Source organism: Oryx dammah, unplaced genomic scaffold, assembly GCF_014754425.2.
Source record: "Oryx dammah isolate SB20612 unplaced genomic scaffold, SCBI_Odam_1.1 HiC_scaffold_4, whole genome shotgun sequence".
Lineage (NCBI taxonomy): Eukaryota > Metazoa > Chordata > Mammalia > Artiodactyla > Bovidae > Oryx > Oryx dammah.
Window position 1 is genome coordinate 17,352,399 of NW_024070188.1, and position 288,358 is coordinate 17,640,756.

The 288,358-nt window shown below is 36.9% G+C and overlaps 1 protein-coding gene across 2 annotated transcripts; it reads left to right on the forward strand.

Moving 5' to 3' along the window:
* Positions 1-19,106: 19,106 nt before the first annotated feature.
* Positions 19,107-217,090, forward strand: TBC1D32 (TBC1 domain family member 32). 2 transcript variants are annotated; one of them, XM_040239024.1, is made up of 34 exons: positions 19,107-19,277; positions 19,450-19,607; positions 28,414-28,575; positions 32,664-32,841; positions 41,349-41,417; positions 43,961-44,086; positions 47,299-47,377; positions 47,506-47,609; positions 47,704-47,765; positions 48,536-48,680; positions 54,755-54,814; positions 63,491-63,581; positions 71,214-71,354; positions 71,863-71,955; positions 72,880-73,022; positions 78,127-78,254; positions 82,184-82,385; positions 85,298-85,380; positions 93,906-94,044; positions 96,672-96,759; positions 98,645-98,763; positions 103,832-103,948; positions 112,041-112,129; positions 140,760-140,882; positions 142,767-142,875; positions 143,739-143,835; positions 158,463-158,588; positions 169,436-169,519; positions 180,085-180,154; positions 181,870-181,985; positions 183,658-183,812; positions 192,142-192,282; positions 205,257-205,445; positions 215,127-217,090. In XM_040239024.1, the coding sequence occupies exons 2-34, from the start codon at positions 19,453-19,455 to the stop codon at positions 215,244-215,246; spliced, it is 3,903 nt and encodes a 1,300-aa protein (XP_040094958.1). In that variant the 5' UTR covers positions 19,107-19,277; positions 19,450-19,452; the 3' UTR covers positions 215,247-217,090. The 2 variants fall into 2 exon arrangements, with proteins under 2 accessions (XP_040094958.1, XP_040094959.1); XM_040239025.1 differs by lacking the exon at positions 19,107-19,277 and having other exon boundaries at positions 19,367-19,607.
* The last annotated feature ends 71,268 nt before the right edge of the window (positions 217,091-288,358 follow it).

Sequence of the window (288,358 nt, forward strand, 5' to 3'; positions counted from 1 at the left end):
CAGGAAAATTATCTATTGAGATGGTGAAGGAAATGTTTCTCCATAGCTACCCCGTCATGATTGTTACCATATATCATTAGATATATCTGTTCAAAGATTGACCGTTTTAGTGCCTTTCTCTGACTATTTCCACATTTCTGTTATATACATTACTTTTTAAGGTGACCCTGAATTTTAACTGATATGTCTGTGTCCTCTATTATGCCCCTAGAACAATAGATTCAACAATAGGATTTTTATCTATTAATTTTGCCAGTTACCTATTGTATACATGAAAGTTACAGCATATAACATAATTATCAATCTGATTCAACAATATGATTTATCTCTATTAGTGTTGCCAAATATATATGCTGCTGTTGCTACTGCTGCAGCTGTTCAGTCGCCAAGTTGAGTCTGACTCTTTTATGACCCACCCTGTAACCCACCAGGCTCCACTGTCCATGGCGTTTTCCAGGCAAGAACACTGGAGTGGGTTGCCGTTTTGTTCTCTAGGAGATCTTCCTGTCCCAGGATCGAACGCCTATCTCCTACATTGCAGGTGGATTCTCTACTGCTGAGCCACTGGGGAAGCCCAAGGTATATATATGATATATATTAAATAATTTATAATATTTATCTATTTATCAGCACTCTCTGCAGACAGCCTCCATTCTTTTGTAATATACATGAGTAGAAATTATGTGTGCTTAGATGCCCTGAGTCAAATTTTCCCTTTATAAAAGTCTGAGACGATCTGACACAGGTATTTTTCCTCACTTAAAAGAAAATATGGAAAAAAGTGACTTTGCTACTTTTTTCTCAAATAAATTGCACAAAGATTGATGTGTGCATTACTCTGTAGTTATAACAATGACAGGTCTAGCCAGAAAGCAAGGTGAATAGATGGATTAGGTAGAACATAAACAGAATACAGTACAAAGATACTATTTGTATTATTGAGAATAAGATTGTTTTGAAATCCATACTGTGAAAATAGATTTCCCTATATATATGCTTTGTTATTAATTATGAAATGTTATTATATGTTTTTCTATTCGGGTAAGTAGCAGTAATATAATGTTTTATACTTTAGAGATTAAATATAAGCCTTGATTAAAGAGATGGTATAATCTAGAAGACAGGCTCTGCCACCTGACAGTATTGCTGCTCAGTTTCCTCTTTGGAAACAGGGAAAAGCCCAGTTCTACCTCATGGAGTTATGGTGAGCATATCAAATTAATTAGTGCATAGAATAAAACAGGCAAAAAATAAGTATTCAATAAATGTTAATTATGCAATATTTTGGTCTTATAATGCCACAACCTTTTTTAAAAAAAAAATATTTTAGCACTTCCCTGGTGGTCCAGTGATTAAGACTCTGAGCTTCCAATGCAATGTGTGGGTTCGATCCCTGGTTAGGGAATTAAGGTCCCACATGTTGAGGGAGGCCAAATGAATAAACCTCTTGCTTCACTGAACCTTTAAAAAAAGATAATCCAGAAAAATTTTATTATATTGGAATATAGATGATTTGCGATGTTGCGTTAGTTTCAGGTATACAGCAAAGTGATTCAGTTATGCATATACATGTATTTATTCTTTTTAAGATTCATTTCTCATACAAGTCATCACAGAATATTGGGTAGAGTTCCCTGTGCTCTACAGTGGGTCCCCATCTGTCATCTACCTTATATATTTTACTCTGTGTGTGTTCCTAATTTATTCCTTCTGCCATGTTTCCCTGTTGGTAACCATAAGTTTGTTTTTAATATCTATAATTCTACTTCTGTTTTGCAAATAAGTTCTTTTGTATCTTTTAAAAAATAGATTTCACATATGAGTTATATCATATATTTGTTTTTCTCTGTCTGACTTATTTCACTTAGTATAATAATCTCCAGGTCCATCCATGTTGCTACAAATGGAATTATTTTGTTCTTATTTATGGCTGAGTGATATTGCATTGTATATATATACACAGTGATTTCTTTATCCATTCTTCTTTTGATGGGCATGTCTTGGCTATTGTAAATAGTATTACAATGAACCTTGGGGGTACATATATCCTTTTGAATTACAGTTTTCTCAAGAGTAGGATTGATGGATCATATGATAGTTCTATTTTAAGTGTTTTAGGGAACCTCCTTACTGTTCTCCATAAGTGATTGTATCAATTTACATTCCAACCAACAGTGTAGGAGGGTTCCCGTTTTTCCACATCTTCTCCAGCATTTATTGTCTGTAGACTTTTTCGGTGATGGCCATTCTGACCATTGTGAGGTAATACCTCACTGTAGTTTTGATTTGAATTTCTCTGATAATTAGTGATGTTGAGCATCTTTTCATGTGCTTTTTTCCCCATCTGAATGTCTTCTTTGGAGAACTGTCTATTTACATTTTATGCTCATTTTTGATTGGATTGCTCGAGTTTTTTTTTTTTTTTTAATATAGAACTGCATGAGCTCTTTGTATATTTTGGAGATTAATTCTTTGTCAGTTACATCATTTACAAATATTTTCTCTCATTCTGTGGGTTTCCAAACTGTGCAGATGCTTTTAACTTTAATTAGGTCCCATTTGTTTATTTTTGCTTTTGTTTCCTTTACTCTAGGAGGTGCATCGAAAAAGATATCGCTGCATTTTATGTCAAAGAGTGTTCTGCCTTTGTTTTCCATCTGATAAGAATTTTATAGTGTCTGGAACAATCCATTTTAATTTATGTGAATCATTAAATACTTATAAACAAATAGATGCTACTAAATTTACCAGTTTCTCAATCATCTGGATTGTTATGTTATAGCTTACAACAAAACTTGAAAGAAATTGAAAAATAAGATAATTTTCTTAGAAGTTATAGATCAAATATCTATCACTTCATGGAACAATAATCCTTAATCTATATTACCATCTGGATAAAACTGGACCTCATTCTCACTGTGAAATCAACCTGAATATGGTGTGTAATTGGAAAACAAATATACAAATGAAAAACATAATACAACTTTCCTAAAAATTTAGAAAGCAATTTACCAATATATTCCCCCAAAAGCCACCAAAGAGAAGTTTCAGTCATAATATACAACAAAATTATTTGAGTCCTCTTTTCCACCTCTCTGGTTAGAGTCCTGCCCCACATAGTAGAGCAAATCACCCTAAACTCTCATCCCCAGTGCTTCAAACATCCCCTAAAGTCATCCTGGATTGATCTTTATCTTGCTTGCCCTCCTTTTCTTTTCTTTTTTTTCCGTAATTTTCTTTGGCAACTCTTTGTCATCTCCAATTTAAAGCAATCCAACTAGCTCAAAGGGCTTGAACTCTGTTCAGTTTTTTTCTGGTACTCTGACTGCGTAAGTCCCAGGAAATTAAGAGGCAAAAGAGACATCTTTTTAGTGCGCAGGGAAAGAAAGAGGATATGAAAATATCTTACTATTTTTTCTGAAGCAAATTGAGTTGTAATACAGGAGGAAAATCAGAATATATGATAATTGATATAGACGTGTGTGTGTGTCTGTGCGCTCAGTCGCTTTAGTCATGTCCGACTCCTTGTGACCCTATGAATTGTACTCTGCCAGGCTCCCCTGTCCATGGGATTCTCCAGGCAAGAATACTGGAGTGGTTTGCCATGCCTTCCTCCAAGGAATCTTTCTGACCCAGGGATTGAACCCACATCTCCTCTGTCTTCTGCATTGTAGATGGGTTCTTTATCCACTGAGCCACCTGAGAAGCCCAATATAAACATATACTTATATAAATATGTATTATTTATCATTTAGTTATTATTCAATTATGTTTACTATTATCTGGTAAAATAAATATAAAAAATAACTAATTACAAAATCATGACTTCTTTAGACATATGGCAGGCTTACTAACACTTAGGCCTATTTTAACAAATAAAATGAAGAGCAATTGATCTTAGTAAAAAAATAATGCTATTTTATATCTTAAAGTAGTTCCATAAGTATAAGCATGTGTTTTGGCTAGTGTCCTTTATTTCCAAAATTTAACAAAAATAATACTAATATTCTGCTTTATCAGAATATTTAGTTGAGCTACGCTTTTGAATTGTTAAGCCATTTTTTGAACCTCTGATCATTTTTTCCCTTATTTTGTTTAAACAAAAAACTTAATGCCTTATCAGTCAGATGATCTTTTAAATTCAATAAGAAAGAATTTCTGCTAATCTGAAACATTCTATTGGAACATGAATGTACTGACTAGTACCCAGTTCAGTAAATCTTACTTACTTTTCAGTTTCTCTGACTCAGCTTATTGCTGATATGTCATTTCATCATGAGAAAGTAGAATCAGGAGTGGATAATTTGATATAATGTTATTACCAAGTGATAAAACATTTGATTGCTTTATACTACTGCCTAAACACACCCCAAAATAAGTTTTGAGATTAGTAATAGGTTTTGGGGCTTCCCAGGTGGCACAGTGGCAAAGAATCTGCCTGCCAGTGCGGGAGATGCAAGAGACTTCAGTTCTATCCCTGGGGTGGGAAGATCCCCTGGAGGAGGAAATGGCAACCTATTCCAGTATTCTTGTCTGGGAAATCCCATGGACAGAGGATCCTGGCAGGCTACAGTCCATGGGGCCACAAAGAGTCGGGTATGACTGATGAGTAAGTGACTGAGAATGCAGGAATAAGTTTTGAGGTATTATATTGTGTTACAGACTGTGTGATCATTTGAAAAATGTTTGAGATTTAAATGAAGATGAATCAATAGTGGAAAATATTCTTCATGTAAAAAAGCTAGGAATTTTATTCTAGGGATGAGAATGACACTTCTTTGGTTCATATTTACAAGCAACTTATTGAGTAAAATATAGGTTTCTCTGAGCATTCCTTTGAATATTTACAAGAAAGTTACGAGCTATGTTGTTACTCTCTACCAAAAGGAAGCATTTTTCTGAAATACACTTAACTTCTAAAATAAAAATGATTACAACCAACAGCAAGTTTCTGAGCCTCAGTCTAGTGTCTGACTCTTTGCTATAAAATCACACTTTTATATAAAGGCTTACGAGCTAAACAAATTATTTGTCTTGACTTCTTGCCTTAGACAACAGTTTAAGGTATATCTAAGGTGTAGACCTTTGGGAAAGAAAAATAAATCATTCAGTTCTTCCATGTATAATTTTTTGTCTCCATCACAACTGCATATTAACAGTTTTTCACAGTGAGTATAAGTAGTGTTTTATGCTTGTGAGAAAATTAGCCCAGAAGACAAAACAAAACTATTGCTATATGAGAGGATGAGTTTTCATTTAAGTACTATTGTAAAATCTGAGCTATTTAGAGAAAATTCTGTCACTGTTAGCCAAGCTGTCAGGTAATGCTTGAAGACTTATTCCACAGGGCTATTCTTTATTTCTGATAGTCATGTTTAGTAACGTTGAAGACATGTGCTGATTATAAAGTTGTGTCATAAACTAGTCATTACCACAGGAATGACAGTACACAGTATACAAATCAATAGTGATTTTTTATGCCTTTCTTTTATTGGCTGCTTTTTACACCCATCTGAAATTATTTTTCTGTAATATTTAAAGCAAAGGGAAGCAAAGAGTTCAACATAATAAGGTGGAGAGAGGTAATTGCAGGTCCTCAACTGCCTAGCCTAATTATGAGTTTTGTTTCTGCAGAAAACCAAACAACAAACAGTAAGATACTGAATTAATGGGCAGAATTGTGGTTGTCATTTGTTGTTTACCCACAGTTCCCCTGAGTTGTCTGCTGTGTTCTGAAATGTGAAGAAGCTAATGGCAGGGTATTTTCTTCACTGGTATTCTAACCCTTCAAGTCCAGTATTACTGAAAAAGAAATCTCAAGCCCTAACAAATTTTCCTTGAGACAGCTCTGTCTTGATATCAGAAAGTAAGGCCAGAGTTTTGGTAGGCATGGGTTAACTACCAAGCAAAAGAAAAAACATATAAAATCTGCTTTTTTTTTTTTTTCCCATTGGTTCCAGATCACTAACTATTGGACAAGGTAGGGGCATTAGCAAAGATTTTATGAACTATTGTAACATATTTTCCCAACCTGTCAGGCTAAGAAAAATAATGAAACATTGATAGAATAAATTAGTTATGTGACATTGGGTAGAACACTGTTCATTTGCATTTACTGATTAAACTTGAGGGAATACATTTTCTGTTACTTTATGCTTTTTTCTTTATTTTTCTTCTTTTATTCTAATACTTAAACCCATTGAGTTCATTTTTTTTTAAACTGCCCCTCAGTTAGTAATTGTTCAGTTAGTAATTATATAATACTGTACCCTATGTGTCTTAAAAGCACTTTTTTCTACCCACATGCCATGGCTTGTAGCTAGTACTTGAATGCAAGTCCTTACAGTACTGTGTTATTCTTTTCCTTCTACTGCAATCAATTGAGGTGGTGATGAGTATTGATAATCATTGTTTTATTCTATGTCTTGACAGTTGAAGTTAGGACTAAACATGTTTCAGACAAAACTACACAGGAAGCCAATGTGAAACCTATTACATATATTAAAGATACTGAGATTTTAGATTCTATCACTGTCTTTATTATCTGTAAAATGCAAAAATGCTATGTTTATAATTTTATTCATACCACTCCCATACCCTTCTTGCTATCATTTCTTGGATTAAAAAAAATTGATTGAGGAAGCAAAACTCAGTGACAACATTTCATAGTTTACTGTTAATGAAAATCTTCAGGACACATGATTTTCTTTTTACAAGTAAATATTTTACCATAGATGTCTTCTTGGAGATTATTTGTTTGAATAAGCAAATCTATGAATAGTATTGAGTTAAAGAAGTTTAGCTAAAGTTGGCTGACAGGCAAGAAACCTCACAGGACTGCACTACCTTGGATAATTTATTATGGTGTGACACCAGGTCTGACACGGTTTCAGGCTTTTAAAATTAAAAAAAAATTTTTTTTTTCAATGTGCCACAGTTGAAAAACCGAAAACTTATTCAAAGTAGATCAAGCGAAAATGTGGTATTCTGCAGGCTACAGTGGAATTTCAAGGAAAGAAGTTCAGAATGAAAAGCCAAAGCTCAAGGACAAAAAGTCAAGTAATTTTCTAGTTCCCCCTCTTCCTTACTTCCTCTTATGTACTTTTTCTACTTTCCTTTTATAGATTGATCCTCTATGTTTATCTTCTTTACTTTTGCTTATATTATCGAAGTCAATATATTAATTTACAAAGAAAAATATGACACCCAAATGGCAGTGCATACTTCCTCAATAGGCAAACGTCAAGGTAACCTAATAAACGATTTGTTGAGCATGGAATCAGATAAGGTGAACTAGGCGTGTCTATGTAACTTTCTAACAGCAGCCACTTCGAATCTGTGCCCTGTCTCAGAGCCCTTGTTGGAGTGGTGGACTTGGGTGGTGACGTTTGTACTGTGCGATTCCATGATGACTAGACCATCTATACGTAAACCTAATCATCGAGTCTCAGTGTTTAGAATTTGAACCAAGGGACACAGACATGAAATAGTTTGAAATTTGTGTATATTGTTCATTGAAGAAGCCATGACCAGGGACGAAATCAGTGGGAAAAAATGGGAGTCCTATACAGAGTGTTCCTTCTGTTTTAAAAATAATCTTTTGCCATTTGGCCAGAAACTAGACAAGGCTTACATGTACTGTAAGAGAAGGGCTATTATAAAGAAGCAGCACCATGATGGACATCAGATACAGGCAACATATTCAATACCAAAAGGTAAAAAAAGATAATTTTTAAATAGTGTTTGAAAAGGTGGGTGATGAGTAGGAAAATAGCTTGCTGAAAGACAACTTTGTGCCAGGAAGTAAGCTAGTTGTTTCTGTGCCTCCTCACTTGTTCCCCACAACAGCCCTGTAAATTAGGCATTATACCCTTCCTTGGAGATTAGGAAACTCATGTTCACTTGTTAGTGCCACAAAGTTCATGAACAACATTTTGCTGAAATATAAACCCAGATCTATCAAACCCCAGAGACTATCTTCTTTCTCTGTCACTTTGTTCCTGATGCAAAGGGGAATTCTATTTAAAATCCTCTCAGTGGAGATTAGGTTTATATACAGATTATCTACTCATCATGGAATCATGAAACTGCACAGTACAAGCATGACCACCTAAACACATCACTTCAGCAAGGGCTCTGAGAGAGGTATACATTCTAACTGGCTGCTGTTGGAAAGTTACACAGACATAAAGTCATAAAGATTTAGCTTCTCCCACATGCCAGGGGTAGTGACATTATAGATACAAAAGTGGAATTCTTGGTTCCTTATTTTAGTGACTGTTTTCCTTTTCTGAATATGTGAGTCAACATTGGTAACTTGAGTTATGCTGGAGGCAGTAAAGTGGGACTCAAAATCCCTGTCATTTTGTTTGGCAAACATTGAATTAAATAGCAAAACAAACAATTAAGGGTCACACCCATAGAATAAATAAAATGAGTTAGGCATAAAATTTTATGAATGCCCTTTTGTCATTCTAAGAAAATAGTAAATGTCTTTAAGATTAACACTACTTTATCTGAGTAATCTCAACTATGTGTACTTGGCACGAATTCTGAAGGCATTATGAGTTTCTGTCTGGCATTTTGGAACCATACATCAAATGGACTATAAAAGAATACTATGATCTCTCATGAATCCTGGAACATTACTATTTTATTCCTGAGAAGTGAGAGTCAATCATGAAGAACTTTGTGTGGGTGTTTAGAGTTCAAAAGTTGGTGTGTAACTGACTGGCATAATACGTGTTGGCATGGAGATAGTTTTTCTGAATAAAAATGTTTTCACTGAGAGAAATGACTTCAGGGTGAAATGAATACATTTCTCCTGATATTTTTACCTACTGTCAGATATATAGTATAGAGCTTTTACTGGAAAAGCAAAAAAAAAATTGGCATTGTTATTACTTCTTGAGAAAGGATTTCAAACTTGTTTAGAAAACTGGCCTTACTTTAAAGGGTATGCTCAAACTGGTTCTTGCATCTTGTCTGAAGAATCAGCAACCTAGTTTGTTTTCATAGCTCTTCCACTCACCTGATTTTTTTCTGGAAATATGGCTGGGTGCCTGGACTGACTTGCCAATAAAAAGAACTAAATATTTCTCATAAAATATATTTAATAAAACTTTCTTAAATGTATCAGTGAACTGGTAATAATGTAAGAAAATTTCAGGTCAATTATCTAAGTTAAGTCAAGAGCTCAGAAAGGTAAATTGAGAAATAGAACTGGCTTATGTTTCTAACCATGTTTCTCCATGGCCCCACAGGATATTACAACAGGAACCACAGCCCAAGACTTGTTCAAGATAAGGAGTCTAATAGAAAAACATGCCTCCCCCATAAAACTAGGATGTCAAATGGATGGTGAGCCAGGATTAAACCTTCCCTCTCTACTTGACACTCCAGAATGTAACAAGGAAAATCAACTTTCTTGAACAGAAATGCTGTGCTGAGAAGAATAAAAAGCTGTAACTGAGAATTTGAACCACAGTCTGATCGGTAGACTCAATATGTACACAGGTCCAGTATCAGTTCAGTTCAGTTCAGTCGCTCGACTCTTTGCGACCCCATGAATCGCAGCACGCCAGGCCTCCCTGTCCATCACCAACTCCTGGAGTTCACTCAGAGTTGCGTCCATCGAGTCAGTGATGCCATCCAGCCATCTCATCTTCGGTCGTCCCCTTTTCCTCCTGCCCTCAATCCCTCCCAGCATTTATAGTAAGAAAGAAAAATAAAGGATATGTGGATTGGAAAAAAGAAGCAAAGATCTCATTATTTGTGGTTTTTATAAATAGACATAGAATAGTAAAAAATTTAAAGACAAACTAACAGAAGAAGACATTTTAATAAGGTTGGTGGCTACAATATTAATATGCAAATACGATTCTATATGACTTGTTTTATTTGTAATGGCAAAAATAATGGAAATAACTCACACACTGAGAATAGTTTGAACAAAATAATGTGGCACAGAGGAAAAAACAAACTGTATACAGTGACACGGAGAAGGCCATGGTACCCCACTCCAGTGCTCTTGCCTGGAAAATCCCATGGATGGAGGAGCCTGGTGGGCTGCAGTCCATGGGGTTGCTAAGAGTCAGATACAACTGAGTGACTTCACTTTCACTTTTCACTTTCACGCATTGGAGAAGGAAATGGCGACCCACTCTAGGGTTCTTGCCTGGAGAATCCCAGGGACGGGGGAGCCTGGTGGGCTGCCATCTATGGGGTCGCACAGAGTTGGACACGACTGACGTGACTTAGCAACAGCAGCAGCATACAGTAACAAAAAATTATTGGCAACATACTTTCTTGGGTTGATCTTGGTTGATTTGTATGTTACACATACACAAATATGTGTATGAGAAAATTGGAGCAATTTTTGATTTTTTAAATAACTGTGTTACATTGTTTAAGAGACTTTATTTTTAACATGTGGTGACTGGGTTAGGTTGATGTTTTATAATGGTGATTCTTTTTTAATTTGTTTTTGACTATGCTGGGTCTTCATTGCTTTGCTCAGGCCTCCAGCTTTCTCTAGTTGTGGCGAGTGGGGGGCTACTCTTCATTGTGGTGTGTGAGCTTCTCATTGAGGTGGCTTCTCTTGTGAAACGCAGGCTCTAGGCAGGGTAGTTGTGGCATGCAGGCTCAGTAGTTGAGGCTCCGGTTCAGTTCAGTTCAGTTCTAGAATGCAAGTTCAGCAGTTGTGACACATGGGCTCAGTTGCTCTTTCGTACATGGAATCTTCCTGGACCAGGGATTGAATCCATGTATCCTGCATTGGCAGATGGATTCTCATCCACTGCACTACCAAGGAAGTCCAATTTTTGATTTTTTGAGGAACTTCCATACTGCTTTCTATAGTGGATGAACCAGTTTATACATTGCCATCAAGAGTGCACAAAGGGTCCCTTTTCTCCACATATTTACCAGTACTTTTTATCTCTTGTCATTTTGATGACTGCCATTTTAAGAGGTGTGAGATAATATCTCACTGTGGTTCTGACTTGTATTTACATAGTGACTAGTGATGTTGATCAACGTTTCATATATCTATTGGCCATTTGTATGTCTTCTTTGGAAAAATATCTAATTAGTTCCTCTGCTCAGTTTTTAACTGGATGGTTTGCTATTGAGTTGTATGAATTTTTAAAATGTATTTTGGATATTAGCCTCTTATCAGATATAATTTGTAAATGTTTTCTCCCATTTTGTAGGCCAACTTTTCACTTTCTTGTTTCTTTTGCTGTGCTTTTTAGTTTTATTTGCTCCCACTTATTTATTTTTGCTTTTGGTGTCATACACAAAAAGACAATTTGCCACAGTTTTGTCAAGAAGCTTTTCATCTACATATTTTATAAGAGTTTTATGGTTTCAGTTTTTATGTTTAAGTCCTGGACTTTTCATCTTTTGTGAGTGGTGTAAGATAGACATTCGTGTTATTCTTTTGCATGTATTTATACATTTCCCAACACTATTTATTGAAGAGCTTTCTTGCTAAATATTAGTTGACTGTATTGTGAGGACTTATTTCTGGGCTCTAGATTCTCTTCCATTGGTCTATACTGTTTATTTTTATGCCAGTCCCATATTGTTTTGATTTCTATAGTTTTATAGTGTGATTTTGAAATCAGGAGTCTGAAACCTCCAGCTTTGTTCCTCTTTCTCAGGACTGCTTTGGCTATTTGGGGTCTTTTATGGTTCCATACAATTTTTAGAACTGCTTTTTCTATTTCTGTGAAAATGTATTAGAATTTTGATAGATACTGTATTGAATCTATAGATGATTTTGGAGAGTATAAACATTTTAACAATATTAATTCTTGACCCATAAACATGGGGCATCTTTCCATTTGGTTGTGTGTTTTTCAGTTTCTTTCATTGAAGTCTTATTGTTTTAGCATATAGATCTTTCACTTCCTTGGTTAAATTTATTAAGTATTTTATTATTTTTTGATGCTATTGTGAATAAGACTTTTAAAAAAATTTATTTTTGGATATATTGCAGTTAGAGTATAAAAAAACAACTATTATAATTTCTGTATGTTGATTTTGTATCCTACAACTTCACAATATTTGTTTATTAGTTCCAACAGTCTTTTGGTGGAGGCTTCAGGATTTTCTGTATTTAAGATTATATTACCTGCAAACAAAGACAATTTTACTTTGTTCATTTCCAAATAAGAGACCTTTTATTTCTTTTTCTTGCCCAATTTCTCTGGTTAGGATTTCCAGTACTTTGTTGAATGGTAGTGGTGAGAGTAGGCCCTGGAGCACAATTTTGCAGACCAGTGACGGAGAGAAAGCCTGAGCCAGGTCCCAAAGCAGCTGTGGGGCCCTGGCTATTGGCATGCTCTCCCATGTCTGCAAATATGTGCACTGCAGTGGATGTTAATTGATAAATATCAGGTTGGCAGTGTGCAAGTGCACAGCTGGAGGAGGTAACCCCAGGTGTGCATATAGTGGTAGGAGTCAGCTGCAGGGATCCAGTCTGTCATCCTGAGTAGAGCATCACTGCTGGGAGGTTTGCCACAGCTGTGCTGTCTGGTTTTTTTGGTTGTTGTTTTTTGATTTTTTCAGTAGTAAAATCTTCATTTGTCTGCAACATGGGTCACTATACACCACAGTCTCTCTCACTGCATGACTGCAATTGGTAACCTGTGGTTTTCTTCCATGTCCCTAGCCATCTCTGTAGTCTCTATATACGTCTCAGCTTTGCTGAATCTAGGTGGGGTAAAATCAAAAAGGGAATTTCATGTGGTGCCCTAAAGGCCGGGGAAGCTTACTTTTCCTTTCCTGGTGAGAGGAACTCTTCTTATCTGGGAAGTTCCCTCTTGGTGCTGAGTAATGGATGATGCAGACAAAATGAAGCTGTCTTCCTTCTCTTGATGTGCAGTGATTCTCAGGTTTTTTTCTTTGTTTGTTGCACTGTGTTGCTAAAGTTGGACTCCAGAGCTCTTTTTGTGTGTGGCTAGCTGGAGTCTCACTCCACTTTATCAGGTCTGCCATTCTGACATTTGTCTTTGCCATCATCCAGATAATTTCCTCACTTCTATGTTCATTTATTCATCTATCCATTCAACAAATATCCTAAAAAGTAATATACTAGGCAGAATTATGGATACTAGAGTTGTTCAGATGCTGTCATGTCTGACTCTTGTGACCTCAAAGACTGCAGCATGACCAATTTCCTTGTCCTTCACTGTCTCCCAGAGTTTGCTCAAACTCATGTCCATTGAGTTGGTGATGCCATCCAACCATCTCATCCTCTGTTGTCCCCTTCTTCTCCTGCACTCAGTTTTTTCCAGCATCAGGGTCTTTTCGAATGAGTCGGTTCTTCACATCAAGCAGCCAAAATATTGGAGCTTCAGCTTTAGCATAAGTCCTTCCAAATTTGGAAGGGTTGATTTCCTTTTGGGTTGACTGGTTTGATCTCCTTGCTGTCCAAGGGATTCTCAAAAGTCTTCTCCAGCACCACAGTTTGAAAGCATAAATTCTTCAGTGCTCAGCCTTCTTTACGGTCCAACTCTCACATTTTTACATGACTACTGAAAAAACCTTAGCTTTGACTAGATGGATCTTTGTCAGCAAAGTGATGTCTCTGTTTTTTTAATATGCTGTCCAGGTTTGTCATAGTTTTTCTTCCAAAGATCAAGCGTCTTTTAATTTTGTGTCTGCAGTCACCATCCACAATGATTTTTGAGCCCAAGAAAATAAAATTTGCCACTGTTTCCACTTTTTCCCCTTCTATTTGCCATGAAGTGATGGAACCAGATGCCATGATCTTAGTTTTATGAATACTGAGTTTTAGGCCAGCTTTTTCACTCTCCTCTTTCATCCTCATCAAGAGGCTCTTTGGTTTCTCTTTGCTTTCTGCCATTAGAGTAGTATCATCTGCATATCTGAAGTTGTTGATATTTCTCCTGGCAATCTTGATTTCAGCTTGTGCTTCATCCAGCCTTGCATTTCGCATGGTGTACTTTGCATAGAAGTTAAAAAAGCAGGATGACAACATAGAGCTATGTTGTACTCCTTTGCCAATTTTGAATCAGTCCACTGTTTCATATCCAGTTCTAACTATTGTTTCTTGACCTGCATACAGGTTTCTCAGGAAGCAGGTAAGAATTCTGGTATTCCCATGTCTTGAAGAATTTTCCACAGTTTGTTGTGATCCACACAGTCAAAGGCTTTGGCATAGACAATGAAGCAGATGTTTTTCTGGAATTCCCTTGCTTTCTCTATGATCTAACAGATGTTGGCAATTTGATCTCTGGTTCCTGTGCCTTTTCTAAATCTAGCTTGTACATCTGGAGATTCATGGAATGCTGAAGCCTAGCTTGAATGATTCGGAGCAATTACTTTTGCACCAACCTAATAGAAAAATGATAACTCAGATTTTATGGAAAACCTCAAGTTAGCAAATTCTATTAAATTGATTACTTACTGCAATTCAATATTATTTTAGTTCCTTTCTATCTTTAAAATGTATTATCCTAATGAAAGGATATGCAACTACAAATATTAACTACTATAGAACACAAAGGCTATTTTAAACCTCTATATGAAAGAAAACTGGCCTAGAAAATAATTTCAAAAATAATAAAGGGAAATAAACACAGGCAACTGAAGATTTTCAATTAAACCATTACAGCTTCACTTCGATAATGCAAGTATTGCAAACCAAGGTTAAGGAAAATCAATAAAATTACTGTGGACAACTAATTAATGAACTGAACAGACTCTCCAAACACAGATGCTTAGAACTGGAGGGAATCATTCAAGATGATACACAGCGTCTTGTCTAATTATTTGTAAATATGCCTCCCTTACGTGTAACATGTCTATCAGACTGTGAGCTATTGAGGACAGTAGACTTGTCTTACATATCTTATTGTTCACTGATGCAAGCATAGCAGATAGCAAAGTGCCTAGCACATGGAAGTTAATGTGTTTGAGTAAGATATAGGCTGTAAGTAATTTTATAGAGATAATCAGTGACTCTGGGAAAAGAAACAGAGTATGTCTGCTGAATTCTTTCTTTCTTTTTTAGTTTTAGCCTCAGCCTATGTGCAGAGATCAAATTGCCAACATCTGCTGGATCATGGAAAAAGCAAGAGAGTTCCAGAAAAACATCTATTTCTGCTTTATTGACTATGCCAAAGCCTTTGACTGTAATAAACTGTGGAAAATTCTGAAAGAGATGGGAATACCACCTGACCTGCCTCTTGAGAAACCTATATGCAGGTCAGGAAGCAACAGTTAGAATTGGACATGGAACAACAGAATGGTTCCAAATAGGAAAAGAGTACATCAAGGCTGTATATTGTCACCCTGCTTATTTAACTTCTATGCAGAGTACATCATGAGAAAGGCTGGACTGGAAGAAACATGAGCTGGAATCAAGATTGCCGGAAGAAATATCAATCACCTCAGATATGCAGATGACACCATCTTTATGGCAGAAAGTGAAGAGGAACTAAAAAGCCTCTTGATGAAAGTGAAAGAGGAGAGTGAAAAAGTTGGCTTAAAGCTCAACATTCAGAAAACGAAGATCATGGCATCTGGTCCCATCACTTCATGGGAAATAGATGGGTAAACAGTGAAAACAGTGTCAGACTTTATTTTGGGGGGCTCCAAAATCACTGCAGATGGTGACTGCAGCCATGAAATTAAAAGATGCTTACTCCTTGGAAGGAAAGTTATGATCAACCTAGATAGCATATTGAAAAGCAGAGACATTACTTTGCCAACAAAGGTCCATCTAGTCAAGGCTATGGTTTTTCCAGTGGTCATGTATGGATGTGAGAGTTGGGCTGTGAAGAAAGCTGAGCACCGAAGAATTGATGCTTTTGAACTGTGGTGTTGGAGAAGACTCTTGAGAGTCCCTTGGACTGCAAGGAGATCCAACCAGTCCATTCTGAAGGAGATCAATCCTGGATGTTCTTTGGAAGGAATGATGCTAAAGCTGAAACTCCAGTACTTTGGCCACCTCATGTGAAGAGCTGACTCATTGGAAAAGACTCTGATGCTGGGAGGGATTGGGGGCAGGAGGAAAAGGGGACGACAGAGGATGAGATGGCTGGATGGCATCACTGACTTGATGGACGTGAGTTTGAGTGAACTCCGGGAGTTGGTGATGGACAGGGAGGCCTGGTGTGCTGCGATTCATGGTGTTGCAAAGAGTCAGACACGACTATGCGACTGAACTGAACTGATGTGCAGGTTACATGCACTATTTCCTGCTTTCCATCTGCCTCAGTAGGGGTGGCCTATTATTTCATAATTACACATGTGGCTGGGTGGGTAAATGCTAATTTAGTGGTGAAACATCAGCAAGCCTGTTGTGCCACATACATCAGTCACATTTTTGAATTAAACTTGTAATGAATTTGTTATTTTATCTCCAGCTGTTGGAGTCCTATGTTTGCCTCTCAGTTCTAACCTTCGTTGGGAAAGAATAGTGCCATTTACTGTATCTCCATGTACTATCAACTCTAAAAGGGCATTCTGTTTTTAAAATGAAAGTAAAAATATGCATTAATAAAAGTCAGTGTAGCAGGACTTATAACAAAAAGCAAGTACCTCTGCCTCATTGCTGCCCCAACTCCATTGCTGTTCCAACCTCTCAGAGGCAACCATACTCAAATGTTTGTTTTTATTAATACTTGTCTTGATAGTTTTCTCATTAATTCAATACAATTCAATCATGCCTTTATTTAGCAACTAACTAACTTTAGACTTAATCTATAAAGAAAGCTGAGCACCAAAGAATTGATGCTTTTGAACTGTGGTGTTGGAGAAGATTCTTGAGAGTCCCTTGGAAAGCAAGGAGATGAAATCAATCCATCCTAAAGGAGATCAATCCTGCGTGTTCATTGGAAGGACTGATGCTGAAACTGAAACTCCAGTACTTTGGCCACCTGATGCAAAGAGCTGACTCATTTTAAAAGACCCTGATGCTGGGAGGGATTAGGGGCAGGAGGAGAAGGGGATGACAGAGGATGAGATGGTTGGATGGCATCACTGACTCAATGGACATGAGTTGGAGTAAACTCTGGGAGTTGATGATGGACAGGGAGGTCTGGCATGCTGCACTCCATGGGGTCACAGAGTCAGACAGGACTGAATGACTGAACTGAACTGAACTGAATTCACTTTCTTCTATATTGCAGGAGAATTTAGTGTGTTTATTCTATCCTTGGACTAAGAATTTGTTAGGGATAGCATTATATATACTAATATCACAATTATGGCAAAGACATTTTCATCTGAGATTGTAAGACGTGTGTGTGTGTGTTCGAGTCTGACTCTTTGCGACCCTTTGGACTATAGCCTGCCAGTCTCTTCTATCCACGGAATTTTCCAGGCCAGAATACTGGAGTGGTTGCCATTTCCTCCTCCAGGGGATATTCCTGAACCAGGGGTTGAATTGCAACTCTGTTTCTTGGGTCTCTTGCAATGGCAGGAGGATTCTTTACCACTGAGCCATCAGGAAGCCCAAGATATGTGTATTGCCTAGTATATAATCATGCATTGCACATTACAGAAACTTAGTAAATAGAGTGAATGTATACAATTTTAGGTTCAAAATGTGAATAATTCGTTCTTCTTAAACATTCATAGGAAACATTTTTTTTTCCAGAATGACTGATACTAACAGCATATGCCTTTGCAATAATTTATTTAACCTTCAACGTATTCTGAAATACTTAGGAGGTTTTCCAGTTTTTTTAAAGTTACAAATAACCTATCAGTAAACATTCTCATAATAAACTACATCTCTGATCCTTGGAGTAGATTATTAGAAATAAAATTACTGAGTCAAAAGTTCTTAATATATATTGCCAGTTTCATTTCCAAGATTTTGCCTATGTGTACTCGTAATAACACAATAAAGGAGTAATTATTTCACTGCATATTGTTCAACCCTAAATGTATATATGCTCTAAAACTCTGCTGATTTTGTAAATTTAAAATGGCTACCTTGCTTTAGCTTGCTTTAAAATTTGTTTTGCAAACTTTTTATTTTGTATTGAGATATAGCCAATTAACAATATTGTGGTAGTTTCAGGTGAACAGCATAGGGCTCAGCCATACATATACATGTATCCATTTCCCCCAGCACAATCCCCTCTCCCATCCAGGCCGGCACAACATTGAGCAGAGTGCCATATGCTATACAATAGGTCATGTCCGACTCTTAGAAGAAAGTCAGTTCAGTTCAGTTCAGTCACTCAGTCGAGTCTGACTCTTTGCGATCACATGGACTGCAGTATGCCAGACCTCCCTGTCCATCACCAACTCCCGGAGCCTACTCAAACTCATGTCCATCCAGTCGGTGATGCCACCCAACCATCTTATCCTCTGTCGTCCCCTTCCCCTCCCGCCTTCAATCTTTTCCCGGATCACGCTCGTTCCCAATGAGTCAGTTCTTCGCATCAGGTGGCCTAACTATTGGAGCTTCAGCGTCAGCATCAGCTCTTCCATTGTCTATTCAGAACTGATTTTCTTTAGGATGGACTGGTTGGATCTCTAATCCCTTGAAAGTGCCAAATATGACCCTTTGTTATGTGTCCCTTTTACTTCTACAGACTTCTCACCTCCTCTTTCTAATTCTACAAATTCAAGTACTGGAATATGCTACACTTTCTCAGGCCCCTACCCTCTGCACGTCCAGTTTATATTCTCTTTAGTTCTTTCCTTGACTCCTCCTTAGGGTTAATAGGTGATTTGGGTTTTTTTTCCAGCACCTACGTGGTGCATTTCTCTAGCATAACACTAAATTACACTGTTTTGCAATCGCTGACTCCTTATCTGTTAGACTGTGAAGTGTCCTCTTCTCCATAGTTCCTAGCAAGATGATTGGTAAGGAGTCAACGGATGTTAGCTGTTTGAAGGAGAAAGCATTGCAACACTTTAATACCATTCACTCGATTAAAACTTTTCAAGATGCTTTCAGTTTCACTTCAATTACTTTCTTTTATTGACCCCTTTCTCTTCGCACTCTCTTTTCCCTGCCACCTACAACCTTTTCAAGTAGCGCACCTAAAACTTCTGTTGGTGCCCAGGCAGGTTGTCAAGCCTCACTCACTCTCACGTAGGGATTCGTCACGTCAACGCGCTGACGTCACGCGTAGCGCTGACGTCCCGCCGTCAGGCCCACCCGCAGAGACTTTGGAATCTCTTTTTTGCCGTTAATCGGGGCAGCTTGAATTCTGTTGGTAAAAAAGCGACGAGTGCCAAAGGTGGGAAGTCAAGGATTCTTGCTTCCCCAACGCAAGGTAAGTTGCTTTCCTGAACGACGCGCCGGCAGCCGAGGGCCCGCCCCTGAGCGCCAGCCGCGGTCTCCCGGGGAACGGCGCTGTACGTCGGCTGCTGAGTGGGAACGCGCGTGCGCGGGGCGCGGCGTTCGCTGGGACCCTCGGTAACGGGCGTGGACGTTGATTTTGACAGAGAATGGCTCACTTCTCCGGTGAGGACGAAGCGATGCTGCAGGCGATGTTGCGGCAGTTGTTCCAGAGCGTGAAGGAGAAAATCACGGGTGCTCCCTCCCTGGAGTGCGCCGAGGAGATCCTCTTACATCTGGAGGAAACTGATGAAAATTTTCACAAGTAAAATTCCTTCTGATGTTTTAAGCAAACAAATCAGCTGATCCAGAAAAGGTCTAAATGCAGTTGGATAAAGAATGTTATATGATTGTTGTCAAAACAGCGTCCAAGTTGGAGGTTTACGTTTTCGTTTATTTACTCAGATACCGAATTTATTTTTTATTCTTATTTTCCAAACTTTCTGCTTCCCCTGTGTTTTTAATGACGTGACCGACATATCCTAATTATATATATTTTTTCTCCTGGGCAACATAGTAAATTATTGTAAATTATTCTTGTTGTAAATTATTCTTGTTCGCTTAAGAATAGTTCGGTTACAAGTGGTTTCTGTCACTGTACCTCTAAAGCTTTGAGTTCACAAGATCCTTGTTTCATTGCTGATCTGATATTTCAGTGGCTGCACCAATTTTGGCTTCTGAGCACTGCAGGAATACGCGAGAGATTAATTTCTTGTGGAAAAGCTTTGTTGTTGTTTGTTTACTCTTTGCGAGCCCATACAGTGTAGCCCACAAGGCTCTCCTGTCCATGGTTTCCCAGGCAAGACTACTGGAGTTGGTTGCTATTTCCTTCTCCATGGGATCTTCCCAACCCAAGGATTGAACCTGTGTCTCCTGCTTGACAGGCGGATTATTTGCCACTGAGCCACCAGGGAAGCTCACGGTATATCGAAAGTGCCTACGAAGGGAGAAGGCGCATACTCAGAAGTCTGTGATACATGTCAGGGATATGAGGGATTTCGATAAGGTACAGCGTGTTCTAGGTTGGAAGCAGTAGGTAGGAAGTTTAATGAGAGATATATCATTTGCGATAAATCTTGACAAGTGTGTTTCTTTAGAGATGTGTATTTTTTCTTTTGATTCATATGTATAATTTAAGCCTCTCCAGTGAAAATTTACTCCAGGTGCCTCAATTTATTATTAGTAGTAATATTTTTGATTCAGTTTGCTCTCAAGAGGATGGCATTTAACATTTTTTCTTGTTTTGTTAGCTTTACTGACTTTTGGGTGCTCTGAAATTCTTATCTAGAATTCCTACCTGCTTTTATGTGGGCATCAGGAGATCCTTGAGCCCTTTTAATATTCTGTGCAAAAATTTGTGTTTATTTGCAGTTTTTTGGAGAACATTACAGTTTTCTCCCGATTCTCAAGAAAGTTTTAAGAAGTGTGGGAGGAGTTTTTTGTTAGTATTTCTCGTTATACATATGGTTTCTTTTGTATTTCATGATTTTTTATTTCTTCATTAAGTCTACTACTGATAGTTGATATTGCATGATAATATTCTTTATTTTGGATATACCAGCTGCTGCTGCTGCTAAGTCGCTTCAGTCGTGTCCAACTGTGTGCGACCCCATAGACGGCAGCCCACTAGGCTCCCCCTTCCCTGGGATTTTCCAGGCAAGAGTACTGGAGTGGGTTGCCATTGCCCTCTCCAGGAGATACCAGAGACCAGCTTTTATTGGTTAGCTATTGATTCATTACTTAAACAGAATATAAGAAAATTGCAACTTTCTCAAATTCAGATTTGGTCGTTAATGTCTTTTATAATCATGTAATACTGATTTGCCTCAAACAGAGCCACATCAAGCATTAAATTTGGGGTTTAATTTCTGTTTTTTAGTTCACACACAAATACTTCTTTAAAATATTTTTAAATTATTGAGTTTTTGTTAGGATCATATTCTGGGAATTTATCTATTTAATCTAGATTTTCAAACTTATCTGTATAAAAGTTTTTGTTAATATTCTAATGTTGTTTAGTTACTAGGCCATGTCTGACTCTTCTGCAACCCCATGTACTATAGCCCACCAGGCTCCTGTGTCTGTGGGATTTCCTAGGCAAGAATATTGGAGTGGATTGCCATTTCCTTTTCCAAGGGATCTTCCCAACCAGGGTTGGAAGCCATGTCTCCTGCATTGCAGGTGAATTCTTTACCATTGAGCCACCAGGGAAGCCCTTAACTTAACATCCTATTACTTTTTTTTTTTCCTATTACTTTTTTGAAACATAATATTTTTTATTCTTTTTTAAAAATTTGTGTCTTTCCTCCTTTGTTCTTCATCTATTCTGCTAGAGGTTTATCAACTTTATTAGTCTTTTCAAAGAACTAGCTGTTAGCTTTGATTTTCCTTTCTATTATGTATTTATTTGATAGTTTGTAAAATTTCTGCTGTTTTTTCCCTTCCTGGGAAACTTTAAAATTTGTGATGAATGTTTATTTAGCTCCTTTATTTACAGCACCTTTTCTTCTTCTTCTTTTTTTTAAATGTAAGTATTTAAGGCTACACATTTGCCTATAAGTATTGCTTTAGCTGTATCAGTTTTTAAATGCTTTTCAAGTTAAAATGGAATCATTATGGTTCTTCTCAGCAGTGCAATTACTATTGTAATAATGTCAACTCGTCTTCAGCAGTTTGTTAGATAGATTAAATGCCTGCTGATTAACTTGCATCATTAAGGTTTGCTATTTGATTTACTTGTGGCCGACCTGGAAAAACCCAGACACAATCAAATTATAGCAAGTTTGTAGTCTTAAAAGTACAATTTAGAATTCTAAAAATAGTTTGAGTCACTTGTAGTCTTACAAGTACAGATAGCAAAATGCATGTGTTAGCTGCACTAGCCTAGGATCTTTGTCTTAGGAGGAAGAAAGTCCTTATGAAGAAGCAGAGAGGAGGAGATGCTTGTGTTTGGTGTTTTCATACCATTTTACAATCTTAGAGTTTGATGAGATCCTGTCAGTCCAGGTACTCATCTTGATTTATCTTTCTACTCACTGACAAACTCTCCTTGAACTTTAAATGTCCTCAAGTCACTTAGGTATATATTGCCATCCAAAGTGTTTCATATTATATATCAGAATTATGTCATCCCATCTCCACTATCAGAACATTAGTTCCTTAAATCTGCCTGATGTCTTGATGTATTAGCAAGAAAAATAATCTTGATAAATAGATGAACAGGGGAAACCAGTATCTCTAGGCTATTGGCATTTTTGTAAGATGATGACCGTTAAGAGAATTGAGTCCATGAATGATAGAATATCAGGTAATATAATAAAGTGACAAGGGGAAAATGCAGTCATTTGAGAAGTCATTGTATAGGCAGAACAGCCTTACTGAAGATTTGCTCCACATGCAGCTGCCCTAATCTATGCTTTCCATAGCCTTTAAAAAACTTTTTTTACTCAAAACTGTACATGTTCTCTAAAAGATCCAGGCTTCCTTTCTTTTCTTTGAAACTAGCAGCTAGGAATTGAGCCCTGAAGAGAAGAGAGCTGTAGGGGAGAAGACATTGCTTTGATTATACATGTACGTATTTATAAATTTTTACACTCAGATTGACTTCCTATTAAAAAAGAAAAAATCCTTGGTTTTCAATCTTGACTAGAGTAGGATTGATTGGAGTTCATTTAAAAAAATACTGATGATGAACCTTAACCATAAATATATCATGATTTCTGGGGAGTTTGGTAGAGGGGGAGTGGTGGAGGCCTGGCCTAGGTATTTTTCATAAAAGCTGTCTCAGTTCAGTTCAGTCGCTCAGTCGTGTCTGACTCTTTGTGACCCCATGAACTGCAGCACACCAGGCCTCCCTGTCCATCACCAACTCCCAGAGTTTACTAAAACTCATGTCCATTGAGTCAGTGATGTCATCCAACCATCTTATCCTCTGTCATCCCCTTCCCCCCGCTTCATTCTTTCCCAGCATCAGGGTCTTTTCGAATGAGTCAGTTCTTCGAATCAGGTGGTCAAAGTATTGGAGTTTCGCTTCAGCATCAGTCCTTCCAATGAATATTCAGGACTGATTTCCTTTAGGATGGACTGGTTGGATCTCCTTGCAGTCCAAGGGACTCTCAAGAGTCTTCTCCAACACCACGGTTCAAAAGCATCAATTCTTCAGTGCTCAGCTTTCTTTATAGTCCAAATCTCACATCCATACATGACTACTGGAAAAACCATATCTTTGACTAGATGGACCTTTGTTGGCAAAGTAATGTCTCTGCTTTTTAATATGCTGTCTAGGTTGGTCATAACTTTCCTTCCAAGGAGCAAGCGTCTTTTAATTTCCTGGCTGCAGTCACCATCTGCAGTGATTTTGGAGCCCCCCAAAATAAAGTCAATCACTATTTCCATTGCTTCCTCATCTATTTGTTGTGAAGTGATGGGACCAGATGCCACGATCTTCGTTTTCTGAATGTTGAGCTTTAAGCCCACTGTTTCACTCTCCTCTTTCACTTTCATTAAGAGGCTCTTTAGTTCTTCCTCACTTTCTGCCATAAGGGTGGTGTCATCTGCATATCTGAGGTTATTGATATTTCTCCCGGCAGTCTTGATTCCAGCTTGTGCTTCATCTAGCCCAGCGTTTCTCATGATGTACTCTGCATAGAAGTTAAATAAGCAGGGTGATAATATACAGCCTTGACGTACTCCTTTCCTGATTTGGAACCAGTCTGTTGTTCCATGTTGAGTTCTAACTGTTGCTTTCTGACCTGCGTACAGATTTCTCAGGGAGCAGGTCAGGTGGTCTGGTATTCCCATCTCTTTAAAAGCTCTCTAGGTGATTCTAATATACAGCAGCATTGAGAACCTCAGAGTAGAGCATGCATGCATGCTAAGTTGCTTTAGCTATGTCCAACTCTTTGCGACCCTCTGGGCTATAGCACACCAGGCTCCAATGTCCATGGGATTCTCTATGCAAGAATACTTGAGCCGGTTTCCATGCCCTCCTACAGGGGATCTTTCCAACCCAGGGATCAAACCCACATCTCTTATGTCTCCTGCATTGGCAAGTGGATTCTTCACCCTTAGTGCCACCCGGGAAGCCTGAGTTGGAGCTTACTTACTTGCCTTTCAGTGAGAATTGCTCACTAGTTAGCTCTCTATAAAATACTTGGCAACCCTCATGATTGTAGCAGTCTTTAATATAGGTGTTCATCTTTGTGGCCCTCTAATCTGGCATATTTTTAGTGTGATAGAGAAGGAACACAATATTTATTGAATTGGCTTTATTTTTGGTTTTACAGAAGAATCTACCAGTGATTTTCTAAATTAGTGAACTCTAGTGTGTTTAAGTGGTTACTTCAGGAAAACATCCATTATGTAGAGTGTTACCCCTGCATAGAGAAATAGCTAAGAATTATATGTGTGCTTCAATAATTAATTATGCATTTAATAACTATTCATCATGATTCAGGCCAAGCCCAGGTAGCCCAGTGTTAAAGAATCAGCTGGCTAATGAAGGAGATGGAGGAGTTTGATCCCTGGGTTCGGAAGATCTCCTGGAGGAGAAAATGGCAGCCCACTCCAGCATTCTTGCCTGAAAAATCCCACTGACAGAGGAGACTGGTGGGCTACAGTTTAAGGTGTTGCAGAGTTGGACAAGACTGAGTGACTGAGCACTCACATCATGATTCAGAGGCTTATTCTTTGACCTAAAAGGTTGTAGGTAGTGTCAAATATTCATTCTTTTTTTCAGTATATAATCTTTTATATACTAATATATCAAGTTGTTTATCATATAATAAATCCTATAATCCTATAAATCCTGGAACATTATCTGTTTTAAGACTTCCACATATCAGTATTATAATTCATAAGTTAATAAGTTATGTTTTTAAGATAAATCATTACTGATACTTTTTCTAATCTGATCAAAAAAATTCTGTTTATAGTAGCTAAGAGGATGATTTCCTGGAACAAACTTGTACTGGATGTTTTATATATTTTTTTCCTTATAATAATACAATTGTGTATATTCTGAAATAAAAATTTAAAATGTCAGAAATTCACTTCATTGTACTAAAGGGGTGAGTTGCCAGGTGGCACTAGTGGTAAAGAACCTGCCTACCGTTGCAGGAGATGTAAGAGACATGGGTTTGATCCCTGGGTTGGGAAGATCCCCTGGAGAAGGGCATGGCAACCCACTCCAGTATTCTTGCCTGGAGAATCCCATAAACAGAGGAACCTGGCAGGCTACAGTCCATGGGGTCACAAAGAGTCAGACACAATTTAAGTGACTGAGCGTGCAGCAGGTACACCAGAAACAACACAACATTGTAGGAATTTGCTGATCAAAGCTCCAAGAAATTTAGGCTAGTTTAAAAGTCACCTGAGTACAGAATCTGTCTAGGTCAGTGATTCTCAAGTATCAGTCGTAGGACCAGCGGCTTCGGCATCTGCCTCAGAATCGCCTGGGAACTCTTGAGCAATGTGAAGACCTGGGCCCACAGTGTGCCTGAATTGAGGCTCTGAGAGTGGGGCCCGACAATTTGTGTTTTAATACGCCCTTCTGGTGATTCTTATTCATGTTATACTTCAAGAACCACTGATAGGATGACTTATGAGGGCCATTGTATTTGTTTAGCTACAGTTACAAAAATATGCGCATTAATCTGGTGGCAGTGGGAAAGGAAAGTTATAGAAGAAGAATTTGCGTAATTATAGCATTTGCTAACTAGTTAGATCTGAGATGTAATGGAGAAGATTGTTTGAGGCTATACACAGATACCCGATTGAAGGATGGTACCATTAACAAAGATATGTCAGAGGAGAACATGGCTTGCAGCCAGTAGATAGGATGAAAGATTTGGTAGAGGTTGTGCTGATTGATATGGGGATAAAACAAAGTAGCCTTGTCCAATAGGTAGTTAATATACTGGTGTACCTCAGAGATATTGTATGTTTGGTTCCAGACCACTGAAATGAAGCAAGTATTATAGTAAAGCAAGTCATTGATTTTTTGGGGGGTGTTTCCTTTTTTTATATAAAGGTTATGTTTACACTACACTGTAGCCTATTAACTGTGCAGTAGAGTTGTGTTAAAAAAAGCACATACATTAATTTAAAAATATGTTATTGCTAGAAGTACCGTATCTGAGCCTTTAGCAAGTTGTAGCTGGAGAAGGCAATGGCACCCCACTCCAGTACTCTTGCCTGGAAGATCCCATGGACAGGGGAGCCTGGTGGGCAACTTCACTGAGCAACTTCACTTTCACTTTTCACTTTCGTACATTGGAGAAGGAAATGGCAACCCACTTCAGTGTTCTTGCCTGGAGAATCCCAGGGACGGGGGAGCCTGCTGGGCTGCCATCTATGGGGTCGCACAGAGTCGGACATGACTGAAGCGACTTAGCAGCAGCAGCAGCAGTAGTAAAATCAAAGGTTACTGTTGACAGATTGCCATAACAAATATAATAATAATGAAAAAGTTTGAAATACTGTGAGAATTACCAAAATGTGACAGAGACACAAAGTGAGTAAATGTTCTTGCTGCTGATAGACTTGCTCTGACACAGGGTTGCCACAGATCTTGTCTGTTAAAAACTCAAATATCTGTGAAGTCCAGTAAGGTGCAATAAAATGGGGTGTGCCTGTATAGTAACAGGTGTGCCTTTGTTCTGGGGAGACATTTTGGCTGAAGGAAGAGCTGAAGAAATTACTTGTTTGTGTTGAATCTGAAATTGAAGCTATGAGAGTGAAGAATCTTTTTAAATTTGGTTTCTTGTCTAGGAATGAAGTAGACATTGTTTCCAAATTTCAAAAGAGAAAACAGATTTGTTCCAGGCCACTCCAGCTAGAGTTTACCAGCTGGAGCTGGCATTCAGGCTGTTTTGACTCTGAGCTTGTACTTTTTCTGTAATATTACATGTTTCATAATAAATATCTCTACTTGTCTTTTGGGGCCTGAACTGTCTATGGCAGGGCTGCCACTTACATTTCTGAAGCAGACATAGAGATTCCAGGGAAGCAGCAGTTTGTTCAGAGCTCAGGGGAAATGGGCAGGGCAGGAAATCTCAGTCAAAAGCAGTGAAAATTGAAAATGAGATCCCTTGGCTACCTGGGTAAGATGGCTGTTTCTTAGCGGACATACAATCTCTTCATAAATATTAAACTGAAGACTGTATGCTGGATACTATGATGGGCTTAAGTTGAAGAAAATTATTCAGGTTCTCCTTGAGCTTCTGTGCAAGGCTCATTGTACAGGTATATATACAAACTACAAGTCTTGAACATAGTGGCATTTACAAAAATGACCTGTTCTAAATTATCTTTGTCATTTAAGAGACCAAAAAAACTTTTTAAACCATTTAAAATCATGATATTAATTACAACCATTGCTCTTTACTTTTACTAAATGTGTTTCATAAAATAATTACCCACTTTTGGAACTCTTGCCCTCTGATGTTTGCTATATTGTTGTGAGTTAGCAAATGGATTTTCATGTTGGCATCACCCTAAAAGTATGAAGGAAAATGTCCAATGTGTTGGATTTTCTGAGATGCTTCTTTTTTGTGAACATAGGCAAAAGCTGATTATGGGAAATTTTGGGCAGTTCAAAATGTACACAGTTTCCAAATATGGAAAAAACTTCTGATGATTGGAGCTTAACCTTTTCCTATTAATTCTTTTATAATTACTGCTATTCTAATGTGGTTTTCTTCATCAACTTGAACAATTATAAAAGTCTAACAACTGCTTTCCCTATGCTTAAACATCACATGCAAACTATAACAAAGCATGGAAAGGTCCTAACCCATTAAAGTTTGTGTTGGTCCCTAAGTTTGCTATCCACCATTGTCATTTTTAAATGTGAATTTTGCCAGTTTTCTCAGAAAAAAAAAAAAAACAACCAAACAACAAAATTTTAGATTAGCTGAATGATTTGGGATGAATAACTAATTTAATCCTAGAGTAAGGTAAGAAATCTCATTATGTTACAGATCTTTTCTGTGCTAACATTTTTTTCTGGGTATGGTTGATAGATGAATTCATGATATTTGCTGCATTTATTTTTCAAATATTTGTTTCAGCTATGAATTTGTAAAGTACCTTAGACAGTATATATGCAACACTTTGGGGTCTATGATTGAAGAAGAAATGGAAAAATGGACATCTGATCAGAATCAGGGTGAGGAATTTGGCTATGACACAGTTGTACAGCATGTTACTAAAAGAACTCAGGAATCTAAAGAGTGAGTATGCCCACAATAATATTTTAAAGTAGATTTCTCTCAACAGGGCTCCTTGGAAGCACCCTTAACCCATGTCTTCTGCAGTCTCTTTTTCTCTCAGCAGCCAGAATGATTCTTTAAACCAATGAGTCAGATCATGCCACTCTTCCACTCAGCTTTAAGTAAAATAAGGATGACTTGACCAGTCGATCTGATAGGCTAAATGGGTACTAAGGGACTACCAGGCAGGGCTGGATAAAGGGATGGTTCACATGCTGGGCAGGACTGAGAGATTTCATCACCTATTCAGAACTGCACACAATTTAAAACTTAGTGTTCATTTCTGGCATTTTCCATTTAATAACTGAAACTGTGGAAAGTGAAACCACAGGTAAGGGAAACCCTCTTTATTATAATTCTTAATAGTCTATTTATGGCAATACCATTAAATATTCTAAAAGGAGGACTAAAACTCTTAGTCAGAAAATGGAAATTTTTAATGCTAAAAGCAGAGTTTTACATGGGATATTTAGGCTATCTAAGTATTACTAAAAATGTATTTAGTAATTACTTTTTATCTCTGGTTAAGGCATTTAATTTTCTTGCATTTTAGTTCACTCATGTGTAAAATTAATGTAATAATAATTACCTCACAAAGATTTTAAATGTCTTAATGGATGTGCTCTTTGTGAACCACAGATGAAAGATTTTAAGTTGTACAGAGTATTATTTTCTTTTTTTGTGTGTGTGCGTGTGTTTCTTCAGAAACTACTTAGGGATAATGTAATAGTACAGTTATTAAAAAAAATTTTACTGTAATAATTCAAATTGCTTTCTTAAACATTTTAATATCTGTTTTTTAGATAGAGGTGGTATTTGCACATGAAACAATTCATTTGTAAGCTCTATCATGTTAATATAATCTCATATATATAAGTGGAAGTACTCACAGTGTTTATTTGCATTGTTAATTGATTTGGTTTTTTCACTGCCTCTTAGAGCATTTTCTTTTTTAACTTCTTGGACTATGAAGAAATCTTCTCAGTGGTGTCCATATTCTGTCCTAGGCTTTTTCCAAACCTACAGTTGCTACTGAGTTCCAGTTTGTTTAGCTGTTGATAATGAGGGCCTTACTCTCTAGTGGTTTTTTTTTGTTGTTTATTCTGTCTTCCTTTAGCTAGTTTGCTGATATGTCTTGCAGAATAATTCATGTTTGTGTGTTTTCAAAAAATTTATATTTTTTGGAGAAAATATGTCTGAAATGAAACTTTATGGATTTTAATTACCCTTACCCTGTAAGTTATTGAGATTTACTTTTATTTTCCTTTAAATCAATATGTTGTAGGCTTTTTAAAAAAACAGTTTCATTTATTTTTGACTACATTGGATCTTTGCTGCACTCAAGCTTTCTCTAGTTGCAGGAAGCCAGGGCTGCTCTTTGTTGTGGTGCATGGGCTTCTCCTTGCAGTGCCTTCTCTGGTTGCAAATAGACTTCAGTAGTTGCTGCTCGTGGACTCTACAGCACAGGCTGAGTAGTTGTGGCACACAGGCTTAGTTGCTCTGTGGCATCTTACTGACCCAGGGATCGAACCCATGTTCCCTGCATTAGCAAGCAGACCTTTTCTACTGTGCCACCTGGGAAGTCCCACTCTATCGTAAGATTTAAGGGGATAGGAGTTTATATGTTCACATGGCTATACCTAACTGGAATGGAGTCTGGGGAGTGTAGTTCACTTCTGTGCCCAGCTATACAGTCCAGTTACTGTGGAAAGGGAGTGCAGCTGTGGTGGATAGCTATTGATTGCTACCAGGACATTGTTATACTTCCCTGTTTCTTGGTGCTTGGAATGTGTTAAGGAGGAAGCTGGGGCCTCCTAACTCAGTTCCTATATGTACTTCACCAGTTAGTCTAAAGAGTGTCTTAGAATTCAATTTCTTCTTGCCTTTTTAAAAAAGATTATTTTATATTGGATTATAGTTGATTAACGGTGTTGTGTTATCCTTCTTGCTCTTTATAAACTTTTAAACTTGAATTTTCCCTGGGCTGCTTCTCACTTCTATTGTAGTTCTTTTCTGTAGTGTTTTCCCTCTGTATTGTTCCTAATCTATTCTTATTTTTGTACAGTATTTTTGTATTTTCTCATAATTTCTGAGACTTTAAAAATATATACATGTATAGCTATATGTATATTCTATTTATAGTTATATAATATGTAATTATACATTATTAAATAACATTATTAAACATATAATGTATAAGTTGCATATAGAAATCATGTATTTGATGCTGTATAATATATATAATATATAATTTAAAATATATTTTAAAATTTCTTTAAACTTTAAAATCTCAGCCTACTATTTTTATCCAAATCCCCCAGAATGATTTTATTACTTCTATGGGAGAGTACCTTACCTATCCTTTCTTAGATTTATGTAGTTAAAATGACCTACTAACCAGGATATAAAGAAATGGAAGTTTCTGTGCTTATTTTCTGATTTATTTGCATTATTATAATGATAGCAATGGACATATGTTTTATCATGCTTTATATTTTCAAAGAACTTTCAGATATATACTCTTATTTATTTCTTGCTATGACCATGTGAACTAGATCAGCTTGATTGTGTGTGTGTGTGTGTTTAATTTAAAGCTCTAAGTGCCTTTATTCAGTGATTCATGAGTTGGCAGCATCCCATCTAGTAAATAGAAGAGTGCTCCTAGATTGTATTTTTTATTTTTATTTTTTGGTTGCACTGAGTCTTTGTTGCGCCTGGGCTTTCTTTAGTTGCGGTGAGTAGGGGCTGCTCTTTGTTGCAGTGTGCAGGCTTCCCGTTGAGGTTGCTTCTGTTGTTGTGGAGTACAGGCTCTAGGCTCATGGGCTTCCGTAGTTGGTGGCTCGTGGCCTTAGAACGTGCAGCCTTCAGTAGTACATGGGTTTAGTAGTTGCAGCTAGCAGGCTCGAAGTTGTGGTGCATGGTCTTAGTCTCTCCGCAGCATATGGAATCCTCTGGGACCAGTGATTGAACCCCCGTCTCCTGCATTGGGAAGAGGATTCCTATCCACTGTGCCACTAGGAAAGTCCTAGATTGTTTTCTTTTTCTCATGTATAGTTAAGAAAAAAGAGACTTATTTATAATGATAGAGCTTGCAGGTAAAGTAGTAAGGACTCCAATCCAAGTTTTCTGATTTCAAATTTAGTGTTTTATTTACTTTAATGTCTGAGCCACCAGGGAAGCCCATTTTATTCACTGTCTTTATTTAAATCTTCATGCCTTGTTGCTTTTAATTTTTGCCTTTTTAAGTATAGAAATTTCAGTAGTACGCATATCATATTCCTCATTTATAAAATAAAGGGTAGACTAGATTATATTTATATTTCCATCTAGCTCTAAAATTCTATCTGTAGGGTTTTGGAGCATCTTAGTTTAATGTTAGTATGGGTGTTTGAGAGTTTGCACTTAATAAATGGAGAAATTTATTACAAGTTTTTTTAAAAAATAGATAGATAGACCCAGAGAGCTAAAATGGATCTTAGAAATTATCCATTTCAAAATTTTACTAAAGTTTAGGAATCCTTTTCTTAACATCTCTGATAGTGGTTTCTCTATTTGAAAGGATCCACTGATACTTTAATTCCTATTTGGTTCTCATTGTGGTGATGGATGCCTATAGATACAAATTATAGGCAGGTGAAAAGGGAAGGTAAAAATAGAGGAAGGGAGAATAGAGAAAGAGAAATTTTAAAAAGAAGTGTCATGTAATATAGGCTGGGTTTTGGTAGTTTGATATTAGCAGTTGACTTTGTTGCTAATTACTGGAGTCTGCCTTTGGAACTTCGTGCCTTGGGTTCTGTTAATTTTACTGCCTTGGTTCATGTAACCAGATGGAAAAACTTGGGAAATAACATATTTTAGATTTCCTATTAATTATTTTCCTATTGTGTGAATTCTGTTGTGTCATTTGGTCTTTCAGAAAAACTGACTTTTGTTTTTAGGATTGTATTCTTAGAGGGACTTTATGGAAGAAAATAATAAGTTTAATTTAGTTGAATGTTTTAATTTGTGCTAATAGTCTTTCTCTTACAAAGATTGCTTTGAATTTAAAGATACAAAGAGATGATTCATTCTCTGAAGAACATCATGATGATAGTGGTGGAATCTATGATTAACAAGTTTGAAGAAGATGAAATACGAAGTCAAGAGAGGCAGAAAAAAATCCAAAAGGAGAAAAGCAGTAGTTATTGCACAGACAATTGCTCTGATAGTGATTCGTCCTTCAATCAGGTGTGTTGTTTAATTCTGCCTTTATGTCTTGAAATGGTGTTTAATAATCATTAGCTTCAATACATTCTTTATTAGCCAGATTTTGTTTTTTTACTTTCTAGTTTTAAGATTCAGAAGAATAAGCAATAACATAATCTGATATAAAACATTTAGTTCATGAAATAATATCTTCTAGAATTATATGTACAGCAAATGATATCTGAATAATTGTTAATGAGATGAAATAAACTGGTAGATTTTGGATAAAAAAATAATGAAACAATCTGCTTAATCTTTAGTTAAACAAAAGATCTTATTCCCAGTTAATCCTTATTAATCAAATATTAACTACACTATAGATGAGATATGGAGATAAAATATTTCCTTTATTTTCTGGAGATGAAAGTTGCTATGAATTGTTATTTTTAAAGCATAAGCTTATTTTTATGTTCAAAGATTTGAAGCTTTATATTTTATCCTTCCTATTTATTGGAATCCTTGTCATTTGGCTACAACAGAGTGAAGAGTCCAGTGTCTAGATTAGTCCTAATAGAAAACAAAGGAAACTAGTTGGAGTAGAGCCCATGAATGCACCATAGATTTCCATACAGAAAGTTTCAGGCCACGTGGAGTCTGTTTGACCTTCATATGAATCCCACCTGATATTTTTAGCAAAACATTTTCACCTAGTTAGTTCTAACATAGGGACATAACTGTAACATAGATCCTAAATGCATACCAAAAAGGGATATGGAAAGTTTGGGTGAGACATGAAATATATATGTATATTAATCGCAGTTAAGACTACACTTTTGAAGGAAATGGCAACCCACTCCAGTACTCTTGCCTTGAAAATCCCGTGGACGGAGGAGCTTGGTGCAGGCTACTATCCATGGAGTCGCAAAGAGTCGGGCACGACTGAGCGACTTCACTTTGACTTTCTTTCTTTTGAAGGAAAAATGGCTTTGGAATTAGTCAAGGCAGAATGTAAAAGTTATCACTGCATTATTTACCAGGAGCTTTAAATTTTTATGAGTCCAGTTAATTATCTGATGTGATAGAGAAAGTGACAGAGGTTGTGAATTTTCTTCATGTTGTGGCTACAAATCATCCCTTGTTGATGTACTCTTTGAAAGAGGAGTGGGCTATAGAGATTTTAGTTCACTTTAATGCAGTCAGATGGCTTATTCAATAGGTTTACTGAACTGCTACTTTTCAAGGACATTCTGGAAAGGAAAGGCACAGAAACACCTAACTTTAGAACTCTGAGGACTCATAAAGTTATACTTTCTTAGTTATTCAGTTCAGTTCAGTTGCTCAGTCCTGTCCGACTCTGCGACCCCATGAACAACAGCACTTCCAGGCCTCCCTGTCCATCACCAAACCCAGAGTTCACCCAAACTCATGTCTATTGAGTCAGTGATGCCATCCAACCATCTCATCCTCTGTCAGCCCCTTCTCCTCCTGTCCTCAATCTTTGCCAGCATCAGGGTCTTTTCTAATGAGTCAGTTCTTTGCATCAGGTGGCAAAAGTATTGGAGTTTCAGCTTCAACATCAGTCCTTCCAATGAACACCCAGGACTGACCTCCTTCAGGATGGACTGGTTGGATCTCCTTGCACTCCAAGGGACTCTCAAGAGTTTTCTCCAACACCACAGTTCAAAAGCATCAATTCTTTGGGCGCTCAGCTTTCTTTATAGTCCAACTCTCACATCCATACATGACCACTGGAAAAACCATAGCCTTGGCTAGACGGACCTTTGTTGACAAAGTAATGTCTCTGCTTTTGAATATGCTATCTAGGTTGGTCATAACTTTGCTTCCAAGGAGTAAGCATCTTTTAATATCATGGCTGCAACGACCATCTGCAGTGATTTTGGACCCCCCCAAAATAGTCAGCCTCTGTTTCCACTGTTTCCCCATCTATTTCTCATGAAGTGATGGGACCAGATGCCATGATCTTCGTTTTCTGAATGTTGAGCTTTAAGCCAACTTTTTCACTCTCCTCTTTCACTTTCATCAAGAGGCTTTTTAGTTCCTCTTCACTTTCTGCCATAAGGGTGGTGTCATCTGCATAGCTGAGGTTACTGATATTTCTCCTGGCAATCTTGATTCTAGCTTGTGCTTCTTCCAGCCCAGCGTTTCTCATGATGTACTCTGCATATAAGTTAAATAAGCAGGGTGACAATATACAGCCTTGACGTACCCCTTTTCCTATTTGAAACCAGTCTGTTCTGTGTCTAGTTCTAACTGTTGCTTCCTGACCTGCATATAGGTTTCTCAAGAGGCAGGTCAGGTGGTCTGGTATGCCCATCTCTTTCAGAATTGTCCACAGTTTATTGTGATCCACACAGTCAAAGGCTTTGGCATAGTCAATAAAAAGCAGAAATAGATGTTTTTTCTGGAACTCTCTTGCTTTTTCCATGGTGCAGCGGATGTTGACAATTTGATCTCTGGTTCCTCTGCCTTTTGTAAAACCAGCTTGAATATCTGGAAGTTCACGGTTCACATATTGCTGAAGCTTGGAGAATTTTGAGCATTACTTTACTAGCATGTGAGATGAATGCAGTTGTGCAGTAGTTTGAGCATTCTTTGGCATTGCCTTTCTTTGGGATTGGAATGAAAATTGGCGTTTTCCAGTCCTGTGGCCACTGCTGAGTTTTCCAGATTTGCTGGCATATTGAGTGCAGCACTTTCACAGCATCATCTTTTAGGATTTGAAATAGCTCAATTTTGTTGTAAGAAGTACAAATATTTAGATCTAAATAGGATTGATTAACTGGCAGTTAAGCGTGTTAATCTCAAATGCCAAGTTATTTCCCATCATAGAATGATAGATTTTTGAAGAAATTCAAAGCTTTGGTAGAAATGGAATCGTATTTTCAGAAGATATTTTGGTTTTTTGTTTTTATTCTTGAGAAGGATGTTGCTTTAAGTTTATATGGCTTCCTTTGGAATGTCCACAGAGTATATCTGCATGTTAAAGTGCCTGCCTTATGAATATGACTTTGTTTCAGAAGGGACTAATTGAATTGAATTTGAACTAGGCTCACCAGCAACAAGACATGAGATCCCTGGAACTTTGGGAAAGAATCACATAAATGCCAGAACTGTCCTGAAAGATCTGTTAGTGTTGCTGAGATGTTTGGGTATGCTTTTGTTTAGTGAAAAAAGATTCTTTTGCTTTAACTGACCAAAGAGAGGCTGAATTAATATGCTCAGAATTGGAAGAGTCTCTGAAGATATATCAATCATTCATTCCATTAAATATTGATGTTATTATTGATGCCTTCAAAATTGATGTTACTTGCACTGGGCTTTAAAAAAACTGAATTGTTCTGTGAATAATATTTAGTCAACAATTTTAATGCTGCTGTTTTGATATTAGTAGAATACTTGTATTTTATGAATAGAGTAGGCTTTATTTCCTTGTTATTTTAAATATTGAGTCCTGATTGTATATTGATCCTTTATTAAAAAACTTTGGATATGGCTTCCTTGGAGACTATTTGTGTACATTTGAGCATATTAAAGAATAAAGTTGGCTGATTTTTACTATGGTTGTGAGCAGAGAATTCTCAACGGATTTGATACTGTGATTAAACATGGAAAAGTCTGAAAAATAATGCTGAAAAGATAGATGTACACTTTGTATGGAGAAGGTGAGTTTAGTATAACAGTCCACTGCTGTTCTTTTGTAACATGAACCTATCTATGTAAGGCATTTCTTTGCTTTCATGGCTACCTCTCCTTGAAGCCCATCCTTTGGTCCCTATGGCAGGCAGAATAACAGCCCTTTCAAAAACATCCATGTCTTAATCCCCAGAATTTGTAACATGTTACCTTACATAGCCCAAGGGACTTGTAAATATGATTAAATTAAGATGGGAGATTATTCTGGATTATTCAGGTGAGCCAAATGTAATCACAGGCGTCCATATGAGAGAGACTCAGGAGGGTCAGAGGCAGAGAAAGTGCTGGGCAGGCTGAAGTAGATATCAGAGTGGTTGTTGGCTTTGAAGAGGGAAGGTAGCTCATGATCCCAGAATGCAGGCAGTCCCTAGAAGCTAGAAAAGGCAAGGAAATAGATTCTCCCCAGAAGGTAAAGGAACACAGCTCTGTGGATGTATTCTGAACTCTAGAACTGTAAATTGGTGTTGAGAACTTCCCTGGTGGTCCAGTAGTTAAGAATCGCCTGCCAATGCAGGGGACACAGGTTCACTCACTGGTCCAGGAAGATTCTACATGCCGTAGGGCAGCTAAACTCTTGTGCTGTGGCGCTGAAGCTCACTCATTCTAGGGTCCATGCTCTGCAGCAAGAGAAGCCACTGCACCCCACTGAAACTAGGGTAAGCCCACGTGTAGGAGTGAAGACCCAGCACAGTCAAAATATAAATCAAAATATGTGGCTATAGAAGGGAAAAAAATGGGTCATTGGGAACAACTAACAGTTAAAAAAAATAAATAAATTGGTGTTTTTTAAAGTCATGAAGTTTATGGTAACTTGTTACAGTAGCAGTGCCGAAACTAATATCTTCCCATTGTTACTTGTTCACCTGAAGGCCAGGTTTGTCGTTTCTGTTTTTTACTTTCTGGAAAAGAAGCTATTACTTGGACTTTGTGTTTGAACTGCTTCCTGGAAACAATTTGAACTCCATCTTGTTACTAGGTTTTGAATCTTTCAGTAAGACTTTTCTTAAGTCGCTCTTTTTTTAATTGGCTGTGAGGGCTTTGCCCTGAGTATGTGCTATGCTTTGCAACCCTGTGGACTGTAGCCTGCCAGGCTCCTTTGTCCATGGGATTCTCCAGGCAGAAACACTGGAGTGGGTTGCCATTCCCAGGATCTTGCAGGGAATCTTCCTGACCTAAGGACTGAACCCGCATCTCTTATGTCTCCTGCATTGGCAGGCAGGCTCTTTACAGCTGAGCTACTGGGGAAGCCCTTGTGCTGTACACCAGATCACTGTAATTTGTGTTTTGCCCTAACTTCTCAAATCTTAGAGTATCTTGAGTTCAACCCCATTTTTGGCCTCACTTAAAATCTTTAGAGTTTTACAGTGCTCTTTTTGGTGAGGAATTCTGCTTTTTAGGTTGTCATAGTACCGCTGAAGAATCACAGGATTCTCTTGTTCAGTAGCATTGGCTAGAGCAACAGGATAACCGCAGCCCAAACTGTTGTTCAGAAGTTCCTCCTTCTCTAGCTATCCTCAGTTGATCAGACTTTTATTATTACTATTTGCCTTATAAACAGAAAAAGATAAAAACCTAAAATCCTAAAAATGTAGAGAAGGAAAGGCATTTGAGACTAGAAAAAAAGAACACAGAAGTATCAATAGTGCATCTGCCTAGAGTTAAGCTCGAGACAGGTGGATTGGGAGGAGAACTGGTTAGGTGCAGGTGTGAGCTTGCTTGCTTGCTTGTATAATAGTAATGTCTTGAGACAATTTGATACCAGAAAAGCTAATTTCTTTAATTAACAGTGCTAATACCTTCATGAATATGTGTTCCTTTATACTGTTAAATATTAATAGGTTTTTGTTTTTATTTCTCAATGGTAGCACTTTTCACATAACTTAAGTATCTAGGAAATTAAGAACTTTATCATTTGAAAATATTTAAAAAACTTGTTTTTGTTTTGAATTAATAGCTTTGTTCTATATTTAAGACTTAATGAAGAGTGGGTGCATAGTTTGAAGAAGTTTTAGATGCACTACAATTTTGAAAAGCTCTTTTACATGAAGCTAATTCCTTCTGAATCTTGAAAACAAGTCAGACTCTGGCTCTGCCGTTTATGAACTGTGGGCTTTGGCTTCTTACTCTCTGCATCTCAATTTTCTTAACTGTTATAGAAGAGACAGTAATAACATTTACCTTATAAGGTTGCTTTGCAGGTTTAATGTACATAAAGCATTCTGCACACATTAAACTTGCCTCGTATTAAGCTCTTACGTAAGTGTTTGCTGTTATTGTCCTCATCCCTGGTTGTTGTTTTTTTTTTTTCCCTTTTCCTTTTGTGAGAATAGGAAAGAACTCATTTTGCAGTTAGACATATTAAAGCCTGAGGAATAACTAGGTTTCAGTTCAGTTCAGTTCAGTTGCTCGGTCCTGTCCGACTCTTTGTGACCCCATGAACTGCAGCACGCCAGGCCTCCTGTCCATCACCAACTCCTGGAGTTCACCCAAACTCATGTCCGTCGAGTCCATGATGCCATCCAGCCATCTCATCCTCTGTTGTCCCCTTCTCCTGCACCCAATCCCTCCCAGCATCGGGGTCTTTTCCAGTGAGTCAACTCTTCGCATGAGGTGGCCAAAGTATTGGAGTTTCAGCTTCAGCATCAGTCCTTCCAATGAACTAGGTTTAATATTTATATATTTTATTTCCTATAGCCGTTTGTTTCAACAGAACAGTGTCTTTCTTTCACTAGTTGTATTTCAATGGTTTATACAGTTTACAAACCAAAGATTTAAAAAGAGGTTTCTAAAGTAATTAATTTAGAGGGTGGTGTGAATTTTGAACTTAGTACAGTTATTGACTAATGTGAGTAATCTTCAGTTTGTGTTGAATAAAGTGAGTACATCTCTGTAAAACAACAAATGTTACAGAATGCATCTTGTGTTCACTATCTTTAGGTATACCTTGTTTGACAGAAATGTATACAAATCTTACTTTGGCATTTAAAGACCTTTAATTAGTATCTGTATGATCATGCAGTAGGACCAAATTCATCTTAGATTATCAGCCTGTTCTACTTCTTGCCCTTTTCTCTGTAGAGTTTGCTCAGAAATTGTTTGCTTGGATTACAATTTCATACATGTGAATATGTTTTAAAAATATTTTTCCTTTTGGAGTTATCTACCTATATTGATAGCACCAACAGATCTATTTTGTGTTGCTTTAGCAATGAAGTTTGGAGAAGGCAATGGCACCCCACTCCAGTACTCTTGCCTGGAAAATCCCATGGACGGAAGAGCCTGGTAGGCTTCAGACCACGGGGTCGCTAAGAGTTAGAAACGACCAAGCGACTTCACTTTCACTTTTCACTTTCATGCATTGGAGAAGGAAATGGCAACCCACTCCAGTGTTCTTGCCTGGAGAATCCCAGGGACGGAGGAGCCTGGTGGGCTGCTGTCTCTGGGGTCCCACAGAGTCAGACATGACTGAAGTGACTTAGCAGCAGCAGTAGCAGCAGCAATGAAGTTAGCAGATCCTGCTCCCTCAGGAACTTATCTATTTATTTATTTTTTGACTGTGCTGTATGGCATGTGGGATCTTAGTTTTTGGACCAGGGATCAAACCCATGGTCCCTGCATTGCAAGCATGGCGTCTTAACCACCGGACTGCCCTTTTTTGGTGGGGGAGAGGGGCAGGCATTTTTAATATAACTCTTTCAGCTGTTCTAAATACTTCTAACAAATCTGTATTCAATGGAACACATTACCTGCATGCTATAGTTAAGTCAATTATTGCAGTTAGTTGCAATGGAAATTTGCCCATCCACTGATACACAACAACACTAGAGGAAATGTTAAATACAGAAAACTAAGGTAGGTATTCCCACTTTCCACACTTTTAGACTTATTCTGATTTCTAGTGTAATAAGTTATTTCATTGCTTATGTAATATTTTAGGAATAATTTATACTGTGTTTAAGATGACAAAGGAATCTTGTATAGTGATGCATGCATGCTCAATTTTGTCCGACTTGTTGCCACCCCATGGACTGTAGCCCATCGGGCCCCTCTGTCTTTGGGATTTCCCCAGTGGATTGCCATTTCCTACTTCAGGGACTCTTCCTGACCCAGGGATCGAACCTGAGTCTCTTGCATCTCCTGCATTGGCAGGTGGATTCTTTACCACTGTACTACCTGGGAACCCAATATCTTATATAGGTTAGCAAGCATATTAATGAGGCTACTCCATAATGATGGCAGCTTTTATTTTTAAGTGGTTATTTTAGGTGTTATTTAAATTGCTTTGAAAAGAAAAAAGAGTCTTTCCTTTTCCAAAACAGCTTATGGTCTACTATAAGCTTTTTTCTAGATGAAAGTTTTTACTTCAGGAATTCTTCACTTAAGAGGAGGCATGAAGAAAGGTTACAGAAAAGTACAGAAAAGAAAAGGAACAAAAAAGTTCAGTCCGCATTATAGTTATGGTTTGGGTACCTTTAGTACCTTATTTGTTTATGTTGTTTTATCTTTGTTTCATAGATCTCAGAATCCTGGGTGTAAAATACTTTTTACTTTTTCATGTCTTTTGAGTCTTACAATGTTCTGCATGTTGCAATTGCTCAGCAAATGATAACCTTCATATATAGGAAGGTACACTGTCCTAGTAGAACATTAACTTCTCAGTTAAATGCCTTGGGATACAAAAAATCTAAGTTTGCTGCCAAACCAAACTAGTTCATTCCCTTCTCTTGTTCAGAATGCATTTTGTGCTTGGAATTATATTAAAATCATTTATAATAATACCTCTAAAAGTCTACTAAATGAGTGAAGGAATGAATGTCCTGTTAATTGTGTTACAGAGTTACAAATTTTGTCAAGGAAAACTACAATTGATTTTAGACCAGCTGGATCCTGGGCAACCTAAAGAGGTAAGTTTAAAGGACAAGTGTCAAGTTCACTCAGATATACTTATTATATATTATATGTATTATGTATATGCATTATAATAAATAGCAGCTGGATTATTTCTCTTCAAGATAATCCTTTAATATCATGACAATTCTAGGCTTACTTCCCTGCTAGGCCTTCTAGTCTTGAAATGAAGAGTCACAGAATAAGAGATGTTCTCTTTAGAGAATTGTCACAGTTTATAAGAGGAAATTTTTATTTCTAGTTTCAGTTTTCAAGGAGATGAAGTTATGAGCAGTTTCCCCCCAAACTGTTCCTTCACTATTGCTTTGTATGTGATAATTTAGTAATTTCTTTGAAGGAAAAAAACTTCATTTAATGCTCTTTCTACTTTGGAAAGTATGAGCAACTTTGACACATATATTCATTTATTTGAAAAGATTTTTTAAAAGCAGCTTTACTTAATATATTTCTTTATATTGTAATAACTATATAAATTAATTTTTATGAACTTTTCTTTCATTTGACAGTGTCTGTTTCTCTTGACATAGAAAATTATAGGGTTTCTGAAGTACCTGACATCTCGTACATCTTACCATTTGGTCTCAATTTTGAAATATGTTGTTTTTCTTCAACTTTTTATTTTAAACCAAGTGAATAGCTATGATTTACTCTCACTGATTTTTTTTTTCCTCTCAGCATTTCACATTCCGATTGATTTTCAGATTTTTAGTAAATGTTTCAACAGATCAGCAATAGGACCTGACTTTATATAATAAACAGTATTATTGTTTTTAATTGGATTGTTTGGAAATCTGTACATGATCAGAAACTTTTGTTCTGAACAAGTAGTAAATTGTTAATGGAGTTTTGTCCTAAAAATTAACTGAAAAGGAGAAATTTACTTATGTTTTAAAATTTTCTTTCTAGTCCTGCTTATCCTTATCCCAAATAAAATTGTATTTAGAAGTCTTTCATATGAATATATAGACATTTTAAAACATATGTGTATTGTATCTTTCACCTAAAACTTGACATCCTGATTTGGAGTGCCTGGTGTCCTAAGGTGTTAGCTTTTTGACTCATTTTTTTTTTTCCCTCTCACTAGGCTTCAGTCAGCCAAGAAACAACCAAATTTTGAGGAACTCACTAGTTGGAGAGTGAGAGGCAGAGAAGTTTTATTCCACTTCTGATTGGAATAGAGCTTTTTGCCACTGCTGTCTCTTGGGTCATACTGTCCTAAGTGAATTCTGATTGGATTTTGAGAATTCTGATTGGATTTCTTCTCAAAAAGATTTATATGAAAATTCAGAAATTCAATTTTGCATCACACTGCTGAATGACGTCCCCCCTCCTGCAGTGGTTATTAGGTCAGAAAATATGATGTAGAAGCAAAAGCAAGTTAAAATCAATTGTTTTCTGAGAATTGTTCGTATGTCTTGGAGTGGGAATGCCTTACCAGGAATATCTAGGGAGTGTTTTAGAATTCGAGTCCTCAAACTGTAGGACTGAAATTGGGTGGCTTTGGCCTACAATGGCTTAGAGCAGGGCTTGTTTCCCAACCAGAGATTGGGCTGGGTCGTGGTGGTGAGAGCACCAGATCCTAGCCACTAGACCAGTGGTCAGTGACAGGGGCCCTGGCCCTTGCACTTTGCAGAAAAGAATTTCCACAAAGACAGAAAGTAGTGAAGCAAGTGAAGTATTTATTAGGAAAAAGAGTACAGTACATATGGATAGACATTTTGGCAGACTCAGAGGGAGAGTCCCTGAGCTGTGCCCACATGGCAGTTTGAATCACTTATATGGAGCATTTCTTTCAGGTTTCCTTTGACCAATCATTATGATTTGCCTGGATTCCAGTCCATATTTGGTATATCTCAGGATTCTTGTGTACGCGTGCATCTCTTAGCCAAGATGGATCCTACTGAAAAGGCTTCTGGGTAGAACATCCCTTGACTTGGCTCCAGTTTGGTTTCCAAGGGGCCTTTTCTGCACACGTGTGGTCTGGCAGGTCTCCTGACTGCAGGAATGAGAAATATGTGTTCTCTGCAGGGTCCAGCCTCCTGCCTTAATTGCTGTCTATTCTTGTCTTGGAGTTTCCATCAATAGAGAATGAGTCTCCAGTTGCTTTACCCTGGGGGGACCCATCTGCCTCCTGCCTCGGGACCACATGTGGGGGATGGTTCTAGTGAGGAAAGTCTATGGGAGGAGACACTGGGACACTTTATTCTGGCTTTTCAGATTTGACTACCATTCCTTGTGACCCAGAATCTCCCAGTATATTGGATGGCGAAAAAATTTGTTTTTCTGCAACATCTTGTGGAAAAACCCTAATGAACTTTTAATGTTTTTTAGTTTTTGCATTACATAAAATAACCTATTTTGTTTCTCTGCTAAGCAGTCTAAAAAGATCAGTTATCAAGAATTGTTTCATGAAGGGGCATCTGATTCTCAATTGGCTCTTTAAAGCAATTATCCACCTTTCAATGTTTGTTAAATATTTTGAGAATTGCTGTTATTTTGGTGGCTGATTATTAATAAAAATTCTTTTAAAAAATTATAGGTGAGATATGAAGCCTTGCAAACATTGTGTTCAGCTCCTCCATCTGATGTCTTGAACTGTGAAAATTGGACCACTCTCTGTGAGAAGCTGACAGTGTATCTTTCAGATCCTGATCCTGTATTTAGTGTAAGGAAATGCTTACAGAAGTATAAACATTTTCTGGTTTTTTTCCCTACCATTCTAGAAGCAAATGGAATATAATTTTCTTTAATAGTAGCTCAAATATTTATGGAAATTCACCTCCAGCTTTTGAATTGTCAGCTTTTTTTTTTTTTTTTTTTAAGGGAATTAGCTTACTACATCATGATTAGATTCAGGGTCTGGTTAGTATAACACTTCATTGCCAAGACAGACTTTATTAGTGTATACGTTTTGTTTTTATCTTCTAAAGGGACATCCAAGTATCTATGTCATTGTTTCTCAATTAAGAAAAATATTTTAAAAGAAAGAGTGTGTTTTTGAAAGAATTCATATGTGAAAACTTGAACTTGGAATGATTAAAATTTACTCTGAAAGATTTAAATAAGCATTTTCCTTATGTATTTAAGTGTTAGAGATTGCTTAAGTGCTTAGCATGGCTTCCCTCCTAACTCAGTTGGTAAAGAATCTGCCTGCAATGCAAGTGACTCAGGTTCAATTCCTAGGTCTCAAAGATCCCCTGGAAATGGAAATGACAGCCCACTCTAGTATTCTTGGCTGGAGAATCCCATGGACAGAGGACGCTGGCAGGCTACAGTTCATGATCGCGAGAGTCGGACATGACTTAGCAACTAAACCACTACTACCAGCTGCCTAGAAAGAGAAGTTAGAAAACTGTAAAGATAAGACATTAGAAGATAATAGAGATGAATTATACAGAAAATATAGATAATTTCAAAAATTAAGGTTGCAAAGTAGTAGAGGTAGTTATGTAAAAAATGATTCATGTATGACTTCTCAGAAACACTATGTGATGAAAAGCAAGGTTACGTTAAAAAGTGCAGTAATTACATGGGATTAAAAAAAAATCCTGACTGTATTCCAGCATCACATTTAACTACAAACTTAAGTTTTTTAAGTCCCTTTTTCTTCATAAATGATATATCAGTGAAGGAAAAAATTGTCCTTAAAAATATATAAAGTTTTTTTATATAGAATTTTTTAAGGTATTAGTAAAAGATAAATTTACCTACAGTACACATCATTCTAGATCAGATGCTGGGAACACACTGAGCAAGACAGAAGCCTTTGCCTGCATAGAACATACATTCTAGAAGATGAGACAGTAAACAGTTCATAAAAATAAATCTCAATACCTTTTTACCACTTAAAAATACTCTTTCATCAGTGAAATTATAATTGTACTGGTAAACAGAAGGGATTTGGAAACAAGTGATTTGTTCGTATTTTTGTAAGAGGGAAAATGGTGTTTACTCAATCCTGGATGCAGTTCAACCATATTAACACCAGAGGGTGATGCAGACTTCTCAAAAATTCTGAAGGATTCAAGGGGGAAGATATTTCACAGCTACCTTTTCACTTCAACGCATTCTAACTGGAAATACAATTAAGTTTCCCTTCTAAAGATAGAACAATGCTCTAATAGGTTTTCTTTATTCTTTTTATAAACATTGTAAAGATCATGCTGGGTCAATTTAAGTGGTTTGGTTTGGCCATTATATGCAGCAAGAGTTTGTGTTAGTACTTAAGGCAATAAAATTGGAAGAAGCAGTCACCTGAGGAGAGATGACAAACAGAACCAATCATTTGAATAGGAAACAAGGCATGATGTTCTTTTTGTCTAGAACGTATGCTTTATCCAAATTCTTGAGTTCAATTCTGTTTCTTCATTTTCTACTCTGAAGGATGCTTACATGTAACTGAGTGAAGTATATAGTGTTTGAAAGTGTGACAAATATTAATGCTTACCAATTGCTGCAACTATGAAAACATGCTTCCCAAATTAATTAATACCCTATGTTCAGTAATAATCTCTTGGGTTATTGCAATATGTTTTTAGTCCTTTGTATGTGCGTGTGTTAGTCATTCAACTGTATGTGATTCTTTGCGACCCCATGGACTATATACCACCAGGCTCCTCTGCCCATGGAATTCTCCAGGCAAGAATATTGGAGTGAGTTGCCATTTCTTTCTCCAGGGTGTCTTCCCAACCCAGGGACTGAACCCAGGTCTCCCGCATTGTGGGCAGATTCTTTACCATCTGAGCCATGTATATCTTCTTGGGTAACCATTTTCTTAAATGTATTAATCTAATATTTGATACTGTGGTGTTGGAGAAGACTCTTGAGAGTCCCTTGGACTGCAAGGAAATCCAACCAGTCCATTCTATAGTAGATCAGCCCTGGATGTTCTTTGGAAGGAATGATGCTGAAGCTGAAACTCCAGTACTTTGGCCACCTCATGCGAAGAGTTGACTCATTGGAAAAGACTCTGATGCTGGGAGGGATTGGGGGCAGGAGGAGAAGGGGATGACAGAGGATGAGATGGCTGGATGGCTTCACTGACTCAATGGACGTGAGTTTGGGTGAATTCTGGGAGATGGTGATGGACAGGGAGGCCTGGCGTGCTGCGATTCATGGGGTCGCAAAGAGTCGGACACAACTGAGTGACTGAACTGAACTGAACTGAATATTTGATATAGGCAAGGTTATTAGTTTTTCCCTCAAAGTAGAATATTTGAGGGAATTTTATTTTTTTAATGAGAAATTGAATTTCACTATTAAGATTAATTCCATCAAAGTTGGTATAATTAAAATGATAAGCTGTCATTTCTAAGTACCTGTTAGTGTCACGTACTGACTACTTCTGTTATCTCATTTATTTTTTTTTACATTGTGATAGTTCCTACTTTATGTTTTAATAATGTAAAATTTTACAATATAGTATTTTTCTTGGGAGTAGGTAAAATTATTGAAGTCTTAAAAGTCTAAACTTTCCATGTAAGCAGTTAAAACAGAAGCAGATAATGGATTTGGAAAGGAGTGGGTGTTGTTTCTTACATTTACTGCTGCTGCTGTTTCCTTGTCTGACACCTTTTCATTGTGTCAGATTATAACAAATTATATTGTTTCCTTCCTTAAGGGAACCTCACTCTGCCTCCTCATGTCTGTATCCCCACTATTACCGAATTGTACAATGTTCTGCTACATTAGATTGACTCTTAGTTTTGGTTGACTTTACTTTTTGCCAACCAACACAAGAATGTGCCATTTTAGTTACATTTCTATTGAAGTTTTTGAATGGTCACGTATTTAAGGTTTTCACTATGTGAAAAAATGATTCTTACAAAAATAGATGATGAAATAATCTTGTATACAAATTTTGTTTCATTTCCATAGGACCGGATTTTAAAATTCTATGCACAGACGTTTACACTTTCACCATTACATATGACCAAGGAAATTTATACAAGCTTAGGTATGTTGATTATATCATTTTCAAAACTTTTGAAAATTTGTGCTTAAGAAAAATGGATAGGAAATAACTTTTTAGAAAGCACTATAACTGAATGGCATAATAACCTTATTTTTGCTTTTCCTTTTTAGCTAAATATTTGGAGTTATACTTTCTTTCTAGAGAAAATAATATTCCTACTCTTTCAACTGGCATAGACATAAGTAATCCTAATGTGACCCATTTACTTAAAAAGGTATTACTTTCTGTAATATGCTTTTCTTTCTCTTGATGTAATTCTGTATTTAAGAATTCTAACCTTTTGAGAATGGTTATATACTGTTTTATAGATACGTCTTCTAAATGAATATCAGAAAGAGGCTCCATCTTTTTGGATTCGACACCCAGAAAAGTAAGCCCTGTAATTTATACCAGTAATAAGATTAGGAATCTTACTGGCCACATACATTTCAAAAAGTAGATAGTCAACTGATTTTATGTGGTTTGTTTTTAGCTTTTCATGTTTTGTACTTGGCTATGTGAATGGCTCTATATCAGTATATATAATACAGTTTAATTATCACAATGTGTTTCCTAAGTGGCTCAGCTGTAAAAAATCCACCTGCCAATGCAGGAGATTGTGGGTTTGATCCATGGGTCCGAAAGATCCCCTGGAGAAGTAAATGTAACCCCCTTTGGTATTCTTGCCTGGTTAATCCCATGAAGAGAGGAACGTGATAGGCTACAGTTCATGGGGTTGCAAAAAGAGTCAGGCACAACTTATTGACTAAACAGCAACAAAATTATCACAACAAGGTAAAAAGAGGGTGCTGCAGCCTCAGGTTCTTTCATTACTGGTCTTTGAGTCTTTGATACTTTGGTGAAGTTCCTTCAGTGTTCTTTAAACTTTTCCCTTTTTAATGCTAAGATTTTTAATGAGGTTGTAAGGGTAACTATGGTCTAAAAAGGAAAGTTATATTTGAACAGCCAGTGCTGAAGTGGAACATAAGTTTTCAGAGCAGAGGAAATTGGGGGTGAATCTCACCTCTGCCATTTACTGAAATATTAAAAAATGATGTTTCTGAATATTACCCATTACTTTATCATTCCATAAATAAAAAATAAATAAAGTCACTATTACATTTTTTTTTTCTAAAAATCACTTCTTTCCCAAACTATTAGGTATATGGAAGAAATTGTGGAGAGTACTTTGTCTTTGTTATCAGTTAAACATGATCAAAGCCATCTTGTCTCACAAAAAATTTTGGATCCGATATATTTTCTTGCATTGGTGGATACCAAAGCTGTGTGGTTCAAAAAGTGGATGGTAAGGAAATACGGAATGTTTTTCTACCTTTCTTTGCATTGCTGTATTGTTTTAAAGAATAGCTGCTGTTTGTTTACAGTATCAAGAATTCTAATCACGTTTACATGTGTTAACTCATTTAATTCTTATAACAGTTTATGACATAGACAGTATTATTAACCTATTTTACAGATGCAGCACCTGAGGCATAGAGAAGTAACTTGCTCTGTATTCTTTACCTAGTAGGTGACAGATTCAGAATAGGATTTTAATGGTAATTCATTTGAATCTACTAAACTGAATGACCTATTCCAAATCATGTCTTATTTTATTTTTTAATTTTTAAAATCTTTTGGCCTTGCCACTCCACGTATGAGATCTTAGTTCCCCGACCAGGAATGAAACCTGTGCCCCCTGCACTGGAAGAGCAGAGTTAACCATTGGACTGCCAGAGAAGTCTTATATCTTAGTTCTACAGCTATGAATTTTTAAAGAAGATCTGGTAAACCAGAAGGGTTCAGTTTCACTTTTCTCCGGCTTATAGATGTCTGGAAACATCTCTTCATTTGCCACTTCCTGAATCTGCAGTTTAGAAAATGTGTTTAATGCCTAAATGCTGGTGACTTCCTGTGGAACTGACCACTGCCTCAGAACTGTTAAAAGATTGTTAAACACTGTTACTGCCCTCTTCTGCTGTTGAGTAAGAGTAGTCTGTGTCTGACAGTAGTCATAGTTATATTGGATTGTGTTCTTATGTCTTTGTCCCTCTCAACATGTCTTTGTTGCAGTGGGAAGGATGGGAATGGGGCCATATCTTGCCATGCAAACCATGCAAAGCAGCAACATACTTCATTACTACTTAGCATGATTTAGATGTTATGTAGCTGATGCTTTCCTTTTTTAAAAAATTTATTTTTATCTCAAATGTATCAGTTCAGTTCAGTCGCTCAGTCGTGTCTGACTCTGCAACCCCATGGACTGCAGCACACCAGGCTTCCCTGTCCATCACCAACTCCCGGAGTTTACTCAAACTCATGTCCATTGAGTCGGTGGTGACATCCAACCATCTCATCCTCTGTCAGCCCCTTCTCCTCCCACCTTCAATGATTTCCAGAATCAGGGTCTTTTCAAATGCGTCGTCAGTGCTTGGCATCAGGTGGCCAAAGAATTGGAATTTCAGCTTCAGCATCAGTCCTTCCAGTGAATATTCAGGACTGATTTCCTTTAGGATTGACTGGTTGGATTTCCTTCCAGTCTAGGTGACTCTCAAGTGTCTTCTCTAACACCATGGTTCAAAAGCATCAATTCTTCAGCACTCAGCTTTCTTTATAGTCCAACTCAAACCATACATGACTACTAGAAAAACCATAGCTTTGACTAGACAGATTTTTGTCAGCAAAGTAGTGTCTCTGCTTTTTAATATGCTGTCTAGATTGGTCATAGCTTTTCTTCCAAGGAGTACACGTCTTTTGATTTCATGGCTGCAATCACCATCTGCAGTGATTTTGGAGCCCCCCAAAATAAAGTCTGACACTGTTTCCACTGTTTCCCCATTTATTTGCCATGAAGTGATAGGACCAGATGCCATGATCTTAGTTTTCTGAATGTTGAGTTTTAAGCTAACTTTTTCACTCTCCTCTTTCACTTTCATCAAGAGGCTCTTTAATTCTTCTTCACTTTCTGCCATAAGGGTGGTGTCATCTGCATATCTGAGGTTACTGATATTTCTCCTGGCAATCTTGATTCTAGCTTGTGCTTCTTCCAGCCCAGGGTTTCTTATGATGTACTCTGCATAGAAATTAAATAAGCAGGGTGACAATACACAGCCTTGATGTACTCCTTTCCGGATTTGGAACCAGTCTGTTGTTCCATGTACAGTTCTAACTGTTACTTCTTGACCTGCCTACAGATTTCTCAGGAGGCAGGTCAGGTGGTCTGGTATCCACATCTCTTTAAGAATTTTTCACAATTTGTGGTGATCTACACAGTCAAAGGCTTTGGCATAAACAATAAAGCAGAAGTAGATGTTTTTCTAGAACTCTCTTGCCTTTTTTGTTGATCCAACGGATTTTGGCAGTTTGATCTCTGCATCCTCTGCCTTTTCTAAATCCAACTTGAACATCTGAAGTTCATGGTTCACGTACTGTTGAAGCCTGGCTTGGAGAATTTTGAGCATTACTTCACTAGCGTGTAAGATGAGTGCAATTGTGTGGTAGTTTGAAAATTCTTTGGCATTACCTTTCCTTGGAATTGGAATGAAAACTGACCTTTTCCAGTCCTGTGGCCACTGTTGAGTTTTCCAAATTTGCTGGCCTACTGAGTGTAGCACTTTAATAGCACCATCTTTTAGGATTTGAAAGAGCTCAACTGGAATTCCATAACTTCCACTAGCTTTGTAGTGATACTTCCTAAGGCCTACTTGACTTCACATTCCAGGATGTCTGGCTCTAGGTGAGTGATCACACCATCATGATTACCTGAGTCATGAAGATCTTTTTTGTATAGTTCTTCTGTGTATTGTTGCCACTTCCTCTTAGTATCTTTTGCTTCTGTTAGGTCCATACCATTTCTGTCCTTAATTGTGTCCATCTTAGCATGAAATGTTCCCTTGGTATCTCTGATTTTCTTGAAGAGTTCTCTAGTCTTTCCCATTCTGTTGTTTTCCTCTATTTCTTTTCATTGATCACTGAGGAAGGCTTTCTTATCTCTCCTTGCTATCCTTTGGAACTCGGCATTCAAATGGACCTATGTTTCCTTTTCTCCTTTCCCTTTCGCCTCTTTTCTCTTCTCAGTTACTTGGTCTTGATCATTGCCTCCTGTACAGTGTCACGAACCTCCGTCCATAGTTCTTCAGCTACTCTATCATATCTAATTCCTTGAATGTCCTTGTCACTTCCATTATATTATCTTAAGGGATTTGATTTAGGTCATACCTGAATGGTCTAGTGGTTTTCCCTACTTTCTTCAGTTTAAGTCTGAGTTTGGCAATAAGGCATTCATTATCTGAGCCACAGTCAGCTCCCGGTCTTATTTTTGCTGACTGTATAGAGCTTCTCCATCTTTGGCTGCAAAGAGTATAATTAATCTGACATCATTGTTGGCCATCTGATGCTGTCCATGTGTAGAGTCTTCTCCTGTGTTGTTGGAAGAGGGCGTTTGCTGTGACCAGTGTGTTCTCTTGGGAAAACTCTATTAGCCTTTGTCCTGCTTCATTCTGTACTCCAAGGCCAAATTTGCCTGTTACTCCAGGTATCTCTTAGCTTACCACTTTTGCATTCTAGTTCCCTATAATGAAAAGGACCTCATTTTTGGGTGTTAGTTCTAGAAGGTTTTGTAGGTCTTCATAGACCCCTTCAATTTAAGCTTCTTCAGCATTACTCTTCGGGGCATAGACTTGGATTACTGTGACATTGAATGGTTTGCATTATCATATCAACTGTGTGATAATGCCCAGTTAACCAAAGCATTTGTTTGGTGCTTAACATTTACCTGAGCTCTATATAGTATATGTTTGGTAAATGCTTACTCAACTTAATTTAGCTTGAACTCTTTGTTCCTCATGGCAAATAGATGGGGAAACAGTGAAAACAGTGATAGAGTATTTTTTTAGCCTCCAGAATCACTGCAGATTGTGACTGCAGCCATGAAATTAAAAGATGCTTGCTCCTTGGAAGAAAAGTTATGACCAAACTAGATAACATATTAAAAAGCAGAGATATTACTTTGCCAACAAAGGTGCATCTAGTGAAAGCTGTGGTTTTTCCAGTAGTCATGTATGGATGTAAGAGTTGGAATTAAAGAAAGATGAGCACTGAAGAATTGATGCTTTTGAACTGTGGTGTTGGAGAAGACTCTTGAGAGTCCCTTGAACTGCAAGCAGATCCAAGAAGTCCATCCTAAAGGAAATCAGTCCTGAATATTCATTGGAAGGACTGATGCTGAAGCTGAAACTTTAATACTTTGGCCACCTGATGTGAAGAACTGACTCATTAGAAAAGACCCTGATGCTGGGAGGGATTGGAGGCAGGAGGAGAAGGGAATGGCAAAGGATGAGATTGTTGGATGGCATCACTGACTCAATGGACAGGAGTTTGAGTAAACTCCAGGAGTTGGTGATGGGCAGGGAAGCCTGGCATGCTGTAGTACATGGGGTCGCAAAGAGTTGGACATTACTGAGCCACTGAACTGAAACTGAAACTTTGTTCCTCAATCTGATATTTGACCTTTTTCTTTTTTTGATTATCAAATTATACCGCTATTATAGAACATATGTAAAACATGTAAAAGCAGAAATAAAATTAAGTATCTGTAATTCTATACAGGGGCATAACAACTATTGAGATTTTATTTTATGTAGTTGTATGCTTTAAAAAAGACCTAAACAGATTAATTTTAACACATCATATTCTGCTTCTGCTGCTGCCAAGTCGCTTCAGTCGTGTCTGACTCTGTGCAACCCCATGGACCACAGCCTACCAGGCTCCCCCGTCCCTGGGATTCTCCAGGCAAGAACACTGGAGTGGGTTGCCATTTCCTTCTCCAATGCATGACGGTAAAAAGTGAAAGTGAAGTCGCTCAGTCGTGTCTGAACGACTCCATGGACTGCAGCCTACCAGGCTCCTCCATCCATGGGATTTTCAGGACAAGAGTACCAGAGTGGGTTGCCATTAAGTGCTTATAATTAACTTTTTTCACTTAACATTTTTAATGTCAGCACTTAATTCTAAGGAGAATGAGACATCATAGGAAATCCAACGAACAGAAAATTATTAAATAGCTCCCATTGTGTTCTAGTATTACTAAAATTTATCACATTCTTCATTCCTCTAAGGCAGAAGTTGTCATACTTTAAGAGCCAGGCAGTAAATATTTCTGACTTTGTAGACTGTCCTGTCTCTGATGCAACTAATCTGTTATCTGCCATAGCCCAGAAGCACCTACAGATAAAACATTGTTCACCAGATATCAGGAGGCAGCTAACTTTGACCTGAGGTTGTGGTATGTGAACTGTGGTCTGAGGGATGTACTATGAGGCTTTCTTTTCAGAACATGGTCAATAGTTTAATTGTAAGGCAGCATATTTCTCCTACTAAACCTGAAAAATGGATTAATGATTTTTAAAAAATATTTTAAGCTACAAGGGTTAAAACACAGAAAGTGAGAGTGAAAGTCACTCAGTCGCGTACAACTCTTTGCGACCCCATGGACTATACAGTCCATGGAATTCTCCAGGCAGGAATACTGGAGTGGGTAGCCTTTCCCTTCTCCAGAGGATCTTCCCAACCCAGGGGCTGAACCCAGGTCTTCTTCATTGCAGGTGGATTCTTTACCAACTGAGCCACAAGGGAAGCCCCCCCAAAACAAAGGGTTTTGATTATCTCTCAATTAATGCAAAACTTATTTGATTAAATTCTATTCCCCAGAAGTTCTGATAGCTTTTACAGAATATTATTTTTTAAAGTAAAATGAAAAACTACATTAAAGGCTAATGATATTGAACCTAAGTAATATTTATGTAAAATTTCCCTTTTGTACATGCATAAAAACATATTTTAATCTCATTTTTGTTTAGTTCTAAGGAGAGTTTTTTTGGCACTTTGAATTGGTTTTAAAATATGGTTGGCAGGGAATGATTAAGATACTGTCCCTTGAGAGCATCTCAACCTTGGCATACTTATGTGTATGTAGACATTACAGTTCCCTCCTTGTTGTGAGAGTTGCGAGTTCTCCCCTCACGCCTCCTTGCCCTCATTTCTTAATGTTCCCTTTAGGCTCTGTCATAAACTGGTAGTCAGGCATAGGTTTTGGTTTTAAAATAACTTAGTATGGTAACTGGACACAACTAAAGGATAGAATCTATCCCTGGATAGATCAGGGATACTGGTCTATTAGTAAATGCTCCTGGTTTTAATATGATTTGCATTCTTGTGATTGCTATGCTTATAAATCATTGGACTTAGAAAACCCTGTTTTGCTTTGATTACAATAATTTAAGTTATTCTGTAAGTTATGTTATTAGAAAGAAATGATGTAGGAAAAATAGATTTTGAATGGTATAGCCTGAATATTAAATGTCATTTTCCTCCTAATTTTAGCATGCATATTATAGCAGAACTGCAGTACTAAGACTTCTCGAAAAGAAATATAAATCTCTGGTAAGTCTATGTTTTTGTTCTTATCTTGAGAAATAAAATTGCAAGAAGATATATGATATAATAACTTGAATGTGCAAAGTTGAGTGATAATTAATGTTGGATAATGAAGTAATCCCCCTTTTATGTGACTTTTAAACTACTATTCTGTGAAACATAAAAGGATAAAAGTAGCGACTTAAAATGCAGTCAAGATAACAGTTAGGAAGTCTGTAACTTCATAGTATTAATAAATTGAGCTGCAACAAGATACTTTGGGATAAGCCATTAAGTATTATCATATAGTTTAATTCAGATCAGGTGTTTGTAGCGTTCCCCCCCACTTCCACTCAGTTTCATTCTACAAAATTTACCCATGCTTTTGACTGAAAGTTGCATTAAAAAACTCAGAATGGTAAGTGCTTTTGTATTCACACATTGATTCAAGTTATACTAAATACAAACTAATACTGTAAAATATATTAGTAAAATTTTCAGCTTTTAATCCTATTGGTAGAACAATGTGTTAGAGCACTGAAAGGAATGAATTCAGCAAATCTAGTGAATAATTAACAAATAGGAAAATTGTGAAATTACAGTTATATTGATATGACTTTCAGATAATAACTACGGTTTATGTACTTAAGTAAAATCTTGAGAAGTGAAGAGAAAGATTCCTAGAATTGTGAATTTTAAGAATACTGTACTAGGACATAAATTGAAGAAAGGAGAACAATAATTGTTTTCTGTTTGAGAATTAAAAGAATTGGGATTCAGAAAGGAGAAGATAGATATATTGACTATTAGAATCGGAAATTATTTGTCGAGGTAATAGGTATTTAAACATCCTTAGAGAAACTGAAAGTCTTTCTATATTTCTCTCTCATTCCCATTTTTAATGGAAATTTGTTGCTGCCATGTGAGCATAAAGTGATCTTGCTAGAACAGAGAAAGAAGAAAAAACAGGAATGATTTTTTCCTTGCATGATTTGACATACAGATATCTCACTCTTGCTGTCAGAAAGGCCCTGGTGGAAGTATTTCAAATGTTTCTTTTAGGTTAACTCTTAAAATATGTTCCTTATTTGAAAACTGAATTACTATAGTCAGTTCTTAGTCCACAAATATTATCAGCTTCAATATTCTACCAACTTGTTCAGATATTTTACCTCATATACATAATGAACCAAACTTGCATCTTGCATGAGGTTTCACCCTAAATCTTATTTTCTCTTAAAGTTTTCCTAAATTTACCAAAATACTGAAAGATATTTTTTTAATGGTTGTACTTATGGGTGTACGTACATTTGCATACATACACACACACACACACACACACACAGAGGTTTCCCAGGTGTCTCAGTGGTAAAGAATCCACCTGCCAATGCAGGAGACACAGGTTAGATCCCTGGGTTGGGAAGATCCCCTGGAGAAGGAAATGGCAACTCGCCCCAGTATTCTTGTTTGGGAAATACCATGGACAGAGGATCCTGGTGGACTACAGTCCATGGGGTTGCAAAGAGTTGGACACAGCTTAAGAGACTAAGCAGCAGTAGTAGTGGGAACTCTGAATCACTTGTGGATTTGTCTTTTGTTTTATAAGAGATCCTTGTGAAAGGACTTCAGTCACAGCAGCGTGATATGAGTATCTGCTAAAGCATGTCCTCTAGCTTCTTATAGGTGCTATCTGATAATATTTTGTACAACAATGAAAGAGTGGCATTGTCCAGTGGGGCAACTATTAGCTATATATATCCACTGAAAACTTAATGTGAGAGACTAAATTTTTGATATCTTAATTACATTTAAAAATAATATGTGTTAGTAGCTACTCTGTGCAGTTTGTTCTGTGAAAAGTGTGACATTTCCAATAGGTAATGTGCCTGCATGCTCAGTCACTTCAGCAGTTTCTGACTCTTTGCGTCACTATGGACTGTAGCCCGCCAGGCCCCTCTGTCCATGGGCTTCTCCTGGCAAGAATACTGGAGTGGGTTGCTATACCCTCCTGCAGGGGATCTTCCCCACCAGGGATTGAACGTGCGTCTCCTGTGTCTCCTGCATTGCAGGTGGATTCTCTATGGCTGAGCCATAGGGGAAGATTCAATAGGTCGCACTGGGCAACAGATCATTCAAGTATGTGTTGCCAGTTTTTTTAAAGCCATATCTGAGAAAGTTAAGAACTTTGTTTTATGAACTAGTTGAAAAGCATTTTGGCTATCAGCACAGATATTTAATCTTTTAACAATTGGAATCTTTTGTTCAGTTTACCCTTAAGAGAATGGCTTCTGAGATGGCCTTATGTAGTACATTTCCCATTTTCCTTGGCCTCTTCAGGTTGCTAAAAAAAATGTTGACAGGTAGGTTATTCAAATTTTTCCTTGGTTTTTCCTACCTTACTGTTTTCATACCACCACCACTCCACTCCTCCTCTCCACCCGCCCCCTGCACCCCGCTGCCCCAGTCTTAGAGATTAATAGTTAAGTGAACTGGTTGGTACATATTTCCTACAAGAAATATTCTGCTGCAGGAGAATAAGTATGAAATAAAATCCTGAATTTTACAGCAAATATATCTTTCATAAGGTTTAGAATTTCTGCTTTATCGACTATGCCAAAGCCTATGACTGTGTGGATTACAATAAACTCTGGAAAATTCTGAAAGAGAAGGGAATACCAGACCACCTGACCTGCCTCCTCAGAAACCTGTATGCACGTCAGGAAGCAACAGTTAGAACTGGACCTGGAACAACAGACTGGTTCCAAATCAGAAAAGGAGTACGTCAAGGCTGTATATTGTCACCCTGCTTATTTAACTTAGGCAGAATACATCATGAGACATGCTGAGCTGGAAGAAGTATAAGCTGGAATAAAGATTGCTGGGAGAAATATCAATCACCTGAGATATGCAGATGACACCACCCTTATGGCAGAAAGTGAAGAAGAACTAAAGAGCCTCTTGATGAAAGTGAAAGAGGAGAGTGAAAAAGTTGGCTTATAGCTCAACATTCAGAAAACGAAGATCATGGCATCTGGTCCCATCACTTCATGGCAAATAGATGGGGAAACAGTGGCAACAGTGGCAGATTTTATTTTGGGGGTCTCCAAGATCACTGCAGATGGTGACTACAGCCATGAAATTAAAAGACAGTCGCTCCTTGGAAGAAAAATTATGACCAACCTAGATAGCATATTGAAAAGCAGAGACATTACTTTGCCAACAAAGGTCCGTCTAGTCAAGGCTATGGTTTTTCCAGTGGTCATGTATGGATGTGAGAGTTGGACTATAAAGAAAGCTGAGCACCGAAGAATTGATGCTTTTGAACTGTGGTGTTGGAGAAGACTCTTGAGAGTCCCTTCTGCAAGGAAATCCAAACAGTCCATCCTAAAGGAAATCAGTTCTGAATGTTCATTGGAAGAACTGATGCTGAAGCTGAAACTTCAGTATTTTGGCCACTTGATGTGAAGAACTGACTCATTAGAGAAGACACTGATGCAGGAGGAGAAGGGGACGACAGAGGATGAGATGGTTTGATGGCATCACTGACTTGATGGACATGAGTTTGAGTGAACTCCGGGAGTTGGTGATGGACAGGGAGGCCTGGTGTGCTGCAGTCCATGGGATCACAAAGAGTCAGGCACTACTGAGCGACTGAAATGAACTGAACTGAAGGTTTAGAATACTCCTTTTTTATATCCTCAACTTGAATCTTTAGTATTTAATAAATTTACTTGCTATAGATTTGGTTTCTGCTCCTACAATTTAAAGGGGATATTATGTCTTGAAATTGTTCCTCTTCTGAGATGTGCCTTTTTCAGTGATTGTTACCCTTCTCAAACCAAAGATAACACATGTAAGAAGTGAGGGAAAGAGGTAGAAGGAACAGAAGTAAGTTTAAGTGCTTAATGAAAATAAAGATGAGTAGAAATGAGTGCAAGGAAGAATGAGTTTTTGAAGATTTGAGTGGAAGTAAGCTAAAGAATGTCTGAGTTAGATTATCTTGGAGATAGTGCTTTGAGTTCACAGAGAAGCTGTTTGTTCATTTGTCTTCTAATTCTTTAGAGCCTGTTGTAACTATGTTTGTCATATCAAAATTTTCCCATAATGGCAGTTTTTTGAAGAATTAGGATTTTAATATAATTTCATCTCAGAAGTATTTCTATCAAGCGGAGGCTGCATCCTAGACAAACTCCTGATAAACACGAAACAAATCACTATACTTTTGGGTAAAAGTGTGTGCTTATGAATGGTGTTTCAGGTTCTGACTAAGCTGAAGTGAGGGAGGGGCTGTGTGATTGGTGACAGAATAATCATTGATTCCCTTTTTTTCAAGAACTGACAAGTCAGGGAGTGTAATCATGAAATTTTTGTGGAAGTCCCAAGACAATATGGCCAGTTTCCTTTAAATGAGTTTATTGCTGGTAGCCACTCATCTCACGACTGGACTGGATCGAATTGACTAGATTAGAGACTTCTTGGACTATGCCTTCTTCTGAGCATTCTTTTATGTATTCATTCAGTAGATGCAAGCTAACCCCCCCAAAATAGGAGTCAGAATCTGTACAAATAACAAAAGCAAAATGAGCACAAAAGAATAGGCATGTTAATAATAGAACAATAATAGAACTAATGACCCAGTGGTGCTCCTCCAAAACAAAAAGGCTTCTTTGTACAAAGACTTATTTCATAATAAATCCAAGGATAATAAAATGTAGCAATGAGAGCTCAGTAAAGCAAGATGAATCTAAGATCATCATTGACACAGACTCGAGTGGTGGCAAATCTGAAGGATTATCAAAGCTTGGGACTTGTGGCCCCAGTAGACACTTTTCTTTGAGGACCCCATGGAAATGATGCCAATTGAGAGTCCTCAAGGTAATCTCCATGGAAGCTCCAGAAATGTTGAAGTTTAAGAGCACTGTTCAGTATCTGAAACAATGCATCAAACTGTATTTGTTGCTTACTTAATTAGGCAAAGCAGATGTTAATACAGGATTTTGGGGACAATTTGGAACTGGTCTGATGGGCTTTTAGAGGTGATGAGTGAGTTCAAGCCAACTGTAAATTTCCCAGAGCATGTCTGTTGTTGGCTGACTTTTAGAAGGAAGGGGCTACTGATTGGTTGGTTCTCAGAAGTAGAGTTCATTGAGATCTGTTGACATACAGTGATTTACAAGATTTTAAATTTGTTCTAGATACCTGTTAACCATGGTTATATAAAAGGTTGTTCTGAATTTTATTCATAGAACAACCACTCATTTCCAAGGATTGTGGGGAAATTTTTAAATTAATGAATAGGTGTTATTCTGGAAAGGAGGGAAAGTGGTTAGTGTAGTGGTGGGAAAATATTTCAGGGCCATGGAATAGCATGTTTTAAAGGCTTTAGGGATTGGAAAATACATAGTACACTTAGAAACTGCACGTACTTAATAGGGCTGTACATAGATTGCTAAGAGAAATGTGAGTTAGTATCAGAGAAATTTCATGAAAACCAGTTCCCTTAAAACTAGTATTAAGTGGATGCTGTTTTTTGAAAAATTCTTAGATACTTTAAATTGGGTCTGTGTCAGCTGACCTTAGCTTGTTTCATCATGTATGAGGCAGGATAAGGTCTCATAATTTCATGAAGAATAAATAAGACCTACTTGAAGGGAATCTTCACCCTTTTCCCTTTTGCACATAAAAATGAGTTTGTTTTACATTTCAGCTTTGAATGTGTTTCAGGAATTAATTGATGTGTACTGATTGGTGAGATTTTTGGTGGATTTGCTTTTAATGAACTGGTTATTTGACTAGTCAAATAACTGTTTAATTGGCTTTTGGTGACTGACTTTTTACACAGGTAGATGTATTTCTCTGTGCATGTGTGTGTATCTTGGGAGAGGGGCATCTGGAGGGTAATAGGAATAAAAGTAATGTTAGGTAGTTAGAAAGTTCTTATTGTCAAATTTAGGTAATTGACCTTTATTCTGGAGATTTAGTAATCCACTGATAGATTTTCATGTACTGAAGTAACATTATATTAGAGCTTTGGAATATTTGGAAAATGGGCTGAAGGTATAGAAGGAGATAGTTTTTACTTCAATACATCTCTTCTAAGAAGCAAAAGATGGTGGAAACATGAATTAAGGTTATGACAGTGAATTGGGATAAATGGATGGAGTTAGAAGTACTATATTTGAATATAAGTTTTAGAGGACTTGACTTTTTGAATGGGGGTTGGGTAAGGACTTGAGTTTCCCTGGTGCCTCAGTGGTAAAGAATCCACCTGCAATGCAGGAGACCCAGGTTCAATCTGTGGGTCAAGAAGTTCCCCTGGAGAAGGAAATGGCTACTCACTCCAGTATTCTTGCCTGGAGAATTCCATGGACAGAAGAGCGTGGTGAGCTACATTCCATGGGGTCACAAAGAGTCAGACACGACCTAGTGACTCATACTTTGGGTCAGGACTTACTCATTTGAATATTTGTCATTCATTGGTATAAGTAACACAGTAGGAAGAAAACAGGATTTTGGAAAAGGTTATGACTTTAGATTTGGTAGATTTGGTTGTATCAAGTTTGAGATCCAGATTTCCTGGTGGGGAGATTTCATTTTATTGATCTGGATCCTAAAGGTTGATTTAGACATAGACATGGAAGGAGGTTCCCAAAGCCCATCCCTAGATTTGATGATTTGCTGGGAGAATTTTTAGCACTCAGCATGTAGTTGTACTCCCAGCTATGGTTTCTTACCAAAAGATGCAAAACAGAACTGGTGTAAGGATAAGGCACACTGGAGAAGATACCAAGCATGAACTTATTTTATTTTTTACTTTACAATGTTGTATTGGTTCTGCCACACATCAACATGAATCTGCCACGGGCGTACACGTGTTCCCCATCCTGAACCCCCCTTCCCACCTCCCTACCCGTACCATCCCTCCGGGTCATCCCAGTGCACCAGCCCCAAGGATCCTGTATCGAACCTGGACTGGTGATTCGTTTCTTATATGATATTATACATGTTTCCACAAGAATGAACTTCTAAGAGTCTTTTTTCCCAGCAGAGTCACACAGGACTCATCTTAATTTCTCCAGTGTCAAATTATGACAGCTCATGTGAAATGTTGTCTACCAGAGAAATTTATTAGAGATTTAGTGCCCATTTTCTTTTTAAATCAGGGATTAATCATGTTCGCATCTTCTACCTACTATATACCAGGAATTCCATACACCCAGAAGGAAAACAGATGTTTGTTATAAAAACCACATTGTTTGTTGAGGTACAGTTTTTAGAATGGTAGGAAAAATCCTGAAATCCAAGTTTCTAGATGATGGTCAAGGTCCAGTCTTATAGGCGGGGCATTCTAATGATGGTAATCCTGCCGTGCTAATTCTTCTACATGAAATAAGACCGTAAGAATGAAAGAGACTAGGAAATCTGTCAGTTCCTTGATTCCATCATTATGAACTCATCTCTGTCCACATAGCCTCCTTCGTTTTCCCATCTAAAGCTTAACCTTTCCTTTCCTTTAGGTCCTAGCTGCTCCTGCTCTTAGACGCTATTCTATCAATTATCCTTTCTCTTCTATATACTGTTAACTTCCTTTCTACTTAAGCAAGCCCATATCCTTTCAACCTGAAGAATTCATTCTTGACCTAAGACCTCACCCCTTTGTTTTACCCTTTTTTTCTTTCATGGCCAACATTCTTGAAAATGAAAATTATACTATCTGCCCTTAATTTTTCAGTTCCTATTCCCTTTCCTTTTTTAAAAAAATTTATTTATTTATTTTTACTTTATTTTACTTTACAATACTGTATTGGTTTTGCCATACATTGACATGAATCCGCCACAGGTGTACATGAGTTCCCAATCCTGAACCCCCCTCCCACCTCCCACCCCATATCATCTCTCTGGATCATCCCCGTGCACCAGCCCCAAGCATCCCTTTCCTTATAGTTAGTTCTGTTCCCCAAGCTCCCTTGAAATTGAGCTTTTGAAGATCAACAAAACCCTTTTATTACTACATCTAGCAATTATTACTCCTTAACTCACTGGTTACCTCTATTTTATTTGAGAGCAGAATGAGCTGGTTTCTACAGGAAGTATGTAGGTGCAGAGGAAAGGAAATCTTTGCTTGAGGAGAGTGGGAAAAGGAGGTAGAATGAAGACTATCAGAGAATCACTGGGTACAGAAGTTGGAGATCTTTTTTTATGACTGTTCTTTGTATTGAGAATGTTCTTTATCAGCTTTTAGCAATTCTGGTATCTAAGATGGAAATGAAAGCTAGATACAGGTCACGTTTTATGGGCTAAGTAGGAAGAAAAGACTCTTAAGGCAAGGAAATTGGGGATATTGAGAAGAGAAAAATATTATCTCAGAAATATAATTAATGAATAAGTACAAAAAAAATAATAAAGTCATGACCAGAATTTTTTCATCTTTCACTATAAAATGTAAGATTCATTTGTATTTTTGTCTTAATACTAATGTTATAACAATAGTATATTTATTGGTCTACAAATATTTTCCATGTTTCCTGGAATGAAGCCATAGTTAAAATGTAACTGCAGAGACTGAGCTTCAGTGGAAAGGTGCTATTCTAAATTTTCTGAATATTTTTCTTAGATATTTTCTCAACATATTTTATAGCCTTGACTAACTTCTTTGACTAACTGCCTTAAAATTTTAGGATTAATAAGCTGTTATTTTATTAGATAACTACAGCAGTTCAGCAGTGTGTTCAGTACTTTGAGTTGTGTGAAACCATGAAAGGTGATGAAGTTTTGGAACATTCAAAGTCTTGTGGTAAGTATTATATTTTGTTACATTTTAGAAAATGGTAAATTTTATTAATAAATAGATTTGTAATTTATTTTTTAATATCATAATAAATTAGATTGCTTTGGCTAATATAAGATACTTTCCACAGATTTAAGATACAGCATAATGTGACCTTTTGTAGCAGATCTACATTTGAAGTTATCACAATGAATCATACAATCTGCAGTTTTTCAGTTCATAACACACTGTATGTCCTTGTGAGTTACACTGCAGTAATACACTAGAAGAAGAAGGAATGAAAGTATATCAGGTGCATTTTAGTGGGAGGAAAATTTCTACAGAATACTGTTTTATTATTGAACACTTTGACCCATTTTATGATTCTTCTCTGCTTATCCTCAGTCTGAGCTAAAATATTCTAGATATTTCATAGTCTGGCCCTTATATATATATCTAATCTCATATCTAGTTATTGATAGAAGTGAAACTTCTCTTAGAAGGCACACCAGTGCCTACACTTTGGTTATTCCTGTTTCTGCTGCCACTATCCATAATCCCTACACTGGTAAAAATCTTATTGTGAAAGAGTAAACTTTGAGTTTTTCAAGAAGGCTTCTTTGCCTTGGGTGAATTTTTATTGTTCTTGCTGACTTCATACAGCTTTGTATGTGAATTTGATATCTTTTATCATTCTACCTCACTTCTTTAGGGAAATATTAAATTCTTTGAGAATATGAAGGTATCTTATAATTTTTTTATCCCTGAATAAATTCTTTACTCCAGAAAAATGGCCAAAGACCAGTTATTAACAGGCTTCAAAATATAAGTGTTTTGTAGTAAAGGAGAAAGTACAGAAAGAAGCCAGAACTTTGAGAGAAGACAAAGATATATAAGTTTATATGATCTCTCCATTTTCATTTCTAATTTTATTGATTTTTCTCTCTTTGTTTCTTGATGAGTCTGGCTAATGGTTTGTCAATTTTACTTATCCTTTCAAAGAACCAGCTTTTGGCTTTGTTGATTTTTGCTATGGTCTCTTTTGTTTCTTTTGCGTTTATTTCTGCCCTAATTTTTAAGATTTCTTTCCTTCTATTAACTCTGGGATTCTCCATTTTTTCCTTTTCTAGTTGCTTTAGGTGTAGAGTTAGGTTATTTATTTGACTTTTTTCTTATTTCTTGAGGTATGCTTGTATTGCTCTGAACTTTCCTCTTGGCACTGCTTTTATAGTGTCCCACAGGTTTTGGGTTGTTGTGTTTTCATTTTCATTTATTTCTATGCATATTTTGATTTCTTTTTTGATTTCTTCTATGATTTGTTGGTTATTCAGAAGCGTGTTGTTCAGCCTTCATATGCTGGAACTTTTAATAGTTTTCCTCCTGTAATTGAGATCTAATCTTAATGCATTATGGTCAGAAAAGATGTTTGGAATGATTTTGATTTTTTGAATTTATCAAGGTTAGATTTATGGCCCAGGATGTGATCGCAGAAGGCAGTGGCACCCCTCTCCAGTACTCTTGCCTGGAAAATCCCGTGGACGGAGGAGCCTGGTAGGCTGTAGTCCATGGGGTCGCTAAGAGTTGGGCACGACTGAGTGACTTCACTTTGACTTTTCACTTTCAGGCATTGGAGAAGGAAATGGCAACCCACTCCAGTATTCTTGCCTGGAGAATCCCAGGGACAGAGGAGCCTAGTGGGCTGCTGTCTATGGGGTCGCACAGAGTCGGACACGACTGAAGCGACTTAGCAGTAGCAGCAGCAGCATGTGATCTGATCTATCCTGGAGAAGGTTCCGTGTGCACTTGAGAAAAAGGTGAAATTCATTGTTTTGGGGTGAAATGTCCTATAGATATCAATTAGGTCTAACTGGTCTATTGTATCATTTAAAGTTTGCGTTTCTTTGTTAATTTTCTGTTTAGTTGATCTGTCCATAGGTGTGAGTTGGGTATTAAAGTCTCCCACTATTATTGTGTTATTGTTAATTTCCCCTTTCATACTTGTTAGCATTTGTCTTACATATTGAGGTGCTCCTATGTTAGGAATGGAGAGATCACAACAGACAACACAGAAATAGAAAGGATCATAAGAGACTACTATCAGCAATTATATGCCAATAAAATGGACAATGTGGAAGAAATGGACAAATTCTTAGAAAAATACAACTTTCCAAAACTGAACCAGGAAGAAATAGAAAATCTTAACAGACTCATCACAAGCACGGAAATTGAAACTGTAATCAGAAATCTTCCAGCAAACAAAAGCCCTGGTGCAGACGGCTTCACAGCTGAATTCTACCAAAAATTTAGAGAAGAGCTAACACCTATCCTACTCAAACTCTTCCAGGAAGGTAAACTTCCAAACTCATTCTATGAGGCCACCATCACCCTAATACCAAAACCTGACAAAGATGCCACAAGAAAACTACAGGCCAATATCACTGATGAACATAGATGCAAAAATCCTCAACAAAATTCTAGCAATCAGAATCCAACAACACATTAAAAAGATCATACATCATGACCAAGTGGGCTTTATCCCAGGGATGCAAGGATTCTTCAGTATCCGCAAATCAATCAATGTAATTCACCACATTAACAAATTGAAAAATAAAAGCCATATGATTATCTCAATAGATGCAGAGAAGGCCTTTGACAAAATTCAACATCTATTTATGATTAAAACTCTCCAGAAAGCAGGAATCGAAGGAACATACCTCAACATAATAAAAGCTATATATGACAAACCCACAGCAAACATTATCCTCAATGGTGAAAAATTGAAAGCATTTCCCCTAACAAGACAAGGGTGCCCACTTTCACTGCTACTATTCAACATAGTTCTGGAAGTTTTGGCCACAGCAATCAGAGCAGGAAAAAAAAAAAAAAAAAACAACATCCAAATTGGAAACGAAGAAGTAAAACTCTCACTGTTTGCAGATGATATGATCCTCTACATAGAAAACCCTAAAGATTCCATCAGAAAATTACTAGAGCTAATCAATGAATATAGTAAAGTTGCAGGATATAAAATCAACACACAGAAATCCCTTGCATTCCTATACACTAATAATGAGAAAGTAGAAAAATTAAGGAAACAATTGCATTCCCCATTGCAACAAAAAGAATAAAATACTTAGGAATATATCTACCTAAAGAAACTAAAGACCTATATATAGAAAACTATAAAACACTGATGAAAGAAATCAAAGAGGACACTCACTAATAGATGGAGAAATATACCATGTTCATGAATTGGAAGAATCAATATAGTGAAAATGAGTATACTACCCAAAGCAATCTACAGATTCAATGCTATCCCTATCAAGCTACCAGCGGTATTTTTCACAGAACTAGAACAAATAATTTCAAGATTTGTATGGAAATACAAAAAACCTCGAATAGCCAAAGCAATCTTGAGAAAGAAGAATGGAACTGGAGGAATCAACTTGCCTGACTTCAGGCTCTACTACAAAGCCACAGTCATCAAGACAGTATGGTACTGGCACAAAGACAGAAATATAGATCAATGGAACAAAATAGAAAGCCCAGAGATAAATCCACACACCTATGGACACCTTATCTTTGACAAAGGAGGCAAGAATATACAATGGAGAAAAGACAATCTCTTTAACAAGTGGTGCTGGGAAAACTGGTCAACCACTTGTAAAAGAATGAAACTAGATCACTTTCTAACACCACAGACAAAAATAAGCTCAAAATGGATTAAAGATCTAAACGTAAGACCAGAAACTATAAAACTCCTAGAGGAGAACATAGGCAAAACACTCTCCGACATAAATCACAGCAGGATCCTCTATGATCCACTTCCCAGAATACTGGAAATAAAAGCAAAAGTAAACAAATGGGATCTAATTAAAATTAAAAGCTTCTGCACAACAAAGGAAACTATAAACAAGGTGAAAAGACAGCCTTCTGAATGGGAGAAAATAATAGCAAATGAAGCAACTGACAAACAGCTAATCTCAAAAATATACAAGCAACTTATGCAGCTCAATTCCAGAAAAATAAATGACCCAATCAAAAAATGGGCCAAAGAACTAAATAGATATTTCTCCAAAGAAGACATACAGATGGCTAACAAACACATGAAAAGATGCTCAACATCACTCATTATCAGAGAAATGCAAATCAAAACCACAATGAGGTACCGTTTCACACCAGTCAGAATGGCTGTGATCTGAAAGTCTGCAAGCAATAAATGCTGGAGAGGGTGTGGAGAAAAGGGAACCCTCTTACACTGTTGGTGGGAATGCAAACTAGTACAGCCACTATGGAGAACAGTGTGGAGATTCCTTAAAAAATTGCAAATAGAACTGCCATATGACCCAGCAATCCCACTGCTGGACATACACACCGAGGAAACCAGAATTGAAAGAGACACATGTACCCCAATGTTCATCGCAGCACTGTTTATAATAGCCAGGACATGGAAGCAACCTAGATGTCCATCAGCAGATGAATGGATAAGAAAGCAGTGGTACATATACACAATGGAGTATTACTCAGCCATTAAAAAGAATACATGTGAATCAGTTCTAATGAAATGGATGAAACTGGAGCCAATTATACAGAGTGAAGTAAGCCAGAAAGAAAAACACCAATACAGTATACTAACACATATATATGGAATTTAGAAAGATGGTAATGATAACCCTGTATATGAGACAGCAGAAGAGACACAGATGTGTAGAATGGACTTTTGGACCCTTAGGGAGAGGGAGAGGGTGGGATGATTTGGGAGAAGGGCACTGAAACATGTATACTATCGTGTAAGAAACAAATCACCAGTCTATGTTGGATACAGGATGCTTGGGGCTGGTGCACGGGGATGATCCAGAGAGCTGATATGGGGTGGGAAGTGGGAGGGGGGTTCAGGATTGGGAACTCATGTACACCCGTGGTGGATTCATGTCAATGTATGGCAAAACCAATACAGTATTGTAAAGTAAAAACAAAAATTAAATAAAAAATAAATAAATCCAGCTTGAAAAAAAAATAAGTTTATATGCATATGACAGTAAAAGTGTTAGTCACTCAGTCATGTCTTACTCTCTGCGACCGCATGGACTATAGCCCACCAGGCTCCTCTGTCCATGGAATTCTCCAGGCAAGAATACTGGAGTGGGTAGCCATTCCCTTCTCCAGGAGATATTACCAACCCAGGGATTGAACCTGGGTCTGCTACATTTCAGGCATATTCTTTAATGTCTCAGCTGCCAGCCAAAGCCTGTGTGTGTGTGTGTGTGTGTGTGTGTATGTGTAATCTGTAAATTCATAAATTTTTCTAATTAATACTAAAATGTTGTATCTAGCTTTTTTTCCCTACCACTCTCCCAGCATTGCCTTGGTTTTTTCCCTGTCTAGTGAAGACTTCAGGGTGCTTCACTGCAGTCTTTCAACATTTCTTTAGAAATTTTTGCTTTCTTCTCTTTCAGAGTTTCCTGCCTACAGTTCCTCTACTCTAGGTCACCTCTGGTCTTCAGAAAATTAAGCAGAGGCTCTAGGTCACCTGTGGTCCTCAGGAAATTGACCGGAGACTCTAGGTCACCTCTGGTCCTCAGGATATTGAGCAGAGACGCTAGATCACCTCTGGTCCTCTTGAAATTGAGCAGAGACTCTAGGTCATTTCCGATCCTCAGAAAAATTGAGCAGAGTGTTGTAACATTAAATTGATAGTGCACTGATGTATTTCTCTAGCTTCAGCAGCTCTTTGTGTTGCTTTGGAATCATTTTAGATATTCTTTCTTCAGTGTTCAATAAATTTCATCAAACTCACTGTCTTGCCCCAGCCCACATTTTTCTAAGAGGAAATCTGCATCCTATTTCACTGGGAAAAATGGAAGTTTTTAGATATGAAATTCCTAGATGTCCTGCATGTATGCATACAGATGCATATTTATGTGCCCTATCAATGTTCCCTTTCTCCCAGTTAGAATGAAGAGGTAATCCTTCTGTTCCAGATTGAACTACTTGTCTGCTCTTGATTCTGTTCCTGTCTGGTGTTTTGTTTTGTTTTCTTTAAGAACCATTGTTTCATTTGATGTTGTCTTCCTTTCTGTTGGTACCTTTCCTTGCATTCTCTAAACCTGCTCATATTTTTCATATAAAAAACTGAGCAATTTCATATGTACCTTACTTCTCTTTGCTTTCCTTAAGAGAAAAGGCCTTCTAAGTATTGAATATATACCCAGGCCCCATTTCTTTATCTCCCATTCACTTCTCAGTCATGGCAATGAGACTTACTTCTGCTGCTCCATGGTCTTCCCATTAACTTTCTCTTCTTTCTTGCCCTCATTTTACAGCATTTGCCTCTCTTGACTCTTTCCCTCATCTTCCTGGTACCATTCTTTCTTAGATTTCTTCATTCTCATCTAATACGTTTTTCTTAGTCATTTGAAAGGCTCTTTTTATGTCTGTACTTAAAAAAGTTTTGCTCTTTGCTTTTTTTTTCCAGCTTAGTCTACCTGTTGTCTCTTGAGGGAGCCTGTTCACTCTCATGGTTTCAAGTGTTACATATTTTTATATATAAATGATCACCCTGAAATGTTTAAGTCTGTATTCCTTTCCTGAGTCCCAGACCAATGTACTCATACTTAGTATTCTATTTGGAAGATCCTTGGGAACGTCAATATTAAAATATCAAGGACTGAAATCATTATTATCTTTCTAAACATTTTTTCTTCAGAAATAAATAGAAGAATTTACTATGTACTCAGAAACTTGAGAATTTTTGAAAATCTTTTCATGGTCTGCATGTAATTCTAGCTAAGTCACATTAATTTTATTTCCTTGAACATTTATTTTTTGTCTCATTTTCTCCATTTTTTTCTAATGGATGCTTTTGTTCATGATTTTCCTAATGAATGTTAGTTTAAGCCTTGACCTTCTTCCATTCACCTTTCCATGTTGCTATCAGTCAGTTTTCCACAAGCGTATTTGATTACTTTTCTGCTTGAAACCCTTTAGCATCATCCCAGTTGCCTCCGTAATAAAGCCCATACTCTGTCTGAAGCTAAGTCCTGACACATTGTTGCTACCCTCTAGCCATTTGTTTCTCCTGCTTATCCTCCCTGTCCTCTGTTCATATCAGACTGTTTGCCATTGGAAGCCTGGTTTCACCCTTCATTTTTGATACCAGCAAATAGTTCAAGGTCTTATATAAACAGGTACTCAGTAGATCTCGAATGTATGGATGAATGAGTGAATAAATAATATATGTTAGAAGGTGCCTTTATTTTAGCAATTCTAATTTCATCTACTAACATGGTTATAAATATGATTGTGCTACTGGCCTTTAACTGGTGGAATTATGCAGTAATAATGTTTTATATTGAGTTCCTTCCTTAATTCAGAGTTTCTTTATAATGACAGATAACTAACAATCTTATGGTATTTGTTTTAGAATGATCACTGTATGCCTGTTATACTTTTCTGAGATTTGATAAATTTTATAATGAATGCTTTTCTTTAGATTTAAGTGTATTAAAGTATCTTGGGAGACAGTAAAGGATTTTTAAAGAAATTTATACCAAGTGTCTCCATTATAGACTGCAACCTTGTTTAATGTTCAGGGAGAAATAAAAACAGGTACAATGAAATATAATAGCATTAAAACAAATGTATTGTTTTTCTTTTAAGGGCTTAAGCACAAAACTTTCTACTACTCAGGACAGGAATTACAATACATTTATTTCATTCACTCACTGAGTCTTTTGGGAAGATTGCTGATCTATACACAAGGCCGAAAGCTATTTCCTATAAAATTAAAGACTAGAAAAGGTAAGTGCAATTAGGAGATATGAATATGTTCAGGTATGATAAAATTTGTGCTATGATTTTTTAGTTTAGAGATTTGGCTTAGTCTCTCCTGGGATACTGAACAAGATACCTTTCAGTTTGCTGACAGGCTTATGTAAAGTGTTGTTATTTTTTTTTTTTTTTCCTCCCAGTATGTACTTCTTCCTTTGTATAATTCTGTTTCCCCTGTCTTTAATGTTTTCCTTATTTTTTTTCTCTGCCTTTTAAAATCCTAGATATATTGGATGATTCAAGTCTGGATTCAGAACTAGAAGTCCTTGTTCTGATTCTGCTAAAAACTAGCTGTGATCTTTAGGCAACTATGTCTAATTTATTCTTCTGGATATAATCTTGTATTATAGACCCTTTTTTCCTAATTGTCCCATAGTCTCTATGAAAACTCAGATTAGGAGGATAGATGATTAGTTTAAAATTTTCTAACTTGTAAACATATGCTAGAAAATGACTTTCTTTTTCTTCCTTTTTGAAGATTCAGTATCCCTTACAGATCTTCTGGTTCTGTTTACCCAACTTATCTATCATTCACCAACTTGTCCAAAGATGACATCACCTGGTCATTTAGGTAATCTGCTTCTATTATAAATAGAGAAATAGAAACCATGGAAAAATATTCTATTTTCTGGATGTTTCGACAGACCTCATTTGGTAAAGAGATTTCATTAAGATAGCATTATTCATAATAAATTACATTGGTCCTGTCAAGTATTTGCTTAGTGAATTTATGGAGTATGGAATATTAGAGTATAAATTAAGAACTTTTCTTCATGTAAAACACTATTTTGTTTAGTATATTAGGAGGCAAATATCTGTAAATGTTAATTTATGAAACTAAAAATACCACATTAATTTTGGGACTGTTCTCTATGAAACAAAATATCACATTAATTTTGGGACTGTTCTCTATATTATATTTATTTATGTCTGTGTCTTCCTGAATATATATATTTTTAAAAGTCTTAAAAAATGTTCATTTATTTCATTGGTTTTATACTAATAAAAGAAATATGCTAGTTTCCATTACAGTTTCTCCTCTGCTTTCTTTTTGGCTGTGTTTTATATTTTTTAATAATTCTAGTTTTCTCCCAGGCTTGCCACCTGAAGATACTTTCTTCTTTTTTTTAAGAAAAAGAAGAAAAGTGAATGCAATAAGAAAGATGTTTGCCAGGAGGGGAATAGTTGTGAATTTGCTTCAAACCACATCCTCACTATCAAGCAGAGCTTTAATGTCAAACAGCAAATGATCTAATGATGTCTTTTGGTGTTTATAATGTCATTTACTTTCATTAACTTGAAGATACATTAAGCAAATATTCTCAAGTTTCAGGTCATAATTTGGTAATAAATCATCCTCCGAGCATTGAATTGTATGATTTTTAAACTCTTTAATTAACCTTGATGAGCTTTTTGAAACAGCAATAGCTAACACAGAACAAAAGATGTAAGTAATGTCTTATTAAATTTTCAAAAAATACTTCTTCTTTATCAGAGGATTATTCTCCTGCAAGTATGGCAACTGAAGTTCTTTGTATACTCTGTGATCAAAAAGAATGTGCAATTGAATGCTTATATAACAACACTGTGATTGAGGCTCTTCTTCAGCCTATTCATAACTTAATGAAAGGAACTAAGGTTGGTAATAATTGGGTATTAGTGAATATTCAATGGGACTTTTAAATTTGATCATTTGAAGTATTATACCATTTTCCATATAAATGTATTTTAAATCTTACTTCATACAGTTAGTTGATTTTAGTTATGACTGTGTTAGGGAAAAGTTCATATAACATCTTAATCTTTTTTTCCGGTCAGGCAAGGACTGAAGTTTTCTACTAAGATATTTGTTTTATAAATCTTTTAAGTCTTATGAGTACTTTGTTGTTTGTTTTAATGACAACTGTATAGCCTTTGGAAATATTTTCCTGGAGTCAGCTTTTTTTAAATATGAAGAACAAGTATTATTTTAGATAAACTTATAAGCATCCCAGTTCTGAACATATGTATGTCTCTGCAGTTTGTGCAGTATATTATCTTACATTATATACTGTATCCATCACACCCGAGGCTGCAAGAAACTGCTTAATGTCAGACATTTAATAAGTGGAAGAGTTGATCCCATTACCACTAGTGCAGTCTGTGTAATATATCTTTCCACTCCTATGACTACATTTCTGGGAAATTACTAAAAGCCTTAGCAATAGACTAAATGTTTTTGATTTTCTGTGTCTGTGTTTTGTAGTGTTTTTATTGATTTCTTCTCCCTTTGCCCACCTCTCAGTGGGATAGGCAACTGTTCACCCACTCACATATTCATCATTTATTGCTCATTCAGAAAGCATTAAACATTTGTGTGACTGTGGTACAAAGTGTGGAATTCTGGGAAAGTAAGTGGTTACAATGAAAACATTTTTATCTTTGCCTCAGGAAAACAGGATGACCAGAGAAGAAATAAATAGATCATAATATAAAACTTAATATTATAGAATGCCATAACATAAACTTCGAAATGTAAACCATATACCAGAGCTAAGAAACGTACTCCTGGATCTTGAACCATAGCTATTGCTTCTTCAGTTCAGTTCAGTTCAGTTGCTCAGTCATGTCCGACTTTTTGTAACCCCATAAATCGCAGCACGCCAGGCCTCCCTGTCACCGTCACCAACTCATGGAGTTCACTCAAACTCACGTCCGTCGAGTCAGTGATGCCATCCAGCCATCTCATCCTCTGTTGTCCCCTTCTCCTCCTGCCCCCAGTCTCTCCCAGCATCAGGGTCTTTTCCAGTGAGTCAAATCTTCCCACGAGGTGGCCAAAGTATTGGAGTTTCAGCTTTAGCATCAGTCCTTCCAATGAACACCCAGGACTGATCTCCTTTAGGATGGACCTCCTTGCAGTCCAAGGGCCTCTCAGGAGTCTTCTCCAACACCACAGTTCAAAAGCATCAATTCTTTGGCCCTCAGCTTTCTTCACAGTCCAACTTTCACATCCATACATGACCACTGGAAAAACCATAGCCTTGACTAAATGGACCTTTGTTGGCAAAGTAATGTCTCTGCTTTTGAATATGCTGTCTAGGTTGGTTATAACTTTCCTTCCAAGGAGTAAGCGTCTTTTAATTTCATGGCTGCAGTCACCATCTGCGGTGATTTTGGAGCCCCCCAAAATAAAGTCTGCCACTGTTTCCATTGTTTCCCCATCTATTTCCCATATTGCTTCTTAGCTTTCACCTATCTATCTTTAACTTTCTGTTTTATTGGCATCTTTCTTTTACCTGTAAATGTGTTGGGATGAGGGAAACTCTTGATTGCCCAGTGCACAATTTTGACTACCACCTTATACCTGATCTTTCAACAGTAAGCTTTTAATTATGGCAGGTTGCCATTCTTGTCTTGGCTCCTCTTCCCATTGTTTCTCACCTCATTGTATTATAATCTTGCCTTCATCATATCGCTGATGGAGCTTTGATTGCAGTTGCCTGTACAAGTTTAAAACATGTAACTTTTCAGATTTGATCATTAACACAGTAGATCACTTCTGAAATTATGTTCCCTTAGCTTTCCTACAATCTTTCTGTTTTTTCTGTCCCTTTCTAAATATTCTTTGTTACCTCCGTGGTTTCCCTTCCAAGTCCCTGCTGTCTCAGTGATTCAGGACCTAGTTCACTTTTCTTTCTCTTAGTATACTTTCCCTGGATGATTAGATCTCTTCAGCTCCAGATTTCTTTAGCTGCCTACTAACTTCAGATACCTACTGAACATCTTTTTTTGTTATTTATTCCATGAGCCAAACAGCATTTTAAAAACAGTATTTTTTTTTCCTGCCCTTGCTCTGTTCTGTAAATGGGAACTCCTTCATTCTCTACATTCAATTTGTATTTAAGACCTATAGATTTTTCCCCCCTGCATATGTCTAAAATCCAGGTATTTCTCTTAATCCCCACTGTTTTTGCTTTTGTTTGTGTGTGTGTATGCATGCTCAGTCAATTCCAACTCTTTTGTGACCCCGGGGACTGTTGTGCACTGGCCAGACTCCTCTGTCCATAGGATTTTCCCAGCGAGATTACGGGAATGGGTTGCCATTTCCTCCTCCGTGGGATTTTCCCAACCCAGAGATCAAACATGCATCTCCAGAATCTCCTGTATTGCAGGCGGATTCTTTACTGCTGAGCCACGAGTGTAGGTATTACTTTTGTTTAAGCCCTGATAATTTCTTGCTTGGAATATACACATTTTTTCTTGTTCAGTTTTTCCACTTTCCAGCCTATTCCTATTTTGCCACTAAGGCTACTTGTTGCTTGCTGGATAAACTTCAGACTTTTCAACTAGATATTTATATCGAGTTTTCCGTTTTCTTATATTGTACCTGTTTCTTTCCTGTATATTCCAGTTATAAGAGATTATTTGCAATTTCTAAGTCAGGTTATAGTATTTCCCTATGTTCAAACACTTTTTCCTTGTCCTGGAAAGTCTCTAACTTGGTCTGTTTGTTCTTCAGACCATAGTTTATTGTATCTTGAAATTTTCTCTCAATTCTCCCTGACAGATTTAGGTGTTTGTCTATATTCTCACATTATGTACTTCTGTAATTGTACCTAAGTTGCAATGATTCTTGAGAGTACAAAACAACTGTCTGGCACATAATAGACATTCATTATCTCACGTAAGACATTGAACACTACCCACGGAGCCCCTGCTGCATCACTGGCTCTGTGCTGGGTAGTTGAAATATAGAAGTGACTAAGACATGGTCATTGCTTTTTAAGGAACCTGCTCTAATAGGAAAGACAGAATATTAAACAAATAAAATATTGAAAATGAGGAAAAAGAAAGTTTAAAAATGTGTGTATGAATGAAGGAAAGTAGAGAAGTTCTTTTAAGAAAGATATTTAGTGTGAAAGTAACAAATTAAACATTAGATCATCTAGTTAAGAATTCTTCAGGTGAATATACCTGACCCCTCATTAGTTAAACTAACCCACTGAATTTATTAGAATGTATTGGTTGCAATGTGTTTTTCGTTCACTCACTAAGTCATGTCTGAGTCTTTGCAACTCCATGGCTACAACATGCCAGGCTCCTCTGTCCTCCACTCTGTCCCAGAGTTTACTCAAATTCACGTCCACTGAGTCAGTGATGCCATCCAACCATCTGATTCTCTGTCACCCCTTTCTTCTTTTGCCTTCAGTTTTTTTCCCAGCATCAGTGTCTTTTCCAGTGAGTAGGCTCTTCACAATCAGGTGGCCAAAGTGTTGGAGCTTCAGCTTCAGATCAGTCCTTCAAATGAATATTCAGGGTTGATTTCCTTTAGGATTAACTGGTTGGATCTCCTTTACTGTCCAAGGGACTCTTAAGAGTCTTCTCTAGAACTATAGTTCAAATGCATCAATTCTGTGGAACTCAGCCTGTGATCCAACTCTTTCATCTGTACATGACTACTGGAAAATCATAGCTTTGACTATATGGGCCTTTTTTGGCAAAGTGATGTCTCTGCTTATTAATACACTGTCTAGGTTTGTCATAGCTTTCCTTTGAAGAAGCAAGCGCCTTTTAATTTCATAGCTGCAGTCACTGTATAGATATATTCAAAATTATCGCAGAGAATAGGTGCATTGCATCCATGTAGGTACAGGTCATAAGTAGGTCCCAGAAAGAACAGAAACTTTAGTAGACTTAGACTTCTAGATAGTCTCTAGCATTGACACCACTCTCTAGTTTGTAGTATTTCCTGTGTACTAATTTGCTATATACTGGTAAAACTAGTTTTACTACTTTTAACAATAAAGAATGGGGAAATATGATCAGTTCCACTTTTGTTTTCTCATTAGTTGACATCATTAGCTATTGGCCAATTCATAAACTGATAGTCCTTAGTCACACCTATGGAGAAGGCAATGGCAACCCACTCCAGCAACTCTTGCCTGGAGAATCCCATGGACAGAGGAGCCTGGTAGGCTGCAGTCCATGGGGTCGCTAAGAGTCAGGCACAACTGAGCGACTTCCCTTTCACTTTTCACTTTCATGCATTGGAGAAGGAAATGGCAACCCATTCCAGTATTCTTGCCTGGAAAATCCCAGGGACAGAGGAACTGTTGGGCTGCCGTCTGTGGGGTCGCACAGAGTCGGACATGACTGAAGCGACTTAGTAGCAGTAGCAGCAGCAGTCACACCTATAACTCATGACCCAGTCAGTTATAGGAAAAGATGGTGTCCCTTAGAAAAGATAGTAATATGTTAAATAGCATGTACAATGAATTATATCCAGTATAGCCCAGTGACTGAGAAGTAAAGGGCAAAGAAGAAGAGCTACTGCATTTATCATCTAGAATTATATGCATATAAAATTATAATAGCAGCAGTTGTTTCAGCTGTCTTAATAAACAGTAATAGCTTTGGGTAAAAAGTATGTATGTTTTTGCCTTATCAACTGTGCTGCTGCTAAGTCATTTCAGTTGTATCTGACTCTGTGTGACCCCATAGATGGCAGCCCACCAGGCTCCCCCATCCCTGGGATTCTCCAGGCAAAAACACTGGAGTGGGTTGCCATTTCCTTCTCCATCAACTGTGCTAGTACAAGAATATAATCTAATGACGCATTTAGTTCAGACATATTTCACAGCCTAACAATCATTACTTTCTTTTTTGTTGTGATATAACTTTATTAGATTACAGTACCATCCTTGAATGTTAGTCTGTGATATGTTAGCATGTCATAAAATTATATGATATCTTTAACATACAGGCTGCTCCAAATTGCTCTGAAACAGCTTTAATTCATATAGCTCATATTTTGGCAAGAATTGCATCTGTGGAAGAAGGACTTACCCTACTACTTTATGGAGACAATATGAACTCTTCTGAAGAAAAAAGGTATGTTTCTGTTTTGAATACTTTGCAGACTTTTTTAGTGTGTTTTCTCAAATATGATTTAAACTTTCCAAAAATCTTGTCATATATTAATGAAAATTGGGATAGCTATTCTAGATAGTTATCTAGTTAGGTTTCTTGGTCAACTACTAACATATTAGATCATCAGAAATTTGAAGGAATAACCAGGATTATGAATTCTACAGGCAGAGTAGGTCTTGATGTCTGTAACTTCAAAAGAAAACTAGAATGGTTCACTCTACATAGGATCTTTTTTGCTCCCTTGGACTATACTCTTGGAACTTCTAAAGCCGCAAATGACTGACTTTAAGTTAAACCATACAAAGGAAAGCTAACTACTTCTCCATCTTCCTTCTCTAACCCTTATTCAGTTCTATCACCTGGGTCAGCCAGTGATAACATTATGTTTATGCTTCTAGACTTTCTCCGTACCTGTAATGATGCATCAAATATATATGTTCATAGTCATAGAATTCTTTTTTTTTCAAAAATGGTATATACATTACTTGTGGGTTTTTTGTGTGTAACCATAACCTCTTCCTACCTATGTGAATATAGAATGAAACATTTTTAACAGCTCTACAATACATTTTTGTATGATTTTACTATAATCTATTCAAATTTCTCTACATTATTGGATATTATGTAGTGTCTATGAATTTGCCTCCACAGATAACACCACAATGAGTGTCCTTTTACTCTATTGATGTGGTAGATTACATTAATTGATTTTTTAAAATATTGAACCACCTTGCATATCTAGAATATTTCTTTTTATACATTGTTAGATTTGATTTACTAATATTTAAGGATTTTTGTCTGCGTTTATGAGAGAGACCAGTCTTTTGGTTTCATGATTCTTGTCTGCCCTTACTGTAACACTAGTCTCATAATTTAGGAAATGTTCTACTTCTAGCTTTTGAAAGAGATTTGGCATAATTTCTTGAATGTCTGATAGAGTTCACCAGTGTACCTATTTGGGCAAAGTGTTTTCTATTTAGGAAGTTTATTATTTATTCTATTTCGTTGATAGGTAGGTTTATTCAGATCGTTTGTATTTTGGCAGGTTGTGTCTTTCAAGGAACCAGTCCACTTATCTAAGTTTTCTAATGTGTGGGCATAGACTTTTTATTGATATATTTGTTTTTTTACAGTATTCCTTTATTACCTGTTTAAAATCAATGGAATTAGTAGAGATAGCCTCTCATATTATTAATTTGTGTCTTTTTTCCTCTCTAACCTCATTAGAGTCTTTTCACTTTTACTGATCTTTCAAAGGACTAGCTTTCCACTCCCCACTCATTTCCTGGTTTTAATTTCATTGATTTCTGTTCTAATTTTTATTTTCTGCTTTGTTTTAGATTTAATTTCACTTTCTGTGATGAAAGTTTATAGATTATTGAATTTTAGATCATCTTTCTATTATATGCATTCAGTGCTGTAAACTTCCCCCTCTAAACACTGCTTTTGTTGCATCCAACAAATGAGTTGTGTTTTCATTTTCATTAGTTCAGTACTCTTGCCTGGAAAATCCCATGGACGGGGAAGCCTGGTAGGCTGCAGTCCATGGGGTCGCTAGGAGTCGGACACGACTGAGCGACTTCACTTTCACTTTTCACTTTCATGCACTGGAGAAGGAAATGGCAGTGTTCTTGCCTGGAGAATCCCCGGGACAGGGGGGCCTGGTGGGCTGCCTTCTGTGGGGTCACACAGAGTCGGACACGACTGAAGTGACTTAGCAGCAGCAGCAGCAGTTCAGGATAGTTTTAGACTTCTCTGGATACTTATTTGACCTATGAGTTATTTATGGTTCTGAGAGCGTATTTTGTATGATTGATATTTTTAATTTGTTAAAATGTGTTTTATGGCCCAGAATGTGATCTCTCAGTGAATGTTCTGTGTGAGCTTGAGCAAAATGTATATTCTGCTGCTGGAAGTATTCTGTAGGTACCAATTATATGCTGTTGGTAGTTTGTGATGTTCAGTTCAGCTACGTCCTCGTGCTGGATCTGTCAACTACTGACAGAAAAGTGCTGAAATTCCCGACTGCATCAGTGAACTCATCTTTTTCTCCTTGCAATTCTGTCAGTTTTTCCTTCATGCATTTTGACACTGTCAGGTACACATTAAGGATTGTTACATCTTTTTGCAAAATTGACCCCCTTTATTACATAATATGCCTTTTGGGTAATTTTCCTTGCTGTGATGTCTGAAATTAATATAGCTAGTATAGCTGTCTCTTGATCATCAGCATGATGTCTTTATCTATTTACTTTTAATCTGTCTTTATCATTATATTTAATAGGCTTCTATAGATACCACATAACTGGATCTTGTTTTTTTATCTACTCTGATAGTCTTTCTTTTAATTGATCCTTGTCATTTAGAGTATGATATGATTGGATTAATGTTTACCGTATTTGTTACTGTTTTCTCTTTTGCCTCTGTTCTTCCTTTTTTTGTGTGTTCCAAACTTCCTGCCATCTGTTGTTATTTTTTTCCATCATGTGTTTTAATATGTTTACGTCTGGGAACATATTGTTTTGCTTGCTGACAGTAGTCACATAGGATCAAAGTCTTTGGGTGAGGTTGGTGGGGCGGTGGTAACCATTTAATCCTCACAGTGACTAAGGAAGAGGCCTCCATGGTTATCTCTGTTATATAGATGGAAACACTGAGGCTTGGATTTCTATAACTTTGATTCAGTATTAATAGAAGTGTAATTCTTGTTTCTGATTGTTTTATTTTTGATTATTCAATTTTTCTGGATCCTAAATTACTCATTTTTTCCTACATTCCTAAACTTTGTTACTTATCGTACCCCTTTTTTTTCTCCTTGTCCTTGATGGCTACAAGAGCCTTCTGAAAATTTTGTTTACTGTTGTATTTTAATATTTCAGAAGGGAGTAGATATGAATGTAATGTGTTCAATCTGACATATTTAATCTGGAAGACTTTTTCCAGCCATATATCTGGAAAGCCTTTTTCTTATCCATATATCCATATATAATAAGCCTTTTTCTTATCCGTATATCCATATATAATATGGAAATATTCTTATCCATTATCCATATATAATAATTCTTTTAAAATTAGGAAGACTAACTCTTTGCCATGAGTTCTAAGGTTCTTTTTATTGTTCATCACTTCCCTATTTTTTTCTTTTATATAGACATCATTTAATTGTATGTAGTTAATTTTTTCCCATTATTATCATTATGATTTCCAGGTTTCTTTTTTTTTAGGTGTCTCCCTCCCATTGAAGTTAAACAGAAAAGACATAAAATGTTAGAATTTCTTCTGAATCCTCATTCTGCAGTGGTTTAGAGTTTCTAATTTTATTAGGGAAAGATTAGAAACATCCCAGATATTCAATCACAAGAGACTAATAGATTGAGTTATATTTATACAAAGGAGTGCTTAGCAGTAGTGAAAAGGGGATGAGAAATTTTTTTAATGTATGGCTGTAGAGTTGTCATCAGGATATGTAAAGTGAAAAAACAAAACAAAAGTTTATAGAATGTTACCCTTTGTATAGTAGAAGGGAATATGAATAAATAAAATTATATATGTCTTATTTTCAAAAGGAAATGATAAAAGATTAGTAATAGCTTTAAAGGAAAGAAAAGCAATAGTTTAGAGGAAAGGAAAAAAATATTTGGGTTAAGAGGCATAGATAAAAGATATCTGGGATTATTCCTTGATTGTATCTAGATTTGACTTTAGAATCATGAGTATGTTTTATATACTAAATGTTAAAGTTAAAAAGTAGAATTTAAAAAAAAAGTAAAACAAATGGAAATAAGTGAGCTTTATTACCAAACAGACAAGTTAGTGACATACCTGTGCAGGGAAAGCAATTCAATCAAATTAGGTCACTTGAGGTACATTGTTTTGGTATCATCTTTTAGTCCTACAGGTGCTCATCTGATTGCCCAGTTTTCAAAAAAACTTCTTGATGAAGATATTTCTAATTTTTCTGGATCAGAAATGTTTCCTGTGGTTAAAGGAGCTTTTACTTCTGTGTGTCGTCAAATATACGGTACCTGTGAAGGCTTACAGGTGTTAATTCCTTATAGTTTGCATGAATCTATAGCAAAGGCTTGGAAGAAGGTAAGTATTTTCAATCTTTTTTCTTCCCTGAAAATCTTTATTTCAGATATGTTCAGTGTTATAATATAATACTACAGTTAAAATATTTTACTGGACTTCTTTAGCATCACAGTATTCCAAAGGACATAATGATTTCTAACTTGTCGAAAGATGACTTCAGTACATCCTGTCCCTGTAGGATAGAGCTCTACAACTTAACTGGGTGCTGCAGTCTTTTCTTCTGGTTATTGTTGTTGTTGTTCAGTTGCTCAGTTGTGTCTGACTCTTTGAGGCCCCATAGACTGTAGCATGCCAGGCTTCCCTGTCCTTCACCATCTCCTGGAGTTTGTTCAAGTCATGTCCATTGAGTCGGTGATATCATCCAGCCATCTCATCCTCTGTCATTGCCTTCTCTTCCTGCCTTCAGTATTTCCCAGCATCAGTGTCTTTTCTAATGATTCATCTCTTCTCATTAGAAGTATCAAGTGGCCAAAGTATTGGAGCTTCAGCTTCAGCATCTGTCCTTCCAATGAATATTCAGGATTGATTTCCTTTCAGGTTGGCTGGTTTGATCTCCTTGCTGTCCAAAGGACTTTCAAGAGTTTTCTCCAACACCATAGCTCAACAGCATCAATTCTTTGGCACTCAACTTTCTTTATGGTCCAGTCTCACATCCGTTCTTGCCTACTGGAAAAACCATAACTTTGACTAGATGGACCTTTGTTGGTAAGGTAATGTCTCTGCTTTTTAATATGCTGTCTAGGTTTATCATAGCTTTTCTTCTAAGGAATAAGCGTCTTTTACTTCATAGCTGCAGTCACCATCTACATCTGATTTTGGAGCCCCCCAAAATAAAAGTCTGTCACTGTTTCCATTGTTTCCCATCTGTTTGTTATGAAGTGATGGGATTGGATGCCATGATCTTCTTTTTTTGAATGTTGAGTTTTAAGCCAGCTGTTTTCACTCTCCTCTTTCACTTTCATCAAGAGGCTTTTTAGTTCCTCTTCACTTTGTTCCATAAGAGTGGTGTCATCTGCATATTTGACGTTATTGATATTTCTCCCAGCAGTCTTCATTCCAGCTTGTGCTTCATCCAGCCGGGCATTTCTCATGATGTATTTTGCTTAGAAGTTAAATAAGCAGGGTGACAGGATACAGCCTTAACCTTTCCAAATTTGGAAACAGTCCATTGTTCCATATCCAGTTCTAACTGTTGCTTCTTGACCTGTATACAGGTTTCGGAGGAGGCAGATAAGGTGGTCGGGTATTCCCATCTCTCGAAGAATTTTCCACAGTTTGCCGTGATCCACACAGTCAAAGGCTTTAGTGTAGTCAGTGAAGCAGAAGTAGATGTTATTCTGGAACTCTCATGCTTTTTCTTTGATCCAACAGACATTGGCAATTTGATCTCTGGTTCCTCTGCCTTTTCTAAATCCAGCTTGAACATCTGGAAGTTCATGGTTGACATATTGTTGAAACCTCACTTGGAGAATTTTGAGCATTACTTGCTAGAGTATGAGACGAGTGCACTGTGCAGTAGTTTGAGCATTCTTTGGCATTGCCCTTCTTTGGGATTGAAATGAAAACGGACCTTTTCCAGTCCTGTGACCACTGATGAATTTTCAAAATTTGCTGGCATATTGAGTGCAGCACTTCACAGCATCATCTTTTAAGATATGAAATAGCTCAGCTGAAATTCCATTACCCCAGTAGCTTTGTTCTTAGTGATGCTTCCTAAGGCCCACTTGACTTTGGACACCAGGATGTCTGGCTCTAGATGAGTCCTCACATCACTGTGGTTATGTGGGTCATGAAGATCTTTTTTATATAGTTCTTCTGTGTATTCTTGCCACCTCTTAATATCTTCTGCTTCTGTCATGTCCATACCATTTCTGTCCTTTATCGAGCCCATCTTTGCATGAAATGTTCCCTTGGTATCTCTAATTTTCTTGAAGAGATCTCTGGTCTTTCCCATTCTATTTTTCCCTCTATTTCTTTGAGTTGATCACTTGGGAAGGCTTTCTTATTTCTCCTTGCTCTTCTTTGTAACTCTGCATTCAGATGGATAAATCTTTCCTTTTCTCCTTTGCCTTTCACTCCTCTTCTTTTCTCAGCTGTTGGTAAGGCCTCTTCAGACAACCATTTGCCTTTTTTTTTTTTTGCACTTCTTTTTCTTGGATATGTTTTGATCACTGCCTCCTGTACAGTGTTAACAAACCTTATTCCATAGTTCTTCGGGCACTCTGTCAGATCTCCCTTAAGTTTGTTTGTCAATTCTACTGTATAATCATAAGGGATTTAATTTAGGTCATACCTGAATGGTCTAGTGGTTTTCCCTACTTTCTTCAATTTAAGTCTGGGTTTGGCAATAAGGAGTTCATGATCTAAGCCACAGTCAGCTCCTGGTCTTGTTTTTGCTGACTGTATAGAGCTTTTCCATCTTCAGCTGCAAAGAATATAATCAATCAGTCTAATTTCGGGATTGACTCTGGTAACGTTCATGTGTAGAGTCCTCTCTTGTGTGGTTGGAAGCATTGTTTGCTATGACTAGTGCATTATCTTGGTAAAACTCTGTTAACCTTTGCTTTGCTTTCATTTCTTCAGGTAAAAGAGACTTAAAATAGTCTGTCTCTATATAGAGTTACTCTTTGGAAGTTATTTCTGAGCAATTTTTATGGAGAGCTGGTTTTTATATGGACACTGGAGATCATAATGGAGCAATATTCAAATATAGTATATATCAGTATCTTCCCCCTATATTATCTGTGTGCCTTATTTATGAATTAACTTTGCATGATATTTAAGAATCAAATAATTTAAATTTTGCAAGTAATTTAATCTTTAATTACAGTAAGAGTCAAATATAAAGATGTAGCATGACAGCTTATGAGTAATGCTATAAGTAAGAAAAATGTATATTTCTTATATTTCAGACAAGTCTGCTATCAGAAAGAATTCCTACTCCAGTAGAGGGTTCTGATTCTATTTCTTTGGTTAGCCAAGAATCCCAGAACATGTAAGTATGATTGACTTAAGCACATCTGTTTTTTCACATTTGCTAAAATAGTTTTAAAATGAGAAATGTATAGATACTGTGGCAAAAAAAAAAAACAAAGAAAAGTTCATCTAGGGGAAACTTTAGAGATCATATATACTTGTATTTTTTATAAGAAAAAAATAGCAGTATTTATTATATTTCAACCAGTATTTACATTTGGAGTTAGGAAATGTGACATATTATAGTGCTTTCAGAAAACTTGGAAAATTACCAAATACTAAAATTGGAAATTCAGTAGAACTTTTCAAATGGCCAATGAAATCTGTTTACATTTAAAATATAACTTCAAAATGTGTGGGAGTACTGTTTAATTAGATTTTGGCATTGGAGAATTCTTTAAATCATTATTTATACTAATTTGTAAAAATTTTTATTTGTTTATTTTTGGCTGTGCTGGATCTTTGTTGTTCTGCACAAAGACTAGTTGCCGTGACCAGGAGCTACTCTCTAGTTGCAGTGCATAGGCTTCCCTTTCTGGTGACTTTTCTTGTTGTGGAGCACTGGCTCTAGGGAACAGGGGCTCAGTAATTGTGGCCCACGTCGTTAGTTGCCCCGCTGCATGTGGCATCTTGCCAGAGCAAGGATAGAACCCTTGCATTGGCAGGTGGATTCTCAACCACTGGACCACCAGGGAAATCTCTATACTAATTTTTTAATTTAGATGCTTTCATATTTTTTCCCACAGTTATCAATAGGATATGGAGTCAGATTAATGGGAACTATATAAACATATATTTTTAAAAATTAAGGTCATATATTCATGGAGTCTCTTTTTAATAGAGTATTGGCATAATCTGAAAAGATAATTAGAGTTTTAAGTGGTAGTCTAGAGAAATTGAAAAAAAAAAATGTGTCTTTAGATAGGCATTGTTTAACTAAAAAAAAGCCAGTCAAACAAAATCTTTTTCGTTTCCTTAATGGTGTAATGCTTAACAAATAGTTAATTTTCTAAATGTCAGCTATAATTTTTTTTTGATATAGTTGTGAAACTTAAATCAACTACAACTTTTTCCTTACATGAAGGGGTGAGTAAAAATGTTGCTGCAATTAATTTTTCAGGTAATTTTTATGTCTGTTTTCTTTGATTTATGATTTATTGTCTTCATTCATTCATTCATTTTCTACTCATGTATTTAGGTATTTATTGGACTGAGTGCTTTGCTGAGTTCTGTGGATGCCTACATACCTTAGAGAACTTATTATATAGTATAAAATACAAATAAGTAAATACAATATGGCAATATAGTATGCTAAATTTATGATGCAAATCATAGAGGGTTCATACAGGCTAACTTGGGGAAATCTTTCCAGAAGAAGTTATAATTAAAGTAAGTTTAAGTTAATACATGGATATTAATTGTCTAGAAAGGGTAGAACATTATTTCCGGTGGAAGACATAGTATGGTCAGTGGGCTGTAAGTGAGAGGCAGCATGAAAGTGTTGTGAGTCACTCAGTCACGTCTGACTGTTTGTGGTCCATAGACTGTAGCCCACCATGCTTCTCTGTGCATGGAATTTTCCAGGCAAGGATACTGGAGTGGGTAGCTATTCCTTACTCCAGGGGATTTTCCTGACCCTAGGAACAAACCAGGTCTCTTGCATGGCAGACAGATTCTTTACAGTCTGAGCCACCATAATATATGCATTTAGCAGAAGATATTAAGAAAAAGTGGCAAAAATACACAGAAGAACTATACAAAAAAGATCTTCCTGACCCAGATAACCACAGTAGTGTGATCACTCGACTAGAGCCAGACATTCTGGAATGTGAAATCAAGTGGGTCTTAGGAAGCATCACTCCAAACAAAGCTAGTGGAGGTAACAGAATTCCAGATGAGATATTTCAAATCCTAAAAGATGATGCTGTGAAAGTGCAGCACTCAATATGCCCACAAATTTGGAAAACTCAGCAGTGGCCAAAGGACTGGAAAGGGTCAGTTTTCATTCCAATCCCAAAGACGGGCAATGCCAAAGAATGTTCAGAATACCGCACAACTGCACTCATCTCACACAACAGCGAAGTAATGCTCAAAATTCTACAAGCCTGGAGAATGTACATGAATAGTACATGAACCGAGAACTTCCATGTGTTCAAGCTGGATTTAGAAAAGGCAGAGGAAGCAGAGATCAAATTGCCAACATCCGTTTGGAACATTGGAAAGCAAAGAGAGTTCCAGAAAAAACATCTACTTCTGCTTTATTGACTACTCCAAAGACTTTGACTGTGTGGATCACAGCAAACTGAAAACTTCTTCAAGAGGTAGGAATACTAGACTACCTTACGTGCCTCCTAAGAAACCTGTATGCAGGTCAAGAAGCAACAGTTAGAACTGGACACGGAACAACAAATTTTTCCAAATTGGGAAAGGAATACATCAAGGCTGTATATTGTCACTCTGCCTTATTTACTTTATATGCAGACTACATCATGCGAACTTCCAAGCTGGATGAATCACAAGCTGGAATGAAGATTGCCGGGAGAAATATCAATAACCTCAGATATGCAGATGACACCACCATTTTGGCAGAAAGTGAAGAGGAACTAAAAAGCCTCTTGATGAAAGTGAAAGAGGAGAGTGAAAAAGCTGAGTTAAAACTCAGCATTCAAAAAACGAAGATCATGGCATCCAGTCCCATCACTTCATGGCAAATAGATGGAGAAACAATGGAAACAGTGACAGACTTTATTTTCTTGGGCTCCAAAATCAGTGCAGATGGTGACTGCAACCATGAAATTAAAAGATGCTTGCTCCATGGGAGAAGAGCCATGACTAACCTAGTCAGCATCTTAAAAAGCAGAGACATTACTTTGCCAACAAGGGTCTGACTAGTGAAAGCTATGGTTTTTCCAGTAGTCATGTATGGATGTAAGAGTTTGACTATAAAGGAAGCTGAGCTCCAGAGAATCGATGCTTTTTAACTGTGGTGTTGGAGAAGACTGAAAGTCCCTTGGACTGCAAGGAGATCTAACCAGCCAATCTTGAAGGAAATCAATCCTGAATACTCATCAGAAGGACTGATGCTGAAGCTGAAACTCTTAAACTTTTGCCACCTGATCTGGAGAATGGACTCACTGGAAAAGACCCTGATGCTGAGAAAGATTGAAGGTGGGAGGAGAAGGTGATGACGGAGGATGAGATGGTTGGATGGAATCACCGACTCAATGGACATGAGTTTGAGTAAACTCCAGGAGTTAGTGATGGACAGGGAGGCCTGGAGTGCTGCAGACCATGGGGTTGCAAAGAGCTGGACACGACTAAGCGACTGAATTGAACTGAACATTTCTGTCCCGATCAACTGTCAGACTTCCCTCACCCTTAGAAGCAGAGCTTACAAAGATCAACCATAACTGCATAGTAGAACAGAGCTTCCTACAAGTACCTGGGTTGCAAAGAAGTGCTGGATTTGGGGAGAGGCATCACCTAGCCTAGCATTCTTAATCCTCCTACAAGTCTCCTGAGTCCCTTCAAGGGGGAAAGTGAGTGATTAGGTGAAGAGCGGCAAGCAGTATTAAACTGGGGAATGTGCTCCATGTGTAAAATTTGATGCTGGAGGAAAAGGAGTTTCCTTCAACATCTGATATTACTCTTGGAAACAAAGGTTTAATGGTTTTTGATATAATAGAACTGTTTTCATTTTTGTCATCAAAATACCTCATGGAGTTGAGTATCTTTTGTATTTTTGAACCATTGGTATGTGTGGGCATTATTTTTCCTTTGTAGGTAACACTTGAGTGTAGAACCATTTTGGTCAGTTAACTAGACTAGCCTTTCTCTGGCATGTAGCAGGTGCTTGATAGCTTGGTTGAATGGGTAAAAGAATGAATAACACCTCTCCTGCCACCAGGCACTAGTTTCTAAATAATGACATGGACCATAACATTTACTCAGTCTTACTGAAGAAGGTAAAATGAAGAGTTGCTAAAATCTATAGTTTTGAGCCTGTGACAGACTAATGTGAGGTAGTTTGATCTTATTTCCTCAGAGCTTATGTTGGAGATTTCCTCTCCATCCTTTCATATATTGGTGCTTACAGTACTATAGGGAAGGTAGAAGCTACTGTGTAGTCATCATAGGTGATATCTCTAAATCTGGACATTGAAATGCAACCCCAAGTAAGACTTCTCAAGGCTAGTTTGATATCAGTGATTGCAATGACTACAAACTATATGGGACTTTACCTAGTGACTCAGATGGTAAAGAATCTGCCTGCAGTACAGAGTCACAGGTTCGATCCCTGGGTTGGGAAGATCCCCTGGAGAAGGGAATGGCAACCCACTCCAGTATTCTTTCCTGGAAAATCCCATGAACAGAGAAGCCTGGCAGGCTACAGTCCATGGGGTCTCGAAGTATTGGACACGGCTGAGGGAGTAACACTTTCACTTTGCACTTTCACAGACTGCTTAGGGGCCATCCTTAGGGTGACTGTAGAGAAGAAAATAATCACAGAAAAACCAAAGATGCCCACCCTGCCCCGACCAGTTACATGGGGCCTTTGGTAAATCTCGACAGGGAAGTAACAGGTATCTTTGGTCTGCAAAAACAGCCTTTATGAATAAACACCTAAAACTTAAGTCCATGAGAGTGTCTAACCCTCTATTAATATCTGACCACTCAAAAACTGGAGTTCGCATAAGCTAACAAAGCAGTGAGATTGTTACCTGTTGTCCTCGGGGAAGGGTTCTCCAAAGACAGGAGGCAAATTCTATAGCTTAGATTTTCCGTTTTGAAACATTGAGTGTTTTCATTGTAATTTGAAGGAATAGTTAAATGCTAAGTTAATAGAAACAATAAACTAAAATATATTAACTCTTTCTCAGGATTGTGTGATACAACCTGCAAGTTTTTGCCTGTGTTTTATGTTTTGGAGAGTCAGAGTAGACTTTTTAAAAACATAATTTATTTAATGGCTAATGGTTCATTCAAGATTTTTTATTTCTGAATGAATAATTTTTAACTATATTTTTTTAAAAAAGCATATTTTTAAATCTGAATATTTGCTGTATTGATGTTAATTTGTTTGAAGTATTTTTGTGATGTTAGAAAATTCTTTAGCTGTAATTATTTCTCATTTTTTTATTCTTAGTACTTTTTGCAGCCATTGCTTCCCCTGACCAATTTATTTGCATTAGTTTATGCAAAGATCAGGTTTTGATTTTGCTGATGTTCTCTTTCCTTCTCTATCTTCTCTCCTCTCACTTTAGTAGGATAGGAGAGCAAGTGAAAAGACAATTGAGAATGGATATCAATAGAAGAAATCTACATCAGACATTCTAACTTTAATACATTTTGATATGTAACACTTTCATTATTAAGCTCTTAAAAATATTGTTATCTTGATTTTCCCCTTTAAATCCATGAAATATTTGAAATGTATTTAACTTTCAAAATGTAGTTTTTTCTTTAACTACTGACTTCTAATTCATTTCTGTTCTTTTCAGAAAACATTGTATGATATATATACTTTTGGGTGGGTTGAGATTTTGTGTTGTAGTACAGGATCAGTTAAAAATCTGTCTTTACTTGAAAATACTATTTTATGTTCTTCATTGGAAGTAGATAGAGATATTCCAAATTTTTTAATATTACCACAATATTTTGTCTGCTTATGTATAATCATTCACTTTGAAAGTTTACTTGTCCATTTTTCTCTGTAATTCTTGGGTTTTGTTTTACATACTTGCATTTTATGCTCTTCAGTTCAGTTCAGTCGCTCAGTCGTGTCCGACTCTTTGCGACCCCATGAATCGCAGCACGCCAGGCCTCCCTGTCCATCACCAACTCCCGGAGTCCACTCAGACTCACATCCATTGAGTCAGTGATGCCATCCAGCCATCTTATCCTCTGTTGTCCCCTTCTCCTCCTGCCCCTAATCCCTTAGGAACATAAAAATTCACTGTTTCTTGGGAACTTTTACAGTAGTATCTCATTACTTCTTTCCATTAAGTTTTATATTATATGATACTAGTATTGTATATATACTTTGCCTTAGTATTTGCAGAGTACCTTAGTTAAGGATATATCTATTTTCAGATAGCTCAGTAAGGCTTTCTTTTTTTCATAAAGCAAAAAAATCTCATGAAATATTATCAGGCATTGACTTACCGATGCAGTTTGAGATCCAGCCTCCTTTTCTTAGGAGAAAACATCACTAATGTTTTCTTTTTGTGCTCAAGGTTGCACGATGGCTAACCTCTAGAGCTCACAGCTTTCAAAGAGGAAAAAGGTTGTAGAGACAAATGGCTTCTTTTCATTCTTTACTTTTATCTAGGAAAGAAATCTCTTCTCATTAACATTTTTGTGAACATCTTGCTGGATGTGCCCTATGGCCATTTCTTGCTGTATGGGAATTGATGAAAAAGGAGCTTAGATGGAGATTGGGTCAGCCTATTAAAGTATTTTTTTTCATCTCTTTATTTTCTGTCACTCAGAATAGTAAATTTTGAATTTTTTATCCAATCTGACAATTCTTATTTTTTATTAGATGAGTTTTAAGTTTTTTACATTTTTGCAATGCTGATGTTTGGGTCTTATTTTTCTTTTTGTATTTTCTATTTCTATTCTGTTTTCTTTACTTTTCTCCTTTACTTCCTTATCTTAGATCAGTACATTTTATCCTATTTTCCCCTTTCTTTTGACTTGATAAATCACTGTTATGTTTCTTTTAAGTGGTTATTCCTAATTTCTCAATATACATTTAACCATATATTTTTCTAAGAAAGTATAAAGTAATTGGGTATTTATATCATGTTTTGAAAAGCAGTATGGAGTTTAACATACCTTGACCAGTTACTGTTCCTTTAAATACTCTATAGTTCTGTCTTGTTATAGTTATCTAGAATTTTGGTTTAATGTTTTTAATCATCTAGTTTATGTCTTCACACAGAAATTAAATTTGTATCTATTATTTTACTCCATTTGTTGAAGCTTGTAGGCCATTCTTTCTGATAGGCTCCTTTTTTTCCCTTACTGAAAGATGTTTTTAAGTTTCTAACTATAGGTCTTAAGGTAGTAGAACTAAACTTTTAATTGTTCTTAAGGCTTTGAGGAAAGCAAACTGATCTTTCTGTGTCTGAAAATAGCTATTCTCCTTTCAGCCCACACAAACCACCCCCACCTCCTGTTCAGAGCTTTTGAGGTCTCACATTTTCTCTCCTCTAAATGGTAGTTTATCTGGCCATAAAAGTTTGGATAGACCACCCTTTCTTGGTACTATTTGAGGTTTTACTCCATTGTCTTCTGGAGTAAGTAGTAACTGATAAATCTGTTAGTATAACCACTTGTATAGGTCATATCTTTTCTCTCATAGCTTTTAATTTCTTTCTTTGGATATTTGCTACTTCTGTGTGATTAGTTAACTCCTGCTTAGTACTTTGATTTTTTTTTTTTAAATCAATAGACTGGACTGATACCTTTTTTTTGATCTATAAAATTCTTAGTATTTTTCAAATATTTCTTCCATTCTCTTGGACTCTTGATTAGATGTATTTGAAAGCTTTTAGTATGTTCTGTCTCATCTGTATTTACTTCAAAACCAGTCCTACTTCTTTGTCCTTCTTTATCCAAGAGATATTTATTTTGTGTTTGAACATGGTTATATCTTTGACCATTGGTATGTGATCACCACTGATGGATATCTGTCAACATGTACTGATTGTTTCTTTTTTAATCAGAAAAGTCCTGGATCTCAAATCTCTTACCAGTTTTAAAACATACTTCTGAAACTTCCTTGGGCAACAAAAGGCCACACATTTCCACACTCTGTTTCATTGTACATATAAACATTTGATTTTTACCTATTTTAATATCCAGCTTGTTTTTCCAAGCAAGTAGGAATAGGATGGGTAGAAAATTTTATCTTACTTTGATACTTCAGATGAAGTGCTGATATCCCTTCCTGTGTTTCCAGATTTGTAGCTCTGACTCTCCTGTTTACTGTATGACTTCTGAATGTTTTGAGTTGTTGTCCTTTTCTTTTTCTCTGGAGAATGCTACTGGCCTTTTAGAAGTATTCTGAGGAAAAAAAGGTCATTTCCCAAAAGTAAAACTAATAACCAGTGAAAATAAAGCGCCTGATATACTTTAGAAAGTCAAAAGACAAATACTCCTTAATGAAAAGGATGTATAGAAATAATGGAGAGCTGGGGCTTGGGGAATTTAGGCACAGCAGAATTTTAATAGGAGATGTGGAATGAGATTAAGACCTGGTTGAGAGAATTTTGGTATAATGAAATGCTGGTATGTGCAGTTAATATTTGATTCATTTAGTGAAGGAAAATTATTAGATAGTAGAAGAAAGAATAACAGCTCACTGTTAAGGAAGCCATGCTGTTTATCTTATTTTTAAACAGTTGAATACTTTGCAGCCAGTGTGTTCTCTGTAAGTTTAATTGTTGGTAGTATTAAGCTGAGTTTTTTTTTTTCCAGCTTTGAGAATAATAAAGACAATAAAGACATTTATATCTTTCTTTTTACCTCTTTCAGTGTGGCTTGGGAAGAGAATTTGTTAGATGATTTACTAAATTTTGCTGCCACTCCCAAAGGACTATTGCTTCTTGAAAGAACAGGTGCCATCAACGAATGTGTGACATTTATGTTCAACCGATATGCAAAAAAATTACAGGTGCGAATTATCATCTGCCACAGGCAAAAGGAACTTTTGTTTCTGTAGACATTAAGAACATCATTCTGATTTCTTTGTGTGAAGAGATTATTAAACTTCAATTAAAAACTCATATAGCATTGTAATATTTAACTTGATATTTTTTCAAGAAAGCATTAGAGTTGATATTGGTATCTATGACTATTTTACAAGATGAAACAACTGAATGAAATTGAAAAACTCATTCATCCAGATGTTTTATAAATATATCAGACATCTGGATATATTAAAACTCAATAGAATTCCATTTTTGGGTCTAAATGTGTCAATGAGAGTTTAGGGTTCACATTTTGAAATAAATAAATATATTTGTAGAAGGCTTTTATTATTGCTACTGTTTAAATTTAAAATCTAGGCCTTTCTTACAGAGATCATTGAAGTATGTTCATTTTTTTTGCTATTACAGTAAATATCCCTAGACTTCAGAGCTTCTTAGGATCATAGGTGTACTTTTTGTTGTTTTTGCTGTTGTTTTTGTTTGCTTTTTTTTTTTTTTTAATTGGGATATAGTTGCTTTACAATGTTATGTCGATTTCCACTGTACAGGGAAGTGAATCAGCATATGTATGCTTTTAAAAGTGTTTCCTTTTATCTCTGGAAGTTGCTGTTTCTTGATGTTCTTACTGTAGCTTAGCAGAAAGGGCTAGGGCCTCTTGGGGATCTTTTATTTATTTATTTTTATAGAAGAGCATTAATCCCTTTCATGATCACTTTCTACCTTCACAAATAGCCTCCCAAAGGCCCCACTTCCTACCATCCCCTCTGGGGCTTAGGATTTCAATTTAGGAATTTTTGCAGGACACAGACATTCATAATACAGCAAATGTAGAAGTTTTCAGGCTTTTAAAGTTTATATAAATTGTGTTTTGATCTGTTGGTGAGTTTGAATTTCTCCTTGTATACTAGTTAACCATTTGGGTTTTCATTTTTGTTCCGTTTCTGAAAATATTCAAGCAATTCAAAGACATTTTTCTTTCTCATTCAGATGCTTGAGACCATTCAGACACAACTTTTTACTATTGTGATAATACACCTAGGATTAGATGTTATTTTTTTTATATTCATAAAATTTAAAGCAATCTGATCTTCCTTTGTATTGTGCTATTAGTTGTAATAGAAGATGTTCCCTGGACCTCAGTAAATTACAACCATATAATTTAGTATAATACTTTAATATCAATTTATACCATTCAAGACATTTTTTGAAAATTTAGACTCTGAGTTGTCTTGTAAGAAAGCAGCTAGACTTTCTTTAATTTTGCTGAAAATAATGTTGAGATTCAAGCTGGTATAAATGATCTGCCTGTGTTCACACATGTAGTTATTGATGGCAGTAATTCTAGAACTGAGATTCTGGTCTTATATTTTAACAGTGTCCATGAAATCTAAGTCTTGTTTAATGACTCCCCTGTAACTTCTCTGAAGGTTTTCTTTGCCTCTTTTTTAGTATTTAGTCTTGATTGGGAGACCCCTATGGCTACGTATCTGAATCAGTAGGGTCGTTTGGGATGATTGATGAGTAAGGTGTTTTTCTTCCTGTCATGGAAAAAGGCATGTGGGAAAAGATAAACACTTACTTTGCTGTACTTCTATGTTATCTACTTGCTGAATTGATGGATGGTAAAGAAAGGAACATGGAGAATGAGATTTGGAAGGCAAATTTATAGATGTGAGCAGCAAAAAAATTGAAGAAATAAGCCTAATTTTTTTTTCCAGTCTTTTAGTTCCCCCCTTTTTTGCCCTTAAAATAGAATGTATAGTTTATATTTTAAATATTTGATTGAAACATATGCTTATCCTTTTAATAAAATGTTGAAAAATACAAATTCTAAATGGTTAGCTCTATTTAGAAGTCAAACACTTTGGCTAAGATCAGGCTGACCTATGAAGTCTGAGGAAGGAGGAACATTTTATAGTGTCTTTGTTATTTCCTTATTGTGATTTTTGCTAAGAGATACTTCTGAACTTTACCATGAGTATATGTATAATATTCTCTGTGAAGTAGCAATTATTTCTGGTTTTCCACAATGTATATTAAATGAGGATTATGTGTGTGTGCATGTGTGTATAACTTCCTCCTTTGGGAAAAAAAAAATCATATTGCCTCTAAAAGGATGATTTTTAAGAAGATACCATTGTTCTTTTTAAAGCTGTTTATTTGAAAGCCCAGTGTAAAAATTGGCAGTCAATACAGATTAATAAATGATAATTTATTATTTAAGAACCAATTAAAGGATAAAATAGTAAGATAACAGAAATAAGAGTTAGAAGGAATCTCTTTTCATTTAGTCCAAAGTCCCTTATTTTATATATAAAGAGACTTAGAGACATAGTGACTTGTTTAAGGTCATGAAGCTTCTTAGTTTTAGGGCTGGTACCAGAGCCTAGTTCTGAAATAAGATTGTCAAAAATATTTGTTAGTATTAACTCACTGATCATTATAGTTTTTTTTTTCCTGCTCTTGTTATCTTTACTTGAAAGACTGTCTAGCATTTTAATAAAGATATCAGTAAGTCTGCATATAAAATGTAAATAAAATATTAGCATGCTATGTTTTCCTGCTTCTCATGTTTTCTTATTTACATTAGATCAGCAGGCATCAAAAGTTTGGTTATGGAGTTTTGGTTACACAAGTGGCATCAACAGCAGCAGGTGCGATAGCTCTACAAAATTCAGGTAAGTTCTTTAAAAGTATAATTTAAATAAAATGAGCCAGTCGATACAAAATTCAGCTGCCATGATCAAGTATCGGCTATTTCACTCTGAAGTTCTTCTTCCCAAGTTAGGCCGTAGGTAAAAGAGTGTTAATGGTATTTCCTTTTCTCTTCCATGAAATCTCACTAGGAATTTTTTTTCTGTAAAATATATGCAATTTTTTCTTTCCTCAGAACAATGGTACATAACGAACCTAAACTAAGATATACCTAATGGCTTTAAGAACCCGTTACTTCATAAATCAAAAGTGTATCATCTTTTCTTGAATAGTTCCATCTGATAGGCTTTAATGCTCAGTTTCAGTGATTTATATATGAATCAATATTTATAGTCATAATAGTTGTCGCACATACATATCATTTTCTTATTCCCTTTTCTCTTCCTTTCTTGAAAGATTCTCACCCACTTAATTTTCACCACTATTTCTGGAGTTTATAGTCAGCATGTATTATCTACTACAGATTGGATTTTTAAGATGTTCAAACGTTGAAGACTTAATATATTGTAAAGTTACCTGAACCCTGCACCAGAGACCAGATGTAGTCTCTGATAGAGATGCTGTGATTATATTTAAACCTTAGAAGTGAAGAATCATAACCTCAGTGGTTACTATTGAATCTCTCCTCAAATGAAAATATTTTTCTATGGTGTACCTAAATCTTAAGTATTTTTTGGCTGAACTTACTTGAACTGCTTATATTATGAAACATATTTCTTGGCAGAAGCTGTCCTAAGCGAACCACTTACTGCTTTACTCAGAATAAAATCCAATTTATTTATAGTACTCAGGGGCACATTAATGGAAACATTTGAAGACTAGATTCAATCCCAGTTTCCCTGTTGGTCGAGTCATTAAGCTTCTAAACCTTACAGTATCCAGCTTTCCTTCAAAGGATTAAATGCAATTTTTCATAGGACAAAGGAAGGAAGACTGACACTGCCTGAGTTCCTATGATGTCTTAGGTACTGCATTAAGAACTCTATGTATATCGTTTCATTTATACTTTACAGCAACCTTCAAATGTAGCACTTTTTGTTTTCACATTGGGAACTGATGCTGTTAGAATTCAAAAGATTCAAGGATATATAACTTAATAAGCTGGCAGATTAGTAATTTGAATGCTGATAGTCTTGATTTAAGAGCCTATATATTTTGTTATGCTAGAAACCCATTCTGCTCTAATGTGTTACTGCTAAATTACTGATTTTATGATTAGGTATTCTGTTTTACACTTTTCCATATGCTTTGATTCCTCATAAAAAAATTTGATAATCAAACTCAGTGGTCACTTTCATTTAGATATGTAGTATCTGACTCAGGAAAATTTGAAGACTGTATAGAACCAAAAGTTGTATGAAATAGAGAACTGTTATAAGCATATGGAAATACAAAAGGATAGTTACATTAGAGAAAGAGAACACATGTACTCTTCGGTTGCTTATGGTGCCTCCTGATGCCTCCTTCCAGGCTGCATTTCACTGTTAGCTCATTTGCAGAGTAATGTGTAAACTTTTTTGCTTTTTTTCAGGAAAACATGCTGAGAGATTATTGACTAGAGGATTAAAAACTGGGACTCAAAATTCAGTCCCCTAGGGGAATAGTTTTGAGAGTTTAGTCATTACATGGTTTCATAATAATGAGAGTTTAGTCATTACATAGTTTTATCATAAGCATATATTAACAATATCAGCACTAATTTCTACCAAGGTTAGAGTTTATTTCTTATACAGGATTCCAGTATGGCTTTTGTCATTGTGGAACAGTCTCGTCAGAAGGATAATTATGTCTTTCTATCACAATTCAAAGAAGTAATATACTATCAATATGATGTAAAATTCTTCTTAGGGTTTATTAATGCACTTATAACTGAATTATGGGCCAATCTGGAATGTGGAAGAGATGATGTTAGACTAACCCATCCCAGATCTACTCCAGTGGACCCTATTGACCAAAGTTGTCAAAAGGTAAGAAATGATTTATCTAATAATGTATAGATTTTAAGTATCTCTCAAATTGCTTCATCCGGACTTTAATCTATATTCAGTTACAATCAGCAGCCTTTCCTAAGTTTGCCCTTTCCCTCCTTTCTTTCATTTCTAACTTGATGTTTTTAAAATAAACAGACAGAAATTCCAGTGTTCCTTGGGAATTGTCTTGCAAGAACATTCTTTTTTTTATGATATTCCTACTCTATTTTATTTGGGATTTCTTTGGAGGGAATGATGCTGAAGCTGAAACTCCAGAACTTTGGCCAACTCATGCAAAGAGTTGACTCATTGGAAAAGACCCTGATGCTGGGAGGGATTGGGGGCAGGAGGAGAAGGGGACGACCGAGGATGAGATGGCTGGATGGCATCACTGACTCGATGGATGTGAGTCTGAGTGAACTCTGGGAGTTGGTGATGGACAGGGAGGCCTGGTGTGCTGCGATTGACGGGGTCACAAAGAGTCGGACACTGCTGAGCGACTGAACTGAACTGAACTATATTTTATACTATAATTTTTCTCAGTAAATATCATAGACATCAGACAAAATAATAAACGTGGACTTAAAGGAACTAGAAAAAGAACAAACAAATCCAAATTTAATAGAAGGAAAGAAATAATAAAAATCAAAACAGAAATAGAGAGTAAAAGTGAAAGTAGAAAAAGAACAAGCAAACCCAGATGTAATAGAAGGAAAGAAATAATAAAAATTGAAACAGAAATAGAGACTAAAAAACCAATAGAAAAGATCAGTAAAACTAACAGCTGATTTTTTTGAAAAGATAAACAAAATTAATAAACCTTTAGCTAGACTTCTCCAAAAAAGAGAGGACCCAAATAGATTGGAAATGAAAAAGAAGTTACAACTCGTATCACAAAAGTCATGATATTACTATGGACAATTATATGCCAATTAAGTGGACAACCTAGGAGAAATTGTATATTTCTAGGATTTTACCCATCTTTCAAGATTGAACCAGGAATAGAAAATATGAACAGTCAAATGACCAATAATTAAATTGAATTAGTAATTTTTAAAAGACTCCCAACAGACAAAAATCTAGGATCAGATGGCTTCACAGGTGAATTATATGAGACATTTAAACAATTAATCCTTCTCCTTAAACTATTCCATATTTGAGATGAAGAAATATTTCAGAATTCAGTCTGTGAGGCCCACATCACCCTGATTCAGAAACAAGACTATGAAAAAAATATATAGACCAGTATCACTGAAGGTAGTTGCAAAAATCCTCAATAAAATACTGGCAAATCAAATTCAACCATATATTAAAGGGGTCATACACCATGATCAAGTGGATTTATCCCAGGGTTACAAGGATGGTTCAGTATCTGAAAATTAGTTGGTGTGATAGTCTGCATTAATAATTGAAGGATAAAAATCACATCATCTTAGTAGATATAGAAAGAGCTTTTGACAAAATTCAACATTCATTTATGAAACTCAACATTCACTGATGTATGAATGGATAAAGAAAATGTGGTATAGATATAGAATGAAATATTACTCAGCTATACAATAAAATGAAATCTTGCCATTTGTGACATGAATGGACCCAGAAAAGCGAGAAAAGTTAGATCGAGAAAGACAAATACCATATGATTTCATTTATCTGTGGATTCTATTTTTTGGGGGGATTTAATTTTATTGTCATTTAAATGTTAGGAATCAATGACGTAGCTTCCATATATAAAGAGATTCATTTAAAAGTTTTAATCTAGTTTCTCCTTCCTTCTCTCTATAGCTTTGCTTTTGCTGTATGCTAGACAATAACACATAGCTATGTAAATTTAAATTAAAACTAAAAGTAAAAATTCAGTCTCAATTACATTAATCATATCTTAAGTGCTTATCTGTAGTCACATGTAGCTAGTGACTATCATATTGTACAGTTTAGAACATAAAATTTCCATCACCACAGAAAATTTTATTGAATAGCCAGGACCGTGGAGCTAGGGTGATACTGTTGAATAGTGTCTGAAGATTATTTATTTTGTAGTGAGTAATCTTAGCCTGTAAATAAGGAAATGCAATTAGTTCTGCTATCAAATTTTTGATTATATGTCTTTGACCAAGACCCTTTCGCTCCTCTGGTCCTCAAGTTTTCTCATCTATTAAATGAGAAATTGAATTAAACTATTCTTTCCATTATCTCAATGTTCTGATTTTTGTGAAAATTCTTTTTTTCCTTTCCTTTTTAAAAATGTATTGATTTTTAAATTGAAGGATAATTGCTTTACAGAATTGTGCTGGTTTCTGCCAAACATCAAAATGAATCAGCCATAGGTATACATATGTCCCTTCCCTTTGAACCTTCCCTCCACTTCACTCCCCATCCCACCCATTTAGGTTGTTACAGAGCCCTGGTTTGAGCTCCCTGAGTCATACAGCAAATTTCCATTGGCTGTCTATTTTACATATACTAATGTAAGTTTCCATGTTACTCTCTCCATAGATCCCACCCTCCCCTTACTCACTGCCCCCCACCCCTGTGCCCATAAGTCTGTTTTTTATGTCTGTAACTCCATTGCTGCCCTGGAAATAATTGCATCAGTACCATATTTCCATATTCTGTATATATATTAGTATATGATGTTTGTTTTCTCTTTCTGACTGACTTTACTCTATTTAATAGGCTCTAGGTTCATCCACCTCATTTGAACTGGCCCAGATAGATTCCTTTTTATGGCTGAGTAACATTCCATTGTATATATGTATCACAGCTTCTTCACTCATTGATTTGTCAGTGGACATACTAGCTATTGTAAATGGTGCCACAGTGAACCTTGGGGTACATGTGTCTTTTTCAGTTTTGGTTTCCTCAGGGTATATGCTTAATAGTGGGATTGCTGGGTCCTGTAGTGGCTTTATTCCTAGTTTTTTTAAGGAATCTCGAGTATACTGAGTTCCATAGTGGCTGTATCAATTTACATTCCCACCAACAGTGCAAGACTGTTCCCTTTTCTCCACACCCTCTCCAGCATTTATTGTTTGTAAACATTTTGACGATGGCCATTCTGACCAGTATGAGATGATATCTCATCGTAGTTTGATTTGCATTTCTCTAATAATGAGTGATGTTGAGCATCTTTTCATGTGTTTGTTATCCATCTGTATATTTTCTTTGGAGAAATGTCTATTTAGGTATTTTTCCCACTTTTTTGATTGGGTGTTTTTCTGGTATTGACTTGTATGAGCAGCTTCTGTATTTTGGAAATTAATCCTTTTTCTATTGTCTCATTTGCTATTATTTTCTCCCATTCCGAGGGTTGTCTTTTCACCTTGCTTATAGTTTCCTTTGCTGTTCAAAATCTTTTAAGTTTAGCTAGGTCCCGCTGTTTATTTTTGTTTTTATTTCTATTACTCTAGGAGGTAGATCACAGAGGATCTTGGTGTGATTTATGTCTCAGAGTGTTCTGCCTATGTTTTCCTCTAAGAGTTTTATAGTTTATGATCTTACATTTAGGTCTTTAATCCATTTTGAGTTTATATTTGTGTATGGTGTTAGGAAGTGTTCTAATTTCATTCTTTTACACATAGCTGTCCAGTTTTCCCAGCAACACTTATTGAAGAGGCTATTTTTGCCCCATTGTATATTCTTGCCTCCTTGGTTAAAAATAAGGTAACCTTAGGTGTGTGGATTTATCTCTGGGGGTTCTGTCTTGTTGCATTGGTCTGTATTTCTGTTTTTGTGCCAGACCATACTGTCTTGATGACTGTAGCTTTGTAGTATAGTCTGAAGTCAGGAAGATTGATTCCTCCAGCTCCATTCTACTTTTCAAGATTGCTTTGGCTATTCCGGGTCTTTTGTGTTTCCATATGAGGTGTGAAGTTTTTTGTCCTATTTTTGTGAAAAATGCCATTGGTAATTTGATAGGGATCTCATTGAATCTGTAGATTGCATTTGGTAGTATAATCATTTTTTATTTTAGTGAAAATTCTTTATGTGTTTGATCTTCAAAATTTCTGAGACTAGTGAACATTTTAAACTGGTAAGAGGAAAACTTAATAGTTACAAATAAGTGCAATTAATACAATAAAAACTAAATATACAAGTATTAACAGAATATAGGGCTTCTAGATGTGGATAGACTAAATAAGAAAGCCTTCTAGAAAAAATGTGGCAAACTTTTGAAAGCTTATAAAGTAACATAATAAGTCAATGGGAGGGCTAGAGGGAGCTCCTTAGTAGGATAAGAAAAGTTTGTATATGTGGCAGTCACTTGAAGGAGACTGCAGGCAGATTTGGTTGACTGCAGTGATGATTTCAGGCTGAGGAAACTTAATGGCAACTGAGGCTTTTGAGACTGAAGGGAAGAAAAGTGTCAATAAAGTGCCTTGAAAGTCATGCTAAGAACTTTAGACCTGATGTTTAGTAATGGGCAACCACTGCATACTTTTGCACAGGGCATCCAAAGAATGACCTGTGCCTGAGAAAAATATTTGGATTCTTGTCAATGAGAGAAGAGCAGGAGCTTAAAGTTCTCATGGAGAGATTAACTTGGTAAAATTGCATGAGAAAACGAGCTGATTTTGATAGGAAAAGCCATAGCTTTTTCTAATTAACTGTAATTATTAATAGATTACGTGAATTTCCAGTGAATGTATCAACAGTTAAACACTGAAAATAGCCTTGTGACCTGAGTGCCGTAATATATAGAATTTGTCATCTTGCCCCAGAACCCTGAAGTATTATATTTTCTTATACATCAGATATAACAATCCAAAGAATGAGAAAAATGTATCATTTCATTTTTGTCAGAACCAAACTGTCAGAGATACATGATATTTTAAAACATTTTCCAACTCTCAGTTACATTTTTCTTATAGTTTTTATGCATTGTCAGTACCTAGATTATTGTTGATGTTAACTATTTTGTACTTGTCATAGAAGCATATATTTTAGTTTTATGGGTTGATTAGGCTTATTTTAAAAACTCCCATTTGCATTAATGACTCTTCAGTGGATGTGATTGAGAAAAAAAAAATGAATGATTTGAACAGTTTTTTTTCTTCCCATCTAGTCTTTTCTAGCACTGGTGAACCTGTTATCTTATCCTGCTGTTTTTGAGCTGGTTGGCAATCAAAGTCTTCCTAATAAAGCAGAATATTCTCTTCGTGAAGTCCCAACAAGTGTTATTGTAAGTTATTTTCTTTTAATCTTTCACTTTTACAGTGCTACTTATAAGATATGTAGTAAAAATGCAATGTAACAGAAAAAAAATGGTACAATAAATCACATTTGAAAACTTGTTTATTTACCTATAAGTGAAAGTGAAGTCACTCAGTCGTGTCCAACTCTTTGTGACGCCATGGACTGTAGCCTACCAGGCTCCTCAGTCCATGGAATTTTCCAGGCAAGAGTACTGGAGTGGGTTGCCATTTCTTTCTCCAATATAGAATGTTAGCTTCCAAATTATCTGTAAATGGAATCTTTGATCCTGGCTGTTTAAAAATGGTGGCACCTATTGAAATAACAAGGTTAACGTGAGTTTGAGTAAGCTCCAGTAGTTAGTGATGGTCAGGGAAGCCTGGCGTGCTGCAGTCCATGGGGTTTCAAAGAGTTGGACATGACTGAGCGACTGAACTGAAAGGTTTCCCAAATAAGGAGAAGATCCAGCATATATAAAAGTTAGTGTATTAATTATTTTTAGATGATTCATGTTATTAGTCACACGATTATTGCTCCTTCATTGACTAAGATAATTAGGAATAAATTGTATCTAAAGAGTCCAATATGTTTTCTGTTTATATTTTAAATGATCTGTGTATTAACTGCCCTATGAGGGCAGTATATGAATATTTAATTTGAAACTTATTTTATATTCATATTTCAAAATGGGTAACTTATTTTAATCATTCAAGTGTATTAAGTTCCTCATTTTTTGTTAAATTTATGAATTAAACACCAATTTGTATTTAAATACAAATTAAATATGTGCATTATTAAGGAATCATTTAATTCTGAAATTCTGATCATTGCATTTATCTTTTGGTCAGTTTGTCCAGTGTGTTGTTTTTCTTATATCATTTTGACATTTTGAATTCTTCTAATTCTTGTTGACCCTAAACATTTTATTTTTAAGAATTTGCTCTACTTTGGAAATTTTTTGATAATTTATATGAATGAAATACAAATAAAATATTTTTCTCTTTAAACTTTTATATTTTTGAAGTGTCCCAATTTTAGCTTATACTTACTTGTATCTTGGCACTTCTTAAGTAGTTTTATAATTAACCATTTATCTGCCTGTCTTCCCTACTACAATGTGAGGACCTGAAAGCGAGTAGAATATCTTGGTCATATTTACATTTAGTAATAACTTGATAGTAGATATCCAGTGAATGGTTTTTGAAAGTATTTCTAATATTATTGCCTTTATTGAAATCTGTTATGGAACACAAGTATTATATTAAAGAAATGTGCTGTTATTTAATCTTGAGCAACTGCTCTGGCATTTGTTCTCAAGTTTTTGTGGATGTGCTATAGTGCATAGTCAAAAATACCTGTCCACTTAAGTAAAGGATTTGTCTTTAATATAGTCTTAAAATGATTAACTGCATATAGTTTTGCTAGTCCGTCTTGTTAATGACACTACATTTTAACCCTATAAATGAATTATTGCTTCCAGTAATCATTAAACAAGTATAAATTCTTATTAAAAAAAAAAAAAAACCTCCCTCGATGTATGTTGTCTTTTAGCTATCACCCTATAGTTTTCTTTTTTGTTTCTTTGTCAGAAAGTATCTTGAAAAAATTGCCTATATTTGAATTCTCAACTTCTTTCTCTTGTATCAACTCTAGAAGTCACTGTAATCTGGAGTCTTGCCTAACCAACTACTGAAATTGTTCTGCCAGAAGTCACTGATAAATATGTAATTCCCTAATCTAATGAAATCTTCCCCTCAGTTCAGTTCAGTTCAGTCGCTCAAGTGTCCGACTCTTTGCAACTCCATGAATCGCAGCATGCCAGGCCTCCCTGTCCATCACCAACTCCCGGAGTTCACTCAGACTCGTGTCCATTGAGTCAGTGATGCCATCCAGCCATCTCATCCTCGGTCGTCCCCTTCTCCTCCTGCCCCCAATCCCACCCAGCATCAGGGTCTTTTCCAATGAGTCAGCTCTTCGCATGGGGTGGCCAAAGTATTGAAGTTTCAGCTTTAGCATCGGTCCTTCCAAAGAAATCCCAGGGCTGATCTCCTTTAGAATGGACTGGTTGGATCTCCTTGCAGTCCAAGGCACTCTCAAGAGTCTTCTCCAACACCACAGTTCAAAAGCATCAGTTCTTAAGAGCTCAGCTTTCTTCACAGTCAAACTCTCACATCCATACATAACCACTGGAAAAACCATAGCCTTGACTAGATGGACCTTAGTCGGCAAAGTAATGTCTCTGCTTTTGAATATGCTATCTAGGTTGGTCATAACTTTCCTTCCAAGGAGTAAGCGTCTTTTAATTTCATGGCTGCAATCACCATCTGCAGCCATGATTTTGGAGCCCCCCAAAATAAAGTCTGACACTGTTTCCACTGTTTCCCCATCTATTTCCCATGAAATGATGGGACCAGATGCCATGATCTTAGTTTTCTGAATGTTAAGCTTTAAGCCAACTTTTTCACTCTCCTCTTTCACTTTCATCAAGAGGCTTTTTAGTTCCTCTTCACTTTCTGCCATAAGGGTGGTGTCATCTGCATATCTGAGGTGATTGGTATTTCTCCTGGCAATCTTGATTCCAGCTTGTGCTTCTTCCAGACTAGCGTTTCTCATGATGTACTCTGCATATAAGCTAAATCACCTTCCCCTATATTTAACTTAATTTACCATCTTGTGGCATTTTTGGAGTTGATTCATTCCTCCTCATTGTCATTCTTTTCTGTGGCAATAGTTCTAGGTCTCTTACAGCTTCTGTGGACTCTTTTGTGGACTTCTCTTCTGCTTTCTAATGTCCTTTAGGTTCAATCAGTTCAGTCACTCAGTTGTGTCTGACTCTTTGACCCCATGGACTGCAGCACATCAGGCTTCCCTGTCCATCACCAACTCCTGGAGCTTGTTCAAAGTCTTGTCCGTCATGCCATCTAACTATCTCATCCTCTGTCATCCCCTTCTCCTCCTGACTTCAGTTCTTCCCAATATCAGGGTCTTTTCCAGTGAGTCAGCTATTCACATCAGGTGGCCAAAGTATTGGGAGTTTCAGCTTCAGCATTAGTCCTTCCATTGAATATTCAGGACTGATTTCCTTTAGTATTGACTGGTTTGATCTCTTTACAGTCCAAGGGACTCTCAAGAGTCTTCTCCAGCACCACAGTTCCACACCTTTAGGTTCATTTCATCCAGTTCTGTGGCTTCGGTTCTACATTGACAACTCTCTGAACTGTATCACTTACTTGACTGCCAGATCTATACCCATATTTCTACCAGATAATGGACGTTAGGAAAACTCATAGAAATCTTAGATTTAACTCTGTCCACAACTGAATATTATGATTTTGTCTGTCTTAAATCAGTTCCATTTCTTATTTTTCTATCTCAGCATATGGCACTATCATTCACATAGTTGAATGAACTACACACTGGAAAGTCATTCTTGACTCCTCTTTATGGTAATTTTTCACTATTTATAAATTTTTCTCTCCTTCATGACTTGATCTTATTTACTTTGTTTATATTAAGACTACCTTAGTTTAGACCTTGGTTTCTTGTCTAGATTACTCCAGTGATATGTTAACTGTTTTTTCTTCCAGTCTTAGCTCATAAGTTATCCTCACAATGATCCTTTAAAAGTGCAGGCCAGATGCAGTCATTCTGTTTATTTCCTTTTTCCCTTTGTCTCCATACACAGTCCATGTTCCTTCACATTGTCTAATATCTAGTATAGTCTGTATAGAAGTTTCCTCTGTTGTGTCAAAGATGTCTTAGTGTTTTTCAGTTTCTCAAGTCATGATCCAAACAAGGTCCAGATGTTGTATTCAGTCATTATATCCTCTTCAGTCATTTTCTAAAACATTTTCCCCGTTTTGTTTCCATGCAGTTAACTTATTGGAGAAACTAGGCTACTTTTGCTTTGAGTTGTACTAATTGTTTCATTAAGAGATGTGAAATGGTGATTCTTTTTGTTGTTCTTTTTTGTATTTAACTGAAATTATTTAATAAGGGAGTCTGAAATACAGTTCTTTCAGAAATACCAAATAAATGCTTGATATTTTAATATGCAGAGTAATAAACTTGTGTTCTAGTAATCTGTAAAAGGGAGGTTTTATGATGGTTATTATCATAATGAACTTTTGGATTTTACACATATATTTCAACTCAGTGCATTCATTATTGCTTTTGATGGTCAAAATATTCTTTCTTTGTCTACTGACTCCTTTTGTTATTTGGTATTTTTCTTTATTGATTTATTTGATAGAATATTCCAGGCTCATTGTATACATTTTCTGGTTTAGGCTTTCTCCTCTTCTTTTTTAGATATCCCTTTGTTATTAGATTTAGGGCCTACTTGCTTAAGTCAAGATGATCTTACCTTGATTCTTAGTTACCTCTGCAAAGACCCTTTTTCTCAATAGGATAACAATCATGGATTTTGGGGATTAGAACATAGACATGCTTTTGCAGGGATAGTTAACCATTCTACTCACCACACTGCCAGAATGGCATTTTCATCTACCTCTTGTCTATAGACTAATGTTTGTATACCCCCAAATTCATTTATTGAAACTTCATTCCCAGTATGATGATATTTGGAGGTGGCGTCTTTAAGAGGTGAAGTGAAGTGAAGTAAAGTGAAGTGAAAAGTCTCTCACTCATGCCTCTTTGTCAGAGACTCAAGTCTCTGCCTCTTTGTGACCCCATAGATTATACAGTCCATGGAATTCTCCAGGCCAGATTACTGGAGTGGGTAGCCATTCCCTTCTCCAGGGGATCTTCCCAACCCAGGGATTCAGCCCAGGTCTCCCACATTGCAGGCGGATTCCTTATCAGCTGAGCCACAGGGGAAGCCCTTTAAGGGGTGAATAGTGCCTTTAAAAAAAAAAAGACCCTTGCCCCTTCTGCCATCTGAGGACACAGCAAAAAATGACTGTCTGTGAGCTAGAAAATAGATCCTCATCAGACACAAAATCTGGCAACTTGATCTTGTACTTCTCAGCCTCCAGAAATGTGAGAAATAAACTTCTGTTGTTTCTAAACCACCCAGTCTATGGAATTTTATTATAGTGTCCAGAATGGACTAAGACATTCCCTTCTTTGACAGAGTATAAGGAAGGACTTTTAATAGACTGAATTTTGCTTATAGATGTTCATGGACTAACTAGTTGCAAGCTACTCCTAATAATGCAAGTATGGGAGTATTGGCATTATGGTTTATCTGTTCTTTATCCTTCACTTGGCTCTTTCTTAAGTAAAAGGCATCAAATAGCACAAACACAAGCTTTGGGACAATTTTAAACGCAATAGGCACTCAAACATATATTGAGTTACGGGAAATGAATATTCTTCTTTGTTTTTCCAGTCTTGGTTTCATTCTGGCTTACTTGGTCATTTAACGTATTCTCAAGCTAGACAATATGCTTTAAAAAAAAATTTAAAACGTACAGAGTTTCTGACTCCTTTTTGCAAGTCTCAAGCCTTACTTGCACTAATTTGTTACTGGAAAGCTACAGCTTATTTTAGGAAACATTGCCTTCTTGACACTCATTTTGCTTAGAAACTGAATTTCTCCATAAGGCAGACTTCTCAGGACTTTCCTTTTCTTCCCTAAGTGGTGATCCATCAATATAATCCTCTTTGAAGAAGAATTCATTTACTGTAACATTTGTTCTCTGAAAAATGCATTATCATTGATAGATTGCTGCAGTTAGCTTATTGGAAATACATTCTCTATCCTATATTCTTGCAGTACCTAGTACTTAGATTCAGAGCTAAAACTTTTGAACCATGAAGTGTCAAGAAGTGTTTTGAAACAAGGAGTGTCTAGTTGTGAAGAGTCGGTGGGACACGACTGAGCGACTTCACTTTCACTTTTTACTTTAATGCATTGGAGAAGGAAATGGCGATCCACTTCAGTGTTCTCGCCTGGAGAATCCTAGGGACGGGGGAGCCTGGTGGGCTGCCATCTATGGGGTCGCACAGAGTCGGACATGACTGAAGCAACTTAGCAGCAGCAGCAGCAGTGAGAAATGGAGTATTTCCTGCTGTATCAGTAAACAAGGATGTCACAGGCATCAGGGATTCTGGGCCTCCAAAGGTGAATTCCTGAACCCTGAGGGCACTCAGGAAGGAGAAAAATACCTTAGTGAGATCAGGCAGCCATTGGGCTCCAGCCACTCCCTGTGGCGAGCACTTAAGAACTCAGGATACTAGCCCTAGGATAGCTGAGATGCTAATAAAAGGAATGATTTCTGTGAGTCCAGACTCTTGTATCTTTCCATACATAGAAAAGTGCTAATTTCCTTAACTTGGGATATCTGATTGTCTTTAATTCACAAAGATGTTCAGACTACTTGCCTTTTGTTGCAAACTTCTATATAAGCTTACCTGCCTTTTGTTGCAAACGTCTATGTAACCTGACTCATACCCCGACCCACCTCCCTAGAGCAGTTTTCTCAGGGTTTCTTGAGATGTTGCCTCCTGAGGTTAAGTCCTAAAAATTTGCATTGAATAAAACATAACTCTCAACTTTAAGGTTGTGACTATTTTTAAGTCAACACTTGCTAAGAAGCAGACAACAATGACAGATTCTTAAAGTTAGCAATTCTTTCATTCTTCATTGTTAGACTGATTGTAAATTCTTGTGCTTATATTATTTATACATTTTTCAAGATATCTGTGGAATGGTAAATGCCTTGCTAAGTGTTCCATGGAAACAGTTTGTAAGTTTATTAAAAATCCTGTATTTACTGTGTCTTGTTTATTATTTTTCAAATGTGATTTTAAGTCCATTATTTCCTCCTTCTTACAGACTTAATTCTTGGCCTCTCAAGTTATTTGATATGTTTGTACTATTATCTACATTGACCTCAGTAAATATGTGACTTTATTTCCTAGTATAACCTTCCTCCTTTTGCCATATTGGTTACAGAAGTATCTTAAATTTAAACTTTATGAAATGTAGCAAGTTTGTTGGTCAGGAAAAGGAACAATGAGAGAGAAAGGTATTTGTCTATAAATAAATTTCTTAGGCCTAAACCCAAAGATATGCACAAAAGTCATGCATTATAGAAAGAAAACCTTTTAGAGAATGCTCAAAATTTTGTGCTGGGCTTGTATTTTGTTGTCATTGCTTGGGATAACTGATGACACCTAGGCATCAAGTTCTCTCTGCATCAGTGATTTTTAAATCTGGTTACCCATTGCAACAACTTGGGGAAGTTTTTACAAGGATGTTAATGCCAGAATCTTCCCGTCAGGAATAGTGAGGTAATTGCTCTGGGGTAGGAGAAGGCAATGGCACCCCACTCCAGTACTCTTGCCTGGAAAATCCCATGGATGGAGGAGCCTGGTAGGCTGCAGTCCATGGGGTCGCTAAGAGTCAGACATGACTGAGCTACTTCACTTTCACTCTTCACTTTCATGCATTGGAGAAGGAAATGGCAACCCACTCCAGTGTTCTTGCCTGGAGAATCCCAGGGATGGGGGAGCCTGGTGGGCTGCTGTCAATGGGGTTGCACAGAGTCGGACATGACTGAAGCGACTTAGCAGCAGCAGCAGCAGAGCCTGGACAGCTGTTTACTTTTTTAAGTTCTATAGGGTCGTGTTCAGGGTTGGAAACCACTGATTTACATGAGAAGACAATATATATTAACAAAATCTCAAGTAGTTCCAGATAAAACTAAATCCACTGTTTATGCTTCACATGTGTAGAATTCAAATTTGTTTTTGAAAGTAGTTTGCATTTTTAGCAGTTTAAACAGTATTTAACTGGTTACAGTAAGCTGCTCACACAGTACCAAAGTGGGTTATAAATTAATGATTCTCCTTTTTGGCTAAACATTTGATTCATTTCAGGAATGTTTACAAGTCTTAATGTCCATATCACACCCAGACCAATTAATTTAGAATCTAGGGGTGAGACTCAGCTATTAATTAAAAAAATAAAATCCCTTTTTTAAATGGCTCTCTACATTCAAATGTAAAGCTCCATACATTTACATGTAAAGCACAAATCTAAATATTTGTCAATTTGATTTTCTTTAAATGGTTTCAGCCAAGTACAGTCTAACTCTAAGACTATTTTATAGGATATTATTGACAGACTTATAATTTTGAATTCTGAAGCCAAGATTCGTTCTTTATTCAACTACGAACAATCACACATCTTTGGTCTAAGGTAAGATGCTGAATTTCACTTGGTGTTTTCTGTGTTGTAGAAATAGTTGAGCATATGTTCTATATTTATAATATTTAAAATAATTTTATGATATTTAAATTGTTATAATATTTTAAATTTTATAATATAATATAATTAAAATTATTTTATAATATTTTGAATAATTTTTAAAGCATGTTTAAAGGTAATTTGTCTTCTGTAATATTACAGAGTAAATTATAGTCATTAGATTTTTACATTATAGTCTTTGCTGCATTTAGGTTCTGTATTATCATTTTTGCTTGATTTATTAGAGGCATTTTTTTACTATTCAGTTTTCTCAGGAGTCAACTGGGGTTTCCCTGCATTGGTATCATTGTAGCCACACGTTCCGGGAAACAAACACACTCAGAAGGACAATGCAGATAGTGGAGTGCAGTTTAGTACACCTGTGGGCCCAAGGCAGAGTCTCCTTCTAGCTAAGGAAACCAACTGACTTTTGTGAAAACCTTATGTATCTTAAGTGTACTGCTCAAGCCCACATCCCCAAATTCCTTAAACCTAACCTGGAAAATGTTAAAGGGAGATACAATCAGGTTACAGCCATGATTCATAATCAGAAGGGTCAGCTGGTTATACACTGTAGCCTACACCAATGGGTGCCATAAAGATTACAAAGGTGATTGACTACATAGAGGATTATTACATTATTTTTGGCGACAGGAAATCTTGATATGGAATCTGGTGTTTATCAGTCCCGGAGGCCAGTTTGGCTATAGGTATGTTATCCCCATGGCTCCTAGGCACATGGTCCAAAGCTCACCGAACGTGGAAGATGGCGTTTCCTTCTTTTTCAAGATGGAGGCAGCTCAGCCTGTTCCTTTCCTCCCTCGGTATTGGATTGAATTCCTGCCAAAATGTGGTCTTTTTAAAAAGAGGCCTAGCAATGGATGATATCTTGCCCAGATTTTGCTCCTCAATATTTATCATACTTTTTAACCCAAGGTTTAAATATTTTCTGGTTGAATTTATTATCCTTAACATTTAAAAGCAGCTGAATTAAAGAAATGTTCACTTTCATAGGTTCATGATTTCCTTTTGACTAGCAGAGTAACTTTTTCAAGTATGGTGGAGGAGTCAGTGAGAATGTTCAATGTAAGAAGAAAGCAATTACTTTTCTAAAATTAGAATTCTCTAATGGTAGTATATAAGTCTTAAACCTTTTTTAAAATTACATTCATTAATAGCTGAGCTTCATTGTTGGACTTTCTAGTTCAAAGAAGGTAGAAAAAAAAAAGATACAGCTATTATACTTTTTTGGGTAGTGTGCTCTTTATCTCAAAATGTGTTTTCACATTCAATTTTAATTTTCTGTGAATAGCATCAGATAATCACATAGCAAGCAGTGATGAGGATTTCTGGGGAAATCGTACCAGTAGATCCTCCTTTTGTATACCAAGTGTTTTTCTGAGTTTTCTAATTGTAGACCATAGATTGTGGCCTCTTCTTATTAATACATTGAATGAATTTTGTTCTGTATGTTTTCTTTCTTTTATAAGGTAATATTTTCCTCTGGTATTCTGGCTAAATTTTTAACAGTAGGATTTTAAGTCATATAAAAAGCAATCCAAGAAGTAAAATGCTCCTGAGGATAAAGTATATTGATGTGTGTGTGTGTGCTTTCTTATAATGTTTAAATGGAGTCATTCTCTCCTACATGAAAAAGATTTACCATTCCATTGTTGATACATGTAATAACCATCAATATATATAGTGGTTAGCAACATATAGTCAGACTGCCTGCTGTTTACTAGTTGTGTAAAGTGAGACCTCTTGGACTGCGAAAAAGATCCAACCAGTCCATTGTAAAGGAATCAGTCCTGAATATTCATTGGAAAGACTGATGTTGAAGCTGAAACTCCACTACTTTGGGCACCTGATGCGAAGAGCTGACTCATTTGAAAAGACCCTGATGCTGGGAAAGATTGAAGGCAGGAGGAAAAGGGGATGACAGAGGATGAGATAGTTGGATGGCATCACCGACTTGATGGACATAAGTTTGAGTAAACTCCCAGAGCTGGTGATGGGCAGGGAGGCCTCAGGTGCTGCAGTCCATGGGATCGCAGAGTCAGACGTGACTGAGTGACTAAACTGAACTGAAAGTGAGATGTCAGTTACCATCTGTAAAATGGAGGATAATTATATATTTCCTCATAGAGTTAACCTGAGACTTACATATAAAAAATTAGAAGGGCATAGCAGTGCTTGACACATAGAAAGCACTATAAAAATGTTAGTAATAGATAGAGAGAAGCAGTACTTCAAGTGTTTCTTTATATCTGTCTACTTGCTCCATACTATTTTTTATTTTTACTTAAAAAATAAATTTTAACTTCATTTTTTCAGTATCTCTGTAGTCTTCTAGATGCTGCCACGTAATATGCTATTTATAATGTCAGCATTCAAACAACTTTTTGAAGAAAAAAATCATATTTTAATTTTATGTTCCTTTTAACAAATTTTTCCTTGATAGGAAGTTTATTTCATTGTATTTTAAAGTCCATCCTTATAATAGTTATGTTCTTAAGTTATGCATCTCAAGTTAGTTTATTTTCATTTTTCTACTGATTCTATCATTGGTCACTGAGGTCCAATGGTGATAATTTAAGTCATAACTTCAGTTCAGTATTATATAAATCCCGTTTCTTTGTATTTGGGATTTTTGCCTGTATCATTTTTTCTCACTCACACAATTTTCTGGTTTGTTTCTACTTGTACCATTCCCTTCAGGAGATCATCTTAGTAATGTGTTTGATTTCTTCATTTAGCATTGCTTTCTTCCATTCATTTCATTTTTTTCCCTTGCTTCAAAAATCTAGACTAGCATAATGATAAGTTTTATATAATTTCTTTAGGTTTTCCACAGCACTTCGATAAGGCTAATTTGGGGCTTAGGGAAATGTGGATTTACACTTTCAGTAGCATCACATCCTATTTAAGTTTCTGAATTTTTATTTGCCAGGGTCGTCTTATAAGTCTTATATTGTAAATAACTAATACTCAAGAAGGTTGCTTCTTTGATTAGCTCTCCTACCCTCTGTTTCCACATCAACAGTGTGCAGGCTTGCCTTTATATGTCCCAATTTATATTGAAATGCAGCAAAACACATGCACAAAGAAACTTCTCTTGATATCATGTCTCTCTGCAGTCATTGTCCTATTTCTTTTTCTCTTGCAGCAAAACATGTCTGCACAAACTGTCCCCGCTTGCTCACCTCTGTTTACTCCTCAGCCCACTTAAGATTTGATATTGCCTTATACAGCTCTGTCAGAACTGCACATCCTGTTCATCTTAAGGTCACTTGCAACTTCTATGCTGATGAATCTAGTGGATTCTATATTCTCATCGTGCTGTAAGCAAGACATTGACATAATGGGACATTTCTTTCTATGTGATTTTACCTTCTGTGATAGCAGATACTCCTATGGCTGCAGTTCCTGCTCCTTTTCATTTTCTAGGCAACCTCTGATTGATAGAATACTCGGGGCTTGGTTCTGAATCCACTTTTTTACTTTATACTCTACCCCTAGTTCATTCACTTATGCCTTTGCCTTTTAGTACATCTGTATGCCAGTGGATGTCCCAGTTTTTATCCCCAATGTAATCCATTATTCTGAGCTACCAGACAACTCATTGAGTCATCTTAATTTTCTTTGCATTTCAAAAAATAATTTGTCTTTATTATAAAGAAATTAACCAATGCAGGTAATTAAATATAGTAAATGAGATTCCTTCTAACTCTGAAAGTGACGTTATCAACATTGAGGAAAATCATTCTAGATGTCTTTCTATGCATATACAGACAGAAGAATAGATATGTGGAAATAGTTTATAAAAATGGAATCATTGTTTCCATTTAAAATTCAAAATGAATTTCATAGAAAAGAAAAAGAAACCCTAGTGAGACAGAAAGAATTGCTGAATTTCAAATAGGTCTTTTCACTTGAGAGGTAATTATATCCCCAGCATTTCCTCTAAGGTTAAGAAAAAAGATTATGTAAAATATTTCAAGTGGTCTGAGCATTGTATCTCACTTTTATAAAGTATTGATTGACTCTCTGCTGTAAAATAGCTGAGGACATTAATGTTCTCATTGATTTGGCCTCCCAGCTTCCTTGTATTCACCTATGTTACAAGGATGTACTCCTGCCATTTCCTGACCTACCTTCATGAGTCAGAGACTCTATTTTCCTCTCTACTCAGGAAGGAAATGAAGCTAATCTGGGTTTCTTGTAGTGACCTAAGATGAGTAATACTTTTTATATTTGACTACAGAGTAAGATTAAAAAATTTTTAGTTTTCTCTGTTTACCTGGCCAGTTTTGTTTTGTTTTTAACTTGGAAGACATTCACATCTATATTTACTTTCTCAAATCGCCAGCTGTGCATATGTTGTTGTTGTTGTTCAGTCGCTCAGTTGTGTCTGACTCTTTGTGACCGCATTGACTGCAGCACACCAGACTTCCCTGTCCTTCACCATCTCCCAGAGTTTGCTCACACTCTCGTCCATTGAGTCAGTGACGCCATCCAACCATCTCATCCTCTGTGAGTGGCTGGTATCTCTATGAGGAAAGCATAGCAGCCTCAGGTGACTGTAATACCCAAGGAAAAACTCAGTCTTTGGTCACAGCATTAAGGGTTCCCAGATTTGGTCCCATTTGCCTTCTTTGAAATGACCTAACGACCAGCACTTTTGAACTCTTTGAATACGTTGCTCTGTGCTACATGTAGGAGATGTAATAATGTGTAAATATGATGTGATGCTCATTCTCTTTAACCTCGCTACCTAGTGAGAAATTGGATGTTGATAATGAAAAGTGTGAGGTAATTAATGCAGAAAAGAATAGCATCTTTATAAAGCTCTCCATCATCCCATTTTAAATAACTTGACAATTCCAGACTCTTACGTGGCTTTCAAGGAGCTCCATAACATCTTCACCTTTCCTATGTATATTATTAATATTTTCTACCTTCCTCACCCTGAACTAATGTAGGTTAGACTTAGCTCCATCAAGCACAGTGTTTATTATTACCTCTATACCTGTTTGTCTTGAATGTTATCTTCACTTTTGCCATCTTTGTTAAAATGTGGATCATCCTCTTTCAAGGCAAAGCTTACTTTATGAATTACTTTCTCCTTGACTTATTATAGCATAAAGTAAAAATCGCTCAGTTGTGTCTGACTCTGTGACCCCATGGACTATACAGTCTATGGAATTCTCCAGGCCAGAATACTGGAGTGGGTAGCCTTTCTCTTCTCCAGGGGGTCTTCCCAACCCAGGGATCAAACCCAGTTCTCCCACATTGCAGGCAGATTCTTTACCAGCTGAGCCCCAAAGTAAGCCCTATTATAGCATACTCTGATCTTATAATTTTCCTGGATGTCCATTGCCTTTTTGGTCATTCACAAGGACTTAATTTTATTTTTCTCTCTGACGAAAACTTAAAACTTCCTGAGGGAGTATCATTTTCTTTTGCTTTCATGCCACCTCATTGGCCAGTATTTTTTGGTTATTGGGCTAATATTCATTTGCTAACTCTGTTAATTAAGACAGTTGCCTGGAAACTTTTTCAAAGAGGCTGTGCATTTATTATATGCTAGGTGCAAATTATTTTCTTAAACATGTCTTTTAAGGACACTAATTAAGGCACAGTGAGGTTTTTATCCTCTAAAATTTGAGGTGTAATTGTCTATAATTTGAGATGTAATTGACATAGTTCAGGTGATAGTTGTATATATTGTGAAATATACTTGTATATATTGTGTATAAATGTGTGAAGTAGACTTTAACACAGAAGTCTACTTAAAATCATCAGCATGCATGCATAGTTAATAGGAATCGTTTTTTTTTGTGATGAGAACTTTTAAGATTTACTGTCTTAGCGACTTTCAAATGTAGTACACGTTCTCTTCACCCATCTTGCCCTTCTGCCGTCCTTTGGCAGTCAGTCTGTTCTCTATGTATGAAGTGTTTTTTTTTTTTTTTTTATTCCACATGTAAGTGATCATACAGTATTTGTCTTTCAGACTTATTTCACTTACTATAATGCCCTCAAGGTCCATTCATGTTGCAAATGGAAAGATTTTCTTTTGTATGGCTGAATAATCTCATTATATATATATATTTTCATTATCCAGTTATACATCAATTGAAATTTAGTTTGTTTCATCTCTTGCCTTTTATAAACAATGCTGCTATGAACTTGATGGTATATATATCTTTTTGAATTAGTGTTTTCACTTTCTTTGGGTAAAATATCCAGAAGCAAAATTGCTGCATCATATGAGACCTATATTTTTAATTTTTTGAGGAACCTCTGTACTGTATTCTGTGGTGGCTGTACCAACTTGTGTTTCCACCAACAGTGCACAAGAGTTCCCATTTCTCCATATCCTAACATTACTTCTTGGTGTTTGGATAATAGCCATTCTAACAAGTGTGAGGTGATCTCATTGTAGTTTTGATTTGCATTACCCTGATGATTAGGGAATTTGAGCATCTTTTCATGTACCTATTGGCCATTTGCCTATTGTCTTTGGGAAAATGTATATTTAGACCCTCTGCCTATTTTTAAATTATATTTTTTTTGTTTGTTTTTGAGTTGGATGAGTTCTTTATACATTTTAGATTGTATCAAAATGTAGCTGCTCATCAGCTATATGGTGTGCAGCTTTTTCTCTCTCATTATGTAGGTTGTCTTTTCATTCTATTGATTTTTCTTAGTTTCGTCTGGTCCCACTTGCTTATTTTTGTTCTTGCCTTTTTTTGTTGTCAGATCCCATGAGCAACATGATGTTGTTCAAGGTTTAGCAGTTTTAAGATTTTCTTAACCATCTTTTTGGAGAACAGAATGGCAACCCACTCTAGTATTCTTGCCTGGAGAATCCCATGGACAGAGGAGCCTGGTAGGCTGTGGTCCATGGGGTCACAAGGAATCAGACATGACCGAGTGACTAAGCAGCAACCACCTTTAGGCTAGAGGAACGTTATACTCTTCCCTAGACTATTTTATTTCAATATGAAAACTGTATTTTATAGAGGAAAAAGTTAATCGTTATTAATATTAATAGTAGTCTTTATCTCAAACTGTAAATTATGTTTTAGTTATTGACTGTAGAATTGCTTATTTTTAATATTTTAAATCTTAGGTAGTCATTCTTAATTATACACATTAAAATTTAATATGGTTAAAAATGTTAATATAGTTCTCCTAAAATCTATTATAATACATCTTCATTTGAAACTCTAATGTGGCCTATTTGTTAATTTTCTTCAAAATAAAAACTCAATAGTTTTATTTTGAATCCAAATTTAAAGAATAGCCTTTAAAATTAATCACTTGCTGCCGGGGTCCAACCCTGGTGGATCCAGGGAATTTGAAGGTGGGGACGGCGTCGGCGTCTTTGGAAAAATACATATTTAATTACAGATATATAGAGAGATTAGAAACGGATAGTGTAGTAGGAGATGGTATAGTGGAGAAAAGGAGGCTGAATCCAGATGGGAATTCAGCCAGAGAAATGGGAGCAAGAAAGAAGTGACATGGGGGAATCAGTCTTTCCGGAAACTGATCGATTCCTTTATTTTGGGGTTTGCTTATATACCTTTTGTTACACATAGGGATGAATACAGAGTCACGCGGGGGTCAGCAGTCCTGACCTTTATCAAAATCAGGTGCTTCACATAAATGTATAAAAAAAAGGTCTTAGGGATATTACATCATCTTCTGGCCATGAGTGAGACCTGCTGACATTTTATGATCCTTTCTTTCTGATAACCAAAAAACTTATTTTTTCCAAGGGTGTTTTTTCTTAAACCAGGCACCACCCTCCAAATAAAGTTGCATTCCTATAGGGTGAGGGTTTAGTGAGTTACAATCAAGAAAAGAATTTATTTAATCCAAGGTTAACATGATTAATCTTAAAGGTTAATACTTATTTCTCCTATATGCTTAAAGGTTAATACTTATTTCTCCTATATGTTAGTTATATTCATTATAAGGACAGGGAACATGGAGATTTAGCAGCAAACATCAGCCCAACAAATGAAAATCCTTTCACCAGTGCTCCCCTTAAGATCTGTCTAGTCTTAAGATAGTGATAAAGTTACATTTTTACATAACAAGGACACAGGGATTTATATTAAAGTACAGTGATCTATTACAAAAGAGAAAATCCATTAACTCAAAAAGTCTAGTATTGCTAACATCAAAAACTACTATATTTCCTTTTCTATATTCCAAATACATTGATTAATATATTCGCAGGTGCCTAAGGATGTGGAGGCCTGGCGGCAATCATTGACTCAACAATGAGAAAAGCTCTATGCTAATTAAGACTTTCAAAATACTGCAAAACTCTCTGTGCTGTTTATGGTTGAGAGGTAGTAAACAATCATGTGGTAGTGGCAGGAGTATGGATAATCCTGTCACACAAGCTAGTCTGTCAGCAGAGAGGTTTGACCTGAGACATCCTTGTCCCACCCAGGGGAGGGAATTAGCAGCAATTATTGGCACAACAAATGAAAAGCCCCTCACCAATATAATTCCTAACCAACCCACTATACTAATAATTTCTAACTCCCCAAAAGAATTTGCCTTTAGTAAGTCTAAAACACCTCATGCCTCAGGTTGGGAGGCTGTAAACAATCACATGTGGCTGGACGAACCTATACAGGTGGGCTGGATAACCTTCAGAGGAGTCGTAAGCTGAAACACTCTTGTCACGCCCAGGAATTTTTATTGCCTTGGAGCTACATGTGTACTCCTTCTCCGAGAGAAATGGTTATGGGGGAGAACATAAAACAGACTCTGGTTTTGGGGTAGATGCTCGGGAACAGGGGGTTTCCTGAGGCTTGATCACGCCTTTGCGTATGCCAAGCCTCCTTCCTCATGACCTTTGCCATGGGCGGAGTTCCTCACGCTGGCCCCTGGCAACTTGCTATTTTATTTTATATCAATGAATAGTAAATTTTATACATAGTATGATGAATAGTTTTTTGCATAACTAACTTCTTTATAAAAAGTTTGACCTGGAAGATGACTTGAAGAGGAAAAGTAAAAAATACATATTTTTCAGTTTAGAAACAGTCTGGTTATCTTGAACATAGAAAAGTGTTAATATTCCATTGCAGCAAACACCAAACTATTTATTCCCAGTGACACAGATGCCAAGTAAACTTAAATCTTATTAACACTGGTAATAAGAAATAATTTAAAAATTCTTTTGTAATGTTTCTTTAACATCAAAAATTAGAATATAACCACAAAACTGTCCACATTTTAGATTCTGGATATACATACATGTATATATCAAAAACATAATTTTATTCTATTAAGTTAATTTAAAAAAGGTAATCTTTAAACATCTCAGGTCAAACAGAAGATTGCAAGAGTGAACATAGATATTTTAAGAGTCAGTGAAATAAATGGATTGGAATGGGCAAATTTAATTCAGATGACCCCTGTATCTACTACTGTGGGCAAGAATCCCTAAGAAGAAATGAAGTAGCTCTCATAGTCAACAAAAGAGTCCAAAATGCAGTAATTGGGTACCATCTCAAAAATGACAGAATGATCTCTGTTCGTTTCCTAGGCAAACCATTCAATATCACAGTAATCTAAGTCTATGCCCCAGCCACTAATGCCAAAGAAACTGAAGTTCAATGGTTCTGTGAAGACCTACAAGACCTTCTAGAACTAACACCAGAAAAAGATGTCCTTTTCATCAAAGGGGACTGGAATGCAAAAGTAGGAAGTCAAGAGAGATCCTTGTAGTAACAGGCAAGTTTGGCCTTGGAATAAAAAATGAAGCAGGGCAAAGGCTAACAGAGTTTTGCCAAGAGAACGCACTGGTCATAGCAAACACCTACTTCCAGCAATACAAGAGATGACTACACATGGACATCACCAGATAGTCAGTACCAAAATAAGATTGATTATATTCTTTGCAGCCAAAGATGGAGAAGCTCTATACAGTCAGCAAAAACAAGACCAGGAGCTGACTGTGCCTCAGATCATGAACTCTTTATTGCCAAATTGAGACTTAAATTGAAGAAAGTAGGGAAAACCACTAGACCATTCAGATATGACCTAAATCAAATCCCTTATGATTATACAGTAGAAGTGACAAGGAGATTCAAAGGATTAGATCTGATAGAGTACCTGAAGAACTGTGGACAGAGATTCTAAATGTTGTACAGGAGGTAGAGCTCCAAACCATCCACAAGAAAAAGAAATGCAAAAAGGCAAAATGATTGTCTGAGGAGCCCTTACAACTAGCTAAGAAAAGAAGAGAAGTGAAAGACAAAGGAGAAAAGGAAAGATGTATCCATATGAATGGAGTGTTCCTAAGAATAGCAATGAGAGAGATAAGAAAGCCTTCCTAAGTGATCAGTGCAAAGAAATAGAGGAAAACAATAGAATGGGAAAGACTAGCCGTCTCTTCAAGAAAATTAGAGATACCAAGGGAACATTTCACACAAAGATGGGCACAAGAAAGGACAGAAACAGTATGGATCTAACAGAAGCAGACAATATTTAGAAGAGGTGACGAGAATACACAGAAGTAGGTCTTCATGACCCTAGGTAACTACGATGGTGTGATGACTCACCTAGAGCCAGATATCCTGGAATGTGAAGTCAAGTGGGCCTTAGGAAGCATTGCTATGAACAAAGCTAGTGAAGGTGATGGAATTCCAGCTGAGCTATTTCAAATCCTAAAAGGTGATGCTGTGAAATGCTGTACTCAATATGCCAGCAAATTTGGAAAACTCAGTGGTGGCCACAGGACTGGAAAGGGTCAGTTTTCATTCTCATCCCAAGGAAAGGTAACGCCAGATAATGTTCAAACTCATGTGCACTCATCTCACATGTAGCAAGTAATGCTCAAAATTCTCTAAGCAAGGCTTCAACAGTACATGAACTGAGAACTTACAGAATGTCAAGCTGGATTTAGAAAAGGCAGAGGAACCAGAGAGCAAATTGCCAACATCCACTGAATCATAGAAAAAGCAACAGAATCCCAGAAAAACATGTATTTCTGCTTCATTGACTATGCTAAAGCTTTTGACTGTGTGGATCACAACAGACTGTGGAAGAGATGGGAATATCAGACCTCCTTACTTGCCTCCTGAAATATCTTTATGCAGGTCAAGAAGCAATAGTTAGAACTGGACATGGAACAATGGACTGATTCCAAATTGGGAAAGGAGTACGTCAAGGTTGTATATTGTCAGCCTGCTTATTTAACTTCTATGCAGAGTACATCATGCAAAATGCCAGACTGGATGAAGCGCAAGCTGGAATTAAGATTGCTGGGAGAAATATCAATAGCCTCACATATGTAGATGACACCACCCTTATGGCAGAAAGCAAAGAGGAACTGAAAGCCTCTTGATGAAAGTGAAAGAGGAGTGTGAAAAAGCTGACTTGAAAGTTAGCATTCAAAAATTGAAGATCATGGTATCTGGTCCTTTCACTTCCATGGCAAATAGATGGGGAAACAATGAAAACAGAGAGAGACTTTATTTTCTTGGGCTCCAAAATCACTGCAGATTGTGACTGCAGCCATGAAATTAAAAGGTGATTGCTCCTTGGAAGAAAAGCTATGACCACACTTGACAGCATTTTTAAAAATGGAGAGATTACTTTACCAAAGACGATCCATATGGTCAAAGCTATGGTTTTTCCAGTAGTTATGTATGGATGTGAGAGTTGGACCATAAAGAAGGCTGAGCACTGAAAAACTGATGCCTTTAACTCTGGTATTGGAGAAGACTCTTGATAGTCCCTTGGACAATAAGGAGTACAAACAGTCAATCCTAAGGGTAATTAATCCTGAATATTCATTGGCAAGACTGATGCTAAAGATGAAGCTCTGATACTTTGATCGGCCAATGTGAAGAACTGAATCATTTGAAAAGACCCTGATACTGGGTAAGATTGAAGGCAGGAGGAGAAGGGGATGACAGAGGATGAGATTATTGGATGGCATCACCAACTCGATGGACACACATTTGAGTAAGCTCTGGGAGTTGTGACAGATAGGGAAGCCTGGCTTGCTGCTGTCCATGGAGTCACAGAGTCGGACATGACTGAGAGACTGAACTGAACAGAAAGAAGACAATCAAATGATGTCTAACTAATTAAAATAACCAACTTAGAATTCTCTATCAAAGAGTTCTTGTTTATATAGAATGATTAGAATATAATGAAAACAATATTAATTAGCCTCTTAAGGGAAAACTCATACCTCTTGAAGATAACCACCACTAGTCTCTTCATGCCTATAGTTCCTTTGATTGAAAATTCTTTTTGAACACTGTTTTTAATCTGTCTTTTTTACTTTTTTTAAATTCTTCTTTCATATCTATATATATTCATCTATACCATAATTTTAAAGGGATGAATAATATTCCAGTGCCTCTCCCAGCTTTCTGTTTGTTTATAAATGTAGCTTTTAAAAATTTTGCATCTTTATAAATATCTCATTCCATATTTATTTCTTAAAACTATTCTTTAGAAATGGGCTTACTTAATTTAAGTTTACTGACTATGCCAAAGCCTTTGACTGTGGAGCAATAAACTGTGGAACATTCTGAAAGAAATGGGACTACCAGGCCACCTGACCTCCCTCTTGAGAAACCTGTATGCAAGTCAGGAAGCAACAGTTAGAAGTGGACATGGAACAACAGACTGGTTCCAAATAGGAAAAGGAGTACATCAAGGCCATATATTGTCACTCTGCTTATTTAACTTATATGCAGAGTACATCATGAGAAATGCTGGACTGGAAGAAACACAAGCTGGAATCAAGATTGCTGGAAGAAACATCAGTAACCTCAGATATGCAGATGACACCACCCTTATGGCAGAAAGTGAAGAGGAACTAAAAAGCCTCTTGATGAAAGTGAAAGAGGAGAGTGAAAAAGTTGGCTTAAAGCTCAACATTCAGAAAACGAAGATCATGGCATCCAGTCCCATCACTTCATGGGCAATAGATGGGGAAACAGTGGAAACAGTGTCAGACTTTATTTTTTTGGGCTCCAAAATCACTGCAGATGGTGATTGCAGCCATGAAATTAAAAGATGCTTACTCCTTGGAAGGAAAGTTATGACCAACCTAGATAGCATATTCAAAAGCAGAGACATTACTTTGTAAACAAAGGTCCATCTAGTCAAGGCTATGGTTTTTCCAGTAGTCATATATGGATGTGAGAGTTGGACTATAAAGAAAGCTGAGCGCCGAAGAATTGATGCTTTTGAACTGTGGTGTTGGAGAAGACTTTTGAGAGTCCCTTGGACTACAAGGAGATGCAACCAGTCCATCCTAAAGGAGATCTGTCCTGGGTGTTCACTGGAAGGACTGATGTTGAAGCTGAAACTCCAATACTTTGGCCACCTGATGTGAAGAGCTGACTCATTTGAAAAGACCCTGATGCTGGGAAAGATTGAGGGCAGGAAGAGAAGGGAACGACAGAGGATGAGATGGTTGGATGGCATCACTGACTCAATGGACATGAGTATGGGGTGCTGCAGTTCAAGGGGTCACAAAGAGTCAGACACCACTAAGCAACTGAACTAAACTGAGTTCAAGTTTAGGCATATTTCCTACCTTATGTATTTCTATGTGCCCTCTTCCTATGACTCATTTTACTTGACCTCTCCATTTTATATTCCTCCAAATTTTGACACTTTCCTTTTATTTGTTTCATTCATTGAGAAAATAGTTATTGAATTCCTACCAAGTGCTGCACTACTATATATGGTCTGTTTGGGAGAATTGTATGATGTTTGTCTCTTTATTTCTGGAGTTCTTTTTATGAGTCATCATTTTATGACTTTTCCTCTTTTACTACCTACCTTTCTAACTGAATTCTAGAGTGTCTTTGGTCCTTTACCCATTTTTTTAATTATTTTTATTTTCTACAGTGGTTTCAATTTTCACTTCTTTACTAGCTAACCTTGTATCTTTCTGTCTATCCTCTGTGCTATCTCTTGACCATATGTCCAGATTTTATTGACCATTTGGATATGCACACACAAGTTTGGGCTTCCCTGGTGACTCAGTTGGTAAAGAATCTGCCTGCAATGCAGTAGACCCCGGTTTGATTCTTGGGTCAGGAAGTTCCCCTGGAGAAGGGATAGGCAACTAATTCCATTTTTCTTGGGCTTCCCTGGTGACTCAGATGGTGAAGAATCTGCCTACAGTGCGATCCCTGGGTTTGGAAGATCCCCTGCAGGAGAGCATGGCAACCCACTCCAGTCTTCTTGCCTGGAGAATCCCCATAGACAAAGGAGCCTGGCGGTCTATAGTGCATAGGGTCTCAAAGAGTCAGACACAACTGAGCAACTAAGCACAGCACAGCACACCACACAAGTTCAGCAAACTTGTTATATTCCAAAGCTATACTCTGTGTGTACTTAGGGAAATCCGAACTAACTGCCAGCTTCGGGAGATCCCAGAGCACTTTCTGAAACTATGATGTGAATTTGGTACGTAGCTCAAATGAGGAGGCTTTCCACAGCCCCTGCTCACTCTTTTTGCTGCTCACTAGTTTTATGGGCAAACTGACCTTGCCCCCTTTTTTATTCTTCATAAACGGTTATAGGTATATCAGAATCTTTAAGCTCCAGATTTGTACGTGTGGTTAGTGTGCTTGTAGTTCATGTCTCATTGTTGGGTTTGATCAAATGGCAGAGAACTGGGTATTGCATTTTTACTAGCTAGTTTGTGTGTACTAATCAGAAGGAAATCTTCTGTATTGGATTTTTGTATTGTTTGGTTAAGTAAAATATACATGATGCATTTGATTAAAGTTGATAGAAGTAAAACTTATGTAATTTATGGTGATGCATTTTTGAAAATAGTTAAAATGTTATTAGAAACGTGTTGTTTCAGTGTATTCAAGGAAGAAAATCTAGGGAAAAAATGGCAGGGTGAAGAGAAGAGGTGTGTGACTCCTAGCATGAGGAAAGCAATGAACATTTTTGGACTTCATTCAAATAGAGATGATAGCTAAGAGTATACTGCCCAGAACCATTCTGGTAGCCTGGACAAGTGCCCATTTGCTCACGTTAATGATACGATGGTGATGATTAAAAAGTGACGTACAAAGAATGTGATAATTAAGAATAGGGAATTATTCTGGTGTTGAGATTTGATTTAGGTTATTAGCAAATTCATGGGGGAATAGACTGTGTTCAAAATACATCCCAAACCTAGTGAAAAGTTTAGGCCCAAATTTGAGGCCATTTTATTCCTTGAAACAGTTCAAATAAACATTCATATTAAGGAAACACTGATTTTCACTGCCAGAAATGAATTGAAATTCAGAATGTTTGGTTGGATTTTAAAAATAAATTTCTCTATACCATGCATTATAGACACACATTCTTTTAAACTTACGAATATTATAATGGATATTAACTTGGCATTATCCAGGCTCAAGTGCCACAGCTTCTGATTTGAAATTCTAAAATTCTAAGAATTTATTTGCTCTCTGCATCTCATCTTAACCTCAGGTGATGAGATTTTTTGTAGTCTTTATTTAGCCTGACTAATTTGAATATCAATATATTTTGCCAAAGAAATATTAATATGCTTGATTATGAGGTATTGCTCCAGACTTCGTGTATACTATTTTGTTGCTAAATGCATAAAAATTTAAATTCTTGGTCCTGAGGTTTACGGATACGGAATTATAGACCTTTACATCATAACTTTGCAATTTTTAAGTCACTGAAGTTTAAGGGGAGGGAGACTTTTGGGAAAGAAAAATTATATAATGTGTAGTATTTGAAAATCCAATTTTTCAATGATGTAAGATACCCATTTCCACACTAGGTTGGGAGGCTCCCTTTGCATCTGAGGCAAAACAGTGTATCTTCCATGTTCAGAGCAGGGCTTATGGCTCAGCTGCATTACTCTCATTATCCTAACTCATTTAGGGCAAATGGGCTTTCATTGAGTCAGCCCTCACAGGGGAACCTCACAGAGGCTCACAGCATGACTAACGTGAGCTGGTTCACCTCACAGCTTGATCACATTGTTAGTGAAAACAATCTGGCCTAATTATCTTTGGTTATAACTAGATTATGGTAGTTATGCTTATTGATACAGTTTCAAGGATATAGTGATATCTCCTGACAATATGATTTGACAGCATTGAATCTGCTGGGTTAAAGCTCAAGTGACAGAATTTCTACCTCAAGTTTTAGACCTTATTCTAGCCTTTAGGTCACCTAAAGTTGAGAGTTAGGGATTACTTGATATGAATCAGAGAAGCATACCCAAATATTGTAGGGGTTGTTGCTAAAATTCAGAGTCATGCATTATGTCACTTCTTTGGTGGTAAATAGTGTAAAATTTAATAATACATCATGTAATTGCATGTGATATCTTGACATTTTAGGCCACTAGAACTCAGAAACTTCACTGAGATGGCCATGAGTTCTTTGGATATTTCTCTCTGGCACACCTACTCTTGCTGGAATATGTAGAAGACAAGCTGTCCTTTTCACAACGTATCATCAGTAGAGTAGTTTTTCATGATAATTTGAGGGATGATAGGACTAAATTTTGATAAAATGAAGGATGTGTTACTGTCCATGTTGAATGAAAGCAAGCTGCTCTTGCTTTTCACATTAGCCATATTACCCACTCCAGTGTTCTTGCCTGGAGAATCCCAGGGATGGTGGAGCCTGGTGGGCTGCCATCTCTGGGGTTGCACAGGGTCGGACATGACTGAAGTGACTTAGCAGCAGCAGCAGTATCTTACCACTGAGAGGGCTTCCCTTGTGGCTCCGCAAGTGACTTTTACTTACCAGTGAGAGATTTTGTTAATTCACTGGTGTAAAGAGGCTTCATCTTGATTATGCCTTTTGTTACATATAATGAACAGATACACAAAGGCAGGAAGCATGCCCACTGATCAATGCTGTATAAAGTGTCTAACAGAGATAGGGGCTTAGTCTTCAGTGCCTGAGGTAAGATGAGAAAGATGTTATTAGATATCATCAATAAACCTGACTCAAACAAGCCATAGATTTGATTATCCCCACAGCTGTACAAATGCTTTCATGGAATTACTGCAAGGGCTGGATCCTTCCCCACTTTAAATAATTGTGTTATGCCTCCAAAAGCTTTGCTATAGGCAAACAAACTCTTATGTCTCACTGCCTTCAACCAGCAACACCATATCCCTGGGATACTAGACTGTTTGGGTTCCTGGGAACTGCAAGACTATAATAATGTGGGTAATATTTGCACATTGTTTAGAACTGTAGGAAATAGAGAATGAACAGCTAAGGTCTGTGATTACTGTCTGTCTTTTGGTGTACAGAAACTTCTCTTATTTTGATAAAAGTAAACTATAATGCCTAAGTAACAACCTAAGGGAGTTTGTGTCTGGAGTAGGTAGAATCAATCTACTTCTAACTGTATTCTGAGAGAGACACATACATATACACAGACACTTCTGAAATTTCTTCTGTGAAACTGTTGCTATCTTTACATTAACTTTGTTATTGCTACTTCATCTGTTTATAAAAAAAACTGAAAATATACCATTAAAACATTTATCTAGTTTACTCTTGAATGTGGATTCATCTTGGATAATTGTTGATTTTCTTTGAAATACTTCTTGATATAACCAACTCTGTGTATGAAATAAGTAGCAGTTTTTTTCTTAACTTTGGGAAATATGGGTTGGAGTCAACAAAAATTAAGCTGCACGATTTGTTATTTGCAAGCCTAATAATATGTAAGTTTTGAGACATGTTTTTCTGATCACTTTTTAAAAATTAATGGATATGAAATTTGCCCACTCCAATTCACTTTGTAAACCTAGCTTTAATGTCATGGTTAGCCTAAAAAGATGGTCTTACTCAAGTGACTTTTTCTTCCATATTTACTGTAGCTGCTAGCTTATACAGATATGCTGATGTAACTAATGAACCCATTAGGATCTGTTTATTAGATGATTACATGATTGAGTATTAAATGGCACTTGTTGTAAAGGCTTTATGCATGATTATTAAAATATACATTCTTTTATTGATATTTTTAATTTGTTCATATTGCATATATGTTTATACTTCATATGAATAAAATGCTATACTTTTTCACATTATCACTCTAGCATAATGTAAGTTTTTAAATGAAATATTAAAAATACAAATATTGCATAAAACATGAGCTTAACAAGGTATTGTAAATTAAATGTCTACATAAAATCCCAGTCAACTAAATAAAGAAAACTTACTAGTACTATGCATTTGTTGATCATGACTGCCTCCCTTCTTGCTAATGGGTAAACATTATTCTGACTTTTATGCTATATACTACTTTGACTTATTTTTATTTTTTACTCCTTTTTTTTGTATTTCCAAAAAATACATTTTAATTTTGTTGCTTTTTGTTCTTTATTTTAGTTTTAGCATAGACTATATCCTGTCACATCTGACGTCTTATTTGTAGCATTATATTTCTAAGGTCAGTGCTCATTGCTATATAATATGCCATTAGCAGATGTAGACTGTATTTTGTTTATATATTATGCTACTACCAGACTTTGGGGGTATTTACAGTTCTTTAGTTTTAGCTGTCATAAACAACTTGCTCCACATGGAACATATAGATACATATCTCTGTGTACATACATATATATAATTCTTTTGTGTTACAAAAAAGATATCTAAATATTTAAAGAGGTTTCTGAACTTCCTCTTCTATTCAGTTAGATTTTTGTTCATCTTTGTGCAAATAATGCATTGTTTTAATTACTATTGCTTTATAATATGTTACAGTAATTATAGGGTGATTCCTTCTACTTTGTTGTTTTTCAAACATCTTGGCTACTTTTAGTCCTTTTCTTTCCATGTAAAGTTTAATTTCACCTTGTCACACAAATCAACCCATTGGGATTTTAATTATCATTGGACTGAATCTTTAGATCAATAGTGAGTGAACTGGCATCTTTATAATGAGTTTCCAATCTGTAAACATGGCATATATCTCCAATTAAGTATTCTTTAATTAGTCTCATTAGAACATTGGGTGTTTTTTCCATAGGTCTTACATGTATTTTGTTAATATCTGTAGCCTTATGTTCCTTGGTATATACTACAGTGCATGGCAGTATCTCTGAGTCCTTTAAGAGCATGGACTCTGGAACAACATTGCCAGAATGATTTTAGACAAGATTCATAACTCTCGATGCTTCCATTTCCTCACATGTGAAATGGAGATGGTAACTATACCTTCCTCAGAATTACTGTGAGACTAAATATGTCACATAAATCTAGAACTGGTGGTGAGAGTCGCTCAGTCGTGTCTGACTCTTTGGAACCCCATGGACTATACAGTCCATGGAATTCTCCAGGCCAGAATACTGGAGAGGGTAGCCTTTCCCTTTTCCAGGGGATCTTCCCAACCCAAGAATAGTACCCAGGTCTCCCTCATTGCAGGCAGAATTCTTTACCAGCTGAGCGACCAGGAAAGCCCAAACATCTGATAAATGTCTGAGATTGTATAGATGTACAAATTATTAATTCGTTTTGATTATTCTGTTTTAAATGCTTTCAGCTTGTTAGTGGAGGCATTTTGTTGAACCCTAACCAGAAGCTTTGTACCTTAAAATAACACACATTTATCTCAGTTTTTGTCAAGGTTCACCCTAGCTTGGTCCTTTTGCATAGTCTCATAAGGCTGCAAACAAGGTGTCAGATGGGGCTGTGATCTCATTTGAAGCTCAAGTAGGAAACGGTCTGTTTCTAAACTCATAGATTGTTGACAGAATGTAGTTCCATAATTTTAGCACAGAGGGTCTAGTTTTCCTGCTGCTTAGAGGTCAGAAGCCCTTGCAGCTTGCCAGTGTAAGTGTGCCATCAGTTCTTCCTTGTTACTTGGTTTTCCCCAACATAGCTGCTTGCTTCTTCAAAGCCAACAGAAGAAAGAGACACTCCACCAAGAATGGCATCAGTTCAGTTCAGTTTAGTTCAGTTCAGTTCAGTCGCTCAGTCGTGTCCAACTCTTTGCGACCCCATGAATCCCAGCATGCCAGGCCTCCCTGTCCATCACCACCTCCCGGAGTTCACTCAGACTCGCATCCATTGAGTCAGTGATGCCATCCAGCCATCTCATCCTCTGTCGTCCCCTTCTTCTCCTGCCCCCAATCCCTCCCAGCATCAAAGTCTTCTCCAGTGAGTCAACTCTTCGCATGAGGTGGCCAAAGTCCTGGAGTTTCAGCTTTAGCATCATTCCTTCCAAAGAAATCCCAGGGTTGATCTCCTTTAGAATGGACTGGTTGGATCTCCTTGCAGTCCAAGGGACTCTCAAGAGTCTTCTCCAACACCACAGTTCAAAAGCATCAATTCTTCGGTGCTCAGCCTTCTTCACAGTCCAACCTCACATCCATTCATGACTACTGGAAAAACCATAGCCTTGACTAGACAGACCTTAGTCGGCAAAGTAATGTCTCTGCTTTTGAATATGCTATTTAGGTTGCTCATAACTTTCCTTCCAAGGAGTAAGTGTCTTTTAATTTCATGGCTGCAATCACCATCTGCAGTGATTTTGGAGCCCAAAAAATAAAGTCTGGCACTGTTTCCACTGTTTCCCCATCTGTTTCCCATGAAGTGATGGGACCAGATGCCATGATCTTCGTTTTCTGAATGTTGAGCTTTAAGCCAACTTTTTCACTCTCCTCTTTCACTTTCATCAAGAGGCTTTTTAGTTCCTCTTCACTTTCTGCCCTAAGGGTGGTGTCATCTGCACATCTGAGGTGATTGATATTTCTCCCGGCAGTCTTGATTCCAGCTTGTGTTTCTTCCAGTCCGGCGTTTCTCATGATGTGCTCTGCATATAAGTTAAATAAGCAGGGTGACAATATACAGCCTTGACGTACTCCTTTTCCTATTTGGAACCAGTCTGTTGTTCCATGTCCACTTCTAACTGTTGCTTCCTGGCCTGCATACAGATTTCTCAAGAGGCAGGTTAGGTGGTCTGGGATTCCCATCTCTTTCAGAATTTTCCACAGTTTATTGTGATCCACACAGTCAAAGGCTTTGGCATGGTCAATAAAGCAGAAATAGATGTTCTTCTGAAACTCTCTTGCTTTTTCCATGATCCAGCGGATGTTAGCAATTTGATCTCTGGTTCCTCTGCCTTTTCTAAAACCAGCTTGAACATCAGGAAGTTAACGGCTCAACCGTATTGCTGAAGCCTGCCTTGGAGAATTTTGAGCATTACTTTACTAGCATGTGAGATGAGTGCAATTGTGCGGTAGTTTGAGCATTCTTTGGCATTGCCTTTGTTTGGGATTGGAATGAAAACTGACCTTTTTCAGTCCTGTGGCCACTGCTGAGTTTTCCAAATTTGCTGGCGTATTGAGTGCAGCACTTTCACAGCATCATCTTTCAGGATTTGAAAGAGCTCAACTGGAATTCCATCACCTCCACTAGCTTTGTTCATAGTGATGCTTTCTAAGGCCCACTGGACTTCACATTCCAGGATGTCTGGCTCTAGATGAGTGATCACACTATCGTGATTATCCGGGTCGTGAAGATCCTTTTTGTACAGTTCTTCTGTGTATTCTTGCCACCTCTTCTTAACATCTTCTGCTTCTGTTAGGTTCATACCATTTCTGTCCTCTATCGAGCCCATCTTTGCATGAAATGTTCCCTTGGTTTCTCTAATTTTCTTGAAGAGATCTCTAGTCTTTCCCATTCTATTGTTTTCCTCTATTTCTTTGCATTGATCGCTGAAGAAGGCTTTCTTATCTCTTCTTGCTATTCTTTGGAACTCTGCATTCAGATGCTTATATCTTTCCTTTTCTCCTTTGCTTTTTGCTTCTCTTCTTTTCACAGCTATTTGTAAGGCCTCCCCAGACAGCCATTTTGCTTTTTTGCATTTCTTTTCCATGGGGATGGTCTTGATCCCTGTCTCCTGTACAGTGTCACGAACCTCATTCCATAGTTCATCAGGCACTCTATCTATCAGATCTAGGCCCTTAAATCTATTTCTCACTTCCACTGTATAGTCATAAGGGATTTGATTGAGGTCATACCTGGATGGTCTAGCGGTTTTCCCTACTTTCTTCAATTTCAGTCTGAATTTGGTAATAAGGAGTTCATGATCTGAGCCACAGTCAGCTCCTGGTCTTGTTTTTGTTGACTGTATAGAGCTTCTCCATCTTTGGCTGCAAAGAATGTAATCAATCTGATTTCGGTGTTGACCATCTGGTGATGTCCATGTGTAGAGTTTTCTCTTGTGTTGTTGGAAGAGGGTGTTTGCTATGACCAGTGCATTTTCTTGGCAAAACTCTATTAGTCTTTGCCCTGCTTCATTCCATATTCCAAGGCCAAATTTGCCTGTTACTCCAGGTGTTTCTTGACTTCCTACGTTTGCATTCCAGTCCCGTATAATGAAAAGGACATCTTTTTTGGGTGTTAGTTCTAAAAGGTCTTGTAGGTCTTCATAGAACCATTCAACTTCAGCTTCTTCAGTGTTACTGGTTGGGGATAAGAATGGCATAAGTAATCTCAGTTCTGTACTTACCAAGTTCCTCATATTATCAGGATAAAAATGGCATAGTCTTACGTAATCACATTTAGGTAATTCCATCTGTCCAATAACCTTTAACTAGAGGCAAGACACAGATCCTGCGTACATTTTAGAGAAGAGAATCACACAAAGACATAGGTACCAGGAGGGTGGGATCATGAGGCCTACCCTAAACGTCTACCTGCCACAGAGCCATTTTTTTTCTAATAAATAGATCCTCTATGACAATACCCTGTTTTAAGCTAGTGCCTTATCTAAATTATCACTATGTCTTTTTCTACACTGGTACCTCTGCTTCTGTCCCTGCCTAATTTTGGCCTGTTCTACACGCAGCAGTAAGAGTGATCCCAGTAAAATGCAAATCAAGTAATCTCAGTTCTGTACTTACCAAGTTCCTCATATTATCAGGATGAGACAAGACTTCAGTGGAATTTATGTGTCACCAAAGTAAAGTATAGACTTTCTACAGTGACCTGAGAGTCCTGTATGATCTTGACTCCTAATTTTACTCTAACCTCATCTCCAAATACTTCTCCTTTGCTTTTTCCACTTCAGCTGCATTGGCTTCCTTGTGCTCAGTTGCTCAGTCATTTCCGACTCTTTGTGGCCCATGGACTGTAGCCGGTCAGGCTCCTCTGCCCATGGAATTTTCCAGGAAAGAACCCCTGGAGTGGGGAGCCACTTCCTACTCCAGGGGATCTTCCCAACCCAGGGGTTGAACCCGTGTCTCGTGCATCTCCTGCTTTGGCAGGCAGATTCTTTACCTCTCGCGCCACATTGACTCCTTTCCTGTTCTTCAAACAGGCAGGTGTGGTCTCACCTTTAGTTGCTAGCTCAAGCTATTTGCTGTCTTAGAGCAGTTTTTCCTCAGATAGCTCCATGGGTTGTTTCTTTATTTCTTTTAGGTCTTTACCCAGTGTCACCTTGATGAGGTCTTTCCTAACTACCTTATTTTAAATTGGGTACAGTGATCCATCCCCACTGCTCTCTTGCTACAACTCCTTACTCATTTCCCTGTTTTAGTTACATCCGTGCTGTGTTTTAAGTTTGTATTTTGTTCCTTGTTCCCCTCTTCTAGTATTTTGGCATTCCGTAAGGACTGGGATTTTTGTCTATTTGTGTTTGGTGAGGTATCTTCAGCACTTAAAGCAGTAGTAGGCACTTAGTAGGTATTTAGCCAGTATTTCTTAAAATTAAGTAAATTGAATTTTATGTAATGAGGATGAGTAGTTTCCAAATAAACAGTTTTATCATCTTCTGATAATGAAAAGCATTATTTCTTTTCAGGTAACATTCTTTTTCTCATCTTTTTTGCATTGGCTTAAACTTCTAAAACAATGCTAAATAATGGACTGTTTTGCTTTCCTCCTTACCTCAGTGGGAATGCTTTTCCCCTTTATACTTTCAGCTCTTGCATTGAAATGAATTTGTCTCCTTAAAGAAATAACCTTTTTTTTAAATTTAATTAACATTTTTTGGAAAATATGGAGTAGACTGTGAATGTTGAATCTTAAATCAAGGAGCTTTTAGGCATCTGGTCAGATGATTATTTGATTATTTTCTATTACATATGGATGCCATGAATTACCTCAGGAGATGTTTTAACATTAAGCTAGCCTTTTCTTCCTGGAATGAACTGTATTTGATCACAGTATGCTGTTCTTTTAATTTATTGCTGGATCAAATTTGTGAAACTCTCCATTATTCCTAGTATTTGATTTTAAAAGTAAAATTTTAAAAGTCTTACCTCATTTGTTAAAATTTCTATTTGCTGCTGCTGCTGCTGCTAAGTCGCTTCAGTCATGTCTGACTCTGTGTGACCCCATAGACAGCAGCCCACCAGGCTCCCCTGTCCCTGGGATTCTCCAGGCAAGAACACTGGAGTGGGTTGCCATTTCCTTCTCCGAAAGTTTCTATTTACTCATTCTCTAATGAGAATTCAGTCCAGGCATGCATTTGCTTTCACAGATACTCTAACTCACCTTGGATCATCTTATTGTTCATCTGGATTCTATGGACTCCTCCTTTTAAATCATAAACTAGAGCATGCTGAGGTTGTTTTCACTACCCGTTCACTGATTTAATAGCCTGAAGAAAGTAGAAAGGTTACTAGATGCACCCTAAATCTTTATAACTTAAAGCCTTATTACTTAGTTTCCCACAACTTGATTCTTATTTTTCTAACAAAACATCTAGAGTTATCCTTAGTATTTTTCTTATTTTTGCTCCAAATATTCAGTCTATCAGGAAATTCTATCTGCCCCTGACATATTTTAAATTCCTCTATATATTTGCATCTGTTTGTATTTTCTTTTGTTTATTCATGTCACTACTGCTGCTGCTGCTGCTGCTAAGTCGCTTCAGTCGTGTCCGACTCTGCGCGACCCCATAGACGGCAGCCCACCAGGCTCCCCCGTCCCCGGGATTCTCCAGGCAAGAACACTGGGGGTTGCCGTTCCCTTCTCCAGTGCAGGAAACTGAAAAGTGAAAGTGAAGTCGCTCAGTCATGTCCTACTCTTCGAGACCCCATGGACTGCAGCCTATCAGGCTCCTCTGCCCATGGGATTTTCCAGGCAAGAGTACTGGAGTGGGGTGCCATTGCCTTCTCCCCATGTCATTACTACAGGTTAAAAATGACCACAGTTTTGTAATGTGTGTTAATATCTGATTTTAGACCTCCTCCCAGTGTGGTTTCATTGTCCTGCTGGTGTTGAATGTTGCTATGGATATGTCTGAGAACAGCTTGATTCCCTGCCCCCAGCCCCACCTCTCTTAGTGACTCTTCCTGGATACCCCAATGGTCTTTCTCTAAATGTAATAGCTTTACTAGGCTCTGTCTCAGTGTTGACTCTTCTGATTTCAGTTTACTTATGGACATGCTGTCACTTTATATACTTAGATTCGTGGTGATTTTTTCTTGGAAAGAATTTGACTAGTATCTCTAAAGGTGTGTCCTGTTTGGTTATTTCGGTTTTCTCTTCAAACACTAATTTAAACTCCTTGTTTTCATTATATTTTTCGTACTTTTCTGTTGCCTATGCATTTATTCTGCTTTTAGCAGCATCTGTCCTTTTTTGCTGTTTGTAGTTGTACTTTAATTCCTGCGACACTTTCATTTCTTCTGCTTCTTTCCTTAGCTCTGCCAGTTCATGTTTTATCTTTTCTGGTTGTTTTGCTGCTTCTTCCCTGTGCTTATACAGCTCTGCTTTGTGCAAAGAACTTGTTGGACACTATTGCTTTACATTAAACGTTTTAACTAAAGAGATAATTGATGTATAATATTCTGTAAGTTATACAGCCTGTTGATCTGATACATTTTATTTAACTTAAAAATTACAGACAATTATTTGGTCATAGTTTTCAAGTTATAATGACAGCTCTCTGTGTGTATATGTATGTGTGTGTTTGTGTTTGCCATCTGCTCATCCTGTTATTTTGTCCTTTTTCTTGGAGCACCTTTGGATGCATCCTGTGATATTTCTTTTTGGAGGGATGTGAGTTTTTTCATCAGCTATTATTGGAAGCTTGTGTTGAAGAGAAATTACGGTCATATTCCAATTAGTTGAACCCTTCCTGTGGGCCTAAGTTTTGGGATTTGTGTATGTTTTTGTGTTGTCCCTGCCAATCTCAATATGGAGGGTAGTCAGTTTTAACTATTAATAATTGTCTCTATAATCTATAACCAGTAACTAGTAATTGATTTGTCTGTGACTCCACCTTCTACCTGTTTGTTTTGTTATAGGAACCATAAAAGGACCAGAGATTTTCCGCTTCTGTCTCATGAATTCTGTTTCCATTGTTGCAAACAGAGGATTAGGTTTTTCATCTGAGTATACTCATTTTTTTTAATGCTTTTATGAATTTGGGGGGGGAATTAATCTTTTTATTTTTCATTGACAGCCATGATGTCCTTTCTTAGTTTCTTTCCTCCCATAGTCATCTTTGCCCAAGTTTGAGTGCCCTTGACTGTCCTTCAGCTCCTTTTGTAGCTAAATATTTTTATAATCTTTTCTTTCCTTCTCAATTCTTGGGGTTATTTTTAGACTTAGAGAAGGGAAATACCAATTTATACTACCATCTTTAAACTAGAAGTCTAAGTAGTTTTTTTGTTTGTTTTATCTAGCACAAATTTTTTTTATAAACTAAATATGAAACATTATCTAAATTGATGATAGTAGATTTTCTCTTAGTTTTATATGCATTTGGTCATTTTCACCAAGTTCTGGGGAGTGATGTTGAATTGCTCTTAAATGCATCCATCAGGTATTTTTCTGCAGATGCTATCGAATAGGTAAAGCATATGATTGTACCAAAATTGAAAAACTATAAAAGATGTACTGTGAGAAATATATTCCCTTAGTCTGTCAGATTACACCCCCACCCCATCTAACAGTTATTGCCAGTTTCATTCTGTTCTTGGAGAGAAATTCTATGTAAAAACAAAGAGACACAGATCTATAGAACAGACTTTTGGACTCTGAGGGAGAGGGAGAGGGTGGGATGATTTGGGAGAATGGCATTGAAATGTATACTATCATATAAGAAACGAATCGCCAGTCTATGTTCAATACAGGATACAGGATGCTTGGGGCTGGTGCACAGGGATGATCCAGAGAGATGATATGGGGTGGGAGGGGGGAGGGGGGTTCAGGATTGGGAATTCATGTACATCCGTGGTGGATTCATATCAATATATGGCAAAACCAATACAATATTGTAAAGTAAAATAAAGTAAAAATGAAAATTAAAAAAAAACCAAATATGTATTTACATGGATATTTAAATGTTTCTCAATTTTTGTTCAAATGCTATCACTGTACACATTTTGTGCCTCTGCTTTTTCACTTAACATACCTTGGAGGTGATTCCTGTATTCCTCAAAAATACACTTTTACAGTTTTTGGTTGAATCATGAGTCAAGACAGAATCTTCAGATTTATTTTATTTTTCTTTTTAATTTATAACTTCCTTTACCCCCTCTTTTTAAAGTGAACCTTCTTTTTCTTTTCTTGTTTTCCTGAAGAAATACATAATGTGCAGAAGTCTCCAAATTCTAGCTTTGGGTTGACTCTTTCTCCCTTGGGTGTCTTTTTACCATATTTCTCTGAGCCTTATATTTCCTATAAACTGATAATGAGATAGCTTGGATTGGTTAGTTTCAGGTTCAGTTTTCTTGGCAAGAATATTTCATAGACAGTGCACTGTACATCCTCTTGCATCACAATAGGACCCATGTGATTTCTATGTTTAGTGATGTTAAGATAGATCAGTGTGTTTAGGTGTTTTCAGCTCTATCTGACCGTTATAAAGTTAGCCATTGACATTTCACCTGGTGAACATTTCCTGTATTGATAGCGAAAAAATTCTGTCATTCCTTGTATATTTAATTTGGTGTAAAGTGATGGCAATCTGTAGTTTTTATAGGTTTGCTAGTGTTCCCTATTTTTTTAAGAGCACTGTCTTTTTTAATAGTTTTATTTATTTATTTATGGCTGTGCGGAGTCTTGGCTGCTGCTTGGGCTTTTCTCTAGTCGCAGCAAGTGAGGGTGCGCTCTAGTTGCTGTGCATGGGCTTCTCCTTGTGGTGGCGTCTCTGGCTGTGGAGCACGGGCTCTAGAGGGAGTGGGCCTCCGTAGTTGTAGCCCACAGGCTCTGTAGTTGCGGAGTATGGGCTTAGCTGCTCCACGGTATGTGAGATCTTCCCAGGTTAGGAACTGAGTCATGTCTTTCTCACTTTACTGCTGAGCCACCAGGGAAGACCCCTTAATTTTTAAATTATTAGTTGAGAAGATTCCTAGATTTAAATCAATTTTTAACATAGATTAGAAATTACCCATGGTCCTTAAATAGTATTTCAATAAGAAAATCTTTTGAAGTCAGTTATTTAAAATATATGTGAAATAACTGCCTAATTTTACTTACAAAATTTGTGTTTCCATGTATAGGTGTTTGAGACACCAAGAGACTCTCTAAATTTTTAGGATGTATTTTAGAATATCTATTTTTATTGTTCCTTTTTATATAGGTTATTAAGTGTGGTATGCTGTGATCTAGACACTCTTCTTCTATTAGAGGCTCAGTATCAAGTATCTGAAATGTTACTAAATGCTCAAGAAGAAAATACCCTAGAAACCTCTGAAAGTCACAGGTAAAAATTTTGGTACAGTTTATTTCATGTTTTCCATTATTTGAATTCAGTAGATTTAAATAAGAGTAAAAAGCAATTAAAGCATAAATGTCAGTTAAAAAGATTGTGAATGACGTTTTTGGAAATGGCTTTCAGAGTACTACTTTCTAAGTTTCTGTTTAGTTTTTTATGTTTTAGTTAAATACTGACTTTATTAAGTTGTGTCACCTTTAAATTCAGACTGCATGAGAAAGATGACCCACTAAACAAAATGTCTGATTTTTGTGCCTCTTATAGAGGTAATTTTTACTTCCTTTTCTTAATTATGTTAGTTCACAGTCATAAATTCTGATTATTATGAAACAATGTTATGGTAATATCTTCAAAACTTCTTTCTACTAAAATGTCATACTTGACATTACCTTGATTTGTTTGACATATGCTGGATACACATTCAGTAGCTGGCATTATTTTTGTGTCCGTAATTTTAAAAAAAGTGTTGCTCCACCCTAGCTAGGCCTTGCAAAAATAGTATAGATCAGGCTATATTGTTGAATACTCTAGTTTTGATATAGAGGATAGTATTAACAGCTGCCCTAGTGACTCAGATGGTAAAGCACCTGTCTGCAATGCAGGAGACCCAGGTTCAATTCCTGGGTTGGGAAGATGCCCTGGAGAAGAAAATGACAGACCACTCCAGTAATCTTGCCTAGAAAATCCCATAGACAGAGGAGCCTGGTAGGCTACAGTCCATGGGGTCACAAAGAGTCGGACATGACTGAGCGACTTCACTTCACTTCATTAACAGCTGCAGGAAGTGTGGAGGATGCAACATTTAGAATTTGAAATAGGATATTTGGCCTAGAACTTACAGCAGAAAGCAAAGAGAAACTAAAGAGCCTCTTGATGATGGTGAAAGAGGAGAATGAAAAAGCTGGTGTGAAACTCAGCATTCAGAAAACTAAGATCATGGCATCCTGTCCCATCAGTTCATCGCAAAAAGAAAGGGGAAAAGTGAAAACAATGATAGGTTTTCTTTTCTTGGACTCCAAAATCACTGTGAACAATGACTGCAGCCATGAAATTCAAAGACGCTTGCTCCTTGGAAGGAAAGCTGTGACAATCCTAGGTGGTGTGTTAGAAAGCAAAAACATCACTTTGCCAGCAAAGATCTGTACAGTCAAAGCTATAGTTTTTTCTGCAGTCATGTACAGATGTGAGAGTTGGACCATAAAGAAGTTTGACTGCCAAAGAATTGATGCTTTAGAATTGATGCTTTTGAACTGTGGTGCTAGAAAAGACTCTTGAGAGTCCCTCGTACTGCAGGGAGATGAAAACAGTCAATCCTAAAGGAAATCAACCTGAAAATTCATTGAAAAGACTGATGCTGAAGCTGAAGCTCCAATATTTTGGCCACTTGAAGGCAAAACGAGAAGGGGACAGTGGAGAATGAGATGGTTAGATATCATCACTGACTTGATGGACATGAATTTAAGTAAACTCTGGAACTTAGTGGAGGACAGAGGAGCCTGGGGTGCTACAGTCCGTGGGGACACAAAAAGTCAGACACGACTTAGCAACTGAGTAACAACAACTAGAACTGAAGGGAACATTGACTAAAAATGTGGTAAAGTTGTTGTGGAAGTAATGCCTGTCTTCATGTCATTTCTTTTTGACATATAGCATTTGTCAAGAAAATATTCTTCATATCATTCATTTCATTATATCAATTATATCTCCAATTCTTTGTTCCTTAGGTCGGAAAGCTGTAAGATAAAGGTGAATTTATCTCTCCTCTTTCTACAGAAACTGTATTGCTTTTTTCCTTATGCATTGCACTGACATGCTCTTAAAATTAAATCATATTTAATTAAGGCAGTAACAATTGGTATGTTTATTTTTCAGGGAGTTTATAATTGATAGCTTATCAGTAGAGAGAAATCATGTTCTTGTTAGAATAAATCTTATTGGTGGGCCAATGGAACGAATTTTGCCTCCAAGGTTACTGGAGAAGGTAAGTGGAGTAAATGGGGGGGAGAATGTTTTTCAAATGTATTTTAAAGCAAGGTAGCCAACTCAAATGACAGTTAGGATACAAGTGAACAGTTCCTAATGAAAATAGTATTTTTCATGACAAGATGTCACAAGTGGTAGTTTGTGTTGCAGAATAGGATATTATTTTATAAAAAAACTTGTCATTTTCCTTGTGTGTCTTTGCATTTTTTTCACTTTTAAAATCTTTCTCCCTCATGATACTTAATTTTTATTGAAGTGAAGTGAAGTCGCTCAGTCGTGTCCGACTCCTGCGACCCCATTGACTGTAGCCTACCAGACTCCTCTGTCCATGGAATTTTCCAGGCAAGAGTACTGGAGTAAATTGCCATTTCCTTCTCCAGGGGATCTTCCTGACCCAGGGATTGAACCCAGGTCTCCCGCATTGTAGACAGACACTTTACCATCTGAGCCACATGACTAATTTTGTTGAATTTCATTGGCAATATTGAATACCTCTTTTTTCATCAGAATCCATAGAGTTTGGTTGTCTCTGGAAGGGTTTTTTGTTGTTGTTGTACGAAGTGCACTTGTTTTAACTTTTCACACCAAGAATGGTGAGGTTGAAATGATTACAGTGCAAGAGAAATAGCTTTGTGACCAATCTGATTATAGAATTATCATATTTGTCTTCAGTATTTAATGTTTCTGTATTTCATTTTAGTTAGTATCCATTAGAATATTGAATTATAAGATAGCTTTTGGTTAGTTATATTACAACTCTAGAATTTGTGAAACAAGAGCCAATTTAAATGTCACTTCAAAAAATCTTAAAATTTGATATTAAACTAGTTCCTAAAGTCATCTGTTTGGCTTCTTTTTTAGGGTGATGAACCATATCCTTGGCCAATGTTTTCATCATACCCTTTACCAAACTGCTATTTGTCAGACTGTGTTACAAGAAGTACTGATCTAAAACAAGGTAAAGTGTTTATCATCAAGTGCCATGTTTTAGTGCTTGTTTTTTTTTTACTTTGAAAAAAAGACATAAAGTAATTTGAAGACATTAATACTATTTTTCTTTCAGTTTGTACATGTGGATAGATTTATGTCTATTCCTTTTTAAGTTTTCTTTATTTCACATATTCTTTACTAAACTAATATTTATATGATGCTGAATAATTCTTATCAGATCCTTTTGTGTTTGTTTTAAAAGGGGAATTAGCGATTTTCGATGAATTAATTCTAGATATGTAGAAGTAGCCCACCAGGCTTCTCTGTCCCTGCACATTCTCCAAGCAAGAATACTGGAGTGGGTTGCCATGCCCTCCTCAGAACTTTATTCAACAGATTAATGTTTTTTTTTATACTTGTGCCACATGTAAGTCCTGTGTGCTCGAGACTTGAAATGTTATATAAATGTAGTAAAACACAAAAATTTTAAATGTCAGCTATTCATGACCTTTTAGAGAACACAGTCAAGTAATTAGACAATTGTATAGTATTACAGTGTGACCAACCTAGATAGCATATTCAAAAGCAGAGACATTACTTTGTCAACAAAGGTCCATCTAGTCAAGGCTATGGTTTTTTCCAGTAGTCATGTATGGATGTGAGAGTTGGCCTGTGAAGAAAGCTAAGCGCCAAAGGATTGATGCTTTTGAACTGTGGTGTTGGAGAAGACTCTTGAGAGTCCCTTGGACTGCAAGGAGATCCAACCAGTCCATCCTAAAGTAGACCAGTCCTGGGTGTTCTTTGGAAGAAATGGTGCCAATACTTTGGCCACCTCATGCGAAGAGTTGACTCATTGGGAAAACTCTGATGCTGGGAAGGATTGGGTGCAGGAGGAGAAGGGGACGACAGAGGATGAGATGGCTGGATGGCATCACTGACTTGATGGACATGGGTTTGAGTGAGCTCCGGGAGTTGGTGATGGACAGGGAGGCCTGGCGTGCTGCGATTCACGGCTGAGCGACTGAACTGACTGAACTGACAATGTGATAGGAACTAAGTAGAAAATGTAGCATGCTAGGAGAGTTCATAAAGCAGATGCTCTTCCGAAGAACATAAAGTTTAATGTAAGACATGAAGTAGGTATTTTCTGGGTATTAAAAGAGCATTTTTGACAGGAACCAGCAGTGAAACTAAAAGGAGAAAATTAAATTAAGAAGTATAAGTAGTTCAAGGATGTGTGAGATATGATATGTGAGGACAAGCGTGACCAGAGATAAGACTTAGACAGGTAAGCCAGGTTTAATCATAAGGCCTAGGTACCTCAAGTTCAGGTAGTTAGACCTTATCATAAGAGCAGTTAAAAAATCAAGCAGTTTTTAGACTTGAGAATTCTAAGATGAAATATGAAGATATTAAACCATTAATTTGAGAAGTTAACTCTTGATATCAACATGATCTTTGCATTACCATCAAATTTGCATTGGAAAAAAATAACGTATATAATTGATTTCACTGGGTTATATGCCACAGTTATTATTCACAAGTAAGACATTTTTCTTCTTTCATAAAACCATTTACCTTTCCCTCAATTAATAGAGGCCATCAACTGATAAACATTTTTATAGGGAAAGAGAACACGAGGGAATTTTAAAAGCTTTTAATATTGTCTTTTACAATTTTGCCTGTGTGTTTTTCTATTTGACCTAATTCAGAGATGTGGGGTTAAGATTAAGTATTTTTTAAGAAGAGACGCTTGAAAGAATATCATTTTGGACTCTTTGCACTGACTTGTATCTCTCAGTGAACCCCATCTTTACTCTTATGTTTTTCTATGCTACTTTCAGTCTTTTAGCCAGTCTTAAGTATTCTGATATTCTTTCTTTAGGTTTCATCATTTATTCATCTACTCATTCCTTTATTCAGCATGTTTTGTGAGTGCTGATTATCAGTTACTTCACTAAGCCCTGGAGATAAGATGAGGTGTTAAGACATGGTCTATTCTCCCTGCCCCAACCCTTCAGCCCTTTTCCTTGTCTCCAAATAACATTACTATCTTTGCTAAGTTTCACTTGGAAACAAATATATCTTTTCTTTTGAACAGCAAATTGACTCATTATCAATCTTATTTTGTGACTGCCATATTAGATAATTTGTTTCTTCAAATTAGTTTGATTAAAAAAATATGGTTTATTTGAAACTGACCAAGGCAGACAAATCAGAAAATAAGATTAAATTGATAGTTCGCTGAGAAGCTCAGAGGAGTATAACTTTATTCCCTGTTCTACTCTTGTAAGTGATTTAGAAAAGGGAGTAATAATAGCTTCTCTTTCTAGCCCAGAAGATCACTTGCAGAATGGTTGTTAACCTCTAGTGAGCCCGTAGTGCTTCCAGGCAGCCACACGGTGTGTCCCCAGTTCAGTGTACTCTCCTAGATGACTTATTTTCAAATCTTCTCATTAATTGACCCTTCCTCACCTCTTCCCAATCTTTCCTGTCAGATAACTGTTTTCCTTTTTTTTTTTTTTCCCCCCAAACTGAAGAAATAGAAGCTATCAGCTTCCATATACTCCTGATACATATTGGCTGACTCAGCTACATCTGTACCAATTTAGGTTTTGCATTACTATGAATGAAACTGCAAATATTACTTAAACATGCCAGGTTCTTCAGTTGTGCAATACATTCCATCCTCTTTCTCAGCAAAGATATTGCTTCTAACTGTTCTCCCTTTTTCCTTATTGCTTTTTCATGGAATTATGGGATTAGGGGATGGGAGCTTGGTAGAGCTCTCCACTGTAGCTTTTCCATAAGCCATCCAGCATGCTATTAATTTTTCCATATTTAAAATATCTTCTTTTGAACTTGCTTTCCCTTCCCTACAATTTCATTTCCTCCCACTGCAAAATTCCTTCAAGGAATTGTCTAATATTAGTATTGTAGTTGCAATGGTATCCCGCTCCAGCACTCTTGCTTGGAAAATCCCATGGATGGAGGAGCCTGGTAGGCTGCAGTCCATGGGGTCGCTAGGAGTCGGACACGACTGAGAGACTTCACTTTCACTTTTCACTTTCATGCATTGGAGAAGGCAATAGCAACCCACTCCAGTGTTCTTGCCTGGAGAATCCCAGGGACGGGGCGCCTGGTGGGCTGCCATCTCTGGGGTCGCACAGAGTCGGACATGACTGAAGCAACTTAGCAGCAGCACCAGTGTTATAGTTATTCTCTTTCTGTGTTCTCTTGAATTCTCTTGAAAGCTAATCAGGCTTTCACCTCTGCCATTCTACCAGGGTTAAATCAGTGGGTCAGATCTCAGTACTCATCCTGTTAAACTTAGCTTTATCACTTGACATGTTTGATGCCTCTGCTTTTTGAAACATTGTCTTATTTGGCTTTCAGAAAGTACATTATCTGATTATTCCCCCTACCCCCTTGAATTTCTGGCAAATTCTTCATCTTTGTCAGATCTTTCAGGTCTCTCCAAACTCTAAACTTTGGAGTGCCCCTCAGTTCTCAGTTGTCTTTTTTTGTGAGTGAGTGTATTCTTTTGGGGATTTCATCTAGTATTATGACTAAAATACTGTCCAGTATACACAGATTTATATCTTTAACCTGTGTCTCTAGTTGACTCTGTACTCGTATCTGTTTACTTGATACCTTTGCTAGGGTGGTTAGTAAATATGTCAAATTTAACAACTATGAGATAAACTCCTGATACTCTTCCAAAATCTATTCCTTTGGTAAGTAAGTAAGTAAGTGAAGTTGCTCAGTCGTGTCCAACTCTTTGCGACCCCATGGACTGTAGCCTACCAGTCTCCTCTGTCTATGGGATTTTCCAGGCAAGAGTACTGGAGTGGGTTGCCATTTCCTTCTCCAGGGGATCTTCCCAACCCAGGGATCAAACCTGGGTCTCCCGCACTGCAGGCAGATGCTTTACCCTCTGAGCCACCAGGGAAGAAATGACAACTCTGTGCTTCCATTTCTTCAGGCAATAAAGTTGAAGACTTTTTATTGACTCTCTTTCTCTTCATAACCTGCATCTGTGAGTGAGTGAAATCGCTCAGTCGTGTCTGACTCTTTGCAACCTCATGGACTGTAGCCCTCCAGAATCCTCCATCCATGGGATTTTCCAGAATATCCATGGGATATTTCCATCCATGGGAATATCCAAAATCCTCCATCCATGGGAATTTCCAAAATATCCATGGGATATTTCCAAGAATACTGGAATGGGTTGTCATTTCCTTCTGCAGGGGATCTTCCTGACCCAGGATCAAACTCAACTCTCCCACATTGCAGGCAGACTCTTTACTGGCTGAGCCATTTCTGTTGATTCTCCATACCTCAAACAAAACCACTTTTCTCTCATCCACTACTCAGTCTCATCTCTCACTGTACTGTTTTAGTAACCTGTTCAGTTTGTTAACACAGCAGCAAGAGTAATACTGTTGAAATGTGGTTGGATTATTTTTACTCCTCTAACTGAAACCCTCTAATGACTTCCCTATAATCTACAAGGCCCAATTTCTGTCACATGTCCTATTTTAGTTTAATACAATTTCAGGTCTCTTTATTTAATTTCATATTTTCCCACCATACTGGGCAGCAACTTCTAGTTACCTTTCTGTTAGTGCCTAGAACCCAAGTGTTTGAATAAGATATTTTTCTCAATTTTACAGCAATACTTAATACTTCCTACTAATGGTGGTCCTGACATTACTGTGATTCTGATAAGCAGGACAGAATGATCTAGCCAGTCAGTGGATAGCCCAAGAGGTACCACAGGAAGGGATTTTACATAGATACATTTTGAGTCAAATATGAATCATACTTATGTCATTCTTATATTGCAGATGTTTCACTGACCCTATACTTATAGAAGAACAGCAGATAATGGGAGAGGAAATCAGAAGCATGTCCAAATTTCAGTAGTACCTAAAGGAGTATACTGATGATGTCCCTGTAACCTCTGTGAGAATAATGGAGCCAGACATATTTCTAGCATATACAAAACTAAATTGAAAGTAATGTTCCTCGTTAAACACTGTTCAATAAGTTGAACATAAATTATGCATTTAAGCTAGTAATTATGCATTTAAGCTGCTTAGGCTAGTAATAGCTGTTTTAAAGGCAAGAGTTCATATACTTGCCATTTTGCTTTTTCAATTTGCGGATAATGATTCACTGATTCTGATAGGTGTTGTTTTAGTATTTGCAATGCAGTATTCTGAGATATCATTTCATTGTTGTGGAAAAAAATCACTTTAGTTGTATGCACATGCTGACATTCACCTAATTTGTCTCTCAACTTTTAGATTTATCCTCCTTGCTACAGTTAGCATTTCCTCATCTGTTAAATTGCCTCTTGTTAGTTCCTTGGCATCAGTGTTAGCTATTAGACAATTTATTTTCATCTGTAAATAAGAATCTTGAGGCACCATTTGGTTTAGTTACTTTTCTTTGTACACATTTTTAAGGTCACCATATTAAAATGTAAAAGCCTTTTAAAAAACTGCTAAGTATTATTTATGTACATATGTCACATATGTCGATAATCATAAATCAACTAACATGAAAATTTTTCTTCGAAAATATCATCTCTCTGTTATCTGAGAGTTGAGAAAAGTAGGAAGAAATGTGTTAGTACAGTAACATCGTTTCTGTGTAGAAGATAAGAAAGAGGGAAGGAGAGTTGGAGAAAGAATTGTGCAGTGTTTAAAACCAAATGCCAGTTAGCATGTCAGTGAACTGCTAGAGATTAACTCATAATTCCTTTCCTATATGAAACGGGAAGACTGAGACACCCAAGGAAAAGGTCAGTTTTCATTCCAATCCCACAGAAAGGCAATGCCAAAGAATGCTCAAACCAGCGCACAATTGCACTCATCTCACACGCTAGTAAAATAATGCTCAAAATTCTCCAAGCTAGGCTTCAGCAATACATGAACTGTGAACTTCAAGATGTTCAAGCTGGTTTTAGAAAAGGCAGAGGAACCAGAGATCAAATTGCCAACATCCACTGTATCATCAAAAAAGCAAGAGAATTCCAGAAAAACATCTATTTCTGCTTTATTGACTATGCCAAAGCCTTTGACTGTGCGGATCACAATCAACTGTGGAAAATTCTGAAAGAGATGGGAATACCAGACCACCTGACCTGCCTCTTGAGAAATCTGTATGCAGATGAGGATGCAACAGTTAGAACTGGACATGGAACAACAGACTGGTTCCAAATAGGAAAAGGAGTACATCAAGGCTGTATATTGTCACCCTGCTTATTTAACTTCTGTGCAGAGCACATCATGAGAAACGCTGGGCTGGAAGAAGCACAAGCTGGAATCAAGATTGCTGGGAGAAATATCAATCACCTCAGCTATGCAGATGACACCACCCTTATGGCAGAAAGTGAAGAGGAACTAAAAAGCCTCTTGATGAAAGTGAAAGAGGAGAGTGAAAAAGTTGGCTTAAAGCTCAACATTCAGAAAACGAAGATCATGGCATCTGGTCCCATCACTTCATGGGCAATAGATGGGGCAACAGTGGAACCAGTGTCAGACTTTATTTTTTTGGGCTCCAAAATCACTGGAAATGGTGATTGCAGCCATGAAATTAAAAGACCCTTACTCCTTGGAAGGAAAGTTACGACCAACCTAGATAGCATATTCAAAAGCAGAGACATTACTTTGTCAACAAAGGTCCATCTAGTCAAGGCTCTGGTTTTTCCAGTGGTTATGTATGGATGTGAGAGTTGGACTATGAAGAAAGCTGAGAGCCGAAAAATGGATGCTTTTGAACTGTGGTGCTGGAGAAGACTCTTGAGAGTCCCTTGGACTGCAAGGAGATCCAACCAGTCCATTCTAAAGTAGACCGGTCCTGGGTGTTCTTTGGAAGGACTGATGCTGAGGCTGAAACTCCAGTACTTTGGCCACCTCATGCGAAGAGTTGACTCATTGGAAAAGACCCTGATGCTGGGAGGGATTGGGGGCAGGAGGAGAAGGGGACGACAGAGGATGAGATGGCTGGATGGCATCACTGACTCGACGGATGTGAGTCTGAGTGAAGTCCGGGAGTTGGTGATGGACAGGGAGGCCTGGCGTGCCGTGATTCATGGGGTTGCGAAGTCAGACATGACTGAGCGACTGAACTGAACTGAAGCTAAAACAGGTTTCCCAGGAGTCATTAATTATATCACTAATCAGTGAGTGTGCTCCTCAGTGTTTCATTTTGGTGTATTCAGGATGGGGACTTCTTTCTTTTAGGAGGAAGGGAAATTCAGTACTTCCATACTGAGAAATAAAAATGCCTTGAGTTGGCCAACACACTCTGGTCACTGGTAAGACATAACTTAACAAAATGAGAAATAAGCTCTTCTTACTTCTGTTTCTAGCATCTTCCATTCACTTTATTTTTTATTTTATAAAGTTTATTCAGGCTGAATTATAAAAAACAGCAATCTAATTCATGCCTATATCCTATCTACCTTATTACTGTAGAATTTCCATCTTTATCAAGAAATCACTCAGAAATACATTTACTTTGTTGGGGCTGATATCTTCAAAGTAGAAAGTGTGTTGTTTTGTCATTGCCTTTATGTTTCTCTTATCCCTAACAGGGCCAGCAGTTGCACAGCATTGATTCACAAGATCATTGATGGCCAGGCTGCTGGCAGTGATTGCTTTTATCTTAGAAATTCAAATGGCTATTCATTGAAAGCCTCAAACATATTAGTAACTCCTGATGCAAGTAAACTTATGAATGTTCTGAATTAAAAATGAGCCTAAGAGAAAAAGGAGAATGGGATGACTTATAGTAGCAACTACATTTTAATAAAAGAATGAAAATTGCCAAATTAACAAATGGAGTAGGTTGGATTGCTTTTATTCCTAGTCTGATAAATTATGTAAGATTTAGGATTACTGCTCTTCCTCTAATCAACCAAAAATAGAATCCCATGAGAAAAACAAAGTGCTTTGAAAAATAATGTGTACTACATAAAATGTAATGCAGCGTGATGACAGGTATTGTTTGTTCTGATTTTGAAAGTCTTTGTATTATGTCTTGCACATATAGTTAGTCTATAAATATTTTTGGTGATGAATTCTCCTTTTTTATCAAATATTTATCTAGGGTTTCGTGTCAAGTTAGGCACTTTCTCATTTTTTTTTCTTTCTGTACTATTTCTTCCCTTGGAATTAAAATTTATTTTCTGCAGATAAAAGGTAAATGGCTTTTGTTTGGCATCATCCTGTTAACTGAAAGAATAGGAAAATATGATTATGGTTCCTTTCCAATGTCATAAATCTTGAACTGTAGTTGTTGAGATACTTAGTTTAAAAATCAGAATAAGTGTTTTCTTTTGAATGGTAAAACTCTTCATGTACTTCTTGCATGTTTGAAACAAACATCAATGGCAACTAGCAGAAATAAATCACCTGCTAGTTTAGGTGCAAGTGATAAGGGAGAACTAATTGCTCATTTTTTAAAAAAAACTCTTCACTGATACCTCCTATACTATATGCTTAATTATCACATATTAAAATGAAAAGTGATATGATAATTCTAGAGTATAATCTGTATTAAATATAGATATCATATGTTTAAGAACTCACAGTTCAAACCAAATAAAGACAGTGTTATAATTTAGATACTCTCACATTTAGAAATGTAGGGAGAACTAATATAGAGAATTAAAGCATCTTTTCAGTTACTTCTTGGAGACTACTCCAGAGTCTTTCCTTAAATATTGTAAATATTAAGAATAAAGTAGCATAACTGTATTAATCTACATGGAAGAAAAAAAGCAGAAACACAAATTGGAAGCAAATGTTTCACAAATAAGATTCAGTCTAATAGATGGGTGACTTTCCAAATTAAGCCTAGAAATCTGTTGCAAATTAATTTATTAAATCTTCCATTTATTTTGTTTCTTTTATAGCAGCTGTTTATGATATTCTGTATAAAATGGGCATTCAGAAAGAAGTATTAAAAGTTTTTTGCATAGATTTTCTTTGCCTTTATATTGAGCTTACATTTTTCTTGTCCTTGAAATGGAGGTTCTTTATTTTTACATTATCTGTGATAATAAGTATAATCTCTCCTTCTATATAGTAATCTTTTGAGAAACCAATTATACAATATCATCAAGTATGAAAAGATTATAGGACTTACCATAACAAAGGATTTCAGGATTTAGGTATGAACTGTTATCAGTTGTAATTGAATTTTATAAACATGAAACTTGATGTTTCCTATTTTCCTCAGTAGTAGCAAGTAGTAAGTGGGTTGGGTAAAAAGTGCTTATTGCCAGAGAGAACTGTCCTGTGCATTGTATGATGTTTTTTAGCAGCTTTCCTGGTCTCTGTTCACTAGATACCCATGGAAATCTCTATTTGCACTCACCCCTCCCAGCCAGAAGTGTCTGTATTCATTAGTGAATACAGGGAGCCAAACTTAGCCCATTTGAGAACTGTAGCTGTAGATTTGCTTTTGCATTCTAGCACTTCATACAGATAGACTCACATAAGATCCTTTATTTGTGCTTGATTTCTTTAAGCATAATGAGTTCAAGATTCATCTGGTTTGTTATGTGTACCATTTGTGTGTACCATTTTACTCAGGAGGATTCCAGTATAGATTACCTACGGTTTGATTTAATATCACTTTTTGTTTATGTTTTCTTAAAATTCTTAAAAACAACTGCATTAAAATTTTTACCTGGTAATTTTATCACCAAGGTCCTTTCTGTGTCTTTATATTAATTGATTCAACTACTGGTTAGTAATTTTTAATTAAATATTCAGCATTATTAATTTTACATAGTTAAGTGCTAGATTTTGTTTTCTTTAAAGAGTAATGGACATTTTGGGCCGTGCAGTCAAGTTACTTGTGAAATCAGTTTGATCATTCGGGGCTTTCATTTTTTTTGTTAGGGTGAGTGTAAAGTTGTCTTTGTGTGTGTGTGCTTAGTAGCTCAGTCATATCTGACTATGTGTGACCCCGTGGACTGTAACCCACCAGGCTTCTCTGCTCATGGAATTCTCCAGGCAAGAATACTGGAGTGGGTTGCCATTTCCTACTCTGGGGGATCTTCCCAGCCCAAGGATTGAACCCACGTCTCCTGCATTGGCAGATTCTTTACCAGTGCAACACCTGGGAAGCCCCGTGTCTTTAAGGCTAATTTAACTCTTTTACAAAGGCTTGACTTTTTTGGTCTGTGGAACTATGAGGAGGACTCTTCATAGTCTTTCTGTAACTTGGACATCTCCTCACTGTATACTCTGAGAACTGTTCATGTTCTCTGCCCAGTCTTGTGGAGCTTCACTCTTTATCTGCACAGCCAATTCTTGGCAACCACCTTGACAAAAACTTACACAGATTTCTGGAGGTCTTTCTTTGTTTTTCCTCTTCCACAAATTTTAGTCTCCTTAGTCTCTTTGCAGTTTGACTTCTGTCTCTTTAACTCAGTGCCCCATTTCCTACATAATGATGTTGAAAGTAATTCTAGAAAAATCCAGGGCCCAGTTGTAAAGGTACCTTGTTAGTTTCCCTTTTCTCAGACACGACAGTCCTATACTGCCTGTTGTTGACCAGTGTCTGAAAACAGTGTTTTGATATATTTTAACCATCTCTTGAGTTATTTATGGCAGGAAGGCAAGTATATTTCCAGTTTCTCCATCATGACCAGAAGCAAAACTAAGGTTTTTAAATTTTTTATGTGACGATAAAGAAATTTTGGTAAAGATTAAATTTTATGTATCATCCAGGTTTGTTCTACTCCCCAAATCACTGATTTAGAATTGTTGTGTTCCTATGATACCATTCCTGTAATTCCATTTCTCCTTGCCTCATTCTCCATGCCCAAGGGCTTTTGCTAGAGTAAATTGACTGGTCTCTCTCTGGACTTCCTCACTTATTATGCATTAAGTTAGTAAGGAAAACTGTTTGTTAGGTGAATTTTGGAGAAGGAGTGAGAAATCTTGGATTAGACTACTTAAAGGCTGTATTTCCAAGTTAGCCTATCTTTTCATTAATTTTTATTTAAACCAGTTTTGTTTTTTTTTTTTTCCAGTTAGCATTATACTCATAGCTTTCCTAACAAGAGCAATCAGGAGAGACCTTTGGTTGTCTCATCACTATCTATGATTGAATATATTTTTTTCAGTGCAGGGGAGAGATTTGTTAAGTCCATGTGGCAGGAGATCCAAGTTAAGGTGCTTAATTTAACTGTTATGGTACTGGCACTGATATTTTGAACTCCATTTATCTCCTCCTGTCTACTTCTCATTTGGTTCCATATTTGGAGGGAGGGAATAAAGGAATTGTTTTCCTCAAGCTTGTTAACATTACAGATACAAATTTTCAGTAAACATATCAAATCACTAAATATTATTAGCTGTGATATATGCACATTGAAGAGCACACATTCCCACTGAGAGCTGGGGGAAACCATAACCAGAGGTTATGAGGATATAAAGTTATCTCTTTAGGAGTCTTCTAGGCACTCTATCTCCAGCTCAGCATTTGTTAATTGCCTCAAATCAAATTTCCAGGCACTAAATTGGGACTTCCAGCCTTTCTCCCAGTTGGTAGATTCAGATGCATACCACATTTACTGCTTCAGGACTGTTTACAGTCTGGTGGCTGTGCTCTTTTCCTTGGAAGGAGATGCAAGAGCAAAACAGAATAGCAAATGTGAAAGGAAAGAGACAGGAGAGCAAAAAGAGGGTGTGAGCAGGAGGGAAGAAGAGAAGATAACAGGATTTTTAAATAGCAAGTAATTTACAAAAGAACTTTATGGACATTTTTGCCTTAAGGGATGGTGGTGATGATAAAAGACAGGGTCACACATGGATAGAAAGAATTGACACAGAAAGAAACAAAGATGAAAAACAAACTGCTTTTGTCTTTTCAGTCATGTACCACTAGTGATTTTTATAGAAGTATAACTGACTCTTACAGTGTTATATTAGTTTCAGGTGTACAACATAGTGCTTCAATATTTTTGTAGATTATACTCCATATAGGACTTCCCTGGTGGCTCAGAGTAAAGCGTCTGTCTACAATGCTTGAGACCCAGGTTTAATCCCTGGGCGGGAAGATCCCCTGGAGACATATAAAGTTTTTTATATAAGATCTTGACTGCATTCTCTGTCCTATAATTATATCCTTGTATCTTACTTTATACTTATGGAGTGGGGCTAGATAGGTAAAGGGGATTAAGAGGTACAAATAATTAGTGATTCTTAGTAGGTTCTAGAAAGTTTGTTCTTGGGGAATAAATGATGTAAATATTCTAAATGGAAACTATAAAAATTCCATTTAATGCTGTTCAGTTGTCTTTTATCTAACTTATATCAAGTCATTTAACATTAAGATCAAGCATTTAACATTAATACTCTGCTGTTAATAATATAATTTCCAACAAAATTATCAGCTATGATATTTCTTGTTTAAAGGTTTTGAGTTTTTATTAAAAATAATAATTTTCTTCTTTGACTAAATCAGTTTCATTTTTCTCTAGATATTGCCTCTGATTGAGGCCATTTATGGAATATTATAGGATCATTTTGCTCTTGATATTTAAAGAGAATATGTTAGATTACTATTAAGTATCAGAATTATAGATTCTTCCAACAGAACAGTTCTTTCTGGTTTATATGAATATTTATGAGTGTGCATATATTTGATACATTTGTATACTCATGTGCATGCATGCTAAATTACTTCAGTCATGGCCGACTCTTTGCAACCCCGTGTGCTGAGGCCACCAAGCTCCTCTGTCCATGGGATTCTCCAGGCAAGAACACTGGAGTGGGCTGCCATTTCCTTCTCCAGGAGGTCTTCCCAACCAAGGGATCGAACCCACATCTCTTTATGTCTCCTGCATTTGCAGGTGGGTTCGCCACCAGCGCCACCTGGGAAGCCCCTTGTATATTTGTGTTTGTACAAAAGAATATTTCTGTAGTTTTGATATGAGAAGGCTTTGCTGGTGACCTAATTGTCAGATGTGGAAATAGTTCCATGAATTATGATTTGTACAATCCGTCATATAATTTTGTATATGATAACCATGAGGATTAAGTGAGGATATGTAGCTGCTTTTTTAGGGCTAAATAAAACCAGCTTAGAGCATTGGAATGATACGTATTAATATATCTTGATTATACTCAGTTATATTCCTGTCTGTTTATGCACAAATACACACACATATAAGTTTCATGAGAGCCAGTGACCTTGTCTGTCTAGATTGTTATAGCCACATAGGAATTCCATACATGTTCATTGAATGTATTTTTCCAAAAATTAGATGGAAAAGTAAAATAGTTTAGTATGGTAAAAAGTTTAATTTTTTTTAATTCCTAAGAATAAGGACTTACTTTCTTTATTATAATTGTATTCATTTCAAAGGACCAGGAGTTGGTTGAAATCCTCTTTAGTATTAAGTTGACTACTGATATTTTCTTGGTGGAATTCATTAGCCTCTTAGGTGGCTATATTTTGTAGTGTTCCAAACCATGTCTTTGGGCAGAAGCAATCAGGCCTTTGACTTCATATGTGGAAAATGTTCTTGTTCCTCTTTCCTCAAAATCTCCTTCAAGGAAAGTGGTAAAGTGTATGAGTTCATGTGACTGTCTATCCCCCCACCCTCTGCTCTTCTGCAAAGAAACTTTTTTTTTTCTCCTCCCCTTTACTCATACATATATGTGTGAGTAAATAGTATATATGCTTATATGTATATGTACTTGTATATCCTTTCTAAATGACACCTAAATCTTCAATATATTTATAGATGTTTTCTAATGCAAAATCTGATGGGAATACAATTAAAATGGAAGATGGAAAAATCTCATGAGAATAAAAGGAAAAGATAAAATTAATATTGCCATATTCATAAAATTGCTAAGAAAGAAGAAAAATTATATTTGAGCAATAGGTGCTCTTTTACTGGGACTTACCAGGTAACTCAGTGGTAAAAGAATTCACCTACCAGTGCAAGAGACATAGGAGACATTGGTTCCATCCCTGGGTCAGGAAGATCCCCTGGAGGAGGCAATGGCAACTTGTTCCAGTATTCTTGCTTGGAGAATCCCATGGACAGAGCAGCCTGGTGGGCTGCAGTCCGAAGGGTTGCAAAGAGTTGGGCTGAGCCACGTGCATGCGTGCTTTTTTAGCATGATTCATTTTCAGCCTAGTTTTTTTTTCTTTTACCAAAAAGAGGAAATAAATAACTGACTAAAGATTTTTTACATTTATGCTTTCTTTTTGCTTTAAAGAAATGAATAAAACTGGACCTGAATGTAGATGAAGAATTAGTATAATGTTTATATCAGTCTCTGTAGTGAAATCTTAAGGTCCTCACTGTGTATTAAATCAAATACTCAGTAATGAATAATATTTGTGTAAGAAAGAGTAATGGTTATACATCAGTCCATTTTATTTGATTAACATGGTGATAGCAGTGAGTTTTTGATTAACATGGTGATAGCAGTTTGATGGTGTAAGATATAATTACAGAAAAATGCCTGTTTCCTTTTGAAACCCATATAAAATACTTTTTCTGGAACTTATAACTGTTTACATTATTAACATTAATACTTGTTTTTTAGTGTATCTAGCATGTTTTGATAAAATAATATAACAAGACATCTTTCTTATTAGACAATGATCTTGGCAAACTTTTATTGCGCTTCAAAATGTCTGATAAACAAACTGCATGGATAGAAAACTGCCGAAGACAATTCTGCAAAATAATGAAGGCCAAACCTGATATAATCAGTGGAGGTGGTGAGTATTTTTTTAATTTTTGTGGGGGTTTTTTTGGCTTGAAAAGTTTATTAACAGAAACTGTGGTTTCCTGAAGATTAATACTGGCATATCTAGAATACATAACGTTAATTCCAGAAGTTCATTGCCTTCTGGGAAATTTGTGATCCTAGAGAGCAGAAATTAAAATTTGAGAAAATGTAGTTGTTTTTTTTTTTTTTTTTTTTATTGTCTCAGAGGTCTTGTTAAGCTAAATCTACCTTGCCTAGGTAATAGTTTGCTTGATTTCACCAGCTTTTACCTGACTATACTATACTGTTTTGGAACTTTATTGAATGTTTTGACATATTTTGAAACTCTACCACATCTAGCCAAATAAATTTAGTGACTCCTAAGGAAATTTGTTGGGCGGGGGGGTGGAGGGGTGGGGGTGGGGAGGGAAGGTGGAACAGCTTTGTTTTCTAGACCAGTAAGCAAATTGTTTTATACTCAGATATTTATATGTGTGCTCGGTTTCGTAAACTCATCTTGTTTTAATTAACATTATCTTGAAAAAGATACTCCAAGAAATAAGTTTTAATGTCAATATAAGCTAGATTTCTTGAGAGCTGTAATTTAAAAATAATTGCTCTATTTATCAGTCATGCTTTATGGTTCTTATATTTGTATTAGTTGCTATAAAATTAAAAATGGGAAATAAAAATAAGTTTATATTTTGTTGGAGAAATTATATTTTTAGGGCAAGAAAATCAAACATTTTTCTCCAAAATTTTAGTGTAAAATGAGCAGTTCAACTGTTTTAGACCCTCCCAAAGACCTTAAAAATGGCTATTAGAAATATATATATATATATATATATGTTTATCTCTGGTTGCATAACAGAAAATACTTAAAATAGGTTTTGCAGATGCCAAAAGGTACAGAACAAAATGAGAAAACAGCACCTTGGTATATTATTTAACCCAGTAACTAAAGCTGCTGTTTTAAGGCTTAAATTCTCCAGGCCAGGCTTCAGCAGTACGTGAACCATGAACTTCCAGATGTTCAAGATGGTTTTAGAAAAGGTAGAGGAACCAGAGATCGAATTGCCAACATCCTCTGGATCATCGAAAAAGCAAGAGAGTTCCAGAAAAACAGCTATTTCTGCTTTATTGACTATGCCAAAGCCTTTGACTGTGTGGATCACAATAAACTGTGGAAAATTCTGAAAGAGATGGGAATACCAGACCTGCCTCTTGAGAAACCTATGTACAGGTTGGGAAGCAACAGTTAGAACTGGACATGGAACAACAGACTGGTTCCAAATAGGACAAGGAGTACATCAAGGCCGTATATTGTCACCCTGCTTATTTAGCGTTTTATGCAGAGTACACCACCCTTGTGGCAGAAAGTGAGGAAGAACTAAAGAGCCTCTTGATGAAAGTGAAAGAGGAAAGTGAAAAAGTTGGCTTAAAGCTCAACATTCAGAAAACTAAGGTCATGGCATCTGGTCCTATCACTTCATGGCAAATAGATGGAAAAACAACAGAAACGGTGACCGACTTTATTTTGGGGGGCTCCAAAATCACTGCAGATGGTGACTGCAGTCATGAAATTAAAAGACGCTTGCTCCTTGGAAGGAAAGTTATGACCAACCTAGACAGCATATTAAAAAGCAGAGACATTACTTTGTCAACAAAGGTCTGTCTCGTCAAGGCTCTGGTTTTTCCAGTAGTCATGTATGGATGTGAGAGTTTGACTGTGAAGAAAGCTGAGCACTGAAGAATTGATGCTTTTGAACTGTGGTGCTGGAGAAGACTCTTGAGAGTCCCTTGGACTGCAAGGAGATGCAACCAGTCCATCCTAAAGGAGATCAGTCCTGTGTGTTCATTGGAGGGACTGATGGCTGAAGCTGAAACTCCAATACTTTGGCCACCTGATAAGAAGAGCTTACTCATTGAAAAGACCCTGATGCTGGGAAAGATTGAGGGCAGGAGGAGAAGGGGATGACAGAGGATGAAATGGTTGGATGGCATCACTGACTCGATGGACATGGATTTGGGTGGACTCCGGGAGTTGGTGATGGACAGGGAGGCCTGGCATGCTGCAGTCCATAGGGTTTCAGAGTCAGATATGATTGAGCAACTGAACTGAAAGGTGTAGTTTTCTGAGTTTCTTTGTTACAGGGATAGACTATTCACAACTCTGAAACAGGATAAAGGAGCAGAACATTATCATTAAAACCGTGTTCTGTTTGGAATCTTGGGGCGCTTCTCACAAGTCTTGGTCTCAGTTACACATTACCCTGATACTGTGTCCATCATTAGATTTTGAGCTACTTTTAAAAATAGATCTTAACCTCTCTGCCCAGCAAGGTCTACTTGGTTACACAAAATTCAGTTACTCTTCATAGCAACTTTATAAGATAATCTGCATTTTATGGATAAGGAAACAAAGGCCTGAAAATTTTAGGTAATGAGCTCAGTCCACAGTCTTAGATCCAAGAAGTTAACCCAACAATCTGACACCAAAACCATGCTCAGTATCAGTTTATAGTAGTAAACTGCACTTTCTCTTTAATACCTAATGTTTTGCACATGGGAGGTAAACATTTATGAAATAAACCCAGGTGAGCATAATACTGATGAGATAGAAGATGAAAAATATTTTTAATATCTCCAATCTCATAGCATAGTTTTCTTTTTATAAGCTAAAACTTGAACTAGTTTGGGGAGTAAGCTCAAGGGAAGAACACTAAACAACTACATGCTTTTGTAAGGCAAGCATGCTTATTTATTTGTTTATGTTCATGCACGTGTACATAAACAGACTGACTCTATAATCTGATTCAATTTGGGTTTTAAATATAAGCAATCTACAGTTATCAAGAACCAAGGTTTTTGAATTATCATTACTTATGCTGCAATTTCTCCCCCAAATCTCTATATAAAACCCTGCAGTGCACAAGAAATACCATGTACCTCCATTAATATTTTTCATAATTATGATAATGAGTAAATGAATGTCTTAAAGTCTCTATAAATTATATACTCTGAATCCAAAAGGAGGTAGACAAAGGAAATTCACTTAACAAGAACTTAATGAGAACCTACTTGTTGACTCCCTGTCCTGCTCCTTGCTATGGGCAGCTACTCTCCTTTTGTAGGTAATGATAAGGAAGGAGAGAGCAAACACTCAGTAGTCTTTCCAAATTGATTTAAGCCCAGGTCGTCTAGACAGCTATCAGGAGAGAGATATTCCAGCTTTCTCCAGCTTGGGCTTCTGCTGTTTCCAGTTTTCTTTCCAGGTTTTCAGCTTATAAGAATAAATGAGACCATGCAGATGTACAATCACATGATATTCCTGCACTCACTTGTAATGAGTCATTGGGAGAAGCAATACATTATATGACCTAAGACCCATAGGCTGAAGTTAATTTTTTAAAACGTAAGTCATTTTTTCTTTTTCGTAACCTTATTTTTGTTCTGTGTGTACCTTCTACCCCACCCCCAGCTATTCAGAGACCTTTTTCCTAACATAGAACTAATTACAACATGTTCCCTGAACTTCTATAAATTTCATTCATTTTCATGTGTTTATTTCATTCAACTTCAGGAGAGAACATAGGTAGACACTCTATTCCATTAGGCTAAATTTCAAATGTATCCATGGACTGCCTCTTTTTCTTTGTTAAAATATAAATCTTTCCACAGTTATTATTTTTTTTTCTTCTTCTTGTCAGGAAGGTTCCTATAGGCCTGATTGACTTCTAGTTTCTGCTGAGTTTACTACACTAGCTGCTTGTTGTCTGTTCACTCTAAACATCAGATTCCATCATCAATTGCTTAATTTTTTTTTCTACTCTTATATCTTCCTGGAGTAATTTCCGTATAAAAATAAGTTTTGTTTTTCACATTATCTTCTAATCCTTATTTCCCACTAGTCTTTTGTGACCTAATAATTATATAATTAAGTATGTTCCAGGTATATTCTTCCTGGTTTTGTTCTCCGGTGTTGATAATATGGGTTCCCAGGTGGCGCTAGTGGTGAAGAACCCAGCTGCCATTGTAGGAAACATACGGGTCATGAGTTCCATCCCTAGGTTGGGGAGATCGCCTGGAGGAGAGCATGGCAACCCACTCCAGTATTCTCGCCCGGAGAATCCCAGGACACAGGAGCCTGGCCAGCTGCAGTCCATTGGGTTGCAAAGAGTCAAAGATGAGTGAAGCACACACATGCATACAGTGTAGAATTCATTTGAGTTGGCCACTAAATAACATATGTCTTATAAACAGTATTGGAAACTGATATGCTTTGTAACTGTAGTACATTTTGTCTAACTCTATACTTCAAATGCCTAAATTATTAGTACTTGGACTTTTAAGAGTTTTTGTTTAAGATGCCCTCTTTGTCCTTTAAATTTTGTTTTATTTTTTTCTGTTTTTCTCTGAAAGAATCCTGGCATAGCAGCAATGAGGTCATCTGGACTCATGTTTCTGGCTCCTAAATGTAGTTCAAGGAACTCTGGTTCCTTTTAGTGGGGAGAATAGCACTGGGGGCAGAATTTGAGCAAAAATGTGCCTTAGATTAACATTAACATGTTAATGTTAACATGTTTACCTGGAATGCCTTAACATTAGAGGTTCCTATGCCATATTGCTCTTTACAGCATCAGACTTTACTTCTATCACCAGTCACATCCACAGCTGGGTGGTGTTGTTGCTCTGGCTCTGTCTTTTCATTCTTTCTGGAGTTATTTCTCCACTGATCTCCAGTAGCATATTGGGCACCTACCAACCTGGGGACACTTTCAGTATCCTATCTTTTTGCCTTTTCATACTGTTCATGGGGTTCTCAAGGCAAGAATACTGAAGTGGTTTGCCATCCCCTTCTCCAGTGGGCTGTGTTTCGTCAAAACTCTCCACCATGACCTGCCCATCTTGGGTGGCCCTATATGGCATGTCTCATAGTTTCATTGAGTTAGACAGGGCTGTGGTCCATATGATCAGATTGGTTAGTTTTCTGTGATTGTGGTTTTCAGTTTGTTTGCCCTCTGATGGAGAAAAATAAGAGACTTATGGAAGCTTCCTGATGGGAGAGACTGACTAAGAGGGAAACTGAGAAATCTGTGGAAAATTCTGAAAGAGATGGGACTACCAGACCACCTGACCTGCCTCTTGAGAAACCTGTATGCAGGTCAGGAAGCAACAGTTAGAACTGGACATGGAACAACAGACTGGTTCCAAATAGGAAAAGGAGTACATCAAGGCTGTATATTTTCATCCTGCTTATTTAACTTCTATGCAGAGTACATCATGAGAAACGCTGGACTGGAAGAAGCACAAGCTGAAATCAAGATTTCCGGGAGAAATATCAGTAACCTCAGATATACAGATGACACCACCCTTATGGCAGAAAGTGAGGAGGAACTAAAAAGCCTCTTGATGAAAGTGAAAGGCATCTGGTCACATCACTTCATGGGAACTAGATGGGGAAACAGTGGAAATAGTGTCAGACTTTATTTTTTTGGGCTCCAAAATCACTGCAGATGGTGATTGCAGCCATGAAATTAAAAGATGCTTACTCCTTGGAAGGAAAGTTATGACCAATCTAGATAGCATATTTAAAAGCAGAGACATTACTTTGCCAACAAAGGTCCATCTAGTCAAGGCTATGGTTTGTCCAGTGGTCATGTATGGATGTGAGAGTTGGACTGTGAAAAAAGCTGAGCGCTGAAGAAGTGATGCTTTTGAACTGTGGTGTTGGAGAAGACTCTTGAGAGTCCCTTGGACTGCAGGGAGATCCAACCAGTCTGTTCTAGAGGAGATCAGCCCTGGGTGTTCTTTGGAAGGAATGATGCTGAAGCTGAAATTCCCGTACTTTGGCCAGCGCATGCGAAGAGTTGACTCATTGGAAAGACTGATGCTGGGAGGAATTGGGGGCAGGAGGAGAAGGGGATGACAGAGGATGAGATGGCTGGATGGTATCACCGACTCGATGGACGTGAGTTTGAGTGAACTTCGGGAGTTGGTGATGGACAGGGAGGCCTGGCGTGCTGCGACTCATGGGGTCACAAAGAGTCAGACACAACTGAGCAACTGATATGAACTGAACTGATATACTTTTAAAAAAATTTTCCTCTGAGCATTTAATCGAGTATTTTCATTTTGTCCTGCCATTTAGATTTTATCTGTATGAGATGCCATGGAAAGTATTAAAATATGTTCTTCTTCTTGCATTTTTTCTACCTGTAGTCACTAGCCTGTTCCTAGTACAGTAATTGAAGGGAACAACCTATTTCTTCTTGACCTATCTTTTTCTTTCATCTTCTGACTTTCATGTATTTGGTTACCATGTCTTATAGAGTTTATTTTTAAATTTTAAAATCTGTTCTTTCTCATCCATTTTATCTGTTACTAGTTTGATTCTAGTATTAACCTTTTAGCAACTAAATTATTGTGTGAAATATATGATCATTCTAGGAAGATTAGAAAGTATAAACAAAATGAAGAGACTGAAATTTGCCTTATAATCTCTGCAGGATAAGATTATCACTAAATTATTCTTAGCCCCATAGATTAATACCTAGCATGCTATTTTCTTTTGTCAGTTCACTCAATACCATATTGTATAGAATTTCCATGTCAATAAATGTACTTACACAAAGTAATTTTAAAGTCTGCTCATTTATCTCTGGATCTGATTCCTATAACACTTTCCTTTTTCCCAGCCAGTTATGATTTCCAATATACAGTAAGGAGACAAAAATCTTTAATAATTTATATTATCTGATAATATCAAAGTGCTAGTAAATCAGCTTAAAAAAATGAGAGACATACAGGTTTAGTACAGACTGCTCTAGGCAGAAAGGGAGATATTAAGGCACCAAAGAAAACATAAGAGGTGCTGTGATGGAAGCCTGAGACCTGAAAGGAGGATCACTGATGGTGCCTAAAGGGACAAAAGCATCAGTTCTGGTTTTTTCCCACTCACTTTATGCTGTGAGCACCATCATATATCGTTATTGGGCTAGCCTTAGTGGTATTCTTCTAGTGATACCTACCCATCATGTGATTCTGTTACCAAAGCTCCTTTTTTTTTAGACCCTCTTCTTGACATAATTAATCAAAGGGAAGAGGAATTCAGCACAACTTCTAACCTATCACCTTCTGAATCTTGAACTTCAGCTGTACTGGTATACTCAAAGAATACTCATCATTGCTATGTACCCATGGACTTTAGGGCACCCCTGGTGGCTCAGATGGTAAAACATCTGCCTGCAGTGTGGGAGACCCAGGTTCAACCCCTGGGTTGGGAAGATCACCTGGAGAAGGAAATGGCAACCTACTCCAGTACTCTTTCCTGGAAAATTGCATGGACGGATCGAGTAGCCTGGTAGGCTACAGTCCATGGGGTTACAAAGAGTTGGACACGACTGAGCAACTTCACCTATTTACTTACTTACTTACTTACATGGACTTCAAATCGACCTGTCTTATATCTGCTTATGGCTATAAAGCAGCTGTACTTGATACATCAGATAATTCTCTAAGGTTCAGTATTAATGGTGAATAATATAAGAATAAAGCATGATTTGAAATAGGCTGAGGATTTTTTAAAAATTGTGTGTGGTGGTCTAATTTATATGGCAGAAGTTACATCCAGCCTGTAAGGGGTCTAAATATTCATAATGGAAAAGAAAAGAGATGATATCTACTTTTGAAAGATGGAGTAGGTGATCTTTCCCTTTTCTCTCCTACTATATACATCTGAGATTTGTGGTCATAATCTTATGTTTCATATGTGACTCTGGATTGAAAAGACAAACTGACTAGGGACCTTGGGATCCAAGGCACAAAGATGACATTTCTTGGGTTTTGTTTTTGCCTCATATATCCTAGGCTGAGTGATGAAGAATATCAATGGATGCAAGGGAAAAAATGAGGACTGGGCAATAAAAGCCTGCTCCCTCTAACCAAAGGACCAAGATAAGGGCAGTCTACCAAGAGAAAACTTGTAGAAAGTGAACACTTTAATCTAGCCAAACACCACTGTAGAAGTCTTGCAAACAAGACTTGGGCTGCAGCCTGCACTTCTTTTCTCACCTGACAGTGATGAGACACCCTGCCTCTCCCTGATAGGTGGTGTCAGGGAGACCTAAGTAGAGAGTCAGGACTTTCACCATCACCCAGTGGTAAGGAGGCCACAAACTCTACTTTCCCTCCACTCACGTATCTGTTTCACACATGAAAGGTGTGGTATATTCTGAATAATCAAGTGTTCAAGGAACAAACATCTGGTTGTTGTATGCAGGATAATGATCAGGGAAAAAACTGAGCACATAGTGTGATTTCCTTGTGATCTGAGGATGTGCCAGCAGTGATAAAAGATAAAAGAATTAAAGAGTGAATCCTGGAGAAACCATGCATATTTACAAGCACTGAATTTTTTGGAACCAGCTGCTATTGTGATGACAATGCCAAGGGAAAATACACTTATCCCTGAGCAATCTGCCTTTGGTTTTCCTCAGCAGTAAAACCCAGGTCCTCTTTTATCATATAAATATCATAAACTTTGGTTTTATAGTCTACTGATGTCATAGTCCAACCCTAGGGACTGAGTATAATTAAAAGGAGATGGTTTCTAATTTAAAATCCTTTATAGAGATTCCAAGTCTGTCATTCAAAATAAAAATCCACCTAAAACAATATTCAACAGTTTACTTTCTAGATAGCAATATCCTGGAGTTAATGTACTCTTTAAGTTAAGAAATGTTTTATGTGAATTAATTTCCTGGAGTCGCAGATAATGGAATTTTTAGTGAACTGACAGGTAGTGAGTTGTACTGATAGCCACGTTAGTAATTATGCAGTTTTGTTGTCATTGTTAGAGAGATGGTACCAATAAATTGTAACTGTGGGTTCAACTACCACATGTGAATTGGTTTTTAACATTGTTTCATGACTGTAGTTTATCTCTCAAAATATTTGGAAATACATAGTGCTGTTTGGGTTGCTGGGCAAAACAAATATATTGGAATCAATAGAAATTATGAACTTTCTCTGGTTCAGTGATGTCATCTTTATATAGGATGCATAAATTACTTTATAAGCCTCCAATATATTATGATCTAATAGCATAATTTCATATTTCAGGATCAGTAGTATGCCTTGTAAAGTCTGCAGTTAGTCTGGTGACTCAAGTTTCAAATGTTTTATTGTTTTAGCACCTTCACAGATGTGTGTTTTGTCTTCACTGACATATTTCTAACTGTCTGATGGCTGAACCTGATCCTGTTCACTTGCTTTCCTCATGCTAGCAGTCACACACTTCTCTTCACCTGATTTATGAAAACTTATAATCTCAAGAGACAGCATTTTGTGACTTATAAACAAACACATAGAAGTTGAAAGCTCTCACTGAAAGGATATTATTTACATATAGGTTCATAGAAAAGAAACCGCTTGAAAGATTTCTCCAAAAGTGGGAGTATTTGTGCTTATGTGTGTGAAGATAGAATCAATCTATAAATAATCTACAATACTAGTGTTCTTTCTGATCCTTAACTGTTGCATTTTCATATGTTTAAATATATAAATATTTCAACTTGAAGTCAATTTGAATAGATTTCCACAAATTAAAAAAAATTCATTTTTATCTAGAGATGTTGCTTAAGCTGTATCATGAGATGTAGCTTGTTAGACTTGTAGTTGTTGGAAAGCATATGTTATCCCTCTTTGACTTTACATTTCTGGCATGTTGAACACTAACTTTTCCTCATGAATTATATCTTTAAAATGCTCTTGGGTGTGAAAAATGGTGGCACAGTCAATATCCTGAGTATAACCAGGGCACAAATTTTAAAAGTGACTAGAACTTACTTGCCCTATTTACAAGCATATCAGTTACTCTTCAGATACATTTATTTCCAGCAAAAATAATTCTAAATTGCATATTCATTATAATTCACTTGGTTATATCCATTTTGGTGGTAATATATGCAAATATTTATATACTGTTACATTGACAGGCATCTTTTTTTCAACTTTTCTTTAAATTAATAAACTTCTAGAGCAGTTTTAGATTCACAGCAAAATTGAGCAGGAAATACAGAAAGTTCTCGCGTATTCTCTCCTTACGCATTTAAAACCTCCCCAACTAACAACATCTCATACCAGAGTGGTATACTTGTTACAACTGATGAGACTACATTGACATGTCATTATCATCAAGAGTCCATAGTTTATATTAGGGTTCACTCTTGATGTTTCACATTCTATGAATTTTATTCTATGTCATAATGATGACATGTATCCACCACTGTAGTGTCTTACAAAAGAGTTTCCCTGCCCTAGAAATTCTCTGCTCTGCCTATTCATCCCTCCCTCTTTCCAACTCCTGCCTATCTTACCTTTGATCTGTTTACCCTGAACAGATAACATCTATTGTCAAGTATATAAAACATATAAAATGTGCTTTTGAAAGGGATGTGAGCTATGCATTGATTCTGGTCTCGAAGTTCATGTGATGTTTTTTCTGCATGTATGAATAATTATGGTAAGATATTATAGCCTAATTTGTGATAATTTTTTTTCTGAATTGAAATCATTTAGAAAATTCTGAAGTAATCCTTAGAGGATCTAAAGATAACAGATGGTTCTTTTCCAGTTTCACATTGAATAAGTTTGCAGTGAAACTATTTAAAATTTAGTTTACATTGGAAAGATTGCTGTGAATATTAAAACGATATGTTTTGAATTGGCCCCCCTCAAGAACATAACTGTGAAGAAGTTCTAATGACTTTTACTTACTGGTCTGTGATTTAGAGATACAGTATCATGTATGATTCTTAACCTTTAATATCCTAATTATTCTCTTGTTTATTACAGCTTTAGTAGAATTACTTGAAAAATTTGTACTTCATCTTTCTGAAAGCCCATCTGAATGCTACTTCCCTTCAGTGGAATATACAGGTACAATTTAAACATTTTGAATTTTGGAAAGTGTTTGATATGCAAATAGATAATGTTTCATAGAAAAGTGTAATTAGATGCAAATATACACAAGGTTTTCCATTCTTAAAATCTCTCACTTTGTGTTATATACATTCCAGATATCTTCTGGTCTTTTCTGTGCAGATGTCTCAGTTTCCTTGTTACTTTCTAGCTGTGTTGTTGTTGTTGTTAACTTTTTTTTTTTCTGTCTACCCATTTAAATTTGTTTTTCCTTATGGCGGTATCTTCCATTCTTCAGCTTTTATCTGCTATCTCATAGTGATCTCATCTGTTTATACTGTTTTATTTTGCATACCTTATATATTGATGACTTCTAAGTTTAACTCTTCTACTCAAATATCTATAAGCTTCATTCTCATATTTCCAGATGCTTGATAGGTAAATATCATCTGAATGTGCTAAAGAACCCTCAGGCTCAAAATCTCCAACAAGAGCATTATTTTATCATATCTCATTGAGATACTTCCTCCACCTACACTATTTTGGTGGGCATCTAAACCAGCTTCCCGCCTAGTCAGCAAACCATATTCTATGTTCTTAATATATTTCAAATTTATCCCCTTACCTCTATCTCTCCTATTCTTTATGTTAGTTTAAGCCACCGTTACTTTTTGCCTAGGTTATTGCAACATTATCTTTACCTCATTTTTCTAATTGGAGTCTCTCTTTTTTTTTTTTCGGAAATATTCTTTATGTTGCTTTCAGGATGACGTATGAAGTGTAAATCTGACCTGTTCATTTGTCTACCTTTTAGAAGTTTACCATTGACCACTGCGTACAGTTTAAAATTCTTATCATGACACCCAAGGCCTTAGGTTACTCTTCTTCTTTCTTCTTTAGCATCATCCCCTTTCCTCCATGCCTCATTTGTTTTTCAAAACACTAAACTATTAGCAGCATTGCCAGCCTCGCCCTCTCTTCTCCAGATACACATTCATTTATTCAGCAAATTGATATTTTCCTCTACTATATAATAGAATCGCTCAAAGCACTTGGACACATCAGTGAACAAAAGAGAGAAAAAAAGTCTTGCCTTGATAGAGTTTACCTTTTTATTGGAAGATAGACAGTAGATAAGTAAAACATCCAGTATGTCAAGTGGTATGGTGGTAAATGAGAAATACACAGCAGGGAAGGGATCTATGAAGTGCTGGTTGCTGTTGGGGGTTCCAGTGTTAAATAGTGTTTGGACCAGCAGAAATTGGCTGCAAGATATATGAATGTTTTCAGAGAAAGAAAATTCCAGCAATTAACTAGGAAGGAGACTGGTATAGCTCAAAAAGAGTAAGGGGGACAATTTTTGGTGTTGAAGTTTGAGAGGATGTTATGTGGATGGGGGGCAGATGGGGGCACACTGCATGGCTTGTGGGATCTTAGATCGCTGACCAGGCATTGAATCTGTGCCCTCGGCAATGAAAGCACAGTCTTGACCACTGGACTTCTGGGGAAATCCCTGATAGAGGGATTTTAAAGTTATTGCAGAATCTTGAACATAGGAGTGACATCCTCAGATTTACATTTTTAAAATATCACTGTGGCTACTGTATTGGGAAAAGACTGAAGTACAAGGAAGATGAGTTAGGAGGCTATTGAAAAGATAATGATGAAAATTGGCAATGGCTTGGATGGGGATGTCAGTGGTCTGGTCAAAAGTACTTGGATTCTAGCTCAAAAGGTAAAGTGTACACCTACAATTTGGGAGAGCCAGGTTTGATCCTTGGATCAGGAAGATCCCCTGGAGAAGGAAATGGCAACCCACTCCAGTATTCTTGCCTGGATAATCTCATGGACAGAGGAGCCTGGTGGGCTACATTCCATGGGTTGCAAAAAGTCAGACATGACTGAGCGACTAACATACACACACACGGATTCTAGGTATATTTTGAAAATAGGACCGACAGAATAGGCTAACAGACTGAAGATAGAGTGAGAAAGAGGGGAGTCAAAGACCTAAGTTATTGATCTGAGCCACTGGAAGGGTGGATTATCAAACACTGAGATAGAGAAGAATGCGTGAAGAAACAGGTTCAGAGAGATTAGGAGCTTGCTTTTATGTTATATTTTGAATACTTGTTACACATTTAAGTAGACTTGCTCTGTACATGTTGGCTATTTGAATCTGGAATTTATGGGTTAAAAATACCAATTACTAAATCTTCAGCTTGCTGTATAAAAGTAATACACATCTCTTTGTCCTGTTTTTCTCGTATTCTGACTTAATGTCTAATCCTTCATGTGGCAGCACACTCCTGTAGGGTTGTTTCTGTGTCTTACTAGTCTTGTTCTCTGCACCTAAAGTAACAATGTTAATAATTGTTTGACAAAAAAGGAAAGAATGGAATGAAGGATAAGAGCTTTGTATACTGTGTCAATGAATTTGATTTACTCTATTGCCTATTAAAAATGAAAACGTTTAAGATTTCAGACCAGAAGCTTTACTTGATTCATCTGTTCTTTAGGACGATTAATTTAGTAACTCTGTAAAGGATGAGGTAGAGGGAAGAACTGAAATTTCCCAAAGGTGACTATCCAGTAGGTGAAGACACTGTGAAGAAAGCAGAGAGGTAGCCTGGATTCACAGTAATAGATCATCATGGGATATTGCCTCTCTTCCTCATAAGACTAACATGACTTTTCTGTTTGCTGAAGAAACCATCCTTCAAATATGCATTTATTCAAGTTAGATATAATGTTTCAAATCGCTATAGAAAGAAAGAAAATTTTAAAGATATATTCTCAGTCTGGGTTACTTTTTTTTTTTTTAACTCTATGATTCATCACTGCCCAAACATATCCTGTGCATTCGTATCATTGAACCTGTTGTGCTCCTAGTGTTCATTCTGGATAAACTTCTTTCTTCCTCATGACATCCATGTGATAATGTCCAACTACTATAAAGTTGCAGCTAGAGTGTCACCTTCCCTCTTACTCCCAATCATAAGTCCCTCCTCTGTGCTCCTCTTGCATTCATCTTAAACTACCAATTTGATATTTATCACATTGTGCTTCCCTGGTGGCTCAGTTGGTAAAGAAGCCACCTGCAATGCAGGAGACCCAGATTTGCTCCCTGGGTTGGAAAGATCCCCTGGAGAAGGAAATGGCAACCCACTCCAGTATTCTTGCCTAGAGAATCCCATGGACAGAGGAGCCTGGTGGGCTACAGTCCATGGAGCAGCAAAAAGTCGGACATGACTAAACAACTGAACACGCGAATGGCTAATTTAAATTATTTCATTACTCTCAAAAGCCTCTTTGTCTTTAATACAGCTTTTGAGATATTTTGTTAGATTAATTATCCATACCATTAAATAACATCTATGTTCGCACAGTACATCTGTATAACAATTCTAAATCTGTTGGGATTTACAAGTACACATATATGTAATTAAATCATAGTGACATCTAATGCAGATTTGGGAAAGGGATAAAAGTGATCATAAGAAAATGAAAGCAAAGAAATGAGAGGAAAACACAAGGTAGAATAAAACAGAAATTAAGGTAGATGAAGAGAATTGATAACTTGATTCCTGCTTGTGAGTGGAATAATGCACTGAGGCATCTGGTGTGCATTATATTGTTCAACCCTGTAACTGCCCTTGAACAACATGATTTTGAACTGTGGAGGTTCAGCATGCAGATTTTTTTTTTCCAATAAATACCTACTACAGTACCACCAAATCCATGGTTTGCTGAATCCATGGAGGTAGAGCTGAGGATATGGAAGGCCAATTGTAAAGTTATACTTGAATTTTTCCCTGCTGCATGGGGTTGGCACCCTAACCCTTGCATTGTTGGAGGATCAGCTGTACTCTCTGAGAGCAGGTGCATAATCATCACATTTAAAAATCGGGAAACTGAGATTCAGAGGGAAGAAATTAGGACTAATGAAGAAAATTTGGAAGAAAACTGTCTGTGAAGAAATTGCTACTTTATGAACAAACCTGAAAAAGTATGTGAAAAAACATACAGGGATTAATGATCAAGTCTGTAAGAGAGGAAATAAGTAAGAAGTGGTAATCATGGAAATTTGAATGGCCAGAGGGGTTATCTTCAGTAATATAATCTTCAAATTCTATAGCTCTCTTTGGAACATTGTTCTATTGGGTTATATGTTCTGTAGATCATCTAAAATTAACGTTATATTGTGTATATTATCTAAATATTCAACAAGGCTGATTGCTCAGTGTGCATGCATTTACTACCCTCTGTTATATTTCTAAATTATGATGAGGAGATCTCAGATGTTGGCTTTACTGAATGTATTATCTAGGCAGTTGTTGTTGTTTAGTCACTAAGTTATATCCAACTCTCTGTGACCCCATGGACTGTAGCCCACCAGGCTCTTCTGTCCTTGAGATTTCCCAGGCAAGAATACTGGAGTGGGTTGCCATTTCCTGCTCCAGGGGATCTTCCTGACCCAGGGATGGAACCTGTGTCTCCTGCATTGCAGGCAGATTCTTTACCACTGAGCTACTGGGGAAGCCTATTATCTAGGCAGATAAACCCTGAATGTGAATTTAAATTCTTAAGAGGCTCCAAGTAAACAACTATCCAGTGGTGTTTTAGAGAATGAATGAAAACAAAGTGGCTTCCTGTTGATTGATTACTGTTTATTATTATGATATGTCCTAAGTTTGTTGCTAGTATTGTTTTCTTCTCATAGCTTTAGATATCCCCGTCCTTTATCATTAATTTTTTGGCTAGTGAAACAATGGTTTGCAATCACAAAATTTTACTGTATTTACTTTAAGTAAACAAAAACCATGTTTTGATATAAAAGATGTTTCAAAGCAGTGGCTAGATAGATATATTTAGTGTTTTTTCATGTTTCTTGAAATGAGAAATTGATTGGCTTTTTAAAAATGACAGTTTGCTAAACCCTAAGGTAGCTGAAATTAGAATAACACAGTCATCCATCTGTTGTTAGCTCCCTCAGGATTTCAATCCATTATAAAATTTGCAAATCTGGAAAAATCAAATTAGTTTGGCTGTTTATCCCCTTAAAGAAAGAGGAGAGAACAAACAGATAAAAGTTCTGCACATTTGCAGTTTGTAACTCCACACAGGTGCCTTTCCAAGTCCTAACAGACGTTAACTGTTTGTCAGCTCATTTTCCTGGAACGTGTTGGAGATTTTTCCTTCTATAATTGCTTCTTTAAAATGATAAATTAAGTAAGCCTTTCAGGGTGGTAAATATTTCAATTTTATCCTTTTTCTCTTTATGTTAAACAAAATTTTGAAAAAATATCAGGGAACTTTGCATTGTTTCACCTTTCCATTGTTAAAATATTTTAAACTTTATTATATGCAGTTAAATGTCCATTATACTTTCTTTTGATATTCAGCAAATATGCTCTTTTCTGTCTTAATTTTATGGAGGATATTTGTGAGTATGCTAGAAAATCGCAAGGAGGTATATAATATGAATGACCCTGTCCACAAGGAGAGGGGAAATAGAGCATGTATCTAAAATGATGAATTTAATTTAATTTGCAGCACATGGTAAATAGTAAGTAAAGAAATGGAAAACTGACATTTCTCAGCTGGCTGCTTTGTTTCAGGCAATGTGCTAGAACGATTAAGTTAGCTTTTTGAATTGAGATTTTGTCAAATGAGGAATTGTGTGGTAATACCATAGGTATTCAGTGGAGAGTGATCAGTGTTAACTAATATCATAGTGGAAGATTAAAGGAAAAAACAATGATAGAACTGCCTCCTGGGCTATGACAGCTGAAAGAAATAGAAAAGGGGAAGAGTCTTGCAGGCAAGGGCAATTGTGTAATCAGTGACATGGAAAAGAATAATACTTTTTTCCAAATAATGCTGACTGTATTAGTCGGGTTTTCCTGGTAGCTCAGTGGTAAAGAATGTGCCTGCAGTGGAGGAGCCACAGGAGACGCTGGTTCAGTCCCTGGGTGGGGAAGATCCCCTGGAGGAGGGCATGGCAACCCACGCCAGTATTCTCGCCTGGAGAATCCCCATGGACAGAGGAGCCTGGTCGTTTACAGTCCATGGGGTTGCAAAGAGTCGGACATGACTGAAGTGATTCAACACACGTAAGTTAGAGACTGAGATACTTACACTAGCTTACTGGTCATAAGGAATTAAATTTTATGGCAGTAAAAACTGAATAAAATGGATAGATAGCAACCCTATATTTAAAAAGAAGGTACAGAACCTTCAGGCTTATTTGCGGTAAGGAAGAAGGCAGGAGGAAATGGACTGGTTGGCTTCTTTAGAAGTGAAAGTTTTCTGGCTCTGCTACTGGTATAGCAGGGCTTTCAGGAGAGTCAGTAAACAGTCACACTGTAACAGCTCTTCTAATACTATGTTTGTCATCCAGTGGAGATATGCTTTACTCTTCTGAAAATTTGTTTGCTGCTGTTGCTGCTAAGTTGCTTCAGTCATGTCTGACTCCGTGTGACCCCATAGACAGCAGCCCACCAGGCTCCTCTGTCCTTGGGATTCTCCAGGCAGGAACACTGGAGTGGGTTGCCATTTCCTTCTCCAGTGCATGCATGCATGTTAAGTCGCTTCACTTGTATCCAACTCTGTGCAACCCTATGGACAGCAGCCCACCAGGCTCCTCTGTCCTCGGGATTCTCTAGGCAAGAATATTGCAGTGGGTTGCCATTTCCTTCTCCAGAAAATTTGTTTAGTCAAGTGCCAGCAAAACAGATTTAATTTCTTCTACTCCTGCTCTGTGCTAGCTTTCTATATTAAAAGTAAAACAGTATGTATTACCACAATGAGTAATTTCAGTCAACATTAAGGTAATTTTTTCAACTCATTTTGTTCTGAGATTATTATATTTGTAATTAAAATGATTGGTTATTGTAAATAGTTAATGCTGAGAATGAATTAGGCATTGATGAGTAAGTAGGGTAAGTCTGATGCTATAGGTGTCATTGGTTGATTTACCTTTATTCAGTAACTTACTTTGTTATGCTTCGCAGTGACTCTGGGGAATGGGAGTTATATTATCCTTTTGTTTCTTGATTTCAATATACAGAAAAAAAGATGTTAAATTCATATCTATTTGCATCTCCACCTTGCATCCTGTTTGATATGTAAAGCAGTTTTTGTTGTTCATTGGATGTTTGTTCATTTATTCATTCAACTCCTCATTCATCCTCTTAGTGTTTATTAAGCAGTGTATCACTTATTGCTATGTATCACACGCTATTATCCACATTTCAGTAAAGCACTGGTTCCCAGCAGTGTATCAGGGTCCCCTGAATACATCTATTTTTTTCATTGAATTTCAGTTAATCATTTTGCTCCATTTTATTTCTGAAGATTTTAATTCCTGCTTCATAAATCGTATTTAGTCCAAGTTAAGTGTAACAAAGATTATTTCACTCAACTTTTGTGGTCCAAGATCCATTTCTGCCTGTCAGGTTGTCATACTGTATGTCAAATACAAATTAAAATTGAAGCTTCTTTTTAGATATATACCCATAAACCATTTTCTGACCAACATCCTACTAAAAGAAACATTCAGTGGAATTTTATTCACTCTGAAGTCACCTAAATCTTTATCATCCTAGCAATTTTTTGAGTGGATATGTGATGTTTGTTTTGGTATACTTAGTAGGTCATATATTCTCCTTTAAAAATCTTTTTGGAGATTTAACTGGTACCTTTTTTAAAATAAAATTTGTGCCGCAAGCTATGACTGTCCAATTGAAACTATCTCTAAAGTTCTGTTTTACTTCTTTAAGTGTGGATTTCAACTCAGTGCATAGAAGTAAACTGTAGAGGTCCATCTAAACTGTAGCTATCATTATGAAATTTAGCAACATTGCTAAGACTGTATTGTGATCAAAATAAGTATAAGTCAGATGTAGCTTATCAAGAAATTAACAGACACTTATTTTTTAAAATTGTTATTTATTTTTGTCCAAGGGACTCTCAAGAGTCTTCTCCAACACCACAGTTCAAAAGCATCGATTCTTCGGTGCTCAGCTTTCTTCACAGTCCAACTCTCACGTCCGTACATGACCACTGGAAAAACCATAGCCTTGACTAGACGGACCTTAGTTGGCAAAGTAATGTCTCTGCTTTTCAATATGCTATCTAGGTTGGTCATAATTTTCCTTTCAAGGAGTAAGCATCAATTTCATGGCTGCAGTCACCATCTGCAGTGATTTTGGAGCCCCCCAAAAAAGTCTGCCACTGTTTCCACTGTTTCCCCATCTATTTCCCATGAAGTGATGGGACCAGATGCCATGATCTTCGTTTTCTGAATGTTGAGCTTTAAGGCAACATTTTCACTCTCCTCTTTCACTTTCATCAAGAAGCTTTTTAGTTTCTCTTCACTTTCTGCCATAACGGTGGTGTCATCTGCATATCTGAGGTTATTGATACTTCTTCCGGCAATCTTGATTGCCATTTCTCATGATGTACTCTGCATAGAAGTTAAATAAGCAGGGTGACAATATACAGCCTTGACGTACTACCTTTCCTGTTTGGAATCAGTCTGTTGTTCCATGTCCAGTTCTGACTGTTGCTTCCTGACCTGCATGTAGGTTTCTCAATAGGCAGATCAGGTGGTCTGGTATTCCCATCTCTTTCAGAATTTTCCACAGTTTATTGTGATCCACACAGTCAAAAGCTTTGACATAGTCAATAAAGCAGAAATAAATGTTTTTCTGGAACTCTTTTGCTTTTTCGATGATTCAGCAGATGTTGGCAATTTGATCTCTGGTTCATCTGCTTTTTCTAAAGCCAACTTAAACATCTGGAAGTTCACGGTTCATGTATTGCTGAAGCCTGGCTTGGGGCATAGCCCTATAATTAATGCAGAGCATTGTCGGTGAATACTATCGTCACTCTAGTTTCAAAAACCTGTAGAAAACATTGAGTAGTCTTCCTTGCTCAGCCTCTTGCTAGGAGAAGTGCAGAAGTGGTATCCTTCTTCCCTAGATGCAGAGGTTCATCTTCCAGCACCATAATGGTTATAAGTATCAAGGGATTCTTAGCTATATAAACTGTAGCTTAATTGCTATCATTATGAAATTTAGCAATATTGCTAAGACTGTATTCTGATCAAAATAAGTCAGATATAGCTTATCAAGAAATTAACAGATGCTTATTTTTTTAAATTGTTATTTATTTTTGTTTAAGAAATTACCCCTCTAGGCTAGGTAGTTGACCAACCAGTCTGGTTTGCACAGGACTGTGAGAAGTTCCTAAGGGCTTGAGACTTTAAGTGTTAAGTCCATGCAAGTCCTTGGCAAACTAGAAGTAGGTTACCTTTACCAGGAGTGCAGAAAGATGAATTATTATTGCTTTAAAGAGTAGATAGTCAATAACAGTGATATTTAATTTATTCGTACCTATCTCTCTACCTCTTGTCTACCCATATTTTAAAATTCAGTTTGAATGCCACTTCTTCCTAATCTCTTCCTCTTATGAATTCACATAATCCTTCACCTGTATCATTTTTGTTCCACTTTGCACTTTAAAACATCTTTATCTGAATTTTCTATATACAAATTTTATCTCTGACACTGCATGGAAAGTTCTGTTAGGTCATGATGTATGATTTATCTTTTATCCCTTATAGATTCTAGCATGGTGCTCCACACCTACTTTATAAGAAGGGATTTATTAAAACTAAGGAATAAATTCAAGAGTGAAGTAGGTGCATTGTTAATATGAGATGTACCAGTGTGTAATAGGAAAAAAAAAAAACTGCCAATACAGAATTCAGAAAACCTAGATCTGTCACTAGGTAAATTTATGATTCTTGGCAATTCCCTTATTTATATGTGTGAGTGTGTGTGTGTGTGCACACACATGTGTGTACACACTACAGTTTTGTCAGCCCCAAACTGAAAGTTTCAGCTAGACCCTCCTTGCTACCTAGTGATGCTATTGACTCTTCAGTTTTTATTTGGTCATCCAGTGTTGTCAAAGACCAGTCCAAACTTTCAGCCTATCCTGTAGTCAGTCCTCTGTACTGTATACCCCCTTTTTCACTTTTGGAAGATGACCACAATTTGTACTCTATCAAGAATATCTATATGCAGGAATAAACTTGTTCAGTCCACTTTTGTAAATTGCTGTACATTTTAAGTAAAATAATACCAATTATTCCTTTCTGACACTGACCATTTAAATATTTAAGATGTAAACAGCCATTCTTACCTATATTTGTAATTCAGAATCTTATATATGCATTGCTTGATGAAAATACAATATTCTAGACCATTTTTGTGTTATGACTTTTGTGTTTGGAGAACCAAGTAAAAGTAGATTGCTTGAAAATTATGATTATTTGTTTTGTATTTAATATATTTTTAAATGCTATTTTATAGGCCAAAAAAAACTATTTTGTAAAAGGTTTCCTGTTAATTTTTTTGAAAAATGTAACTGACAGCTCTTATAAGAACAGGATTCATCACTGTGTTTTGAAGATTCACATTAAAATATGTAAAAATATTGCTTTCATCAATTTTCAATTAAAATGTGATTATTATGCAGACTTTTATAACCCAGTGTTCTATTGTTTTTAGCTACTGATGCAAATGTGAAGAATGAAAATCTTTCATCTGTGCAACAGCTTGGCATTAAAATGACTGTCAGGTATATTATAGGGAAATATTTCCCTGTGCATTTCTAGAATTTGTTTTTATCTAGCTAATATGTGCTTAATAGTATTTAAGTTAACAATCAACTATTTTGTATAGTTTAAATACAGAGTTTATCATTCAGAAAATGATAACTTTGTTTTGAGGATATTGGCACATGGTTAAATTACCCTTGCAGGTAAATCATTATGGTTCATTATTATTTCAGAGGCTAATTACAGCATATTTAAGTCTCTATGACAATCAGGTTTTTCCAAAGAAACATTTTAAGTATCAGCACGTTGGTAGCACAGTCATACCACTTGCTAAACTATGATTAATTTTTATTTTCAGGCTATAACTATAGTTAATGATTATAAAAGTATCTTAATGATAGATGCATAAGTAAAAGCAGAGTAAATAAACTATAGTAGTTTGAATTTTTCATACTCAAATTACAATTTTCAAAAGAAATGGACAAGCTAAACAGACTGGGTGTTAAGGTATGAGCCCTTCATTATTAAATGGGGATCTTGACAGGCCCATTCTATCTGTTCTGTTGGATCATCTTCAGAATTAAGTATAAAGAAGATGCATGTGAAAGTTTTTAAAAAAGACTGTAGATTGATAGCATTATAATAAAAACTATGATCGTGATTCTAGCACATCCACCTATATCACATAGGGTATATAACCCACTGATTATGTTTTGTGACCCTATACCTGCCTTTTATGCTGTAATGACCTATTTCCATTCTAAAATTGAATCCATAGATAATATGAGCAAGCTAGTCACATATTTTTTTTAATTCATGATGTCTTATTGTTAAGACATAAACGGAAAGTGATTTATAATGAAATGTTTGTATACAGCTACAGTATGAGACATAGCTGGCACCTATGAATCATTGTAGCTATGGGGCAGCTACAAATGGAGATGGATTTTATTTTAGTGTTTCAAATATTACAAGAGGGTTGTCACTAACAAAGGGACTTTGCAAAATTATGAAAAGTCTTAGGAAGGCTTCAGGCAAAGCGAAGGAACTCTTTCCCTAACTTACACTTGGTTTTGTTCAGTGTATAATAAATAAGACTAATATATTATGATTTTATATGAAGCACAATTAATTTCAGATAATTATAAATAAATTTTTTATCTATACAAATAATAGGTAGGGCATTTATAAGTTGTTACTGTGCAGGGCTGACTGTCCCATGTCTAACCTCCTGACATTCACTCATCAAGTATCAGTGGTCCTCCAGTCACTGTGGCAAACGAAAACACTCCCGTAAACTTCCAAAACAGTGCCATGCTCGTGTAGAATCACTGACTAAATGAACCCTAAAATTGTTTCTAGACTTAGCATTCTGTCAAGCTAGCCTGTCAGCATTCCATGTTGTAGATTAAATTCAAGAAAAAAGTGCTTATATTCTACTACTCATCTGTAGTATCCATGTTTTATTCTTTCATTACTACTTCATTTTCCTTTAAAGTTACTGTATTTACCAGATGAATACTGCAAATTCTGATATATCATAATTATCAGGTACATATACTAGGTGTTATTCTTTCATGAGTGCTCTATATAATAGTTATGCCAAAAGTGGAAATTTGAAACTTAAAACTATGAGATCTCAAGAGAACTACAGTTTGATGAATTTTTAAAAATGAATTTACTATGCAAGGCCTAACATTTTTCATTTTGTATGTTTTCTGGACATTTAATTTAGGTATGGCAAGTTCCTCAACCTGTTAAAAGATGGTGCAGAAAATGATCTTACCTTGGTTTTAAAGCATTGTGAGAGATTCCTGAAACAGCAGCAAGCTTCTATAAAATCTCCTCTTCATATCCTTTCTAAATGACTGACAGTACTTTAACTTTCTTCATATGCCTTTCAGAATTCTTGGACGGAATACTTTAAAACTTTTGTAGGAAAATAATACTTTAACCTATATTAGTGATTTGCTATATCTTTATAGTATTTTATTCTATTATTTTAGATAGATACTTTATTAGATTGAGTACTAATTATTAAATTCAACCTTATTAGTTAAATCTTGAATAATTAGTTATTAGAATGTATTTTCGGGTGTATATAGAGAACATTTAAAATAGGTTTAGTAAATCAAAATAATGCTCTAGATTTAGTAAATCTAGAATAAGAATAAAACATCCATTTATTTTATTTGTATTGGTTATCTTTCAGAAATAGAGTTTGACTTCAAGAAAAAAGTTTATACAAGTCAGTTGCATTCAGTTCAGTTCAGTTCAGTTCAGTTCATTCACTCAGTCGTGTCCAACTCTCTGCGACCCCATGAATCGCAGCACGCCAGGCCTCCCTGTCCCATCACCATCTCCTGGAGTTCACTCAGACTCACGTCCATCAAGTCGGTGATGCCATCCACCCATCTCATCCTCTGTCATCTCCTTTTCCTCCTGCCCCCAATCCCTCCCAGCATCAGAGTCTTTTCCAATGAGTCAGCTCTTCGCATGAGGTGGCCAAAGTACTGGAATTTCAGCTTTAGCATCATTGCTTGCAAAGAACACCCAGGGCTGATCTCCTTTAAAATGGACTGCTTGGATCTCCTTGCAGTCCAAGGGACCCTTAAGAGTCTTCTCCAACACCACAGTTCAAAAGCATCAATTCTTTGGTGCTCAGCTTTCTTCACAGTCCAACTCTCTCAACCATACATGGCCACTGGAAAAACCATAGCCTTGACTAGATGGACCTTTGTTGGCAAAGTAATGTCTCAGCTTTTCAATATGCTATCTAGGTTGGTCATAACTTTCCTTCCAAGGAGTAAGTGTCTTTTAATTTCATGGCTGCAATCACCATCTGCAATGATTATGGAGCCCCAAAAAATAAAGTCTGACACTGGTTCCACTGTTTCCCCATCTATTTCCCATGAAGTGATGGGACCAGATGCCATGATCTTTGTTTTCTGAATGTTGAGGTTTACTGAATTCTAAAAATATGTGGACTTTTAAAATACTTGATTATGCTGATAATTTGACAGATAACCTAATCTAGAGAAAGGATGGTGCTGTTGTGTTAATGACTTGAACAGTGTGTTTCCACAAAGCGTATAGTTTTTTCCTCTAGTTTCTGGTGATTTTGGCCTCCCCTGGACGTGTCAGCAAATAGTATATTAAAATAGTTACTGTGCAAGTAGCTTTTTTTTTATTAATAAAGTTTAATTTTAGAATCTGCTTGCCAGTGTAGGAGGCACAGGAGATGCAGGTTTGATCCCTGGGTCGGGGAGATCTGCTGGAAAAGGAAATGGCAAAAGAGGAGCCTGGCAGGCTACAGTCCATGGCATGGCAGAGAGTCAGACACAACTGAGCATGCACACAGGCGTTTACATCAGTAGCTTATAAGCTGGTTGAAGACAAAATGAGGGCTAAGTATCGTTAATATCTTTCTTGATAGAGATTCTGGAAATGAATATTTATAGAGTTCTAATGTTTCACCATGTAAGATAAAACATTATAGCAGTTCCTTAACCATGCTTTTCAGTCTGCTTGCAGAGGAATTACACTAGCCATGACTGGTTTGTATCTTCTTTGTTCATAATAATGTTGGGGGACAAAGACAAAACATTGCAATTTCTTCAGCAGTTCTCCAGGCTTCTGACTTCAGCTTTCCTTTGGTTGCCAAGACTACATATTTCTGTAAGACTTCTCAGTCTGTTTTATAGGAGTGTTTTAAATTTTAAGGAAAATCCTCTTTAGATTCAATAGGATCTTATTATTTTATTTGTAAAGTGTGTTATATACTCTGTATTCATTTTCTATCTGAATGCAGTTTTGAGTGAATTGTTTTGAAGATACACATTTGGTATTTTCTCAAATAATTGCTGTCTTACCTAATGATAACTGAATGAAGGATTAATAATAATAAGTGCATTATTAAATTTTAAACTTGTCATTTAATTGGAAAATTCCATATATAAATAGAAAACCTTTGAATGGATATTTTTATTGTTACTTTGTTATAATCTCTGGTTAAATTATAGTATAAGAAAATAATATGTTAGTTGAAATTTTATCCATATTGTATCAAAAAGCATACTAATTTTATATATTTTGCCAATCTATGATGAGTTTTGTTTAAGATATTATAGTGTATTTTTTATTTAAAGATTTTACTAGCTCTATGGGAACCAAGTTTAGTTTAGAGATAAGTGTATTCCTAATTTTTTCATGATTCTGCATTTTGCTTTACTTACTGCATTTAAGACCTCCAACTTGGGGAAAGTGTCCATTATAAGCCATGCTAGTGCTTTTCATGACAGACTGAACTTGGACAGCAGAGTCACACAGTACCCAAGAATAAGTTGTTAAGGGGACTAGAGAGTATCGATGTCAAGTTAAATGAAAGCATTTATTACATGTTCTTAAAATAAGTATTTGTGACAAAGAAAATAAAAGCAAAGCACCAAGGAATACATTAAATGTTAAAATTTTATAATTTATGTCTGAAATAGCTATATGCAATTCCTGAATAAGACTTTCTCCTGCTTGTACTTAATTGTAACTAGAAATTTGCTCACATAAAAGGAGGAACCAAAGACAAAAGAGTATGTACTAGCTTTTCTCCAATCAGTGGAACTGTTTTCCTTCTGTTAACCAGAATTTGGACAATGCTTTAAATTGTACATGAAGATTTAGAATATCTTAAAATGCTTATCAAAAGAGTTTTTACCTTACATTTGTAAATTAGAGAAAAAATTTTAAGTCCATCATACACTTTCATGTCAAGTATTTTGAAAAGATACCTACATGCCACTAGTTTTAAGTATTCTACTTTAGTGTTCAGATTGTGACCCTGCCAGACATCACCAGTGTACTGCTTTTTAACTATAATTTTATAACATTGCATTTCTGCTTTGACACTTTAAACCTTTTTTCTGACACATTATTTTACTTTTAACACAAGTGAGTTGCTCTAATAGCATTTCTTCCCCTAAAACTGAAATCAGGCAGTACTCTAATTGCTTTGAGTTTATTAGATTAACCATTTTGATAGCATCATTTGATATGTAATATAGATTTGTGAATGGAATGGAGTGACATTACTCAAGGGTTTTAGAATGAACTCAATGTAAAGCTTTATACCTTTCTGTTAGTGCAGCTATATCATCAGTGAAGACTCATGCAGGGCCTTCTATAGTATCATTTTTTTCTTTTCAACTATAGATAAACCAAGTTGAATATTTTATTACCAGTAGTTTGTTTTACTGTCTTTGTAAAGCAAATAACATTCTGCTAACATGGCTCTTTCAGGATTCTGTCTAGAACTGTTAGCTAAGTGCAGTTACTAATGTCTGTATAATCACCACTCCATAGTTTAAATGTTTTTTATTTAAACTTTTAATTTAATCTTTTGGATTGGGTTTTTTTTTTTTTTTTTGCTGTGTCATTTTACTTGTTAGTGCATGTGATAGAAGACTTAATATATTACTTTAAAAGTGGCCCTTTTCTATTATATTTGTTCCTTGGTTCTAAGCATTACATTGACACTTTCTATGCAGGTTGACAAAATACAAATCTGCGTTTGCCAAAAGACATGTTAAAGACACTTCAGCATTAGCCATTAATAGCACAGACTTTTCCACCATCTTTAGCACAATACCATGTTAATGTAATTAACCTCAAAAAAGCTTCAGCCTGTTTGCCCTGAACCCCATTCCCTTGTTCTATTTTTTTTCCTTTTGTTCCATGGCCTGTATTGATTCCAAATATGCTCCTTAATTTATGTATTTATTACTTATTTGCACACTTAAATGTAATCTCTCTGGGGCAAGGTTTTGTCCACTGACATGCCCCACCATAATTATTCAGTAAATATGCTGAATGTATGAGTTAATATTTAGATAGATATGTATAAAATTCATACTTTAATTGAAGAAAGTAGGGAAAACTACTAGGTCATTCAAGTCCCTTATGATTATACAGTTGAAGTGACAAATAGATTCAAGGGATTACATCTGATAGAGTGCCTGAAGAACTGTGGACAGAGGTTCACAACATTGTACAGGAAATGGTGACCAAACCATCCCCAAGAGAAATAAATGCAATAAGGCAAAATGGTTGTCTGAGGAGGCCTTAAAAATCACTAAGAAAAGAAGTGAAAGACAAAGGAGAAAAGGAAAGATATACCCATTTGAATGCAGAGTTCCAAAGAATAGCAAGGAGAGATAAGAAAGCCTTCCTCAGCAATCAGTGCAAAGAAATAGAGGAAACAATAGAATGGGAAAAGACTAGAGATCTCCTTAAGAAAATGAGAGATACCAAGGGAACATTTCATGCCAAGATGAGCCCAGTAAATGGCACGAATGGTATGGACCTAACAGAAGCGGAAGATATTAAGAGGTGGCGAGAATACACAGAAGAACTGTACAAAAAAGATCTTATTGACCTGGATAAACGTGATGGTGTGATCACTCACCAAGAGCCAGACATTTGGAGTGTGAAGTCAAGTGAGCCTTTAGAAGCATTACTGCATACAAAGCTAGTAGAGGTGATGGAATTCCATTGAGCTATTTTAAACCCTAGAAGATGATTCTGTTAAAGTGCTGCATTCAATATGCCGGCAAATTTTAAAAATTCAGCAATGGCCACAGGACTGGAAAAGGTCAGTTTTCATTCCAGTCCCAAAGGAAGGCAATGCCAAAGAATGCTCAAAGTGTTGTGCAGTTGTGCTCATTTCACATGCTAGCAGGGTAATGCTCAAAATCCTTCAAGCTAGGCTTCATCAATATGTGAACTGATAAATTCCAGATGTAAAGGTAGATTTAGAAAAGGCAGAGGAACCAGAGATCAAATTCCCAACATCCGTTGGATTATAGAAAAAGTAAGGGAATTCCAGAAAAACATCTCCTTCTGCTTCATTGATGACGCTAAAGCCTTTGACTTTGTGAATCACAACAAACTGGAAAATTCTTAAAGAGATGGGAATACCAGACCACTTTACCTGTCTCAAGAAACCTGTATGCAAGTCAGGAAGCAATGGAATAATGAACTGGTTCAAAATTGGAAATGGGGTATCTCAAGGCTGTATATTGTCACCTTGCTTATTTAACCTATATGCAGAGTACATCATGTGAAATTCCAGGCTGAATGAAACACAAGCTGGAATCAAGATTGCTGGGAGAAATATCAATAACCTCAGGTATACCACCCTAATTGCAGAAAGCGAAGAGGAATTAAAGAGCCTTTTGACGAAAGTGAAACAGGAGAGTGAAAAAGCTGGCTTAAAACAGCATTCAAAAAACTAAGATCATAGCATCCAGTCCATCATTTCATAGCAAATAGATGGGTAAAATGTGGAAATAGTGACAGACTTTATTTCTTTGTGCTCAAAAATCACTGCAGATGGTGACTGCAGCCATGAAATTAAAAGATACTTGCTCCTTGGAAAAAAAGCTATAATCAACCTATGAAAGTGAAAGTGAAAAGTGAAGTCGCTCCGTGGAGTCGGACTCTTTGTGACCCCATGGACTATAGCCGACCATGGGATTCTCCAGGCAAGAGTACTGGAGTGGGTTGCCGTTTCCTTCTCCAATAATCAACCTATACAGCATATTAAAAAGCAGAGACATCATTTTGCCAACAAAGGTCTGCCTAGTCAAAACTGGTTTTTCCAGTAGTCATGTACATATGTGAGGGTTGAACCACAAAGAAGGCTGAGTGCTGAAAATTGATGTTTTTGAACTGGTGCTGGAGGACTTTTGAGAGTCCCTTGGACTGCAAGAAGATCAAATCAATCCTGAAGGAAATCAACCCTGACTATTCATTGGAAGGACTGATGCTGAAACTTCAGTACTTGGGCCACCTGATGAGCTGACTGATTGGAAAAGGCCCTCATACTGGGAAGGACTGAGGGCAAAAGGAAAAGGGAGAAGCAGAGGATGAGATGGTTGGATGGCATCACTGACTCAATGGACATGAGTTTGAGCAAGCTCCGAGAGTTGGTTATGGACAGGAAAGCCTGCTGTGCTGCAGTCCATGGGTGTGCATTTGCAGTAAATCACTTCAGTTGTGTCCAGCTCTTTGCAGCCCATGGGTAAAAGAGTAAGGTAGGACTGACTGAACAATAGCAACAAATGTAAAAGACAGTAGGCTTGTATTACTTTAGAAAACGTATTTAAGAGAGCTCCCCTACATTCTTAAAAGTGTTATAAACAAATTGCATCAAAAAGATTTTAAAATTTGGCTTAGGAGAAACAATATAGGAAATAATGAAATATTAAAGTTTTCAAAAATTTATAAACTCTATTTCTGTGAGATAAAAATAATTTGAAAAAAAAAGTGTCCTTAAGCCATTTAGACAAGAAGAACCCTTTAATGTACTGATACAGTTAAATTATCTTCCAGTTTTGTCTTTAAGAAAATTCTTCATGAATGATAAAATAATCATTCTTTATGGAATTTCATCAAGAATCAGTTTGACTAATTGTTAACATCAAAGCTGTTAATAAATATAGATTAAGAAAGATCAAGAAATCAGTTATTTCCATGGAGGAATACCTAATCTCAAATAATAATTATAATAAAAATAGCAATCATGCATGCCTTCTCTGTTAGTTGAAAGATGAGAAAGGATAACAAATTAAATTCAAATAAAAACTGAAGTATTTTAATTTACTTAGAAACAAAACTTCCTTGATGATAAATCAGGATAAAGTTGCATTCTAATTAACTAGTGTAGTTCTACAAGAAAGTATCATGGAATAGGATAGTCACTTTATATTCATTTAATTATTTTATATAGATAAGTGTATGAATATCTGATTCTTCCTTTTCATAAAATAAATTAATAATAATCCAACACAGGAGGTTTAAAGTTAAAAATTCTAATAGCATTGAAATGTTCATTTAGATTTAAATGTTATAATCATCAGCATGTCATGGCACACCTGTAACCTATTTGCAAGGGATTAACAGTAGTAAGTCAGGTAACCACTTACTGGGAAGAAGATAAGCGCTAAAGTCCTTTCCCCTTCATATATGTGACTTTGAATCTTAGAAGATTCCTTTTTCCTATGTGTGGTTCTTTTTTTTCTGAGAGGAGAAATATTGTTTCTTAGAGTTAATTGAATCAAAAAGGTAGCTCCGAGTTTTCTGTTCAGGCCTCTGCATGGTGTGCATGTGGCACATGCTTCACAGAGCAGCTGCAGCAATGCCAATGACATACGGCTTGTTCTCTGCCTGCAGATCCCTAGAGTGGAGGGCAGGATTGGACTGGATTGGATGGGATCAGTTTGGATGGGTTTGGAGTTTGTCTTTATATTAGCATCTTTGTATTTAATATCCATAAGTTTTCCTTCGTGTTAGGAATAAAATGAGTCATCAAAACTGCCTGTAGTGAAAGAAAAAAAACTAAGACTGCATACTGTGTTTTTTTTTAAGCACATATCTTTCATTTTTAATCATTGAAAAGAAATGGCATAACATGAACATATGGGTTCATATCATGCCAGTTTTAGTATATCCCAAACCAAAAGTTTTACTGATAACTTTTTCCATGATATTAGGCTAGTTTATACGTTACTTAGGTGATCTGTTAAATGATGTGATCCTGTATGTGTTCTGCTTGATTCTATGTTCTGAATTTTCTTTAGAGTTACCTTTTATTGAGTTACCATCCTTTTTAAGAGTTGTGACTAACCAAAATATATCAGAACACTAGAAGTATAACAAATATAATTTATAATTTGATGATTCAGAAAATTCTCTGTTACATTCATGTGGCTCAGAGCGGTCATTGATCTGGTTTATGAATATCATTAACTGTAAATTAGAGTTATAAAATGATAATAGACCAGTTAACAAAACTTCTGTTGTCATAAGAGAGTTTATTGTAATTACAGGGTGTAATCATTAGTATCTTACTGTCATTCAGTCAGTTTGTTGAGTAGCTATTCTGTGTAGGCCTTGGTGCTCGGAGTTTTGTTGTTTACCAAAATTTGTGGCAAATTTCTTCCAACAGAGTATAATTCATCAGAGTAGAAGAATTCTTGCCTTATCTTTGGGAACCCATTACATAATAATGTTTTTTTCTTTGAGATAATTAATTAATCTATTGTCCCCATGTCTATACAAACTTAAATATATTGTATTAAGCAACTTAGAGAACACTGTGTAAGAATATTTCTAAAATATATTATTTTTACATTCTTATTATATATATTCAGAAAATTGTTATCTAATTTGCCTTGAAAATTAAAGTATTGTATATGTATGAGTTGATTTTTTGCTCTTACATATATTTATTAGACTCATCATTTTTACTCTGCAACTAGTAATCAGTGAAAACACATTGTGTACTCAACAAAAGAAGATAAATCAAAGGATGCTAATTCTCATTCAGTTCATATTTTTATTCTTAACTCTGAACATCCATCTGAAGTTGACTACAGGATGTTCATTTAATATGATGCATATGTCTTCAGTCATCAATATGTAATATTAATTTGTGTGTGTGCTGTGAGATAAATCCCTAAGAACCTATTATAAAATATGTATTTATACCTGTTTCCACAAATACATATTTCTCTAATATGAAATGATAAATCATTATTTATCATAATGAATGATAAAACATGAAAACTACTGGTAAATCACTGATTTTCTTATATAACTCAAACATAAATTCTTAAAAACAGTTTAGCAATGAAATTTGCAACAATTCTCATTTTAACTCATGTAATTGTTACATGTGCATTTGATTTGATTTTAAAATATTAACTTTCCTTTATTAAAAAAATTTGAGCTGCCCAATAAAGATAAAAAGGTAAGTTTAAATTTGAGTTATATATGAAAGTTTCTGAAATCAGTGATTTATCAGTAGTTTTCATGTTTTATTATTCATTATGATAGCAGATCCAATTTGAGTATCAAATTTTTTATCAGTCTATAGGATATAATTGCTAGTCTAATAATTTTTCTTAACTCAAAATTACATCTTCAAGTTTGTTCTTTGTTTAAAAAATGTATTGTGGTTAGATATTGAGTTTACAGTAACATTAAAACATACAGCATTCATGATGATAAATTGTACTGAAGAGCTAAATTGAAATAACTTACTTTATGAAGAAATTGCTGAAAAATGCATTTGTAAATATATGTGTATATGTATCTATACATATATGATATATATACACATAGAAATATAAATAAATATAAAATATATGAAATAAATTATAGATAGATAAATAGATAGCCTGGGTTCATTAATGAGAAGGCACCACAATTTTAGAGATGAATTTCTTATGGATTTCTCAGTTCAATTATTAGTAACTCAGGTTTAGATTTGGGTTATTTTACATTAGCTTAGAAAAAGCTGATTAGGCAAATATCTTGAGCTGACAAACTAAATAAACTCTTTTGATATTTTAGAGTCATTAACTAAAGCCAAGGATAATGTAAATATATTGAAATATGCTCAGAATTAAAATGTAAAGCATTTATTACTAATGTACTTATTTATATATTTATTCTTTCATGTAATACCCATCTCCATTATTCCATAGAGATTGAATTTGTCAAAATTACAAACTGTTAATTGTATTCATTATCTCAGAAAGAAAGTATCATACTGCCTTTATTGAGATTTAATCTTTCTTTGTGTTTGTGAAGTTGCTCAGTCGTGTCCGACTCTTTGCGACCTCGTGGACTGTAGCCCACCAGGCTCCTTTGTCCATGGGATTCTCCAGGCAAGAATACTGGAGTGGGTTGCCATTTCCTTCTCCATGGGATCTTCCCGACCCAGGGATCGAACCCAGGTCTCGCACATTCCAGGCAGATGCTTTAACCTCTGAGCCACCAGGGAAGCCCCTATCTTTCTTTGGTGTTTAACATTCTAACATTTTAATTTACATAAAATTTGCAGTGGGTTGTTATGCCACCATGTTAATTTTGAAGTAGTAATTTAAAGCATAAGATTTAAATGTTTGTTTTTAAATTCATTAATTCTCGATTTTTCTCCTTCATGCAGAGGTACCTACCTGCTGACACTATAGAATCTGGCATTCATCCAGTGTATTTTTGCAGCACTCACTATATTGAAATGCTACTGAAAGCGGAGGTGCCACTTGTATTTTCAGCTTTTCACATGTCTGGTTTTGCACCATCACAGGTAATTCATGGAAAATAGTATTTCTTCAACTCCCAGAGTTCAGTGTCTTTGCAAAGAAAATTATATTCTCATCAAATACAAGAAATACATTAATCACATCATTTTGTAAATAGTTATATGTCTGCTGCTGCTGCTGCTGCTGTTAAGTCACTTCAGTCGTGTCCGACTGTGTGCGACCCCGTAGACGGAAGCCCACCAGGCTCCCCCCGTCCCTGGGATTCTCCAGGCAAGAACACTGGAGTGGATTGCCATTTCCTTCTCCAATGCATGAAAGTGAAAAGTGAAAGGGAAGTTGCTCAGTCATGTCCAACTCTTAGCGACCCCACAGACTACAGTGTTTAAATCTTTAAGCTGGCTTTCCCTAGGTCTTGCATAATACATATTTCTGTTATAATAGATCTCTGGCATTCACAGATTTTGAGTTCTGTTTCAGCTATTCAAGACAGACATTCTGGAAATCTATGACATGTAGATGTTTTAATGGAGGTCATAGTAACTCCTCCATAAGGCTTCTGCAAGGATTAGGTAGACTAACTGAGGGCAAGAATTCTTATCACCACTGAGTATCTGGTATGTGAGATATTGTATCTTATCTAACAGTAAGCTCTCTTTTGGAGTCTGGGAAGGTTTAATGATGTCTTGAGGGCCTGGAATTGGGCATGTGGTTATTTTCAGTAGCCAAAGATGTCTCCCTCCTGTGCTTAGTCAGTCTTTCAGTGGTAGAGTGTGTATTGCTTCTTTACTACATTATCAGGCTAAAATGTAATATTTTAAACATTAAATCTTTCTTCTGTTTTTAGAATTTAATCTCTAGGTCAGAGTCCCAGAAGGTAGATACTTAATCAAAAGATATGAACACTTTTAAGGTTCTTGATGCATCCTAAGTTGCTTTGATTTTGTATTCTTCTAATAGAAATGAAGAGTGTCTGTTCTCCAGGACTGGGTACTTGGGTTTTTCAAAACTAATTGCTAAATTTTTAAAATTTGCAGGGTTTGAGGCTTTTTTGAACATTAATAAGGTTGATTATAATTCCACAGCTTTGTTAACTAATTGTATCTTTTTATTCATTGCCCATCTGTCCTAGTGGACTTCCTATTGACTTGTAAATTTCCTTTAAAGGTAACCTCCACTATCCAAATCCCTTCAGTTCTTGACTAATAATTTTTTACTTATTTTATAATTTGACCTATCTACTTATTTCTTATTATATTACTATTCTGTTTTGCTTATTGAACTTTATTATTGCATCTTAACATGGGGTAAGAGTAAATAAACCTATTATTTACTTCCTAATGCTCTCCTAAAAAAGTTAATTTAGCTATTTCTACCTATTGGTTCCTCTTATGTGCACTTTAAGGAGATTCTTCTCAAGTCAAAGTGGGCATTTGAATTTGAAATTTAGATTTTTATTATGTTAAAATATAGATACTTTGAAAAAAATTAGTTCACATCACATTATTCTTCACATTATGATATATGCTTTTATACTTACTTTGAAGAGACCTTATGTCATTTATTACATTTACTTGTATCAGGTTACTCTGCCTGTTGAATTTTAAATTCCCTGAAGTTTAATAAGAAGTTCAAATATAACAAAGGAATTGCATGTAGTAGAAAGGCCAATTCTTTCTTAGCCAATTCTGACTCTTACTGTTTTTACCTAAAACTCTTCTGAGAATTTTGAATCACAAAATGTTTAATTCTGCTTGGAATTAGTTACAATAAGTTCAACAATCCTTTCTATTTATATATATATGTATATATAAAATAATTCAAGCCAAGGAGAGTTCCTTTGTCATTCTAGACTATGTGCTGTACTCAGTCAGGCAGTTGTGTCTGACTCTTTGGACCGCATGGACTGTAGCCCGCCGGGATCCTCTGTCCATGGGATTTTCCCGACGAGAATACTGGAGTGGGTTGCCATTCCCTTCTACAGGGGATCTTCCCAACCCAGGGATTGAACCCAGGTCTCCTGCATTGCAGACAGATTGTTTACCATCTGCACCAAACATTTAGGAATGTATGACCAAAAACTGGGGAAAACTTTTAGGACCCAATGCCTCACGATATCAGTTTGGTACCTCTTTATTGTTTTGGCTTCTCTTTAACCATTTGATATGTTATTATCAATTTGAAGCTGCATACATGTAGATTTACCTAATGAAAAACTACTGCATTATTTCTGAGTAGTAATGTTATTATATTTCTTAAATTATCTAATGTAAAAATGCCTTTCTATGGCTCCTTATGTGAACTAATCATTTTGCGTCTTAAGAAGTATGTATCATTGCTTTGTTATTATTCACCATTTTATTGCTAATTATGAAATATGAAAATAACATTTAAATAACTTGGTGTATGTAGTTAAGTAATTATTTATATACAAATTTTGTATTCCAAAGTTTACTCATTCTGATCTAATTAGGAGCCATGCTTTTTAAAGTTGCATACTTATAGACATTAAGGGACTGGTTGATTAATGAAAGAATTTGTGAGCAGATTGCTAAATAAAATATACAGATCTCTAGACTAAAAGTAATAAGCTCAACTAGAATACAAAAAATTAAATGTAGTTAGAAATATGTATTTGTTGATTAGCATTTGAGATTGGAAGGAAAGTCAAAATGAAAATATACTTTTAAAATGAACAGAAAATCACATATTCTAATGAAAATGTAGAATTTTATTCTTTAATTTAAAAGAAAAAACTTTATTGTATTTTAGTAATTTTCCTCTCCTAAGAATTACCCCATATCTTTAATGACTTAACTTTTGTAATTCCTTGGAGTCATCATTTTGCATATCATTGATTATTGTACTATATTGTGTCAGCAAGTGAGCTAACATGGATAATCCTCCAAATATACTCCAGAAAATTCTCTTGATTCTTCTCATTGCTACTTTTCTCCCCTCCATGAAAGCAGGATTAAAGAAAACTATTTTATTGTTTCATATTTTGTGACAGTGCATTTTGAAAATGCAAAGTATACTAATGTAAAGCAAGATTTCAAGACTAGGAATGCCCCTTGTATGTGCATGTACTGAAGCTTTCCCTTTCTTTATGTTGTTGATGTTGCTATTTAAAATAATACCTTCTCCCTCCTTGTGCCCCATCTTTACTTGTCATACTTATCTTTGATATCTGTCCAAATGGAAACTTTTAGGATCACTTACAAGTAGATGATTCTGCTTTGAATTGTATGCAGTTTCTGTGTTACTCTTCTGGTAGAAATAACTCTTTTGCTTTGTGGAATCATTATTTGTGGGTTTACCTCTTTCTTACTAGTTGAAGTTTGTTGAAGATATGTATGCCTGACATATCTTCAAGTCTTTTTAAGTATCTTGACACAGTGTCTTGTCTAGAAGTGCAATAAATATACTTTTTTATTTATATCAGTGCTTCACAGTATAAAAGTGTGTTTTCAGATCTTATTTCATTTATTTTTTTAATTTAAATTTATTTATTTTAATTGGAGGCTAATTACTTTACAATATTGTATTGGTTTTGCCATACATCAACATGAATCCTCCACGGGTGTACACGTGTTCCCCATCGTGAACCCCCCTCCCACCTCCCTTCCCATACCATCCCTCTGGGTCATCCCAATGCAGCAGCCCCAGGCATCCTGTATCCTGCATCAAACCTAGACTGGCGATTAGTTTCTTATATGATATTATACATGTTTCAATGCCATTCTCCCAGATCATCCCACCCTTTCCCTCTCCCACAGAACCCAAAAGATCGTTCTATACATCTGTGTCTCTTTTGCTGTCTCACATACAGGGTTATCATTACCATCTTTCTAAATTACATGTATATGCATTAGTATACTGTATTGGTGTTTTTCTTTCTGGCTTACTTCACTCTGTATAATCAGCTGCAGTTTCATCCACCTCATTAGAACTGATTCAAGTGTATTCTTTTTAATGGCTGAGTAGTATTCCATTGTGTATATATACCACAGCTTTCTTATCCATTCATCTGCTGCTGGACATCTGGGTTGCTTCCATGTCCTGGCTATTATAATCAGTGCTGCGATGAACATTGGGGTACACATATCTCTTTCAATTCTGGTTTCCTCGGTGTGTATGCCCAGCAGTGGGATAGCTGGGTCATAAGGCAGTTCTATTTCCAGTTTTTTAAGGAATCTCCACACTGTTCTCCATAGTGGCTGTACTAGTTTGCATTCCCACCAAGAGTGTAAGAGGGTTCCCTTTTCTCCACACCATCTCCAGAATTTATTGCTTGTAGACTTTTGGATTGCAGCCATTCTGACTGGCATGAAATGGTACCTCACTGTGGTTTTGATTTACATTTCTCTGATAATGAGTGATGTTGAGCGTCTTTTCATGTGTTTTTTAGCCATCTGTATGTCTTCTTTGAAGAAATGTCTATTTAGTTCTTTGGCCCATTTTTTCATTGGGTTGTTTATTTTTCTGGAATTGAGCTGCAGGAGTTGCTTATATATTTTTGAGATTAGTTGTTTGTCAGTTGCTTCATTTGCTATTATTTTCTCCTATTCCAAAGGCTGTCTTTTCACCTTGCTTATAGTTTCCTATGTTGTGCAGAAGCTTTTAATTTTAATTAGGTCCCATTTGTTTATTTTTGCTTTTATTTCTAGTATTCTGGGAGGTGGGTCATAGAGGATCCTGCTGTGGTTTATGTCGGAGAGTGTTTCTCCTATGTTCTCCTCTAGGAGTTTTCATTTCTGGTCTTATGTTTAGATCTTTAATCCATTTTGAGTTTATTTTTGTGTATGGTATTAGAAAGTGTTCTAGTTTCATTCTTTTACAGGTGGTTGACCAGTTTAAAGAGATTGTCTTTAATCCATTGTATATTCTTGCCTCCTTTGTCAAAGATAAGGTGTCTATAGGTGTGGGGATTTATCTCTGGGCTTTCTAGTTTGTTCCATTGATCTATATTTCTGTCTTTGTGCCAGTACCATACTGTCTTGATGACTGTGGCTTTGTAGTAGAGCCTGAAGTCAGGCAAGTTGATTCCTCCAGTTCCATTCTTCTTTCTCAAGATTACTTTGGCTATTCGAGGTTTTTTGTATTTCCATACAAATTGTGAAATTATTTGTTCTAGTTCTGTGAAAAATACCGCTGGTAGCTTGATAGGGATTGCATTGAATCTATAGATTGCTTTGGGTAGTATACTCATTTTCACTGAATTGATTCTTCAGATCCATGAACATGGTATATTTCTCCATCTATTAGCATCCTCTTTGATTTCCTTTGCCAGTGTTTTATAGTTTTCTATATATAGGTCTTTAGTTTCTTTAGGTAGATATATTCCTAAGTATTTTATTGTTTTCGTTGCAATGGTGAATGGAATTGTTTCCTTAATTTCTCTTTCTGTTTTCTCATTGTTAGTGTATAGGAATGCAAGGGATTTCTGCTTGTTGATTTGATATCCTGCAACTTTATTATATTCATTGATTAGCTCTAGTAATTTTCTGGTGGAGTCTTTAGGGTTTTCTATGTAGAGGATCATGTCATCAGATCTTATTTCATTTAAAATTTTAACTTCATTTGACAGATGGAGAAATTCAGGGACATTCAGGATCAGTGAAGTGAGTGAATTGATTTATTGATATAACCCTAATAGCAAGGACTTCACTTTAAACCACATCTTACTTTACTAACATTCTTTCTATGGTGAATAAATAAAATAATGCCAGAAGAGTTGTTAAAAATAGCATCTTGGTATCATAAAACTTAATCATTTAGGGCATACCTCTTTTGACTTAATCTGGTATTCTTAAGTAATTGTTCTAACTAATGTTTTTACTAAAGAATTAAGTACATTTTTTGAAGATTGTTTTATATCTAGATACAACTGAGAATAATTTACCTTAGATACAATAATGTTTTTATCAGTGTTGCAATCATAATATCCTTTGTCATGAAAATGAAAGTCACTCAGTTGTTTCCAGCTCTTTGCAACGCCATGGACTATACAGTCCATGGAATTCTCCAGGCCAGAATACTGGAGTGGGTAGCCTTTCGCTTCTCCAGGGGATCTTCTCAACCCAGGGATCGAACCCAGGCTTCCTGCAGGCAGATTCTTTACCAGCTGAGCCACAAGAGAAGCCCAAGAATACTGAAGTGGGTAACCTATCCCTTCTCCAGCGGATCTTCCCAGCCCAGGAATCAAACCAGGGTCTCCTGCATTGCAGGTGGGTTCTTTACCAGCTGAGCTATCAGGGAAGCCTGTGGCATTTGGCATATGCTTAAGTATAAGGAGCAAACTTTTCTAGGAAGGCTGTGGTACATTTTGATGCATATTGTGTGATGGATTTTCCTCCCTTTTTATCCTAAAGTGAATGTGTTAGTGGCTGAAAAAGTCATTTAAATGTTTCAAATATAATTAAGTGTAAGGAATATTGGTTTACCATAAAAACAGAATTAGTTTATTTTACTTTGTCATCTATTCCATTAATTGCTAATAGCAATTTTATTAATAGTATATTTTTGAGACTTATGTGAGGGAATTTTGCAGTTTCTAGCAAAAGCACACATGCATTTACCCTTTCATCCAGCCATCTCATTTATAGAAATCTATCCCAGAAATACACTGACAAAAATTTTGAAAATGCATGTGTACAGATATGTTTTATAGCATATAAGAGCATATAGTATAAAGACTGGGACTTCCCTGGTGGCTCAGTGGTAAAGAATCCGCCTGTTAATGCAGGAGACATGTGTTCAATACCTGGATTGGGAGGATTCCCTGGAGGAAGAAATGGCAATCCACTCCAGTGTTCTTGCCTGGGAAATCGCATGGACAGAGGAGCTTGGCGGGCTACAGTCTATAGAGCTGCAAAAGAGTCGGCCATGACTTAACAGCTAAACAACAACAGTAACTATACAAAGACTAGGAATAATACATGTGTCTGTAAATAGGGACTTGTTGAGTTAGTTATGGTTTATCTACAGGGTAGTACTATGCAGTTATAAAACTGAATAAGAAATACCTCTGTATATTGCCATGGAGTGATACTCAGGATCTTTTGTTAAGAGAGATAAAGGTGGAGACCAAAAACAAAAAAGTGTTTAGAATGTTACTGTTTATATGGGAAAGGGTGGGAATATAATACAAGTTCAAATGTGCTTGTATTAAAAAATGAAAGAATGTATCATATTTTGTTAAGTGATTGCTTATAGGGATAAGTAAGGAATGAGCTGAAGAGTCAGGAAATATACCTTACTTTGGAGTCATTTAAATAGTTCATATCATAAATACATATAATTAAATGAACCTAACAGTACCTACTTGACAGTATAACCTTGTAAGAAGCACTTTAATTTTTTAACCATTTTTAAAGTATAGTAATTTTTCAATGTGTTAATTTCAGATGTATGTCAAAGTGGTTCAGTTATATATACATATATATGTTATTTTTAGAATCTTTTCCATTATAGGTTATTATAAGGTATTGAATATAGTTCCCTGTGCTCTCTAGTAGGTCCTTGTTATTTATCTATTTAATATATAGTGGTGTTTATATGTTAATCCCACACTCCTAATTTATCTCCCACACACCCTTATTGTGTCCTCTAGTAACCAGAGAAAGTTTGTTTTCTATGTCTTATTCTCTGTTATGTAAATAATTTCATTTATATCATTTTTTTAGATTCCACATATAAGTGATATCTTATGATGGTTGTCTTTCTCCAGCTTCCCTTAGTATGATAATCTCTAGGTCCAACCATGTGCTGCAAATAGCATTATTTCATTCTTTTTTTTATGACTCATATTCCATTGTGTACCCACTCCAGTGTTCTTGCCTGGAGAATCCCAGGGATGGGGGAGCCTGGTGGGCTGCCGTCTATGGGGTTGCACAGAGTCGGACACGACTGACACGACTTAGCAGCAGCATACATATACCACATCTTCTTTATCTATTCATCTCTAGATAGACACTTAAGATGCTTCCATGTCTTGGCTATTGTAAATAGTGCTGCAATGATCATTGAGGTGCATGTGTCTTTTTGAAATAGAATTTTCTTCACATATATGCGCAAGAGTAGGATTGTTAGATCTTATGGTAACTCTGTTTTTAGTTTTTACAGAACCTCTATACCATTCTCCACAGTGTCTGTACAGATTTACATTCCCACCAACAGTATAGGAGGGTTTCTTTTTCTCCACACCCTGAAAGGCACTTAATTTTTTTTCAAGGCACTTTAAAACATAGGCATTTGACTGTACATGCCAAGTGATATGTTGTCTAAATGACAAAGAAAACAATAGAAATATTACTGTTTTAAGTATTCATGTTGCTTATGGTAGTGCTGGTATTATTATTCTGGATTCTTATTTTGTCTTGTTCCGTAAATGAAACAAAAAACTGATAACATTGATAACTCAGATCTTCAGTTTATTTTAATGCAAGCATAGATATAATATATAGCAATTTATGATGTGTTTTATCTTAAAAGCTTTAAGAAGGGAAGCCTGTAGAGGAAAATGGATTTCAGAGACATGTCAATCAATCCAAATTTTGAAACTGTGATGGCTCTGGTTTATATAATGCTTTCTTCCTATTATGTGTATTTGGAATAATTACATAATAAAAATGTTAAAGAAAAGAGTTCATCATGTCTGTTTGGATATGTATTATTTCTTTTGTCCTGTTAGAGCCCTAGACTATCAGCTAATATATAGATCATTTCATCTTATGAAAATAGAGCAGCTATTTGCTTAAGGTTTAAAAGACATTACTCATAGTTTAGCATTCTTCCAGGGGTATAGTGTTTTGAATTCTATCACAATTGAATAATTCTGGAATATTTTGCTCATGTAATAGCAGTAGCTGGTATAGTTTCTGCCAAATGAAGAAGCTCATATATTTAAAAGGTGTGTGTCTGCTCTTTAAGTGCAAGTTCTGTTCGGACAGGGACTAAATGTATTTTGTTCACTTAAGAATTATAATAATGCTTGTTGTGTATTAGGTACATAAGTGTTTGTTAAATGAATAATAAACATCTATACCTTTGTTATAGAATAACATTTACATAGCACTTGATATATTTTCAAAATGCTTTCAATTATAATCTTTCATTTTTCCTCTCTTAAATTTCCCACATGTTGAAAAGGCTGGTATTATTCTCCATTTGGGGCTTTCCAAATGATGCAGGTAAAGAACCTGCCTATCAGTGCAGGAGATGTAAGAGCTGCTTGTTCAATACCTGAGTTGGGAAGATCCCCTGGAGGAGGGCATGGCAACCTACTCCAGTATTCTTTCCTGAAAACCCCATGGACAGAAGAGCCTAACGGGTTGTTGTCCATAGGGTTGCAAAGAGCTGGCTGTGACTGAAGTGACTCAGCACACACGCACAGGCTCCATTTAATGAAAAAACAAAACAAAACATAGAAAATAGTGCTTGAATGTTGTGTAAATCCCAGAAAATTGCAGTTGCTTTAGAAATCATGTATAATAAATAAGTAATTACAGATTTGGGGACAACTTTCTTTTAACCAATATGGATAAAGCTTTATGAATAAGTAAATATTTTGACTACAGATGTCTTTGTTTGAATCATAAAATTGGTAGGTTTAAAGGTCAAAATGAGTCAGTGGTAAACAGTTTCACACCTTTCAACCTGTAGAATAGTCAGACCAACTAGAAAGAAGGTGGGAACTGTTATCCCTTCATCATTATCAACTTGCTAGTCACCCAAGAAGCTGACAGCTGAATGGGAACTGATTTCTCTGGCTGCCCAGATCATTTGCATTAATTTTTATTCTTCAATTGTTTCTCTTTATTCATTCCTCTAGAATCTTTCATTTTCATTAACAAAGGATGGCCCTTGGTTGACTAGTATTTATAGTGACAAAGCATGAACAGAACCCTGGCAGCAGTGTATTAGGGAATTAAAAGAGCCATTGACTGCTTCAACCCATCTAGTCAAGTAGGAGCAAGAGTTACATCCTCCCCAGTGCAGCAGAGCCATACTGTGTAGATGCTTCATTGGGCAGTGGAAGTTTGGTAATCATGCCAACCTGCTCTCCAGGTCCAGATCTAGGAGAAGAATCCTATTGCTGCCAAATGAAATTTAAAGTGAGGACCAAAATAAATTAAATATATCCTGTCCATTGACAAATACTGAATGTTCATATATATATATTCAAATTCAATATTGAGTTCACCTATGGCTCTATAAAAATATTTTGGAACATAATAGAAGGGAACATATTTGTAAAGAAAAATCTGATCCTGAGAAAGAATTACAGTTAAAAAAAAACTTGGTTATATATAGTTGGCATTATCAATAATAAGAAATATGACCAGAAGATGAGAAAAAAATATGCCTATAATAGCTGAAATTACAATGTTAATGGTTGACTTGAGTAATGTATGGAAAACAAAAATGTAATGTCATCTGATACGGGATTTGCTGTTCAGTCACTAAGCCATGTCTGACTCTTCACGACCCCATGGACTGCAGCATGCCAGGCTCCTCTGTCCTCCACTGTCTCCCACAGTCTGTCCAGGTTCATGTCCAGATCCACCTGTCCATCAGGTGGCCAAAGTATTGGAGCTTCTGCTTCAGCATCAGTCCTTCAGTGAATATTCATGATTGATTTCCTGACAGGTTAGATCTCCTTGTAGTCCAAGAGACTCTCAAGTGTCTTCTCCAGCACCACAGTTCGAAAGCATCAGTTCTGAGGCACTCGGCTTTCCTTATGGTCCAACTCTCACACTTGTACATGACTACTGAAAAAACCATAGTATCCTTCCTGCAAAAAAGAAAAAAATCATATGTTGAAATTCTAAGCCTCAGTACCTCAGAATGAGGCTATATTTGGATATAGAGTCTTTAAAGCAGTGTGTGTGTGCTAAATCACTTCAGTCGTCTGACTCTTTGTGATCCCAAGGGCTGTAGCCTGCCAGGCAGTTCTATCCATGGGATTCTCCAGGCAAAAATACTGGAGTGGGTTGCCATGCCCTTCTCCAGGGGATCTTCCCCACCCAGGGATTGACCCATGTCTCTTATGTCTCCTGCATTGGCAAGCGGGTTCTTTACCACTAGTGCCACCTGGGAAGCTTTAAAGGGGTTATTAAGTTACAGTGAGGTCATTAAACCTAATTATAAGGTCATTGAAATGGGCTTCCCTGGTGGCTCAGACAGTAAAGAATCTGCCTGCAGTGAGGGAGGCCTGGTTCAGTCCCTGGGTTACGAAGATCCCCTGGACGAGGGCATGGCAACCCACTCCAGTATTTTTGCCTGGAGAATCCCCATGGATGGAGGATACTGGCAGGCTACATTCATGGGGTTACAGAGTCAGACACTACTGAGTGACTAAGCACAGCACAGAGGTCATTAGGGTGGGTCTGAATTCAATATTACCATTATCCTTACAGGAAGTAATTTGGATACCATACATGTACAGAGGGAAGACCTCTGTTCAATGAAATGTGAAAATGTAGGGAGAAGATGGTCATTTACAAGCCAAGAAGAGAGGCCTCAGAAGAAACCAACCCTGCCAGTACCTTGATCCTGGACTTCTCCAGAATTATGAGATCAATTTCTGTTAAGTCACCCAGTGTGTTACCTTGTTACAACAATCTTAAACTAATACCCATGTTAAAGGCAGTTAAAAGCAGAATCAACATTCCCCCCAAATTGAATCAGGGATATAAAAGCAAAGTTTAGAAACTATTGGCGAAGGTCAACACAATAGAACAAAAATGGAAAATTTGTGTGTGTCTTCTTTATCTTTGTATGACAGATTGAGATATCCTGCTATATCTGTTCCCATTCCTCCCTCCTCACCCCTAAAAATCAAAACTGTAGTGAAGAGAAGTTAAAGAAAATTCTCCTCAGTGGTAATTTTTAAGTCATAAATGAAAATTAAAATATTTGAAAGTAATTGTCTCAGTTTCCCAGGACTGTCATATCAAAGTACCACGAACTCAGTAGCTTGAACAACAGCAATTTATCATCTCACAGTTTGAGAGGATAAATGTTGGCAGGGCTGTGTTCACTTAGACAGCACTGAGAAAGAACTGTTTGCTGCCTCTTTCCTCTCTTCTGGTAGCCATTGATATGTCTCAGCTTATAGATACATCACTCCAATCTTCTGTCTGCATGTGACAGTCTCCATGTGTGTCTTTTCAGGGCCTTCCCACTGTGTGTTCACATTTTCAGTTTATTTGATATAAGGCATGTTGGAATAAGGCTCAGCCTAATGACCTCATTTTCACTTGATTACCTCTGTAAAGACTCTGTTTTCAAATAATGTCACATTCATAGGTCCTGGGAGTTAGGACTTTGACTTATTTTGGGGGGAGAGATACAATTACACCCATAACATTAATGTACCAAAACATTAGCAATGGTAATCACTATATCATTTTTAAAATTTGTCTATTTTTTAGTAGGCATGTATTGCTTTTATAATCTGAAAAATGTTTTTCAGAAAGTAAAATAAATGATTTTTGTAAAAAGTCTCATTTTTGAATTCTGTACATTAGCTCTCAGTATCTATGTTATATAATTCTGGTTGATTTAAATTGTTTTATTATTCAGCAAGAGTCCATTTGCATTAATGTAACATTTAGCAATCTGTCTTCTGCATAATTATACATCTGTGATTCTAGGTAGGATAGAAGATGCTCCCATTTCTGAATTAAAATAGTCTCAGCATTTGTTATCTGAAGAGAGCAGACTGGTGTTATAGGTAAGAGAAGGACAATACGAATCAAGAAGGCATTTAGCAATAGCATAGGAACAGTATGAACACCATCAATTAACTCCTAAGTCCTGAGTCCCAAGCCCATTAGAGTTTTCTCACACATTAGGCAAGTAGGTGAGGCATCCTTATATCCTTATTAGGCTTCTTGTAGTCAGACAGTATATTTTGATTGAATGGTTTTTTGTGAGTTATTGAGTACTGCTTTTTAAAAGTCAAAATGGCTATATCAGCTTTCTAATGACCTAACTTTTTTTTTTTTCCTAGATTTGCATGCAGTGGATAACTCAGTGTTTTTGGAATTATTTAGATTGGATAGAAATCTGCCATTATATTGCTACCTGTGTTTTGCTTGGTCCAGATTATCAAGTGTATATCTGTATAGCTATATTCAAACATCTTCAACAAGATATTCTACAGCACACTCAGACTCAAGATCTGCAGGTTTTCCTAAAAGTGAGTAACTTTATTTCTAGAGGAAAAATTTTGGTTGAAAGTTGTCAACTTTGATGGGGTGCCTAGTGCCAGATATTTTTCTATATTCTCATGCAATCCTAAAAACAACCTTGAGAGGTAGGTATTATCATCTTTATTTTAGAGATGAAGAAACAGGTATTAAGTACATTGCCCAAGATTTTACAGCTGGTGAATACTGCTAAACTCTGATGGGGCTGGGATATGAAGTTAAGCTGTCTGGCTACAAAATTTTGCTTTTAACCAGTATGCTGTGCCTAAAGGACTTTTTTTTTTTTTTAATACTCCTGTATCTTATTTAGCTAATAAAAGTTCAAGTTACTATGTGTTAATACACAGCTTTGAAACTGTGTATTAAAACTTGAAACTTTTAAAAAGATGTAATTTCTTATACCTTCATACTCTATTTTTCTAAATTTTAAAATATTTTTTGAAAGGTTTCCATGAAAGAATCTATCTTAACACTGTTTTTAAAGTCATTATTATATAGAAGTACAGAAGTTAATATTTTAAAGCAAGATCTAATAGCTTTCTTTCTCACAATAATGTGACTTTTGAAACTCTGGACTTTAGAAAATATATATAAATACCTCCCCATGTGTGATTCTTGCTGTAAATCCAACTTTGTTTTAAGTTGAAATATTTCCTTGAATTTAAAGTATATTTCCCTCTCCCTGCTACCCTCAGATACATACGCATGCATATATACACTTACCCGAGAACCAACATTTGTCATATGTAGCTTTTTTTTAGGTGGACAAATAAATTCCATGTGAATTAATTTTATTTTTATTATTTATTGTTAGATTTTTTTCAGTTATTTTTCTTTTTTTGTTTCTCATTTATTTACTTTCATTAAAGGATAATTGCTTTACAGAATTTTGCTATTTTCTGTCAAACCTCAACATGAAACAGCCATAGGAATATATATATCCCCTTGCTTTTGAGCCTCCCTCCCATCTCCCTCCCTATCCCACCCCTTCAGGCTGACACAGAGCCCTGTTTCAGTTTCCTGAGACATACAGCAAATTCCTGTTGGCTATCTATTTTACATATTGTAGTGCAAGTTTCCTTGTTACTCTTCCATACATCTCACCTTCTCCTCCCCTCTCCCCATGTCCATAAGTCTATTCTCTTTGTCTGTTTCTCCATTGTTGCCCTGTAAATAAATTCTTCAGTACCATTTTTCTAGATTCCACATATATGTGTTAGAATATGGTATTTATCTTTCTCTTTCTGATTCACTTGTCATTTGATGATGTCTTTTGTAAGTAAATGTCATTGGTCATTTAAGATTGATAAACTGTCAAGCATTTTTATTTCATTAATACTAAATCCAAAAGGTCTCAAACTTCCTACATGTATCATAGAATTATGATCTTAGAAACATTCTTAATGAAATGAAGTATAACACAACAATGGTCATACAAGCAGAAGGAAAAGTTAGGTAGAAAAAGAAAAAAAAAATTATCTGTAAAAGGTAATTTGAAGAACAGAGATGGTTAAGTAAGTGAGAATTATATTGAGGACAAAATGTGGGTTCCTTTTCAGTAAGGGGCATTTTCATTAGATGCAGTGGTCAGTTAAAGGGATTTCAGGGCCTAAAATTTCCCAAAATACTTACATTTGAATGCCTTCTTACCTATAATTATCTAATCTCTTATCCTACTTTAGTTTCTTTTATAGTATCTGTCACTGACTGAAATTATTTTAGATATATTTTTGTCAGTCTTCCCCAGTATAATGTATAAGCTCCACAAGGATTGTGATTTTGTCTTTCTCAGTTACTAGTGTATTTTTCAGTGCTTTAAACAGCACCTGGAACATAGCAGGTACTCAATAAATACTTGTTAGAGTAAACAAAGAATGTAAATAAATATAAAGGGAGAGATTAATGGACTTAATTTTATTCACATTGAATAACAAAAATTATTAACAGCTTCCTTTCCACCAGAGGGGTGTCCATATATTTCATCATCTTTAAACCTGATACTGGTGATTATTGCAGTCTCACCTCTTCCTGATTGTTGCCAGGAAAAATAACAGAGTTTACAAATGGTGACCTCTTTAAATATTTCCCAAACTCTATTATGCTCTAGGCATAATGCTATCAATTTAAAATTAAAGAATTTTAAAATGAGGGTTTTTTAAAGACAAAAGATTATCTTTACTAAGTCCTACTTAAATTACTAAAATTTTAATTGAAATGGCTTAAATCCAAAGTAAGAGCATGTTGGCAAAGAATTAATTTTAGCAGTTGTCCTGGAGCTAACCTTACTTCTTACTCCTGCTGTTTGCATTCACCTGAGGTATTAGGAAAAATGCCTTTCTAATACCATGACTTCATGTTATTTTTTATTTCCAGCAAGTAGATCTTAGGGTCACTGATCTCTTTTATGAGCAGTTATTTTTCTTGTGAGATAAATTCCAGTGTACTCTATTAAGTATGCATTTACATACCCCATTAACTACTCCATTAAGCCCAGTTAAAATGTCTTCTTTGAAAAGTATGTAAACATATGTACACTATTTTTCACTTATTCACATATTAACCAATAATGAAATTTCAATTAAGGAAGTGATTTTATTCTTCCTTTCCTCAGAAAATCCACTAAGTCAGAAAGACATAGGATTTTAAAAGTCCTCATTAAACTGTTGTTGTTATGGGGATTAAACCTTTGAAATTATGTTTTATACTTTCTGATCCAAAATCTCAGACTTGTACAAAGGAAAAAAAAACTTATTAATAATTCTCCATATAACTACATACCACAGCCATGATATTCTTATGTAGATTACATGTTATGCCCTGACTCTACATATTTAGTTAATGACTGTTTCTGAGAGAAAAGAGGATGTAGAGTAGTTCAGGGGACTTTTACTGTTTATTGTATGTATTTATGAGGGCTCTTATTTTTTTAATTTTTGAAGAATGAGTCCCTACTTTTGTAATAAAGCTATTTTTAAAAAGGATATTAATCATTATATAAAAATAGATAGAACAAGCATCAACTGTGCTAAATGAGTTCAAATAATTAGACCCAGTTGAAATAGTTTCCAAAATATTGAAAAACCACATACATGTTTTCAATTACAGTATTATCAGTTATCCTGAGAAACTTGAGAAAATGAGATGATTCCAGAAAATTGAAAATATGAAATTCTTTTCGTTTTTAATTTCATGTATTGACAGAAAGAGATATGATAGAAGCATAGCTTTAGGAATAAAAATGTACTCTGAAGCATATAGTATAGAGAAAATACCAACTCATTCTGTATTCACTTTGGTTTAGGCTCAAGATTTGAAATTAAGTAATTGAGTCTAGACTCAGTGCTTGAATTTATGGTTACTCCCTGAATAATTCTTCATGATCAGTATATTAAAAAAGATGACTTGGAATTTCTTAACTAAGTTTCACCTAATTAAAAAAAAAAAAACAAGCAGAATAACTTGTTTATATTTCCTAATTTGATTAAACCACTAAAAGATTAGATGAATGCCATGGGTGTAAGTTTATCAGCAAGGTATTGTCTGAGTTTTTTGCAGTATCTTTTTAGACACAACAAAAATGTGGGTTGGATAATAGAGCAGCTGAGTGCATTATTCTCACACTGTGGCATTAGATAAATTACTGCTGAGCTAGAAGACAACTTCTAAAGATGTGCTGAAAATCTTAGTCCTTGAACCTAACATTTTTCTGTGACAGATGATAGTTCAGAAAATCTGTAGGCATCAAACTTTCAGAAACAAAAACATTTAACAAAATTAATTTTCTCAATATCTCAGACTTGAAAATCTAAAGTTGGGTTGGTTTGTTTTTTAATGAATCTCTTTTTCTGTCTCACATGCATTCCCCCCCCGACCCCACACACACATACAGACACACACAAAAGCAAGTTTAGGTAGCCTTACTTTGATGGTATTTGAGAAGACCCACTGTTTTGGCAGACTAGCTATATGTCATTGCTTTCTGCATGCTAATAGGCTGGCAGTGATCTTGGTTTTAGTTTATGAATTCAACCCGGGGAAAAACATCACTGAAATGCCAGGCTAGGAAAAGATTGCCTTCCAGTGAAAATTAGGCTGTGAAGACTCAAAATACTTAATTAAAATGCTTCAAGTAAATCCTGCATATTACAGAGAAATCAATTTATAATTATGTAAAAATCAGATTAATTTCATCCCATCAGTAAATTGTCAAGTGGGTTTTTCTGTTGTTTCTACTTGCAGCTGTGGTTACTCGAACATGTTGGCATAAGAAATAGAGATCAGACTGAAGAAAAAAAAAAAAAAACTAATTGTATAGTAAGCTCTTAAAAGGCAGAAGTGTTTATAGTATTAAAAATAATTCACCATCTGAAGGAACAGATGCAGCATGTTCAGTGTGTTATTCAACTGTGGTTTTCAGTTAGATTTTTTACCTTCACCTTACATCATTTGAGCCCACCTCAAGTTAAATTCTGCCACTCTGTATAAGTTTGGGCATGTTGCTTACCTCCATATGTCTAGTTTTTCTCATATGTTAATTGAGTATGAAATATTACCTATCACTTAGAGTTGTGGAGGAATGAAATGAGATGATATCTGTGAAATACTTGTACAACATTACCTGGTACATGGCAAGTGCTTTAAAAAAAAACTAGTGACTTGTTTCTCCATCTCTGTTCATCCTCCTTTTAGTGAGCCCATCCATGCTTAATATTATAAATTTGTAGTGCAGTCAAGAAAATCTAGCTCAATCATTTCAGAGAATGTAGCTTAACAAAAATATTATGACCACCGTTGACGCTGTGAATGCTTATTGAATGACAGGCACTGGGCAAAAGGATTGCTCATTCACTCATTGACCCTGTCCAGCATCTGTGTTCCAAGCCTCGTTCTAGTTACAAGATAGGCCATGGCCTACCACATTGACTTTAATGTTTTACTTATTACTGTTGTTCAGGCACGAAGTCATGTCTGAGTCTTTGTGACTACATGGACTGCAGCACATCAGGCTTCCCTCTCCTTCACTCTCCCAAAGTTTGCTCAAACTCGTATCCATTGAGTCAGGGATGTCATCCAACCATCTCATCCTATGTCATTCCCTTCCCTTCCTGCCTTCAATCTTTCCCAGTCTTCTCCAGTGAGACAGCTCTTCACATCAGGTGTTCAAAGTATTGGAGCTTCAGCTTCAGCATCACTCCTTCCAACCAATATTCAGGGTTGATTTCCTTTAGGATTGACTGGTTTAATCTCCTTGCTGTCCAAGGAACTCTCAAGAGTCTTCTCCAACACCACAGTTCAGAAGCATCAGTTCTTTGGCACTCAGCCTTCTCTGTGGTCCAACTCTCACATCCATACAGGACTACTGGAAAAACTATTCCTTTGACTATATGGACCTTTGTTGGCAAAGTGATGTCTCTGCTTTTTAATATGCTGTCCAGGTTTGTAATAGCTTTTCTTCCTAAGATCAAGCATCTTTTAATCATGGCTGCAGTCACTGTCTGCAGTAATTTTGGAGACCAAGAAAATAAAATCTGTCATTGTTGCCATTTTTTCCCCATCTAGTTCTACTAGTAGATAAACAATGTGTGAATGAATATATAATATCTCAGGTACTGATAGATCTTAAATATAAAGAAATCAAACATGGTAAGGCAGTCAGAGAGTCAGATTCATAAGTGCTATTTAGATAGAGTCTAGTGAAGGCTGCTGTGAGTGGGTAATCAGAGACTGAATGAAGCAAAGGAAAAAGGAAAGCAATGCAAAGACTTCTGTGCAAAATCCTTCTAAATGAAAAGAAAGGCAAGTGTAAACGCTCAGAGGTAAGAATGGGCTTGGCCCACTTATAAAGTGTTGAGATGACCACTGTGGCCAAAACAAGCTGAGGGATTAAGAATGGTCAGGGATGAGGCAGGAATCAGATCACATAAGGCTTTCTAGTTCACGGTAAAGAGTTTAGAAAACACAGTTTATGTTGTTATTGTCTATATATACAAGTAAAAAATTGAGGCTTAAAGAATCTGTAAACTTTCCCAGGTAAAACTAACACACACAGGTGAGTTTGAAACCATTTTGGTCTGAATCCAAATTCTATGCCCTTTCTGCTGCTGCTGCTGCTAAGTCGCTTCAGTCGTGTCCGACTCTGTGCGACCCCAGAGACGGCAGCCCACCAGGCTCCCCCGTCCCTGGGATTCTCCAGGCAAGAACACTGGAGTGGGTTGCCATTTCCTTCTCCAGTGCATGAAAGTGAAAACTGAAAGTGAATATGCTCAGTCGTGCTTGACTCTTAGCGACCCCATGGACTGCAGCCTACCATGCTCCTCCGTCCGTGGGATTTTCCAGGCAAGAGTACTGGAGTGGCTTGCCATTGCCTTCTCCAATGCTCTTTCTAGTCTATCCCTAACTAGTCTGTTTACTTTAAAAAAAAAAAAAAAACCAACCCTAAATTCAGTGGGCTTTCTAATTAAATGCTCTCACTAGTAAAAGGAAACCAGTGGATACATACTTGAAACTAGATTCTGTGTACAAAGGAGAGAGGGAAGCTGCATATATGCCATATTGTATAATACTGAATACACACACAACATTGTGGTTTAGGATGGTAATTTTTAATACTTTTTTCATGGTTCAACGTTTGAAACTCAACATTAATGAAAAGAGCAAATCATTTAAGGCACTTCAGTTGAAAATCCACTGCATAGAAAAAGAGAACACAATATGTTCAAAATGAACTCCCCAACCAAGATATAAATTGTCCCAGAAGTAATTTATTAAAAAGAAAAAACTTGAATAGAGTACTGTCTGTATAAAATGTGATAATGTTACCTTGTATAATCGTATATGTCTGCCTATTTAAAGAATAAGGGAATTCTTATTTTTATCCACAGTCCAATATACTTAGGTCTATAAATAAAAAGATAATAAAACAGTATTCTGAGGAAATGGCCCCTTTATAACTTGAATGATTGGCTGGCAGTCTAAGTGGTCATAATTACAAAGAAAAGTAATTCACTAAAAGGCAATTAGAGAATATTTAGGATAAAATTGGAGAAGGCAATAGCACCCCACTCCAGTGGTGAATCCCAAGGACGGCAGAGCCTGTTGGGCTGCCATCTATGGGGTCGCACAGAGTAGGACACGACTGAAGCGACTTAGCAGCAACAGCAGCAGCAGCAGCAGCAGCAGCAGCAGCAGCAGCCAGTACTCTTGCCTGGAGAATCCCATGGATGGAGGAGCCTGGTGGGCTGCAGTCCATGGGGTCTTGAAGAGTGACTTCACTTTCACTTTTCCCTTTCATGCATTGGAGAAGGAAATAGCAACCCACTCCAGTGTTCTTGCCTGGAGAATCCCAGGGACCGGGGAGCCTGGTGGGCTGCCATCTATAGGGTTGCACAGAGTCGGACATGACTGAAGCAATTTAGCAACAGCAGCAGCAGTAGGATAAAATGGAAAATATTCCACTTCAAAGACAAAGTGGAATTCAGAGGTTCTGAAATTTTATTTAGAGTTAATTTTGCCTGTGAATTTTAAATCTATATAATTTAAAGACATTTCTTTTAAAATTAATATTTTATATTTCTCTTATGAAACAAGGCCTTAATAACCTTATTTGCCATTTTTATGGTTGTCTCTTCAATATAGTTATCAGAGTATTTTCTCTTTATTTTAGTATTAATGTCTAAAATGGGAGCCACAATTTAAAAAACATGTTTTAAGGAAAAGGTATTTTTAAACAAAGTAATTGCTATGGTTCTCCATAGGTAGTTTTTATTTTTAAACTAAAGTGGAGCAATAATTAAAAGATGTTAAAGTAGGTTTTACTTACTTTTGCTCAGGAAGAATTATTAGCGCTATTTTTCAAATGTGGTCATTTCCTATTGTAATTCACATATAATGAACAATAAGCATTCTTTTAAAAATCATAAATATGCACAAAGACAGTTTTTTTGGCATTAAGTTTTTTTTTTCTTCTAGTTAGAATAACACATTACTATAATTCTTTTCCAACTTAGGTATAGTTTTAGTGAAGGGGTGATTAATGTCAAATCACACATAATTTAAATAGTTCCATGACTACAACAGTTAAAGTGAATTCTTGAATAGCAAGATTAGTCTTACTTCAGTCCTACTTTTACACCAAAGAAAAAAATGAAATATGTTTGATAGAGAAATTTACAGAGATGTAGTATTTCTGCTCTTCTTAAGATGAACATCTTCCTTTTGATTCAGTTGCTTATACATAAAACTGGAAATATGATATATGATAAATAGCTGTTAATGTTTTAGAACAGAGACCTGTCTCATTCATCTTTGGGTCTTCACTGTATAACCAAGAACCTTACATACAGTAAGGGAATGAATGAGGTTAATGAATGAAGAAATGGGTAATGTCACAAGTATTTTAAAATTAAGAGTAGTTCAAATTTTTACATTTGAAGGTATTAACTCTTAAGGTATAATCTTATTCATCTAATTTAACATTTAATTTTCTTAGTTACGATATCAGTTTTATAGATCACTAAGAATGCTTCTGTTTTTAAGGTACCAATGATTATCCAGATTTTTGGTAATATGTGGCAAGTAATATACTCTTCTCCCAAGTTATCTGTGAACTATTACTAATCTAGTCATCACTAGTGACATCTGAGGCCTTTAAAAACATGCATTCTTTTTTTGGCTGTATCATGTGGCTTTGGGGATCATAGTTCCCCAACCAGGGATCAAACCCTTAACCCCTTGCATTGGAAGATATGGAGTCTTAATAACTGGACCACCAGGGAAGTCCCTAAAAACATCCATTCGTACCGAGAATTTGTGATGTTTTCCTAGTACCCTACATTTATGTCTCTCATCTACAAACTCATTTGTCTCTAAACACAGTATTTGGTATATGATAATATATTATCTTTAACTCTTTTGAATTGTTTGTATTTATTGTTAGTAGTTTTTGCCTTTAAGCTGTTATCTCCAGAAAGCCATGAATTGTCAAAATTTTTTATAACATCCAAAATTTCTAACATGTTACATTGAATCAAGGATCAAGTTTCTTTTTGCAGAATTCTGTTGTTACTTTGAAAGGTTGGCATTCCACAGCTAGTATTTGGAGATACTAAAATAAAAATAGTCCTAAAATTTCCTAAAAGTGTATAAGATTCTAAATGGATGCTTTGTTATTTTTCATTCTTGAGTGCCACATTTGGGACACTAGCCATTAAATTCCAAATTAGTATAGATATGCATAATACCAACATTATGAATTGCAGACTGCTGGAGATTTTATGAACGTAGCTGTAGAACAGATATTCCATGTAATATTTTAAGTGTTCTTTGATAAGTTTTAAAGTCTTTACTAATTACAGATGTAAGCAATCATTCTATAATTGGAACTATTATATCTAAAACATTAGGAAGGTTTCATTATCTAAGTGTTTTTTTTTGTTGTTGTTGTTGTTTGCTATAAAGCAGTTTTGGTTTTGAAAACAGACAATCTAGTTATCACAGGGACATGATTTTTTGCTATCATATATATAGCTTACTAAATAAAAAGCATTTACTAGCAACATAAAACCCCCATCTATAGCTGAGATAAAATGATGTATCAACTGTTTAAAACCCATTAACTTAGAACTGTGTGTCTTTACCCGAGCAAATGAACGTCTCTTTATATCTTTTGACAGGAAGAAGCACTGCATGGGTTTCGAGTGAGTGATTACTTTGAATACATGGAAATTTTGGAACAAAACTATGGACCAGTGTTGCTGAGAGACATGCGGAACATTAGAGTGCAAAGCACATAGATCATGGGACACACAATTTATTTTTATGTTTATTTTTAAAGGAAACAAGGATTTGATTATTTTCTGTGTCCAGAACAACATATGCTTTGTGAATACACAATACTATAGATCAGTACTGAGAGTTTTTGAATATAATAATATATTCAAGTAGGTATCACTCAATTGAATTGAATTCATTTTTGTAAGGTTGTTTTGGCTTTCCCTGGTGGCTCAAACAGTAAAAAATCTGCCTGCAATGCAGAAGACCTAGGTTTGGTCCCTGGGTTGGGAAGATCCCCTGGAGACAGGAATGGCAGCCCATTCCAGTACTCTTGCCTGGAGAATTCTATGGGCAGAGAAGCCTGGCAGGCTACAGTCCTTCGGATTGCAAAGAGTTGGACATGACTGAGCAACTAACACAAGGTGGTTTTATAATCAAATCCAGCTTGCTTATAGTTCTTTATGCTTAAGAGTTAACCTTAACCTACAGTTCCTTCTTCCCAGGATGATTAATATATTTTTTTCAATGAACTTGGGTATGCTACTTTCAATAGCAACATTACTGTAGATAGCTACCATCCAAAGAGAGTCCATGGAGACAAGACAGTTGCTTTCTTTGTTTTTATGTCTGTACATATAAAAGAAAATAGGCAAAACCATAACTGTTTATTTTACATATAGAGGAACAAATCATATTTATCACGGAAAGTGGTAGGAAAATTATTTTCGTCAGGCATAATTGTTTTTCTAGGAATTGCTTTTGACACCTATATCAATTTATAATTTTTCATGTGAAATGTAGTCTCAACATGGTTCTTTTAAAAGATAGATTGATTATTTCATACTGGTATGCATTTAACACTCATTTTTTATGCAGTTTCTTCCTTAGTGATAGATTTGATTTGATTTGTAATGAACTTAAAAACATTAAAGAGAATAGATTTGTAAATTATTTTAAATGACCAACACAGTGTTTTGTTTTATTTAAATACAAGGCTCTGCTCCATTGAGATTAATACAATATGCTAGGGTCTCTTTTCTTATAACCATCACATCTAATATGTGAAAGATAAGACACAAAAATACTAATTTTTCAGTTGGCAATTTCAATAGGTTTTTAAAATTATTAGTAAAGGTCATTTTGTATTCATTGCTTATATTTAAATGTAAATCAACCATTAAAACCATTCTAAAGCCTTTTTTCTTTTCAACCAAAAATGGCTTATCTCCAGACTATTTTTCCTTTTAGTATAGTGAAATAACTGGTACCATACAATTTTCCTCAGTTTTGTGATATTTAGGCTATTGCAGTATCAACCTTCTAGACTCAAGTTTTGTGCAGTAAATGCCAACAATAGCTTCTCAGTAATGATGTTCCTAAAGGGCATTTTAAAAGTTGAGAAAAGAAAATTGAGCAAGTTAATTTGACATATTGCTCACTTTAGCTCTGGCTGAAATGAATTAAGGAAGAAAGCCCCAGGTTACTCAGAACACCAAGTTTTGTCTACTTTTAAACTTAATTTTGAAAAGCTGTTCCACAGAACCTGTAATAATACATGATTATGTTTATGTTTCTTCCCATTCTGTTCCTGAGATACTGTTACTGGTCTTGAGAAACTTGCAGCTTTATTTCTTTTTAAAAGCCCTAACATGGTAATTGGAAATACAATTGGAGAAGGAGCTATAACTTAATTTTATAATATTCATAGGTGGTTTTGATCGGAAACTTAAGATCTAGATTGTAATTACATTTTGCAAAAGCAACTTCAGCTAGAGCCAGAGGGCTTTTGTTTTTATTTGATAAATATCTTATGAACAATGACTCAGCAGATTGGTGAAATAATAGTAACAGTATATTTTATAACTACCATTGTGAATTATTTTTGTACCTTTTTTACTTTAAAATTACTCTTTAGAAATAAAGAGTGTCTTGGCTCAATTTTATTTTTAATTAAAGTAAGTTCCTAGGACTTATTTGTGAAGGAGGACCTTATATATTTACAGGATTTATTATATTTTGTTACAATGTAAACAAATTTGTGAAAAATGTAAATGTTCTTATATCCATCTTCAAATATCTGTTCCAAAGAATAGCAAGGAGAGATAAGAAAGCCTTCCTCAGTGATCAGTGCAAAGCCTTCCTCAGTACAAAGAAATAGAGGAAAACAAGAGAATGGGAAAGACTAGAGATCTTTTCCAGAAAGTTAGAGATACCAAGGGAATATTTCATGTCAAGATGGGCACAGTAAAGGACAGAAATGGTATGGACATAACAGAAGCAGAAGATATTAAGAAGAGGTGGAAAGAATCCACAGAAGAACTATCCAAAAAAATATCTTCATGACCCAGATAACCATGATGGTGTGATCACTCACCTAGAGCCAGACATACTGGAATGTGAAATCAAGTGGGTCTTAGGAAGCATCACTATGAACAAAGCTAGTGAAGCTGATGGAATTTTAGTGGAGCTATTTCAAACCCTAAAATATGATGCTGTGAAAGTGCTGCACTCAGTATATCAGCAAATTTGGAAAACTCAGCAGTGGCCACAGGACTGCCTTTCTTTGTCAATCTCAAAGAAGGGCAATGCCAAAGAAATGTTCAAACTACCACACAATTGCATTCATCTCACACACTGGAAAAGTAATGCTCAAAATTCCAGATGATCAAACTGGATTTAGAAAAGGCAGAGGAACCAGAGATAAATTGCCAACATCTGTTGGATCATCAAAAAAGCAAGAGAGTTCCAGAAAAACACCTACTTCTGCTTTATTGACTATGCCAAAGCCTTTGACTGTGTGTATCACAACAAACTGGAAAATTCTTCAAGAGATGGGACTACCTGACCACCTTACCTGCCTCTAGAGAAATCTGTATGCAGCCAAGAAGCGACAGTTAGAACTGGACATGGAAAAACAGACTGGTTCCAAATCAGGAAAGGAGTACATCAAGGCTATATATTGTCATCCTGCTTATTTAAGTTATATGCAGAATGCATCATGTGAAATGCCAGGCTGGATGAAGCACAATCTAGAATCAAGATTACTGGGAGAAATATCAACAACTCCAGATATGCAGATGACACCACCCTTATGGCAGAAAGCAAAGAAGAACTAAAGAGGATCTTGATGAAAATGAAAGAGAAGAGTGAAAAAGTTGGCTTAAAACTCAACATTCAGAAAGCTAAGATCATGGCATCCAGTCCCATGACTTCATGGCAAATAGATGGGGAAACAGTGGAAACAGTGAGAGACTTTATTTTCTTGGGCTCCAAAATCACTGTGGATGTTGACTGCAGCCATGAAATTAAAAGACGCTTGCTCCTTGGAAGAAAAGCTATGACCAACCTAGACAGCATATTAAAAAGCAGAGACATTACTTTGCCAACAAAGGTCCATATAGTCAAAGCTATGGTTTTTCCAGTAGCCATGTATGGTTATGAGAGTTGGACTATAAAGAAAGCTGAGTGCCGAAGAATTGATGCTTTTGAACTGTGGTGTTGGAGAAGACTCTTGAGAGTCCCTTGGACTGCAAGGAGGTCCAACCAGTCAATCCTAAAGGAAATCAGTCCAGAATATTCATCAGAAGGACTGATGCTGAAGCTAAAACTTTGGCCAGCTAATGTAAAGAACTGACTCACTGGAAAAGACCCTAATACTGGGAAAGATTGAAGGCAGGAGGAGATGGGGATGACAGAGGATGAGATTGTTGGATGATATCACTGATTTGATTGGATATGAGTTTGAGCAAGCTCTGAGAGTTGGTGATGGACAGGGAAGCCTGGTGTGCTACAGTCTGGGGTCGCAAAGAGTTGGACATTTTACTTGCTACTATGTGGCTAGCTAGTGATAGCATAGTCTGAGCCTTGTCCTTCAGAGTTCAATCCTCTTTCAGCTCTATTGTTTAATCATTCATTTAGTCATTCAGTGTACCTTTATTAAATTCCTCCTGTTGATCAAGCACTCTGTTAGGTACGGTTCTAACGTTGTCCCTCATTCAGACTTTTCATGGAGTAATTTTATATTTTCTTATTTATGTTTTCCTTACTAGTTTAAAAATGGCAGGAAAAAAATAGAAGTTCTGTGCAGTCCAAGACGAGACATTTATTGTAGTTTATTCAATTTTCCCATGTTTCTTTCCTATTTTGAAAGGTTAATTTTTTATACTGTAGATTTATCAGTGCAGACCAGATCAATGTATATGGAATTATTGATATATTTCTGAGTTGTTTTATATTCTCCAGTGATAGATAAATGTTTCATTTTTTGTGACATAAACATTTATTCACATGTTCTTTGTAGCAAAATTAACCTACGTACATTTTTTTCAGCAGAATATTAAGAGAAAGTCATTAAAGTAGGTGCTGATGTATTTACTTAATTGATGAGTTTAAACCAGGGTCAAGGCAGTTAGCCTCACATAAACCATGCATTTTCAGCGCTAGCAATATTTTAGCATTTAAAATGAGTTAACATCACTGGAACATTTCCCACCCCGTATTCTACCACTGGCAATGGGCCACCATGAAATACTAAGCACCATAGAAATAATTGGACTGTCATGTTTGCTAATAGAGTGCTTTTGAGATACATTGGGGGAGACTTATTAAAATGTTGGCTGTTTGATCATCTAATCCAGGATTTAAGCATTTATCTGCTACCATAATATGTGTCAGCTGTTCTCTGTTGAATAACACATTTAATATTTAGCCTTTTCTTAAAATGTTAAAGTTGATCTTTTTCAGGCATCTCTAAAATATAGTCATTCCTCTTACAACATCAAATGTAATTAACTACAGTTTCACTGGAAATCATCAAATAATGGAAACTGAAATGCTCCAAACCAAAATGATCTCCATAACTACATTTTTCTTATTTTTCTCAAAGAAAAGTTTTCAAATTAGTATTTTACTATCAAATTATTTTGATTTGAAAAGTATTCATTAGAATGGATGATGGATATAGCAGAAACTAGTTCACTAATCAGTTACTTCTTCCTGGATTAAGTATATTACAGATCACTTAATCAGCTTAACTAGTGTTAAGTGAGCAGACCAAAGCCTAAGGAGCAGGTGAGCTTTCTTTTCTCTTTCCTGGTACCCATGAAGCCTGGATGCTTACATTTTTGAAGAGCAAAATCCTCCCTATCAGCCCACATTGGACAGTGACCTGAGGAAGAAATCAATCTTGTGTTAAGTGACTGAAATCATATATATATATATTTTTTTTTTTTTTTAACTGTATCTAGCATTAAATATCCTGCCAGCTTCTTCTTTGAGTTTCCCCATTTCTGCTCCTCTTTCAGAATATTTGATGCCCCTAGATAGGTAAAATCTTAATTTTATAGTTTTTTATGAGATTTCATATTGAAAATCTGAATGTATTTTCTAGCACAAATACAATTAAGAATGTTCCATCATACCCTTCACTGATATTTTAGCAATTAGCAAACAATTTTCTAGATACCATCTGACTAGCAAATAATTGTACTATCAAGGAAGCCTTGTTTCTATAGATGAAGGCTGGGACATCTAAAGATACAGCCATTTAGGGTATCAATCTCATCCTTGAACTCAAATTTGACCAGAGTTAGGTATATTGAATATTATTCTTTTTATATTTTTAAAGCATTTGTAACCTATTTCTACTTTCTTGGCTGCTAAGTTAATAACAAGGGAAGGTTATCTGCCAGTGAATCAGCAAAATGTGTTCTAAGGTTCCAAAAAGCTCAATTTCTTTTATTACCATTATTTTATTCTTGGAACGCATATCATTATTCAGGAAGAGCTTGCTCAAACTATTCATGTTCTTCTGGTTAAAGAAATATTTACAATCTTTGGTTTTGCTGGTTCTTGATCCAAACTCCATGTCCATCCTAGGGAAAAAAGCTGAAACAGGGCTCAGGCATACTTGAACATCAACACATCCTTAGGCTCACCAGGATTTCAGAAAGCCCAATTTTACCCAAAGAATTAAAATGCAAAAAAAAAAAAAAAGAGAGAGAAAACAGGAAGTAGAAGTGACAAATCTAGAAGAATAAACAAAATACATCTAATACCATCACTGAAAAGACAGAATAAATGTAAGGACTAAGTGTCAAAAGTAGTTTTGTAATTTATTGTTTTCAATGTACCTGTATTCGTATTTCATCTTTACAACTCTACCACCCAAATATAATCTCTTTTAACATTAATACATATGTGTGTGTGTATATATATCCGATATTTATCATGAAGTGACATAATTTTTATGTATGGACAAAATTGTGATCATATTGTGTAATCATTTGAAAATTCTTGCTTATTTTTATTAATATAAGCAGTGATGAATATTTAAACTCATGTGCTATACATGGAAATTATTGACTTCCATATTATAGGATTGTTTGATAATGAAATACATTTCAAACTGATGAGTATTTGAGAGTCTACAACATCAAATATAAGACAATTAGTCTCTACCATCAAGATGCTTATAATATGACTGAGAAGGATAAAACTCATACAACAGAAAAGACAAATGTACAAGTTCCTATTTTTAAAATCTTGAGCAATTAATTGGTGATAGGAAGATTTAGAGGGAGGAGTAAATACCTTCAGCTGATTGTGGGAGGGGCAGGATTTTCATCTGAAGGGATGGGAGTAAAGTAAAGCACCAGGGAGCACAGGCGATGGAGCTGCGGAGGGAACAGCCTGGACAGAGTGAGACTGCAAGGAGCAATGGAACTTCAGTAGAGAGCTCTGGTTAGAATGAAGGTTTTGCTTAAGGGAAAAAGTACTGGAAGATAAGCTTGATTGGCCAAATAATTCAGACTTTCTCCTGTAATATTGAAAATTTTTCAGCAGTAGAGTAACATACTGTATTTTATTTATTCAACAAATTTTATTGATCCATTATGAATGAAATGCTGTCCTTAAAACTATTTAAGACCATTTTTTTCTTCATTCTTTTACCATATAGCATATACCTCAACATAGTACCATAAATCACAGCTTAAAAGTTCTACAGATGTGAACCAGTAGTTCACATCTGTAGAACTTTTAAGCTGTGATTTATGCTAATAGGGCTTCCCACGTGGCCCAATAGTTAAGAATCTGCCTGCCAGCGCAGGAGAGGCAAGAGAGGGGAATTCAATCCCTGGGTCAGGAAGATTCCCCTGAAGGAGCAAATGATAACTCCCTCCAGTATTCTTGCCTGGAGAGTTCCGTGGAGAGAGGAGCATGGTGGGCTACAGTCCATGGGATTGCAAAGCAACTGAGCACACACACACACACACAGTTATGCTAATAAGGAACATCCTTCAAAGTGACCTCATGTAGGTTTTTAAAAATTTATCATTAACTGGTATTTGAAATGCAATTCTACAAGCCATGTGAAGGTTAAGAGGTTTACATTCAGAACAAAAGGATAAATAAAACCTTTAGGAGTTCCAGAACAGGAATCTGTTCAAGAGAGTCTGAATGAGCACTGCTAAATTTTTCTAATGAAGTAATTATTTCAAACTGTGTTTCTTAAGGAATATTGAGTAATTAAGTTTATGAGTCCTTAATGAGAGCAAAAACTAAAATAAAGCCTATACAGAATCCTCTTGACTGTTGTAAAACAGCCTTGGAGAGAAGATGAAAGGATGTAACCTTGAAAGCAACTATCCATACCACGTTTACTTTGTGAGAGGGTCTTGACAATAGACTTACTACTGATTTAAAATGCTATGTGTCTACAGCATAGGCCCTGGACAAAGTTGTCACTTAGGAAACTTGTTATCAATATCTCTTCTCCATCACCCTTCCACCTCTTTATTTGCCATCAATTTTCCTAAGGGAACCAACAAATTTAATCCTATCAGTTCTCCTCCTGAGTCACCTCTGTTCTGTATTTCACAGTCTAGAACTTTGCCTAACTTTAATTTCTTCACATATAATCATATTACATTGTGCAGTGAAGAACACTAGGATAGAATGTCAATAACCATGTACTCTGGCCTTGGTACTGTAAACAACTAACCAGGTCACCTCAGCACCTGAATGTTTGTAGACCTCATGTCTTCCAGTGTAGTCAAGGGTACGTGACTTCTTAGCCTAACTTTTCCTGTAATACCATGTGCCATATTACTACAGCTTAATCCATAGTGAGGTACAGATTGCTGACCAAAAGTTTCAAGTGGTGATTCTCAGGTTCCACTGGCATTTTCCAAGTAGACTTGTTAAATGAGATTACAAACCAACAAGGGTTATGGACATACTAAGTACTAAAGTACAATTCTCCTTTTGTTATTTCTCATTAAAAAAAAAAAGGAGTTATAAATGTAGAATAGTGACAGAGATGATACCTTTATTGTGCAGTCATGGAAACGACCTATTTTATGAATACACATATTTTTAGTTTAAAACATTATTTTAAGATTAGTTTTGAGAATATTATAATCCTGAGCTACTCTTTTATAGATGTATCAGTGAAATAAGTGAATACTTTTTGAATCTGGTCTATAATTATAATTAGCCAGTACTTGATGGACATCTGACACTTCAGAAATGATACCCAGGTATTAAACAAGAAAGATTGTATTAAAACAGTAGACAACAGCAGAAGAACTGCTGCTTATTAGAATCCCTTACTGAGAATTCATTATGACTAAGATGTTATTATGTGGCCTCATCTTATTCCCATCCTCCTTAATTTCAGTTTAAACAAAATCCCTAACCAACAGGAAAACCATGTTAAGCACAGAGGTAGGAAGGGGAGCGAATTCTTTATTTGAATCCTGCAAGGCAAGATTTTAAAGCATTAAAGTAAATTTGGCAGGAAATTGAGTTTTAAGGATATTGGGTATCCAGGAAAATAGTAGAAAAGAACATCTGTTTAGTCTCCTTTGTTTTCTAAATCTGATGGTTAAATTGCTAGTGCAGATAAGTTTGGAAAATTAAGAGAAACTATAGTGCTTGGGTTCATAAAATTTATATTGAACCATGTTTAATGAAAAGCAATATTGTTGATAATTCATCCTTTAAAATATTGAGCATTTGAAGTTTAGTGAGATAGACCTTTAAAATTTTGTACTTGGTAAGAAGGAAAACCTCTAGAGCAATACTTTTTGTGTATAGTTGGCAGAGAAGCAAAGTCCTGGAAAGCAATTCAGCAACACCTAGTAAAATTAGAAATACATATACCTACAGACCCAGCAATTCCTCTGCTAGGAGCTGATTCTCACAGGAATAAAGGTACCCATATGAAAGACGTTAGTACAAGGATATTTATGGCAGCATTGTTTCTAATGATGAAAAACTGGAAACAAATTGGATGTCCATCAACAGAAGGGCTAACTAAAAAGTGCATCCACACATTGTACCACTAAAATGAGTGACTTAGAGATCTATCAACTAAACTGAAAGATTCTCAAGAAGTATTCTTGAATGCCAAAAAAAAAAAAAAAACCCACAAAAATATGTCTATGAGCCTATTCCATTGTTAAACAAAGTGTATATGTGTACACCTGTGTGTGTGTGTGAATTGTTATATGAACACAAAAATACAGAAAAATACAAATTAGGTTGTTAGCATCAATATGGTGGAGGGTGCAGGGGTTCTTATAGGAATGGAAGGGGGATAAAAGAGATGAAGAAAAAGTCTCTAGTGGCAGAACAAAAGATCAAGAAACAAAATACACAGCATAAATTTAATTTTTTTTTGGCTCAAATTTCTCTCTCAGATATTCTTGAAACTTTTTAACTTGTAAAATGTTTTGACTGCCCAGTGTTAAACCACTGAGAATTAACCACAATCAGTATGGCTAGACCAGTCTTAACCTTTAGAACATGGTGGGAAAAAAAATTAGATAACTGAGAAAAAGGCAATGAGGGATCTGAGGTCAAAATAACATGGTATGACTAGGTAAACCATGTGAACTGATATTTTCAAGTGAATAAATTCATAATATATAATTGCTTTTCAAGAGTAAAAAATAATTGATATGTCAATTAAAATAATCAGCAAACCAATCTGTAATAGGAATAGAAAAGAGTTTTATTTGAACCACTGAAGACTGTAGCCTGGTAGAGAGATTCTAAGAAGCACTTGAATTGTGTTCCACCAGACTACAAAATCTTGTAGATAGAGTGCCTGAAGAATGATGGATGGAGGTTCATAACATTGTACAGACAACAGTGACCAAAACCATCCCAAAGATAAAGAGATGCAACAAGGCAAGTGGCTGTCTGAGAGACCTTACAAAGAGCTGAGAAAAGACACGTGAAAGGCAAAGGAGAAAGGGAAAGAAATACACAATTCAATGCAGAGTTTCAGAGAATAGTGAGGAGAGATAAAGTCTTCTTATGTGAACAATGCAGAGAAATAGAGGAAAATAGTAGAATGGCAAAGCTAGAGATCTCTTCAAGAAAATTGGAGATACCAAAGAAATATTTCATGCAAAGATGGGCACAATGAAGGACAGTAATATCAAGGACCTGACAGAAGCAGAAGAGGTTAGGAAGAGGTGGCAAGAACATACAGAAGAACTATACAAAAAAAGTCTTAATGACCCAGATAACCATGATGGTGTGGTCACTCACCTAGAGCCAGACATCCTGCAGTGTGATGTCAAGGGGCTTTAGGAAGTATTACTACAAACAAAGCTAGTGGAGGTGATGGAATTCCAGCTGAGCTCTTTGAAAACCTCTAAGATGATGCTGTGAAAGTACTGCACTCAATATGCCAGCAAATTTGGAAAACTCAGCAGTGGCCACAAGACTAGAAAATATCAAGTTTTCATTCCAATCCCGAAGAAGGCAATGCCAAAGAATGTTCAAAGTTCAATTGCACTCTTTTCATATGTCAACAAAGTAATGCTCGAAATCCTTCAAGCTAGGCTTCATCAGTACATGAACCAAGAACTTCCAGATGCACAAACTGGATTTAGTAAAGGCAGAGGAACCAGAGATCAAATTGCCAACATCCACTGGATCATAAAGCAAGAGAATTCCAGAAAAACATCTACTTCTGTTTCACTGACTTGGCTAAAGCTTTCGTGTGGATCACAACAAACTGTGGAAAATTCTTAAAGAGATGGGAATACCAAACCATCTTACCTGCCTCCTGAGAAACCTGTATGCAGGTCAAGAAGTAAAAGTTAGAACTAGACCCAGAACAACTGACTGGTTCCAAATTGGGAAAGGAGTACATCAAGGCTTTATATTGTCACCCTGCTTATTTAACTTCTATGAAGAGTGTTGTTGTTCAGTCACTCAGTCATGTTCAACTCTTTGCTACCCCATGAACTGCAGCACTCTAGGCCTCCCTGTCACTCACCATCTCTTAAAGTTTGCCCAAATTCAAGTCCATTGAATTGTTGATGCCATCAAGCCATCTCATCCTCTGACACTCTCTTCTCCGTCTGCCCTCAATCTATCCCAGCAATCTATAAGTCAGCTCTTCACATCATATGACCAAAATGCTTGAACTTCAGCTTCAGCATCAGTCCTTTCAATGAGTATTCAGGGTTTATTTCTCTTAAGATTTACTAGTTTGATCTGGCTGTCCAAGGGACTTTCAGGAGTCTTCTCCAGTACCACAGTTTAAAGGCATCAATTATTTGGCACTCTGCCTTCTTAATAGTCCAGCTCTCACAACCATACATGACCACTGGGAAAACCATAGCCTTGAATATATGGAGCTTTGTCAGCAGAGTAATGTCTCTGCTTTTCAACAAACTGTCTAGGTTTGTCATAGCTTTCCTGCCAAGAAGCAATCATCTTCTGATTTTACAGCTGCAGTCACCATCCTCAGTGATGTACTATGCCAAGAACATCATGCGAAATGCCAGGCTGGATAAGGCTCAAGCTGGCATAGATTGCTGTGAGAAATATCAACAATCTCAGATATGCACATGATACCACCCTTATGGCAGAAAGCAAAGAGGAACTAAGGAGCCTCTTGATGAGGGTGAAAGAGAAGAGTGACAAAGCTTAAAACCAACATTTAAAAAACTAAGATCATGGCATCCGGTCCCATCACTTCATAGAAAATAGGTAGGGAAAAAGTGGAAAGAGTGACAAATTTTATTTTGGGGTCCTCCAAAATCACTGCAGATGGTGACTGCAGCCATGAAATTAAAAGACACTTGTTTCTTGGGAGAAAAGAAAAGACAACCTATGCAGTATATCAAAAAGTAGACACATCACTTTGCCGACAAAGGTCCACCTCATGAAAGCTATGGTTTTTCTGGTAGTCATGTACCAGTGTGATAGTTGGACCATAAAGTAGACTGAGAACCGAAGAACTGATGCTTTTGAATTGTGGTGCTGGAGAAGACTCTTGCGAGTCGCTTGGACAGAAGTAAATCAAACCAGTCAATCCTAAAGGAAATGAACCCTGAATATTCACTGCTGCTGCTACTGCTAAGTCGCTTCAGTCGTGTCCAACTCTGTGCGACCCCATGGATGGCAGCCCATTAGGCTCCTCTGTCCCTGGGATTCTCCAGGCAAGAATACTGGAGTGGGTTGCCATTTCCTTCTCTAATGCATGAAAGTGAAAAGTGAAAGTGAAGTCACTCAGTTGTGCCTGACTCTTAGCGACCCCATGGACTGCAGCCTACGAGGCTCCTTCGTCCATGGGATTTTCCAGGGAAGAGTACTGGAGTGGGGTGCCATTGCCTTCTCTGGAATATTCACTAGAAGGACTAATACTGAAGCTGAGCCCCAGTACTTTGGCCACCTGATAAGAGCTGACTCAACCTTGATGCTAGGAAAAATTGAGAGTAAGAGGAGAAGGGTGCAACAGAGGATGCGATAATTGGATGGAATCATTGACTCAGTGGACATGAGTTTGAGCAACTCCAGGAGATAGTGAAGGGCAGGAAAGCCTGGCATGCTGCAGTCCATGGAGTCACAAAGAGACAGACATGACTTAGTGACTAAACAACAACAGCAGACTACAAAATGGGGAACCTTATAAAGGCAAAACCCACAGTATTACATAAATTGTCAGTAAAATTTGATCTGGCAAGAATTAAGGGTGCACGTTAAACAAGGATTGGTTGGGGTCTGAAATAGCTGTGGAATTACAAGGGGAGACTTGAGACCATAAGATTGCATCTGGCAGCTACTAGCAGATACTATTTTGAGAATGGCTGCTGATGTCCTTGAGTCTGATAGGGTTCAGAAAATTAAAATCTCAGTGATGCAGGAATGTGTCCAAAACCATATCCACAATGGCCACTCACATCCATTTTGAATGTCTGAACCACAGTTAATCCATTTTGATTTTTAAATATATTGTTTTATTTAATGGTTAAAGCAGATGTACCAATGCATGTTTAATAGGTCACAGAGTCTTCCAATAAAAATAAAGTTCAAGTTAACTCATATATAAGCCAGAATAACTTTCTATATCTCTTTATGTGAAAATTTCTTCTATCAGACACTAAAACACTTCATAATTATCAAATAATATATTCAACAGTTAGTGTGCTACTCAAATAGAAAATGTCCAAACACCTTACGTAGAAAATGACAATGATGACTATTCACTTTAGAGGGTCCATTCATTTCAGGAAATCTGAATCATCTTAGTAGGCCACTGGAATTCTCTGTACATGAGATCCACTAGGCAGTTCAAAGATATAGTAAGACTAAAACTGATGATCATGTGTGCACATATCAGGATGAAGTGTCTTGAGGAAAAAAATTTGGCCAAGACCAGGACAGAGTTCAAGCCTAGTTCTTGAGGCAGGTGAGGTAACTTCCTAAAAGAATATAGCTATTTAGGGTGGAACAAAAGAGTTTCATCATTTAGAAATCCAATTTCCTAAGGTGACTGAAATGAATGTCACTGAGAGAAATTTCTCTGTTGCAGTGCAAGGAGCTAAAGCTCCCATGGAATGATCTGGAGAAGGATGGTAGGCACTTAAAACACTGCACAATTATGAACAACTGGAGAGGAGTCAAACCTACTATTGCAATAATGGTTGAGGCTGGAGAGTAGAAGCTTAGGAGCAATCATGAATTGATATTGGGGGCTGAAAAAGTGTGAACTCTTGAAAAAGGCTGTTGATGAGGATTTTCTCCTGATTTTTCCAGTCTCCTCTGAAGAATGAGTGGAGTTGGAATTTCTATAACTGTAGGTCTGGAACTGAGGGCTTTCACGTATGCAGCTCAGTCAATGATTTTCTTTACGGTTACTTCTGATTATAACAGAAGTAATCATTCCACATTTGTTTATTAATTTAACAGATATGTGTTAATATTGTCCACTGGTAGATTTTACTTTGTGAAAGTATGAACTAAGCAGGTAGACTGACTATGTATTAACCCCTGGAACCCCAGTCAGCCCTAGTTCTTCCTGAGTATAATGTCCCATGTTCTCAGAAAGTACCCAACTTTGACCTCTGCCCCCATTGCCTAACCTGCCCTCCATACCTGATGACTATAGCAGGAATAGCTATTTTTGATGGGTCCCCTTCTCTGTATCTATTCAAGATTTACTTCCAACCCTGGCTTATCTCTCAATAGTCCCTTAAAGCGTTTGCCTCCAATGCGGGAGACCCGGGTTCGATCCCTGGGTCGGGAAGATCCCCTGAAGAAGGAAATGGCAATCCACTCCAGTATTCTTGCCTGGAGAATCCCATGGGCAGAGAAGCCTAGTAGGTTACAGTCCACGGGGTCGCAAAGAGTCAGACGCGACTGAGCGACTTCACCTTCACCTTCACCTTCCATCTTGCAGAAATCATCTTGATCCTTTGGTTTTCTGATATTCCCAAATCCATGCACAAAACTGTTACAGGCTAATTTTTTTCCACCCATTTGCTCTAATATTTTGATGGGACTTTGGAAGGAAGGATGATAAATGTGACAGGAAGATATTTTGGTAACAGAATAGTTGGTGGTCAAGTGTAGAGCAGAGGCAGAAGTGGAGGTGAGGAGATTAAATAGGCTACATCAGCAGTCCAAGCCAAAAGAGTTTGCTTTTCTGTTTCTTTTGTTGCTCTTCTTTTTTATTTGAACTGAGAAGTTTTTATTTTAATGAATCAATGGAAAATTGGAATTGGAAAAAGTTAAACAGTAAAAAAAAACAAAGTTGCAAAGAGTAATTTAATACATTACCCAAACCTTAACAGTGAGGCATTATTTCAGAATTTTTATCACTGGATTTATTTGTAAAAATGGCATCAGTCTTCCTCAGTTAAAAATGTTACTGTTGATGCTATGACTTATTAGTATATTAAATATTTTAAATATATGCTTGATATCTGAGTTTATATAATTATCTCAAATATCAGTTTTGACAAGCTTGTCTTGGCAGTTACATAAGTGCTGCAATCATGTCAAATAGACACATATTCCTGCAATACATTTTTTTTTTCATTAAAGATGTACCAATCAACAAAATGTAAGCGGAAAGAAAAAAAGCTGAAAATTTCAGAAGCTGAGCCTAGAAAAAATGGAAGTTCAGTTAGGGCCCAGCTGGAAAAAGGGTCAAAGGCTTCATATTTAATCAAAACCTGTATTCTATCTGTAAGTGCCACTACAAGCGTGTGCCTATTTCTTTTAGCCATTTAGTCCAGTTTCATTATACTCACCATAGGTGTTTGAAGAAAGAAAAGGAAAGCCGAAGTAATGAGTGTGTATAGAGTTGTAAATCTGTACAATGCCCAAAAGCTATTGCTAAGTTGTTTTCTGTGGTGGCTCAGACCACTTTTCCTCTGGGCAGTCACTGCTTGAAATAATTACTGGCATTAATGATGCTAGCTCCTGAATTTAATAGGTCTACGTTTATGTCGTCATCCATCACTGTGCAAACATCTTCTATCTTCTCGAATATCATGAAAATTTTCTTGAAGTTTTAAGATAGTTTACTGACCCAGTGATGCATTTTAACTATGAGAAACCACCAAGCAAAAAATTCCACCTCTCTAAGTTTTATGCATGTTGTGGTAGTTATATTAGTATAGCTTTTTTTTTTTTTTTTTGCCCAAACTTGAGAACAACTGATGCAAATAAGCCCCACAGAAAACATCATCTTTCTCTCATATACCATATGATCTTATAACACAGTCAATTGTTACCACTTAATAAAGGACTTGGTTCAATAATTTTCTAGTCTTCTTAAAAAGGAGGCTTTTCCATAACTTTGTTACATAACTCTGTTCAGGATTTGACATCTTTTTCTGTTGCTCAAGTATAAAGCAAGATGATTTTCCTGAATTCAGCAGGGAAGTGAGGGCAAGGAGACACACCCAGCTTCCCCTTCCTCCTCTGTGGTTATTCTGAGCTGTTCAAAATCTGACCTTTTTGAGATGTGTCTCCTCTCCTTCACCAATTTTATCTGTAACGTCCCTTTTCTTGACCATTTCATCCTTCTCTTTCTCAATTTAATTCTCCAAGTAAACTCTCCTCTTTGTTGTGCTCTGTCCTGGAAGAGAGCTTCACCTGGCTAACTTCAAAAATTCCTACGACCCACATCAACCCACCGCCACCTGAGTTTAATTTCGTGTTTCCTTTTCACCTAAAGAGCTCTGCTGTAGATCTGTCTGCTCATATCAGCTGAGCATTCTATGAGGATTAGACTCTGCTTTAGAAGTGAATTGTTAAGTTGCTAAGTCACTTCAGTCGTGCCCGACTCTGTGTGACCCCATAGATGGCAGCCCACCAGGCTCCCCAGTCCCGGGGATCCTACAGGCAAGAACACTGGAGTGGGCTGCCATTTCCTTCTCCAATGCATGAAAGGGAAATGTGAAAGTGAAGTCGCTCAGTCATGTCCGACTTAGAGACTCTATGGACTGCAGCCTACCAGGCTCCTCCATCCATGGGATTTTCCAGGCAAGAGTACTGGAGTGGGGTGCCATTGCCCTCTCCTTAGAAGTGAATACATGCTGACAATTTGGTTTCTGGGATTCTTAGAAGTCTTTGTGCCTTACCTTTGTTTTCGTTTGGGATTTCACTAATACCACACTTGTCTTCTTGCTGCAGCAGTTTGGCTTCACCTACTTGTATTCTGGAGTCTGTGATGAAAACAAGTCATTTTGTTCATTTTAGCTTTTGTCTATGGGTTTTACAATTGCTCTCATCTCACACGCTAGTAAAGTAATGCTCAAATTTCTCCAAGCCAGGCTTCAGCAATACATGAACCGTGAACTTCCAGATGTTCAAGCTGGTTTTAGAAAAGGCAGAGGAACCAGAGATCAAATTGCCAACATCCACTTAATCATGGAAAAAGCAAGAGAGTTCCAGAAAAACACCTCTTTCTGCTTTATTGACTATGCCAAAGCCTTTGACCGTGTGGATCACAATAAACTGTTGGAAAATTTTCAAAAGATGGGAATACCAGACCACCTGACCTGCCCCTTGAGAAACCTGTATGCAGGTCAGGAAGCATCAGTTAGAACTGGACATGGAACAACAGACTGGTTCCAAATAGGAAAAGGAGTACGTCAAGGCTGTACATTGTCACCCTGCTTATTTAACTTATATGCAGAGTACATCATGAGAAACGCTGGGCTGGAAGAAGCACAAGCTGGAATCAAGATTGCTGGGAGAAATATCAATCACCTCAGATATGCAGATGACACCACCCTTATGGCAGAAAATGAAGGAGAACTAAAAAACCTCTTGATGAAAGTGAAAGAGGAGAGTGAAAAAGTTGGCTTAAAGCTCAACATTCAGAAAAATAAGATCATGGCATCTGGTCCCATCACTTCATGGGAAATGGATGTGGAAACAGAGGATACAGTGTCAGACTTTCTTTTGGGGAGCTCCAAAATCACTGCAGATGGTGACTGCAGCCATGAAATTAAAAGATGCTTGCTCCTTGGCAGGAAAGTTATGACCAACCTAGGCAGCATTTTCAAAAGCTGAGACATTACTTTGCCAACAAAGGTCCATCTAGTCAAGGCTATGGTTTTTCCAATGGTCATGTATGGATATGAGAGTTGGACTATGAAGAAGGCTGAGTGCAGAAAAATTGATGCTTTTGAACTGTGGAGTTGGAGAAGACTCTTGAGAGTCCTTTGGACTACAAGGAGATCCAACCAGTCCATCCTAAAGCAGACCAGTCCTGAGTGTTCATTGGAAAGATGATGCAGAGGCTGAAATTCCAATATTTTGGCCACCTCATGCAAAGAGTTGACTCATTGAAAAAGACCCTGATGCTGGGAGAGATTGGGGGCAGAAGAAGGGGATGACAGAGGATGAGATGGCTGGATGGCATCATTGACACGATGCACGTGAATTTGGCTGAACTCCGGGAGTTGGTGATGGACAGGGAGGCCTGGCATGCTGTGATTCTTGGGGTCACAAAGAGTCGGACAAGACTGACTGAACTGAACTGATGGGTTTTTTTTCTGCACTATCTTACTCACTTGGATTCTGTGGGGTTTTGGAATTTACCCCACTAGGCTGCCCACTACAGCTTGCAGTCTTGCTCCAACTTCCCTATTTATTTCTCCTTGACTCTTTGCTAAATTATACTTTCTAGGAATTTGTCCATTTCTGTTTCATTTTGTTGAGAATATAACATATGTACAGAAAAGTGCACAAAACCAAATGTACACCTTATGAGTTTTCACAAAGTGAAAACTCACATAACCACAATTCAGCTCAAGAAACAGAATTAGTATTCTCTAATTTCCATGTCTTCCTCTCTGACCCCTGAGGTAATTAGAACTCTGCTATTTAATTTCCAAATATTTGAGGATTTTCCAGGTATTATATAGTTATTAGTTTCTAACTTAATTCCATTATGATCAGAAAACATGTTTTATATTAATCATTTAAAATCTGTTAAGCCTTTTTAAAGGCCTAGAGTATGGACTATTTGGTGATTGTTTCACGACAGTTTTTAAGACTGTGTCCAGTGGTCATGTATGGATGTGAGAGTTGGACTGTGAAGAAAGATGAGTGCTAAAGAATTGATGCTTTTGAACTGTGGTGTTGGAGAAGACTCTTGAGAGTCCCTTGGACTGCAAGGAGATCCAACCAGTCCATTCTAAAGGAGATCAGCCCTGGGATTTCTTTGGAAGGAATGATGCTAAATCTGAAACTCCAGTACTTTGGCCACCTCATGCGAAGAGCTGGCTCATTGGAAAAAACTCTGATGCTGGGAGGGATTGGGGGAAGAAGGAGAAGGGGACGACAGAGGATGAGATGGCTGGATGATATCACTGACTCGATGGACGTGAGTCTGAGTGAACTCCGGGAGTCGGTGATGGACAGGGAAGCCTGGCGTGCTGCAATTCATGGGGTAGCAAAGAGTTGGACACGACTGAGCAACTGAACTGACTGACTGAACTGACTCTGATGCTATTGATGAAGTATGCTATAAATATTAATTAGGTCAAGTTTGTTCATAATCTTATTTAGGACTTTATATTCTAACTGATTTTCTGTCTACCTGTTTTATGAATTACTGAGCTAGAATGATAAAATCTACAACTATACTTGCACATTGCCTATTTTTGCTTTCAATTCTATCAGTTTCTGCTTCATGCATTTTGAAGCTCTGTTGTTAGATGCATACACATTTAGGATTTTTATATCTTTTCGGTGAAATAGCCCCATTATGAAATATCCCACTTTGTTCTTGATAATAACTCTTTGTTCTTAGCCCCCTTGCCTTTTATTAATAAAGAAATACCAGCTCCCTTTTAATTAGTTTTGCAAGGTATTATCTTATTCTCTCTTTTTACTTAAAACCTGTATCTTTGTATTTAATGTGAGTTTTTTGTAGACAGCATGTAGGTGAGTCTTGCATTTGATCCAATCTTTCAGTTGCTGGTCAGATATTTTATGTATGTGTGTGCTAAGTTGCTTCAGTTGTGTCTGATTCTTTGCAATCCCATGGACTGTAGCCCCCCAGGCTCCTCTGTCCATGGAATTCTCCAGTCAAGAATACTGGAGTGGGTGGCCATGTCCTACTTCAGGGGATCTTTCCAGGCCAGGGATTGAACCCATGACTCATTGTATCCTCTGCATTGGCAGGTGGATTCTTTATCACTAGCACCACCTGGGAAGCCCCAGATCTTTTATATGTAATGCAATAATTGATATAATTAGATAGAAACCTACTATCTTGCAATTTTTTTTCCTATTTCTTAACTTCTGTTCTTTAACTTACCTCTTTTTCTGCCTATTTATGGTTAATTGAATATTTTTCATGTTTCATTTTATCTCCATTGTCATCACATTATGAGTTATCTACATAGCAGTGGAGCTTCCCTGGTGGCTCAACAGTAAAAACTCCACCTGCAATGCAGAAGATGCAGGAGACGCAGGTTGGATCCCTGGGTTGGAAAGATGCCCTGGAGGAGGGCATGGCAACCCACTCCAGTATTCTTGCCTGGAGAATCCCATGGACAGAGGAGCCTGGCAGGCTACAGTCCATAGGGTCTCAAAGAGTTAGACAAGACTGAAGCCACAGCACACACGCATACATACACAGTTATAGATACTTATATAAATATTGTCATAGTATTAGATATATATCACAGCTGTGAAATTACACAGTAGAGGGGGATTGTTAGTTAAACCCCACACTTCTAACCAGAAGATCAAAAACAGTATTTGACTACCAATAGCAAAATGAGTAGCAATAATGGCAACCCACTCCAGTACTCTTGCCTGGAAAATTCCACAGACTAAGGAGCCTGGTAGGCTACAGTCCATGGGGTTGCAAAGAGTCGGACACGACTGAGCGACTTCACATACATACGTATAGTAAAATGTGTGGCAACATTGCAAGAATAGGAATAATTAGGAATAGAAGGTCATAAAATTCTTATAGTGAGGCAGTATATTATTGGAATGCAGGTAGTGAAAAGAGATAAAATACTTTAGTGATAACAGATAAAACTGTCATAACTATATATAATATGTATATATACTATATAGTATATATACAATATTTATACAGCATGTATAGTATATATACTATATAATATAGCTATTATAACTTATATGACAGTTATATGTACCTTTTATCTTTAATCACCACCTACTTTCCAATAATATACTGCTTTCACATATAAGAATTTTATGACCATGTACTCCCAGTTTCTCCCATCCTTCCTGCAATGTTGCCACACATTTTACTCTATTGCTACTACTTTTGCTATGATGGTCGAATACTGTTTTTGATCTTCTGATTAGAAGTCTGGGGTTTAACTAACAATCCCCCTCTACTACACTGTGTAATTTCACGACTGTGCTCACACTTAGAGTCAAGTGATAGATGGGAGGGAGGGCAGAGACAGAGAGAGAGAAAATAATGTAGGTTGGCTCCGTCTTCTTGGAACCCCAGCTTTACCAACTGGACAGGAAGCTACCTATTACCAAATTTTGTTTTCTGTGGATTCTCTTTACCAGTCATTGCTATGAACAGCATCACCAGGGAAGTGCTTGGGGGCTGGAATACCAGACAATAGTTGAGATAAAAGAGAAAGAAAACAGAATGCTGTGCTCTCTCTCTCTGAGGATTAGGTGTTTCCTTTCCAGCTCCTTGAGCCAGAACAAGATGGATTCTGTGGCAAGTGCCCATTTTGGGGGTGGTTGGTGATTTGAGTTCCAGTCAGAGAGGCTCAACTGGTAGAGAATCAGCCTGCAGTGTGGAAGACCTGGGTTCGATCCCTGGGTTGGGAAGATCACCCGGAGAAGGGAAAGATTACCCACTCCACTATTCTTGCCTGGAGAATTCCATGGACTGTATAGTCCATGGGGTCGCAAAGAGTCAGACAGGACTGAACAACTTTCACCTTCACTTTCACAGAATACTGAAAAAAACTGTCAAAGTCACTGACAATTCAGTAGCAGTTTTAATTTGGCCTTCTGCAATCTTCCTCTGATATTTAATTTTATGTGTCTTGCTGTTTCACACAGTCTTTCAACATTTTATAGTTGTATTCATTGAAGGATACAGAGTGGAGTGCCAAAGTCCAGCCCCGGCAGCCAGGGAATCAACCTGAAGGGATGAGTGGTGTCGGCAAAGAATGATGTAGCCTCTGACTCGAGGTACAGGACTACATGTTTATTTCAAGCATTAGAGCTTCTTTTATACTTTGACAAAAGCATTAAGTCAGAGGTTTGACATTTTCAGTTCCCCCAAACCAAGATTTATTTGTTGCCCTTCAAACAGAGTTCCTGCTTCAGTGATTCTCTCAGAATGGTATTTACTTGTGATTACATTGTAACTCATGCTTATGTCTGGGCTGCATACCACATTCCTCAGTTTATTTTTTATCTTTCTAAATCCTGCTTGCCCCTAGTATCCTAAGCTCACTATCTCCTAAAAAGGCTTCTAACTATTCTTCAGTTCAGTTCAGCTCAGTCACTCAGTTGTGTCCGATTCTTTGCGACCCCATGAATCGCAGCACGCCAGGCCTCCCTATCCATCACCAACTCCTGAGTTCACTCAAACTCATGTCCATCGAGTCAGTGATGCCATCCAGCCATCTCATCCTGTCGTCCCCTTCTCCTCCTGCCCCCAATCCCTCCCAGCATCAGAGTCTTTTCCAATGAGTCAACTCTTCTCATGAGGTGGCCAAAGTACTGGAGTTTCAGATTTAGCATCATTCCTTCCAAAGAAATCCCAGGGCTGATCTCCTTTAGAATGGACTGGTTGGATCTCCTTGCAGTCCAAGGGACTCTCAAGAGTCTTCTCCAACACCACAGTTCAAAAATCAATTCTTTGGCACTCAGCTTTCTTCACAGTCCACCTCTCACATCCATACATGACCACAGGAAAAACCATAGCCTTGACTAGACGGACTAATCCTAAACCCTAAACTCAGCAAACTTCCTTTGCCATAAACATTTTCCTCACAAACAGGTCTCAGATAACAATCCTTTCCATGGCCTCAAGCTGCGGCCTACGTGCTCATCCTGGGGCATTCTTTGTAAAAATCCTTGAACAAATGTCAATGGTTACTTTATAGATTATCCTCTGGGCACAACTGCAGAAGGCTTTGTGCTTTCTCATGCTTCTCTCAAGAACAATAAACACCTTTACATTCTTTCCATCCAACTCAACCAAAGAAAGGAAAGAGCAAGTCAGAATCACAAAACCTAACTCCTTCACCCAGGACCATGCCTGCGAGATGAGGAGAGGGGGTTGGAGCCGTGCCTCCATTTTGTCAGTAATACCTAACACAGCTCCCTACAGTGGAGTATGGTTCTTTTCTTTCAAACTGGAATTGTATATTATGGTTTTAGTTTGTATTTCTCTGTTTACTATTCAGGTTAGAAACTTTTCATATATTTACTGGCTGTTTGTAAATTGTGTGTCAAAGCCTGTTGCCTTTTTTATTGCTGTTGTTTATAATTGGGTTACCTATCTTATTATTGGTTTATATAAATTATTTTTCTCTAAAGTGATATTTTTGTAAATTATCAAGGGCTCTGTATGTTTAAGTTTTGTTCCTGGGCTCCCTATTTGCTTTTTCTTGTATATTTGCCCAGTTTTATAGCAATATCAGAGTGCCTTAGTTATTATATTTTAATATAAGCTTGATATGGAGTAGAGCAAGTAATTTTATCTGACTTTCTACTTCAAAAGTTTCTTGGATATTTTTAGTTTTCTGTATTACAAACAAATTTCAGGATCAGCTTATCAGTTCTATCCCAGTTCCAACATGGAAATCTGATAAGGTTGTGCTTGGCATTGAACAGAATGGATAGATCAATTTAGGGAGAATGATATTGAATCTTCTAATCCCTTCATTTCTTTAGTTTATTTTTTTCTTCTTTTAATCTCAATCGCTTTTAATAAAAATCTGCATCAAGGTTTCACATAACTTTTGGTCTATTTATTTCTAGGTATTTAATATTTTCATGCTATCAAAAATCTCTTTTTAAAGTTTTATTTTCTGTTTCCTATTGGTATGTAAAAATGAAAATAATTTGTGGAAAGCAGTCTTCTATCTGGCCATCTATCTTAACAATTTATCTGTATTTTGGGGAGATTTCCTTTATATACCGTTATTTTTGATATGATTAGAAATGAAATTTTCCAGTCTTTGTACTATCTATTTATTTTCTTTTTATTCTCTAGCTAGGATATGTGATATAATTTGATATGCATCTAGTATAATGCTGAATAAAACTGGTAACGGTGCATTCTCTTGTCTTGCTTCAAATCATAAAAATAAATCATTTAAACATTCACTATTTAGTATAATATTTATAATAGAATTATATATATATATTTCAGTTTAAAGAAGTTCAAGTTTTCCCCTAGTTGGTAGCTTTTGAGAAAAATCAGGAATATATATTTAATTTTATTAAGTTCTTCCTCATCAACTGATGTATATTTTGCCCCTAATTCTATAAATCTGGTGAACTACTTTGATTTCTTTATAATATTAAGCCTTTTTTGAATTCCTGGAACAAATTCTACTTTAATAAACATTATTTTTTCAATAAATTTCTGGACTTGATTTGTCAAAATATTGTCTGTGATTTTGATTTTATGTTTTGAGAAAGATTGGCCAGAACTTTTTTTTCTTATAACATGTTTTTTCAATTTAGTATTAAGATTATTAGATTTAGTTCAGTTGAGTCACTCAGTCATGTCTGACTCATTGCGATCCCATGAACTGCAGCACGCCAGGCCTCCCAGTCCATCACCAACTCCCGGACTTCACCCAAACTCATGTCCATCGAGTTGGTGATGCCATCCAGCCATCTCATTCTCTTTTGCCCCTTCTCCTCCTGCCCCCAATCCCTCCCAGCATCAGAGTCTTTTCCAATGAGTTAGCTCTTCGCATGAGGTGGCCAAAGTACTGGAGTTTCAGCTTTAGCATCATTCCTTCCAAAGAACACCCAGGCCTGATCTCCTTCAGAATGGACTGGTTGGATCTCCTTGCAGTCCAAGGGACTCTCAAGAGTCTTCTCCAATACCACAGTTCAAAAGCATCAATTCTTCAGCACTCAGCTTTCTTCACAGTCCAACTCTCACATCCATACATGACCACTGGAAAAACCATAGCCTTGACTAGATGGACCTTTGTTGGCAAAGTAATGTCTCTGCTTTTGAATATGCTATCTAGGTTGCTCATAACTTTCCTTCCAAGGAGTAAGCATCTTTTAATTTCATGGCTGCAATCACCATCTGCAGTGATTTTGGAGCCCCCCAAAAGAAAGTCTGACACTGTTTCCACTGTTTCCCCATCTATTTCCTATGAAGTGATGGGACCAGATGCCATGATCTTAGTTTTCTGAATGTTGAGCTTTAAGCCAACTTTTTCACTCTCCTCTTTCACTTTCATCAAGAGGCTTTTTAGTTCCCCTTCACTTTCTGCCATAAGGGTGGTGTCATCTGCATATCTGAGGTGATTGATATTTCTCCCAGCAATCTTCATTCCAGCTTGTGCTTCTTCCAGCCCAGCGTTTCTCATGATGTACTCTGCATATAAGTTAAATAAGCAAGGTGACAATATACAGCCTTGACGTACTCCTTTTCCTATTTGGAACCAGACTGTTGTTCCATGTCCAGTTCTAACTGTTTTTCATGACCCGCATACAGGTGTCTCAAGAGGCAGGTCAGGTGGTCTGATATGCCCATCTCTTTCAGAATTTTCCACAGTTTATTGTGATCCACACGGTCAAAGGCTTTGGCATAGTCAATAAAGCAGAAAGAGGTGTTTTTCTGGAACTCTCTTGCTTTTTCCATGGTGCAGCAGATGTTGGCCATTTGATCTCTGGTTCCTCTGCCTTTTTTAAAACTAGCTTGAACATCTGGAAGTTGATGGTTCACATATTGCTGAAGCCTGGCTTGGAGAATTTTGAGCATGACTTTCCTAGTCTGTGAGATGAGTGCAATTGTGCGGTAGTTTGAGTATTCTTTGGCATTGCCTTTCTTTGGGATTGGAATGAAAACTGACCTTTTGCTGGCATATTGAGTACAGCACTTTCACAGCATCATCTTTTAGGATTTGAAGTAGCTCAACTGGAATTCCATCACCTCCACTGGCTTTGTTCATAGTGATGCTTTATAAGGGCCACTAGACTTCACATTCCAGGATGTCTGGCTCTAGGTGAGTGATCACACCATCATGATTATCTGGGTCATGAAGATCTTTTTTGTTCAGTTCTTCTGTGTATTCTTGCCACCTCATCGTAATATCTTCTGCTTCTGTTTAGGTCCATACCATTTCGGTCCTTGAAATGTTCCCTTGGTATCTCTAACTTTCTTGAAGAGATCTCTAGTCCCTCCCATTCTGTTCTTGTCCTCTGTTTCTTTGCATTGATCACTGAGAAAGGTTTTCTTATCTCTTCTTGCTATTCTTTGAAACTCTGCATTCAGATGCTTATATCTTTCCTTTTCTCCTTTGCTTTTCACTTCTCTTCTTTTCACAGCTATTTGTAAGGCCTCCACAGACAGCCATTTTGCTTTTTTGCATTTCTTTTCCATAGAGATATTCTTGATCCCTGTCTCCTGTACAATGTCATGAACCTTCGTCCATAATTCATCAGGCAATCTATCTATCAGATCTAGTCCCTTAAATCTGTTTCTCACTCCTACTGTATAATCATAAGTGATTTGATTTAGGTCATAACTGAATGGTCTAGAGGTTTTCCCTACTTTCTTCAATTTAAGTCTGAATTTGGCAATAAGGAGTTCATGATCTGAGCCACAGTCAGCTCCCAGCCTGTTTTTGCTGACTGTGTAGTACTTCTCCATCTTTGGCTGCAAAGAATATAATCAATCTGATTTTGGTGTTGACCATCTAGTGATGCCCATGTGTAGAGTCTTCTCTTGTGTTGTTGGAAGAGGGTATTTGCTATGACCAGTGATTATTCTGTATTAAACAATTGAAACTGTATTTTTATCTGTTTTTCAGAAGTGCACAAAACTGAAATGCTCTTTCCCTGAAAATTTGGTGAAATCTGCCTCTGAAATTGTTAGGTAAACCACCTAACAATTTTCTTTGGGGAAAATTGTAATGATTGCTTTTTATTATTTCTTTTGTAAGTTATTAAGTTACAATTTAAACAGATATATCCATTTTGTTAAGCACTAACTATATTGGCACAGTCAGGAGCTTTCTCTTATTAAGAAAAGACTCTTTTGTTTCTATAGTTATGTTCCTGTTTGCCTTAAAATTCTTTTTATCTGTGCCTTCTCTCCTCTTTTTTTAATGTTTTTAACTAGATGTTTGTCTAGTACATTATTTTTCAAAGACCCAATTTTTGACTTTGTTGATCATCTACAATGTGTTTTGTTTTTAATTTTTTAAAAATTCTGCTCTAAACTACATTCGTTCCTTTTCTTTTTATCCAGACTTATTCTATTTTCAAGTTATATGTGAAACACTTATGTTGTTAATTTTCAGAATTTCTTATATATAATATACATGTAAGGTTAAAATTTCCCCCTGTAGATCTGCAATTATTGCACATTTAAAGATTTCATATGTTAGTATTTCATTATCATTCACTTCTATGGATTTAAAAATTATAATAGCTTGATTAGAATTTTAAAGTCTTTATAATTTTAAGTATGCATAGAGATTTTAAAAAATTAATCTTGTTATCAACTTCTACTTTAATTGTTGTCATTAGAGAATGTGATTTGTACTTGTTGAATGTGTGTATATAAAATTATGCTTCTTAGCAGTTTATAAATGTATTTTTAATTTCCTTATATATCTTCTTATGACACAGCAGTGATTTAGAGCTATGCTGAAATCACCTACCTGCCATGATGGTGGATTTGTTAATGTCTTCCTAGAATTCAATTTTTGCTTTCCATATTTTGAGGGTATTTCACTTTATGCATGCATATTTAGAATAGTTTATATCTTCTTGGGGAATTAAATATTTTAGTATTATTTTGAGATTCAAATGAACTTATTTGATCCAAAATTGCCTTCTCTCCTGTTAGTTGGGCAATATCATTTGTTCATTTGTTTCTGTTACATACTTTTCATTGTTTAACTTTCAACCTTTACATAATCTATGTTTTAGATATATCTTTTATAAAGAGCATGTAGCCATATTTTTAAAAGATACAATCTGAGAGGATGTGTTTTTAATTAAATCAGTGTAAATTGACAATGACTATGTATTTGCCTATTTGTAATCTTATATTTTTATTTTAATTTATCCCTTTCTTCCTCTGTTTTTTCTACTTTCTTGCCTATTTGAAAATTAATATTTATATTTCTTTTAACAAAAAATGCAGTTTAACGTTTTCTAAATGTGTCTATTCTTCCTTATCTTCTCCCAAATGCTCATGAATTTATATTAAGTAGGATTTTCTTTGGGACTCTATCTCAGCCTTGGTAGCAGAAGTTATTCCTTATTTTTTGCATTCCTATATTATTTTGCATTCTCTTTGCTTCCACAAGCCAATTCTTTGTTATCTCAATCCCCTATTATAATGAATGATTATTTATATCACCCAACTTGAATTACTGTGTGGTTGGATCCTGAACAGTTCAACTCAATAAAAAAAAAAACAAACAACCCAATCAAAAAATGGGCAGAAGACCTAAATAGATATTTCTCCAAAGAAGATGAACAGATGGCCATGAAGAGGCACATGAAAAGATGCTCAACATAGCTAATTATTAGAGAAATGCACATCACAACTACAATGAGATATCACCTCACACCAGTCAGAATGGCCATCATCAAAATATCTACAAAAATTAAAAGCTGGAGGGGGTGTGGAGATAACAGAACCCTCTTACACTGTTGGTGGGAATGTAAATTGATACAGCCACTATGGAGAACAGTATGGAGGTTCCTTAAAAAACTAAAAACAGAGTTACCATATCATCGAGCAATCCCACTCCTGGGTATGTATCCAGAGAAAATCATGGTTTGAAAGAAAACATGCACCCCAATGTTTATTGCAAGTGCTATTCACAGTGGCTAAAGTATAGCAGTATATGTCCATTGACATGAATGGATAAAGAAGAAGTGGTACATATACACAATAGACTATTACACAGCCATGAAAAAGAGTGGAACGATGCCATTTGCAGCAACCTTGAGGGACCTGGAGATTATCAAACTAAGTGAAGTAAGTCAGACAGAGAAAGACAAATATCATATGATATTGCTTACGTGAAAAATCTTTAAAAATGATACAAGTAACTTATTTACAAAACAGAAACTCATAGACTTAGGAAACAAACTTATGGTTACCAAGGAAAAGGTTGGAGGGAAGGAATAGCTTGGGAGTTTGGGATTGACATATGCATACTACTATATTTAAAATAGATAACCATCAAGGACCTACTACTGTATAAAACAGGGAACTCTGCTCAATATTCCATAACAATCTAAATGAGAAAAGCATTTGAAAAAAAAAAGATACATGGATATGTATAACTGAATCCCTTTGCTGTACACATGAAACTAACAAAACATTGTTAATCAAGTATACTTCAATATAAGGTAAAAATTACATAATTCAATCCATAACAGGATGGAGTAAACATAGCATGAATGGTATTCAAGACAAGAGGAGGATTTAAGTAGATGATGTTAGAGCTCCACTTAGATCCTCTAGTATTTGGTGAGTTTTCTTTTCTAACAGGCAGCACCCACAGTTCTTTTTCAGAGAACTGTCATTAAATACCAGAGTCCATTGCCTATGGAGATCCAGAAAAGGTGCAAATTGCTTTTTGCCTCTCCTTTCTTCTCCATAAACGATGTGACTATTAAAGGTTCTATCTTGCCTTGAGTCAGGAGGACTCTGAGGAGTGGTGACTTTCAAAGGATCAGACTGAACCTACAGTTTACAGTGTTTTGCCTGATGTTGTTATTCAGTTGCTCAGCCATGTCCAACTCTTTGTTACCCCGTGGATTGCAGCACACCAGGCTTCTTTGTCCTGCTTTGCCTGATTGGCTTATTGGCTTCCCAGGTGACCCAGTGGTAAAGAATCTGCCTGCCAGTGCAGGACACTCAAGAGACTCGGGCTCAATCCCTGCAGGGAGATGATCCCCTGGCATAGAAAATGGCAACCCACTCCAGTATTCTTGCCTGGGAAATCTCGGACAGAGGAGCCTGGCAGGCTACAGTCCATGGGGTTGCAATGAGTGAGACATGACTGAGCACTCACATATTACTACATTCTTATTATGTCCCCCCAGTGGTCATGTATGGATGTGAGATTGGACTGTGAAGAAGGCTGAGCACCGAAGAATTGATACTTTTGAACTATGGTGTTGGAGAAGACTCTTGAGAGTCCCTTGGACTGCAAGGAGATCCAACCAGTCCATTCTGAAGGAGATCAGCCCTGGGATTCCTTTGGAGGGAATGATGCTAAAGCTGAAACTCCAGTACTTTGGCCACCTCATGCGAAGAGTTGACTCATTGGAAAAGACTGATGCTGGGAGGGATTGGGGGCAGGAGGAAAAGGGGACGACTGAGGATGAGATGGCTGGATGGCATCACCGACTCGATGGACATGAGTTTGGGTGAACTCCGGGAGCTGGTGATGGACAGGGAAGCCTGGCGTGCTGCGATTCATGGGGTCGCAAAGAGTCGGACACGACTGAGCGACTGAACTGAACTGAACTGACTGAACACTTTCATCAGTCTTTTTTTTTTTTTCCTGAGAGTCATTTGCCCAAGATTTTTTCTCTCAGGTTCTGCTTCTGAAGAAGTTAATTTAAGACACTTAGTCCATGTCTCTACTAGTTCTATTTCAGATAGTGTATGGTTTTTAGGTTGTAATATTTGAGATAATTGTACTCCCTACAGTTTGGGCCTGTGCGTTTGTACCACCTAGAGACACTGCGTGTCTGTATATGGTGAAATGTGTTAGGGAAGCACAAATGTACTCCCTAATGTAGACCCTAATGTGCTTCCCCTTTAGTTAAACATAGAATAAAGGAGGCGACAAGCCTTAAGACAGAAGCACACTCGGTTCCCCTGTGTGTGTGTGTATGTGTGTGTGTGTATATGTGTGTGTGCATGCTCAGTTATGTCCAGTGCTTTGTGGTCTCATAGACTATAGCCTGCCAGGCTCCTCCATCCATGGGATTTTCCAGGAACTAGAGTGGGTTGCCATTTCCTACTCCATGAGATATTCCTGACCCAAGGATTGAACCCACGGCTCCTGCATTGGCAGGCAGATTCTTTTACCACTGCACCACCTGGGAAGCCCAGGTTCCCCTCGACAATGGGTAATCTTTGCCATTTAACTTTTTAATAAGTCTCTCCTAGATGAATGCTTTTTTTTTTAAATAAATGATTTTGGAAGGAGGTAGACCCTGCAGTTTGTAATATAAGAGCCTAGTACTTTACAGAGGGAGGGGAAGAAGAGAGTATCCAGATTGTCAATTCTAATAGTTATTTTAATGGACAGCTCCCCAAGTAGAACTTGTACACACCCTTCATATTATTCTGATGCACAACTTCATCAATACGATCAATTTCCCTTATTTCTGTAGCGAAAATGTAGGCATGATTCCAAAGTAATAGCAGGGAATGGTCAAAATAAAACTTAAAATACATTAATTTATTTTGTCATGCCACAAACCAAACTCAACCTGAGGTTACTTTGACACTTAGTAGTTAAATCCACCTTTGATCTCTCTAAAGATTTTTCATGGATTCCCTGTCCTCATTTCTAGGCACCTTTTTTTCCCTTTGGGTTTCCCTGGTGGCTCAGACAGTAAAGAATCTGCCTGTGACGAAGGAGGCCCGGGTTCCATCCTCAGGTGGGGAAGATCTCCTGGACAAGGGAATGGCAACCCCCTCCAGTATTCTTGCCTGGAAAATTCCCATGGACAGAGGAGTCTGGTGGGCTGGAGTCGAGTCCATGGTGTTGAAAAGAGTAGGACATGACTGAGCAACTAACACTTTTTCCCTTTATGGTTTCTCTGTAGTTGACTTTACAGAAGGCTCCTGGTGCTCCTTTTCTAAATTTTGGCAAGAACTAAAAGCCCTGCATCATGTTTGGCACACATTCCATAATTTAAAGGGAACATAATATTAACTTCATAAATTAAAATATTATTGCTATGGAGAAATGAAAATATTAGATCCTCTATATAAATGGATCATATGTCAGATTCATCTATTCATAAGGTTTTGGGAGAGTTTGCAATCTTTTTCTCCCAAACCTCAATTCTGGAAGAAGCGAGCAGGAAGGCAGAAGAGCGCAGGCATGAATCGTAGAGCAGAGGAAGAGGCAGTGGGTGTTCCACGAGGGCTTTCTCTGCCTCCCTCACTCATGTAAGTTTCAGCAGAAATGGAAATGACAGCAAGACTGGAACAGATTCCTGAAAGCCAAGCTGGGTGGTGTCCCCGTGGGAGCTGTCCAGTGTACAGTCCTCTGAGGGCCACGGTCCCAGGCACGGGAAACGTGCGATGACCAGTTATGGCAGGACGGGTGCAGCCGCGGCTGCCCACGTACTGGGCATTGCCCTAGAGATCCTCACGGTAGAGGCATGTGTGCAGACCAAAAAGCAGTAAAAAACTGTACGTCGGGATGCTATCCCCTCCTCATTTGCACCTGACAGTTTGTGGTGAGGAAGAATTGGGTTATCATCTAGGCAACAGTTGCTGTTGCTGCTATATTTCCACACACTATGGAACTAAGCATAAAGGACAGGTAGAAGACTGTGGGACGATGCGTGTGTTCCTTGTTACAACAAGACTAAATATTAACAACTGTCCAGTGCTGATTTCAGTGGACTCTTCATGTTTTTTGAAATTCTGTTTGAGCAAGTTGAAAGTAATTTGCTTTCCAGCCAACCAAAAATGGGCATTTAATTTATGCTACTTACTGTGGATTCAAAGAAGCTATTGATTCTGAAGCAGTGTGTTTTGCTTGAATTGATTTCTTTTTAAAATATGGTTTGAATGTTAGTCATGGTGCAGAAGTTTTACTAAAAAACATTTGGTTTTGTAGAGACTTCATTTCCCCTGAAGGTCATATTCTGACAACCTCCCTTCTCAAAACCAGCCAAACAGCCAACCAACCAGGGACCGAGCAATCAACCACAATTCTCAACATGTTGAACACCTGGGGAGAGTCAGTGGCTCTTATAAACAAAATGTGTGCTTTCTGGACCTGTCTTCAGCTCTTAGAATAATTTCTATCTTGGGTCTGACCGGGATGGACTGTATTCCTATCAGATACTGAACCAGCTGTTTGAAAGTTGAGGTCTACTCTCTTCCTTATCTGTATCTGGGTACTCACTTCCTCAGGTTGGCAAGTTGGCTCATGTTCTACTCTTGGTACAACCTCTAGAAAAGAGCAAATGTTGAGGAGACTGAGATTGGCAATACTTTGAGATGGCTGGCAGATGTGTAACTGAGGTCAAAGGGGGCATGAAGAATTCCTTATTAAGAAGAAATCATTTTTATCTTTCTCTTCTGTTTAGAGGAACTCTATCCAGCAGCTAGTAATCCTTGATTTTTTTGTTTTCCTTTTTAAGATGAGAGTAATGCAAATCTAAACAATCCAAATGTAACTGAGCAGTAATATGTGGTAGACATATTACTACCATATATGGTAGAGATGGTTGGATGGCATCACTGACTTGATGTACATGAGTTTGAACAAGCTCCAGGGGTTGGTGATGGACAGGGAAGCCTGGCATGCTGCAGTCTAGGGGGTCCCAAAGAGCCAGACATGACTGAGTAACTGAACTGAATTGATGTGGTAGACAGTAGTTTCAAAAGTAGTAGGGATAAAAAAATAGTAGCCACATCAAAACAGTTGGTCAACCATGTGTTATCTTATGAGCATGGGGGCTGCTCTTTCTGGCACACTAATTGGCTTGAGATCTTACAGGGAATGCTGCTGCTGCTAAGTCGTGTCAGTCGTGTCCGACTCTGTGCGACCCCATAGATGGCAGCCCACCAGGCTCCGCTGTTCCTGGGATTCTCCAGGCAAGAACACTGGAGTGGGTTGCCATTTCCTTCTCCAGTGCATGAAAGTGAAAAGTGAAAGTGAAGTCGCTCAGTCATGTCCGATTCTTAGCGACCCCATGGATTGCAGCCTACCAAGCTCCTCCGTCCATGGGATTTTCCAGGCAAGAGTACTGGAGTGGGGTGTCATCACCTTCTCCACTTACAGGGAATCAGTTCAGTTCAGTTCAGTCGCTCAGTCGTGTCCGACTCTTTGTGACCCCATGAATCGCAGCACGCCAGGCCTCCCTGTCCATCACCACTCCTGGAGTTCACTCAGACTCACGTCCATAGAGTCAGTGATCCCATTCAGCCATCTCATCCTCTGTCATCCCCTTCTCCTCCTGCCCCCAGTCCCTCCCAGCATCAGAGTCTTTTCCAATGAGTTAGCTCTTCGCATGAGGTGGCCAAAGTACTGGAGTTTCAGCTTTAGCATCATTCCCTCCAAAGAAATCCCAGGGCTGATCTCCTTCAGAATGGACTGGTTGGATCTCCTTGCTAGACACCTCAAAATATAGTACTTCTGTTGCACATATTTGCTCTAGATATGTCATGAGTATTTAAACACACTCGGATTTTAATTGAAGCAACAAGAAAAATCTAATGCAATTTTTCACTGAGAATGGTATATATTCTTTGTTTGATTTTATAGTCAGAATGAATGTAGAGTCCTTTCATCTGGTGTTCTACCCATTAGGAATAACAGTAGCAAAAAAGGTCAATCAATTCCTACTGAGAATGGAAATTATATGTGAGAAAAAGACTGATAGTAATTATTAATAGTAATCATTTTAAAGAGCAAGACCCAATTAGTTCTTTAATTTACTAATTCTTTTGCTCAGTTATCACTTGCATATTTCATATTTTTACTTGAACATCTTTGGGGTATTTTTTCAAGATAAAGTATGTGGTATCTCAAGTAATATACATTGTCTTTCACTGTTTTAAGTGTCTCCATATTTCAGAGTTTTAATAAATGTTAAATAAGAGAACGTTTAGCTATGCTATGTTATATATAATACTTAGAATAAAAAGGGGTTTATGAAGATTAAAACCCTTATATAGCTTCATATACTTTGTCTAATAATAATAACATAATAAAATAATTATTTTATTTTCAAAGTATGAAACTTACCTTTGAATTCTTAAAAGTATGACAGAGTTGTAGCAAGTAAATTTGTGGTCTTGATTGAATCTTACTTTGAACAAAACAGCTGCTGAAAGTACTTATTATAATTGGATAAATTTGATTAAGGAGTAGGTGTTCATTATTATTAGAAACTTACTGTTAATTATTTTGCTTGAGATGAAACTTTTTTATTTCATGTAAGAAAATATCCTTATATTGTAAAAATTCATAATGAAATATTTAGGGCTGATATGTTATGATGTTTACAATGTACTTTTAAGTTTTTAGCAAAAAATACATGAATTAAATATGGCAGATGGTAAACAATTGTTCTATCTAACAATGGTATATGGCTATTTTTTATACTCCTCTCTAGTTTTTTGCATGTTTGAAATTTTTCATAATGAAAATTACAGTGACAAGAAAAGACAGAAAGGGAAGATAGAAGCAAAAACACTAGAACTGTGTAACAGAAAAAGCAATGAATATAGAATCAGGAAATGAAGATGATGATCATAGCTTCTATTATATATGCAGTTAGAGTACATCATGAGAAACGCTGGGCTGGAAGAAGCACAAGCTGGAATCAAGATTGCTGGGAGAAATATCAATAACCTCAGATATGCAGATGACACCACCCTTATGGCAGAAAGAGAAGAGGAACTAAAAAGCCTCTTGATGAAAGCGAAAATGGAGAGTGAAAAAGTTGGCTTAAAGCTCAACATTCAGAAAAGGAAGATCATGGCATCTGGTCCCATCAGTTCATGGGAAATAGATGGAGAAATAGTGGAAACAGTGTCAGACTTTATTTTGGGGGGCTCCAAAATCACTGCAGATGGTGACTGCAGCCATGAAATTAAAAGACACTTACTCCTTGGAAGGAAAGTTGTGACCAACCTAGATAGCATATTTAAAAGCAGAGACATTACTTTGTCAACAAAGGTCCGTCTAGCCAAGGCTATGGTTTATCCAGTGGTCATGTATGGATGTGAGAGTTGGACTGTGAAAAAAGCTGAGTGCCAAAGAATTGATGCTTTTGAACTGTGGTGTTGGAGAAGACTCTTGAGAGTCCCTTGGACTGCAAGGAGATCCAACCAGTCCATTCTGAAGGAGATCAGGCCTGGGTGTTCTTTGGAAGGAATGATGCTGAAGCTGAAAGTCCAGTACTTTGGCCACCTCATGTGAAGAGTTGACTCACTGGAAAAGACTCTGATGCTGGGAGGGATTGGGGGCAGGAGGGGAAGGGGACGACCGAGGATGAGATGGCTGGATGGTATCACCGACTCGATGGATGTGAGTTTGAGTGAACTCCGAGAGTTGGTGATGGACAGGGAGGCCTGGCGTGCTGCGATTCATGGGGTCGCAAAGAGTCGGACATGACTGAGCGACTGAAATGAACTGAACTGAACTGATGGATAAGCCATGTAGTTGCTCTGAATTTAGTATCCTCATTTTTAAAACAGGCATAATCTACAATGAAATTTTACTACATGTCCACCTTATAATTAAAAATGGCTGGCAGTGTGAAGTATTGGCAAGCATGTGGAACAAATAGAACATAGATTACCAGTAGGAGTATAAAATTGCATAACACCTTTGGAAAACTGTTAGCGTCTTCTGCACATGCATGTAATCTATGGGCAAGCAATTCCACTCCTAGTTACATACAAAATACGTATGAGTGCATATGTCAGCAAAAACATATATACAAAATATTCAGTTTTATTAATAATGACAACAACCTCAATAGGAGAGTAGTTAAATAAATATTGTATATTCATGCAAAAAATGCTCTGCAGCAATAACAATTAATGAATTCTGCTACATGCTACAACAGATGTTATGTTGACAGAAAATAGGTAAGCACAGAGACATGTTTATTCTGTGGTTATCTGTATGAAGAAAAACAACAGGCGAAACTAGTCAATGACAATAGATGAAGAACAGTGAAAAGCATATAGGATTCTGGAAATGTTTTATATCTTGATGTTGGTGTAATTAATCAGTTCTCTTGTTTTTGCTCTTGCTCAGTCACTCAGCCATATCCAATTCTTTTCGACCCCATGAATTATAGCCTGCCAGGCTCCTCTGTCCATGGAATTATCCCAGCCAGAATACTGGAGTGGGCTGCCATTTCCTCCTCCAGAGGATCTTCCTGACCCGGGGATTGAACTCATGCCTTCTGTGGCTCCTGCACTGGCAGGCGGATTCTTTTACTACTGAGTCAGCCACCTGGGGACCTTAGTTAATCAGACCTATAAATACCTTAAAAATATCATGCTATATACTTATGATGAGAGTTTTTTATGCATTTTCTTGTATCTTATCCTTCAATTAAATAGAATAAATAAGGTATTAATATCCAAATCTCAGGAGGGATGAGCAAATAAAATAATGTGAAATTCTTCACTTAATTATAAAACTATACAAACTTCAAATATCATTTTCTAACTTAAATTCTAAAAATTTTTCTAAAAGCAAGAGTATAATTAAGTTTTTATCATTATTATTTACACAGTTTGACCCACATTTTCCATAAATCCTCTCCATTTTGGACTAGCCTTAAGTATCTTAAAATATTCTTAAAATATCAATAGCAATGTTCCATTGGTAGTGGAAAAATTGTATATTTCTATTGATTTGCCATTGTCAAACATTCATGAAATAGTTTAGTTCAGTTCAGTCGCTCAGTCATGTCCGACTCTTTGCGACCCCATGAATTGCAGCACGCCAGGCCTCCCTGTCCATCACCAACTTCCCGGAGTTCACTCAGACTCACATCCATCGAGTCCGTGATGCCATCCAGCCATCTCATCCTCGGTCGTCCCCTTCTCCTCCTGCCCCCAATCCCTCCCAGCATCAGAGTCTTTTCCAATGAGTCAACTCTTCGCATGAGATGGCCAAAGCATTGGAGTTTCAGCTTTAGCATCAGTCCTTCCAATGAACACCCAGGACTGGTCTGCTTTAGGATGGACTGGTTGGATTTCCTTGCAGTCCAAGGGACTCTCAAGAGTCTTCTCCAACACCACAGTTCAAAAGCATCAATTCTTCGGTGCTCAGCTTTCTTCACAGTCCAACTCTCACATCCATACATGACCACTGGATAAACCATAGCCTTGACTAGATGGACCTTAGTTGGCAAAGTAATGTCTCTGCTTTTGAATATGCTATCTAGGTTGGTCACAACTTTCCTTCCAAGAAGTAAGTGTCTTTTAATTTCATGGCTGCAGTCACCATCTGCAGAGATTATGGAGCTCCCCAAATAAAGTCTGACACTGTTTCCACTGTTTCCCCATGTATTTCCCATGAAGTGACATGCATAGTATATGCCAAACACTTTCCTAAGCGTTGGTGATACAAATTTAAAGAAGACGTTATCTCTTCCCTTATACTGATATTTTAGTCAGTAACTCAATTATGATACAATTACTCTAGTGTCCTACTTTTCTTTAAATATAAGAAGCTAAAATGATTATTATACAACAAAAACAAACACATTTACCAAATATAATTCTCATGTACATATTAACTAAAGAATTAAATGCATTTTGTTCCTACTCATCTTCTAAAATTAATGATATTTAAGTTAAATATGTTTTTTAATAAGGTAAAATTCTGAATTTCTAATTTTTAAAAATATATTAAACATGATAAACACTTTAAAAGTACTTTTGAAACTACAAATTACTATGCAGATTTTTTTTTACAATATTAATTCTTCCTTAGAGATGTATAAATTGTATCTTATAATTAAAGTTTCTTTACTGTGTATTCTATTTAATTTTCCATTTCTTAAGGAGTAATCACAGCAAATAAAATATGTTTATGCCTTCAATACTCTCAAACTGATACATTAGCTTCTTTGTTAAGCTTTAAGCTAGGTTTTTGAATAGAAGATGTTAGTGTTCATACCTTCAGATGTTACTCAGCAAGAATACTTGAATAAAAGTACTTAGCTCCCATGATTCCCCCTTTCCAAAGCATTTAAGTACAAGCTGATCTTTTGAGAAGTGTACAAATGATGCACAATATGCTGAACAGCATGAACAAAAGATCTGAAAACAACTCGGAATCCTCTGGAGACCTTATAATTCAGGTACAGAGAGCCCCCCTTCTGAAAGGTACTATATCTTTTTAAACACCCAGTTTTCCTGTTCTCATCTCCCAAGGTTTCATCTCATAAAAAATGTTGGTTGACATATAAACAGATGCTGGAAAGCACTCATCCAATTCATGAAAAATTCAGTGTTAAGTTTTAAGCAAACATAGCAAAATCACTTATTAGGAAAAAATGCATAGTCTGATAGATGACCATGATTATCAGGTAAATTATTCATTTCTCTTCACAAAGCAATCACCCAGTAAAGACTCACTCATTATTCAGAGATTGTCAAGGAACAGGGGATAAGGAGTGAGGACGTGGAATGAGTGAACCGCATGCCCAGAAACCAAGTGCAGTAAGAATTCTAGTTGAAGCAGGGTAAAAAGGAAGTCTGGGGCTACAAACTTGCAAAGGAGTCACTGTCAAATTAGCATATATCAGTGCTTCCGAGATTAAATCCATGAGAAGTCATCAGAGCCCAGAAACACTTTTGTTTTCCAAAAGCTAAAATCTACTTACATTAAGGATGTAAATAAAAATTCATGCCAACTTATTTGCAAAATTCTCAAGGACAAAAATACTTATAAACCTGAAGCAGTGCTAAGTGGCATGTTAAAATATTTCTGTCAGAGACAAACTTTGAAATGATCATAATTCCATCTATGATATTATACTCTGGATTATTCTGTACTCTGTTAACTTTAGAAAATCTTAAATATGAATTATATGATGCAACATTTCACTTGCTAAGTAATATATTGATTTCAGCATGTAGTTTGTGGAAACTTAAAAAATTGTAGTTATATCTATTACATATATCTATTAAAATTGTGCAAGAAAAGTTTTTTTCCTCTTGAACCAATTGCACATCTTTAACTCAGACCAGTCAATATTTATGGCCAAGGTGGTGCAGTTGTATCTGAAGTTGTTTTTGAAGATGGGCTATAATCAGAATGGTTCTACAAGTTGTTGTATATAAGATAGATGTCACCTGTTTTTACTGAAACACAGAGGTTTTGTCTTCTAGCTAGAAGGCAATGCTTGTCATCCATGATTCAATCCTATTTTCTCTCAGGGTTTGTCTATACTATAGAGTTGTTGTGTGGCTTAGAGTTAAGCCACATGATAAAATAAAAATAAATGTATAATAAAGGCATAATAAAATAAATGATAATATGCTAGCTTATTTTGCAGTACAGTACTCATCACACATTTACTGTTGGGTCATTTTCAGAAATATGTATCCTTCATACGTAATCCACATCCCGATAGGTTCCACTGCTGCAGAGACCTACCCAATAAGAGATCCAGTAGGATATATGCATCTAAATAGAAAGTAAATTTGGACATCTAGTCCCATCTCAATAAAAAGTAGCTCCCTTGAGGGAAACTGTGGAGTATAACTGGTCAATTTACACCTAAGATTAGGCAGCAAACCATTATAAATTAATATTCAGTCTAACAGAAATTGAAGTTCCAGTTCAAAAAATTTCCCCCATACATTATCAAACAGGTAAATCCAAGTCTGCCCTAGAGTTATGGAATCAAAGAACAGAACCCACAGGCATTGAGCGTTGGCCTAATCTATCTTCCTACATTCATGTTTGATTACAGTAAAAAGGCCAGGTGAAAATTGAGTCTAGAATAAGTTCAGTAAAGATTCCACTTATTATAAATGAGTGCTTACAATCACAAAGACAAAGAGAAACACTGTACTAAGAGATCTTGGACTTGAATTTCCTTTTCTGCGTATCTTTCACTTCCTGCTTACACTCCCTTTTGAATTCTTAAGTCCGCAATTAATGGTCTTTTCCTTCCTGATGATTATTTCACAGGCATTCAGCCTTTAAAACGTTTTAAAGTCTTTTAAAATGTTTTGCATTTATTTACACTCTTTGTATTCAAAAGTGTTCCAATCTAGATGCATGTTAACAGTTAGGATTTGACCAGTGAGTGAGAGGAGGCCTATGGAGTAACACTGGAGTCAGCAGAGAAAGAGCTGTTGGAGATTGGAAAGCAAGATCTAGACTAGCAGGAGGCTCTGTACCCTAGTTTGGTCACAACAAATTATTCTACCAGCACTGAATAATTATTAGGGAATAATAAGAAGCAATAAAGCTTAAGGAATGTGTGGCCTAAAGTACAGGCCAAAAATCAAATCAGCCTTTTGCATATTGCCAACACTCATAAACCCAGTGATTCATAGAGGTTTTCTCCGTTTTGGCAGGTCCCATTCCATTAAGTGATCTGTTCCACTTTTTCTCTCTGGAAGGTTACTTTCTCTCAGTTATTTTAGAGATTCCACCAGATGGTATTCGGTTCTCTATCATTGAAAGATTTCAGGTTTTCTGCTTCCGGTGCTGTGAGGGCTTGGGGCTGACGCAGGGTAGTTCCTTTCCTGCAGTTACTTTTGGATGAGAATATACTCTTTTCCCAGTAGAAGATGGTAACCTTGGAGATTGACCATGGAGAAGAGGATGGGTTCTGGAGAAGGGCAGCCTTCCAGATATTCTCAGGTTTCGGCTGTTCAGTTCTTCCAACTGGAGTTGGAAGCAAAGGAGTCCCATAAAGAGAAGCCAGTGGGCTTTGTCTTGTTGCATGCAGGTGTAGGTTATCATTCTGAATACAAAGCTAAGGTGTATAAATGGGTATGTAGGTGGACTTGTCAAAAGACAATTGAAAAGCTACAGGCTGGTGCTCTTGGGACAAATGCAGTGACTGCAGCCCTGGTGGAACTGTTGCAGGAAGCGGGACCATTTCCAGGGCCCAAGAGTGGGCTCTATTTCTAACACTTGGAAATGAATTGTCCAAGGAGACACATGTTCTGACAAAGCAAGAGATTTTATTGGGAAGGGGTGCTCAGACAGAGTCAAGCAGATTGAGGGAATTTAGGAAGACTTCTCAGCCATGGGGTTCGAAGTCCCGGGTTTACGGTGATGGAATTAGTTTCTGGGTTGTCTCTGGCCAATCATTCTGACTCAGGGTCCTTCCTGGTGGCTTGTGCATTGCTCAACCAAGATTGATTTCAACGAGAAGAATTCTGGGAGGTGGTAGGACATGTGGCGTCTCCTTTTGACCTTTCCTGCATTCTCCTGGTTGCTGGGGGAAATACACTGACTGAAACTGCCCACCCTGGGCAGGCATAATAGTATAGACCAGGCCTGAGGTATTTTATGACTGGAGGTCTGAGTGGGGAACACAGAACTCGCAAGTCACCACCAGCTGGAGAGAGTTTGCTGGAATCTATCTTGACTGAGCACTGCACGAGCCACCAGGAAAGGACCCCGATTGGCCAGAAACCACCTGGAAACTGCTTCCATCACCATTAAAGCTGGGACTGTGAGCCCCGTTGCAGAGCAGTTCTCCTGGGTTGCCTTACTTTGCTGCTCTCTGCCTGAGTGCCCCTTCCCCATAATGATCTCTCGCTTTATTAACACATGTGTCTCCCTGGGCAGTTCATTGCAGAGTCTTAGACAAGAGCCTACTCTCAGGCCCTAGAAAGTGTCCCCCGTCCTGCAACAGAACTTGAGAGGTGCACACACAGTTACACTTCATGGAGTTACATCCAGCCAAGTTTCTTCTTGTGAAGAGGCAGAGAGAATCACTTCTGCCAAGAATTTCCACCTTCTGACCAAGGGAAATGTATCCTGAAGAGTTTTATGCAGATAGGAGGCAATGTATTTGCTTGTTCTGCACTGGTTTACTTAGAAGACTCACTGTGGGTGGCCAAGTGCGGACCAAGAAGCACCAGACACAGTCCTGTTAGCCTGATGGTAAAAGTAAGTTACGCTCTCTTTTTTTTTTTCTAGTATTTCATCTTTTGAGCTTTTAAAAGTTTATTTATTTATGACTATGCTGGGTCTTTGTTGCTGCGTGGGCTTTTCTGTAGTGGTGAGCAGGGCTACTTTCTAGCTGGGGAGCGCAGGCGTCTGGTTGCAGTGGCTTCTTGTTGGAGAGTGCCCGCTCCAGGGCTTGAAGGCTTCAGTAGTTGTGGTGCATGGGCTCCAGAGCACAGACTCAGCGTCATGGTGCATAGGCTTACTTACAAGGAGGCATGTGGGATCGTCTCAGATCGGGGATCAAACCTGAATCTCCTGCATTGACAGGTGGATTCTTTACCACTGAGCCAGCAGGGAAGCCCTGCACTCTTTTAAAAACAATTTTGTTGAGTCCTGATGCTGTTTCTTGCATTTAGTTCTACGGGGCAATGTGTAACTTTTTGTGTTTACACATTAGGCATATCTGTTCTTTTTCTTGGGCCCTAGTAGTTAAGCATGCTCATTAGCAAAATGTGCTTAGTTGTGTTGGACTCTCTTTCAATCTCACGGACCGTAGCCCATCAGGCTTCTCTGTCCGTGAAATTTCCCAGGCAGAAATACTGGAGCGGGTTGCAGTTTCTTTCTCCAGGTGATCTTCCCCACCCAGGGGTCGAACCAGGGTTCCCCACTCTTGTGTCTCCTGCACCGTGAGGTGAATTCTTTATCACTACCACCACCTGGGAAGACTCATTAGCTCCAAGTGCCTGCTTAATAAGGGGCTTCCCAGGTGGTGCTAGTGGTATAGAACCCACCTGCCAATGCAAGAGACGGATAGGACTGAAGCAAATTAGCACGCACCTGCTTAATAAAGGAAAAGTAATTTTTTCTTTTAATTTTTCTTAGAATAAAAAGAATTGCATCAATTATTCCATTCCAAATTAATTTTTACACTTCATCAAAATTGTGTATTAGTCTTTGACCAAGTCAAAACACTTGAGTAAAGAATACAGAGCTTATTATGTTACAGAACTTTCTGATGATGGGAAGATGAAAACAGTTTCACCTTTTTCTAGCCATTTCTGGATGAGCTGTGTGGACCTTATGAGATGAATTCATCTTGACTGAATCTGATAAAAGATATGGTCCAAGGCCAGACTTAGCAGTTCCTAAGGAGCTTGTTGCTTTAGGTATGAACTCTTGTTTTGCTTTGGGAGTTATTACTCTCCAGGAATATACTACATTTTAGAATTCAGTTTTGAGCTACTTAAAGCTACATGCAGTAGTGTGGTGAAGTTGGTGTAATTATTGAATCACAACTCTATATTGTATATGAATGTGGGGTTTATGGTGTGTGTGTGTGTATGTTTGGATCTATACCAGTTGGGGCATTAGTTTTATAATCTACCATCTATTGCTTTTTGTAATGAAAGGCTAGGTTAAGATTTTTCTGTGTTTAGAAAATCACAGGTTGATATCACGGAAGTCAGTCTGAAAGATTGCCTTTGAGTCTAAGTTTTTGTCTCTCAAATGTAGGACTTTATTCAGAATCTGGAAAGGAATGAGGAAGAAATTTATATAGTTTTTAGGAATCTCACCAATGTCATATCCTAAATCCTGCTTCAAAGCAGAACAAAACATTGCTTCTATTTTGTTTTCCCATTCATTCCCTCCATCTACCTGTCATCTAGTTTTTATGTGTATAGTCAACTTTACCTCAGTGTTAGAATAATGAAGGGACTCCAGTACTCTTGCCTGGCAAACCCCATGGACAGAGGAGCCTGGTGGGCTGCAGTCCGTGGGATCGCTAGGAGTTGGACACAACTGAGTGACTTCACTTTCACTTTTCACTTCCATGCATTGGAGAAGGAAATGGCAACCCACTCCAGTGTTCTTGCCTGGAGAATCCCAGGGATGGGGGAGCCTGGTGGGCTGCCGTCTCTGGGGTCACACAGAGTCGGACATGACTGAGTGACCTAGCAGCAGCAGCAGCAGCAGCAGCACCTCACTTTAGCAGAGCAAACAGCTTCAAACTGAAACCTAGGCATCCCAGTTGAGAGCTGTGCTGTGGTCATTCCTACAACCATGGAGCTTTACTGGCAGTCGTTGCCACTCAGGGTCCAGCATCTTGCACAGTATACATACTTCCTGACAGTTCATGACATGTGTATAACATAGGGTATTGACCCTGTAACACTTACTTGGCTTCTCAGAAAATTCTGAGTGAGGAACTTGTTGTTTCCCTCCTTTAGAATATGTGAAAATGTTAACATTTTTCTGGTGAGTTAGAAGTCTTTCAAATAAAAATCATAGGTGTAAGTTACTACTTATAAGTTAGTGATATACCCCCTCACACTTCCAATCTACCATGTCCTTGCTTCACATTTGACAGGAGGGTTTATGTTATTATAATTCTGTGGTCTGTTAAGTTCTTTTTGAGTGATACTACCATATTATTGTCAATGTGATTAAAAGGTGTAATTATTTAGATTGAAGGGAAGTATACATAGATTACCAAATTTGGCTTTGCTGGAGGAACAGCCACATTTGTCTTTCCTATTGTAGCTCATGTGGAAAGGACAATTTCAGGTACTGTGTGTGCTAATCTCTTCTTGGACATCTTAAAGGATCCAACTGAAACAAAGTTGAAAACTACTTCAGATGTACCAGGCTACAGAAGCCAATATTTTAGCGATTTGTGTCATGTTTGACAAGTAACTCTTTGTACTGCAGTTCTATGGCTTTCTATTAAAAAATCCTTCAGCTTTCTAAATCCTTTTTTCTCCTTTCCTTTAGCAATTGGTGTGGCTCAGATACAGGCCATCATCACGATCTGGGTGCTGGAGATACTTCAGGGAACACAACTCCTACTTTGAGGTTGTTCATAGACTAATGTGTGGGTCAGATAAATGATACACATGCTTTTATTTTTCTCCACATATACAAAGGGCTTGACGCCTAATCGAATTAAGTCCTGAAAAACAGATGAAGCACCTGTATTAGTAAGCTAAGTTGCCATAACAAAATTCCATAGACTGATTGGCTTAAATAAAAGAAATTTGTTTTCTCATGGTTCTGAAAGCTGGAAACCTGAGATCAGGGTGCCAGAATGATCAGGTTCTCATGAACTCGCTTTTCTTGGCTTGGAGAACTTAGGTGGCTTCCTCTTATATGGGGACTAGTTCTACTCGAGGAGAAAGCAATGGCACCCCACTCCAGTACTCTTGCCTGGAAAATCCCATGGACAGAGGAGCCTGGTAGGCTGCAGTCCATGGGGTCACTAAGAGTCTTTACTTTACTGAGCGACTTCACTTTCACTTTTCACTTTCATGCATTGGAGAAGAAAATGGCAACCCACTCCAGTATTCTTGCCTAGAGAGTCCCAGGGACGGGGTGGGGGGGGGGAGCCTAGTGGGCTGCCATCTATGGGGTCGCACAGAGTCGGACACGACTGAAGCAACTTAGCAGCAGCAGTTCAACTCGATCAGGACTCCATACTCATGGTCTCACTTGACCTTAATCACCTCCTTAACAATCCCTATCTGTAACACATGTCATGGGGGTTAAGGCTTCAACATATGAAATTTGGAGGACATAATTCAGTTCATAGTATAGCTGAGTGATATCTCCTTCAGTGAAACCGACCATCTTCTAGTTCAAACTTGTTTAAGCTTTTATCATCCTAAGTGTACCTCTGATTAATGATGTACTATTTAAAAACTTCCAGCTCAAAAATATCTTCTACTCTCCCTTTGCTTACTTCCTAGCTCTTAGAATTTCATATATAACTGGTATTACATTTTGATGTATAATTAGTTATGTTTTATCTCCCTGAGTGCCTCAAGGACAGCATCCCAATTATCTGTAACTGGATAACAAATCATACCAAAGCTTAGTGACTTAAAATAAGGATCGTCATTTTATTGCCTTGTATGGTTTTTGTGGGTCAGGAATTTGGGGAGGGCTTGACTGTATGGTTCTGGCCCAAAGTTTCTGACGGACTCTGCTCAGGCTGCTATAACAAGAAGTTTAAGATCAGGGTGCTTGCAGAGTTGGTTTCTTGTCAGGCCTCCTTTCCTGGCTTACATATGACTGGCTTCTCACTGTGTCCCCATGGTCTGTATACATGTGGAGAGAGGGCTCTCTGCTGCCTTTTCCTCCTCTCCTAAGGACACTGGTTCTGTTGGATTATAGCTCTACCCCTGTGACTCCATTTAGCCTTAATTACCTTCTTAAAGGCCCCGTCTCCTTAAAAGTCACTTTGGGGTTTAGGGCATGAATATGAAGGTTGGGCAATGGTTACACAATTCAGTGCATAACAGTTTCTCATGGAGATTGATCAGTCAGTGGATGGAGCTGAAACACGGTGGGGCTGCAGCAGATGGGACCTGTTTGAGTTTCTCTCTCTCCCCATATTTTCTTAGGATGTTTCTCTGTGTTCTCTCTATGAGAACCATTTTGGCTTCAGCATAGAAATCTGAGGGCTGTTGGACTACTTACATGGCATCTGGCTTTCCCCAGAGCACAGGTCTCGAGAGAGCAAGGCAGAAGAACATGATGGCATTGTTACGCCCCTACCTTGAAACTTCTGTCACTTCTGACATACTGTATTTGTTGAAGCAAAAGCTGACACAGGTTCATGGGAAGGAGACATAGACTCTGCCTCCCAATGGGAGAAATATCAAAATCACAGTAAAAAGAGAATGAAAGTTAGAAGGTGCTATTACTGCTATTTTTGGAAAACATGACTTTCCATATGCAGGAACTGTGTTTCCTTTACGTTTTTATATTCCTTATGCCTAACAGTGATCAAAATGAACAGATGTCCAATAACTTAAGCAACTTTCAAATAGAATGATTACTCTCAAGTTTGTGTGTATGTATGTATTTTCCCATTTGAACCTGTTAGGGGCAGGCTTTTTAAAATTTTAACTTATCTTTTTATAATTGTAATTGAAAAGATGAGATACTCTTGTGGTACAAAAAGCAGTAGCAAGACTCATGAAGAATATCTAAACATATTTCTGTGACAAGTATATTAATTCCAAAATGAAAGATGTCATTTGATTGACATTGGCTAATTAACACACACATAGGGATGAGGAAGGCAGAAAGAGAGTTTTAAGGAACTGGTTTCTGTGGTTGTAGGTGCTGGCAAGTTCAAAATCTGTAAGGTTGGCCAGCAGGCTAGAGACCCAGGGAAAAGTTGATGCAAACTGAACTGAAAGGCAGTCTGATAGCAGAATTCCCTTTTCTTCAGGGTAGGCTGTTCTTTTTCTTAAGGCCTTCAACTGATTTGACTTCCCACATTATGGATGGTAATTTACTTTGCTCATTCTACTGATTTAAATGTTAATCTCATCTAAAAATACGCCTTCACAGAAATGTGCTGATATGTGTTTGACCAAATATCTGAGTACTATGGCATAGCAAAGATAACAGAAAATTAACCATCACAGATATTAATGATGGAGGTACCATTGTTCTCACTAGGACTGCTAAAAACCTTTAAACCAGTTTTACTTGTGAAATTATCTCAGACAGCTACTGTCTGTATTTCACAGTTTCCTCCTCATTGGACTATTTGTGCATTTTTTACATTCTCAACATCCTCTCTACTCAGCTAGTACATGGGGAAAGGAGAGAGTGAGGATAAAGCCTAGGTGGGAAGGAGTAAGAAATGCCATCCAGGGCTGTCACAAAGAATCAAGGTAATTCTAGATCTTGGTGAACAATTTTAAGTTCAGACACAGGCCATCACCTCAGAGCATGGGAACTCTGGAGACTGCCCTCTATCCAGCGATGACAAATGAACCTCGGAGTAGGAACAGATCAGGGACCCCAACTGGAAGTATCCACATTCTCTTGAGAATATCCTATCTCTTGATTGGGATGTGGTGCAAGATTTTTTTACTTCCCATTCTGTAAATATACCTAAAGTATACTGCCTCTATTTTAACTATGTATTTTAGTTTAAGTCTTTAAGAAGAGAGAAGATTCTGTAACATTTCTCTTTGCTGGGAAACAAGAGATTAAAAGTAAGACTCCAGGCTTTAGATCAATCACTGGTTCCATCTGGTGAATGTTCTCTTTGATGGTCTCATTTAGAACTTCAAGAGATTTTGCTCAGATTTAAAATTCTCATTAGAGTCCTTGCCAAAGCATCTTAAATGCAAAGCAATCTTAACTTTAAAAATTTAGAAATTGCTGAAGGAGACATACCATTTAGAGGCAGTAAATGAAAACCATGACACAAAATGGGTCAGAAAAAGATTCTAGCACATTCTTTAACACTGCTGCTCTCTGAAAATAAAATAAGACTTTCATTATTGTTTTTAAAGATGTTTTTCTATATAGAGCTATGCTTATTTATTATAGCTCCCTCACCAATTTATAGGGAGATATGAAATATAGCTAATAGAGATTTTTCCTAATATTTGCTACTTCTTCACCTTTGGGATGAATCCCAAATGGACTTGATTTTATAATTTTACATATTTCTTCTGCTCTTTAAACATTATTGATCTTCTTCAAATCCATTTCTTTCTATTCTAGAAAAATAGACATCTTCATTTCTTCAGTGTATCCTATATAGTCATTTTTAGTGGACAAGGAAAAAAGTACATTGTGTTTCCGCCCCCCCCCCAAGAAGCGTTATACATTATCATTAAATTAACCCTGGTCTACCTTAAAGTCTCAGTGGCTACCAAGATTTTAAGCCTTCTCCATAACATCTTATTCTTACTGCATGTTAGAGACTTTAACTTTACTATGTGAAGTTGCTCAGTCGTGTCTGACTCTTTGTGATCCCATGGACTGTAGGCCACCAGGCTCCTCCATCCATGGAACTTCCCAGGCAAATACTGGAGTGGGTTGCCATTTCCTTCTCCAGGGGATTTTCCCAACCAAGGGATTGAACCTGGGTATCCCGGCTTGCAGGCAGATGCTTTACCATCTATAGACTCCAACATTTTTTTTTCAAATTTTAATGTCCTTTGAATTCTCATTCACATAATTTCTGTTGCATGTTTTCCTATTTGGATTTCTAATTTTCACTATCTTCTCTATATTAAAAAGAACTATATAATATTTCTTTAAATAGAATGGAAAGGAGAGAATAAGCAATAGGAAAGTGTGCAGAGCCCTCAAGGTGATGGATGGGCAATATCTTTATAATTATTTCTATCATAACTCTTACAGTGATAGCACACAGTGACTTCAGCAGAAGATATATGTATTTAAGTCTTCTTGGGAATGTCAAACACAGTATGTTAGAGGTGCAGAGTGTATTGCTGCACATTCATAATACCAACAAATGGAAAACAACTTTATGAAATTTTTTCAAAACTAATGCCTTATTCGCTATAAATGAAGCATAAAACAGGCAAAAAAAGATAGTTCTGGTTTGTGATGAAAATGGAAGAAGCAGAAGGGGGCCTCTTCTTGGAATACTCTGTTTAGGTCAAGATCTTTCACACAAATTATCTCACTGATTCTTACAACAATCTCCTCTAATTATTTTATGTGTATATCACAGTCTCTACCATATATATGAACAAACAAAGACTCAAGTATTAAGCGAAGGTTGCATTGCTAATAAAAGGTCATGGAAGGAATTAAACTAACCCTGTGTGACACCAGCGCTGGATGGCAACGATGCAGTGGCTGTGGGGTCTGGAGGAGGGGGAGATGGAATCCATAGAGTGACTTTGAGTATATTAATAAGTCATTTATGAAAAGAACATTCAGCATCTTCAAATTTATCCATTCCAGCATTTGATAAAAGCAGAGACAGTTTTACTTAATTAGTCATGATGTGGATCATGTACAAAGTGATGGTAAAGTCTATGAATTTGAATTTAACCAGACATTTTTTTCATGAATTCATGGATGACTGAATTTAAATAGCTGAAGGATCATTAAGCACACAGGATTGATTACTAAAGCAGCTTGCTGAATTGTTTTCTTTGGCTCTCTTTGAAGATGTGGGAAAATAAATGACCATCTTTTCCAAGTTAAGTAGATGAGAGAGAGAAGTCATTTTCCTCAGCTTCAACATATAGCTCCTCTGAGAAATCTACCTTAATGAATTACCTTAACAATTGAATCTTCTATCCTGTGCTTCTTCAAACACTTAATGTACCATAATGCTTTGTACAGTAATTTATATCTGGTCACTACAAGTTCTGTAAATGTATTTGGAGTATTATATATAGTATGGCTCAGTGAACTGGTTAATGAGCTTCTTCAGGATAGTGCTCAACTCTTTAAATTGTTTGTATTGGGGTGCATGTAGGGGAGGGATAATGGGAAAGAAGGGCAAGGAGGCCAATATTTTAGCAAAAAAAAAATGAGCAATAAATAATACTGAAAATTAGACGACTTAGGAAGTAAGAAGAAAGCCAAAGAGAGTGATATCATGAGTTAAGAAAAGAAGACTGTAGAATGAAATGAATGAGAGCTGAATCAAATACCACAGAGAGGTTGAACAGGATTGGATTGACAGGAGGCTACTGGTTTTCAAGGAAATGGTTGATGACAATTTTATTAGAGTGATAAGAGAATAAGGCAGACTGTGGAGCATAAATGAATGGATTGGAAAGGCGAAACTAGAGGTAAAGAATGTTATTTTGTTAGGGAGCCTGATCAGAATACTGGAGTGAGTAGCCTTTCCCTTCTACCAGGGGAGGGGATCTTCCCAACCCAGGGGTTGAACTCAGGTCTCCTGCATTGCAGGCGGATTCTTTACCAGCTGAGACACAAGGAAAACCCAACAATACTGGAGTGAGTAGCCTATCCCTTCTCCAGTGGGTCTTCCTGACCCAGAAATTGAACCAGGGTTTCCTGCATTGCAGGTGGATTCTTGACCAACTGAGCTATCAGGGAAACCCAATTTAGGATTATGGTGAAGATTAAATTTTATAGTTAAAGTGTTTACTCTAATGCCTGGCACTTCATTAACAGTCAATAGGTAATAGCTATTAATGTTATTGTTAGGAAGCTCTTAAATAAAAATCATAGATGGAGGTGGTGGTGTGCAGAAGAACAGAAACATTTTTCCTCACTTAGGAAGATGGGACTGATGTTATAGATTACACCTAGGAGGCAAGCTGAAATTGAAGGAGAAAATATCACATAGACTCAGATTTTTGCCTTTTTTTTTTTTAAACAAAGAAGGGAGTTTAATTATATATTGAGAATGAGGGCTTAATCATGTTAGATTTGGCTTGAAGCAACTTTATTCTATTGACAATGAGAAATTGATGAGTACAATGGTAGATAGAAAAACCCTGAGGATTATGGAAGATGAAAATCACAATGTTATTGTAGCTGATCTCTGCTGTTATGTGAACATGTGCAGTAGTCTGGAGGGAAAAAAAAAAACATTGTGGTTCTCCAGGACTGATGAGAAATGTTGGTGTGCTTCAAGTTGGGAAAGACCTGGGATTTGTGAATGTTTGTAAGAGAAGAAGTGGAGTTTAGACTGGATAGGGAAGGAAATGAAATCAGGAAGGGATAGTAGTCTCAGCATTAAATTATGCTGAATTTAGAGCAGATTAGTAGGTCCAACTCTAGGAGTAGGAAGTTGAATCAGAAAAGGGAATTTCAATATTTCAAAAAGTGAGGGGTATATATGTTAAGGGTAATAATGATTCTCAGGTTTATCACTCACTGTTGAGTGAAGGTAAATGGTAAATTCTATAGGAGTAGATACATTTTCTGCAGATGGAGCAAAGAATACACTGAGAATCAGGCCTAGAATTTGACTATAAGGGAAACAGATCTTCAGAGACTGCTTTCTTTTCAACCCTGCAAGTCTTCCATACCAAAGTCAAGTCTTTTTTAGAAAGATGTGGAATCTTATTATTTTTGATGGGGATATCTGGGTCCACACAATTGGAAACTTCAAATCCTTGCATTCCCTGAACACTCTGAAGCTTTGGATGTGACCCCTCTTCCTTTTTGAAACCTAGCACTCCACCTCTTCTTGAAGATAGCATTCTCCTCCATTTCTCTGCTTATCAGGTGTCAACATAACCCAAGCAGGAAGACAGAGGACTTACTCTGTAAGAGGAAGGACTTAGCCAATATGTACCAAAAGAGTCTAAAGAATATGTGTGCACTTGGATTCTGGGGATAACTGAATCAAGAAAGAATAGAACATTACGTTTAAATAAGTAGTTTACTGATACAGAAGTACTCTCTCTTGATAAGATTTAGCACTATCAAGGACCCTGGAAAATGCTACTAAAATGCAGCTAAGCTGACTCTTAGAAGCTTTGAGAAGGCAATTTGTTAAGTGGGTAGGTAAATGAGATTTTTAGTAGAATATTCTAATTCTCATACTGTCACTAATGTCCAAGTTAGGTGTGGTATTTAGAGCAACAAAGCTAATTAGAAAATTCAGTCATCTATAGTTGTGTGACTAGGGAATGTTCTATAACTTCCCTGAAACTTTGTCAGTACAATGCCTGCCTTCATGTAGATTGTAATTTAACTCTGCCTTGAAGGTATATTATAATTATTCCACTTCTATTCTTTATGTGATATGATGAGAAATGGAATAATCAACTGAGAGAATACTGTTATTTGCTTAACAAGTACTTTCTCTTTTAGTAAAATTTTTTTCCTCCAAAGTTTATTATTTTTTATTATTTTTATTGACATAGTTGATGTACTATATTATGAAAGTTTCAGGTGTACAAAATAGCGATTCACAATTTAAAAATGCTATTGTTTTAATTTTTCCTTTCTTACAGTGCAGCTTATATTAAGTATATTTCTATTCAAATTATGAACTGGTGGATTCTTGCAAAATTCATTTTTGTACTAAATCATTCATTGGAAATAACATCAAACATGTATTAAATTAGAAAATAATTAAGTTGTCAACCATGAGTTTTGGCATGTTTTCAACTTTGCTTTAGCTATTTTGAAGTTACATTTGTAGTTGTTAATTTTTAAATATGGCTATAGTCAGCAAAAACAACTGGCTTAATCAATTGTGACCATAAATCAAAACATGTATACCCAAAACCTTTTATATGTATGGCTGAATGGGGAAAAGGTATATTTTTATTCACTGGAAATAAGAGTTCCTTTTAGGAAAGGAACTTTCTTTGCCTAGGAAAATAAATACAGATAAATGATTTTGATAAACTGGGATTGGAAGTAAAGATACCAGGGAAATAGGACTGAAGGAGTTTTGTTGTTGTTTTAATGCTAGAGCAAAATTATTCTGTGTAAAAATATATATATGCCAGAATTTTGAGTCTTGATAGCACCAATGAGAGGAGCAACATGGAAGAATTTTCCAAAGGAGCATAATAAAAAATGATACTGAATGTGAAGTTGTTCTCTTTGCTGACCTTCTTGCTCTCCACTTAGCTGAATTTTCTCTAAAGTATGGACTTTCAATACAGGAAATGGAATTCCTTTTTTGTGAAAGCTGGAGAGGAGGGACTGAATTCCTCATTTTTAGCTAGTACCTAGAGGACAGAAGGGTTTCCCAGGTGGCACTGAGTGGTAAAGAACCCACCTGCCAATGCAGGCAGATGTAAGAGACACAGGTTCCATCCCTGAGTTGGGAAGGTCCTCTGGAGAAGGGCCCAGAAACCCTCTCCAAGATTTCGTGCCTGGAGAATCCCGTGGACAGAGGAGCCTGGCGGGCTGCAGTCCATCGGGCCACACAGAGTCAGACACTACTGAAGTGACTTAGCACAGCACACACAGTGGACAGAAAAGAACAACTTCATGACACAGAATCAAGACTAAAAATTCAGTAGACTTAATAGAAGATTTCAGCCAGAGATGGCTCTGGTAAAATCCCTGGGCCTTCAGTCCAATCTTTAGATTCTGGGAAGTAAGGTGAACCAAGCTGACTCTGTGTTACACATGGTTTGATCTCAGGGTATTCAGCAATCATTTCTATAATACTGTCTGTGTGACTTCTGACAAATAACTTCACTACTCTGTTCAGTTTGTTCATCTACAAAACTGGAAGAATTGGCCTACCTAAATGAGTTGCCCTAATGAGAATTAAATGTTAAATATTTTTGTTGTATTTATTATTGCTATCATTGATACTGTTTCTCTATGTTCTTCATTTTTTTTTTTCATTACTAGGAGATAGTATTATTGCAGTAATCTAGCTAAAGATGAGTATGATTTATGGGCATGGACATTTAACGGGCAAGACGATGAAGAAGACATGAGTAGAATTAATCTTTCTCTTCCCCTGCTCATCCAAAATGCCCTGAAAAGGTCTATATTTACTCTCTCCCTTTTGTTACTCCCAGTCACTTCTCAGCCAACTAGTTTTCTTTCTGCTACCAATTACTGTTCCTTCATTGCTGCTCTCATAAAGGATGTAAATATACCAGTTGCAAAAACCCCACTGATACTTCTTATTTTCATTGCCCTTTTCCTGCATTGAGTATACGGATCAGGTACTCCGTAAAGTGTTCCACACTTTCCATTTGTGTATCCGTCTCTTCTAGTTCTCTTCAGGGGTCTCTCTTTCTTTTTTGTTTCCACCTTGAGTATCTTTTCTTTCATGCACTACTCTTCACCAACGATACTACCACCTCTGCAACTGGATATTGTTATTAACCCCACCCAGGGTTCTTCCACTTACCTGACAGTTTCCAAATCTACATATTGTTTCTGAACTTTAAGTCTATTAATTCAACTATCAGGAAAGCTCTACTAAGGTGTCCTTCAGATACCTCCACATACATTCAAAACTAAATCTATTTTGCATGTGTGTGTGTGTGTGTGTGTGTGTCGCTCAGTCATGTCTGACTCTCTGTGACCCCATAGACTATAGTCCGCCAGGGATTCTCCAGTCAAGAATACTGGAGTGGGTTGCCATTTCCTTCTCCAGGAAATCTATTCTCCCTAAAACTGGCTTCTGATCTGTTGTTTTCAGTCACATTTGGTAACAACAACAGCGCAAAGGCATCTCATCACTTAAGTAGAAACCATAGTCCTCCATATTCCTTTCCCCTCCTGCTTCCTACTTATATCTAGTGAATTAATGTATTCAAACTCTCGGTCTTCTTACTTGGTAAAATATACTAATCAAGCACCCCAAAATGAGTTAAGTTAGATATTATTTCTGTGTATTATTCATGTTTTAAATATAAGGAAAGCCTATTTTTTAAGTTTTAACATAAAATTTAAAAGTTCTAATATTTATTGCCCATAACCAACAAATTGTAATGTTAAATCCTGCTAATTAGACTCTGAAGTATTTGTTTAATTGGTTTCCTCTCATTTCTTACCTCTTTCCATGCTCTGATTCAGACCCCCTTGTCTGAACTGCTGCAAATTACTCAGTTTGTGGTTTCTTGACTCTGCATGTGTCTTCCTCAAATCTTTACATGTGTGGTATTTTATTTTAATATTTTATTCAAACTCTACAATTAAACTAGTTTACTTTCATGCTTAAGACCATTCATTACCCTTTCATTATCTACAGAATAAAACTAAGCTCTGTTTAAAGCTTTCCATGACCTATATCTCTCTATAGCCAGATGTGTTACCCTTCCTCTCTTTACATTTTAATCTTCAGCACAAACTGCTGTACTTTATTAACTCACTTACTTCTCATCTCTGTTCCTTTGTGTATTTTTAGTGCCTCTTTGTGTGTATTTTTAGTGCCACCTGGTGGCTCAGGTGATAAAGAATCACCTGAGCCACCAGGATTTGATCCCTGAGTCAGGAAGATCCCATGGAGAAGGGAATGACAACCCAGTATTCTTGCCTGGAAAATCCCCATGGACAGAGGGGCCTGGCAAGCTACAATCCATGGGGTCGCAGAGTCAGACGCTACTAAGTGACTAACACTTTGAGTTTGACCCTTCCTTTTACTGCTTTTATTTTTCTGATAATCTCTACTTATTCTTTAGCAGATTTGGTGTTCCATCATTCAAAATGCATTTTATCTGACTATTGGGATTAGAGAGCCATGTAAATCTGTAATATTCTTGGATATCCCCACCATTATGGAGCTGAATGTGGTAAAGGAAAACACCCAGTTAAGTTGATTAGTCTCATCCTAAGTATATGTCTACAGCTCTCAAGTGTGCTCTTAAAATCATAGCGGTTGCTCGTTATTCACTTTCTTAGTTTCTTGGATGCTGTTTGACAATTTTCTCTTGGTCATTCCCCAGCACCATCCAGTCCATTCTGCAATGACTCAAATCTTATTCACTAAAAATAGATGCAAATGGAAGACAAATTTCATACACTCTTACCACACTATCTGTCAAGGTACCCATCATCTCTAATCACAACAAATATCACGCCTTCTCATTTGTTGCCATAGGTGAACTATCCATGTTCTTATCTAAAGCTCATTCCTCTACTTGTTCACTGGATCCCACGTCTCTATTGACTGCTCCAGTACGTTGCTCCAACAATATTATTTTGTCTGTCTTACATCATCATTGTTTTCTCTACTAGATTATTTTTATTATCATATAAACACCCTATTATTTCCTCCAAATAAAAAAAAACAAAGCAAAACTTACTATCTATTGGATGATATTAAGGACTTGCCATAGATTTTGTCTGAGGTGACAGTGATATGTGGTTATGCTAAGAAATCCTCATCACTTGAAATACCTACTGAAATATTTTTAGGGAAATGATATGGTGCTTAAGAATGCATGAAGAACGTGGAAAGAGAGACGAAATAAGGGTAGCAACATATCAATAATTTTCAAATATGGATAATGGGTACTAGACTGTTCTCTGAACTTTAGATTACTGAGTTATAAGAAGCTTTTTGTTGTTTTTGACATATTTTAGATACAGACTATTTATCACATGAATTTTGCAAATGATTTCCCCGTGCTTATGGTTTGTTTTTTTTCCTTAATGAGTTTTTGAAGAAGAAAGTTGTTAAATTTGATGAAGTCAAAGTTATCTATATTCTTTTATGGCTAGTGATTTGTTTATATTACTTAAAAATATTTGACTAACTAGAGGTCACAACGGTTTTCTTCTATATTGTTTTCCAGAAACTTTATAGTTAGAGTGCCCACAGTTGGGTCTGTGATACATTTAGGGTTAATTTTTCTGTTCAGGTCAGTTCAGTTGCTCAGTCGTGTCCAAATTTTTGCGGCCCCATGAATTGCAGCACGCCAGGCCTTCCTGTCCATCACCAACTCCCAGAGTTTGCCCAAACTCATGTGCATCGAGTCAGTGATGCCATCCAGCCATCTCATCCTCTGTCGTCCACAATCCCTCTGGCCCCCAATCCATCCCAGCATCAGAGTCTTTTCAAATGAGTCAACTCTTTGCATGAGGTGGCCAAAGTATTGGAGTTTCAGCTTTAGTATCAGTCCTTCCAATGAACACCCAGGACTCATCTCCTTTAGAATGAAATGGTTGGATCTCCTTGCAGTCCAAGGGACTCTCAAGAGTCTTCTCCAGCACCACAGTTCAAAAGCATCAATTCTTCGGCTCTCAGCTTTCTTCACAGTACAACCCTCACATCTATACATGACCACTGGAAAAACCATAGCCTTGACTAGACGGACCTTTGTTGGCAAAGTAATGTCTCTGCTTTTTAATATCCTATCTAGGCTATTTCTGAGAAGGCAGATAAGGTGGTCTGGTATTCCCATCTCTTTCAGAATTTTCCATAGTTTATTGTGATCCACACAGTCAAAGGCTTTGGCATAATCAATAAAGCAGAAATAGATGTTTTTCTGGAACTCTCTTGCTTTTTCCATGGTGCAGCAGATGTTGGCAATTTGATCTCTGGTTCCTCTGCCTTTTGTAAAACCAGCTTGAACATCTGAAAGTTAATGGTTCATGTATTGCTGAAGCCTGGCTTGGAGAATTTTGAGCATTACTTTACTAGTATGTGAGATGAGTGCAATTGTGCAGTAGTTTGAGCATTCTTTGGCATTGCCTTTCTTTGGGATTGGAATGAAAACTGACCTTTTCCAGTCCTGTCACCACTGCTGAGTTTTGCTGGCATATTGAGTGCAGACTTTCACAGCATCATCTTCCAGGATTTGAAATAGCTCAACTGGAATTCCATTATCTCCACTAGCTTTGTTCGTAGTGATGCTTTCTAAGGCCCACTGGACTTCACATTCCAGGATGTCTGGCTCTAGGTGAGTGATCACACCATTGTGATTATCTGGGTCATGAAGATTGTTTTTGTACAGTTCTTCTGTGTATTCTTGCCACCTCTTCTTAATATCTTCTGCTTCTGTTAGGTCCATACCATTTCTGTCCTTTATTGAGCCCATCTTTGCATGAAATATTCCCTTGGTATCTCCAATTTCCTGTTAGGAAACATGAATTGAAGTTCATGTTTGCATATTCATGTCCAATTGTTCCAACACCATTTGTTGGAAAGACTATCCTTTCTCCATTGAGTTATTTGAGCACCTTTATTTAAAATCAGTTGGTCATGTATGTTAGTGTTTTTAATGTACCCTCTTTTTTCGTTGATCTCTACGTTAATCCTTAGTTACTGTAACTTTTTATGAAATCTTGAAACAGGTATTTTAGGCCTCCAACTTATTTTTCAAAATTGTTCTGGATATTCTAGGTGTAGGTCCTCTGCATTTTGAACTAGCTTGTTTTAGAATTAGCTTGTTAATTTCTAAAGCAAAATATTTACTGATGTTTTGATTGGGATTACATTTAATTGAGAGGTCAGTCTATCAACTGACAAATCACCTTAGCAGAGTTAAGTCTTGTAATTTATGAACACAGTGTATCTCTCCATTTATTCCTGTCTTTAGATTCTCTCAGCATTGTTTTAGTTTTCAGAGTATAGGCATTGCATATATTTTGTGAAATTTATATTTTTCATATTGTTTTGGTATTCTAAGTTATATTGTGTGTTAAATTTCAATTTTTAATTGTTTGTTGCTAGTATATGAACAAATTGCTGCTGCTGCTAAGTCGCTTCAGTCGTGTCCGACTCTGTGCTACCCCATAGACAGCAGCCCACCAGGCTCCCCCGTCCCTGGGATTCTCTAGGCAAGAACACTGGAGTGGGTTGCCATTTCCTTCTCCAATGCATGAAAGTGAAAAGTGAAAGTGAATTTGCTCAGTCGTGTCTGACTCTTTGTGACCCCTTGGACTGCAGCCTACCAGGCTCCTCCATCCATGGGATTTTCCAGGCAAGAGTACTGGAGTGGGGTGCCATTGTCTTCTCCAATATGGAAAAGCAGTTGATTTTAAATATTTATTTTGCATTCTGAGACCTAGCTAAATCCAGTTATCAGTTCTGCTAACTTTTTTGTATATTCTCTAGAATTTATAATGTAAATAATCATATTGTCTGGGAAGAGAGACAGTTTAACTTCCTTTTAATCTATATGGTTTTTTTAAAAATAAAACTTACTGCAGTTAATGTTTACTAAACTAATATCTACTGAGAGCAGATAACCTTGCTTGTTTCTGATTTTAGGAGGAAAGTGTTTCTTTTTTTACATTATGCCTATGTTAGGTATAAGGAAGATAACTATCCCAAACTTTTTCCTTATTAGTTATCTAAGTCACTGTTTTCTTCAAAAAGAACTGAGTGTTTCTCTCTTGGAAACTGCTTTGTTCTATTTTAAGATAAGTTAACAATTTTGACCTGGTAATATTAAAACAACAACAACACAAAAACTTCATTCAACAGGTCACTTATGAGTCAAGGAATGCTAGGGACTTCCCTGGTGGTCCAGAGGTTAAGACTTGGGTTTCTGATGTAGGATGTGCAGATTTCACCCCTGGTCGGGGAGCTAAGATCCCAGGTACCTTGTGGCCAGCCCCCCGCCCCAAAAGAAAAACCTGAAAAAAGAGTAAAGGAACTCTAATTTTTCCTCCATATTTCAACTCTCCCCCTGTGATGTCTAACTTGGATGCTTAATGACAGATGGCCTGAGGACACTGTGATCTCTATATCTACAGTGGAAATGGATATAGGAAGCCATGACTTAACAGCAGCAGCCCCTCACACACTCTACAATCTTGGTATAATCATTCAGTTGCTGTTTGCAATATACAACATGCACTCTTTTTCTTGAGTGTTTCTGCTCACAATTTTCTCCTCCTCTAGCTTTCCCTGCTGCTGCTGCTAAGTCAGTTCAGTCGTGTCCGACTCTGTGTGATCCCGTAGACGGCAACCCACCAGGCTCCCCTTTCCCTACCTACCTTTAAAAACTCATCTTTTTTTTTTTTTTTTTTTGTGAAGCTACCTCCATACCTCACCACTTCGATTAAACCTTTCCAAATCTGCTCAACCAAGTAAGCTTTCTCATCTCTGAGTTTCCGTAGTACTGTATTTAAATTCTGCTCTGTCACCTATTAGTTCTGCCTAGGACTATAATATTGTGTGTTTACATTCCCTGTCTCGTTTATCTAGCAAATGTTTACACATGCTGTTTTCAATAGGTGGATATTGACTTGAATTAGAGTATTTCAAACATAGTGAATGAATTTTTTTTTGAGCAAGATAAATCAGTGGTTTTGTATACAATGATTAGGGGCTGGAAGATATGTTTATAAACATATTGTGAGATTCATGCCTAAGGCAATGAATGTCTAGAAGCATGATGATTTTATACAGGAGAAGAAATAGTGATTCACAGGGAAATTTTGGAGAAAAAAACTACACATTGTTAAGGTTGATGGTGATAGCAATGCAGGTGCTAACATATTTGTATAGTGTTTACAGTTTCTGTAGATTATTCCAGAATTATGTATGCAAATCTCACTCTTAATAATCAAGTGAAGGGATATGATAATCATGTTAAAGTGGTAAAATGTATAGGATTCTTGTGTTTTTTATGGGAAAAGTTTGTTAGCTTCAAAGTTGAAAAAGAGATATGGCACAAAACATGTTGTCAACTTAAAAGTCAGGTTAATCTCGCCAAGGTAAGAGTTGTTGCACTTCTCCTGCTCATCAGGGGGTAGTGAGAAGGTTTATCCAAGGAACAGTCTGAAAAATCCATTAGAACAAGTTCTAATAATGAATTCCAAACACCAGTGTTATTTTTAGCAAATATTTAACTCTCATGGATTTTATGGGAGTTGTATTATTCCTCCTGAAGGATAGAGACAAAGTAATAGTTCATTCCACCTGGGGACACATTGACTTCCAGCTTGTGATATTATGGTACAAGGGCTAAAGTGAATGACTTTGCTTTCTTAGGGCAAAGGCCACAGGAAATTTTTAGCAGGTTGCCAGTAAACTACTTGCATTTGTACTGTTAGAACCTGGAGCTGTAAAGGAAGCTGACTGCAGAAAACTTAGGGACCAGAATACTAACTTGACTATTGTAGAGTTATGTATATTGAAAAGTATTGATGAATGTTTTGCTGTCCTTTTAAGGAAATGTATTGGAGTAGAAAGTAACATGTGCTGAACTAGTGTCTATTTAAGTAGTTCATATCACTGGCTAAAAGATACACACTTAATGTGTGCACACATTGGACTGAATTAGTCTCATTTTTGTTTATCTCCCTTAATTTGCACTTGTAGGAAGGGCTTGAGTTTTGTCCTATTATTGCACAGGGAAGAATTCTGTTATTTTAAAATGTAATTTAGTGCGACCTCCTTGGTTTCCCTTTCCTCTTTATAGCTAATAGGGATAAGGGAGTAAAAGAAGTTATATATATATAGTTTAAGCATACTCAAGTATCCATTGATGGAGTGAAATTATGGCATTATACTGAGGTATCTGTTGATGAATGCATAAAGAAAATGTGATTTTATATATATGTATACATACACACACACACTCAGTCACTTCAGTTGCTCAGTCACGTCTGACTCTTTGTGACCCCATGGACTGCAGCATGCCAGGCCTCACTGTTCATCACCAACTCCCAGAGTTTACTCAAACTCATGTCCATTGAGTCGGTGTTGCCATTCAACCATATCATCCTCTGTCGTCCCTCTCTCCTCCCACCTTCAATCTTTCCTAGCATAAGGGTCTTTCCAAATGAGTCAGTTCTTCACATCAGGTGGCCAAAGTATTCGACCTTCAGCTTCAGCATCAGTCCTTCCAATGAGTATTCAGGACTGATCTCCTTTAGGATGGACTGGTTGGATCTCCTTGCAGTCCAAAGGACTCTCAAGAGTCTTCTCCAACACCACGTTTCAAAAGCATCAGTTCTTCGGTGCTCAGCTTTCTTTATAGTCCAACTCTCATATCCGTGCATGACTACTGGAAAAAACCATAGCCTTGACCAGATGGACCTTTGTTGGCAAAGTAATGTCTCTGCTTTTTAATATGCTGTCTAAGTTGGTCATAACTTTTCTAGCAAGGAGTAAGCGTCTTAATATCTGCAGTGATTTTGGAGCCCCCCAAAATAGTCTGTCACTGTTTTCCCATCTATTTGCCATGAAGTGATGGGACCAGATGCCATGATTTTAGTTTTCTGAATGTTTAGCTTTAAGCCAATTTTTTCATCCTTCTCTTTCACTTTCAGCAAGAGGCTCTTTAGTTCTTCTTCACTTTCTGCCGTACAGGTGGTGTCATCTGCATATCGAAGTTCTTTATATTTCTCCTGGCAATCTTGGTTCCAGCGTGTGCTTCATCTAGCCCAGAATTTCTCCTGATGTCCTCTGCATATAGGTTAAATAAGCAGGGTGACAATATACAGCCTTGACATACTCCTTTCCCGATTTCGAACCAGTCCGTTGTACAATGTTCAGTTCTAGCTGTTGCTTCTTGACCTTTATACAAATTTCTCAGAAGGCAGATAAGGTGGTTTGGTATTCCTGTCTCTTTATGAATTTTCCACAGTTTGTTGTGATCCACACAGTCAAAGTCTTTGTTGTAGTCAATAAAGCAGGGGCTTTTTAGTTTAGTGTCCCAACTTTTTTATTTCTGCTTTTGTTGCTTATGCCTTACATGTCATATCCAAAAGACTATTTCCAAGACTTATGTCAAGGAGTTTTCCCCTATGTTTTCTTCTAGTAGTTTTACAATTTTGGGCCTTAAATTTAAGGTTTTAATCCATTTCAAGTTGATTTTTGTAAGTAGTGTAAAAGAGTGGTCCAGTTTCATTCTTTTACATATGATTATCTGGTTTCCCAGTCCTATTTACTGAAAAGACTTACTCTTTCCCCTTTGAGTATCCCTTGGCTCCTTTGTCAAATAGTTGACTTTATATGTGCAAGTTTACTTCTGGGTTCTCAATTCTCTCTAGTTAGTCTCTGTGTCTATATTTGTATACTGTTTTGATTACTATAGCTTTATAGTAAAATTTGAAATCAGAAAGTGTGATGTCTCCAACTTTGTTCTCTTTCAGGATTGCTTTGGCTATTTGGATCTTTTGTGATTCTACATGTATATTCTATGTGTAGACTTTGCCTTCCTTGGTTAAATTTATTCCTAAGTATTTCATTATTTTTGATGCTATTGTGAATGGGATTGTTTTATTTATTTCTTTTAAAATAATTCATTGTTGTTTAGTTGCTAAGTTGTATCTGACTCTTTGCATGGACTGCAGCACAGCAGGCTTCCCTGTCCTTCACTATTTCCCAGAGTTGACTCAAACTCATGTCCATTGAGTTGGTGAGGCCATCCAACCATCTCATACTCTGTTGCCCCCTTCTCTTTCTGCCTTCAATATTTTTCAGCATCAGGGTCTTTTCCAGTGAGTTGATTCTTTGTATCAGGTAGCCAAAGTATTGGAGTTTCAGCTTCAGCATCAGTCCTTCCAATGAATATGCATCGTTGATTTCTGATAAGATTGACTACTTCGATCTCCTTGCTGTCCAAAGGACTCAAGAGTCTTCATATTATTGTATAGAGGCACAATTGATTTTTGTATGTTGATTTTGGATCCTACAACTTTATAGAGCATTTGAGGGAGTGGACACCTCTTTTGGTTTTTACAGACTGGCTTCAGTAGACAAAACCTTCACCTGTCAACCAGTCCAGAGATTGTAGGTGGGCAGTCTAGTGGTATTTGAGGGCAGGCTTGCTGCTAGAGTTCTTTGGTGGGCAGTGTGGTGAGTTTGTAGGTGAGTAGAGGAGTAGAGTGCCAATGATGTCTATGGGGACTGGTTGTCTCTGGGGTGAGTCAGGAGCCTGTATCTGAGGGACCTGGTCTGTGGTCTACATTGTGGGGGCCAGTCTAATGCTCAGGTGAGCCTGAGGCCGTGGGAGCCATCCTGATGTGGGGCAGACCAGGGTCTGTGGCGAAGTGCAGTGCTCACTTCACTCTCCTTTTCCCAGACAGTGTGTGTTTTCCTGTGAGCTGGGCTGCCAGGGCTTGAGGGAAGGGTGATGGGGGTAATATGAATCTATCTTCCCTACTCTCCTTCATGAACCTTTTCTTATTTCTGAGCTTCACTCGGGTACTGTAATCCCTCACATGGAACCCCTGGTTCTTGTGAGGATATTTTCACGTGAAGATATTGTTCAGATTTATGTTTAGTGGGTGGGGAGGCGGCAGGGGAACCGGCACTAGACATTCCTGTGCCTCCATTTTGCTGATCACTCCCCGAAAGAGAAAGCATTGCATTCACTCTGTTCCAACAGGTATGATTATTAAGATAAGGGACACATAGGTTGGGGAGAAACCTATTTTCCTCAGGCTTGTCATGACTCATATTTACAAACCCAGAGAAGAGCAAAGGTTCAAAGATGTGTGCAGTGTTGACTGGTGTGTGTGGTATGTTAGCATAGAGCTCAAGGCAAATTGAAAAGGGACTCAGAAGTCTTTGACACCTATAATGGTTCTGGGACCTTTAAAACATTTGTTCCCTTTATAGCCCTTTATTACATTGTTGAAGTTTGCTGACCAATATGGTATGTGAGACCAATCTTTTACACATATTCTTTCAGTCTTTTTATTTCTGATAACCAGGACCCTGAAGGGTTATCACAAATGAAGTTTTATCCTTGGAAAAATAAATAACAGAAAGCATTAACACTGGGAATAATATATACCAAGGCAAGTGTTATTGAGTCTTTTTTTTAGAAAGGCTGACAGAAATTTTAAAAAAATCTAAAGTTAAAACATAAAATTTACTTCCAAGAACTTTGTATTGATGCTTCTAATAATACCTGCATTATAGAATAGTGGAAACCCCACGTCTACTAATCAGAAAGATACAGATTGGTATCAGGCAAAGTTGAAGTTGTCTCAGTAAAATGGTCATATCAACAATGTGCTTAATTTAGGGGATAAAATTGCATGATTTGCAGAATTACTTTTACCTAGAAATCATTTTATTAGAATATTATCATTTATTAGAGTATTATGCACTAAATGTGACAGGAATTTTAAAGTAAATAAATTATCTGGACAGAACAAATCAGGGGTACTAACATTTATCGCATGCTACTTTATACTAGACATTATGTTAATTTACTTACACTGTCTTGTTTCAGTTTTACAGAAACTATAAGAAATACAATTCTTTATCATTCTGGAGATGAGGAAGCTAAAGCATAGATAGGTTGATCTCTTGATCAAATGAAAGCTCTTAGTTTTTTAAGTTTTGAGAATGATAAGAGCAAAATGACAAATAATGATAAGAATTCAAGCAACAATAATTAGTAGATTCTGCAGATGGGACATTTTAATGAGGAACATATTTACATAGTCCCAAGTATCTCTCAATATGCTATTTACTAATAAATAAAGAAAAATAGTAATTATGCATTGGAAAACAAAAGACAAACAAGAAATGATCAAAATTAACATCCTCAGTAAGAAGCAGCTAGTATCATGTGCCTCTAGATGTTATATTCTGAGAAGGACATGGCTTCACTTATATGTTATTCCAGTCAAGTTGCATAATAGAAAAGTAATTGTGAAGAAAAGTAAAAAAAGAAAAGAACACATCGAGAAATTTGTAAAGTGATTGTCATTTTCTTCACAACTGTCAATTCCATGAAAGATAAAGAATAAAGAAGACAAAGAGGGCATTCTAAGTATAACACCTGTTACTTGACTGGACTCTATACCAAAAGAAAAAAGCTCTCTAAAGATTTGGGGCAGTTGAAGTAGTAAGACTATAGATCCGATTAAAATAGTGTGTCAGTGTTGAATATTCTGAAATTGCTCACTCTTTTTGGGTGACATAAGAGAATATTCTTGTTCTTATGAAATATATGTTAAAGCATTAAAGGGGTAAAGTACTTGATGTTTGTAATCTATCCTCAAAGATCCAGAAAAAATGATAGAGAAAGGTAAGGCAAATTCTGCAAAATATTAAAATTTGAATCTGATTTATGTGTTATTTGGGTGTTCTTTGTACTATTCTTGCAAATTTTCTGTGTCTAAAAATATTTCAAAATAAAAAATAAAAAAATCCAAATCATTGAAGAAATATAAAAGCTCACAGAAGCATTATTCAAAGAAAAACACTAGATAAAATAGTTATACAGTCACTTTTTATTCAAAGTCAAGTAACAGCTCTAATGTTATATAAAATGTTTCAGAGTATACACAAAGGTAGAGCAGTTGCCAAACTTCTAAGGAAGCTAATGTGACTTTGATGCCAGGGTTACCAGGTAGGTTCCTGCAGATGTTCCCTGCCCAGGGGCACCTGGTCAAGGAGGTGAGTTGAGAGGGTGTTGAATATAACTCTTACCCTATTTGGAAAGCCCTACACAGAACTATGCCAGCTAGCAAGAACTCATTTGAAGTTGCTGCAGGGCCCTCTTGTTTGAAACCCAAACTGGAGAAAGAACAAAAAAGCAAACTAAAGACCAATTTCTCTCATGATTATAGCTATAAAAATGCTAATAAAATAATGCAGTTGAAAACATGGCTCATATTAAGACTGTACCATACTCTGACCACTCCAGTATTCTGGCCTGGAGAATTCCATGGACTGTATAGTGCTTCCATTTTTCTCTTGAGCAATTCTGAAATGTAGCATTGTTACATCCACTGTCAAATGGAAGAACTCTAATTTTTGAAGGTAATGCTTTGAGCCCTTAATCTTTGAGTATGATTTGACATTTTTATGTTATAAAGTATAATCTGATTTATAGAAATGCTTCAATTAGAATTTCATGTTAAATTTTATCAAATGTATGTTACACTTTAAAAATAATTTACATTGAATTTTTACTTGATCTTTTGATAAACAGAGTTGCTGCTGCTGCTGCTAAGTCGCTTCAGTCGTGTCCGACTCTGTGCAACCCCATAGACGGCAGCCCACCAGGCTCCCCTGTCCCTGGGATTCTCCACGCAACACTGGAGTGGATTGTCATTTCCTTCTCCAATGCATGAAAGTGAGAAGTGAAAGTGAAGTCACTCAGTCGTATCCGACTCTGAGGAACCCCATGGACTGCAGCCCACAGGCTCTTCCATCCATGGGATTTTCCAGGCTTGAGTACTGGAGTGGGCTGCCATTGCCTTGTTATGTATGTCTAATATTGACTATTTGCATAATGCTGAAATAAAATCTCCTTGAAGTTGTATTCCAGGAGTCTGAAATAAAAGCCACCTTGGTAAAGAATCCACCTGCAATGTGAGAGACCTAGGTTTGATCCCTGGGTTGGGAAGATCCCCTGGAGAAGGGAATGGCTACTCACTCCAGTATTCTGGCCTGGAGAATTCCATGGACTCTGTAGTCCATGTGGTCACAGAGTTGGACATGACTGAGCAAGTTACACTTTCATCAAGAGAAAAAAAGCTGAAAATAGCTAATAAGTATAAATGAAATAAAATGGAGGTAATGAAATAAAATATTCAGTCATTACACTAAATGTGATTAAAGAGAACTCTATTAAATATACACACACGCATATACACATACTTACACACAACTTGAAATATTGGCAACTGGCACATATGAAAAATCAAGATCTTTAAGCTTGAGTAATCAAACTGTGTTCTTCCCAGGAGATATGGTGCTAAAGAATCTGCCTGCGATGCAACAGATGCAGGTTAAATCCCTGGGTCAGGAAGATCTCCTGGAGAAGGAAATGGCAACTCACTGGAATATTCTTGCCTGGAAAATCCCATGGAGGGAGGAATCTGGTGGGTTACAGTCCATGGGGTCGGACTTGACTAAAGAGTTGGATATGACTAAACAACAATGACAAATCAAACTGTATTTGATAGGAAGATTCTCAGTGCACACAGAAGAGTAAAGGCTCAGTCAGTCAGTCAGTTCAGTCATTCAGTCCTGTCCGACTCCTTGCAACCCCATGACTGTAGCATGCTAGGCTTCCCTGTCCATCACCAACTCCTGGAGCTTGCTCAAACTCATGTCTATCAAGTTGGTGATGCCATCTAACCATCTCATTCTCTGCCATCCCCTTGTCCTGTCTTCAATCTTTCCCAGCATCAGAGTCTGTTCCAATGAATCAGTTCTTTGCATCAAGTGGCCAAAATATTGGAGTTTCAGCTTCAACATCAGTCCTTCCAATGAATATTGAGGACTGGTTTCCTCTAGGATTGACTGGCTGGATCTCCTTGCTGTTCAAGGGAGTCTCAAGAGTCTTCTCTAAGACCATAGTTCAACAGAATCGATTGTTCGGTGCTCAGCTTTTTTCATGGTCCCACTGTCACATCCATATATGACTACTGGAAACCATAGCTTTGACTAGAAGGACTTTTGTTGGCAAAGTGATGTCTCTGCTCTTTAATATGCAGTCTAGGTTGGTCATAGCTTTTCTTCCAAGGATCAAGCGTCTTTTAATTTCATGGCTGCAGTCACTATCTACAGTGATTTTGGAGCCTCCCAAATAAAGTTTGTCACTGTTTCCATTGTTTCCCCATCTATTTGCCATGAAGTGATGGGACTGGATGCCATGATCTTCATTTTTTGACTGTTGAGTTTTAAGACAGCTTTATCACTCTTGTCTTTCACTTTCATCAAGAGGCTCTTTAGTTCCTCTTCACTTTCTGCCATAAGGGTGGTGACATCTGCATATCTGAGGTTATTGATATTTCTCCCGGCAATCATGATTCCAGCTTATGCTTCTTCCAGCCCAGCGTTTCTCATGATGTACTCTGCATATAAGTTAAATAAGCAGGGTGACAATATACAGCCTTGATGTACTCCTTTCCCAATTTTGAAGCAGTCTGTTATTCCATGTTCAGTTCTAACTGTTGCTTTCTGACCTGCATACAGATTTCTCAGGAGGCAGGTCAGGTGGTCTGGTATTCCCATCTCTTGAAGAATGTTCCACAGTTTGTTGTGATCCACAAAGGCTTTGGCATAATCAATGAAGTAAAAGTTTTCCTGGGACTGTCTTGCTTTTTCTCTGATCCAGCAGATATTGGCAATTTGATCTCTGCTTCCTCTGCCTTTTCTAAATCCAGCTGGAACCTCTGAAAGTTCATGATTCATGTACTGTTGAAGTTTGGCTTGGAGAATTTTGAACATTACTTTGCTAGCATGTGAGATGAGTGCAACTGTGTGGCAGTTTGAACATTATTTGGTGTTGCCTTTCTTTGGGATTGGAGTGAAAACTGACGTTTTTCAGTGCTGTGGCCACTGCCGAGTTTTCCAAATTTGCTGACATATTGAGTGCAACACTTTAATAGCATCATATTTTAGTGTTTGAAATAGCTCAACTGGAATTTGATCAGCTCCACTAGCTTTGTTCATAATGATGCTTCCTAAGGCTCCCTGACTTCACATTCCAAGATGTCTGGCTCTAGGTGAGTGATCACACCATCATGGTTATCTGGGTTATGAAGATCTGTTTTGTATATATATTGTGTTTTTTTGCCACCACTTAATATCTGCAGCTTCTGTTAGGTCCATACCATTTCTGTCCTTTATTGAGCCTATCTTTGCATGAAATGTTCCCTTGGGTGAAAAGAGAGCCTTCAGAATGGGAGAAAATAATAGCAAATGAAGCAACTGACAAAGAATTAATCTCAAAAATATACAAGCAGCTCGATGCCAGAAAAATAAACAGCCCAATCAAAAAATGGGCCAAAGAACTAAGCAGACAAGAAGACATACAGATGGCTAACAAACACATGAGAAGATGCTCAACATCACTCATTATCAGAGAAATGCAAATCAAAACCACAATAAGGTACCATCTCACAGCAGTCAGAATGGCTGCGATTCAAAAGTCTGCAAACAATAAATGCTGGAAAGGGTATGGAGAAAAAGGAACCCTCTTACACTGTTGGTGGGAATGCAAACTAGTACAGCCACTATGGAGAACATGGTGGAGATTCCTTAAAAACCTGGAGAGAGAACTGCCATACGACCCAACAATCCCACTGCTGGGCATACACACCGAGGAAACCAGAATTAAAAGAGACAGGTGTACCCCAGTGTTCATCGCAGCACTGTTTACAATAGCCAGGACATGGAAGCAACCTAGATGCCCATCGGCAGATGAATGGATAAGAAGACTGTGGTACATATGCACGATGGAATATTACTCAAACAATAAAAAGAATGCATTTGAATCAGTTCTAATGAGGTGGATGAAACTGGAGCCGATTATACAGAATGAAGTAAGCCAGAAAGAAAACCACCAATACAGTATACTAATGCATATATATGGAATTTAGAAAGATAGTATGTGAGACAGCAAAAGAGACACAGATGTATAGAACAGTCTTTGGACTCTGTGGGAGAAGGCAAGGGTGTGATGATTTGAGAAGATAATGTTGAAACATGTATATTATCATATGTGAAGCGGATCGCTGGTCCAGGTTCAATGCATGAGGCTGGGTGCTCGGGGCTGGTGCACTGGGATGACCCTGGGGGATGGGATGAGGAGGGAGGAGGGAGGGGAGATATGGATACGGAATACATGTGCGCCCATGGCTGATTCATTCAGTGCAGTCCAGCCGCTCAGGCATGTCCGACTCTGTGCACCCCATGAATCGCAGCATGCCACGCCTCCCTGTCCATCACCAGCTCCCTGAGTTCACTCAGACTCACGTCCATCGAGTCAGTGATGCCTTCCAGCCATCTCATCCTCTGTCATCCCCTTCTCCTCCTGCCCCCAATCCCTCCCAGCATCAGAGTCTTTTCCAATGAGTCAACTCTTCGCATGAGGTGGCCAAACTACTGGAGTTTCAGCTTTAGCATCATTCCTTCCAAAGAAGTCCCAGGGCTGATCTCCTTCAGAATGGACTGGTTGGATCTCCTTGCAGTCCAAGGGACTCTCAAGAGTCTTCTCCAACACCACAGTTCAAAAGTATCAATTCTTCGGTGCTCAGCCTTCTTCACAGTCCAACTCTCACATCTATACATGACCACTGGAAAAACCATAGCCTTGATTAGACGGACCTTAGTCGGCAAAGCAATCTCTCTGCTTTTGAATATGCTATCTAGGTTGGTCATAACTTTTCTTCCAAGGAGTAAGCGTCTTTTAATTTCATGGCTGCAATCACCATCTGCAGTGATTTTGAAGCCACAAAAAATAAAGTCTGACACTGGTGCCACTGTTTCCCCATCTATTTCCCATGAAGTGATGGGACTGGATGCCATGTTCTTTGTTTTCTGAATGTTGAGCTTTAAGCCAACTTTTTTACTCTCCACTTTCACTTTCATCAAGAGGCTTTTTAGTTCCTCTTCACTTTCTGCCATAAGGGTGGGATCATCTGCATATCTGAGGTTATTGATATTTCTCCCGGCAATCGTGATTCCAGCTTGTGTTTCTTCCAGTCCAGCGTTTCTCATGATGTACTCTGCATAGAAGTTAAATAAGCAGGGTGACAATGTACAGCCTTGACATACTCCTTTTCCTATTTGGAACCAGTCTGTTGTTCCATGTCCAGTTCTAACTGTTGCTTCCTGACCTGTATACAGATTTCTCAGGAGGCAGGTCAGGTGGTCTGGTATTCCCATCTCTTTCAGAATTTTCCACAGTTTATTGTGATCCACACAGTCAAAGGCTTTGGCATAGTCAATAAAGCAGAAAGAGGTGTTTTTCTGGAACTCTCTTGCTTTTTCTATGATCCAGCGGATGCTGGCAATTTGATGTCTGGTTCCTCTGCCTTTTCTAAAGCCAGCTTGAACGTCAGGAAGTTCACGGTTCACGTATTGCTGAAGCCTGGCTTGGAGAATTTTGAGCACTACTTTACTAGTGTGTGAGATGAGTGCAATTGTGCAGTAGTTTGATCATTCTTTGGCATTGCCTTTCTGTGGGATTGGAATGAAAACTGACTTTTTCCAGTCCTGTGGCCACTGTTTGGCAAAAACCACTACAATACTGTAAAGTAATTAGTTTCCAATTAAAATAAATTAATTTAAAAAAATGTTCCCTTGGTATCTCTAATTTGCATGAAGTGAGCTCTAGTCTTTCCCATTTTATTGTTTTCCTCTATTTCTCTGCATTACTCACTAAGGAAGG

Excerpts from the sequence above, each read along its gene's own strand:
- TBC1D32 (XM_040239024.1), top strand. The coding sequence starts at position 19,453 with ATGGCTCACTTCTCCGGTGAGGACGAAGCGATGCTGCAGGCGATGTTG. Across the intron at positions 73,023-78,126 it reads ACTTAATGAAAGGAACTAAG|GCTGCTCCAAATTGCTCTGA; the intron begins GTTGGTAATAAT and ends TTTAACATACAG. Across the intron at positions 78,255-82,183 it reads AACTCTTCTGAAGAAAAAAG|TCCTACAGGTGCTCATCTGA; the intron begins GTATGTTTCTGT and ends ATCATCTTTTAG.